The sequence below is a fragment of the Ascidiella aspersa genome, chromosome 3, assembly GCF_963924565.1.
Source record: "Ascidiella aspersa chromosome 3, kaAscAspe10.2, whole genome shotgun sequence".
Lineage (NCBI taxonomy): Eukaryota > Metazoa > Chordata > Ascidiacea > Phlebobranchia > Ascidiidae > Ascidiella > Ascidiella aspersa.
Genome location: NC_139449.1, coordinates 36,738,955 through 37,027,312, shown reverse-complemented (window position 1 = coordinate 37,027,312; position 288,358 = coordinate 36,738,955). Strand labels below are relative to the sequence as shown.

General features: G+C 36.1%; 13 protein-coding genes, 1 long non-coding RNA gene and 6 other non-coding genes across 20 annotated transcripts; 11 read left to right on the top strand and 9 right to left on the bottom strand.

The window, feature by feature from the left end:
• The first annotated feature begins 500 nt into the window (after positions 1-500).
• LOC146162812 (uncharacterized) lies at positions 501-5,082 on the top strand. The gene is made up of 5 exons (XR_014494665.1): positions 501-562; positions 3,040-3,129; positions 4,146-4,202; positions 4,623-4,712; positions 5,026-5,082. It is a non-coding gene; the product is annotated as an uncharacterized LOC146162812 (long non-coding RNA).
• A 12,788-nt stretch (positions 5,083-17,870) lies between these two features.
• On the top strand, positions 17,871-36,820 carry LOC146162810 (3'-5' exoribonuclease HELZ2-like). Its single transcript, XM_083385306.1, has 22 exons — positions 17,871-17,883; positions 18,039-18,217; positions 18,813-18,968; positions 19,915-20,042; positions 20,781-21,026; positions 21,351-21,480; positions 22,273-22,454; positions 23,446-23,640; positions 24,558-24,883; positions 26,120-26,260; positions 27,150-27,263; positions 27,751-27,934; positions 28,301-28,551; positions 29,279-29,404; positions 30,046-30,250; positions 31,035-31,141; positions 31,939-32,078; positions 33,390-33,524; positions 33,829-34,062; positions 34,775-34,937; positions 35,506-35,673; positions 36,696-36,820. Exons 1-22 carry the CDS (start codon positions 17,871-17,873, stop codon positions 36,818-36,820), a joined length of 3,648 nt encoding a protein of 1,215 aa, XP_083241432.1.
• Positions 30,457-30,532, top strand: Trnat-agu (transfer RNA threonine (anticodon AGU)). Its single transcript has one exon. It is a non-coding gene; the product is annotated as a tRNA-Thr (tRNA).
• Positions 36,821-47,365: 10,545 nt separating the features above from the next.
• Positions 47,366-123,707, bottom strand: LOC146162803 (uncharacterized). The gene is made up of 5 exons (XM_083385305.1): positions 123,529-123,707; positions 121,947-122,821; positions 121,630-121,794; positions 118,853-118,894; positions 47,366-48,108 (listed from the first exon to the last, which is right to left on the bottom strand). Exons 2-5 carry the CDS (start codon positions 122,800-122,802, stop codon positions 47,366-47,368), a joined length of 1,806 nt encoding a protein of 601 aa, XP_083241431.1. The 5' UTR covers positions 122,803-122,821; positions 123,529-123,707.
• On the bottom strand, positions 50,012-52,022 carry LOC146162809 (receptor-interacting serine/threonine-protein kinase 1-like). Its single transcript, XM_083383577.1, has 3 exons — positions 51,140-52,022; positions 50,890-51,051; positions 50,012-50,091 (listed from the first exon to the last, which is right to left on the bottom strand). Exons 1-3 carry the CDS (start codon positions 52,020-52,022, stop codon positions 50,012-50,014), a joined length of 1,125 nt encoding a protein of 374 aa, XP_083239703.1.
• On the top strand, positions 65,319-109,608 carry LOC146162804 (3'-5' exoribonuclease HELZ2-like). Its single transcript, XM_083383576.1, has 29 exons — positions 65,319-65,550; positions 67,745-67,787; positions 68,507-68,664; positions 69,167-69,368; positions 70,557-70,722; positions 70,904-71,000; positions 71,881-72,027; positions 73,129-73,590; positions 73,994-74,172; positions 74,763-74,918; positions 75,862-75,989; positions 76,721-76,966; positions 77,291-77,420; positions 78,131-78,309; positions 79,300-79,494; positions 80,197-80,522; positions 81,830-81,970; positions 82,834-82,947; positions 83,421-83,604; positions 84,129-84,379; positions 84,895-85,020; positions 85,657-85,861; positions 87,726-87,853; positions 88,702-88,841; positions 90,604-90,738; positions 90,919-91,152; positions 91,684-91,846; positions 108,020-108,187; positions 109,225-109,608. Exons 1-29 carry the CDS (start codon positions 65,319-65,321, stop codon positions 109,347-109,349), a joined length of 5,160 nt encoding a protein of 1,719 aa, XP_083239702.1. The 3' UTR covers positions 109,350-109,608.
• Trnat-agu (transfer RNA threonine (anticodon AGU)) lies at positions 86,488-86,563 on the top strand. Its single transcript has one exon. It is a non-coding gene; the product is annotated as a tRNA-Thr (tRNA).
• Trnat-agu (transfer RNA threonine (anticodon AGU)) lies at positions 86,770-86,843 on the top strand. The gene has a single exon. It is a non-coding gene; the product is annotated as a tRNA-Thr (tRNA).
• Positions 101,407-101,482, top strand: Trnat-agu (transfer RNA threonine (anticodon AGU)). Its single transcript has one exon. It is a non-coding gene; the product is annotated as a tRNA-Thr (tRNA).
• Trnat-agu (transfer RNA threonine (anticodon AGU)) lies at positions 101,689-101,762 on the top strand. The gene has a single exon. It is a non-coding gene; the product is annotated as a tRNA-Thr (tRNA).
• Positions 123,708-143,164: 19,457 nt separating the features above from the next.
• Positions 143,165-185,853, top strand: LOC146162802 (3'-5' exoribonuclease HELZ2-like). Its single transcript, XM_083385304.1, is given in 36 exon segments — positions 143,165-143,240; positions 151,348-151,505; positions 151,800-151,853; positions 152,794-152,954; positions 154,246-154,489; positions 156,363-156,409; positions 157,158-157,315; positions 157,803-158,004; positions 158,676-158,841; positions 159,023-159,119; positions 159,869-160,015; positions 161,281-161,643; positions 162,106-162,284; positions 162,870-163,025; positions 164,021-164,148; positions 164,895-165,131; positions 165,456-165,585; positions 167,014-167,261; positions 167,709-167,811; positions 169,009-169,076; positions 171,750-171,944; positions 172,864-173,189; positions 174,498-174,638; positions 175,529-175,636; positions 176,123-176,306; positions 176,674-176,924; positions 178,125-178,250; positions 178,890-179,094; positions 179,745-179,872; positions 180,670-180,809; positions 182,119-182,253; positions 182,558-182,791; positions 183,504-183,620; positions 183,623-183,668; positions 184,237-184,404; positions 185,428-185,853. Coding segments are annotated over 36 exon segments (5,751 nt in total). The 3' UTR covers positions 185,553-185,853.
• A 6,739-nt stretch (positions 185,854-192,592) lies between these two features.
• On the top strand, positions 192,593-194,164 carry LOC146162801 (uncharacterized). The gene is made up of 3 exons (XM_083383569.1): positions 192,593-192,725; positions 192,795-192,954; positions 193,446-194,164. The coding sequence occupies exons 1-3, from the start codon at positions 192,593-192,595 to the stop codon at positions 193,822-193,824; spliced, it is 672 nt and encodes a 223-aa protein (XP_083239695.1). The 3' UTR covers positions 193,825-194,164.
• Positions 194,165-203,291: 9,127 nt separating this feature from the next.
• LOC146162800 (uncharacterized) lies at positions 203,292-208,351 on the bottom strand. Its single transcript, XM_083384616.1, has 4 exons — positions 207,545-208,351; positions 207,228-207,392; positions 204,437-204,478; positions 203,292-204,184 (listed from the first exon to the last, which is right to left on the bottom strand). The coding sequence occupies exons 1-4, from the start codon at positions 208,278-208,280 to the stop codon at positions 203,442-203,444; spliced, it is 1,686 nt and encodes a 561-aa protein (XP_083240742.1). The 5' UTR covers positions 208,281-208,351; the 3' UTR covers positions 203,292-203,441.
• A 19,347-nt stretch (positions 208,352-227,698) lies between these two features.
• On the bottom strand, positions 227,699-233,696 carry LOC146162799 (zinc finger CCCH-type with G patch domain-containing protein-like). The gene is given in 9 exon segments (XM_083383675.1): positions 227,699-227,837; positions 228,897-229,177; positions 229,781-229,910; positions 230,253-230,337; positions 230,941-231,071; positions 231,497-231,682; positions 232,190-232,592; positions 233,064-233,232; positions 233,581-233,696. Coding segments are annotated over 9 exon segments (1,575 nt in total). The 5' UTR covers positions 233,632-233,696.
• LOC146162798 (serine/threonine-protein phosphatase CPPED1-like) lies at positions 233,694-240,251 on the bottom strand. The gene is made up of 6 exons (XM_083383676.1): positions 239,997-240,251; positions 238,947-239,039; positions 238,381-238,497; positions 237,992-238,268; positions 236,020-236,245; positions 233,694-235,660 (listed from the first exon to the last, which is right to left on the bottom strand). Exons 1-6 carry the CDS (start codon positions 240,118-240,120, stop codon positions 235,517-235,519), a joined length of 981 nt encoding a protein of 326 aa, XP_083239802.1. The 5' UTR covers positions 240,121-240,251; the 3' UTR covers positions 233,694-235,516.
• Positions 240,252-241,972: 1,721 nt separating this feature from the next.
• Positions 241,973-250,358, top strand: LOC146162797 (2'-5'-oligoadenylate synthase 1-like). Its single transcript, XM_083385660.1, has 8 exons — positions 241,973-242,051; positions 242,550-242,811; positions 243,583-243,770; positions 244,216-244,504; positions 245,267-245,456; positions 248,344-248,428; positions 249,334-249,455; positions 250,126-250,358. Exons 1-8 carry the CDS (start codon positions 241,974-241,976, stop codon positions 250,268-250,270), a joined length of 1,359 nt encoding a protein of 452 aa, XP_083241786.1. The 5' UTR covers position 241,973; the 3' UTR covers positions 250,271-250,358.
• Positions 250,359-250,999: 641 nt separating this feature from the next.
• LOC146162796 (ubiquitin-conjugating enzyme E2 S-like) lies at positions 251,000-257,812 on the bottom strand. Its single transcript, XM_083386041.1, has 4 exons — positions 257,795-257,812; positions 256,370-256,517; positions 254,838-255,028; positions 251,000-253,290 (listed from the first exon to the last, which is right to left on the bottom strand). The coding sequence occupies exons 1-4, from the start codon at positions 257,801-257,803 to the stop codon at positions 253,012-253,014; spliced, it is 627 nt and encodes a 208-aa protein (XP_083242167.1). The 5' UTR covers positions 257,804-257,812; the 3' UTR covers positions 251,000-253,011.
• A 4,388-nt stretch (positions 257,813-262,200) lies between these two features.
• On the bottom strand, positions 262,201-269,211 carry LOC146162795 (3-ketoacyl-CoA thiolase, mitochondrial-like). Its single transcript, XM_083386040.1, has 9 exons — positions 269,109-269,211; positions 268,654-268,820; positions 268,033-268,278; positions 267,384-267,531; positions 266,533-266,708; positions 265,074-265,203; positions 263,508-263,578; positions 263,100-263,254; positions 262,201-262,446 (listed from the first exon to the last, which is right to left on the bottom strand). Exons 1-9 carry the CDS (start codon positions 269,122-269,124, stop codon positions 262,362-262,364), a joined length of 1,194 nt encoding a protein of 397 aa, XP_083242166.1. The 5' UTR covers positions 269,125-269,211; the 3' UTR covers positions 262,201-262,361.
• A 769-nt stretch (positions 269,212-269,980) lies between these two features.
• Positions 269,981-276,919, bottom strand: LOC146162794 (mRNA cap guanine-N(7) methyltransferase-like). The gene is made up of 9 exons (XM_083384593.1): positions 276,707-276,919; positions 275,963-276,071; positions 275,477-275,586; positions 274,879-275,001; positions 274,089-274,270; positions 273,459-273,623; positions 272,523-272,640; positions 271,227-271,374; positions 269,981-270,526 (listed from the first exon to the last, which is right to left on the bottom strand). The coding sequence occupies exons 1-9, from the start codon at positions 276,827-276,829 to the stop codon at positions 270,375-270,377; spliced, it is 1,230 nt and encodes a 409-aa protein (XP_083240719.1). The 5' UTR covers positions 276,830-276,919; the 3' UTR covers positions 269,981-270,374.
• An 11,104-nt stretch (positions 276,920-288,023) lies between these two features.
• LOC146162793 (U5 spliceosomal RNA) lies at positions 288,024-288,141 on the bottom strand. The gene has a single exon (XR_014494754.1). It is a non-coding gene; the product is annotated as a U5 spliceosomal RNA (small nuclear RNA).
• Between the last annotated feature and the right edge of the window lie 217 nt (positions 288,142-288,358).

Sequence of the window (288,358 nt, the reverse complement as noted above, 5' to 3'; positions counted from 1 at the left end):
TAATTCAGTTGTTTTTATTGTAGTTGAATAGAATTGCAACTTTTTATTTTAAGGGTTGTTGAAGGCAAGGATCCGATTACGAAGGTTTTCGACGGAGATTGTCCAACTAATTGTCTTAGGTGGGTTACACAAACCTTTTTAAAACTTTTTTTAAATTGAAGGATAAATCGAATGACTATCTGAATTTACAAAAATAAAAAATGGGTGATTAAATATAATATAGTATAATAACTCGGGTAGACATGAAATATTTTTGTTCGTCTATAATTTATATCCTTATTACCCAACACAATAATGCATCAGGGTCAAGCGTAATAATTATTAAATCAAGGCATAAAACATACAGCAAGTGTTTTTCGTGTAATTCTAGCACAAAACATACAGCAATGTTAGTTTAGCATTTGTTATTTCTATTGTTGTTGTTGTTTTAGTAACAAACAACTTACAGAAGTACTAACAACTGTTTCTTTAGTGCTTGCCCAGCCATCCACGACCCAGTTTGTGGTTCTGACGGCAAAACTTACTCCAACCCTTGCGTTCTTGCCGCAGCAAACTGTGAAGCGTAAGTAACCCGAGAATATGAAAGACACACACACAAATGTGTTTAACAACAACTGTGATCTTACCCCTCGGAAGCTGCTTTATTACCAACGATTACGGCTTTCCCTTTTCGGTACTTTTCGGTGTAACCCGAGAATACGAAGTTAAACAAGCATTAATAACGCTTGGATTTAATAGTTTTTAACATGGCCGTATTGAACGTGGTATTTTTTATTCAAAACTTACAAAAATCAAACATTTATGGGTTTAGAATAATCACACCAACTTAAGGAAAATAAATTTTATTTTTCTAAAGACTGCAATATCATATTTACTAAAAAATGTATAATATTTTGGACCTAAAGATTTCATTTATTTAAAACTATCTAAACCATTCCTCTTTGGATATTTTAAAAAAAAATTATTTAGATTTTTTCGAAAATATACTTTTTAATTTTAAACCACTTTGACGCAAAGTAAAAAATCTTTCAAAGAAAAGTTTTGGATTACAAATTTATTTATAAAACCAAGAGTTCAGAAAGCGTCCTGTCGATAAAAATATGGCTGTTTAATAAGAAGGCACTTGTTTTAACTTCTAAAACAAGCACAAGCTTACAACTGACAGTGTTACAACTGGCTTGGTCCGAATATAAACAATGAAAATTAACACAACTCCAATGAAGTTTTAAACTGTCAAAAATCGCCATTTTGTTTTATTTCTTCGTTCGACCAACCATAAATAATAATTTAGTTTGATTTTTTTTAGCCTATAAAAGGTTCGTAATCACGTCAAACATTATTAGATGGTTATTAAGTTAAAAGCATTTCCGCGAAATTCTGTTTTTGTCCTTCTGGCTAGATTAAAAAAAATCCCTAGAAGTAAAAAGCTTTACAGTATCATCATCAATGAAAATATTAAATTCGTTAAGAAACATTTCTTTCCAATTTGTGTTCAACTTTGACCTGGTAAATTTAAAATCGTGTTGATGAAGGCACTAATATTTATATTCCATTAATATCATTATTATTACACAATGCCATGTATTTAATTTGTTAAATTATTTCGGGTTACTAATGTTCCCTTCAGAAAATGTAATTCTCCTCTCAAAGAAATTGAAAAAGTACTCTTTTTAATATCTAGTCAAATTATATTTTTATGTGACTTTTTGGACGTCATAAAATTTTTCGGCGGCAGAACGATTTCTAATCATTGTTTTTTATCAAGGATTTGTATTTAAGATGTTTAAGCGAAACACCCAATCATAGTAAAATAAATTCGTCTAGGTTTTGTGCATTTTGCTCTTACTTTTACCGAATATACCTATAATTATCCAAAAGGAATTAATAAGTTCTTAAATTAGAACTCTAATTTGCTTTATACCTTTTGCCCTGGTTTTAGACGATGAAATTATGAAACCTACATAACAACCATCGGTCGTAAACATTAAATAAAACAAAAACCGAGTGAAAATCATGTCAGCTTTGTTTACTTATAGTTGTGTTTCATGCAGGTTTTTGAATGGAAACGAACCGATCGTATTTGCACAAGAAGGAGCGTGCCCTTGCATTAAGTAAGTTTGCTCTGATTGGAAGTTTAACATTATCAAAAAAACATATTTTTTTTTAGGTAATTTTAAAATTATTCATGCTGCGAACATTTATTTATTTTTTTTTTAATTTATCTACGTTTTAAAAACCCATACAGAAAATCTCCATCAGGGTAATGAAATTAAAACTGGCCAAAAATGATACATAGCAGTCAAACAATAAAGAAAACAAAACAAACTCGCTAACAGGAAAATGTTTTTTTAATGGTCTATTTTAATAATTATCGCCTTGGTAAAAACGTGAATGAGATGATCTTAAACTTGGGTAACCCTAAAATGAAAAAATTCCTTAATTTTTTAGCGAAATAAATTTATTATTTTAATAGCCGAAATGTGAAAAATTCCTACATTTTCTCTATTATTTTCAGTCTTTTTAAAACAACAGCAAATGATTGATTTATTTTTATATATTTGTAATTCCTATATTTTCTACCAATCAAATGATAACACCGTCGTGAAGTGTTCCTTGTTAACTTTGCGTATCAAATTGTAACTTAATTACGAATGATTAGAAGCACTTTTTGTCACGGCTATAACTACACCTCACTGACATAAAATATTAGAAAGAAAGCAGTTTAATACGACCCAAAAAAATATAAAATAGTATTTACAATTTGTGTGCTAGTATATTCTGAAACTATTGGTAAAACTGTATTTTCTCGAATTCCTACACTCCAAGTAAAAATTAAAATTTAGCGAAAGCATTTAAATGTATCTTTAGATATTTCCACATTGTGTGCCGAAACAAAAACGTTTGATAAAAGTAACTTACACTTCAATGTTGGGTTTTACTTAAAATACTTAAATCACGTTGCACATACTTGTCTTGTTCGTCGTTAATTGGCGTATGTCGCTCAAATATGTCGGGTTTAACCCATCTTTGAACACTCAGGTTTTGTACGTTTGACTACCAACCAGTGTGTGGAAGCGATAAAGTGACTTATGGCAACCAATGCAACCTGGACGTCCAAAGCTGTCTTTCGTGAGTAGAACTTAGAACAGATTCAACTTAACTAAGTTTGAATTGAGGGACGAATAACTGTAAGGTTGGCTCCCACTAGGCGCGTTTTACTTCTAGCGTTAGCGTCTGGCGCAAAACCCTATCGTCCAGTTCACACATAACGCGTTACGTTAACGGCAAATTTCCTCGCTTCTAACCGAAAGCGTCACAGTTAAAATATTTTTAACTTTCCGCAACCGATAGCGATTTTTACGTTAACGCAAAACGCGTCTCGTGCGAACCAGCGTTAAGCATCTACCATGTTGGGCCAGTTGTAAAACTTTGAGGCAATCATATTTACTTGATCAAATTAAGAGAACATTACCAAATATTTAGTCAAATATATAAAAGCTTTATTGAAGTTATTAATTCTAACTCAAAAAAACAAACAATTAGTGTGCAAAGTATTTGCAGTATAAGAATATGACAAAAATTTAATTATGAAAAATTCGAACAAATCTCACTGCAAATGGTCCCAGTATAATCGAGGTCGTGAGTTCGAACCTCACCGTAGCCTAGCTTTACAAACAGGATGAAGCAGGCAACGGTGCTGCGGTTGTTTCTCGACTTGCTCCTCTTTGAGCCTGTGCAGTTCATTTGGTAGACCGACGGTCCCAGTATAATCGAGGTCGTGAGTTCGAACCTCACCACAGACTAGTTCCACGAACAGTATGCAGCTGGAAAAGGTGCTATGGTTGTTTCTTAACTTGCTTCTCTCTGAGCCTGTGTAGGTCAGTCGGTAGAGCACTGATCCCGGTATTTCACTTAATAGTCTTAAATATCTATCCTGATTTTTTCTTCAGAAGATCATATATATTTTTATCCAAGGTTTAGCAACAAAATAGCTTTCTAATATTATTCCAAACATGCACTATATATCGGACACCAATGACACCTTTGCGAAACCTTTCACATTGTTTTATAAGTTTTGCTTATTTTTCATGTTAAAGAAAGGCCAAAAATAATAATATAATAATATTATAATTGTTTTAATTTAGACAAAAGCAGGGTGGCGGAGAAATCACCAAAGAATACGATGGTGAATGCTGCGAAGCGTAAGTAACGTTTTACTTTATGCAATTGCTTAAAAAATATAATAAACTTTACGAGGGTTTATCAAATCTTAAAAAACACACAATAGCAATTTAATGAAAAATAAGTTACTTGGCTTTATGTTACACAAAACTGTACTTGGCTCATTTTTAATCAGCAAATCTATGAAGTCTATTTGTACTGTGACCTAAATTTAGGAAGTCATTTTTTAATTTTTTTTTACTGATACCGTGGTCCACCCGAGACAAAAAAATGTAGGCGTCCACGGTAAAAAAAAGGTTGAGAACCCCAGGTTTAATACAACTTGAAGATTACAAACCAGCAGCTTTTTTAAGCACTCAACAATCAAAAAAATACACAAAAGTAACAAGTTTATAAGATGATAAGTTTACAACGGGTTTGTATCGGGTGTTTGTATTCAGGAAATGCTCCAGGATATACTGGCCAGTGTGCGGAAGCAACCAGCAAACCTACGACAACGAATGTCTGCTGGGACTAGCAAGCTGCGAGTCGTAAGTTAGATGGACCATTAAAGTTGTCCGATAATATCGGATCGGTGCCGATCCGATACCGAGTGATAGTATCGGTCGATCAGATCTCTAACTAATATTTTGGAACTTTAAAATGGTTTTCTTCGGTAATGTTTAACTTCAGTAATATATTTAAATTTTCGGAACCTCATTTGCGATCCAAAACAGCAATTCTACGTTTTTTTTAAATTAGACTGCAAAAGTTCTTGCCATTACATAATATGTATAATATATTGTATTATTCAACAGAGACTGCAGAAAATACAAATCACTTTAATTATTTATCTTCTTTCAGGAATAAGAAAGGTAACGGAGAAATCAACAAACTATATGACGGCAAATGCTGCAATATGTAAGTACCTGTGACGTCATAGCGATTAAGTTGACGTCATAACGACTAAGTTGACGTCATAGTGACCAACTTGACGCCATTGAGACTTACGTAACGTTACATATTTGCTTTCGTCATACTAAAACTATCTTGGTTATTAAATTTAAAGCTATCTATATGTTTTCACTTTGTTTTAAAATGATTGAGCTCGTGTTTTTGAAATTCAACGAAACTAATGTTTTGAAACTTTTAACGCAGTAAAAATATTTCAACTTGTGCATGGATAAAACTTTTGTCAATTATCGCAACTCTATAAAATAAAACAGGCAAAAAATCTCCCGTTGTGCGATAAAAATACCGTACGTGTCACGATTAAATGAGATGCTCTTTTGGTCTGGCTACAGTAAATGTTGTTTTGTAATAGTTTAAGAACCACTGGCGTAAGCATTCCTTTCAAAATAAGGAAACCGATTTACGAATAAAAAACAAGGTTAACAACCTGAAATTCGAATTCGTAGACCCACTTTTAACTGCTGTCTTTAAAAATATAGTCTTAATGGACTATTGTCGTAAAGCATTTTGAATTTTTTTAACATTAAAATAAAGTTTTAGACGCAATAACGAAACAATGTAATAATTCAAAATGTCAATATTTCCATGTGAAGAAATGGATTAAAAGAACTCCGAATCAAATTTGCTGCTCTTGTTAACCGTGGCTTTCAGTTATGAACACATTTTTAAGCCATAAGTTAAAAAAGGACGTTATTGACAAAAAACTCTTTACTCAACCTTTTAATTGTCAGTATTTATGATCGTAGGTGCTTAGTTTGGTTTATAGTAAATCAGTAAATGTATTTTTATTAGATTAAGGCATGTTTTGTTTTAATAGAAAACCCAAAATAACTTTTTTTTACAGCGGCTGTCGGCGAATGTAATTTGTGTGCACCCAAGCTGATAACATAACCTGGTTTATTTTTACTGCATTTTAAGGCATATTTTGTTCTAGAAAATACTCAGAGCAACTTTTTTTTTGTATGTTTTTTTTTTACAGCGGCTGCCCCTTCACCTATTTCCCAGTGTGTGGTTCTGACGGAAAGACTTATCCGAATGATTGCTCTTTGGAAAGCGAAAGTTGTCTCTCGTGAGTAAAACTTATAAAAAATATCCTCTTTCTGTCGCATTTTGTTCAAAGTATTCTGATTGTGTCGGAATTAAATTCAACAAATATGAGCAAAGCTCTTTACATAAAAGTATTAGGGTGCTATGACTTTTACAGTTTGGTAATTTGAACTTTGTCGTGAAATGCTTGATTTACGAAATATTGTTTTTACGCGAAAGTATTCAGCTTAAAAAACATTCTGCTAAAAGCTCTAATGTTTACAGCTTTCACACATTTGTATTTCACATATAAAAACCCTTTTTTTGTTTCCCTGTCCTGCATAACGTTATGAACCAGTGGTTAAATAACTTCTTCTTTTTACGCTATTAAGTGACGATTAAACATATTGTAAGATAAGAAACTTATTAAATATTAGTGTGTCAAGACACCTTATCAAATCGAACACACGATAAAACTTGCAAACCATCAACAACTAAAAATAATAATCACTAAACATTTATTTAAAAAAAGTACTCGCTTGCAAGTTACCTAATTCATTTTGTTTGAACAAACTAAATAATAAAGCATTTTTACTTCACGTCATCCTACAAATTTTTGTTATTTTATTGTCTTATCAACAAAGACTGTAAATAAACACTAATTTTAATTATTCTTATTCAGAGATCGAAATGGTCAAGGAGAAATCACGAAAGATTACGACGGAGAGTGTTGCCCAAAGTAAGCGGTTGTTAAAAATCTTTACATCTAAGGATTAACTAGATGAGAATCTAATGCTTAGATATAAAATTTAATTTCGCTTATTTTGCATAAATTTACCAAAAGAAATATTTTAATTCTGTCGCATTATTACAAGTGATAGCTGTTGTTGTGAATAAACACTAATGAATTCACGATCTGTTCGCGAAAGATATCAACATATTCAGTATATTTCTACCTTTATGTAATTGTAGTATAGACTTTCTTGTCTCAGTCAAAATCTCAGTCAAATATAGAACCTATAGTGACTGATTTTGATTGAGACAAGAAAGTCTATACTACATTGCAACCATTCGAAGTCATTGTCGTCATTAACGTGCATTAGGGCGAGGAGATATCTTCATTTTTACATGTTCAGTTTGGATTTATGTTGTTGTTTAGTATTTTGTTGCTCTGGAAAACTTCCCTGTAGTTTAAATTCCTGACTTAATTGATTTCATAGGAACGATAGCTTTAAACAATGTTTTTTTTAAGTATCTGCACCTTCATCTACTTACCAGTTTGTGGATCCGACGGAAAGACTTACTCGAATAATTGCAGTTTGGAAGTAGAAAGTTGCATTTCGTGAGTAAACTCAAGAGCAATTTATTTGTACAAAGGTGGTCTTGCTGTTTTGTACTTTAATTTTTTTCTTAATTTTTGACCTCCATAAAAGTGTTTCTGCGAATTAATTTTTTACTTTTAAAAAAACAAAAAAAATCTCGTATTTTATTTGACTTTAACTTGTATCAGTAACTGTTTGTGTTTAATAACACGCCAATTTATTTTCCTTCAGGTCGAAAAAAGGAAGCGGGACGATTGATTACGTACAAGCGGGAAGTTGTCCCTGTGAAAAGTAAGTGCAAGTTGTTCAGGTTTTAGCATGAAGCATTAATTCAAATGTAAATATTTGATCTCTCCTATTATGGTTGAACTACTAACGAGGATGGCCCACAATTTAAAAATACAACGCTGCTGTGGTCGGATCTTTACTTGATAAATCCAACATGTCTTAGTTGTTTAAACTTAACAGAGTTGTTCTATTTACGGCAGAGGTAGTGAGTTTAAATCTCACCAAATGCTGGTTTTGCGAACTGGGCGCAGCAGGAAACAGTACTATTAGACCAGGGGTTCTTAAACTGAGGGGTCCATGGACCCCCTTAGTTTTTGGGGGTCAATAAATGCCTAATTGAAATATAAGTCTATATTCAAACACCGAAATCAGCAGATTTATGAAGTCGATTTGTATTGTGACGTCAATTTATGACGTCATTTTTAAAATTTTTTTGCCTACCGTGGTCCATGCGAAGCAAAAATAAAAAATAAAAAAAAATAAAAAAATTTTTAACCCCTGTATTAGGAGACCAAAGGAATTCAGTCAAATAACTTCCTTGAACTTAAGTGTTTTTCTAAACATTTTGTTATAAAATTAAGTTATTTATCTCAATTGTTGCACGTAAAACGATTAGATTGCAATGTTGACTTTTAGTTATTTTCAGTTGAATTATTACTCACAATCGGACGAGTTTACCAATTTTAAAGGTTTAGTGTTTAATCTTGATAACAGGTAAAAAATCTTCCGTTGTGCGATAAAAATATGTGCAATGATTATATGAGGTGCTCTGTTGGTCTGACTACAGTAAATGTTGTTTTGTAACAGTTTGAGAACCACGGGCGTAAACATTCTTTAAAAAAATGGGAATGTAAGGGAATATTAAAGCTGTTTTATAAATCGTTTAACTCTTTACTAACGTAATTCCCGTCATTATAATCGTTAGTGTAAATCAGTGAATGTAGTTTGCGTACACCTGCAAGTTGATAACATAACCTGATGTTTTTTTTGTTTTTTTTCATATTTTAAGAATTGTTTTTTTAAGAAACCCCAAACTAACTTATTTGTTATTTACAATTTTTGTTTTACAGCGGCTGCCCCTTCACATATTTCCCAGTGTGTGGTTCTGACGGAAAGACTTATCCGAATGATTGCGCTTTAGAAAGCGAAAGTTGTCTCTCGTGAGTAAAACTTATAAAAAATATCCTCTTTCTGTTTGATTGAACAAATATGCGAAAAGCTTTTTACATTAAAAGTAATTAGTGCGTCGTAACTTTTCCAATTTGGTAAATCGACCTTTGTAGTGGAATATTTGGTTTGCGTAATATTTTCCTTACGCGAAATTATTCTGCCTAAAAAATGTTGATCAACAACAAAAATAATAATCACTAAACATTTATATTTTAAAAAGGACTCGCTTGCAATTTACCTAATTCGTTTGTTAAACAAACTAAATAAAATAACATTCAACAAAGACCTTACATAAACACTAATGTTTTTAATTATTCCTATTCAGAGATAAAGATGGGAAAGGAGAAATCACGAAAGATTACGACGGAGAGTGTTGCCCAAAGTAAGCGGTTGTTAAAAATCTTGTAAAGATTACCCATATGAGTGTCTAATGCTACGATTTAAAGATTAACTATATGAGTATCTAATGTATAAATAAAGGATTTCCTAAAAGCCATTGTGACAAATTTTTAAATGCTTATATATTAGATTTTTAATGTCTTTTTTTAGTATCTGCACCTTCATCTATCTACCAGTTTGCGGATCCGACGGAAAAACTTACTCGAATAATTGCAGTTTGGAAGTAGAAAGTTGCATTTCGTGAGTAAAACTCAAGATCAATTTATTTGTACAAAGGTGGTCTCACTATTTTGCACATTTAGTTTTAGACTATCTTAACCACCATAGTAGTGTTTCTGCAAATCTATTTTTTAAATTTAAATAAACAAACAATTCTTGTATTACATCTGAACGATAAGACGACCTGACTTCATGTATCTTATCAAATTTACCGTTTTGTTCTATTTGGTTTATTTTATCAAGTGTTTCGCAACCTTTTTCGCGACGGCCCAAATACTAAGCGTAAGTAAAACAACAAAGTGACCTATTGAACTTTTTCACAAACACAAGAAACTAGTATCAATAACTACGAATCCAATTGACATGAGTTATTTCGTACAATATATTAAATACCATATTATACGGACCAAAAAGCGCACCCGGCTATAAGGCGTACTGTCAATAAACTGCTATGATTAGTTTTTTGTTCATACATAAGGCGCACTGGGCTATAGAACGCACCCTGTTTTAAGAAGTAGTTTATCGTGTAAGACGCTGGTTTATTTATATAATAATAGTATCGGTAATGGTTTTGAGTGTAGGCAATAAAGCGCTACCGTACTTGATCCATACATTAGGCGCACCGGCTTATAAGGCGCACGATCAATTTATGAGAAAATATAGATATAAATTCCGTAGAATACGGTATTGGGAAAAATCTTGCTAGAACCAACTTTAAAAGTCAAACGGTACAAAACTACTGCAGTCGGCGACCCAAACAGAAATCAAATGGCGAACCATAGGTTGAGAAAAACTGTTTTCAACCGTGTACGCGTCCCTAGTGTACATATGAATAGCTTTCTAATCGACTAGAACCATTTGATCCTGTCGAACTAAACCATGTGAACTGCAGTAGGCCACCCAACCAAATTAAACAGCCAGTTGATTAAATTTAGGTTAAAAAACACTGTTTAAAGCATCTCCGCACCTCTGGTATACGTCTTGACTAGCTTTGTAATCGACTAAAACCATTTAATCTTGTCAAATTAAACCATGTGAACTGCTGCAGTGGGACCTAGCAAAATCAAACAGCCACCCATTTTGTGTCGCGACCATAAATTGAGAAACACCAATCTATTCTTAACTTGAACGAAAACATTTAAAATTCGAAATAAACTATAAACTGGACAACATATTCTGAATAATACTGTTCGACATCCATTCCACGGTTAATTCTAAACGCTTGACTTAGCCAATTGTATTAGTAACTGTTAGTGTTTGTGTTTAACAACACGCCAATATATTTTCTATCAGGTCCAAAAGAGGAAACGGGGCGATAGATTACGTAGAAGCTGGAAGTTGTCCCTGTGACAAGTAAGTGCAAGTTGTAGTTTTGACAAAAAGTATATAAATGTTTGATCTCTTCTTTTATGGTTGAACTGCCAACGAGGATGGCACACATTTTAAAAGAACAACGGTTCCATGATTGGTTCTTAACTAGATAAATCCAACATATATCAGTTGTTTAAACTGAACAGTTGTTCCATTTACTGCTGAGGTCGTGAGTTCGAACCTCACAACCGGCTAGCTTTACAAACAGAACGCAGCAGGCAACGGTGCAATGGTTGTTTCTCTACTCGCACCCCCTGAACCTGTGTAGCTCAGTTGGTAGAGGGAGTTTTTAAAAAAGTTAGGGAGATCATTTATCCTATCACAAATTTGTAATCGTACATCTTTCGCTTAGTATTACAAGCATTTTATATAGCACATTTTGAAATGTGGAACTCTTCGGTAAAACATGCGTGGTTTATTGGATGGTAAAATGTGAAAAATACCAAGTGTGCAGTTTATGAATTTTCAACATTGATTTAAATGTAAATCTTAGACCTCTTCTTTTATGGTTAAACTGTCAACTTGAAAGGCACACATTTTAAAAGTACAATGCTGCTGTGGTTGGTTGTTTACTCGATAAATCCTGCATATCGTGTTACAATATGCCACCTACTTTTGTATGGGTTTTGATATTCATTCTAAGTTTAACTGAAACCTCCAGTCATTATCTTAAGGTTTATTCAAAACGTTTACAAAATTAAACCTACTTCTGTATGGGCTTTGATATTCATTCTATATCCAAATATACAACTTTCAGCTAAAATATTTGAGATTATTAAAAATAAAAAAATGTTACCAAAATCATCTCAGCAATTTGTGAAACCCTTCTCAGTAAAATAGATTAGGACTCGGCTAAAAAATCGGATAAGAAACCCTGAAATGAGGGTTTATTCGATTGTAGTACAACCGCCGAATATTTTCAGGCCGTGCACCAAGATCTTTGCACAAGTCTGTGGAAGCGATGGAACAACTTACGACAACGAATGTTTGATGGAGATTGGAAGTTGCGAATCGTAAGTGAACACATACGAGTATCTTATACGAGTACACTACAATATGTCACAACACAAATAGAATACATCAATACGAGTAGACCGTAATACAAGTAGACCACAATATATCACAGTACAAGTAGCTATATTTACGAGTAGACTACAAAGCGAGTTGAACACAATACGAGTAGACCACAATACGAGTAGACCACAATACGAGTAGACCACAATACGAGTAGACCACAATACGAGTAGACCACAATACGAGTAGACCACAATACGAGTAGGCCACAATACGAGTAGACTACAATACGAGTAGACCACAATACGAGTAGACCACAATACGAGTAGACCACAATACGAGTAGACCACAGTACGAAGTAATTCGCATTTCAAATACTAAAAATAATCATTTATTTTTTGGTAAAATTAGGTTTTATCATAATTTTTTAACATAAAACAATTTGTTTGCTATATGTTGTGCTTTTTTGGTTGAGTCATTAATTCTAATCAGACCAGTTTTAATAGTTTAGCGTTTAATTGTTTTAACAAGGACAATATTTTGATGTTTACTTGCTCTAATACGACTTGACTGGGACTTGAATTGCGCAACTGATGACTTGGACTGTTTTGTTATTTTATGGTGCGGAAATGCCAATCATTTTTTTGTTATTTTATGAATGACTTACATACAACACTGTTATCGGACATCTGTAACCCCATTTATACAGCTGTCCAACAATATTGACCTCTAGAGATACGTGAAAGCCAAAGTTTTAATGCAGTTCATTTTGAAAAAACACGTACTTTTTGTTTAAGTGTGGCTAACGGGAATGGAGAAGTGACGAAGGTAAACGAGGGAGGTTGTCCAACACCAGCAGCTTAAAGATGGAGAATCTTGCAAAGAAGTTGTCAGCAATTCTACTTTTTTTAATTACTCACGTTTATCTTCCACGAATGTGCAATTACCAGCTCAAATTGAAATATTCACTCATCAGAACCAAAACAACAGTAAAATATCCTGATTAAGGGGTTGCTTCTGGATAAGTAAAATGGCTAAAATTGCTTTCGTAAATGACGATAAACCTCGTCTAAATTATTCGCCCATTTTTAAACAGACCGCTTTATTCTTTGTACAGACATCTCTATGATTTTACAGGGCAACTAGAGCGTACTTTTTAAAAAACAATTATAAATATTTGGGGCTAAAGAATTACGAAAGCAATAAATCCTATTTCTAAAACACATATCGCCCGATTTAATTTTTTTGACGAAAGGTAGATTTCGCCAAATTAGGTTTAGTAAAGCAATTTATCAAAAACTAGGTGCTCCGTTTCTTTGTTTTTGACTGGGTTTATTAAAACGTTAACACAAAACTTGTTGCACGTTATTTAACGATATATTTTCAGTATTTTAACCTAAGCGCGAATAATTACATCTCTCTGATTATTTAATGTTTTCACGCATACGTATTTAACCAATAAATATTCTTTTAAACAGTTCTCATAATTATTTACTTTGCTCAAAGATAAGTCTTAAGTATTCTATAAAACCTATTTAGACCAACCTTTTTTTTACCCCTGGTTGTAAATTTCCTCACTTTAGGGGGTAAATTAGCTATCAATCAAAATATCCACATCAGCTGACGAGACAGAAAAATAGTGCTAGCTGTAGGTATTGGTAGCATAGTTTCCTAGAACTGATTTTTTGAAGCTAGCCCTATTGATTTTTTATCGCCTTGTATCGAGAACGTTATGCTTTGCTAATTGATCATTTTTTTTAGTTTCTTGGCAATATCCTTATCTTTCAGTTACTTCATTAATACGTCATTTACTGTTGGAATAGATCAGGGCATTCGGCAGTCACGGCATAGATTAAGGCAGTGGTCTCCATCGTGTGGGTCGCGACCCCAAGTGAGGGCGCCTAAAATTTTTGTGGGGTCGCCATAACTCACCATATTAGTAATTATTTAGTACGATTTATGTATTTAGTTTTCTTTACAATGAGGTCCCACTGATAAACGTGACTGAGTGCATCTTCTACATAAAAATGCTGTTTTTAGCTTTCAAGAGCTGCTATATCAGTTAACGTACATTTGACAAAATTTGTGTTTTTTGATTTAGCGCAGCAAATGTCGCATTTTTTCTAAAAACCACACCAAGTTACATGTACAAGTGTGTCAAACGTAGACAGTAGACGGAGATGTTTAAAATCGTCCCTCATTTGTAACATCATAACAAATGCTGTTGATTTCTAGTAAAACATACGCGTTTTCTGAGGTTGCATTCTACAGGCCAAATTAAAAAGCATATCCACTTAGAAACACAAACAGGCGAAGAGGATGATCGCTAAAAACATTTTTTACTTTTCATTATGAATACATTCCCCGGCGAAGTAGGTGCCGTTCTGCTGCATTTTAGCACTTGTTTTAACATTACCAAACATTGTCTCCAAATTGGGGTCGCAATGTAAATTCTGATTACATCTTTTTTAAATTGGGGTCGCTCATTTTAAAGGTTGGAGACCACTGGAGAACGTGTCTGCGAGCAGTTTTGAAAGTTCCGATACACTTTTTGAAATTTCAGTGCTGGTTAACATGTGATTGCCTAATTTTGTCACTGGGTACGGCTTAACTGGCCAAGTTAGTTTATTGTTGATCTTTTTAGTCCAATGATTAAGGCTTTAAACAACTCATTGACTGATTATTATTCTCTGTAAAAGTAACAAAAAACGTAATCTTAAAAATGGCATGTCCCAAAAGAAGAGAAAGTACCAGAAAAATTATTTTACATTTACATATTTTATTGAGAATGGTCTTGAAGTTCCTCAGTGTGTCTCGTGCGTGGAAACATTTTTAAAGAGTACCATGAATCCGGCTCCATTAAAAAGGCTCCTAGCAAATTCTCATCCAATTATGATGAGCAAAAACTGGCGTTTTTTAGTCAAAACTGTCCAGTCTGAAATAAAAAAAATAGACCAAGCTGGAATGTTTTGACAGCAACTCGTTGCCAAACGCAAGGGAACCCGTCGCATTGATTATACCTGATGTAATTTGTTACTTTCTTTTTTCTAATAGATGTGAACTATTTTATATAATGGAGGGTAAATCTGATATTCATCTTTGTTAAAGGGGTAAAACATACGAAAAAGGTTAAGAACCCCTGGTTTAGACTTTAGGGCCAAGGTATTACTGTTTGTAAAACCCATGCTGAAGTATTTTGCAGTTTTTGTATGTCCTGCTGCTGTTACATGCAGGACGTAGGTGTTCAGCTGTTTTATCATTACAAAAATTCGAAAAAACTATGGCAGATCTAGTGAGAATTAGATACATTTATATTACATGAGTTTACAAATGTAAATACTGCATGTCACTTGAAAAGAATGGTTGGTCTGTCTGGCAAATCTAGCATGTTGAGTAAATGTTTCGTTTTAAACACGGTGTTGACTTGAGCCACTATAGCAGTTAGGTTTTCGTGGTTTATGTGATTAGACTAGATTTCTGCTGCATATTTGTGCATGATTTTCCTATGGAACAACAAGTGTTTTTGAAATTAATTGTTTTGTAAAGTTTTGACAGCAAATTTCCACATGTATGTTACTGTTACACAAGTGTCATCATTTTCTGCAAAGTGCAAATAAAGTTATGTAACCTCAAATCGTAAAAATCTGGAAAATCAACATTTTTTTTCTTTCCCAACAGATCAAAAGAGGTATGTAAAAATATTATAAACTTTTAAGGTAAATTTGAACTTGTTGAACCAACTCCAATTGTTTAGTAATAAAACTTACATTAAACCAATATATACACTGTACAATTTTATAAAGACATATTTTCTGGATTTAGTGGGCCTTGAACAATTTTAATTAATGTCTGTGTGATTTTTCATTCCTTTGTGCAAAAATATATTATTTGTGTACTGAATAATGTATATGAACTTTTTCTTATAGTTAAAGAAGCTCTTAGAATCCTTAAACCAGTGGTTCCCAACCTTTTTGTTGTCACGGACCCCTTTGGACAGATTATTAAATATGTGGACCCCTACCTAAATTTTATCTGAAACTTAATTAACATACTATTGAGTATTCACTATTGTAATAATTATGGTACTCAACTACTGTACTGTGTCGAAATGTTGTTGTACTGTGTCAAAATGTTGAAGAACGAAGAACAACAGAACGAACGAACAAAAGTTGAATAAACAATTGAAATAATACTAAATTAAAGAAACTAGAAAAAAGTGGGGAAAATACATAAATAAAGACAAGATAGGCTGACTACCAACCCGCTACATCTGCACAGCAGGGAAAGAGGGCCAGAGGTTTTTAGCGGGATTTGCGCCTCGCACTGTTAGGACTTAGTCGCCCTTCACCAAACGATTTTCCTCGGGGATATAAATAAAAAATGTGACCTAAAGTGCCATGCCGAAACTTTGTCAACGTAAGCAAATTTAATGAAAGGATGCTGTTGCCTTTCCTTAACTAAACGACTATAATCTGTGGTTGAGTTTTTGACAATGCAACACGAATGTCATCTTCGTCCTCTGCCTCATATCTATTTAACTACATCCTGGTGTTTTCATTCAAATATTAACTAACTATGCATGCCACTCACATATATGCTTACCGGTACATATCTATTGGCCTAACAGTATTCTCCAGCTGCAAGCACTGGTGTCGTTCCCGCCAATATGAGATAAACCAGGGTCGGCAACCTTTTTCTATTCGCGGACCAATACCAAACTCAGAAACGTCTATGCGGGCCGCACAAAATGCTATCTAAGAATTGTGTTACTAAAATGTTAGAACAACTTTTAACAGGGTCTTAAATTTTTTTTTGCACTTAAAAACGTGTTTAATTACATTTAAGGAGGCAGTAAAGTGTTGCGTAGCGAGCACGATTTTATTTTGGTGCACTAACATTTCTTTCAAGTTTTTATTACATTGCCGAAAATTAATAATAAAAAATGTCAAAAACTATATGCCCAATATTTTTGAATAGGCTACGTTTTTATGTAAGATGTTTAATTACTTTTATGCAGTGGTTCTCAACCGGGTAGCCGCGGCACCCTGGTGTGCCATTTCTAATGCTCAAGGGTGCCGAGAGATATTTGGAAATCTTTAAGAATATGATTTTTGCTCAACTATTTTAACTTTTTTGTGTAAGTTTCGATTGGAATAAATCCAATTAAAACTTCATATGTTATGCAGAGTTGATGTGTGTTGCTCCAGTTCTGTTTATTGTGACATTCAAGTAAATACCTACAGAAAACTCTCGTAGGGGTTCCGCAATCTATTTATTATTTCTGGGGGGTGTCACAAGCCATCAAAGGTTGAGAACCACTGATTTAATGTAAGTGTTTAATTCGTTTAAGATTCGTGCATTCCACCACCCAAGCTTACTCTGATCAAGTCTCGTCGCCAAATGAACTACAAGGAAGCAGAAGATTGCTTGAGAAAAGAAAGAAATCATCGCCATCACAACGATCATGGAGATCATGATGATCACAACGATCACGGAGACCACAAAGATCACGGAGATCACAACGATAACGGAGATCACAATGATCATGGAATCACAAAGGTCACGGAGATCACAATGATCACCGAGATCACAACGATCACGGAGATCACAATGATCATGAAGATGACAACGATCTTGAAGATGATGATGATGAACTTAATGAAATTACCCTGAAAACTCTTCCACAGCAAATGTGTAAGACTAAATAGAAGAACCTAAAAAATACTTTCAGCAATCATTTTTTTAATCCAATTAGTTATGTATATTTCAATTCGATATTTCTGGTAATTAATACTCCAGGACCGAAACCTTTAATTTAACACATAAATTTGATACTTAAACTTGAAATGTATTTAAATATTCTCGTCTTAATACTAAATGATGAAAAACTGTGTACTCCTCTTTTAATTTTTCTTGAACAAAAAGAATATGTTTCGTTCTCGTAAGGCAAAAAGTCAATTCTTTATCTCTTTTACCAGTGAAAAAAATAATATATCCACAGGTTTATACTTTCTATTGTAAGCGACATACTGCCACAATCTATACTCATTCCTATAGTAGAGTGCTTCACGTTTTACAACCTACCCTTCCGTACAGACCAAATATGGCGGTTCCTTTTGGTGGTGCGTCAGCGTCGCATTGGTGTCTCTATATACTCGTCGCAAACTGAGAGCAACAAGTTCCAGCATTTCTACGAAGAGGGATTGGCTCACATGATGATCGAAGAAGCGATGATCACTCTCGACGCATCAACCGCCATTTTCCTTAAGAACTCGGTTTGAAATATATTGTATAATATTTAAGCGTTAACAACGTTTTGTTTAAAAGTATAGATTGTAAAAATAAATTTAAAGTATAGCGCGCATTGATGGTCGATAGAGAACCAACATGATAGCTTGTTTTCAAAACTAGTTTTAGGTTAAACCTCAGCTTTACACATCTGCGTTTTGCTTCAAGCGATACATGTGCGGAATAAACTTACCTGTTTTTATAAACAGTCTTAACATTATAAGCTTTTGGCGGTAGGAACACGTGTTAGCAAAAAACTTTTCGCTGACATTTGACTAAAAAAACTGCATTTTACCCCAAAACAAGTTTCTCAAAAAAACGTTAAAAAAAAACGTTAACTTATTTTACTTCTGTTTGATTCAAACTTAAAGTTAAGCGACCCCTTTTTTCTCCTTTTCTTGAAGAACAACTTTTTCTTGAACTCACATTTTATTACGTAATAACTTTTTTATTAAAACATAAAGTTTCCTAATTGAACATTTTTCTTTCCTATAACTGTTAGATTTGCTAACAATGATAAATATCGCCACTAAAATATGCATAATTTATTTAATCGTATCACTCACTACTTTTCCTCTTCAGAAGAGCAACTTCCTTCTGAGATGCCAGGAGCAACCTCCAGAGGATGTTTGGAGGAACTGGATGCAGCGCTACTCCCGCCAGATCAGTCTCTCTCTACGCATGCAATCCTGCCTCCAACATCTCGGAGCTGAAGTCCAGGATAAAACGACAATCAAGGTTTTTTTGAATTATTTTTAGTTAACTTGTTTTCCCGCACTCACGATTGGATTTTATGCACTTGACATACTGATAGCTACCTTGGAATAAAATAATGTTGGGCCTAAAATGTCCAATTTAATACCAGGTCCTAAATGAATCAGTACTATTAAGCGACACTGCATGATACTATGCTTCTGTTGGTGTTGCTAATTAATGAATAGCCGTAAAGCAGTCGAGAATTATGCTTTTGAAATTCGGGTTACCAATCCGTAAAATGATTTTACTATTTTTAGCCATCCTGCAGTGCTAAAAGGTTAAGATTTACTGATTTACCAGGCTCTCTGGCTTAAACCTGCTTAGTGCGTTGATGTTTTTTAGAGATTCTTGACTAATTATCGGCGGTTTCTTTGTGATATAAATGATAAAAGTGCCAGGTGCTTAGCCAGCGCTTATCGCACTTTGCCTTAGCTGAAAATCGAACCCGGTTCTGAGGTTTAACGACATTAATTGCGTTTTGCAATCTGTGTTATATTTAGGCTACAGATTTGTTTGGAATTGAACTTGCTGAGGTTTGCGAATATTCTTTCTGAAACCCTGAAAGCGTTGTTTTTATCCAGTATTAAGGCTATTTATGTAAATTCGGTTACACAAGGGTATATTTATGTCCAAAATCAATCTAAAATAAGAATCGCCCTATAATGACACCAAGTGGTAAACAAATAGTATTTATCCAACTGCTTGGTGACGACAACAGCCCCTTTGGGGGCAATGTCCTGTTAAGCTTTTTTTATGTTTATCTTTCTGCCACTTAGATTAAGTCCTAGTTGTGATTTTGCTTTTATTAATACACGCATGCTGTTTTATACTATCGAAGCCCCAGATTACCAACCTTCCGATTTGACTAATATCGTTGACATTTCCTTATGACTTAACATCTTGTTTGATCTTGTTCTTTTTCCTTCAGAACTTGCCGATCCTCCCAGAGGTCCTCGGGGCGATCCAGGATGCTTTGAACCGAGAAGATGCGGAGTCACTTCTTCTCCTCCTCTCCTGCGACGATCTGCATCCGACTCTGATCCCTGCATCCAGCGGGTGAGTCGGTTCATATTGATGGAGACCCATTCAGGTTTTTATTCCCCCTTACAGGATAAAGCAAATCCATTTTCATGAGCTTAAAATCTCAAGATACACTAATCATATGTAAAACCAATTTCAGGCGTCTGATTTACCTTTAATTTATGGTACATAAAAATCCGACAATGAATGATCATGAAGTAGAACAGTGGTCACAATTTCCAGCGGTCATGGGTTCGAATCTCCACTTAGGGTCGAACGTCAATTTTAAATATTTTTTTATTTTAGCGAGCTTTCATTGAAGAGAAATATTTAATTAAAACTAATCCTTTATCTATTCTAACCAATTGATAGGCGCCTAATTTTTGCGCAAATTTTAATTACAAGCTGTTCGTATTTTCAGTTACATGAGAATCCAGCAGCGATCTAGTTTGAAGACTTGCCCTATAAACTTCAAACACAGTTCAAGTTTCACTAAATATTTTGAGGCGTTTGATTAATTTCCACGCAAGCTTAGAATCGCAACATTTCTACGTTTTCAGTTGCATGAGAATCCAGCAGCGAGCGAATATAAAGCCTTGCCCTACAAATTAACAATGAGTAACTACAAAGTACAACAGCGGTCGAAATTTCCCGAGGTCATAAGTTCGAATCTCCACTCGGGTCAAACGTCAATTTTTTTAATTTCAGCGAGTTTTTATTGAAGAGAAATTTATAAATATAACTATAACTAACTAAAACCTTCTGCATTTTTAGTTACATGAGAATACAGCAGCGAGCGACTCTCAAACCTTGCTCCCACAACTCGAACCGTCCTCTTGATTTCTCCCACTTCTCTTTGCGCATTCCACTCTACTCCTGGTGCTCCTCTCCCATCCGGAGGTACACTGACGTCATCGCACAAAGAGCCATCGTTGCTCGATGCAGAAGCGCGCGCGAGCAGGCCGATGTCGATGGTGACGTCATAGTGCTGGGCACGAGGGCGCAGAAAAATCTTACTGAGTGAGTGTTTGTGTTGTTTGTTTGGCGCTATTTATTATTTTCAGGGTTTTAAAGAACTTACTTATTTTATTCATATCCACTTCATACGCTAACTTTTAACACCAAAGTATTTACGAGTAATATAACAAAGAAAATGTACTTGACAACAAACAGTAAATTGTTATTTTTTTGGATTGTAAAAAATAACACACGTTTGTCATTTTTTCAACTTTCGTTAAAATAGATTATTAAGAGTAAGAAAAAGGATATGTGTAAGTGGTTTTATATTTTACACTGGATAGTTTACGTTGTAATAATTTGTAAAACTTTATTTCGACATTTTAGGTTATGCAAAGTGATATCACTTCGCCATAATGACGTGAAAGAATATGAGAGGGACTTGATGCAGTTCACCGTCGCCAAAGATTTCCAGCAGCAAGAAAACCGACTCTACATTCAAGCCGTTGTCACTGAGGTTTGCATTTTGTCAATATGAAGCTTAAGCTTACACTATAAGCGCTGCTTTCGCTTTCCAAGCGGTTTAATGTATCAACATCCAGCCCTTTTGGTGACAATACTGAGCTGTCCGATAGTAGCCGATCGGTACCGATACCCGATACCAGTTTTTTGGGTATCGGCACCTGTACGATATTAATTAGCACCGGTTCTTTATTACAATGCCTTTCTGAAAGTAAGCATGTCCTGTTTGGCCTTTACTTTAATTTAGTTGCGCAATAATGACTTTATTACGTTAACTCGTGTGCGATAAAGAACTGAAAGGCATTTGCTTTTTGTTGAGAAAAAAATGTTTTGTGCCTATGGAACTGCTAGGCCGGCTATACTTCCTAACTTTCTCCACTTGGTTTCGCCATACTTTCTTTCTTGCCTTAGTTTTGATATTCCTAATTAGTTCGAAAACTTGTCAATTTTTAAATACAGTTTGTCAACCGTGGCACCTAATTTGTAGTTCATTAGTTGGAAAAACGTTAACCACTTGATAATGAACTGCAAAGCAAACGTCGAGTAGATCGACATCATCTTGATTAAGACGTTTTTGATACGAGCTTGTATCATCTTCAGTTAATGTAACTGAGAAGTAATTCAAGACATTACTTATAAAAGGTGGGACGCAATTGTTATCATTCTGCGTTTCTATAGTCGGAGAATTATTTAACACTTTCAGGTGTTAAACAGGTACAGCAGTGTTGATAGTGTGTCACTGTTTGATTCCGCTTTGTGTCAATAATAAGTTTCTTAATTTTTAAAGATAACAGACAGAGAAATCGGGTTCCAATGCACTGGATACAAACGTCTCAAGAAGAACGTTTCTGTGATGAACTACTCAAGTCTTCAGAATAAAGTTGCAAAGTGGGAAAACGTTTTGGAGCGCGTCGATAATTTGAGGAACGACAAAATCTTGGAGACAAACCATCTGAAGTGGTTCATACGGTGGGTTTGGTGTTTTGTTTTAGAAGAATTCCGTTAAGATATCTTGCTTACGACTGTTATTTCGGCAACGTGTTGAAACCAACTGCATACTGAATCTGTTTTTTCATTTTTACATGCCACCATAATCTTAACATAACACTACAGATAAAATTTCGGAGACTAACCATCTTAAATCATTCAATACGGTGGGTTTTGTGTTTTATTTTCTCCTATATATTTTTTAAGGAGGAAATATCTGCACCACCACTATTTTTTAAATAACCCAGTTATAATCAAAGATATCTTGTTTAAGACGATATTTCGGCAACGTGTTAAACAAACCGCGTGCTCAATTTGGGTTTGTCTTTTTACTAACACAACAACCTTAAACATCACAGTAGACCCCGCAAATATAGGTTTGTTCGACACACATTTTATTCCGATAGCAATGCCCTTTAATTTTGGATAGATCCTGTCCGATCAAAAAAAACGTCACCGCAAGTGAAATTAGAAACTTGTTGTAGTTAAAATGTTCTTGTTAACCAGGTTATATCTAACAAAGCTAAGATGCCTTAGTTGTAATGTTTAATTTTTTATTTTCTGATAAGTTTATCTTAAAGAGGAAAACTACTCTAGTATCGTAGTGCACTACTACAGATGCCACCTGTAGTATCGGACAAATAACGATACCACCCTAGTATCGGACTAGTACCAATGCCACCCTAGTATTGTATCGGAACTAGTACCGATACCACCGAAGTATCGGACAAGTAGCGATACCACCCTAGTATCGGATAAGTCATGAAACTGCCCTAGTTTCGGACAAGTACCGATATTACTGTAGTATCGGACAAGTACCGATGCCACCCTAGTATCGGACAAGTACCATTACCATCCTAGTATCGGACAATTATCGATACTACAACCATTTATCCAGTATCGCCACCGATTTGATAACAGATGTCTCTGGTTGTAAGAGACCACTGAAAGATTACGAATCTTTTTTTTCAAGTTATTACAAGCTGCCTTCGAAATCTCAACATCTCAACACCAATCCACCGCAGCACCCACACTTTAACCGATCGATGCTGAACTCCAAACTTCTGCAAAACTTGGTCAGTGGCGTTGCTTTCCTTCTCGAATCGGGGGATCCCTGCAACATGCTCAGCGAGAAAACCAAAGCAGACGTTTCCCAACAGTTTAAGAGGTGGGAATTTTGTGTTTCACATTTGGTTTTCGGCGAATTCTCGACCAAAGCATCCTAATTTGCTGCGAATATTTGTAGAATTCTGCAAAAAAGTTCTCACACTGCTATGATTTAAGCTTTGCACACAAATTTATAAGAACAGTGGTTTTGGGTTTCTGCTGAATGTTTCTTGCTTTATATTCATTTGAGTGTTTTGATTCTGATCATGCTCTTATTGGAGTGGAGTGCTTATATTTTTTGAATTAAAAAGCAATGTCAAGGCCAAGCAGGCCGAATAGATCGACATCATCTTGAGTAAGCGAGTCGATACGAACTTGTAACATCATCAGTTAATGTGACTGAAGTATATTCAAACCACTTATAAATGGTTGAACGCAATGGTTTTAACATTCAGAGTTACATCCGCTTATAGTGTAGTTAAATATCTTTACATCTTAACAAACAGGTTTTGGTTTTTAAGTGTTATAACTGTTTAGCCTTAAATTATGTTTTTTAACAGCGATGTTTAACAATGATAAAAATAAATATAGAAGCTCTGTGTTGATTTAATTTCAACTTACTCCGTTCAAAAACTACTCAAGTATCAGATAGATTTGTGAATCAAAGATTTTGATGTTTGCCATCCTTAAAATTGTAATATGCTTTTAAACTATACAACATTATCCACGAACAGTATATCATCTTAAAAAAATGAATGTCAAAGACAAAAGTTGGAGTAGATCGACATTATCCTAAATAAAACGCTATAACACGAACTTGTATCATCTTATTTGTATCATTTTCTTATCATCTTTTAAACTTTACATTTGAAATTAACAAACGTGCCTTATATTAGTTTAAACCAGGACCGTCGCTCTTCTAACTGAGCTACGCTTTCCATCTTGTATTTCTCCTCGTTAATTTATTTCGTTGCTTAGGATCGTGAAAACGAAGAAGTCAATCGGGGGATGTCCCGGGCGTTTAGGCGCCGGCCCCTGCGATCGTGGAACCTGCTCCCTCAAGGACTCCCCCTGCAACGACCACTTGGCCTTCACCACCAAGAATGGGATCCGGCACGTGCGTGTGATTTCTATGGAATTGGAAGCGGGGGTTCCCCTGCTCATTCAGCTCGCTCCGAAGATCAAGAGGGGTCTGCTGACACCTAGTGTCCAGTTGTGGTGTCTTCGACCCGACTTTGACCTTTGCTTGACTCATCAGCGCGACCCAGTGGAGACTTTTGCTTCCGATGTTAGTCCGGCCGCCGGTGAGTTGGGGCTCGTGTGTTCGTACGTTTGTTTGTGTGTCTGTACGTTTGTGTGTCTGTATGTATGTTTGTGTGTCCGTATGTATGTTTTTTCTGTTTGTACGTTTGTGTGTCTGTCTGTATGTTTGTATGTCTATATGTTTGTGTGTCTGTCTGTGTGTCTCTTTGTATGTCTATATGTTTGTGTGTCTGTCTGTATGTTTGTGTGTCTGTCTGTCTGTATGTTTTTCTATCTGTATGTTTGTATGTGTGCCGGTATGTTTGTTTGTGTGTATGTATTTTTGTGTGTCTGTATGTATGTTTTTCTGTCTGTATGTTTGTTTGTGTGTCAGGATGTTTGTGTTTATGTCTGTATGTTTGTGTGTCTGTATGTTTGTATGTATGGATGTTTGTGTGTCTGTAGGTATGCGTGTCTGTATGTTTGTGTGTCTGTACTATGTTTGTGTGACTGTATGAATGCGTGTCTGTTTTTTTGTGTGTTTGTCTGTATGTTTGTATTATTTTTTATAGGATATGTAAGCTTTATTACGTTTAGTTGTTAATTAAACCTTGGCAACCTACTGCTGATTTTCGGGATACGGTTTTCGTCAAATGTCCAAATTGTTTGTGCGTTTATATTTATGTTTATATTTGTTTATGCTTCTGTCTGTCTGTATGTTTTTTACGTGTTTGTTTTCTGTATGTTCGTGTCTAAATAGCAGAAATTAATCTTTTTATCCAAAATATAAATTTTCAGAAAAAATCTCCCTTACTTGATAATTTTCACAACTAATGAAGCAAACTTAAATTCAGTTAAATTTAATTAAAAAAATGTCCGATCATAATTTGACCAACTTTGGCCCGATGCTGGTTAATTTCTGTGCGAGGGAGAAATCGTTCACTGACAAAATATACATTCAAAGACCTGTTTTAATAGTTTGTGTATAAATATAACGCATTTGCTTGTCGGTTTGCCGAAATCGTTTAATGTTTTCAAAAAGTAAACGTTATGTTTTATAATTTTATAACAATAAAGTACTTTTAGAACACTATATACGGATCTGTTCATAAGTTTAATGGTGAAAATAACTGCCCAAATAGACGTTAAAAGCGACATGCTTGGCCGTTATTTTCACCATTAAAGTACTTTTATTTGTTTAACTTATTTTAAAATATTTAAAAATAAAATTCCTGCCATTGATTTCTACAAACTGTTAGACGTGAGCTTTATCGAGAATCTAAATTTTTATGTTTCAGTCCGGAACCAGTATGAGTCGGTGGAAAAGTACGCTAGAAGCTGGTTACCTGTGCTTCGACTGGATGGAGTCTTCAATGCTGTACGAGATGGCAGCTCAATCACATTTGCCGGCGTTCCAATCCACTGGGAGGAAAACCAAGGTTGGGAAACATGACAAACTTGTTTACATTAAGCAATACGAAATTTATCATTTAAGATATAAACACATATGTGTTTAACAACTGAGATCTAACCCTTCGAAGTTGCTTTTTGACCAACGATTACGGCTTACGTATAATTAGTACACTGAAAAGCCATTGCAGACTCACCGAATGCTTAATAATTATATGAATCAATATTCGCACAGAAGTTTGTTTAACCAGCGTTTCGTTTCTTTGGATACTACTTGGATTTTGTTTTATTGCTCAAAACGTTCCCGAGAGTTTCATGGTTGAAACAAACAAACACTCGATAAAATAAAGACTTAACTAGGAAGAAAACAGATCAACATTTTTCACGTGAAATATGTGGTAGTGCTTTGTTTTTTTGGAAGGGTTCACGAAAGTGACTTTAGCTTTGTGAAAAAATGCATTTCTAATTTCGTCGAATTATAAAAAAAACGAAGAGCCAAAAATTCATTTAAAAAACACCAAAATTTGTAGGTTGTATGGCCCACAAGTTCATTGTTGCACAGAATTCTCGTGAAAAGTTGTTGTAGAGCACTAAAGCAGTGCGTTCTTTGTAAGTTTTTAGTCCACAAGGATCCCTGGCTTCGTTGTTACACCTACCGATCAAGTATTTCTTTCAATTTTCATTCCAATCACCAACCCACTGTGACAGATACCTATTTACCTAATTGCCCTTTCACTTTTAAAATCATGAATGTTTGGCAAAAAAGTTTGGTAAAACTTTAATTTGATGGTTTGTCTATTTTAATATTGTGTCCGATTTTCCCAATTTTTGGTGTCAACAGCCATAAAAAATGGCGAAATAACTTTTCAAGATTAAACGTTTGAAAATTTTAATTGATAAATTTCTTTCTTGTTTCAGAGATGAAAACAGGTTGGTTCGAGTTGGAAAAGATTTTCTGCAATCGAAGAATTCTTCACATTCATCGAGATGGATTTCTCTGCATCAGGATTAAGAATGTTGAAAACTGCGAAGGTAAAATACACATTTGAAATACATTGTTTTAACACCTTGTGGATTTAAAAAGCTGATCAATATACGTTTAAGATTTACTATGCAAGTAAAGCAATAGTTCATTGTTTATTTATATGACCTTTGTAATGAAATAGTTGATATCGGTTAGGACAGCTGGTCCGACAGAAAAACATTACAAAATTCATACAACCCACTTTAAAGATGGCCGATTCCTAAGTTTTATTTCATTACTGGCACCCAACGATCGGACAAAATGTACCTCTGTTCGGTTACAATGCACTTATTCCTTTGATCAAATAAGCAACTTTGTTTGCTAATCGTCAATAAATTTAGTTTCCTTCTTTTTTTACTGTATACACTTCATTCGAGTTGGGTCTTAGATCGGAGCCGGTAAAATGCCAGTTGAGTACCAATGACGATACCATTTATAAATATCGGTTATCGGCTCCGATCCTAGAGTATCTAACAACCAAGTGTTTGTTTGTAGGAAATCTCTACAGTTTTGTGTGTCATGCTCTGGTCGTTCAAATCGACGCTACGAAATCGAAAACCATCAAAGTCCGCTTTGTCTCCTGTCCAACAGTTCTGCCCGATTCCTCAACTAAAAGTCCCGCTCTTAAGGATGGGAGCCTTGCCACTGTAGAATATGTGGAGTTATTGGTTCCACACAGGTATACAGTGACTTCTTAAGTTTTATTACTCAGACGTTAAAATGAATTAATGTTCAGTTTTATCGATGCACTAAAACTTTTAAAAAATAATTTAATTTCTATTTTCATGCAAAATAAATACGATTAAGCAATAATATATACAGAGGTTTTTAAGGTCTTAACTTCTTTACCGGTTTCTTCAAAACTTGTATTCTAAAAGCTGCGAAACTTTATTCTTTATTTGGTTAAACGATCATAAAGTGTTTATGTTTTTCTAAATTCTTTACTATTCCCAAAGCTTTTAAAATTTGAAATTACTTGTGACAGGATAAATTATTAAATGTTGTGGTTTTAATTTTTGTCACATTTTCATCTTTTCCTTCACAGGAGAATGGCTTCTGCTCTTCAGACTCTCAATTCAAAATCGGCCGAGCATAGTGACGTCATAAGGATGCTTTGTCTCAACCGGGTAATCCCCGAACCGATTTTGCATTCGATCGACGAAGAACGCTTCAATGATTTGTCACGCTCCGTTGGTCAGCAGGTCTGGGGCTTTAAAACGCCCTTGAACCAAGGTCAAATAAGACACGTGCTACTTGCGCTGAGGAATAAACTCACACTGATTCAAGGGCCGCCAGGTAATTTAATTGTTTTTATTCCAAAGGGGAATAATTTGTTTTACTAATGAAATCTTTTTTAACCAACCGTTTCTTCTTTTGCAGTATTTGATGTAGGCCTAATCTTATGTTTTTTCTGAGACTGTAATCGAGTCTTAATGACGCATTTCAACATCCATCGAACACTTTGTGCACACACCATTGCTAAGCAAGATGTGTATTTTTTCGGACCGTTTTAAGGAAGGGCATCAACCCAAACATGTAAAATCTCAAATTAACGTGCTTCGCCATAATAAAAATAATAAATAAGGTCGGGATTACTTGAATATTTGCGCATGAGTTCACTCTCGAAGAGCGGGTATTTATAAGTTAAGTTGTTTTATGACGTCACGATATGACGTAACTAATGACGTCACCCCTTTAATTTGAGAGATTTTGCTGCCCGTCTTTATTTTTAAAGTGACAATGCGGCCCATTTTGCTAAAAGGTTGGACATCCCTGGTTTAAAAAGTATCAGACATCCCTGCTAACATTTGTTAAAAAAGTAATAACATCCACATGTTTTGTGGTCAACTGACTGTTGTATGTCGTTGCCACCTTCCTTCTCATTTAAAAAGCTAATTCAGACTGATAGAATTTGTTGAATCATCAGCCAAAACGTTTTACTATTGCTGTACAATGCACAGGAATATGCTAATCCATTTGAAACGTTATCCCTGTCCTAAATATGCTAACTTTATTTTTCCAGGCACCGGAAAGTCGTTCATGGGCGCCTACCTGGTCTACTACTTCCAACAGTTGAACAAACTGAAAGGAAACGACAAGTACATCTTGTACTGTGGTCCTTCCAACAAGTCGGTTGACGTTGTGGCAGGTTTGTTTGTTGCTAGTTTCACCAATCAATTATATTTCTTCTGTCTGTTGCATTCCTGCGTTAACATTTTGGGCATGCAAATAAGTCTTTCTGGTAAAGTTTGTTTGACGTTTTAATTTCCAAATGGCTTGCTACATCATCGGCTTATGTTCAGTAATTCAAGTTAGTTTGTTAGCAGTTGGGAAACGTTGCATGCTTAAAACTAGGTTAAATACTTAAGCTGTAAAACGTTGAGAAATGTTCTGCAAAAATTTAGGGAATGTTTCGGGTACTTTCTTTATTAATTGTTGGATGGGAGATAATGATACTTCGACTTTTATTCCCATACATATTGGGCGAAAGCTACAACTTTTCGATATGTTACCTATTGTGTCTTAAGGAACATCAAATGAGCAAAATAGTTATATTTATAACGCGTTTATTAAATGGGTACAAGGTTATCTGTGTTATTTTTGCCGTTTCGTTAAATTCACTTGTTTACATTCTATTTTGTAACGAAATTGACGTTTCGGTAGAAAATGTCTAAAATATATAAATTTTGTGCCTTGTTGGCACTGGTACCACATTAGTATCGGGCATCGATGCGATATTACTCGAATATCGAGGTTCCGATCCGATATTATCGTACAATTTCACCCCAGAGTATCTTCTACACACCGGTCTTCGCGTTCTGCGAGTGTACGGTGAACTGATGGAGGAATTGTCTTATGGGAACCCACTCAAACCCACGGTTAGGCCGAAACAACAAGAGCACCCTTCCTCCTCACTTCACGCTATAACACTGCACGAAAGAATAAGAATGAAGTCGAATCGTTTCTCAAAACAGATCAGGGATTTCGACAACAAGTAGGTTCACAATTTAGCTATTATTCTTTAACCTTGCGAGATCCATGCACATGCACATGCGTGTACCAAGTTTGCAATGATGCTATGGTAGTTTCGACTTGCTCCCCTCTGAGGCCGTGAGTTCGAACCTTACCACAGGCAAGTTTTACGAACAGGATGCAGCAGGCAACGGTGCTATGGTTGTTTCTCGACTTGTTCCCCTCTGAGCCTGTGTGTAGCTCAGTTGTTAGAGCGACGGTCCTAGTATGACCGAGGTCGTGAGTTCGAACCTCACCACAGGCAAGTTTTACGAACAGGGTGCAGCAGGCAACGGTGTTATGTTCGTTTCTCGACTGGACTCACCTGAGCCTGTGTAGCTTACTTGGTAATACGACGGTCCCAGTATGACCGAGGTCGTGAGTTCGAACCTCATCGCAGGTTATCTATCTTGGCCTTGCATGACAATCCATAATTGATCAACTGATTCGGTTAACCATCCTGAAGACCCTGGTGTGGATTTGTCATCCTTAGATTTTGACAAAAAAACTTTTTAATCCTGCTTATTTTACAAAGAAAAGTTTTTTATTCCTCCTGTTTGAAAGAGAAAGATTCCTAAATTTATTTAGTTAAAAAAGACCTTGTATTCGAATGGAAATTTTTAATATTATTTGATGGTGGGACTTTTTCTGCTGCTTTTTACCATTATTTTCTACGACTTTTTTAGTTGAAAATTTTAAAATCAGCAAAAATAAAAAGTTAGAAAAGCATTGCTTTAAATGTTCGTTATATTATGAATATATTGAAGGTTCGAAGACAAGAAGGCAGCTGTGAGCTACGAGGAATACTTAGAATATAAGTCGATCGAACTTGCGTGTCATGACGTCATTATTTGCACTTGCACCTCCGCAGCAAGTAAGTGTGGTATGCGGACATAGAAAATATATATAGTTCGCACATAATTTATAAAAACAAAAAGGTACACAAAATTAAAAAAACATTTAACTCTACAGTTTTACAGTTCAGTGCACATTTGGCTTTAGCGTGAATTGTTTATTAACCGTGTTGAATATTAATAGAGTTTGGCAAATCCTCTGCAAGTGATTTTTAACACATCTAGATTTACTTTACCAATCATAAAGTTATTTTAATAGCTGATTACTAAAAAAAGGTGTTTTATCATGACATAATTAGTAATTTTGTTTTAGCTTTCAAACTAAAACGCCAGTTATTTTGTTTGAACGTTTGTGCAAGCTGTCGAGTCTTCTTTTAAAACAGATATTTGCCAATTTATTTTAGATATGCTATAATTTTGGTTCACTCTGCCTTGTTGCAATTTAACTATTCTGATAAAATGACCTTAAAGGAGAAATCTTAATAATGAGGAGTAGAACTACTCATCTTGCTTATATTTGAAATTAACAGGATTGCCAACTGTCGATTCACTTTGCTTAGCGAGTGAAGAATCAGTTCAGGACAATTGTTTTTTCCATTCTTAATTTACGTCTGGAAATATGCATTTAATTCGCATCTGCTGGTGTTCATAGAGTGATCTGAACGTACTCGATTTCTATATCGGAAAATGAACAGAATCACAGCCTTAGTAATAAGGAAACTAGTGTAGGATTAAACAGCTGAAGATCTTTGCTCGAATCTTAATATGTCCATTAAACACCAGTATTGATGTACTTTTTTGCTCAATTGTTTTTCAGTGAAACTGCTGCAACCCAACCCCAAATCGGAGATCCGGCGATTAGGGAAGATGTCTTTCTCGCATTGCATCATCGATGAGGCGGGTATGTGCAGTGAACCGGAAACTTTGACCCCGGCGATTTCCGTGAACCCTGAACAGGTTTGACCTTTGTTAACCTTTTTTCAATTAAAGGTCACTGAGCACATGGTACTTGACATTGTAGTTGTGTCTTTACGGGTGCAATATGGCAAAAAGGTTAAAGATCACTTGTCTAAACTTGCGAAAACAATCATGAGGATATTTAGAGCAGGGGTTCTTAAACTTTTTTTTACCACGGACCCATAAATTTTATTACTTCGTGTGCACCACGGTAGGCAAAAAAACATTTCAAAAATGGTAGGAGCTCGCAATGTTAGTTACTCTTTTTTATTTTGCGACGATGTTAACTTACACTGACGGTGCTTTCTGTTTGATAATGTAAGTAAGTGTTTTATGGCTTGAGGTCAAAGGTCACATGGTGCCTTAAAATTGAAGTTGTCCTTACTTCAGTTGGTGCAAATTTCTTATCGAGGTAGGAGCTTGCCTTGTTAGTTACTTGTAAGTGTGGCAATGATGTGTAAGATGTTATAACTTGCTCTGATGCTGTTATAACATAAGTGTCTTGTATGTTTTTCTATTCTTTTTCATTTGAATAAGATATCCACTCGGCCATAAGTAATTATAAATTATTTTACTGATAAAGACTTGAGTATCGGATCCATTCGTAATCGACCTCGTTAGATGTTTAGCCGTAAGGACCTTAAGGGTTCTAAGAAAATCAAGGCTCCGGCATAAAAAAGGTTTTTTCAATCTTTGTAAACACGGACCCCTTAAAAACATTATGAAGCTTACAGACTCTGAACAATAATTTTGCAAAACGACTCTTACATTTAAGAATACTAGCTAAGCTTAAATACAATAGTGCTGTCGAATGAGAATAGAAAACACTACAAGTTACATTAAAAAGCTGTTGCTTTATATAAAAGTAAATCCCAGTGATTTTGTGAACAGCCCATGGACAACTGGTGAGGAACCAATGGTCTATCTGTGTGTTTTCAAAGACTTTCATCTTCTTATTTTGTTTGAAAAGTTTGCAGAATAAACTCATAGTACCTATAAAGGGAAGATACACACACTTGTATGTTTAACAGCTGTGATCTAGCCCTTTTGAAACTGCTTTTTGACCAACGATTACGGCTTACGTATTAACAGTACACCGAAATCCACCGCAGACTCACCGAATATGTCGATCCTACTTGCGTCATCGATTAACAGATTGGTTAGTCTGCGATGACTTTCAGCGTACTTTAAAAAAAAAACTATCCGGGTTGGTAAATATTATTCTGCAAGTAATTTTGCTTAACAGTCAAGACAACTTTACTTGAGCCCATTCGACCAACATCTTTCATAAACCTCTGTTATATGTTCCAGTTGGTTCTGATCGGCGACCACATGCAACTCCAGCCTGTGATCCAATGCAAGAGATCGCGGGAGCTTGGTCTTGATGTTTCTATGTTCGAGAGATTGAAGCAACACGCTGGAATGCTCACAAACCAATACAGGATGGTAAGCTTGCCAGGAATCAGTTTGTCAAGGTCATAAGCATTTGTGCATTGTGCCTCATGTACATTTCTACAGTTTAACCAAATCCGGTTTGTTTAAGCAATACAGAGTCATAAGCGAAGCCAAGCGAAGTCCAGAATCAACCTTTAAAGGCCCTAAGTCTCTGTGCTTTGTGCCTCATGTACATTTGCACAATTTAACCAAATTCAGTAAGTAGTGTATAAATGCAAAAAACTTGATTCGCACTCAAAACGTTACTCAAACACTGCTGTGATTGACAAGGATAACAGATTAATCTTATTTGCAGAACCCAACTATCTGTGACTTTCCATCGCGAATGTTCTACATCGGAAATCTTACAACAGACCCTTCAGTTTTGCAGCGGGAACGTATAACACCAGGGGTGGTTAACTACCCTCGTTCCGCACGTCCCAATAGCGCCATATTCGCCCACATCGAGTCAGAAGAAGATTCAAGCTCAAATAAACTGGAAAACGCTGATGAAAACTCGAAGTTCAACCGAGAGCAAGCACGTGCCAGTGTAGGTGTTAAAGTAGTGCTTCTCATTTGTTATCGGATATCGGCCTGTTTCGTCACAATAGCTTGGTTGTCAAAAAATATTATAACTCTTTCGGACCTACAATTTTGGTTATTTTATTGAATAACGCATAAATCAATTTATTACACTTTTCTGCATATCAAAAGCACCTGTGATTGTAAAAGACGTGCCTGTTTTGCATAACAATCGTTTGCGTTAATTTTTTTAACTTATTTTGCCACAACCCCGTACTATAGGCCCTAAACTAAATTCTAATGGATTTCTATTTTTTGTTAATCTAAATTAAACTATGTTTGTACAGTTCTGATATGTCATAACTCTTGATGAACGTTTGCCGTTGGGTGATATCAACGTTTTAGTTAGTTGTCCAGAATATGTTCAATTTTTTCTCTAAATTCGACGGAAAAATAAATGCTTTTTAAATGAACACATGCACACACAAATATGCACACAAACGGTCCCGGCTTGACCGGAGGTCGTGAGTTCGAACCTCACTGCAGGCTTGTTGTTTTTCTATCCTGTCCTGCTTGCATCATAGATCAACAGACTCGGTGAGTCTGCGATGGCTTTCGGTGTACTTTTTAAATGATTAACAAATTTCTGTAAAAAACATGATTAATAGTACTCCTGTGTTTGCTAACTAGTGCACACCAGGTGGCGACATTGGGCTAACCGATTAATATTTTTTCAAAAGGTCAAAATCCTGTTTTGGCTGCATGCCAACAAGGGGATTCCCCTTGATCGCATCATGATCCTTTCTCCTTACAAGGCTCAATGCAACGAGGTTAAAAACATTATAAACAAGGAGAAACCGCAGTTGGTTAAAGTTCACGTTGGAACGGTCACCAACAGCCAAGGTATTTGCACAGCTTTAACAAAACTAAAATAATAAGCTGTACAATTTCTACCGATTAACCTTTCTGTTGTAATCTTGATCAGAGCAGTGAAGAAATAGGCAATATAACAAAACCAACCACGGTTTAAGTAGCAAAGATATCAATTAGCATAGCAGCACAATAGCACTGTAATCAATCAGCAATCAGCACAAGAATGCGAATAACGTAATTACACCGCAGGGTGCGAAATGACTACAGTACATGCCTCAAAATGCGTAATACACTTTCAATGAATATATATTGTTGCTGCCAGGTAGTGTGAATCGCTTATAAAATTGTTCTTTCGGCAAATAGTTTTTCTATATTGTTTTATATACTCTGCATAGATAATATAATTTTCTACCAGTTGCAAGTTCATTGCTCTGATAAAAATTTTCTGTATAGTTTGTTAAAACGTCGGTACATTCCGAAAAAACAATTTTATAATCCATTGGTCTTTCGTTTTGACCAGTTCAGCTAGTGTTTATATAGGCCTTACAATTTTAAACGTTAATTTCCCATAGCGACAATTGATTTTTCTAATTTGTAGGAAGCGAAAGGGATTACGTCATACTTTCCACTGTGAGGTCACAACCGGAAGATTCGATCGAGGAGAACCCGAATATCCACTGGAGGCGCCGTTACCTGGGATTCATCGTTGATTCCCACCAAGTTAATGTGGCCATTACAAGGGCAAAATCTGGTCTGATTATTATTGGTAAGCTAAAAGTTTTTCTATAACGGTGTTTCTTAACCTTTTCTCGTGACGCCTCAAATACTAGGCTTAAGTATAATAGTTTTGGCCCTTTTTTTCACCTAATTTTTGTGAGTTTTAAGTGCACACATTGTGAAGAATAGCATAAAAACAATTTCAATTCAATTAATATGAGCCATGTCCTCGTATTGTTCAGTTATCCCAAATTTTGCAAATATATTGCTCAGAACTAACCTCAGTAAATAATCTAAGCATGTAAACTACTGCAGTCGACGACCCAACCAAATCAAACAAGACCCAATTTTTTTTTTTTGGTCGGAATCCATGGGTTTGAAAATTACTGCTCTATAATAATTAATATGCTGCTAGTCACAAAGAGACAAGCAAGCTATTGTGACCAAACGGGCGATACCCGATAACAAATGGTAGTATTGGTACCCGCCTGATACAGCTTCGGTGCTTGTTTTTCGATACGACGTCACAAATCATAAAGGGTTGTCTGAAACAAGTAACCTTTGAAATGAAACCTGGGGTTATCGTTCCATGTCAACCACATATGTGCAACTGAAATCCTAGTTTAAACACAATCAGGGAGTTGGCGGCTTGTTTAAAAGGGTCGTGTCCTGGTGAAAAGAACATGTTTTACCGGCACGGCAGATCTGTAGGTTGTTTTACCGACCGTTCCAGCTTACTTTTACCACTTGTTTAAAGTGTAATATGTCCGGAAGTTATGCCCCTACTTACGTTTCACACAATAGTTAAGAAATTCTAAAATAATTAAAATTTAAAACTTGACCTTTATTTTCTTTAGGTTTAAACGTTCAGCCGCTTTATAAAAAAATCTAAATATTTATACGCCTATCAGTTTGGTATCGGATCGGCACCGATATCACCCAAGTATCGGACGAGTACCGATACTACCTTTAGCATCGAGTTTCGAATAATATCGGACATTCCTAGTCATGTAAACATTTAGTTAAACTCTGAAAATAATGCAGTCCTAAGTATGCGTGTTGTTGTTCCAGGCAACAAGCACCTCTTGAGCAAAGACAAGACCACCTGGTTTCATCTGTTGAACAGTTATGAGGAAAGAGGAAGTGTGTTTGACTTCAAAGATGCAAATTCTCCCTGGTATAACTCCCGTCACTAAAGCTATTTTTTTCAGCTCAAGAAACCTTTAATACTTACTTAAAAATACCAATAACCTAAAAACAACCTTATAAACGTATTTATGTTCTAACTTGTGCATGTGTTTGAAAAAAATATAACGACTTTTCTTTCTTAGAAAACATTCCTTATAAACGCCTTACTTTGCAAAAAATATGTTGGTTTGCAATTTTAAACCTGTTTGTTAAATAAAATGTAACTACTTGTTCACCAAAATAACATTCCTTACAAACTTGTTAACTACCTTCAAGCAAAACTGTTTGTTTTAATTTTTTTTTTGTTCCCTAAACTCTTGCAATACCTGTTTACATACAAAATCACATTGTTAGAAAGTTCAAGCTGTATTTTCTATTCTAATTCTTTTATAATAAAGTTGCTTTTATAAGACATTTTTTGTACAGTTTTGTAACTTCATTGATCTTTCCATTTGGTTTTTGCTGTATGCAGAGATGTAAGATACGTGTTAAATTTTGCGGGACCCTGCAAAATGCCTATTTGTGTGTACTATTTCTTAAAAAAACATGTTTTTAATTTTTTATTAGAATTTCTGAAAATAGCTGTTTGATTTAAAGTTTTATTGTGAAAAGCGTGATGTATTTCCTTGTTGTCAGGAAAGTCGATACCTATTGTTTTACAAGTTGTTTATTTAGAAGTTAGTATTTTGTATATATATGCAATTTATCACTAGTGCATAACATTTTTGCATTACTTGTGTGCGCAAAATGTAGAATAAATCTGTATTTACTGAGAAGAAAGTAAGTGGGTGTCATTTCTGTGCATAAACAGTAATTGCTACCAGGCTAAATATTAATCGAAAACCCCAAGGATCTCCGTGTTTTAATTATAATTGTAGGCTACTTGCGCTTGAAGTAATCAAAAGATACATCTAATTAAACAGACCAGTTGCTCTTCGTCGTAGAACCAAACAATAACACATGGTCTACACTCCCTAATAAACCTACACTCCCTGATACACTAGTGACCAATGATAAATTTTATAGTAGACTACATGAGTTAATTTGGAAAGCTGTTAACGAAGTGATTTGGCCTAATTAGCCTTAAGTAGGCCTACAAGCATAGCAAAACTGAAGGTACAGGATGCAATGGTGCTATGGCTGTTCTTGACTCGCTACCATCTGTGGCTTTGTAGATCAGTTGGTAGAGTGACGGTTAAAAAATGCCTGGTCCTGGTTTTACACAGATATTAAATTTTATTGTTAATTTCAGCAAATAAAGTAAAGAACCAAGTGGGCGTGACATTGCCAAGTCGCAAGTTGGTAAGCGATCAGAATATGTTAAAACTAACGCTCTACAGATAAATTGTAAAACCAAACAGATTATGTAGGAGGGTAAAACAAACGTTAGGAGTTTGGTTTGCTTGATACAATTCAAAATACCTGCCGCTAGGTAGCGACAAAGAAGTGCGCTCAATGACAAATATTATAAAAAGAGTTTTTAAACCAATTTGAACAATGAGCGGTTAATATGGATTTTGTCTTAGGTATCTTGCCTATTTTTTAATCAAATTGGTTCTTTGTAAATGCAAAATCAAAAGGAAAAACACACATGAATCCATCTTAACGCGGTTAGCCAAGTAGTGATTTGTTTCACCGTGTAGATGGATTTCTCTTTCTTTTTATAATGTACCGGTAAATTAAATTATGTTTGTAAAGTTCAGGTAAGTCATAAGCCACAACTCTTGATAAACGTTTGGCTTCCGGTGATATCAACCTTTTGTATATTTCTCCTGAATATGATTAAGTATTTTTTCTCAATTCAACGAAAAAATAAATTGGTTCTTAAATGATTAACAAATTTCTGTAGAAAGATAATTATTAGTACTATGACAAAATTAATTATTGTATTAAATTTAGGGAGGTCGCACTGGGAAAGTATCTTTTTTTTCAAAAAATTAGATAACGGTACCGCACCTTTATATTTTGTTGTTTTTCTAGTTGCCTTTCAAGTGCTTGCAAAAATCAAAGAGCGCTGATTGTTGAAGTAAGATTACTTAACGCCTGCTAGAATAGTTTATATTTCTTAATGGAAGCATATAAATTCATACAAAACATACAACAGAAAAGTACCAAGAGCTAGGCAGCTAGCGAACCAACCTACAAAATCTCGCCCTATCTCATCCTACAATTTAATTGGCAAAATTAACATATTTGTTCAGTACAGTAATCTCCCGGTTAAGTCCGCAAACTGAATTTTATAGGCTTGTGCGGACTTACCCGGTAGGTGCGGACTTAACGTTTTTAGTTATTTTTCGGGTACACACAGTACAGTGGATAGCACAAAGAAACTAGGCCACTTATTGGCACAATAATCTCTTGTTAGTCATAATAATTAGTGCGTGTTCATACGTCTTTAAAAATTATAATTCCCATTGTTCTAGTGGATATTTTAACACGTCATAGCGATTTATGCCACACTTGACATTAATTAACTAATTAACTGTGTTATACGCAACGCTGCGTCAAGACGCATACTAAAAAGGCGAGAAAAGTTTAATTACCAAGCGCCAGATCACAAAAACGTAGCTTAAAACAGGGTGGTCCAAACCTAGGCAAAATTTGTGTCCCAATAATTAAACATTTTTTTCAACCTTGTTGCTCAGTTAATGTGCTTTTACAATTTCACTTATTGTAACGTTACAGGTAATCACTCAAAAATACGAGCAAGGGTGTCGAAAACTATATATAATTTCTATAGATTGCCTCAATCCAATAAAGGTTGGGGAACACTGGAATACGACCCTACATAAATGACAATTTTTTTACAGGTTTTCACTGTGACTAATGGCTAACGCCCTGACTCTTCCTGATGCAACATCGGAAAATTGATCTAGTTAAAAAAACATTCCACGCTTATAAACACCTGAGTTTATTTGCGCACAAGTTCGACGAGAGCAGCAAGTTCATGGAGCTTATATGTATTTGACGTTGTTTGGTGACGTCATCTTTAAACATTTTATGCCCCGACCAAACTAAAATTTATCCGCCCCTAGCATGCAAGTAGCTCTTTATGTGGCCCGCAAAGAATATTATGGCCCGCGATGCTGTTGTCAACCTTGCACCCTGGCTTAAAATAAGCAACATATATATAATAGGCCTACTGTAATTATTGTTTTAGGTTATTTGAAACTTTTGAAGCGAACAGGCGGCAAATTTGTAATAAATTAAAATCAGAGTTACCATAAACAAATCCTATAATGCGTGATGTTAAGGTCCTACGCTAGTAAATGGAGTGACCCAGGTCATCTTACAGTAAGCGAAGTCTTGCAAATTACGATGTATATAAAAAATCTATCCAAGAGTTTGGGAAAATAGAGAAGCTATTTGAAAACGATCTGCGAAAAATATCGGATGTCAAAAGAAAGTAAAAGAAAACACGTGCGAGCATCTGTTGGTCGATTTTCTGAGCTAACATTTATGCTGTATCTTGGAGTTAATAACATGCGCCGAGCAAGTCTTTCGTATCGATCTTTATTGGCGATTTTAAAAGCAAAGCAAATCGCTGAACAGCCCTCGAAACTAGATATTTACTCTACAAAAATTGAAAAAAAAATCTCTTTGATAAACTTTTTTTGATAAAAGATTTTTGGAGAACTTAGGCGGGAGATTACAGTATTTAGAAAAAAAGACGCTGGTCTAGAATCCTACCACAGCGTTCAAACAGTTATTCAATTAACGCACAATACTTGGGTTAGGGCAGTGGTTCTCAACCTTTTTGTTCTCGCGAACCCCTTTAAGTTTTCGATAATTTGCGCGACCTCCCAATTATAGTGTATGATAAATAAACCTGAGTAAATAAAAAACACATTTTAAAATTGGCAAATATCAAAAGGAAAAAAATCTAGTTTAGGATTGTATCAAAATTAGGCTAAAATGTGCTATGCACAACAAGCTAAAGTTACAGTTTGAGCCAGGGTTGCCAGAGATTGACATTTTAGGTCAAATAATATTTAGCATGAACCTAGTGTGAGACTAAAGGTAATCAATGGAGGTACCTGTTCTTGGTGAGCAGCTAGAAATTCCTTACAAATTTACAAAACGGTTAGTCGTTAACAGCAGTGAAATAATAAAGCTGTCTGTAAATTCTATTTCTCTTTGTCAAAACGGCAAGACCAAAATTTTATTACAGGTATTCTGTGGATGTTTTGGAAAAGGCTATTTAAAATGTTATGATACCGCTGAAAAGTAGAAATACTTTGCCTGTAACCTATTGTAAACCTAGCACAAATTTTATTGTTACTTGGCCTTAATTTCAATTTGGAACTAAAGCGCCCTATACTACAGTTGACGCTTTTGTACTGCAGAAAATTATTGCAGAAATACGCATCAAAATTGCGCAAAGCGCGAATAATTTTTCAATTAACGTTGTTAAAGTTTGTATAAACAAAGTTTGTAGGCCTTGTGAGCCCATGGTTTTACTTCATTCCACAATGTTTGGTTTTACTTCATCCCACCGTCGGACACAGCAGATAAATTAGGACAATTTATTGTTTTTGGTTCAAATTTTGGGCCTTCTGGCAATCCTGGTTTGAGCGTCCATTCATTTTTATTAGACATCGTTTGATTGAAGCTAGGCTTGATTCCTTAATTGAAAAGTGTAATGGTGACATGATAAACGCGACAGGTTCACTGCTGCAAAAGCTGCACAAACACAAATGTTAGACCGGCGGTTATTTTGCTCCTTCTAAACTGCTAAACTGTTAGTTCCGATTGCCTAATTCTTATGATTATTTTCTTAATGAAATTGTTCATGGCGACCTCCCGAGACAGCCCTTTGCGACCCCCTTCGCGACCCCAAGGTTGAGAACCACTGGGTTAGGGTGTCGGTTAGCATTTGAGTTGGTCAACTATTATTACATTTATTATTTATTAATAATACTTGGCCTACCCAAACGCTCTTCCGCGCCCTAACCCAAATAATGTCCGTTGTGGTAGGATTCTAGACCAGCACCAAAAAAAGTTACCCTCACACTAAGACTCGTCTAAATTTTATTAATATAAAAAATTAGAAAAAATATTAATATTCGCTAAATATTACAAGATAAAAACATTTGCCGAATGTTTAACCAACAAATTGGGATAGGCCTTAATCTCACCTTTCCAACAGTGCTACACATAATGCCAATGAATGGGGGATAAGGGTTTGACCGCGGCCTAATGAATGGATATCAGTGACTAATTAAATGCAAGGTAGTGGAATTACTACAATTGGTGTTCCAGACAATGTTTCATTAGTATCTGTCCCCAAACAAATTATTTCCTTATTAATTTCAGAAACATATTTTTTCACTTTTATGCCGAGAAACAATATCATTATAAATAAAATTTGCATTAATATATATTTTTTTTAATTAAACGGTAAAGTTATGTTTACAATAACATAAAAAAGAGAGATCAAACATGGTTGTTATAAAATTCAATATTTTTTCAGGACTTGAAAGTGCTCTTTATTATGTTAGGAGATGTAACACAAATCATTCTTCTAATAAAAAATTGAGTAAAATCAAGATTACCAAACAAGTTTCAACACTTTTTAAAAAAAGATATTTTTGTGCGAACTTGGCTTGTTCTGCCCGAGGTAGGTACTTTAATTATGGTGTTCTGGATTTCATTAAAATGTTTAAATTTGATTTGCTGTTGTATTCAGCTGTAATGCACTTTTAATACTTTTTTTTTATTGAATGGCGTATTTTGATTAGGATTGATATATATATGTATATATCAGGGTTTCCCAAACTTTTTTGGACTACGGACCACTATTTGTAAATCTTTTTTTTCGCGGACCGCAATACAAAGCAAAAAATAAATAAAACCAAATTTTATATATTAACTAAACTGACAACATCAATGGGACGGATGGGATTGCTTCCCTCTGCTTAAATCATCAATTCATCATAAATTTGTAAGATTTACGATACTGGACAGCAAAAGCTTTTGAAATCAATAAGTTGTGAATGACTGCGGCAATTTAATTATCTTTGGAAGAGTACACATACGGACCGCACAAAATATTCACTACAATTATGTTAGAACAACTGTAAATCAGGCAGGCTTCGGATGTTTTTGCACTAAAAAACTTGTTTAGTTACTTTTAAGGAGGCAGTAAATTGTTGGCGCTAAACGCAAAAAAAGCGTTTGTTTGGTTTAAGATTCAAGTCCACACGCCGATATTCATATTGAAAAGCGTAATAAAACCACTTAAAGAAAACGTGATTGCTTAATGGGTAATCTAGTTAAGTGTTTGATAACCTACTCAAGTGTGGGCGCACCTGGCAAGCACGATTTTTTTGGGGGTATATCGGCATTTCACTCAAATTTCTTGCAAGTTTTTGTTACATTTCAGAAATAAAAATTAAAAATGTATGTCCAATATTTTTTAATACATTTCTGTTTGTATGCGACGCACTTTGGCACTTGGCAGTCGGTCTTCCACAGCGCAAGAAGCGCTAATCTATAGTTCATTCATGGACACTGGACAGCATCATAACGTAAACAAACCTGATGTATAAGGATCGTTAACGCAAAGCGTGTAAATTTTTCGCACTTACACAGTTAAAATAGTCAAAAGGTATGAGAAATAGAAACAAATGGACTCGTGTCTAGTTTGTCAAAGAGGCTGCGGGTCGGATAAGTTACATTCGGGCTGTAGGTTGTCAACCCCTGCTGTACAACGTAGGCTATATGTGTAACTTTTTAATTTCATGTCATATCGCCACGGACCATATGTGCAGTCGTCCAGTTTGGGAAAACCCTGATATATATAATACATTTGCACAGCCTATATATAGTTATCTTTCTTTCACATTTATTTTATTGGCCGAAACATGCATATGCAATTTAATTATATGGGCCGAAAATTTATTTTCGGGACATATCTTGTTTTTGCCCGAAAATGTTTCAGACCGATATTTGTCCGGAGCTTTATAGAAAAAGTATACATCGTAGAACCTTCAAACTTTCAGACATGGCGTAGAGTGGTATGTAGGTGCTTTGTAGAAGTTTATGAGCCTGCACCCCCAGGGGCCTTTGCTTGGGGGGCAAAAATCTGAAATATTGTGTTTTAGCTCTTTGTAGCTAACGACTGCCATTTAGCAGCAGAAAAACTTTCATACAGAATTCGTTCATATTCGCTTGCTTTGTCCAGCTTGTAAAGTGACGAAGCGACTCACCGCCTGCTGCGCTTTATTGTCCCGCGCGTGAGACTTTCATTGTGCGAAGTGGCAGGTCCAAAACTGGGCTCGTGCGACTTGCATTTTGAAAAGAGGCTTCTCTTTAGTAAAATTACTTAATGGTCTTAAGAAACAACTTATTTTACCGCCGCAAATTTAAATGCGAAATCTGGTGGCGACTCCAATCCAACATATCAACACCAGGCCTACACAACGTAAAATTGTGTGTTGATATGTTGGATTGGAGTAACATACTATACAAGTGCAAATAGCAAATATTCTCCAAATACAATTTTTCCAATATTCTTCAAATCGTATTTCATCGTATTGTCGCGGTAATACACAAAGAGGTAAGGCCGTGAATAAAGTTTCACCCACCGTACAATTAACGGAGGGAAGCATTGTGAGTAGAGATGTTCAAAGCAGAATATCGGCGACTCATTTATAATGCTTGCTTTCAATGCGGCGTTAGTTTTTTTTCGGGCGACCAATTACTTCGCGATAATCTTCGCCTATAATAATTAAGTGTCAATAGGGTGTATTTACCGCCGCAAGTTTAAATGCGAAATCTTAAGGCAGTCTACGCCTCTCTGTTAGCACCTGTCGTGCATCTTGCTCCAACCAGCATACTACCAACATCAGGCCTAAACATCTAGCAAAACTTTCGATTTAATAGTTTGCGTATTGAGAACATAATAGTGTTTTTCATATTGTTTAAAACTACAGATTTAAAGCCTGTTTTAACAGTGATTGCTCGGCCCAAGCCATGGTAAAAAATTACCGAGTAAAAGTTTGCAAAAGTATAGCAAACCATAGGCGTTAAACCATTTTTAGTCTTTAAGAGAATAATAATATTTGTTTTTCAAACACGTAAGCTGGTCAAAATTTAATAAAATGACCATACGCATTATCTACGTAAATTCTATTTATCAAATATATGTTTCGATCATTCCCCAAATTCTACGCCATATTTGAACCCCTTTCGCATCAAAGGCATATTTTAAGTGGGAAGTTTTCGGCCCATATCTGTTTTTGCTTGCAGAAACAAGTTAAGGAAAATAAAAAACAAAATATATAACATAAAGTACACAATACAAAATATTAAAAAAATAAAAAAAATAAAATAAACAAAATAAATAAAATAAAGTAAAAATTGAAAATAAACACTAAGCCCTGAAAATATACCTCCTGACAAAATATACAACAACCGCACCCCCGTCCAGTTCCTACTGTTTTTAGTATTATGCAAAAAATCTTATTTTTTAGCCTTTGACAGTTACATGAGGCTACTTTTATTATCATACTTTTCTACCTGTTATTTTCAGATCAAGAAGTGTTCTATGTTTAACTAGCTCTCATGAAGTTTACTTTGTGTTTGGCTTGTGTTATCTAAATCTTGGTTTGTCTTTCACTTTGCATTTGTACTTAAAGCAGTAAGGAGCCCTAGACTTTGTACCATAGCTTGCTAGTCTTTCAGTTACAGTGCTAATATGTTTATTAATATTATTATTCTGTATACTTGTTTTGTATAACATTGTTGTTTTATATTCTAAGATGCACATGTTACTGTTGTATAAATTAATGTGATTTTAACAGATAATGACTTCTGTTTGTTTGTGATTAAACTAGATTAACATTTGGATTTCAGTGCACATTGTTATATGAGAGGTAATGGCTTTGTTGTTTTGATTTTTTAAAATGTTGTTTTGATTTATCAGAAGCAATAATATTTGACCAATGTAACAACTTAACTTCTTGACAAATACTGAAAATTAAAATTAAGGTAATTGTCCTCATGGTTGTTTTAATTAAAATTTTGGTTTAGTTGCTAGAATATTAAAAAGGGTTTAATATTTCAATTCTCACAGTGTGTTGATGGGTTGTGCAGGTTATTAATCGCAATGTTTTTATTTAGATGGATTGTTAAGAACAATTCTTAAATGTCAGGCTTTGATCAAATTATAAAATGAGCATTTGCATCTATCGACAGGGTTGCGTAGTTGATTAAACAACAAAAAGTTGACTTCAGCAAATCTCATTATAAAAGCAATCTCATTATAGGGGTGTCTTATAACTCATGTGCCAACCTATCAATTTACTGTGTTCAGCCTTATCAGTTTTACATACTGAGCATTCGAGAGTCAGACTCAGGTGGTCTTACGGAGTCCCTAGTCCAACTTCGCAGCCTTGCCACTTGCCAGACTACTTTTCTTGCTAGCTTATGTCTTGAAAGTAAATACAAGATTGTATATAAAACAGTATTATTATTTTATTAAACTCAGTTTGTATACATTTAACCAATTGATTTGTTTTATTAAAGTGATTGTTGGTGAGTGATGTTTTTCAATGAATACAGCCGAGTTCAACATCATACAGATTTGCCGAACGATATCAACCAAGTTACAACACTTTAAAAAAAAAGATATTTCAGTGCGAACCTGGCTTGTTCTGACCGAGGTATATATCTATAATACATTTGTATAGCCTATATATAATTATCTTTGTTTAACATTCCTTTTAGTTGATGATACGTGTACATGCAATTTTCTAAATTCCTACAGTATTTAGTATTATGCAAAAAATCTTACTTTTTAGCTTTTGACAGTTACAAGAGTCTACTTTTGTTATCATACTTTTCTGTCTGTTATTTAGAGTTTTTCATTTTGCTTTACCGTTGTATTTAGCTGTAATGCACTTTTAATACTTATGTTTAAAGTGTTGATAATGAAGTATTTTGTATTCAGATTGAAATATATATCTAAGTATAAGTATATGTGTATATCTTTATGAAGCGTTTATTTTAGTTGTCGATATGTGACAAATTTAATGCACTTCTAACATTTTTGTTTTTAGTGAAAGGAGCATTTGTGATTCGAATTGAAATATTTTTATATATTTGCATAACCTATATATATAGTCATCTTTATTGGCATTATTTTTAGTTGCCGATATATTTACATACAATTTGATTTCCTACAGTTTTTGTATTTTTCAAAATTCTCATTTTTGTGCTTTTGACAATTACAAGAAGCTACTTTTGTTATCATACTTTTCTGTCTTTTATTTTTCAGATCAAGAGACAAAAACAAGAAAAAGTTTAACTTAGAAAATGTAAGTTTTTATCTTTAAACTGCTAAAAACTAAATATTCTGCCTTTTTTATTTTCTAACCTGGAAAACATTTGCTTGCAAAAATTCAAATAAGTTTCCCCAAATATTTATTAATTTGTAAATAAACAATATTTATATTTTAAGATCACACATCGACAAATTTTAATCGACTATATTTACAAAATTGTCGCCAAATGTTTTTTGTTTTCATTCCTCGCTTCGACTCGATTGTTCACTTTCCAAGTTTTTCTTTGTTTATTCTCAAATTGTTTTCAGTTAATTCTATATCTTCCTTCTTTTCTTCTTCACTTGGATAATCCTCGACTTTCTTTTTTGCTTCCAGAGCTCGTTCGTAATATTTCACCGCATCAGTGATCCGCGAGGTTTGCGAACACACAAAACCGAGGTTGTTTAAACAAGAAGCGTAAACTCGATGCTTGGAAGCTTCGACGCCGAAAGTTGTTTCCATTAAAGAAATTCCTTTTTTTAAATTTCGCTCCCGACTTTTCCGATTATCGATTAAACCTTCGCTATATTCGATGAAACTCAAACACCAAACCAAGTTTAAAACCCGAAACTTCTCGTCGACGTTTTTGTATTCAACAACCTGGAGTCGGATGTCGCGCATCAGTGGAAGCACGTGATCGCGCACAATGGACTTCATTGTGACGTCACTTTCAATCATCTTTATGTTTGTGTCCCTCAACCCCCCTGCACAAAGCTGAACACCCTCAACTGCTTTCTCAGGATCCCGGTCATTTGCGAAAATAATTGAAGATATTTGCAAAAATAAAATCGATTCCAAACATTTCTTCTCTTCTGTCAGTTTAATTCCAAGTTGTCGAAAATCATACGCTGTCGTTTGACCTTGGGCGATTTGCTGAAGGTCACCCGCGACGCGATTTGCTCGAACAAAGTTTTCCTCCTTCACAGAGGTCACGTATTGTCGGATGAGCGCAAGTGCAGTTTCCCTTTCTTTAATAAAATTAATGAAGAAAAAATTCTGTGTTTGTTTATTTGGCTTTGAATAAAATGTTTAATACGAATTAGTTTATTTTCTTACATTAGTAAACCTGTATTTAAACTTAGTTTTTACATTAGTAAACTATAGGGGTCTAGATAACATAACAATGAAAAATGATTGAGTTCCAAATAAGAGTAAAATAAATTATTATTAAAAGCACTACAATTGTTTAATAAAATAACGAAAAAACACTTCAATCTTACTATTTGAATCAAAATAATCTTTAATCGAGTTTCTTGTTCCACCTGCAACGTAAAAATACAAAAAAGTTTATAATTTTATTTATCCAATATGACGTCATGCCGTGGGAAAAAAACAACTTCCTGAAATATAAGATTTGGTGATTGTAGGTCTTTTAGTTAAGTGAAGATTATCTCGCCAAAATAAAATTTATTTTTAATTTTAAAAGAATATATTTTTACACTAAATTAATTTAAGTTGCAAAAAATATTTAAAAAATACATTTGTAAAAAATGTAAGTATTCTATGATTGTGTCATCCTGTCGAGTAATTGAGTTTAAGGACCTACTTTCGTTGCTAGGCAAATCAAACCTGAAATGCTAAAGTAAATTAGGTTGGTAAAACTTTATCAAAAAATATAGACGAGACATTTTCTACTTTTGTATTTTTTGATCACGAACATGTGAGTCAAGGTAAAATTCTATATAAAATAAATAATGTGACATGACTTTGCAAGGCGACTGAAAGCTAGGCTAAATTAGCGTGAGATGCCTGGTGGATTAAGTGTTAAACCCCTGGTATACAATTAATCATTATTTTTGTTTTCACGGCGCACTCATTCAGGAAAATATATTTTTTGTAAGGCGATGGTTTTTTCGTTAATCCGCCTGCAATGTTGAAACATATCCTTGTCCTACTATTGTTTTCTGTAATTTAACCAACTAACTAAGGTGTTAATGAAATGCTTAATGCATTTAATGAGCTAGAGCAGGCCACACAATAAGAACTAAAAAACAACACTACCTAAATCAGAAAAATCTATAAAACCATGGTATTAAGACCAACGACATTACACAGCCAAATACGCAGTAATATTCGGTGAATCATAAGGACAAAATCGTCTAAATAAGCCGTAAATGCTTTGGAATAAGGCCTAAATTCATCAAAATTAGTCCTAAATTATTTGGAATAAAGCCTAAATTCATCGGAATAAGGACTAAATTGAACGGAAGAAGGCCTAAATAATCCCCGAACCTGTCGGTAGAAGGTATGGGACGATCGGGGACTATCGGTCTGGCAACGGTCGTTTTGGTGACTACGTTTGGACGCCCTAGTGACTAGTCTGACCGGCGCTGTCAGGGCACCGCTGTTTTGGCACCAAATTTTTGGTCCTGTTTGGATATATTGATGGGTACGGTAATGGGTAGGGTTAGAAAATGGGTTGGTGTTGAAATTATTAGGGGAGTTAGTAATGTACTTAGGGGTGGGGTTTGGGGTTAGTTAAAGTGTTGTTTAGGCCTGGTTCTGAATTTTTAGGTCTTATTTCGAATTGTGTTTTACTTTGACGTTGGTGTTGTTCTTATTTCGGTCTTATGGCTGGAGTCCGTGTGCAGCAAGAAAAAAGGGAATAACCACTGAGCTAGAAGGATAAAGTCTGTAAATTTTTTCGGTTGCTTACTGGTAAAGTCATCTGACTAAGAGTAGTTAACGTTTAAGGTAGGCTTTCCTACGTTAAGCCGAGATAGTCTCGGTTTCAGGGCTTTGTCTTACATAAGGTAATATGAGGACTAAGAACTGAAAAAGCTTTCGAAATTAATGGTTGACTTTAAGGTAATAATGTGATTCAGTTTGCTCACATGTAAAGGTTTAGTTATTAAACTTAAGATAACGAAACTAAAACAGATCTTCAATACCACCTGTAACCTCCAGATACATCAGCCTGTCCAGTTCTTCCTTGTTTATAAATCCGTTTTCTATCAAAATTTAAGTCGTACACCCAACATAGCTCTTCCTTTGTTTCTGAAATATTCATGTGCTCTGGCCTCTTGATATACAAATGTAAGCTGCAAATATTAAATTTCGTGGATTTTTCTTGCTTTTCTTGCTCGTGACTTGCTTTGCTTTAAATGGTGGTTTATTTCTCAGCAGCCAATTACAATGTTAAGTCAGACCCAAAATGTTTTCTTCACTTTACAACTCGATCGCTTGAAAAATTTACACCTACTTAGTAAGTTTATTATAAACCTTTCTCATTTTTAAATTTCTGACTAAATATTTTCACTTATGTATTCTACCTAAAACTTTATTAGCTCACTGTATTCGACTTTTCTAAAAACATATAAAATAAAAACTTACTGGCTTAGTTTGTATTAAGAATAGACTGGTTATTGCTTTTATTTTACTAAATCTTTTCGGATTACAAAATAAAATACACATGACATAAGCAAAACGTTCACACATTGTATTACTTCTAGCTGAAACCATTACATAAGTTCACTGAATAAAGGTATTTTAAATAACAAATCATCATACGGAGTAGTTGCATGCTGTAGTAGGCTACATTTGGATAGCATCTCTCTAACATATTATCGCAAATTTGAATTAGAAAAAACAGTGCTAATTAGAGCAGCTAAGAAAATATGATTTGCCAGAAGAGTTATTTCATGACATGTTTTCACGCCAAGCGATTGAATAATGAAAATAAACAGTAACTAAGTGAAAAACTTATAAAAGTTTATATGGTAGTAAACCACGGTTACTGATTGAAATACCTTGAGTCGATGAGGCGGCATCTCCCAGCTGTCGAGAGGATGTACTCGCAGTGTCAGTGCTTTTCTGGGCTGCTTGGTGTGAAGACGATGAACTCGCCGCCGGGGTTACAGGCAAACTTGTTGACAAGGACAGAGAAGCAAGCTCACCAGTTAGGTGGGTTGCTGTATAAAGTAAAATTGAAGCAAACTTTGTATAAATACTTGCGCGTTCATGAAGTCGAAGTTTGCTGCAAGCAAATACTTAAATTACCTGGCAAAAAGGTTCCTGTGCGAGAGGAGAATTGACTCAGAGGCAGCCTTTCCCCCTCTTCGGATGCTGGTGCGTCGAGATCTAAAGCTTTGGAAGCCTCGATCGCTTGTTGGGCCGCCAGTGTCTGGTTGAACTTGGAGAAATGTTGTTGGAGTTCGTCTCTCACCGCCGCCATCTTGGGACGCTGCAAAGGATCCTGTTGCCAGCAGTTCCTCATGGTCTTTTGAAGCAGGTTGATGATTTCTCTTTCTTCCGAGCTGAGAGAGCTTTTGTATTTCTCGATCTCAGCACAGCCGGGTCGTTGTCCTTTGGTGACTGCATCTTTGATTGCCAAGTTATCGCTGAAGGTGGTGTAAGGCTGCTGTCCACTGATGAGTGCGTACAACAAGACGCCGTAGCTGAAGGTGTCCTGCTGTGGTTTGGGCTCCACGCCCGGGTTGGTCAAAACTTCGGGGGAGGCATAAGACATGGTGAGTTCCTTGCGATCCTGTGAAGCCTTGGGAGCTGAAGTCTGGGGGGCTACGATGGTCGTGGTGCGAGTAAATGAGGCCAGTTTGGCGGCGCCGAAGTCTGCCAGCTTGCATCTCATGTCGCTGTTGAGGAGAATGTTCTCTGGCTTCACATCGCCGTGAATTATGCGTTTGTCCCATGAAAACTCGTGGGCGAATGCGAGTGCCGTGGCTGTTTCCAATGCAATGCGAAGGCCCAGCAGTGGCTTCAGCACACGGTTGGGCATTTGAAAAATACCACCCAGGTCACCACCCTCGTAATATTGGGTAAGAATCCCAATATTGTTGGACCACTTCGTCCATCCGTGGACTCTTGCGATATTTTCGTGGTTAGCTCGCTGAATCATTTCTACTTCATCTTTCACCCTGCACATTATGTTCTTTAAAATCTTTCATTTTTCTAACAAATCTTAATAGGACAATACGAGGCACCTTGCAATAAGAGCATTCGTTTGAACTCGGCCAACAGTGAAACACTTGATGGCCACGTATCCAAGTTTAGAGTGCTGTCCCAAGATCACCAACGCTGATCCCCCTTCACCGAGAACACACGTGTCTGGGTAGCACCAGATTTCATTCGCCTTGTATTCTTTCAACTAGGAACGTAAAATAAATAAATCAAGCTGACTGGATTCAAAGCTTTTGGTATTAAAATTAAAATTAAATTATTAAACTTAAAACGACCAAATAATTGCATTTTGAATAAGTTTTTCTGGTCGAAACTTTATTGATCTTCTAGGATTTGTACTTACATCAAATACACTTGACATGGCTTGAGTTGACTGAAATGTGTAGTTGAAAGTTAACAACTGACAAACTAAGCAAGCTATTACAAAACAAGAATAAAATGGTTGATTTCACATGATTTTATAATACTAAACTTTAAATTCTTTCCAAACTTCGATGTTCTTTCTGTCTAAAGACGTAACGAAAAGGTTTTTATATTTCGCCATAAAAATATGCAAATAGTTCGACGTCATGTTGGTCATACAATGTAAAAACAATGAATGATCACTTCAGGTAACTTATTTTATTAAATAGGTAAACCATTCGTTATCAAAATTTTATATTTGGTGGCACACCAGAAAAACACAAAAATCGCGACACACTATGTACAAAACAGCAATATCATAACCCAGTGTTTTTAAACCTTTAAAATTTCTTTCCGCACTTTTTTGTTTCGGAAAATTTCATCCGCACGAAACCAGCGCAGTAAGACCTTTAGTTTTTACCTTTAGTTTATTTTCAATGAAAGGGTTTGTGTATTAAAACTGTGTAACTAAGTCTTGACCGATTTAAAATAGATAGCTCAGGCTGCAATGAACCACTACGAGACTATATTAGTACCTGTATCACATAAGTGGGCGCACCAGCTTATTTGATTACTGTATTACACATAATAAAAAGTAATATTTAGTGCACCATTTCATCCGCACATTCATCCGCACGACGTTAGTCATCCGCATTACAATTTTTTTCATCCTCACAAGTGCGTACCATCCCACGGGTCGAAAAGCACTGGCATAACCAGTCAAACGCCATTAATACACTGCAAAGCAATACGTTTTTAAGTCTCGCATGCTTGCATACGAATAGGATTTTTTTCGAAATTACAAAAAGTTGCGTGGCACAATTAAGACTCGAGACGCACTTTACAAATCACTGAGTTCGATAAGAGTTACAACATTTCTGTACTAACCAACCATAGCTAAGTAAGTAGTAGATAAAAAATTGCTGCAGTTGTCTCCAATAAAAAATCACGAATTAAAAACCGGGATTCGTAAATTGACTATTACTGGTTCACAGGGATGAGGGTTTAAACCAGTGTTTGTCACTGTCCCGCCTGTGGGCGTTAGAGAGTTAGAGGGGCGTTGTTACTGACTGATTTTTTCAAGGACTCACGATCGAGCAGGTGCGCTAATAAATTCACATAAGCAAACGTCAAATTGCACCTTTTTCTGTAACTCATGTACTGTAAATAAACTTATATATTCCTATAGTAATCAAACATCATGAGCGGTAATTTCGAGTATATAGTTGATTCAAGCACTTTGAAGAAAAACACTAATGTTCCTCCATATACTTACTAATTCGTAAAACAACAAACTGTTTTTGGCCTACATTCAAATTCAGCGATGAAGTTTAATTTGATAGCAAACTGGTAATTTTATTGTTCCACGTGTGTGCGACAGATAAATGCGTGGCAGTAAGTTCTACATAACGAATCCGTGAGGTAGCCAATATGACAAAACGGGAGCACACAATAAGACAATATCTAAAGCAGAAATAATCTATAATACCATTCATTATGACCAACACATAATAAAGCACCACTAGTTTATTCCGCTGTTAACAAAAAATCTGACAAAAACACTAATTCTGACAAAACAGAAATATAACAAAAACAATAATTCTGGCAAAACATAAACCTGACAAAAACATAAATTCTGGCAAAAAATAAACCTGACAGAAAAAGTAAAGCTTGCAATAAGCTTTTTACAGAACAGTAAATATAAAAAAAAAACTCAATTAACAAAAGCAACACTTTAACAAATATTATAAAATGGAGGCAAGTTATTTTCACAGGCACAAACAACTAAAAGGTAAATACATTATTGGATTTCTATAGTCTCGGAAGTTTTTTACCAGCAAAAATCAACTCTGTCTTTAGGAATTTTAAACAACAACAATTGTTACGTTACATTCAATATTAGAAAGCGTTTCTTACGCCATAAAGACCAACAGCGATCAAATTGTATTAAAACGAATGTTCAGGCGCTTTCGCGTTAGAAAGATTTAATGGAATCAAGTAACATCAGCTGACGCGCGACTTGTTTATTCTGAGCTCGCGATTCCTTTGTTCAAAAAACTTCGCCGCTTTAGGTTTGTTCACACAAGACGCGTTTAGCGTTAACGGGAAACGTCCACAGCTAAGGCAAGGGTTCTTAAACTTTTTCAACCCGGGCTCCTACATTTTTTTTTTAACTGGACGACGCTAGAGTTTTACGCCAGACGCTAACGGCGGAAGTTAACGCGTCTCGGGTGAACCAACCTTTATAATCAGCGAAATGTTTTGAGGCTTTTCTTTTCTGCCGATGAAAACTACACAAGGGCCGCACGGTTTTACCGTAAACCATTTTAACTTTGAAACCTGTCGATGTCGTGAATTTTAAGGAAATCCGGTTCAGTTCCGAAATTTTGCTCTTTGCGAAAATACAATATATGAAAAAGCTTGCCTAACAAAGTAAACATTTTGTCAAATCAACATTAATAGTTATGTTAGTTATTTACAGTCGCAACCAGAATTTATTTTATCTTTTTATTTGCAACATAATAGGAAACAGGGCTTCTAAAAAACATGAATTACAATAAATTGTTTTGGCGCTTACTATCAATGTTCATACAATCATAAATCATCCTTTAAAGACATTTTAAATGTAATATATCATTAATTCTGATGATGGAGCGAAATGCTTAAAGTTTGATTCAATTTATTTTCGGCTTTGTCGAACTTTTGCTCGTTTGCTCAGTTAATAGAGTAGTGGTCGCGTTATCCCAAGGGTGTGGGTTCGAACCTCACCCAAATGGTTGCCTAATATAGTTTAGTCGGTTGATCAGCCTTAACAGTAATCTCAAATATAACACGTATATGCTAATAATACTTGGTCACTTCAAAACGTTTAGACCTTCGTTTGCTAAGAAACAGTTTTGCGGTTCACCTCTAAAATATATTTTAATAAGTTTATCATTCGGTCAGGTGGCAGTCAGTCGTTGTGTTCGCCACAGAAGAGAAGGTGCACGAAGCGTTAGCGAGCGACGAGCGAAACAAAGCTTTAAGAGTTAAAAGAGAAATACTGTGAGCAAGATAGAAGAAGGCAACACACGGGAAAAAATGCGACCAGGATTTGTAGTTTTATAAACTGGCTTTATTTTCGTTAGCAGAACTCGCCAGAAAAAACTCTACTCAAACGTTAAACCGCGGTAAAAATAGAGTTAGCACCACCAAGCAACATATTATTAAATAAGAATCGCTCTTCTGGTGTTAAACCCCGTTAGTCTGTTACGCCAAAATGGGGGTAAAATTTTTCGTATTGTCGCCCGAGAACGATTGTTTTTAGCGAGCTCCAACTGAGCGTTGATCGTCTACAAAATAGCTGCTAATAATACGCTAGGTGACCAATTATTTTATTTCTAGTGTTAATATCGGATTAAAATTTGCACTCGCCATTCAGACAAGTTCCTACCAACGAGAACTCGCCAAGACAAAATAACACTAAAAAAATATCAGTACGTCATCAATACGTCATCTGCGAATTACGTTTTTCCAATAACTTACGACGCCTTACTGCTTCGGTGCGTATATTGCCGGCCTCGGTTGTTTACCGAATATTGAATGCGTAGAACTTTTTACCACGTGCGATGAGCTTGTTACGTGTATAGTTGCGCAAGCGTGAATTGTTAGCGGTATACGATCATTGGATGTTGCTGCCTTATCTCTTTATCTTGTTTGTTTCAGTTATATACATGTAAGTTCGAAATGCAAAAAACATATCACATGACACGAAATTCCCATTTACCGTCCAGCGCACATATTGCAACTTTTAGGGCGAAATAAAAATGTTACGTCTTTTTAAAGAATCTTTCAGCTTTGTGGTTTAAAGCTAAATGTTACTATTGATATCACGTCAGTCGTCAGGCGACTAGTGGAATATTTAGCACTCTACTGAAGATATAAGGCTGTACGTGAAACTTTTTGCTTTTTTGGGGGTTAAAATTGTCACAATCACTTTTTTTAAATCATCAGCTATAACTTTTAAATCATCAGCTGAAAGTTATAAACACGAGGTTTTAGCAAACTTCACGCACGTGATACAACATAATTATGAAACAGTGATTAAGAGGCCACAGCATTGAAGTTACACTTTGTTTTAACGACGCAAAACTGGAAGTTGTAAAATTTTGCGTTCATTGAAACAGAATTATTTAAGATCGTCGAAACAACACCCAGTAATTTAAGAACTAGTAAACACCTAATTAACCTGGGCAACGCCGGGAATTTCGCAAAATCAATAAGTATATTAATAACTGGCATAAACTAATACTTATTTCTTGTAACCGATATTAAAGCACTCTAATCTTATTACAGAAAATCATTCTTAGGCGTAACTTTCTTAAACTAAAAAGTTTTGAAAATTGGCGCCATTTTATAGATTTCTTACATAAAAGGTGTTTTTCTGCGGTCGTTTCCAAGGCAACGGCCCGTTTGGCGCCAAACAACGCTTGTCGCTGATTGGTCAGTTCTGCAAGCGTTGTTTGGGGCGTGTGAGTAGGCAATATTTTGTTGCGATTGTGACGTCAAAGTGCTGTGTGTCACGCTACAAAGACAACCCTTCCCATGCTCAGCCAACAATTGGTTCCAAGCTAGCACATTCATCGCCAAACGTCAATAATGAAACGGCGTTTCTTCATAAAGACCAACAGCGTTCCAATTGTTGCAATCCCAAAGTCCCGAGCGCTTCTCGCGTTGGAAATATTTATTTGTTGTCGAGTGACACCAACTGACGCGCGGCGGCGGTTTATTCTGAGCGCGCGATTCCTTTGTTCGAAAAGTAAGATGTTAATTAAGGGGAGGGCGTTTTGATTGACATCCAGGATTGTTGCCGAATGCTGAAGGCGAGTTACACTTGCCACATGGTCGGAGTCTGTCGCTTTAACAAAAATGTTTCCCACTAATGGTTCAACAGAAATGCACCCTTTGGAACTAAGAAAACGATTAGAATAAAATCTAAAAGTATTTTCTCACACAAATAGGCATGGAAAAATCCGGCTTAAAAATTATATTGTTAATAATATTGTACAGAAAAATATTGAAAGTATACGAATTTAGTAATATGCATTAACATTCAAATGCAGCCTATATCAGTGCTTTTCAACCGGGTGTATCGTACACCCAAGGGTGTGCCAAATTTTTTAAGGGTGTATCACTTTGATGGGTGTACAGGGGTGTACCAGATAACGCATGACAATAGGCCGATGACTTGCTAGCTGATAGCAGTTGCATTACTATGCCGTCTCTCACTGACCATTGTGAAGTAATATTCCTTTTATTTTATATTATTGTGCGACTAGTTTGACCTCTAGTAACCTGATATTTTTACGTGGACTTGGTGGTTATTTTACACAAACGGTGTTAACATCTGCAGTTGTTGCTGTGTACGTTTAAGCTTTGCCAGCACAAAATAGTAACTTAAGGATATCTGAATTAAACACACACTAGTTGGAGCAAAATATGGCAACGATGCTGTGAAGCAATTTTAAAAGCCTGCAACTGAATGTTTTGTGGTGCGGGTCAAAAACCAAAGCACACCGCGGGCCACATATTTTGGTTACGCGGGCCGCATTTGGAAAAGTAACTTGGGCTACTTAACCAGTGAACTTATTATACTACATGAGATTTGGCTCAAAAGGCAGAGTTTAAACAGTTTAAAAACTATACTGAATCATAGCCATCACTTGTCAACATTCCTAAATACCCAAATCTCAGTAAAAAAGCGATTTCCATCCTTGTCCACGACATACCTTTGCGAGCAAAGATTTTCTACTCTTGTTTAAATTAAAACTAAAAAAGAAATTTTATCAAGAATGTTTATACGCATATGAGAGAAGCAGTCGAAACAAGGCTACTGCCTCGGTTTGCACAACTCACTGAAAATATTCAACAGCAACGCTCGCATTAAATGACTGATGAAATTTTTTATTTGTATAAAGATATGCTGCTGATTTCCTATACTTGAAGCCTTCCTTATCTTTATTCCGATTAGGATTACTACAGATTCGGTGTATTGCGTGGACTGGGGTGTATAAGTTTTGTGTAAACGTAAAAAGGGTGTACCATTCTGAAAAAGGTTGACAAGCACTGGCCGATATGGTGTTGGTAAGTTAAATTATATTTTTTCCTTCGTTTGCTTTAGCGAATGTAGTGACTACCAGTTATTAATAGCGGCAATACATTTGGGGCTGCGAAGACGGTTAAAAATTACCGGAGTCCGACTTCGACCAAAAAATAAACCCGAGTCCGACTCTGGCCATATGTGCAATTCCGTCGAGTCCCAAGTCCGGCACAGACTCTCCAGCCTATATATTTCGCCAATTTCGTAACTAAATAATATTCAGCAAACCACTGATAGGGGTGTCATATAATTCATACACCCACACTTCATGGTACTGCGCATGCGCACACTTGTTTTTACGTGGTCTTACTCGAGTCCCGAGTCCGACTCCGCAGTCCTGGTTAGAAATGTCGTTATGTATCAATCTAGTATCAATGCGCTTCTATATAAAACCACTACAGTTACAATGTTTAGACGTACTTTGTATTCAGAATTTCAGAGTAATGCGAAAGGTATACAGCACAGCCCGTACAACTGTTGGGGTTTCGAAGCATGGAAATTGACCCCAAACAATATAACTTTTGGCGTACTTATAATTTTCCCGGCCCCTTAAAAATTAAGAAAGAATGTTTACTTATAGCTACGCCTCGGTACACGACAATAGCACTTGTACAACGGAGTCCATACGACAGAATTACGACCCCAGTAAGAAATAAATCACCAACGGTCTGTTGCCCTTTGCAGTCCTGGACCCACCTTTAAATGCGACAGGGTGAAATTGCCTTTATTTGTTTGGTAAAACAAATCTGACCTATGTACTTTTTGCAAGAACGCAAAAAACGTAGACCCCTATTTTGTTTATTTTGTTTGTGTCCCGTAACATGTTATTAGTGGGAAAACATGCTCGCATGGTTATCTGCGAAACTACGGATATCGTATTTTCCTGAGAAGTTGCTCTTCGGAGTACACAATAATAAATCGTGCAAAACGTTTGTTGATTGAGCTCTTTTATGTGTGAGCTATGTGATCTGAATATGCGGAAAGTCGACCGGCCATATTACGTTTGACTAGCGTGGTTTGTCTAGTGTTGTCTGCCATTGCAAACCCTTCACGGCCCCCAGTTTAAGAACCAAGGATTTAAGACAAGTTCGTGCAAGAATTCTTTGTGTTTTTGTTAAATATTTGGTCAAACTAAGCCGGAGACTTTTTTTTACAAAAGGTAAAAAAACATAATTTAAAAGATTAAATTTACTACAAAGTATGTACATGTAGCTTCGGCTAGGACTGAACCCGTTGGGCAAAGTCAACTTCACGAGATAGAAACGGAGCCCGAGACGGCAAGAAACCACCTGCTGAGTCTTAACCCTGCGAAAGCGTAAAGTTTAGCTCACACAAGACGTTAGCGGAAACGTCAGCACCTAAGAATTTGCCGTTAACGCTGGCGACGCGTTGTGTGTGAACTTGGCGGGTGACGCTAGCTTGACGCCGGACGCAAAACTCACCCAGTGTGAACAATCCATAAAGCTCATAAAGGTCGTTTCCGTAATTTTGTCAAACTTTTATTTATTTTAAAGTTTTTACCCAATCTTGGCGTATATTAAGCAGCACTTTTGTTTTCAACTTTTGGCCTGTAACCATATTTTAGGGTAAATTACCTTCTAGCTCGTATTTGCCGTTAACGCTAGTGAATATGTAGACTGGGTGACGCTAGCGTTGACAACATACGCTGAGGCCAGGCGCAAAACACACCTGATGTGAATCAACCTTAGGGGTAAACAACAAGCCGAGAAGCGTTGCGTTGGGCGAATTCTCGTTCCAAGCTGCTTCTATGCGATAGAATGGCGAGACAAGCTCCATTCAGTTGTATCAAGTGACATCGGCTGACACACGTATTTTAAGGCTGGCGCGAGTTGTGCTTTGTTCTTCGAAGGTAATAAGCCACAACTTTCCTGACTAGTGTGGTCTCGTCCAATCGTGTCTGCTTCGTTTCAGTTCAGAGCTCATACACCTATCGCTGTTGTATTTAGAAAAAAAATTAAAAAAAATACTTTGAAATTCTTAATGGAACGACAGTTTTTGTTAAATAAATATTTTTATTTCCTTCGTTAAACAAAATCAAGTTCAAAACAAAATTTTAAAGCCGTCCCGTGATCGCCAGATCTTGCACTTCCGGCTTTTATGATAAAAGGTGGGTGAACCCTGCTTTAACTAAAGAACAAAAACGACATTTCCAAACCCGAGTTGTACATAAAAAAACAACCGCCAATAGGTAATAATTAAATTCAATTACACCTGCAAAAATATTACACCGTTTGTATTCCGTGTGTATTGAAAGATGACTATTTTGTTTGTCTCTTGCGGGTTTTTCCGATATTTATAATTCGGACGCAAATTGTTTGTCCCATTTGTTGTCGGATATTCTATTAATGCAACGCAGTATTTTATAGTTGAGGACATTGTGCCCTACACGCGCGAGGAATCACATCACAGGAAAGCTAATTAGCGACGAATGTTGCTCAACAGAATCATGTGACGTCAGCTGACGCGTTGCTTTCAAACCTGCCGCGACTGGAATTGTTTTGATTGACAGCTTCTGTAAACCCAATCACAAAGCGCCGTTCGCTCTGCTCTGTTCAACAAAAATGGCCGCTTCAATCTACACAATGCGCTCATCCACAACGAAACCTGAATTTTTCCGAAGGTCCATAGTTCGAATCCTCCCACCTGCTAGTTTTCAAAAATCTATATCTTGACTGATTTGGATTAAATTTCCAAAGGCCCCCGTGTACAACTGATGCGACTTCAGAAGCCACACAATGCGTAGCAATTCATTCACAATAGTTTATTGCCTAGATATAAACGCCTAGTTTGGGATAATTAAGGAGCTCTGAGCACCACTAACAAAAACTTGCTTAGCCTCCCCCCAAACCCCCCCCAAAAAATTTTTTTTTTTTTTTTTTTTTTTTTTTAAGTACATTTAGTAAACTATACCTATTAGGCATTATCTTCGAGGAATATACATACATTTTGACTTCAGCACCACTCACATACATTCATCAGCCACAAAATCCATACTGTATTATTTCAATTTTACGTATAGATTTTACTCAGTACAGCGGTCCATAACTATCCACGCCTGAGCTTTTTCTAGTCAATAATTTTTTTCTTGCCTAATATTGATATAGGCGCTCGCCAAAAGTTTTTAAAGCGCGTCTAAAATTTTTATAGTTGGCAAAATGTTCAAGTATTGACTCGTAAACGGCAAATGTGTTTTACTCCAAAAATCACCAATTTAGCGGGATTTTTTGCGTCATATTTAGTAGAAAGGTTTGAGCACGCCTGTAAAAAACAAAGTCGGTGTCTATGTTCATAATAATAAATCAATTTGATCGATCAGAACTGCGTTATTTACAGGTTTATGAAAGTAAATCAATGTTATTGGAGGTAAATGCGTTCTTGCTATAAAGCCTCTAAAATTCATTAAAATACACTAAAATTTTCAAAGCACTAAAATTAGGTAAAACTGTTGTTGCGTGTTAAAAAAGGCTGCAAACCGACAAACTTTACTATTAAGTGTTATTTTAAAACTATTAGATAAATCTGTTTTTACACGGTCGCTTAACTAAACATGTGTAAGGGTTGTGCCATGCTAAATATATATGTTACTCACTAGCACCTACTAGCGAGCAGTTCAACTTATTTTAATATTTTCACCAATCAGCTAAAACCATAGAATGGCTTTTGCATTCTCAAAAAAACAAAACTACCTGCTGAAGGTGCAGTAGCAAACTAAAAAAAAAACAGTACTATATTTTAGTGCGTAGTATAAGCAGTAGGCTCTGCGAAAAGTGGGATCAACTGGTATTAGGCTGAATTTATAACAAAACGTAAACCTGACAAAAACAGTAATTCTGACAAAACGTAAACCTGGCAAAAACAGTAATTATAACAAAACGTAAACCTGACAAAAACAGTAATTCTGACAAAACGTAAACCTGGCAAAAACAGTAATTTTGACAAAACGTAAACCTGGCAAAAACAGTAATTCTGGCAAAGTCTTTTGCAAAACAGTAAATCTAAGAAAACAAACTCAACTATCAAAAGCAGCAATCTAAAATAACATTATAAAATGGCGGCAAGTTACTTTCTCGGGCACAAACAACCAAGTTAGGTAATAATAGCAATTGTTATTTAACAAAAGCATGGACATAATGGATTTTTTGGCATAAAAAATTTTAGCATCAAAAATTGAGATTATTAAATTAGACAGTCGCCTAAAGTAGTCGACAACAGAATTCAAGTGGTCAAACTATAAACATTTTAAAGTATTTTGGCTTTGGTAGAAAACTTTAACACTTGATTACCTTTTCCGTTGCTGCAAAATGGATTTTAGGAATCCAGGTATAAAACAGTACATTTCGAAATTAATAGAAACATCGACATTTAATGAAATAAAAGATGTCTTAACCCAACTAGAACAACCATATGTGTTCAGTACTCCTGGTAGTAACAATATTCAAAAACTTGACATGGCTGGTCAACTTTTTTTGCTGTATAAGTGAAAAATAAAATTAAAATAAAAAACACTACTGTAGTTTTAAAAATCGGTGATCTTTTGCAAGTTATGAAATTAACTACCAGTAAGCATATGATTAACGTGTAGTGTGAAGAGTTTTTAGAAGAAGTGTCGATATTTGCCGTACAAATACACTTATTTAAGTAACTTTGGGTCATAACTGTTAATTTGGAACTAATCGGTTTATTTTTAGTCATATAAGTTTAATACAAAGTAAGTAAATTTTAGTCCCAAGTATTTTTAACAGAAAGACGCTATTTGGTATACTTTAATAATAATTTTACGACTTAAAAGGTACAAAAATGTTTTTCTTTTCGCTAATGTTTTCCGTTTTTTAACATTATTGGCATTTCCAACTACACTTTTTGCCACAAACTATAAACGATAAGATTATCAAACTCTCCGTAATAACGTTTTTCTTAATTTTATGTGATCCTAGCGACATAATCTAATGCTGTAAAACTTTTCAAAATACAATTCTAAGTTAAGTTATCTCGAAATGAAACGAAGTAAAACTTTAAACTTAACTCAAACCAAAGCCAGCAGTCAATCTTTTTTTTTTAGATGTGATCTAATTCGCAATTTAGAAACTGTTGATAATTACTAGGGCCCGCAAAAGTCAATAAAGTTAAAATTTTTTAAGGACCTCGTCTGTCCACGAAACAAAGAATAAAGTTGTTTTCAGCACCTAGGGTACTGTTACTAAGAAGTTTATAGGTTAAAATAAAGTTAAAATTTACAATAAAGTTAAAATTTATTAATAAAGTCAAAATTTGTCAAATTATGGCTTTTGACAAAGTTTTTTAGTGTTTCTTGAGAGTAGTTTATGTAAATATCGTCGTAGAAGCATTGTAAATCAGGAACTGCGACACAATTAAACCATATTAACCCGTAAAAGCAGGCAAAATGTCAAAATGCCCACTTGGATCTGCAGTAACTTTTATCGCAAATTGTCCATTTTTTTTATTGGTTGTTACAAAACACTTCCTCTTCATAAACGTGGTCTTTTCGAAGATCAATAATATTTGATAAAAGCGACATTTCGCAATTTACAGACGTTTCAGCAATAACTCATGCCATCATCAGTGTAAATCAAGTGAAGATAAAAGCGATAAAACATAAAAAGAAAGGAAAAAAGGATAAAAATAGCAGCGAAAAAAGGCGAAAAAAGCAATTTTATTATTGTAGATTGGTTGTTTCTCAAGTTTTCCTGTGGCGAGCAACCTAGTGTTATGTTGCACAAACTGGGCACCACTTGGTTTAAAAAAATATTTTGCTTTAACTAACTTAATTCCAAAAAGTTCGTTTAACAAATACCTGCTTACAGTGTCAGGTGCAAAAAATATGATTTCAGAATATATTGCAGAGCGACTATAGACTCGCCTTAATTATCCTGAACTCCGCATAAGACCTGAGACAGCTTACCTACTACAGGTTGAGAACCACTGCTTTAATTAACTTTTTTGTTTTAAATCAGTTCGAACTTGCTTATTAATGTCACGAGCTTAACAGTAAGACAATATTAACGTAGGTTCCTTCAAAGGCGACGCAGTTTAGTCCGCTAATCTAGTAAAACTAGAAAAAAAACTATATTTTATTACTTTTACAATTTTGAATATTTACTTTCTTATAACTTACAGCGAATGACACAAATAAAGAGTTTGATTTAACGATTGGTTTAAAGAGTTTGATGACACAAATAAAGAGTTTGATTTAATGATTGGTTTACGTTAGCTGCTCAGTAGGTCATCAATTACTGTCATCACTGTAGATTAACTGCGAAATTTTAGTAGACATAGACCTCCAGTGTTCGACAGTAAGCGATACTTCTAATCTGCATTCCGGAAACTGTAGCCAGGCTGGTTTGGGACAAACATTCGCCAACATGGACTTTGTCAAAAACGGACTTATAAGGTCAAAAACGAACCCAAAACGTTACTAATGCTGTCCAGTGAACTGGATAAGGTAAACCTGGATATCAGTTGGCCAAAACACATAGGTTAATCTTTTACCCGCTATCCGGATAGTACAACCCTAGTATTTAAGGATCTAACCCTGCTCCAACACTTTCAATTGTTGGTATCTTATCCATATCGTAAGATCTAAAATGGACCACAAAGGGTAAAAAAGACCCAAAACAACTTTATTCAAATTTCGAAATGCTGCTGGTAAAAAAAATAATTTCCAACAGGCGCGATGACGTAATGCGTGACGTCATCTACCAGAAGTTCACGGTTCGCCAGTTACGCTCCTTCCTTCAAAACAAGCCGAGGCACTACAAGCATTGCGTCATCCACAAGAAAACCTGGTACGCTGCCGAGGCAGTTGTGACGCAACAAAAGGACGACGACTGCGGGGTGATCGCGATTAAATCGCGGAAGAATATGGGGATCAGCTTCGATCGCGATGAGGTTGTTGTGCACGTTAAAAGAGGGGTAAGGGCGTTTTTTGTTTTTTTAGTCGTACTATAGGAATGTATGATAATGTCGAATCAGTGCCGATCCGATACCAAGTGGTAGTATCGGAACTCGTCCGATACTTTGGTGATATCGGGACTCGTCCGATACTTTGGTGATATCGGGACTCGTTCGATACTATGGTGGTATCGGAACTTGTCCGATACTTTGGTGATATCGGAACTCGTCCGATACTTTGGTGATATCGGGACTCGTCCGATACTTTGGTGGTATCGGGACTCGTTCGATACTATGGTGGTATCGGAACTTGTCCGATACTTTGGTGATATCGGAACTCGTCCGATACTTTGGTGATATCGGGACTCGTCCGATACTTTGGTGATATCGGAACTCGTACGATACTTTGGTGATATCGGGACTCGTTCGATACTTTGGTGGTATCGGAACTTGTCCGATACTTTGGTGATATCGGAACTCGTCCGATACTTTGGTGATATCGGGACTCGTCCGATACTTTGGTGATATCGGAACTCGTACGATACTTTGGTGATATCGGGACTCGTCCGATACTTTGGTGATATCGGAACTTGTCCGATACTTTGGTGATATCGGAACTCGTCCGATACTTTGGTGATATCGGGACTCGTCCGATACTTTGGTGATATCGGGACTCGTCCGATACTTTTGTGATATCGGTACTCGTCCGATACTTTGGTGATATCGGGACTCGTCCGATACTTTGGTGATATCGGAACTCGTACGATACTTTGGTGATATCGGGACTCGTCCGATACTTTTGTGATATCGGTACTCGTCCGATACTTTGGTGATATCGGGACTCGTCCGATACTTTGGTGATATCGGGACTCGTCCGATACTTTGGTGATATCGGGACTCGTCCGATACTTTGGTGGTATCGAAACTCGTCCGATACTTTGGTGGTATCGGTACTTGTCCGATACTTTGGTGGTAGCGGAACTCGTACGATACTTTGGTTATATCGGAACTTTTCCGATACTTTGGTGATATCGGAACTCGTACGATACTCGGGTGGTATCGCAACTCGTCCGATACTTCGTGGTATCGGCTGTCGATACGATACTAGAGTGGTATCGGTGCTGATCCGATAAGAAGTGATATAGTATCGATAGCATCGGCATATTTATAGGTCATAATATATTGCACCTCAATGTGTGCTGTAATTTAAATATGACTCCTACTTGTTCGTGTATGTGTGTTCTATTGTAGCTCCCTTATATCTACTTCAATGTAACTAATTTTTCGACATTTTTTGAACTAAATTTAATTTGTAAAACTTAACACTAAGTCAATCAATGCATGGAATCAAGCGTTTTGCAAACATTTTTGGGCTGGATAATTGTATAAGGCCTGACCATCGGGGGCCGGTTTAAAATTTTGTGTTGATTAATAACGTGATTATCTTTGAACGAAATAAAATACGAACAACTTTGCAAGGAAACTGTAGCGGACCTTAATAAATTGACGTTCTGTTTGTATCAAATTTCATCAAAATTTAGTTTTAAATTGCATCCTACAACATTGGAACTGTACTTATGTTCATTAATTGTTGGATTGTTAGAAAGGTTGTCGACTTATAATTTATAAGATGGATAGTGTGCATTCAAGTTTCTTATACTTTCTTAACTGTAATATAAACCGGTTATTTTCCAAAATAACAACAACAAAAGTTCCACGGCACACGTGAAAATCTCTCAAGACACATTGATATGCTGTAGCTGGTGGGTGCAAGGGGGAGTCCCTGGGTGGGTTTATAGATATCAAAGTCCTGCTGATGCCTTTCCTGGCATAACTTTCTACATGCTTCATATTTGAAACCGCATATCAATTCGTCATAAGCGCACAATCCAAATTAAAAAATGTCGCAGAATGAATCAAAGTTTTTTTTTTACGCATATAGGTTTTTGCGGCAAGGACATTGGCCGCACTGAATGTAAATTTGCGGATGGCCGTTCGAGCCACGGCGTATTGTTTTCTACTGACTATTCGCATATAGGGCAAAAATGATTTTCGCTACACTGATAGATAACCACGGCTTAAGCAGAAATCGCGCGGATTAATTGACCGGAAGGGTCGAATCTGGGCCGCGGGCCGTAGTTTGCTGATCCCCTTCGATCTCAATGTGAAGTGGTTATTACACGTTTGCTAATGTTTTTACTTTTATCAACATAAACCTGGTGAAGGGGCTACTGGAAAAGTGATCGGAGTTCTGTCAAGGTAAAGTTGTTATTCTGCAGTCAAAAGTTAACGGTTATTCCGGTATTACTGAAGCTTAGTTTATCTGTATTAACGCAATAAACTTGACAAAGGGTGAAAATACCCACAGAATCAAAGTTAGTACTTGGGTAATCCTGTAACTTGATAAAATAACTATAGTATACTCGGCCGTATTTGAACTGTTACCGGAAACCAATTGTTCAACTAAATGTCAATTTAATGACCTCAAACCTAATTCAGCTTATAATATAATTTTGTTTGACTGTAAACTTAATTTAAGTTTGTTACATGGCTTTAAACTTAATCGAAGTCAGTTATATGGCTTTAAACTTAATCGAAGTCAGTTACATGGCTTTAAACTTAATTTAATTTTATGATTACAAAAACATAATTCAAGTCAAAAAGAAGATTTAAAACTTTGTCCGCCAAGGCACGTAGATGTATTTAAGCTTGATTTAAATTAGGTGTGTGAAAATTAATTCTGGTTAAGTATATGACCTTAATCTTTATTCAAGTCATTTCAACGTTAAGGATATGAATTGAAACATAGTTTTTCAACCAAATTTAAGACTGAAAGCTTACTTCAAGCTAATTACATGAATTAAAACCTAATCAAAGTAAAACTTGTGTTTCACAAGCAAATTAAATCAAATAGATGACTTAAAACCCAAAATAAGTCCATTTAAATGACTTAAACTTAAGTTAAGTTTGTTACTTAGGTACAAGGAACCTCGTAACCGCGAGTTCGTTTGCATTCCTGACCCGTACAGTCCCTCCTTCTTCATGTGCCCAGTCGACAACAAAACAACAAAGTTCGCAATCGTTAAACCCAATTTCAAGAAGAATGAAATCACCACCTACTCTTTTCACGCTGACGGTAAGATATGCAATCTGCTACTAATACTTATTTCAAACTACCCCGGAAACCTTCAGGGTGGCTAACCGAAATCGGTTGATCAATTAAGGATGCTCACACAGTCACACATATATTTGTGTAAAAAATATGATCTAGCCTTTTCTGGAGCTGCTTTATGACGGATAACAGTCAAGACAACTATGTAAAGGCTTGATGTCTGATTTCACAATCTTCAGCCATTATATTTGACTATTCTCGTTCTTTTTTGTTTTGCATTAGGCGTTTTTTTTGACACATTTAAACACCTAGTGTTTCACGAAAAAAAAAGTTCTAAGACCAACGCTCCTAACTCGCTTCGAACCGAAAGCGTCAAAGTTAAAATATTTTAATTTTCCGCAAAGAGAAGAGTTTTTACGCCTTACGTGCCGACGTTTTCCGTTGGCGCGAAACGTGTCTAGTGTGAACCAATTTTGGGCATTTTAGGATTTAGTAAACATCGAAACACCTCCTTTTACAGGGAAAGAAAACATGAAATGCAAGCCTGAAAGAGTGGAGCGTATTGATCTTCACTCGTATCACCGCGGTGGCGGCAAGCTCTTCATTGTGCGTTACCTCAAGTGGAGTGAAACATCGCTCTACCCACTCGGTTATGTATCGAAGGTGATGAAGGCAAGTGAGGCGGAAAAGTACTTCGCAATTACGTACGACGTCCCTCCTAAACACAGGTGACTACTTCCATCAATTTCCTCAAACAAAATTACTTTATTTCTGGGTTAGCTGACAGTTTTTTTTTTACCACAAAATAGTTTCTGTTTGAAGATTTTTCTGTGGTTTTAAAACTTCAGGCGATAATAATACTTCACGTTTTGATTTCGTTTCCCGGTGTTGCAAACAAGTCATTTTTAAAAAGTCTCAGTTAAGTCATTTTTGGAATAACTTAAGGCCAAGTCAAGTTTAAAAAAAAAAGAAATAACAAGTCAGGTGCAAATCCAAGTCATCAGTTACCCATAGTCAAGTCAAATTTACTGATAAAAATATAAAACAATAAGATTTTTTTTTACAGTGTGCGTTTTTTTTTCAATTAAAAAAAGTGCATAGAATGATTTACACACTAAGAATCATTTAAGACTTCGTGGACCCCATAAAACTAGTTCACGTACCCCCAAGAGTTCCACGGATCCTAGTTTAACAATCCTAATCCTAAAGGGTTGGCTTTTTGTTTAGATATTAGTTTGTTGATGACTTGGACTGGGACTTAAAATGTCATTTTATATTAAAAGACTTGACTTTGACTTAATTTACTTTAAAATGACTTATTTTCAGCACCGATGCCAGGTAACACTATAGACCAGCGGTTCCCAAACTTTACTAAACAATTGGCTTGGCGGACCCTTTGCAATTATTTTGTTTTTTCGCGGCCCTATAAAAATTAAAGGGTCAGATGACCCATGTTTCTTGTAGTAGTTCACTAGTGTAGTCACGATTCTTTCTAATGTAACTTTCTAACTAATTTCGCTTAAATCAGGTAGTTCAGCCTAATAGATGCTTTATGATGTCACAAGAGACATCAACAAACACGCTATATTATCGAATAATAAAGCATAACTAACGACTAAAAATGTTTTTAACAAAGTCTAATTCTAATCTTTAAAAACATTCGCTATTAACTAATGTTTAAAAAAATTAAAGACTAACTCTTCTTGTGTACCCTCTATAACTGCTGAACGGACCCCAGTTTGGGAACCGCTGCTATAAACCATTCTGGCATTATTTCAAGGTCCATAAATTTTCCAAAGTAACTTCGTAAATGCTGATCAGTTCCAATATTCACCTGAACTGGTGCGACAAGGAATGTTTATCGTAGATACAACTTTATTTCCATTAAGTAAGTGCTTTGGAATTTTTATTTACAGGAAAGATGTAGAGGAAGAATGTGAAGGATTCGAAGACACAAACTCCGACCTCCGGATTGACCTTACCGACCTCTTCGTCTTCACAATTGATCCCCCGGGATCCAAGGACCTTGACGACGCCCTCAGCATCACGAAGTGCTCTCAAGGTCATCACGACTGCTTCGAGGTTAGTGTTCCACTGATGTGACGTTGTGCTTTTCAAATTATGTTTTGCAAGGAATTAAGTTTTTAATAGACGCTTTAACCTTTTCTAATGTCCTTTAGAAGGTCTTAGTCATAATAAACTGAGTTGTTTAAGAACGCTGTGAAGACGAGGTATTTTCTGAATTAACTTTGATAATTTGAAGGTTGGAATTCACATTGCTGACGTGGCTTCGATGGTTCCAGAAGATTCCAAGGTGGACCGAGCGGCACAGGACAGAGCCACAACCTTCTACGACCCAGGTTACTACTCCGTTGTAAAGTTAATCTTGATTACTTGATATGCAACCAAAATCACCATTAGCAAATAGAAAAATAACACAACTTTGATATTGTCACATTGTTGTTCCACACACAGGTTGTAACTCCATCGTTATCTTTCTCCTTATTGGTGTTTTTTATAATATTTATCATATAACAAATATTTAACATTCAAACGAACTGATTTTTAGTATACACAGTTTCGTTCTTAGTCTTTTAACGTTGATGTGGTTACTATTTTATCAACTGTCAATTTTAAAGCCATCTATTCTCAGTCAACAAATGTTTAAAGGCCACCGTGAAACAAAAACAGTTACAGAAAATATACTTTGGAGCATAATGCTTGGAGGTTGTAGTAAAACGTAAAAAGAATCTCAAAGCCCATACAGTAGTAGGCAGCATTTTGAACGTTTTAAATAACTCTTTATTCATCAACATAGTGAGAAGGTATACCGAAAGCCATTGCAGACTCTTCACCGAATCTGTCGATCAATGATGCAAGCAGGGCAGGCTAGAAAAACAACTAGCTTGCAGTGAGGTTCGAACTCACGACCTCCGGTCAAGCCGGGACCGTCGCTCTACCAACTGAGCTATGCAGGCTCAGAAGGCAACGAGTCGAGAAACAACCAATGCTTGCTCAATCTGTTAGTACAAGCAACTTCAATTAAATGGGATTCACAGTACCATATCATTATCCAATGAAACATGAACACATAGATTTCATAATAATTGTATATCTACATGCTGAGGCAGAAAATATGCTGTTGCTGCCAGGCATAGTATACTAAAAAGAATCTTTTTTGGTATCTTTTTATTTAACGTTTCGGCTTCCTATGCAACTGTGTCCTAATGATTTTTTTAGACATCCTGAAAGATCGTCGCAAGAACTCCCCAATGCTTCCAAAGGCTCTGAGTTTGCGAAAATGCAGTTTGTTGGCCGATGGAAAGACAAGACCTGCCATCTCAACATTCTTCCACACTTCCATGCCTCCTGATATAACTAATCCTGGTAAAATGCAGTAAAATATGTGATATTTTACTAAAATTTTAACTAATTTTGATAAGTTTTTAAGTAAAATTAGCGATAAGGTAATTCACTAAAATTTTCACTAAGCTTGATATGTTTTTTAACTAAAATAAAGTAAGAAATTTTTACACATGTCAATAAATTCTCACAACAAATCTCAATAGTCTTTTCCGAGAAAATAACTTACCTGCGTTGTTATTAACGGAAAATTTTGCCTTAGTTCTTTTTATTTAGTATTCCTCTTTTGTAGGTATTTTAATAACATCATGAAAAGTAACTTATTTGTTCGCATGTTTGTTAAATCATAAGCTGACCTGGGTTACCGTAGTGCTAGTACAAGTAATAATTGTATCGCTATCGTTGGTAAGTACACCTTTTAAAAGGACCAGACACCACTGTATAACTCTTAATGAGCCCGTTATTGTTGATCAGTACGCCTTTATATTTCACATGCAGATTTCTGTAATTACTTTTTAAGTCGGTTGATCGTGTGTAAGGGGTTTAATTACTTTTATAGGGTAATCAGGTGGGACAATATAAAGACAAACTATACTGGTTCTTGACAAGCTTTCACCCCCAAAAAACGTGTTTCATCAGGTCAAAGTAGAAATGGAAACAATTAAAATGCACGACTTAGAAACACAAGCGCGAGTAAAAGGCGATAGGAATGATAAAGTCTAATATATTCACAAGAAAATGCTCACAAAAACGTGTGTGACTGACGCAAAGTACTTTTATGTAAGATTTTAATTACTTCTATGCAGTGGTTCTCAACCGGGTAGCCGTGGCAACCTAGTGTGCCGTTTCTAATGCTCATTTTCTAATGCTTTAAGAATCTGATTTTTGCTCAACTCTTACAACTTTTTGTGTAAAATTCGATTGGAATAAATCCAATTAAAACTTTATATGTTATGCAGAGTTGATGTGTGTTGCCCTTAGTTCTGTTTATTGTGACATTCAAGTAAATACCTACAGAAAACTCTCGTAGGGGTTCCGCAATCTATTTATTATTTCTGGGGGGTGCCACAAGCCATAAAAGGTTGAGAACCACTGATTTAATGTAAGGTGTTTAATTCGTTTAAGATTCGTGCATTCCGCCACCCAAGCTTACTCTGATCAAGTCTCGTCGCCAAATGAACTACAAGGAAGCAGAAGATTGCTTGAGAAAAGCAAGAAATCATCACCATCACAACGATCATGGAGATCATGAAGATCACAACGATCACGGAGACCACAAAGATCACGGAGATGACAACGATCACGAAGATCACAATTATCATGGAGATCACGGAGATCACGGAGATCATGGAGATCACAAAGATCATGGAAATCACAATGATCGCGGAGACCACAACGATCACGGAGATGACAACGATCACGGAGATCACAATGATCATGGAAATCACAAAGGTCACGGATATCACAATGATCACCGAGATCACAACGATCACGGAGATCACAATGATCATGAAGATGACAACGATCTTGAAGATGATGATGATGAACTTGATGAAATTACCCTGAAAACTCTTCCACAGCAAATGTGTAAGACTAAATAGAAGAACCTAAAAAATACTTTCAGCAATTATTTTTTTAATCCAATTGGTTATGTATATTTCAATTCGATATTTCTGGTAATTAATACTTCAGGACCGAAACCTTTGATTTAACACATAAATTTGATATTTAAACTTGAAATGTATTTAAATATTCTCGTCTTAATACTAAATGATGAAAAACTATGTAATCTTTTTTTATTTTTTCTTCATCAAAAATAATATGTTTCGATCTCGTAAGGCAAAAGTGAATTCTAACTATCTCTTTTACCAGTGGAAAAAATAATATATGCACAGGTTCATACTTCCTATTGTAAGCGAAATACTGCCACAATCTATACTCATTCCTATAGTAGAATGCTTCACGTTTTACAACCTACCCTTCCGTACAGACCAAATATGGCGGTTCCTTTTGGTGTTGCGTCAGCGTCGCATTGGTGTCTCTATATACTCGTCGCAAACTGAGAGCAACAAGTTCCAGCATTTCTACGAGGAGGGATTGGCTCACATGATGATAGAAGAAGCGATGATCACTCTCAACGCATCAACCGCCATTTTCCTTAAGAACTCGGTTTGAAATATATTGTATAATCGTTATAAACGTTAACGGCGTTTAGATTAAAAGTATGGTTAGTTAAAAAAAGTTTTAAGTATAGCGCTCATTAATGATCAATAGAGAACCAAGGGAGTCGTTTGTTTTCGAGATTATTTAGGTTAAATCCCGTTTACACATCTGCATTTTGCTTCAAGCTATATTGGACATGTGCGGAAAAAACTTACCTGTTTTTATATTAAACAGTCTTAACATTATAAGCTATTGGAGGTAGGAACACGTGTTGGCAAAAACTTTTTGCTGACATTTGACTAGAAAAACTGCGTTTTACCCCAAAACATCAAATTTCTCAAAAAAACGTTAACTTATTTTACTTCTGTTTGATTCAAACTTAAAGTTAAGCGACTCCTTTTTTCTCCTTTTCTTGAACAACAATTTTCCTTTAAACTCACATTTTATTAGGTAATAACGTTTTTATCAAAACATAAAGTTTCTTAATTGAACATTTTTCTTTCCTATAACTGTTAGATTTGCTAACAATGATAAATATCGCCACTAAAATATGCATAATTTATTTAATCGTATCACTCACTACTTTTCCTCTTCAGAAGAGCAACTTCCTCTTGAGATGCCAGGAGCAACCTCCAGAGGATCTTTGGAGGAACTGGATGCAGCGCTACTCCCGCCAGATCAAGCTCTCCCTCCACATGCAATCCTGCCTCCAACATCTCGGAGCTGAAGTCCAGGATAAAACGACAATCAAGGTTTTTTTGACTTATTTTTAGTTAACGTTTTCCCGCACTCACGATTGGATTTTATGCACATGACATACTGATAGCTACCTTGGAATAAATTAATGTTGGGCCTAAAATGTCCAATTTAATACCAGGTCCTAAATGAATCAGTACTATTAAGCGACACTGCATGATATTATGCTTCTGTTGGTGTTGCTAATTAATGAATAGCCGTAAAGCAGTCGAGAATTATGCTTTTGAAATTCGGGTTACCAATCCGTAAAATGATTTTACTATTTTTAGCCGCCCTGCATGCTAATAAGTTAAGATCTACTGATTTACCAGGCTCTCTGGCTTAAACCTGCTTAGTGCGTTGATGTTTTTTAGACATTCTTGACTAATTATCGGCTGTTTCTTTGTGATATAAATGATAAAAGTGCCAGGTGCTTAGCCAACGCTTATCGCACTTTACCTTAGCTGAGAATCGAACCCGGTTCTGAGGTTTAATGACATTAATTGCGTTTTGCAATCTGTGTTATATTTAGGCTAAAGATTTGTTTGGAATTGAACTTGGTGAGGTTTGCGAATATTCTTTTTGATGCCCTGAAAGCGTTGTTTTTATCCAGTATTAAGGCTATTTATGTAAATTCGGTTACACAAGGGTGTATTTATGTCCAAAATCAATCTAAAATAAGAATCGCCCTATAATGACACCAAGTGGTAAACAAATAGTATTTATCCAACTGCTTGGTGACGACAACAGCCCCTTTGGGGGCAATGTCCTGTTAAGCTTTTTTTATGTTTAGCTTACTGCCACTTAGATGAAGTCCCAGTTGTGATTTTGCTTTTTTTATTACACGCATGCTGTTTTATACTATCGAAGCCCCAGATTACCAACCTTCCGATTTGACTAATATCGTTGACATTTCCTTATGACTTAACATCTTGTTTGATCTTGTTCTTTTTGCTTCAGAACCTGCCTATCCTCCCAGAGGTCCTCGGGGCGAACCAGGATGCTTTGAACCGAGAAGATGCGGAGTCACTTCTTCTGCTCCTCTCCTGCGACGATCTGCATCCTACTCTGATCCCTGCATCCAGCGGGTGAGTCGGTTCACATTGATGAAGACCCACCCCCACCCCCCTTACAGGATAAAGCAAATCCATTTTTATGAGCTTAAAATCTCAAGATAACACTAATCGTATCTAAAACCAAATTTAGGCGCCTGATTTACCTTTAATTTATGGTACATAAAAATCCGACAATGAATGATCATGAAGTAGAACAGTGGTCACAATTTCCAGCGGTCATGGGTTCGAATCTCCACTTAGGGTCGAACGTCAATTTTAAATATTTTTTATTTTAGCGAGCTTTCATTGAAGAGAAATTTATAATTAAAACTAATCCTTTATCTATTCTAACCAATTAATAGGCGCCTAATTTTTGCGCAAATTTTAATTACAAGCTGTTCGTATTTTCAGTTACATGAGAATCCAGCAGCGATCTAGTTTGAAGCCTTGCCCTATAAACTTCAAACACAGTTCAAGTTTCACTAAATATTTTGAGGCGTTTGATTAATTTCCACGCAAGCTTAAAATCGCAACATTTCTACGTTTTCAGTTGCATGAGAATCCAGCAGCGAGCGAATATAAAGCCTTGCCCTACAAATTAACAATGAGTAACTACAAAGTACAACAGCGGTCGAAATTTCCCGCGGTCATAAGTTCGAATCTCCACTCGGGTCAAACGTCAATTTTTTTAATTTCAGCGAGTTTTTATTGAAGAGAAATTTATAAATATAACTATAAGTAACTAAAACCTTCCGCATTTTTAGTTACATGAGAATACAGCAGCGAGCGACTCTCAAACCTTGCTCCCACAACTCGAACCGTCCTCTTGATTTCTCCCACTTCTCTTTGCGCATTCCACTCTACTCCTGGTGCTCCTCTCCCATCCGGAGGTACACTGACGTCATCGCACAAAGAGCCATCGTTGCTCGATGCAGAAGCGCGCGCGAGCAGGCCGATGTCGATGGTGACGTCATAGTGCTGGGCACAAGGGCGGAGAAAAATCTTACTGAGTGAGTGTTTGTGTTGTTTGTTTGGCGCTATTTATTATTTTCAGGGTTTTAAAGAACTTACTTATTTTATTCATATCCACTTCATACGCTAACTTTTAACACCAAAGTATTTACGAGTAATATAACAAAGAAAATGTACTTGACAACAAACAGTAAATTGTTATTTTTTTGGATTGTAAAAAATAATACACGTTTGTCATTTTTTCAACTTTCGTTAAAATAGATTATTAAGAGTAAGAAAAAGGATATGTGTAAGTGGTTTTACATTTTACACTGGATAGTTTACGTTGTAATAATTTGTAAAACTTTATTTCGACATTTTAGGTTATGCAAAGTGATATCACTTCGCCATAATGACGCGAAGGAATATGAGAGAGACTTGATGCAGTTCACCGTCGCCAAAGATTTCCAGCAGCAAGAAAACCGACTCTACATTCAAGCCGTTGTCACTGAGGTTTGCATTTTGTCAATATGAAGCTTAAGCTTACACTATAAGCGCTGCTTTCGCTTTCCAAGCGGTTTAATGTATCAACATCCAGCCCTTTTGGTGACAATACTGAGCTGTCCGATAGTAGCCGATCGGTACCGATACCCGATACTATATTTTTGGTATCGGCACCTGTACGATATTAATTAGCACTGGTTCTTTATTACAATGCCTTTTTGAAAGTAAGCATGTCCTGTTTGGCATTTACTTTAATTTAGTTGCGCAATAATAACTTTATTACGTTAACACGTGTGCAATAAAGAACTAAAAGGCATTTGCTTATTGTTAAGAAACAAATGTTTTGTGCCTGTGGAACTGCTAGGCCGGCTACACTGAATCACCTTGTCCACTTTGTTTCGCCATACTTTCTTTCTTTTCTTATGTTTTTGTTCTCCTGATTAGCACGACAAAACTGTAACCACTTGATATTGAATGTCAGATCGACATCATCTTGATTAGGACGTTTCGATACGAGCTTCTATCATATTCAGTTAATGTAACTGAGAAGTAATTCAAGACATTACTTATAAAAGGTGGGGCGCAATCGTTGATGTCTGAGTTTCTGTAGTCGGGAAATTATTTAGCACCTTCAGGTGTTGAACAGGTACAGCAGTGTTGATAGTGTGTCAACGTTAGATTCCGCTTTGTGTCAATAATAAGTATCTTAATTTTTAAAGATAACAGACAGAGAAATCGGGTTCCAATGCACTGGATACAAACGTCTCAAGAAGAACGTTTCTGTGATGAACTACTCAAGTCTTCATAAAGTTGCAAAGTTGGGAAACGTTTTGAAACGCGTCGATAATTTGAGGAACGACAAAATCTTGGAGACCAACCATCTGAAGTGGTTCATACGGTGGGTTGCGCTTTTTGTTTTGGAATAATTCCTCAAAATATGTATATTGTTTTAAGACCATTATTTCGGCAACGTGTTAAAACAACTGCATACTGAATTTGTTTTTTCATTTTTACATACCACTATAATCTTAACATACCACTACAACGGATAAAATCTTTAAAGTCCAACCAATAATTACTATCTGGTAGGTTTTGTGTTGTATATCACAACAATCCATCCTATATATTTTAAGGTTGGGTGCAGTTTTAATCCTAACAATCGTATTTCAAAAAAAGATAGCTTCGATTTATCTGTGAACAGGATTCTTTCTTTAAAAGAGCCATAGGTTTCCAACTGTTGACCCAATATAATAATACTATAGTTACAAAACTTGCTATAAAAACATTTATGGTTCATCTTGACCACATAAATATAAATTGACCAAATTTACCAATCGGGATGTTCAACACGTAATTTATTTCAATACCCGTTACTTCACGAATAAAGCCCGTCTTTTCTGATAACAAATTTCAGCCTTCGGTTGTAATGTTTAATTTTCTATTTTCTGATAAGTTTATCTTAAAGTAGAAATGTTGCGTTAGTATCGTATCGGACGACTACCGATACCACCCTAGAATCGGACGAGTACCGATACCACCCTAGTATCGGACAACTACCGATACCTCCCTAGTATCGGACAACTACCGATACCTCCCTAGTATCGGACAACTACCGATACCACCCTAGAATCGGACAACTACCGATACTACCCTAGTATCGGACAAGGAACGATACCAACCTATCCGATAGTACCAATACCACCCTAGTATCGGACAAGTACCGATACCACCCTAGTATCGGACAAGTACCGATACCACCCTAGTATCGGACTAAGACCGATACCACCTTAGTATCGGACAAGTTATCGAGTATCGCCACCGATTTGATAACAGATGTCTCTGGTTGTAAGAGACCACTGTTGTTTTACGAATCACTTTTTGTTCCAAGCTATTATAAGCTGCCTTCCAAATCTCAACATCCCAACACCAATCCACCGCAACACCCACACTTTAACCGATCGATGCTGAACTCCAAACGTCTGCAAAACTTGGTCAGTCGCGTTGCTTTCCTTCTCAAATCGGGGGATCCCTGCAACATGCTCAGCGAGAAAACCAAAGCAGACGTTTCCCAAGAGTTTAAGAGGTGGGAATTTTGTGTTTCACATTTGGTTTTCGGCGAATTCTCGACCAAAGCATCCTAATTTAATTCGAATATTTGTAGAATTCTGCAAAAAAGTTCTCACACTGCTATGATTTAAGCTTTGCACACAAATTTATAAGAACAGTGGTTTAGGGTTTCTGTTGAATGTTTCTTGCTTTATATTCAGTTGAGTGTTTTGATACCGATCATGCTCTTATTGGAGTGAAGTGCTTATATTTTTTGGATTAAAGAGCAATGTTTAGCCTTAAATTATGTTTTTTAACAGCGATGTTTAACAATGATAAAAAGAAATGTCGAAACTCTGTGTTGATTTAATTTAAACTTACTCCGTTCAAAAACTACTCAAGTATTAGATAGATTTGTGAATCAAAGATTTTGATGTGTTGCCATCCTTAAAATTGTAATATGCTTTCAAACTATACAACATTATCCACGAACAGTATATCATCTTAAAAAAATGAATGTCAAAGACAAAAGTTGGAGTAGATCGACATCATCCCGAATAAAACGCTTCAAAACGAACTTGCATCATCTTATTTGTATCATGTTCTTATCATCTTTTAAACTCTACATTTGAAATTAACAAACGTGCCTTATATTAATTTAAACCACGACCGTCGCTCTTCTAACTCAGCTACGCTTTCCATCTTGTATTTCTCCTCGTTAATTTATTTCGTTGCTTAGGATCGTGAAAACGAAGAAGTCAATCGGGGGATGTCCCGGGCGTTTAGGCGCCGGCCCCTGCGATCGTGGAACTTGCTCCCTCAAGGACTCCCCCTGCAACGACCACTTGGCCGTCACCACCAAGAATGGGATCCGGCACATGCGTGTGATTTCTATGGAATTTGAAGCGGGGGTTCCCCTGCTCATTCAGCTCGCTCCGAAGATCATGAGGGGTCTGCTGACACCTAGTGTCCAGTTGTGGTGTCTTCGACCCGACTTTGACCTTTGCTTGACTCATCAGCGCGACCCAGTGGAGACTTTTGCTTCCGATGTTAGGCCGGCCGCCGGTGAGTTGGGGCTTGTGTGTTCGTACGTTTGTTTGTGTGTCTGTACGTTTGTGTGTCTGTATGTATGTTTGTGTGTCTGTATGTATGTTTTTTCTGTTTGTACGTTTGTGTGTCTGTCTATATGTTTGTGTGTCTGTCTGTGTGTCTCTTTGTATGTCTATATGTTTGTGTGTCTGTCTGTATGTTTGTGTGTCTGTCTGTATGTATGTTTTTCTGTCTGTATGTGTGCCGGTATGTGTGTTTGTGTGTCTGTCTGTATGTATGTTTTTTCTGTCTGTATGTTTGTTTGTGTGTCAGGATGTTTGTGTTTATGTCTGTATGTTTGTGTGTCTGTATGTTTGTGTGTATGGATGTTTGTGTGTCTGTAGGTATGCGTGTCTGTATGTTTGTGTGTCTGTACTATGTTTGTGTGACTGTATGAATGCGTGTCTGTTTTTTTGTGTGTTTGTCTGTATGTTTGTATTATTTTTTATAGGATATGTAAGCTGTATTACGTTTAGTTGTTAATTAAACCTTGGCAACCTACTGCTGATTTTCGGGATACGGTTTTCGTCAAATGTCCAAATACGATATTTTGTTCAAACAGAAACAATAAATGTGTGTATCTGTTGTTTGTATGTATTTTCAACTTGTTTGTTTTAATGTACGTCGTTTTGTGTGTCTTTATCTTTGTTTGTACGTTTATATTTATGTTTATATTTGTTTGTGCTTCTGTCTGTCTGTATGTTTTTTTACGTGTTTGTTTTCTGTATGTTCGTGTCTAAATAGCAGAAATTAATCTTTTTATCCAAAATACAAATTTTCAGAAAAAATCTCCCTTACTTGATAATTTTCATAACTAATGAAGCAAACTTAAATTCAGTTAAATTTAATTAAAAAAAATGTCCGATCATAATTTGACCAACTTTGGCGCGATGCTGGTTAATTTCTGTGCGAGGGAGAAGTCGTTCACTGACAAAATATACATTCAAAGACCTGTTTTAATAGTTTGTGTATAAATATAATGTATTTGCTTGTTGGTTTGCCGAAATCGTTTAATGTTTTCAAAAAGTAAACGTTATGTTTCATAATTTTATAACAATAAAGTACTTTTAGAACACTACATACGGATCTGTTCATAAGTTTAATGGTGAAAATAACTGCCCAAATAGACATTAAAAGCGACATGCTTGGCCGTTATTTTCACCATTAAAGTACTTTTATTTGTTTAACTTATTTTAAAATATTTAAAAATAAAATTCGTTCCATTGATTTCTACAAACTTTTTGACGTGAGCTTTATCGAGAATCAAAATTTTTATGTTTCAGTCCAGAACCAGTATGAATCGGTGGAAAAGTACGCTAGAAGCTGGTTACCTGTGCTTCGACTGGATGGAGTCTTCAATGCTGTACGAGATGGCAGCTCAATCACATTCGCTGGCGTTCCAATCCACTGGGAGGAAAACCAAGGTTGGAGAATATAACAAACTGTTGGCAAAGCGATAAAATCTATTCGGTAAAAGATAACAAACAAAAAAGAAAACAAACGCACATGTGTGTTAATTACGGCTTACGTATCACTAGTACACCGGGCCCGAAAACCATCACAGACCTACCGCATCTGTTGATCTATGAATCAATATTCGCACAGAAGTTTGTTTAACCAGCGTTTCGTTTCTCTGGATACTACTTGGATTTTGTTTTATTGCTCAAAACGTTCCCGAGAGTTTCATGGTTGAAACAAACACTCGATAAAATAAAGACTTAACTAGGAAGAAAACAGATCAACATTTTTCACGTGAAATATGTGGTAGTGCTTTGTTTTTTTGAAAGGGTTTCACGAAAGTGACTTTAGCTTTGTGAAAAAATGCACTTCTTATGACGTCTAATTATAAAAAAAAGACGAAGAGCCAAAAATTCATTTGAAAAACACCAAAATTTGTAGGTTATATGGCCCACAAGTTCATTGTTGCACAGAATTCTTGTGAAAAGTTGTTGTAGAGCACCAAAGCAGTGCGTTGTTTGTAAGTTTTTAGTCCACACGTATCCCTGGCTTCGTTGTTACACCTACCGATCAAGTATTTCTTTCAATTTTCATTCCAATCACTAGCCCACTGTGACAGATAAATATTTACCTAATTGCCCTTTCACTTTAAAAATCAGGAATCTTTGGCAAAAAAGTTTGGTAAAACTTTAATTTGATGGTTTGTCAATTTTAATATTGTGTCCGATTTTTCCAATTTTTGGTGTCAACAGCCATAAAAAATGGCGAAATAACTTTTCAAGATTAAACGTTTGAAAATTTTAATTGAAAAATTTATTTCTTGTTTCAGAGATGAAAACAGGTTGGTTCGAGTTGGAAAAGATTTTCTGCAATCGAAGAATTCTTCACATTCATCGAGATGGATTTCTCTGCATCAGGATTAAGAACGTTGAAAACTGCGAAGGTAAAATACATTGTTTCTGCACCTTGTGGATTTAAAAGCTGGTCAATATCCGTTTAAGATTTACTATGCAAGTGAAGCAATAGTTCATTGTTTATTTATATGACCTTTGTAATGAAATAGTTGGAATCGGTTAGGACAGCTGGTCCGACAGAAAAACATTACAAAATTCATACAACCCACTTTAAAGATGGCCGATTCCTAAGTTTTATTTCATTACTGGCACCCAACGATCGTACAAAATGTACCTCTGTTCCATTACAATGCACTTATTCCTTTGATCAAATAAGCAACTTTGTTTGCTAATCGTCAATAAATTTAGTTCCCTTCATTTTTTACTGTATACACTTCATTCGAGTTGGGTCTTAGATCGGAGCCGGTAAAATGCCAGTTGAGTACCAATGCCGATACCATTTATAAATATCGGTTATCGGCTCCGATCCTAGAGTATCTAACAACCAAGTGTTTGTTTGTAGGGAATCTCTACACTTTTGTGTGTCACGCTCTGGTCGTTCAAATCGACGCTACGAAATCGAAAACCATCAAAGTCCGCTTTGTCTCCTGTCCAACAGTTCTGCCCGATTCTTCAACTAAAAGTCCCGCTCTTAAGGATGGGAGCCTTGCCACTGTAGAATATGTGGAGTTGATGGCCCCGCACAGGTGGCTTTTTGAGTTGTTTACTCAGGCGTTTGAAAACATTAATCGTTCAGTTTTATTAACGCTGTTAAACTTTAAAAATATAACGTTGTAGCGAACCTACCGATGTACATCCACGTTCATCGAAGCGTGCAGATCGCCTTTTTCCTAGTTTGCCATTGTTCATTTATAAACGCGTGTTTGTGCTGAGCTATCCCTTTTTAACTTAACTTAACCATGTCGCAGCTACGCAATAAAGCACAAAACGCTTTTATTTCAAGTACGATCAAACATATACATTTCTCAGGTCTTAAATTTTTTCAACGGTTTATTAAAGTGTTGATTTTTAAAATTAAACCTACAAAACTTGTTTTCTAAAATCTGCAAAGCTTTATTATTTATTTAGTCAAACAATCATTTGTTTTTGACCTTTTTTGTGGTTACCAAAGCCTTAAAAATTTGAAGTTATTTGTGGCACGATAAAACTATTAGAAAAAACAATGTTACTGTTTTTGTTTATGTCACTTAATCGTATTTTTCCATCACAGGAGAATGGCTTCTGCTCTTCAGACTCTCAATTCAAAATCAGACGAGCATAGTGACGTTATAAGGATGCTTTGTCTTAACCGGGTAATCCCCGAACCGATTTTGCATTCGATCGACGAAGAACGCTTCAATGATTTGTCACGCTCCGTTGGTCAGCAGGTCAGGGGCTTTAAAACGCCCTTGAACCAAGGTCAAATAATACACGTGCAACTTGCGCTGAGGAATAAGCTCACACTGATTCAAGGGCCGCCAGGTAATTTAATTGCTTTTATTCCAAAGGGGCATAATTTGTTTTACTAATGAAATCTTTTTTTAACCAACCGTTTCTTCTTTTAAGTTTAAGGCACTTAACATGTGTATTTATTAATTTTGTGTCTAACATTGTTAAAAAACTTTTTTTAAATAAAAAGCTAGGGAGAGATGTTGAAAATGAATAACTAGTAAAATAGTGTTGAAAGTGGATAAAAAGTAATTTGAAACGTTCAGAATGCGACCTACTTATATGAACTTTGATGTTTATTTTAGTGTTTAAAGCAGTACCGGACATTCCTGCTAACATTCATAAGTAAATTAATAACATCTACACTTGAACGTTTGGTGGTAAAATGACTGTTGTGAGTCGTTGCCACTTTCTTTCTAATTAAAGCTAACTTAAATTATAACAATCATTAAAAAGGCATTTTGCCAATGCTGTACAATGCACAGGAATATGCTCAAGTCATTTGAAACGTTATCCCTGTCCTAAATATGCTAACTTTATTTTTCCAGGCACCGGAAAGTCGTTCATGGGCGCCTACCTGGTCTACTACTTCCAACAGTTGAACAAACTGAAAGGAAACGACAAGTACATCTTGTACTGTGGTCCTTCCAACAAGTCGGTTGACGTTGTGGCAGGTTTGTTTGTTGCTAGTTTCACCAATCAATTATATTTCTTCTGTCTGTTGCATTCCTGCGTTAACATTTTGGGCATGCAAATAAGTCTTTCTGGTAAAGTTTTTTTGACATTTTAATTTCCAAATGGCTTGCTACGTCATCGGCTTATGTTCAGTAATTCAAGTTAGTTGGTGCTTGGGAAATTTTGCATTAACTTAAAACTAGGTCAAATACTTAAGCTTTAAAAAGTTGAGAAATGTTCTGCAAAATTTAGGTAATGTTTCGGGAACTTTCTTTATTTATTGTTGGATGGGAGATAATGATACTTCGACTTTTATTCCCATACATATTGGGCGAAAGCTACAACTTTTCGATATGTTACCTATTGTCTCTTAAGGAACATCAAATGAGCAAAATAGTTATATTTATAACGCGTTTATGAAATGGGTACAAGGTTATCTGTGTTATTTTTGCCGTTTCGTAAATTCACTTGTTTACATTCTATTTTGTAACGAAATAATGTTTCGATAGAAAATGTCTAAAATATATAAATTTTGCGCCTTGTTGGCACTGGTACCACATTAGTATCGGGCATCGATGCGATATTGCTCGAATATCGAGGTTCCGATCCGATATTATCGTACAATTTCACCCCAGAGTATCTTCTACACACCGGTCTTCGCGTGCTGCGAGTGTACGGTGAACTGATGGAGGAATTGTCTTATCGGAACCCACTCAAACCCACGGTTGGGAGGAAACTACAAGAGCGCCCTCCCTCCTCACTTCACGATATAACACTCCACGAAAGAATAAGAATGAAGTCGAATTGTTGCTCTGAACAGATTAGGGCTTTCGATACCATGTAGTTTCACAATTTAGCTATTATTCTTTAACCTTGCGAGATCCATGCACATGCGACATGCGTGTACCAAGTTTGCAATGATGCTATGGTAGTTTCGACTTGCTCCCCTCTGAGGTCGTGAGTTCGAACCTCACCACAGACTATGTTTACGAACAGGGTTCAGCAGACAATGGTGTTATGTTTGTTTCTCGACTTGTTCCCCCCTGAGCCTGTGTAGCTCAGTTGGTAGACCGACGGTCCCAATATGACCGAGGTCGTGAGTTCGAACCTCACCACAGACTATGTTTACGAACAGGGTGCAGCAGGCAACGGTGCAATGGTGGTTTCTCGACTTGTTCCCCTCTGAGCCTGTGTAGCTTAGTTGGTAGACCGACGGTCCCAATATGACCGAGGTCGTGAGTTTCAACCCCACTACAAGCTAGTTTTATGAACAGGATGCAGCAGGCAACGGTGCAATGGTGGTTTCTCGACTTGTTCCCCTCTGAGCCTGTGTGTAGCTCAGTTGGTAGAGCAACGGCCCAAGTATGACCGAGGCCGTGAGTTTGAACCTCACCACAGACTATGTTTACGAACAGGGTGCAGCAGGCAACGGTGCAATGGTGGTTTCTCGACTTGTTCCCCTCTGAGCCTGTGTGTAGCTCAGTTGGTAGAGCGACGGTTCTAGTATGACCGAGGTCGTGAGTTCGAACCTCACCACAGGCAAGTTTTACGAACAGGATGCAGCAGACAATGATGTTATGTTTGTTTCTCGACTTGTTCCCCTCTGAGCCTGTGTGTAGCTCAGTTGGTAGAGCAACGGCCCTAGTATGACCGAGGCCGTGAGTTTGAACCTCACCACAGACTATGTTTACGAACAGGGTGCAGCAGGCAACGGTGCAATGGTGGTTTCTCAACTTGTTCCCCCCTGAGCCTGTGTAGCTTAGTTGGTAGAGCAACGGTCCTAGTATGACCGAGGTCGTGAGTTCGAACCTCACCACAGACTATGTTTACGAACAGGGTGCAGCAGGCAACGGTGCAATGGTGGTTTCTCGACTTGTTCCCCTCTGAGCCTGTGTAGCTTAGTTGGTAGACCGACGGTCCCAATATGACCGAGGTCGTGAGTTTCAACCCCACTACAAGCTAGTTTTATGAACAGGATGCAGCAGGCAACGGTGCAATGGTGGTTTCTCGACTTGTTCCCCTCTGAGCCTGTGTGTAGCTCAGTTGGTAGAGCAACGGCCCTAGTATGACCGAGGCCGTGAGTTTGAACCTCACCACAGACTATGTTTACGAACAGGGTGCAGCAGGCAACGGTGCAATGGTGGTTTCTCGACTTGTTCCCCTCTGAGCCTGTGTGTAGCTCAGTTGGTAGAGCAACGGTCCTAGTATGACCGAGGTCGTGAGTTCGAACCTCATCGCACGTTTTCTATCCTGCCCTTGCTTGCATGAAAAGCCATAATTGCTAATTCTGTTGGCCATTCTGAAGTCCCTGGTGTATTTTCTTATCTGTTTTTTTTTAATTGCAATTTCAAGTCCAAAAAGAATTAATTTCCTTGTTTTAAAGAGAAAATATTTAGTATTTTTATTTAAATGAAAAAGATTTGTCATCCTTAGATTTTAACAAAAATACTTTTTAATCCTGCTTATTTTGCAAAGAAAAAGTTTTTTATTCCTTCTGTTTGAAAGAGAAAGATTCCTAAATTTATTTATTTAAAGAAATACTTGTATTCGAATCAAAAATTTTAATATTATTTGATGGTGGGACATTTTCTGCTGCTTTTCACCATTATTTTCTACGATTTAGTTGGAAATTTTAAAATCAGCAAAAATAAAAAGTTAAAAAAGCACTGCTTTAAATGTTTGTTATATTATGAATATATTGAAGGTTCGAAGACAAGAAGGCAGCTGTGAGCTACGAGGAATACTTAGAATATAAGTCGATCGTCAATCAAGCGAAACTGATCGAACTTGCGTGTAATGACGTCATTATTTGCACTTGCACCTCCGCAGCAAGTAAGTGTGGTATGCGGACATAGAAAATATATATAGTTCGCACATAATTTATAAAAACAAAAAGGTACACAAAATTAAAAAAAAAACATTTACCTCTATAGTTTTACATCAGTTCAGTGCACGGTTGGATATAGCGTTACGTGTTTATCTGATTTCACCCAGATTTACTTGATGGCGATTTTTATTGTTTATTAACCGTGTTGAATATAAATAGAGTTTGGCAAATACTCTGCAAGTAATTTTTAACACATCTAGATTTACTTTACCAATCATAAATCTATTTTAAAAAGCTGATTACTAAAAAGGTGTTTTATCATGACATAATTAGTAATTTTGTTTTAGTTTTTAAACTAAAACGCCAGTTATTTTGTTTGAACGTGTTTGTGCAAGCTGTCGAGTCGACTTTTAAAACAGATATTTGCCAATTTATTTTAGATATGCTATAATTTTGGTCCACTCTGCCTTGTTGCAATTTAACTATTCTGATAAAATGACCTTAAAGTAGAAATCTTAATGAGGAGTCGAACGACTCATCTTGCTTATATTTGAAATTAACAGGATTGCCAACTGTCGATTCACTTTGCTTAGCGAGTGAAGAATCAGTTCGGGACAATTGTTTTTTCCATTCTTAATTTACGTCTTGAAATATGCATTTTATTCGCATCTGCTGGTGTTCATAGGCTGGTATTCACGTGCTCGATTTTTATATCGGAAAATGTACAGAATCACAGCCTTATATAGTAATAAGGAAACTAGTGTAGAATTAAACAGCTGAAGATCTTTGCTCGAATCTTAATATGTCCATTAAACACCAGTATTGATGTACTTTTTTACTCAATTGTTTTCAGTGAAACTGCTGCAGCCCAACCCGAAATCGGAGATCCGGCGATTAGTGAAGTTATCTTTCTCGCATTGCATCATCGATGAGGCGGGCATGTGCAGCGAACCGGAAACTTTGACCCCGGCGATTTCCGTGAACCCTGAACAGGTTTGACCTTTGTTAACCTTTTTGCAATCAAAGGTCACATAGCACATGGCACTTGACATTGTAGTGGTGTCTTTACGGCAGTTCGTGTAAAATCTTGTCGCGATAGGACAGGGATGGCGAACCACTGTCACGAAGTGACCCACCATAGATTTTTAAAGACCCACTTATTGTCTTTCTGGAAATACAAAAATGTTATCAATCATTTTCATGAAAGGATAAATGTAAAAAACAGTTCTTCGTTAGATAGCATTATACTGAACCAAGCTGAAAAGCTTTTGCTTAACTCCTGTAAACCATGAAAAATGCTGCAGCATATGTTAACTATTCAGCTTCTTAATATTTGTGGGAATCCGAAATCATTCAAAAATTACCAACCCCGACAATAACACTTAAAACGACGCAGCAGCTGAGCTTTGCATAAAGTGAGCGGATAATCAAATATATGACCCACTTGAGCATTTTGTAAGGATTAAGGTCGTGTTGTTGACCCGCACGATGAAAAGGTTCGCCATCCCTGCGATAGAAGCTCGCCTTGTAAGTTACTTGTAAGTGTTTGGCGATGATGTTTTCCTTGATGATGCTGCTTTCTGTTCACATAAGAATGTTGCGCATGGATTTTATGGCTTGAGGTCAAGAGTCACTGAGCACATAGTACTTGACATTGTAGTTGTGTCTTTACGGCAGTTAGTGTTACTATCTTGTCGTGGTAGGAGCTCGCAATGTTAGTTACTCTTTTTTATTTGGCGACGATGTTAACTTACACTGACGCTGCTTTCTGTTTTGATAATGTAAGTAAGTGTTTTATGGCTTGAGGTCAAAGGTCACATGGTGCCTTAAAATTGAAGTTGTCCTTACTTCAGTTGGTGCAAAATTCTTATCGAGGTAGGAGCTTGCCTTGTTAGTTACTTGTAAGTGTGGCAATGATGTGTAAGATGTTATAACATAAGTGTCTTGTATGTTTTACTATTCTTTTTCATTTGAATAAGATATGAATCCACTCGGCCATAAGTAATTATAAATTATTTTACTGATAAAGACTTGAGTATCGGATCCATTCGTAATCGACCTCGTTAGATGTTTAGCCGTAAGGACCTTAAGGGTTCTAAGAAAATCAAGGCTCCAGCATAAAAAAAGTTTTTTTCAATCTTTTTACACACGTACCGCTCAAAAACATTATGAAGCTTACAGACTCTGAACAATAATTTTGCAAAACGACTCTTACATTTAAGAATACTAGCTAAGCTTAAATATAATAGTGCTGTCGAATGAAAATAGAAAACACTCCAGGTTACTTTAAAAAGCTGTTGCTTTATATAAAAGTAAATCCCAGTGCTTTCGTAAACAGCCCATTGACAACTGGTGAGGAATCAATGGTCTATCTGTGTGTTTTCAAATACTTTCATCTTCTTATTTTATTCTTATTCAACAGAAAAGTTTGCAGAATAAACTCATAGTACCTATGAAGGGAAGATACACACACTTGTATGTTTAACAGCTGTGATCAAGCCCTTCTGAAAGTGCTTTTTGACGATTATGGCTTACGTATTAACAGTACACTGAAATCCATCGCAGACTCACCGAATCTTGCCTGCATCATCGATTAACAGATTGGTTAGTCTGCGACGACTTTCAGCGTATTTAAAAAAAAAACTATTCGGGTTGGTAAATATTATTCTGCAAGTGATTTTGCTTAACAGTCAAGACAACTTTATTCGAACCCATTCGACCAACACCTTTCATAAACCTCTGTTATATGTTCCAGTTGGTTCTGATCGGCGACCACATGCAACTTCAGCCTGTGATCCAATGTAAGAGATCGCGGGAGCTCGGTCTTGATGTTTCTATGTTTGAGAGATTGAAGCAACACGCTGGAATGCTCACAAACCAATACAGGATGGTAAGTCGGAATCAGTTTGTCAAGGTCATAAGCATTTGTGCTTTGTGCCTCATGTACATTTCTACAGTTTAACCAAATTCAGTAAGTAGTGTATAAATGCAAAAAACTTGATTCGCACTCAAAACGTTACTCAAACACTGCTGTGATTGACAAGGATAACAGATTAACCCTTATTTGCAGAACCCAACTATCTGTGACTTTCCTTCGCGAATGTTCTACAACGGACATCTTACAACAGACCTGTCAGTTCTGCAGCGGGAACGTAGAACACCAGGGGTGGTTAACTACCCTCGTTCCGCACGTCCCAACAGCGCCATATTCGCCCACATCGAGTCAGAAGAAGATGCAAGCTCAAATAAACTGGAAAACGCTGATGAAAACTCGAAGTTCAACCGAGAGCAAGCACGTGCCAGTGTAGGTGTTAAAGTAGTGCTTCTCATTTGTTATCGGATATCGGCCTGTTTCGTCACAATAGCTTGGTTGTCAAAAATTATTATAACTCTTTCGGACCTACAATTTTGGTTATTTTATTGAATAACGCATAAATCGATTTATTGCCCTTTCCTGCATATTAAAAGCACCTGTGATTGTTAAAGACGTGCCTGTTTTGCATCACAATCGTTTGCGTTAATTTTTTTTACTTAATTTGGCCGTGAAAAATTCTAATGGATTTCTCTATTTTCTTTTAATCTAAATTATACTATATTTCTAAAGTTTAGATAAGTCATAACTCTTGATAAACGTATGCCTTCGGGTGATATCAACCTTTTGTATATTTCTGCTGAATATGATTAAGTCTTTTTTATCAATTCAACGAAAAATAAAATTCTTTTTGAATAATTAACAAATTTCTGTAAAAAACATGATTAATAGTACTCCAGTGTTTGCTAACTAGTGCGCACTAGGTGGCTACATCGGGCTAACCGATTAATGTTTTTTCAAAAGGTCAAAATCCTGTTTTGGCTGCATGCCAACAAGGGGATTCCCCTTGAACGCATCATGATACTTTCTCCTTACAAGGCTCAGTGTAACGAGGTGAACAACATTATAAAGAAGGAGAAACCGCAGTTGGCTGAAGTTCACGTTGGAACGGTCACCAACAGCCAAGGTATTTGCGCAGCTTTAACAAAACTAAAATAATAAGCTGTAACTTCTACTCATTAACTCTTCATTGAATGCACTTTTCCTGGGGGACACACAACAAGGCCCACAAGGAAACAATATCTAAAGCATCATAATCTATAATACCATAGTATTAAGATCAACGACATAATAAAGCTATACTCAGTAATATCCATCACAGAATAATATCTAAATCGTCTGGATAAGATCTAAATGGCCAAAATAACGCCTGAAACTGTAGGTAGAGGGTATGGGACGATCAGGAGACGTCAGTCTAGCATATGGCGTTTTGGAGTCGACGTTTAGACGCCCTAGTTTGACCGCCGCCGTTAGGGCGCCGCTGTTTTTGGGTTGTTTGTCCCTGTTTGGGGCAGGACTGCGGAGTCGGTTAAAAACAACCCGAGTCCGACTCCGGCCAAAAAAATACACCCGAGTCCCGAGTCCGACTCCGGCCATATGTAAGATTGTGTCGAGTCCTGAGTCCAGCTGTGACTCTACAGCTTATATTTTACCCCATTTACGCAACTAAATTAAGGTGGATTTTCTGCAATCCACTCATATTGGTGTCATAATTGATCCACCCGCATTACATGGTTGAAAAATATTTTACCATTTGCTATTACACTTTTACAACTTATATTTTGCCGCCTTAACAGTTTTACAAGTTGATACTGCGCATGCACACGTCGGACTCGGGTAGTTTTACGCGGTCTTACCGAACTATAAAACCTGGCAAAAACAGTAATTCTAAAAAAAATATACAACCTACAAAAAACAGTAATTCTGAAAAAAACGTGAACCAGAAAAAAAACAGTAATTCTAAAAAATGTAAAACCTATAAAAACAGTAATTCTGAAAAAATTTAAACCAGAAAAAACAGTAATTTTGACAAAATGTAAAATTTACAACAGTAATTCTGACAAACCAAAATCTAAAAAACCGTAATTCTAACAAAATGTAAACCTGACTAAAATCAGTTATTCCGACATAACGTAAATCTGATAAAAACAGTAATTCTAATAAACGTAAAACTGACAAAACAGTAATTCTGCCAAAACGTAAAACTGACAAAACAGTAATTCTGCCAAAACGTAAAATTTACAACAGTAATTCTGACAAACCTAAATCTAAAAAACCGTTATACTAACAAAATGTAAACCTGACTAAAATTAGTTATTCCGACATAATGTAAATCTGATAAAAACAGTAATTCTAATAAACGTAAAACTGGCAAAACAGTAATTCTGACAAAACGTAAACCTGACGAAAACAGTAATTCTGAAAAACCTAAACTGACAAAACAGTAATTCTGCCTAAACGTAAAACTGACAAAACAGTAATTCTAAAAAACGTAAACCTGACGAAAACAGTAGTTCTAATAAACGTAAACTGACAAAACAGTAGTTCTCACAAAACGTAAACCTGACGAGAACAGTAATTCTAATAAACGTAAACTGACAAAACAGTAGTTCTCACAAAACGTAAACTGACAAAACAGTAATTCTGCCTAAACGTAAAACTGACAAAACAGTAATTCTAAAAAACGTAAACCTGACGAAAACAGTAATTCTAATAAACGTAAACTGACAAAACAGTAGTTCTCACAAAACGTAAACCTGACGAGAACAGTAATTCTAATAAACGTAAACTGACAAAACAGTAGTTCTCACAAAACGTAAACTGACAAAACAGTAATTCTGCCTAAACGTAAAACTGACAAAACAGTAATTCTAATAAACGTAAACTGACAAAACAATAGTTCTCACAAAACGTAAACCTGACGAGAACAGTAATTCTAATAAACGTAAACTGACAAAACAGTAGTTCTCACAAAACGTAAACCTGACGAGAACAGTAATTCTAATAAACGTAAACTGACAAAACAGTAGTTCTCACAAAACGTAAAACTGACAAAACAGTAATTCTAAAAAACGTAAACCTGACGAAAACAGTAGTTCTAATAAACGTAAACTGACAAAACAGTAGTTCTCACAAAACGTGAACCTGACGAGAACAGTAATTCTAATAAACGTAAACTGACAAAACAGTAGTTCTCACAAAACGTAAACTGACAAAACAGTAATTCTGCCAAAACGTAAAACTGACAAAACAGTAATTCTAAAAAACGTAAAACTGACGAAAACAGTAATTCAAAAAAACGTAAACCTGACGAGAACAGTAATTCTAATAAACGTAAACTGACAAAACAGTAGTTCTCACAAAACGTAAACTGACAAAACAGTAATTCTGCCAAAACGTAAAACTGACAAAACAGTAATTCTAAAAAACGTAAACCTGACGAAACAGTAGTTCTAATAAACGTAAACTGACAAAAATTAAACCTGATGAAAACAGTAATTCTAATAAACGTGAACCTGACAAAAACAGTAGTTCTCACAAAACGTAAACTGACAAAACAGTAATTCTGCCAAAACGTAAAACTGACAAAACAGTAATTCTAAAAAACGTAAACCTGACAAAACAGTAGTTCTAATAAACGTAAACTGACAAAACAGTAGTTCTCACAAAACGTAAACCTGACGAGAACAGTAATTCTAATAAACGTAAACTGACAAAACAGTAGTTCTCACAAAACGTAAAACTGACAAAACAGTAATTCTAAAAAACGTAAACCTGACGAAAACAGTAGTTCTAATAAACGTAAACTGACAAAACAGTAGTTCTCACAAAACGTAAACCTGACGAGAACAGTAATTCTAATAAACGTAAACTGACAAAACAGTAGTTCTCACAAAACGTAAACTGACAAAACAGTAATTCTGCCTAAACGTAAAACTGACAAAACAGTAATTCTAAAAAACGTAAAACTGACGAAAACAGTAATTCTAATAAACGTAAACTGACAAAACAGTAGTTCTCACAAAACGTAAACTGACAAAACAGTAATTCTGCCAAAACGTAAAACTGACAAAAACAGTAGTTCTCACAAAACGTAAACCTGACGAAACAGTAGTTCTAATAAACGTAAACTGACAAAAATTAAACCTGACGAAAACAGTAATTCTAATAAACGTGAACCTGACAAAAACAGTAGTTCTCACAAAACGTAAACTGACAAAACAGTAATTCTGCCAAAACGTAAAACTGACAAAACAGTAATTCTAAAAAACGTAAACCTGACAAAAACAGTAGTTCTCACAAAACGTAAACTGATAAAACAGTAATTCTGCCAAAACGTAAAACTGACAAAACAGTAATTCTAATAAACGTGAACCTGACAAAAACAGTAGTTCTCACAAAACGTAAACTGACAAAACAGTAGTTCTCACAAAACGTAAACCTGACGAGAACAGTAATTCTAATAAACGTAAACTGACAAAACAGTAGTTCTCACAAAACGTAAACTGACAAATCAGTAATTCTGCCTAAACGTAAAACTGACAAAACAGTAATTCTAAAAAACGTAAACCTGACGAAAACAGTAGATCTAATAAACGTAAACTGACAAAACAGTAGTTCTCACAAAACGTAAACCTGACGAGAACAGTAATTCTAATAAACGTAAACTGACAAAACAGTAGTTCTCACAAAACGTAAACTGACAAAACAGTAATTCTGCCTAAACGTAAAACTGACAAAACAGTAATTCTAAAAAACGTAAACCTGACGAAAACAGTAGTTCTAATAAACGTAAACTGACAAAACAGTAGTTCTCACAAAACGTAAACCTGACGAGAACAGTAATTCTAATAAACGTAAACTGACAAAACAGTAGTTCTCACAAAACGTAAACTGACAAAACAGTAATTCTGCCTAAACGTAAAACTGACAAAACAGTAATTCTAAAAAACGTAAAACTGACGAAAACAGTAGTTCTAATAAACGTAAACTGACAAAACAGTAGTTCTCACAAAACGTAAACTGACAAAACAGTAATTCTGCCTAAACGTAAAACTGACAAAACAGTAATTCTAAAAAACGTAAACCTGACGAGAACAGTAATTCTAATAAACGTAAACTGACAAAACAGTAGTTCTCACAAAACGTAAACTGACAAAACAGTAATTCTGCCAAAACGTAAAACTGACAAAACAGTAATTCTAATAAACGTAAAACTGACAAAACAGTAATTCTAAAAAACGTAAACCTGACGAAAACAGTAATTCTAATAAACGTAAACTGACAAAACAGTAGTTCTCACAAAACGTAAACTGACAAAACAGTAATTCTGCCTAAACGTAAAACTGACAAAACAGTAATTCTAAAAAACGTAAACCTGACGAAAACAGTAATTCTAATAAACGTAAACTGACAAAACAGTAATTCTTGCAATAAGTTTTTAGCAAACAGTAAATCTGAAAAAACAAACGCAACTAACAAAAGCAGCAATCTAAAAAATCATAATAAAATGGCGGCAAGTTATTTTCTCGGACTAAGTTAGGTAACAATAGCAATTATTATTTAACAAAAGGATGAACAAATAATACATTAATTGATTTCTATAGTCTCTGACATTTTTTTAGCAGCAATTATTAAAGTTAGAGAATTAGACAATCTTCAGCAATACTTCAAAGTATAAACATTTAAAAATAGTTATTATTTGGTGGATTACTTTGACACATGTGTGATTGCGTTTTTCTATTGCTTCTTTATATAGATACCATTTTCCAATAGAATGTGTTAGAAAACTAAGTAGTTCTATACTATATTGCATTTCTAAACGAACACAACAGCATTTAATAAAATAAAGTGTGTCTTAACCAAACTAGCAATACAATCATATTTGATCAGTACTCCTGGTAGTAACAATATTAAAAAACTTGACATGGCTGGTCAACTTTTTTGCTGTGCAAGTGAAAAACAAAATAAAAACACAAAATCTTTAAAAAGCGCTGATACTTTTGCAACGTGCAAGTTATGAATAAAGTACGCATCGCATATGCTTTGCGTGTAGCTTAAGAGTGTTTAGAGAAAATGTCGATATTTGCAGTGCAAATCCACTTCTTTAAGTAACTATAGGTCATGACTGTTAATTTGGAACCTATCTGTTTATTTTTCGACAAGTTTGATATAAAGTTAGTAAAACTTTTTAGCCCCAATTGAGTTTAACAAAAAGACGCTCACTGGTCTACTTTATAAAATTAGCGTTATTACATCTTCTAAATCAGGGGTGGGCAACTTCTTCGGTCGGCGGGCCAAATATGGGAAAATGTACTGCTTGGCGGGCCGGATTAGGCCTAAGTGCTGCCTAAGCTTGCTTGCTTTGTGGCATAATTGCGGCTAAAGTTGTAGGCCTACTTTTGGCCTGCTACTTGAACACGGCAACACTTTCATTGCACATCAAACATACTGCTTTCTTGACGACTTGAAGAATAAACAAGTACAGAACTTGGGAAACCGAAAATCAGTTTGTTTGGATGTTATAAGCAGGGACGTGCATTCAGGGAAGACAGGTGAGGCAGTGCTCACCTGTCAACATCTGGCAAAACAAAATATATATCAAGCAAGAGTTATATCAGTTATACCTCTACCGCAAATTTTACGTGTCTATACATAAAGCGTACTGTATTTTTGCTTCTATTTCTGTTGCGTTATTCATATTAAGCGTCCACGCGGTGAAAATCATTGAAATACATTAATACGCAAAGTGAGGCAGCGCCAAGCCGTGCCTCTCTTCAGATCACAAAAGAGCCATACACTGCATTATGCGTGCCCTTTTCTTTCGCAAATTCTATCGGAAAATACGATGAGCGATTAGCTATGATTTGAGGCATGTCTCAATTGTGACGTCCACGCTATGAAGCTGATATTTGTCCAGCTTAAATGCCGGAATATTGCGTGTACATTGACTCCTTGTAGTGTAAAGCTCTAAAGTTGAAGTCATATATAAAGGCAGACGTGTTGCAAATTTAAAAGTTTTGCATCAGACGACTGGACAAAAAAATAACACGCGACTTTTAAAGAGATTGGTAAAAAGGAGTTGTTGTGTGGCTGTCATAGGCGTAGCCAGGGCTGCCACGGGCCCCCAAAAACTATAAATATTGTACTCCCAATAGTAATTTGTTTTGGAGCTTTTATGAGCAGTAGCCTACCACAATATTCGATCACAGGCATGCCACGCCTTCAATTGTCTTACACTTTTACGTCATAAATATTTTTACATTTCCGGCGATAGAAGGTAATATAGGATTTAAAAAAGTTAAATATTATCCAACAACCAAGGTTTTTGCGCAGCGCTTAAACATCTTAAATAACAATCTGTACAATTTATACTCAAAAGTTTCACACAATAGAGTTAGCTCCACCAGGCAACATATCAATAGATAGAAATCGCTCTTCTGGTGTAAACACAAAATAGTTAAAAAATTCTAAACTAATTAAAATTTAAAACTTGACCTTTATTTTCTTTAGGTTTAAACGTTCAGCCGCTTTATAAAAAAATCTAAATATTTAACGCCTATCAGTTTGGTGTCTGATCGGCACCGATATCACCCAAGTATCGGACGTGTACCGATACTAACAACTGGTATCGAGTATCGACTTCGTTCTGATATTGGCAAAAGTATCACGATCCCATCCGATACTAAATTTTAAAATGTTGAGTTACCTCCAAACCGGTTTTTGTTTCATAAGTTTACCTTTAAAGAAAGATATTGCTCATGTCTGAAAATAAAATTTTTGGATAGAATCGGCACCGATACTACCCTAGTATCGGACGAGTACCGAATAATTTGGCGTCGAGTATCGAATAATATCGGACATTCCTAGTCATGTAAACATTTAGTTAAACTCTGAAAATAATGCAGTCCTAAGTATGCGTGTTGTTGTACCAGGCAACAAGCACCTCTTGAGCAAAGACAAGACCACCTGGTTTCATCTGTTGAACAGTTATGAGGAAAGAGGAAGTGTGTTTGACTTCAAAGATGCAAATTCTCCCTGGTATAACCCCCGTCACTAAAGCTCTTATCTTCAGCTCAAGAAGCTTTTGATAGTTACTTAAAAATACCAATAACCTAAAAACAACTTTATAAACGTGTTTATGTTTTAACTTGTGCATGTGTTTGAAAAAAATATAACGACTTTTCTTTCTTAGAAAACATTCCTTATAAACGCCTTGCTTTACAAAAAAATATGTTGGTTTGCAATTTTAAACCTGTTTGTTAAATAAAATGTAACTACTTGTTCACCAAAATAACATTCCTTACAAACTTGTTAACTACCTTCAAGCAAAACTGTTTGTTTTAATTTTTTTTTTTGTTTTAACTAAACTCTTGCAATACCTGTTTACATACAAAATCACATTGTTAGAAAGTTCAAGCTGTGTTTTCTATTCTAATTCTTTTATAATAAAGTTGCTTTTATAAGACATTTTTTGTACAGTTTTGTAACTTCATTAATCTTTTCATTTGGTTTTTGCTGTATGCAGAGATGTAAGATATGTGTTAAATTTTGCGGGACCCTGCAAAATGCCTATTTTTGTGTACTATTTCTTAAAAAAACATGTTTTTAATTTTTATTAGAATTTCTGAAGATAGCTGTTTGATTTAAAGTTTTATTGTGAAAAGCGTGATGCATTTCCTTGTCAGGAAAGTCGATACCTATTGTTTTACAAGTTGTTTATTTAGAAGTTAGTATTTTGTATATATATGCAATTTATCACTAGTGCATAACATTTTTGCATTACTTGTGTGCGCAAAATGTAGAATAAATCTGTATTTACTGAAAAGAAAGTAAGTGGGTGACATTTCTGTGCATAAACAGTAATTGCTACCACCAGGCTTAATATTAAGTAAATTAATAACATCTACACTTGAACGTTTGGTGGTAAAATGACTGTTGTGAGTCGTTGCCACTTTCTTTCTAATTAAAGCTAACTTAAATTATAACAATCATTAAAAAGGCATTTTGCCAATGCTGTACAATGCACAGGAATATGCTCAAGTCATTTGAAACGTTATCCCTGTCCTAAATATGCTAACTTTATTTTTCCAGGCACCGGAAAGTCGTTCATGGGCGCCTACCTGGTCTACTACTTCCAACAGTTGAACAAACTGAAAGGAAACGACAAGTACATCTTGTACTGTGGTCCTTCCAACAAGTCGGTTGACGTTGTGGCAGGTTTGTTTGTTGCTAGTTTCACCAATCAATTATATTTCTTCTGTCTGTTGCATTCCTGCGTTAACATTTTGGGCATGCAAATAAGTCTTTCTGGTAAAGTTTTTTTGACATTTTAATTTCCAAATGGCTTGCTACGTCATCGGCTTATGTTCAGTAATTCAAGTTAGTTGGTGCTTGGGAAATTTTGCATTAACTTAAAACTAGGTCAAATACTTAAGCTTTAAAAAGTTGAGAAATGTTCTGCAAAATTTAGGTAATGTTTCGGGAACTTTCTTTATTTATTGTTGGATGGGAGATAATGATACTTCGACTTTTATTCCCATACATATTGGGCGAAAGCTACAACTTTTCGATATGTTACCTATTGTCTCTTAAGGAACATCAAATGAGCAAAATAGTTATATTTATAACGCGTTTATGAAATGGGTACAAGGTTATCTGTGTTATTTTTGCCGTTTCGTAAATTCACTTGTTTACATTCTATTTTGTAACGAAATAATGTTTCGATAGAAAATGTCTAAAATATATAAATTTTGCGCCTTGTTGGCACTGGTACCACATTAGTATCGGGCATCGATGCGATATTGCTCGAATATCGAGGTTCCGATCCGATATTATCGTACAATTTCACCCCAGAGTATCTTCTACACACCGGTCTTCGCGTGCTGCGAGTGTACGGTGAACTGATGGAGGAATTGTCTTATCGGAACCCACTCAAACCCACGGTTGGGAGGAAACTACAAGAGCGCCCTCCCTCCTCACTTCACGATATAACACTCCACGAAAGAATAAGAATGAAGTCGAATTGTTGCTCTGAACAGATTAGGGCTTTCGATACCATGTAGTTTCACAATTTAGCTATTATTCTTTAACCTTGCGAGATCCATGCACATGCGACATGCGTGTACCAAGTTTGCAATGATGCTATGGTAGTTTCGACTTGCTCCCCTCTGAGGTCGTGAGTTCGAACCTCACCACAGACTATGTTTACGAACAGGGTTCAGCAGACAATGGTGTTATGTTTGTTTCTCGACTTGTTCCCCCCTGAGCCTGTGTAGCTCAGTTGGTAGACCGACGGTCCCAATATGACCGAGGTCGTGAGTTCGAACCTCACCACAGACTATGTTTACGAACAGGGTGCAGCAGGCAACGGTGCAATGGTGGTTTCTCGACTTGTTCCCCTCTGAGCCTGTGTAGCTTAGTTGGTAGACCGACGGTCCCAATATGACCGAGGTCGTGAGTTTCAACCCCACTACAAGCTAGTTTTATGAACAGGATGCAGCAGGCAACGGTGCAATGGTGGTTTCTCGACTTGTTCCCCTCTGAGCCTGTGTGTAGCTCAGTTGGTAGAGCAACGGCCCTAGTATGACCGAGGCCGTGAGTTTGAACCTCACCACAGACTATGTTTACGAACAGGGTGCAGCAGGCAACGGTGCAATGGTGGTTTCTCGACTTGTTCCCCTCTGAGCCTGTGTGTAGCTCAGTTGGTAGAGCGACGGTTCTAGTATGACCGAGGTCGTGAGTTCGAACCTCACCACAGGCAAGTTTTACGAACAGGATGCAGCAGACAATGATGTTATGTTTGTTTCTCGACTTGTTCCCCTCTGAGCCTGTGTGTAGCTCAGTTGGTAGAGCAACGGCCCTAGTATGACCGAGGCCGTGAGTTTGAACCTCACCACAGACTATGTTTACGAACAGGGTGCAGCAGGCAACGGTGCAATGGTGGTTTCTCAACTTGTTCCCCCCTGAGCCTGTGTAGCTTAGTTGGTAGAGCAACGGTCCTAGTATGACCGAGGTCGTGAGTTCGAACCTCACCACAGACTATGTTTACGAACAGGGTGCAGCAGGCAACGGTGCAATGGTGGTTTCTCGACTTGTTCCCCTCTGAGCCTGTGTAGCTTAGTTGGTAGACCGACGGTCCCAATATGACCGAGGTCGTGAGTTTCAACCCCACTACAAGCTAGTTTTATGAACAGGATGCAGCAGGCAACGGTGCAATGGTGGTTTCTCGACTTGTTCCCCTCTGAGCCTGTGTGTAGCTCAGTTGGTAGAGCAACGGCCCTAGTATGACCGAGGCCGTGAGTTTGAACCTCACCACAGACTATGTTTACGAACAGGGTGCAGCAGGCAACGGTGCAATGGTGGTTTCTCGACTTGTTCCCCTCTGAGCCTGTGTGTAGCTCAGTTGGTAGAGCAACGGTCCTAGTATGACCGAGGTCGTGAGTTCGAACCTCATCGCACGTTTTCTATCCTGCCCTTGCTTGCATGAAAAGCCATAATTGCTAATTCTGTTGGCCATTCTGAAGTCCCTGGTGTATTTTCTTATCTGTTTTTTTTTAATTGCAATTTCAAGTCCAAAAAGAATTAATTTCCTTGTTTTAAAGAGAAAATATTTAGTATTTTTATTTAAATGAAAAAGATTTGTCATCCTTAGATTTTAACAAAAATACTTTTTAATCCTGCTTATTTTGCAAAGAAAAAGTTTTTTATTCCTTCTGTTTGAAAGAGAAAGATTCCTAAATTTATTTATTTAAAGAAATACTTGTATTCGAATCAAAAATTTTAATATTATTTGATGGTGGGACATTTTCTGCTGCTTTTCACCATTATTTTCTACGATTTAGTTGGAAATTTTAAAATCAGCAAAAATAAAAAGTTAAAAAAGCACTGCTTTAAATGTTTGTTATATTATGAATATATTGAAGGTTCGAAGACAAGAAGGCAGCTGTGAGCTACGAGGAATACTTAGAATATAAGTCGATCGTCAATCAAGCGAAACTGATCGAACTTGCGTGTAATGACGTCATTATTTGCACTTGCACCTCTGCAGCAAGTAAGTGTGGTATGCGGACATAGAAAATATATATAGTTCGCACATAATTTATAAAAACAAAAAGGTACACAAAATTAAAAAAAAAACATTTACCTCTATAGTTTTACATCAGTTCAGTGCACGGTTGGATATAGCGTTACGTGTTTATCTGATTTCACCCAGATTTACTTGATGGCGATTTTTATTGTTTATTAACCGTGTTGAATATAAATAGAGTTTGGCAAATACTCTGCAAGTAATTTTTAACACATCTAGATTTACTTTACCAATCATAAATCTATTTTAAAAAGCTGATTACTAAAAAGGTGTTTTATCATGACATAATTAGTAATTTTGTTTTAGTTTTTAAACTAAAACGCCAGTTATTTTGTTTGAACGTGTTTGTGCAAGCTGTCGAGTCGACTTTTAAAACAGATATTTGCCAATTTATTTTAGATATGCTATAATTTTGGTCCACTCTGCCTTGTTGCAATTTAACTATTCTGATAAAATGACCTTAAAGTAGAAATCTTAATGAGGAGTCGAACGACTCATCTTGCTTATATTTGAAATTAACAGGATTGCCAACTGTCGATTCACTTTGCTTAGCGAGTGAAGAATCAGTTCGGGACAATTGTTTTTTCCATTCTTAATTTACGTCTTGAAATATGCATTTTATTCGCATCTGCTGGTGTTCATAGGCTGGTATTCACGTGCTCGATTTTTATATCGGAAAATGTACAGAATCACAGCCTTATATAGTAATAAGGAAACTAGTGTAGAATTAAACAGCTGAAGATCTTTGCTCGAATCTTAATATGTCCATTAAACACCAGTATTGATGTACTTTTTTACTCAATTGTTTTCAGTGAAACTGCTGCAGCCCAACCCGAAATCGGAGATCCGGCGATTAGTGAAGTTATCTTTCTCGCATTGCATCATCGATGAGGCGGGCATGTGCAGCGAACCGGAAACTTTGACCCCGGCGATTTCCGTGAACCCTGAACAGGTTTGACCTTTGTTAACCTTTTTGCAATCAAAGGTCACATAGCACATGGCACTTGACATTGTAGTGGTGTCTTTACGGCAGTTCGTGTAAAATCTTGTCGCGATAGGACAGGGATGGCGAACCACTGTCACGAAGTGACCCACCATAGATTTTTAAAGACCCACTTATTGTCTTTCTGGAAATACAAAAATGTTATCAATCATTTTCATGAAAGGATAAATGTAAAAAACAGTTCTTCGTTAGATAGCATTATACTGAACCAAGCTGAAAAGCTTTTGCTTAACTCCTGTAAACCATGAAAAATGCTGCAGCATATGTTAACTATTCAGCTTCTTAATATTTGTGGGAATCCGAAATCATTCAAAAATTACCAACCCCGACAATAACACTTAAAACGACGCAGCAGCTGAGCTTTGCATAAAGTGAGCGGATAATCAAATATATGACCCACTTGAGCATTTTGTAAGGATTAAGGTCGTGTTGTTGACCCGCACGATGAAAAGGTTCGCCATCCCTGCGATAGAAGCTCGCCTTGTAAGTTACTTGTAAGTGTTTGGCGATGATGTTTTCCTTGATGATGCTGCTTTCTGTTCACATAAGAATGTTGCGCATGGATTTTATGGCTTGAGGTCAAGAGTCACTGAGCACATAGTACTTGACATTGTAGTTGTGTCTTTACGGCAGTTAGTGTTACTATCTTGTCGTGGTAGGAGCTCGCAATGTTAGTTACTCTTTTTTATTTGGCGACGATGTTAACTTACACTGACGCTGCTTTCTGTTTTGATAATGTAAGTAAGTGTTTTATGGCTTGAGGTCAAAGGTCACATGGTGCCTTAAAATTGAAGTTGTCCTTACTTCAGTTGGTGCAAAATTCTTATCGAGGTAGGAGCTTGCCTTGTTAGTTACTTGTAAGTGTGGCAATGATGTGTAAGATGTTATAACATAAGTGTCTTGTATGTTTTACTATTCTTTTTCATTTGAATAAGATATGAATCCACTCGGCCATAAGTAATTATAAATTATTTTACTGATAAAGACTTGAGTATCGGATCCATTCGTAATCGACCTCGTTAGATGTTTAGCCGTAAGGACCTTAAGGGTTCTAAGAAAATCAAGGCTCCAGCATAAAAAAAGTTTTTTTCAATCTTTTTACACACGTACCGCTCAAAAACATTATGAAGCTTACAGACTCTGAACAATAATTTTGCAAAACGACTCTTACATTTAAGAATACTAGCTAAGCTTAAATATAATAGTGCTGTCGAATGAAAATAGAAAACACTCCAGGTTACTTTAAAAAGCTGTTGCTTTATATAAAAGTAAATCCCAGTGCTTTCGTGAACAGCCCATTGACAACTGGTGAGGAATCAATGGTCTATCTGTGTGTTTTCAAAGACTTTCATCTTCTTATTTTATTCTTATTCAACAGAAAAGTTTGCAGAATAAACTCATAGTACCTATAAAGGGAAGATACACACACTTGTATGTTTAACAGCTGTGATCAAGCCCTTCTGAAAGTGCTTTTTGGCGATTATGGCTTACGTATTAACAGTACACTGAAAGCCATCGCAGACTCACCGAATCTTGCCTGCATCATCGATTAACAGATTGGTTAGTCTGCGACGACTTTCAGCGTATTTTAAAAAAAAACTATTCGGGTTGGTAAATATTATTCTGCAAGTGATTTTGCTTAACAGTCAAGACAACTTTATTCGAACCCATTCGACCAACACCTTTTATAAACCTCTGTTATATGTTCCAGTTGGTTCTGATCGGCGACCACATGCAACTTCAGCCTGTGATCCAATGTAAGAGATCGCGGGAGCTCGGTCTTGATGTTTCTATGTTTGAGAGATTGAAGCAACACGCTGGAATGCTCACAAACCAATACAGGATGGTAAGTCGGAATCAGTTTGTCAAGGTCATAAGCATTTGTGCTTTGTGCCTCATGTACATTTCTACAGTTTAACCAAATTCAGTAAGTAGTGTATAAATGCAAAAAACTTGATTCGCACTCAAAACGTTACTCAAACACTGCTGTGATTGACAAGGATAACAGATTAACCCTTATTTGCAGAACCCAACTATCTGTGACTTTCCTTCGCGAATGTTCTACAACGGACATCTTACAACAGACCTGTCAGTTCTGCAGCGGGAACGTAGAACACCAGGGGTGGTTAACTACCCTCGTTCCGCACGTCCCAACAGCGCCATATTCGCCCACATCGAGTCAGAAGAAGATGCAAGCTCAAATAAACTGGAAAACGCTGATGAAAACTCGAAGTTCAACCGAGAGCAAGCACGTGCCAGTGTAGGTGTTAAAGTAGTGCTTCTCATTTGTTATCGGATATCGGCCTGTTTCGTCACAATAGCTTGGTTGTCAAAAATTATTATAACTCTTTCGGACCTACAATTTTGGTTATTTTATTGAATAACGCATAAATCGATTTATTGCCCTTTCCTGCATATTAAAAGCACCTGTGATTGTTAAAGACGTGCCTGTTTTGCATCACAATCGTTTGCGTTAATTTTTTTTACTTAATTTGGCCGTGAAAAATTCTAATGGATTTCTCTATTTTCTTTTAATCTAAATTATACTATATTTCTAAAGTTTAGATAAGTCATAACTCTTGATAAACGTATGCCTTCGGGTGATATCAACCTTTTGTATATTTCTGCTGAATATGATTAAGTCTTTTTTATCAATTCAACGAAAAATAAAATTCTTTTTGAATAATTAACAAATTTCTGTAAAAAACATGATTAATAGTACTCCAGTGTTTGCTAACTAGTGCGCACTAGGTGGCTACATCGGGCTAACCGATTAATGTTTTTTCAAAAGGTCAAAATCCTGTTTTGGCTGCATGCCAACAAGGGGATTCCCCTTGAACGCATCATGATACTTTCTCCTTACAAGGCTCAGTGTAACGAGGTGAACAACATTATAAAGAAGGAGAAACCGCAGTTGGCTGAAGTTCACGTTGGAACGGTCACCAACAGCCAAGGTATTTGCGCAGCTTTAACAAAACTAAAATAATAAGCTGTAACTTCTACTCATTAACTCTTCATTGAATGCACTTTTCCTGGGGGACACACAACAAGGCCCACAAGGAAACAATATCTAAAGCATCATAATCTATAATACCATAGTATTAAGATCAACGACATAATAAAGCTATACTCAGTAATATCCATCACAGAATAATATCTAAATCGTCTGGATAAGATCTAAATGGCCAAAATAACGCCTGAAACTGTAGGTAGAGGGTATGGGACGATCAGGAGACGTCAGTCTAGCATATGGCGTTTTGGAGTCGACGTTTAGACGCCCTAGTTTGACCGCCGCCGTTAGGGCGCCGCTGTTTTTGGGTTGTTTGTCCCTGTTTGGGGCAGGACTGCGGAGTCGGTTAAAAACAACCCGAGTCCGACTCCGGCCAAAAAAATACACCCGAGTCCCGAGTCCGACTCCGGCCATATGTAAGATTGTGTCGAGTCCTGAGTCCAGCTGTGACTCTACAGCTTATATTTTACCCCATTTACGCAACTAAATTAAGGTGGATTTTCTGCAATCCACTCATATTGGTGTCATAATTGATCCACCCGCATTACATGGTTGAAAAATATTTTACCATTTGCTATTACACTTTTACAACTTATATTTTGCCGCCTTAACAGTTTTACAAGTTGATACTGCGCATGCACACGTCGGACTCGGGTAGTTTTACGCGGTCTTACCGAGTCCCGAGTCCGACTCCGCAGCCCTGGTTATTAGTATTGGTAATGGGTGGGTTTAGAAAGTGTCTTATGTTTAAAATGATAAGGGAAGTTAGTGATGTACTTAGGGGTGGGTTTGGGGGTTGTGGAAAAGAGTTTACAGGCCTGGTATTGGACATTTATATCTTATTCTGAGGGGTTTAGGACTTTTCTGATTTAGACTTTATTACGACTATTAGGTATTAGTTCTAATATATCGATTATAAATTTGTTCTTTTAAGGCAAATATTTTTTATTAATAAATCCATTGTATTTTTTCTATATTTTTCTTTATATGCATATCTAAAATATTTTTCACCCAGTTGCAAGTTCATTGCTTTGATAAAGATTTTCTGTATAAGTTATTGAAACGTCGGTACATTCCGAAAAAACAATTTTATAATCCATTGGTCTTTCGTTTTGACCAGTTCAGCTAGTGTTTATATAGGCCTTACAATTTTAAACCTTAATTTCCCATACCGACAATTGATTTTTCTAATTTGTAGGAAGCGAAAGGGATTACGTCATACTTTCCACTGTGAGGTCACAACCGGAAGATTCGATCGAGGAGAACCCGAATATCCACTGGAGGCGCCGTTACCTGGGATTCATCGTTGATTCCCACCAAGTTAATGTGGCCATTACAAGGGCAAAATCTGGCCTGATTATTATTGGTAAGCTAAAGTTTTTCTATAACAGTATTTCTCAACCTTTTCTCGTGACGCCTCAAATACTAGGCTTAAGTATAATAGTTTTGGCCCTTTTTTTCACTTAACTTTTGTGAGTTTAAAGTGCACACATTGTGAAGAATAGCATGAAAAGAATTTCAATTCGAGCCATGTCCTCGCATGGTTCAGTTATCTCAAATTTTGCAAAAATATTGCTCAGAACCAACCTCAGTAAATAATCTAATCATGTGAACTACTGCAGTCGACGACCCAACCAAATCAAACAATGACACATTTTTTTTTGTTTTGATCGCGATCCATGGGTTTAAAAATTACTGCTCTATAATAATTAACATCATGCTAGTCACAAATACACAAGCAAGCTATTGTGACGAAACAGGCGATACCCGATAACAAATGGTAGTATTGGTACCCGCCTGATACAGCTTCGGTGCTTGGCGCGCTAGAACTTACCGAAGCGCATAAAAGATTTTCGACATGACGTCACAAATCATAAAGGGACGTCTGAAACAAGTAACCTTTGAAACCTTGGGTTATCGTTCGGTGCCAACCACATATGTGCAACTGAAATCCTAGTTTAAACACAATCAGGGAGTTGGCGGCTTGTTTAAAAGGGTCATGTCCTGGTGAAAAGAACATGTTTTACCGGCACGGCAGATCTGTAGGTTGTTTTACCGTTCCAGCTTACTTTTACCACTTGTTTTAAGTGTAATATGTCCGGAAGTTATGCCCCTACTTACGTTTCACACAATAGTTAAGAAATTCTAAAATAATTAAAATTTAAAACTTAACCTTTATTTTCTTTAAGTTTAAACGTTCAGCCGCTGTATAAAAATTTCTAAAATATCTAACGCCTATCAGTTTGGTATCGGATCGGCAACTATATCACCCAAGTATCGGACGATTACCGATACTACAACTTGGTATCGAGTATCGAATAATATCGGACATTCCTAGTCATGTAAACATTTAATTAAACTCTGAAAATAATGCAGTCCTAAGTATGCGTGTTGTTGTACCAGGCAAAAAGCACCTCTTGAGCAAAGACAAGACCACCTGGTTTCATCTGTTGAACAGTTATGAGGAAAGAGGAAGTGTGTTTGACTTCAAAGATGCAAATTCTCCCTGGTATAACCCCCGTCACTAAAGCTCTTATCTTCAGCTCAAGAAGCTTTTGATACTTACTTAAAAATACCAATAACCTAAAAACAGCTTTATAAACGTATTTAGGTTTGGCTTGTGCGTTTATTTGAAAATTATAACGACTTTTCTTCCTTAAAAGCATTCCTTATAAAGGTTTTTTTTTCGAACTTAACAAAAAAATATGTTTGTGTGCAATTTTAAACCAGTTTGTTAAATAAAATATAACTACTTGTTCACCAAAATAACATTCCTTACAAACTTGTTAACTACCTTCAAGCAAAACTGTTTGTTTTAATTTTTTTTTTGTTCACTAAACTCTTGCAATACCTGTTTACATACAAAATCACATTGTTAAAAAGTTCAAGCTGTGTTTTCTATTCTAATTCTTTTATAATAAAGTTGCTTTTATAAGACTTTTTGTACAGTTTTGTAACTTCATTGATCTTTCCATTTGGTTTTTGCTGTATGCAGAGATGTAAGATAAGTGCTAAATTTGCGGGACCCTGTAAAATGCCTATCTATGTGTACTATTTCTTAAAAAAACATGTTTTTAATTTTTATTAGATTTTCTGAAGATAGCAGTTTGATTTAAAGTTTTATTGTGAAAAGCGTGATGTATTTCCTTGTTGTCAGGAAAGTCGATACCTATTGTTATACAAGTTGTTTATTTAGAAGTTAGTATTTTGTATATATATGCAATTTATCACTAGTGCATAAAATTTTTGCATTACTTGTGTGCGCAAAGTAGAATAAATCTGTATTTACTGAGAAGAAAGTAAGTGGGTGACATTTCTGTGCATAAACAGTAATTGCTACCAGGCTTAATATTAATCGAAAACCCCAAGGATCTCTGTGTTTTAATTATAATTGTAGGCTACTACTTGCGCTTGAAGTAATCAAAAGATACATCTAATGAAACAGACAAGTTGCTTTTCGTCGTAGAACCAAACAATAACACATGGTCTACACTCCCTAATAAACCTACACTCCCTAATACACTAGTGACCAATGATAAATTTTATAGTAGACTACATGAGTTAATTTGGAAAGCTGTTAACGAAGTGATTTGGCCTAATTAGCCTTAAGTAGGCCTACAAGCATAGCAAAACTGAAGGTACAGGATGCAATGGTGCTATGGCTGTTCTTGACTCGCTACCATCTGTGCCTTTGTAGATCAGTTGGTAGAGCGACGTTAAAAAATGCCTGGTCCTGGTTTTACTCGGATATTAAATTTTATTGTTAATTTCAGCAAATAAAGTTTCGTTAAAAACCAAGTGGGCGTGACATTACCAAGTCACAAGTTGGTAAGCGATCAGAATATGTTAAAACTAACGCTCTACAGATAAATTGTAAAACCAAACAGATTATGTAGGAGGGTAAAACAAACGTTAGGAGTTTGGTTTGCTTGATACAATTCAAAATACCTGCCGCTAGGTAGCGACAAAGAAGTGTGCTGAATGACAAATATTATAAAAAGAGTTTTTAAACCAATTTGAACAATGAGCGGTTAATAGGGATTTAGTCTTTTAGGTATCTTGCCTATTTTTTAATTAAATTGGTTCTATGAAATGCAAAATCAAAGAGCGTTGATTGTTGAAGTACGACAACTTAACTCCTACTAGAATAGTTTATATTTCTTAATGGAAGCATATAAATTCATAAAAAACATACAACACAAAAGTAGTAAGAGCTAGGCAGCTAGCGAACCAACCTACAAAATCTCGCCCTATCTCATCCTACAATTTAATTGGCAAAATTAACATATTTGTTCAGTACAGTAATCTCCCGGTTAAGTCCGCAAACTGAATTTTATAGGCTTGTGCGGACTTACCCGGTAGGTGCGGACTTAACGTTTTCAGTTATTTTTCGGGTACACACAGTACAGTGGATAGCACAAAGAGACTAGGCTACTTATTGGCACAATAAACTCTTGTTAGTCATAATAATTAGTGCGTGTTCATACGTCTTTAAAAATTATAATTTCCATTGTTCTAGTGGACATTTTAACACGGCATAGCGATTTATGCCAAACTTGACATTAATTAACTGTGTTATACGCAACGCTGCGTCAAGACGCATACTAAAAAGACGAGTAAAGTTTAATTACCAAGCGCCAGATCACAAAAACGTAGCTTAAAACAGGGTGGTCCAAACCTAGGCAAAATTTGTGTCCCAATAATTAAACATTTTTTTCAACATTGTTGCTCAGTTAATGTGCTGTTACAATCTTGCTTATTGTAACGTTACAGGTAATCACTCAAAAAATACGAGCAAGGGTGCCGAAAAACTATATATAATTTCTATAGATTGCCTCAATCCAATAAAGGTTGGGGAACACTGGAATACGACCCTACATAAATGACAATTTTTGCAACTTGAAAGTGAATAAACGATAAAATATATCGCGCTTCTGGAAAGTACTGTTTTTACAGGTTTTCACTGTGACTAATGGCTAACGCCCTGACTCTTCCTGGTGCAATTTCAGCAAAATTGATCTAGTTAAAAAAAACATTCCACGCTTATAAACACCTGAGTTTATTTGCGCACAAGTTCGACGAGAGCAGCAAGTTCATGGAGCTTATATATGGCTAACGCCCTGACTCTTCCTGATGCAATTTCAGCAAAATTGATCTAGTTAAAAAAACATTCCACGCTTATAAACACCTGAGTTTATTTGCGCACAAGTTCGACGAGAGCAGCAAGTTTATGGATCTTATATGTATTTGACGATGCTTTGTGACGTCATCTTTAAACGTTTTATGCCCCGACCAAACTAAAATCAATTGTCCGCCCCTAGCATGCAAGTAGCTCTTTATGTCCGCAAAGAATATTATGGCCCGCGATGCTGTTGTCAACCTTGGACCACCCTGGCTTAAAATAAGCAAGATATAATAGGCCTACTGTAATTATTGTTTTAGGTTATTTGAAACTTTTGAAGCGAACAGGCGGCAAATTTGTAATAAATTAAAATCAGAGTTACCATAAAAAAAATCCTATAATGCGTGACGTTAATGTCCTACGCTAGTAAATGGAGTGACCCAGGTCATCCTACAGTAAGCGAAGTCTTGCAAATTACGATGTATATAAAAAATCTATCCAAGAGGTTGGGAAAATAGAGAAGCTATTTGAAAACGATCTGCGAAAAATATCGGATGTCAAAAGAAAGTAAAATAAAACACGTGCGAGCATCTGTTGGTCGATTTTCTGAGCTAACATTTATGCTGTATCTTGGAGTTAATAACATCCACCGAGCAAGTCTTTCGTATCGATCTTTATTGGCGATTTTAAAAGCAAAGCAAATCGCTGAACAGCCCTCGATATTAGATATTTACTCTACAAAAATTGAAAAAAAAAATCTTTTTGATAAACTTTTTTTGATAAAAGATTTTTGGAGAATTTTTTGCGGACTTAACTGGGATGCGGACTTAAACGGGTGCGGACTTAGGCGGGAGATTACAGTATTTAGAAAAAAAGACGCTGGTCTAGAATCCTAACACAGCGTTCAAACAGTTATTCAATTAACGCACAATACTTGGGTTAGGGCAGTGGTACTCAACCTTTTTGTTCTCGCGAACCCCTTTAAGTTTTCGATAACTTGCGCGACCCCCCAATTATAGTGTATGATAAATAAACCTGAGTAAATAAAAAACACATTTTAAAATTGGCAAATATCAAAAGGGAAAAAATCTAGTTTAGGATTGTATCAAAATTAGGCTAAAATGTGCTATGCACAACAAGCTAAAGTTACAGTTTGAGCCAGGGTTGCCAGAGATTGACATTTTAGGTCAAATAATATTTAGCATGAACCTAGTGTGAGACTAAAGGTAATCAATGGAGGTATCTGTTCTTGGTGAGCAGCTATAAATTCCTTACAAATTTACAAAACGGTTAGTCGTTAACAGCAGTGCAATAATAAAGCTGTCTGTATTCTATTTCTCTTCGCCAAAACGGCAAGACCAAAATTTTATTACCGGTATTCTGTGGATGTTTTGAAAAAGGCTATTTAAAATGTTGTGATACCGCTGAAAAGTAGAAATACTTTGCCTGTAACCTATTGTAAACCTAGCACAACTTTTATTGTTACTTGGCCTTAATTTCAATTTGGAACTAAAGCGCCCTATACTACAGTTGACGCTTTTGTACTGCAGAAAATTATTGCAGAAATACGCATCAAAATCACGCGAAGCGCGAACAATTTTTCAATTAACGTTGTTAAAGTTTGTATAAACAAAGTTTGTAGGCCTCGTGAGCCCATGGTTTTACTTCATCCCACAATGTTTGGTTTTACTTCATCCCACCGTCGGACACAGCAGATAAATTAGGACAATTTATTGTTTTTGGTTCAAATTTTGGGCCTTCTGGCAATCCTGGTTTGAGCGTCCATTCATTTTTATTAGACATAGTTTGACTGAAGCTAGGCTTGATTCCTTAATTGAAAAGTGTAATGGTGACGTGATAAACGCGACAGGATCACTGCTGCAAAAGCTGCACAAAGACAAATGTTAGACCGGCGGTTATTTTGCTCCTTCTAAACTGCTAAACTGTTAGTTCCTATTGCCTAATTCTTATGATTATTTCCTTAATGAAATTGTTCATGGCGACCACCCGAGACAGCCCTTTGCGACCCCCTTCGCGACCCCCAGGTTGAGAACCACTGGGTTAGGGTGTCGGTTAGCATTTGAGTTGGTCAACTATTATTACATTTATTATTTATTAATAATACTTGGCCTACCCAAACGCTCTCCCGCGCCCTAACCCAAATACTGTCCGTTGTGGTGGGATTCTAGACCAGCACCAAAAAAAGTTACCCTCACACTAAGACTGGTCTAAATTTTATTAATATAAAAAAATTAGAAAAAATATTAATATTCGCTAAATATTACAAGATAAAAACATTTGCTGACTGTTTAACCAACAAATTGGGATAGGCCTTAATCTCACCTTTCCAACAATGCTACACATGATGCCAATGAATGGGGATAAGGGTTTGACTGCGGCCTAATGAGTGGATATCAGTGACTAATTAAATGCAAGGTAGTGGAATTACTACAATTGGTGTTCCAGACAATGTTTCATTAGTATCTGTCTCCAAACAAATTATTTCCTTATTAATTTCAGAAACATTTTTTTTCACTTTTATGCCGAGAAACAGTATCATTATAAATAAAATTTGCATTAATATATATTTTTTTTTAATTAAACGGTAAAGTTTTTCAATAACATGAAAAAGAGAGATAAAACATGTTGTTGTAAAATTCAATATTTTTTCAGGACTTGATAAAGTGCTCCCTATTATGTTAGGAGATGTAACACAAATCATTCTTCTAATAAAAAATTGAGTAAAATCAAGATTACCAACCAAGTTTCAACACTTTTTAAAAAAAGATATTTTTGTGCGAACTTGGCTTGTTCTGCCCGAGGTAGGTACTTTAATTATGGTGTTCTGGATTTCATTAAAATGTTTAAATTTGATTTGCTGTTGAATTCAGACGCAATGCACTTTTATTACTTTTTTTATTGAATGGAGTATTTTGATTAGGATTGAAATATATATATGTATATCAGAGTTTCCCAAACTTTTTTGGACCACGGACCACTATTTGTAAATCTTTGTTTTGGCGGACCGCAATACAAAGCAAAAAATAAATAAAATCAAATTTTATATGTTAACAAAACTGACAACATCATTGGGACGGATGGGATTGCTTCCCTCTGCTTAAATCATCAATTCATCATAAATTTGTAAGATTTACGATACTGGACAGCAAAAGCTTTTGAAATCAATAAGTTGTGAATAACTGCGGCAATTTAATTATCTTTGGAAGAGTACACATACTGTACAACATAGGTCGACAACCTTTTTCTAGTCGCGGGCTAAATCCAAACTGAAAAAGGTCTCTGCGGACCGCACAAAATATTCACTAACAATTATGTTGGAACAACTGTAAATCAGGGAGGCTTCGGATGTTTTCGCACTTAAAAACGGGTTTAGTTACTTTTAAGGAGGCAGCATCATAACGTAAACAAACCTGATGTATAAGGATCGTTAAGGCAAAGCGCGAACATTTTTCGCACTTACATAGTTAAAATAGTCAAAAAGTATGAGAAATAGAAAAAAATGGACTCATGTCTAGTTTGTCAAAGAGGCTGCGGGTCGGATAAATTACATTCGGGCTGTAGGTTGTCGACCCCTGCTGTACAACGTAGGCTATATGTGTAACTTTTTAATTTTATGTCATATCGCCACGGACCATATGTGCAGTCATCCAGTTTGGGAAAACCCTGATATATTTAATACATTTGCATAGCCTATAATTATATAGTTATCTTTCTTTCACATTTATTTTAGTGGCCGATATGTGTACATGCAATTTAATTCCTACAGTTTTTTGTATTATGCAAAAAATCTTATTTTTTAGCCTTTGACAGTTACAAGAGGCTACTTTTATTATCATACTTTTTTACCTGTTATTTTCAGATCAAGAAGTGTTCTATGTTTAACTAGCTCTCATGGAGTTTACTTTGTGTTTAGCTTATGTTATCTAAATCATGGTTTGTCCTTCACTTTGCATTTGTACTTAAAGCAGTAAGGAGCTCTAGACTAATATGTTTAGTATTATTATTATTCTGTATATATACTTGTTTTTTCTAGCATTGTTGTTTTATATTCTATTTGATTAGGAATAAGATGCACATGTTACTGGTGTATAAATTAATGTGATTTTAACAGATAATGACTTCTGTTTGTTTGTGATTAAACTAGATTAACATCTGGATTTGTCAGTGCACATTGTTATATGTGAGATAATGGCTTTAAAATGTTGTTTAAAGCAATATTTGACCAATGTAACAACTTTTCTCGACAAATACTAAAAATTATGATTAAGGTAATTGTCCTCATGGTTGTTTTAATTAAAATTTTGGTTTTAGTTGCTAGTATATAAAAAGGGTTTAATATTTCAATTCTCAAAGTGTGTGAATCGGTTGTTCACGTTATTAATTGTGCTGTTTTCATTTAGATTAAATGAACAATTCTTAAATGTCAGGCTTTGGGTCAAATTCTAAAATAAGCATTTGCACCTATCCGCATGGTTGCGAAGTTGATTAAACAACAAAAAGTTTGACTTTAGCAGAAAAGGGTAAGTGTGATGCTAAATTTGTTAAATCTATCGAGTAGGAGTACAGCCTGTATTTAAATTTTTTTAACTACATAGGCTGGATATAAAGCAATCTCATTATAGGGGTGTCTTATAACTCATGCGCCAACCTATCAATTTACTGTGTTCAGCCTGATCAGTTTTACATACTGAGCATTCGAGAGTCAGACTCGGGTGGTCTTACAGAGTCTCTAGTCCAACTTCGCAGCCTTGCCAGACTACTTTTCTTGCTAGTATATGTCTTGAAAGTAAATGCAAGATTGTATATAAAACAGTATTATTATTTGATTAAACTCAGTTTGCATACATTTAACCAATTGATTTGTTTTATTAAAGTGAATGTTGGTGAGTGATGTTTTTCAATGAATACAGCGGAGTTCAACATCATACAGATTTGCCGAACGATAACCAACCAAGTTACAACACTTTAAAAAAAAAGATATTTTAGTGCGAACCTGGCTTGTTCTGACCGAGGTATATATATATTACATTTGTATAGCCTATATATAATTATCTTTGTTTAACATTCCTTTTAGTTGATGATACCTGTACATGCAATTTGCTAAATTCCTACAGTATTTAGTATTATGCAAAAAATCTTACTTTTTAGCCTTTGACAGTTACAAGAGTCTACTTTTGTTATCATACTTTTCTGTCTGTTATTTAGAGTTTTTCATTTTGCTTTACTGTTGTATTCAGCTGTAATGCACTTTTAATACTTATGTTTAAAGTGTTGATAATGAAGTATTTTGTATTCAGATTGAAAATATATCTAAGTATATTTATATATCTTTAGTAAGCGTTTATTTTAGTTGTCGATATGTGACAAATTTAATGCACTTCTAACATTTTTGTTTTAAGTGAATGGAGCATTTGTGATTCGATTTGAAATATTTTTATATATTTGCATAACCTATATATATAGTCATCTTTATTAGGCATTATTTTTAGTTGCCGATATATTTACATACAATTTGATTTCCTACAGTTTTTTGTATTTTTCGAAATTCTCATTTTTGTGCCTTTTGACAGTTACAAGAAGCTACTTTTGTTATCATACTTTTCTGTCTTTTATTTTTCAGATCAAGAGACACAAACAAGAAAAAGTTGAACCTAGAAAATGTAAGTTTTTATCTTTAAACTGCTAAAAACTAAATATTCTGCCTTTTTTAATTTTCTAACCTGGAAAATATTTGCTTGCAAAAATCAAATAAGTTTCCCCAAATATTTATTAATTTGTAAATAAACAATATTTATATTTTAAGATCACACATCGACAAATTTTAATCGACTATATTTACAAAATTGTCGCCAAATGTTTTTTGTTTTCATTCCTCGCTTCGACTCGATTGTTTACTTTCCAAATTTTTCTTTGTTTCTTCTCAAATTGTTTTCAGTTCTTTCAATCGATTCCTTCTTTTTTTCTTCACTTGGATAATCCTCGGCTTTCTTTTTTGCTTCCAGAGCTCGTTCGAAATATTTCACCGCATCAGTGATCCGCGAGGTTTGCGAACACACAACACCGAGGTTGTGTAAACAAGCAGCGTAAACTTGATGCTTTGAAGCTTCGACGCCGAAAGTTGTTTCCATTAAAGAAATTGCTTTTTTTAAACTTCGCTCCCGACTTTCTTGATTATCGATTAAACCTTCGCTCATTCCGATGTAATGCAAACACCAAACCAAGTTTAAAACCCGGAACTTCTCGCCGACGTTTTCAATTTCATCAATCTGGAGTCGAATGTCGCGCATCAGTGGAAGCACGTGATCGCGCACAATGGACTTCATTGTGACGTCACTTTCAATCATCTTTATGTTTGTCAACATCAACTCCCCAGCACAACCCAGACCACCCCTAACTGCTTTCTCAGGATCCCGGTCATTTGCGGAAATAATTGAAGATATTTGAAAAACCAAAATGGATTCCAAATATTTCTTCTCTTCTTTCAGTTTAATTCCAAGTTGTCGAAAATCTTCCGTTGTCGTTTGACCTTGGGCGATTTGCTGAAGGTCACCCGCGACGCGATTTGCTCGAAGAAAGTTTTCCTCCTTCACAGTGGTCACGTATTTTCGGATGAGCGGAAGTGCAGTTTTCCTTTCTTGAATAAAATTATTTGAAGGAAAATTCTGTGTTTGTTTATTTGGCTTTGAATGAAATGTTTAATACGAATTAGTTTATTTTCTTACATTAGTAAACCTATATTTATAACTTAGTTTTTACATCAGTAAACTATAGGGGTCTAGATAACATAAGAATGAAAAAATGATTGAGTTCCAAATAAGAGTAAAATAAATTATTATTAAAAGCACTACAATTGTTTAATAAAATAACGAAAAAACACTTCAGTCTTACTATTTGAATCAAAATAATCGTCAATCGAGTTTCTTGTTCCACCTGCAACGTAAAAATACAAAAAAGTTTATAATTTTATTTATCCAATATTACATAATGTCGACGAAAAAACAACTTCCTGAAATATAAGGTTTGTTGCTTGTAGGTACTTTAGTTAAGTGAAGATTATCTCGCCAAATTAAAATTTATTTTTAATTTTAAAATAATATATTTTTACACTAAATTAATTTAAGTTACAAAAAATATTTGAAAAATACATTTGTAAAAAATGTAAGTATTCTATGATTGTGTCATCCTGTCGAGTTATTGAGTTTAAGACCCTAGTTTCGTTGCTAGGCAAATCAAACCTAAAATGCTAAAAGTGAATTAGGTTGGTAAAACTCTATTAAAAAAAGTATATAGAAGAGACATTTTCTACTTTTGTATTTTTTGATCACGAACATGTGAGTCAAAGTAAAATTCTATATAAAATAAATAATGTGACATGACTTTGCAAGGCGACTGAAACCTAGTCTAAATTAGCGTCAGGTGCCTGGTGGATTAAGTGTTAAACCCCTGGTATACAATTAATCCTTATTTTTGATTTCACGGCTCACTCAGTCAGGAAAATATATTTTTATAGTGCCAAAGTTTTTTCGTTAATCCGCCTGCAATGTTTAAATATATCCTTGTCCTACTATTGTTTTTTGTAATTTAACCAACTAACTAAGGTGTTAATGAAATGCTTGATGCATTTAATGAGCTAGAGCAGGTATTCTTAACCAGGGGTGCGAGAACTGTTTCACGGGGGTGAGGGGATGCTGAATCAGGCACAGAAAATGTATTACTGTAATTTAATTCCTTTCTTAGTTAAATGTAAAACTAATTCACATTTTGGTAAAACTAATTTACATTTTTTTTGGGCGTTACTGTGTATCAGTTACTTGTATAAAACTAAAATTACAACGGTTTTAATATTCAAGCAATTCTAGAAGTGGTGCGAGAATTGTTTGGTGATTTAAAAGGTGTGCAGGGGAATACACAATAAGACCTAAAAAACAACACTACCTAAATCAGAAAAATCTATAAAACCATGGTATTAAGACCAACGACATTACACAGCCAAATACGCAGTAATATCCAGTGAAGCATAAGGACAAAATCGTCTAAATAAGCCATCGGAATAAGGCCTAATTTCATCGGAACAAGGCCTAAATTCATCGGAATAAGGACTAAATTGAACGAAAGAAGGCCTAAAAATCCCCGAACCTGTCAGTAGAGGGTAGGCCTATGGGACGATCGGGGACTATCGGTCTGGCTCTTTTGGTGACTACGTTTGGACGCCCTAGTGACTAGTCTGACCGGCGCTGTCAGGGCACCGCTGTTTGGCACCAAATTTTTGGTCCTGTTTGGATATATTGGTGGGTACGGTAATGGGTGGGGTTAGAAAATGGGTTGGTGTTGAAATTATTAGGGGAGTTAGTAATGTACTTAGGGGTGGGGTTTGGGGATAGTTAAAGTGTTGTTTAGGCCTCATTCTGACCTTTTAGGTCTTATTTCGAATTGTGTTTTATTCTGACGTTGGTGTTGTTCTTATTTCGGTCTTATGTCTGGAGTCCGTGTGCAGCAAGATAAAAGGGCGGAACCACTGAGCTAGAAGGATAAAGTTTGACAATTTTTTCGGTTGCTTACTGGTAATGTCATCTGACTGAAATTCACAAACTTGAAATTTGTAGTTAACGTTTAAGGTAGGCTTTCCCTACGTTAAGCCGAGACAGTCTCGGTTTTAGGGCTTTGTCTTATGTAGCCTACCGGTAACGGATATTGTTTTAGTATGAGGACTGAGAAATGAAACTTCCAAAAGTGATAGTTGAATTTAAGGTAATAGTGTAATTCAGTTTGCTCACATATAAATGATTAGTTATTAAACTTAAGAGCGAAACTAAAACAGTTCTTTAATACCACCTGTAACTTCCAGATACATCAGCCTGACCAGTCCTTCCTTATTTATAAATCTGTTTCTATCAAGATTGATGCCTGTACAGTCGTAAACCCAACATAGCCTTCCTTGTTTCTGAAATATTTATGTGCTCTGGCCTCTTGATATACAAATGTAAGCTGCAAATATTCGATTTCGTGGATATTTCTTGTTTTTCTTGCTCGTAACTTGCTTTGTTTTAAATGGTGGTTTATTTCTCAGCAGTAAATTACAATGTTAAGTCAGACCCAAAATGTTTTCTTCACTTTACAACTCGATCGCTTGAAAAATTTACACCTACTTAGTAAGTTTATTATAAACCTTTCTCATTTTTTAATTTCTGAATAAATATTTTCACTTATGTATTCTGCCTAAAACTTTATTAGCTCACTGTATTCGACTTTTCTAAAAAAAATATATAATAAAAACTTACTGACTTACTTTGTATTAATTGATGGCCTGGTTATTGCTTTTATTTTACTAAATATTTTTTACGAAATAAAATACACTCAATCTAAACAAAACGTTCACACATTGTATTTCTTCTAGCTGAAACCATTACATAAGTTCACTGAATAAAGGTATTTCAAATAACAAATCATCATACGGAGTAGTTGCATGCTGTAGTAGGCTACATCTGGATAGTATCTCTCTAATATATTTTTGCCAATTTAAAATAAAAAAACAGTGCAAATTAGAGCAGCTTAGAAAATAGGAGTTATTTCCAATTTCATGATATGCTTTCACGCTAAGCGAATGAATAATGAAATTTAACACTAATTTACTTCAAGAATCAAACCACGATAACTCATTGAAATACCTTGAGTCGATGAGGCGGCATTTCCCAGCTGTCGAGAGGATGTACTCGCAGTGTCAGTGCTTGCTGGGCTGACTGCTTGGTGTGAAGACGATGAACTCACCGCCGGGGTTACAGGCAAACTTGTTGACAAGGACAGAGAAGCAAGGTCACCAGTTAGGTGGGTTGCTGTACAAAGGAAAATTGTAGCAAACTTTGTATAAACACTTGACTTTCAACAAATCGAAGCTTGCCACAAATGTTATACAGAATATTATGCGATATAAAAGTCAATTTTATAAATAAGGGGACATAGACAAAGCAAGCAAATGGTTGAGTACCTGGCAAAAAGGTTCCTATGTGAGAAGAGAATTGACTCAGAGGCAGCTTTTCCCCCTCTTCGGGTGCTGGTGCATCGAGGTTCAAAGCTTTGGAAGCCTCGATCGCTTGTAGAGCCGCCACGGTCGGGTTGAACTTGGAGAAATGTTGTTGAAGTTCGTCTCTCACCACCGCCATCTTGGGACGCTGCAAAGGATCCTGTTGCCAGCACTTCATCATGATCGTTTGGAGCAGGTTGATGATATCTCTTTCTTCCGTGCTGAGAGAGCTTTTGTATCTCTCGATCTCAGCACAGTCGGGTCGTTGTTCTTTGGTGACAGCATCTTTGATCGCCAAGTTATCGCTGAAGGTTGTATAAGGCTGCTGTCCACTGATTATTGCATACAACATGACACCGTAGCTGAAGGTGTCCTGCCGTGAGTTGGGCTCCACGCCTGGGTTGGTCAAAACTTCTGGGGAAGCATAAGACATGGTGAGCTCCTTGCGATCCTGTGAAGCCTTGGGAGCTGAAGTCTGGGGGGCTACGATGGTGGTGGTGCGAGTAAATGGAGCCAGTTTGGCGGCGCCGAAATCTGCCAGCTTGCATCGCATGTCGCTGTTGAGGAGAATGTTCTCTGGCTTCACATCGCCGTGAATTATGCGTTTTTCCGATGAAAACTCGTGGGCGGATGCGAGTGCCGTGGCTGTTTCCAAAGCAATGCGAAGGCACAGCAGTGGTTTCAGCACACGGTTGGGCATTTGGAAAATACCACCCAGGTCACCTCCCTCGTAATATTGGGTAAGAATTCCAATATTGTTGGACCACTTCGTCCAACCGAACACGCGAGCGACATGTTCATGATTGGCTCTCTGAATCATTTCCACTTCATCTTTCACCCTGTACAATAATTTAATCAGCACCAATTAAATTTCATAATCTACAGCAGGGGTTCCCAACCTTTTTTACAACGTGGCCCCTTTTGGAAATTTTGAGAAATCCATGACCTTTTTTTTTTCCAACCTTTTTAAGAAACAAAAAAAATTAAGAAACGTCATTTTAATTAAAAAAATGGTTTATACAGTAACCGGTAGTTAGAATGATGAAATGATATAAATACAGCACACAATAAACATGATAGTACATTAATTAGTTATTACATATTCAGTTAATGTGGTGGTCGAGCTTGTTTTTACTCTGATAATGTCCTAATTGCTGGTTTAGAGGTGGAAAGTGCCAGCCGCATGTCATATTTAATAATTATACACGACACTCCGCCGCTTTGTCTTCAGAAGTAACATTGTTAAAATCCCACATTCATTGCCCAAAATGTTGTCAAACTATCTTTCTCAAAGCTCAATCGTGTTGCCGTCAGTTCTTGCAGCCACAAGAATTCATTAAATTTTAATTTATTTCTTTTGTTATAGTGGAGTAGACTTAGAAATAATATACTAAAAAAAATATCATATTTCTAACTTTACGTGGCCCCTTGAAAAGGCTCATCGTTGAGAACCCCTGATCTACAGGGAAGTTTATTTAATTGCCATGCCAGTTTGCTCTATAGGCCTATAGTGTTTAAAGGCTTTGAACATAAATTCTTCCTGCACCTTGCAATAAGAGCATTTGTTTGAACTCGGCCAACAGTGAAACACTTGATGGCAACGTATCCAAGTTTAGAGTGCTGTCCCAAGATCACCAACGCTGAGCCACCTTTTCCAAGGACACACGTGCCTGGGTGGCACCAGATCTCACTCGCGTTGTATTCTTTCAACTAGGAATGTGAAATTAATGAAACAAACCAAGACTGACAGGATTTCAAATTTTTGAAATTAAAGTTAAAAGAAAATTATTAAACTTAAAACGATCAACTAATAGCATTGTGAATAAGTTTTTCTAGTCGATACTTTAATGATTTTAAAGGATTGGTACTTACATCGAATACACTTGACATGGCTTGAGTTGACTGAAATGTGTAGTTGAAAGTTAACAACTGACAAACTAGGAGAGCTATTAAAAAACAAGAATAAAATGGTTGATTTCACATGATTTTATATTACTAAACTTTAAATTCTGTCCAAACTTCGATGTTCTTTCTGTTTAAGACGTAACGAAAGGAAACATCACAATTTTATATTTCGTCATGAAAATATGCAAATAGTTCGACGTCATATCTGTCTTGCAATGTAAAAACAATGAATGACAACCTCAAGTAACTTGTTTTATTGAACAGGTAAACCAGTGGTTATCAATTTTTTATAGTTTGTGGCACACCAACAAATCGCGACACACTATGTACAAAACAACAATATCATAACCAGTCAAACGCCATTAATACACTGCAAAGCATTACGTTTTTAAGTCTCGCATGCTTGCCTACGAATAGGATTTTTTTCGAAATTACAAAAAGTTGCGTGGCACAATTAAGACTCGAGACGCACTTTACAAATCACTGAGTTCAATAAGAGCTACAACATCTCTGTACTAACCAACCATAGCTAAGTAAGTAGTAGATACAAAAATTGCTGCAGTGGTCTCCAATAAAAAATCACGAATTAAAAACCGGGATTCGTAAATTGACTATTACTGGTTCACACAGGTGAGGGTTTAAACCAGTGTTTGTCACTCTCCCGCCTGTGGGCGTTAGAGAGTTAGAAGGGCGTTGTGACTGATTGATTTTTTCAAGGACTCGCGATCGAGCAGGTTCGCTAATAAATTCACATAAGCAAACGTCAAATTGCACCTTTTCCTGTAACTCATGTACTGTAAATAAACTTATATATTCCAATAGTAATTAAACATCATGAGCGGGAATTTCAAGTACTTGATTTTAGCACTTTGAAGAAAAACACTAATGTTCCTCCATATACTTACTAATTCGTAAAACAACAAACTGCTTTTGTCCTACATTCAAAGCCAGCGATGAAGTTTAATTTGACACAGCAAACTGGTAATTTTATTGTTCCAAGTGTGTGCGACAGATAAATGCGTGGCAGTAAGTTCTACATAACGAATCCGTGAGGTAGTCTATATGACAAAACGGGAGCACACAATAAGACAATATCTAAAGCAGAAGTAATCTATAATACCATTGTATTATGACCAACACATAATAAAGCACCACTAGTTTATTTCCGCACACTAATTCTGACAAAACAGAACTATAACTAAAACAATAATTCTGACAAAACAGAACTATAACAAAAACAATAATTCTGATAAAAGGTAAACCTTACAAAAACAGTAATTCTGGAAAAAAAAAAATCTGACAAATGCAGTTATTCTGGCAAAACATAAACCTGACAAAAACATAAATTCTGACAAAACTTAAACCTGACAAAAATATTAATTACCAAACGTAAACGTTACAAAAACAGTAATTCTGGCAAAAAATAAACCTGGCAGAAAAAGTAAAGCTTGCAATAAGCTTTTTACAGAACAGTAAACATAAAAAAAAACTCAATTAACAAAAGCAACACTTTAACAAATATTATAAAATGGAGGCAAGTTATTTTCACAGGCACAAACAACTAAAAGGTAAATACATTATTGATTTTCTATAGTCTCGGAAGTTTTTTCCACCAAAAATTAAGCTTTAATGTCGCTGCATTAATGCTATAGTTAAAGCTACAAGCGAGCCAATGGTCAACTTGATATTTTTATCATACTCTTACTTTCACACAGCCTTAATGGTGATTCTAAAGTGTCATAGAGTTCTCACACAAAAAGTTGAATCGTTCGTAATTAAATCATTGTTTGGCGCCAAGTAACGCTAGCCGCTGATTGGTCAAGCTTGTGGGCGTTGTTTTGAGGCGTATGCCGCGGCAATATCTTATTGCGATTGTGACGTCAAATAACGGTGTGTTGCGCTACAAAGACAATCAACTCTGTCTTCAGGAATTTTAAACAACAACAATTGTTACGTTACATTCAATATTAGAAAGCGTTTCATACGCCATAAAGACCAACAGCGGTCAAATTGTATTAAAACGAATGTTCAGGCGCTTTCGCGTTAGAAAGATTTGGAATCAAGTGACATCAGGTGACGCGCGACTTGTTTATTATGGGCTCGCGATTCCTTTGTTCAAAAAACTTCGTCGCTTTAGGTTTGTTCACACAAGACTCGTTTAGCGTTAACGGGAAACGTCCACAGCTAAGGCAGGGGTTCGTTCCTAAACTTTTTTTAACCCGGACTCCTAAATTTTTAAACATCACGTTTTTAGTTTCAAAAATGACGTCATAAATTTATGTCACAGTACAAATAGACTTCATAAATATGCTGGTTCCAGTCCCAAATTTGGAAAGTGAAATGGAGTAGATTTCATTTTCAATTAAACATAAATAATAAGTATTATTTCAATTAGTCTTTCAAGGGCCCCCTAAAACTAGTTCACGGACCCCCAAATGGTCAATGGACCTCAGTTTAAGAACACCTGACCTAAGGCGTAAAAAAACGATTTCGGTTGCCAAAAGTAGAAATTTTTCAACGTTAACGCTTTTCGGTTAGGAGCGTGAACCAACCTTTATAATCAGTGAACTGTTTTGAGGCTTTTTTTTCTGCTGATGAAAACTACACAAGGGCCGCACGGTTTTACCGTAGACCATTTCAACTTTGAAACCTGTCGTATATTTTAAGTGGCTTTTACCAAAATCGCAGCACCCTTAAATTGCGCATGTCATTCGCGGCATTATTTGCCGCCCTAAAGCGAAACATTTGCGCACTGTTAAATTTTTTGTAAACGATTGTTCTTAGCGTAAACCCCGAGTGTTGTGTGAGCCCCTGAAGCGAATTGTTCACACAATCGATGTTAATAATTCCCTAGCTGAAAAATCATTTTATTATGGAGGGTAATATCGAATTAAAATTTGCACTCAAGCGTCCGACCAATGAGCACTCGTCAAGACGAAATAACACTAAAAAAATATCAGTACGTCATCTACGAATTACTTCATAACTGTTTTTCCAATAACTTACGATGCCTTACTGCTTCGGTGCGTATATTGCCGGTCTCGGTTGTTTACCGAATATTGAATGCGTAGGACTTTTTACCACGTGCGATGAGCTTGTTACGTGTATAGTTACGCAAGCGTGTATTGTTAGCTATTTATGTTGTCATTGGATATTGCTGCTTTTATCTTGTTTGTTTCAGTTATATACATGTAAGTTCGAAATGCAAAAAACATATCACATGACATGAAATACCTAATTACCGTCCAGCGCACATATTGCAACTTTTAGGGCGAAATAAAAATGTTACGTCAATCTTTTTTTTTTTTTAAAAAATCTTTTAGCTTTGTGGTTTAAAGCTAAGTGTTACTGTTGATATCACGTCAGGCTACTAATGGATTATTTAGCACTCTACCGAAGATATTACGCAATAGGTAACATTTTTCGGTTATATTTGAGTCACAATCACTTTTTTAAATTATTAACACGAGGCTTCAACAAACTTCACATGGTACAAATAATATGTAAAAGTGATTAGGGGTCCACAGCTTGGCAGTTAAACTTTGTTTTAACCACCGAAAAATTAGGTAGAGTTTGCAAAATTTCGCGTTTATTGCAACAGAATTATTTTACATCGTCGAAACAACACCCAGTAATATTAGAACTAGTAAACCTAATTAACCTGGGCAACTCGTGGTATTTCGTATAATCAATAAGTATATTAATAACTGGCATAAACTAATACTTATTTCTTTAAACCGATATTAAAGCACCCTAATCTTATAACAGAAAATCATTTTTAGGAGTACCTTTCTTAAACTAAAAAGTTTTGAAAGTTGGCGCCATTTTATAGATTTCTTACACAAAAGGTGTTCTTCCGTGGTCGTTTCCAAGGCAACGGCCCGCTTGGCGCCAAACAACGCTCGTCGCTGATTGGTCAGTTCTGCAAGCGTTGTTTGGGGCGTGTAAGTCGGCAATATTTTGTCGCGATTGTGACGTCAAAGTACTGTGTTGTACGCTACAAAGACAACCCTTCCCATGCTCAGCCAACGATTGGGTTCCAAGCTAGCACATTCATCGACAAACGTCAATAATGGAACGTTATTTCGTCATAAAGACCAACAGCGATCCAATTGTTGCAATCCCAACGTCCCGAACGCTTCTATTTGGTGTAGAGTGACATCAACTGACGCGCGGCGCGTTTATACTGAGCGCGCAATTTCTTTGTTCGAAAAGTAAGATGCTAATTAAGGGGAGGGCGTTCTCATTGACATCCAGGATTGTTGCCGAATGCTGAAGGCGAGTCACACTTACCACATGGTCGGAGTCTGTCGCTTTAACAAAAATGTTTCCCACTAATGGTTCAACAGAAATGCACCCTTTGGAACTAAGAAAACGATTAGAATAAAATCTAAAAGTATTTTCTCACACAAATAGGCATGGAAAAATCCGGCTTAAAAATTATATTGTTAATATTATTGTACAGAAAAATATTAAAAGTATACGAATTTAGTAATATACATTAACATTCAAATGCAGCCTACATGGTGTTGGTAAGTTAAATTATATTTTTTCCTTCGTTTGCTTTAGCGAATGTAGTGACTAAACTACCAGTTATTAATAGCGGCACATTTTGGAGCTGCGAAGACGTTTAAAAATTACCCGAGTCCGACTCCGGCCAAAAAATAAACCCGAGTCCGACTCTGGCCAAAAAATACACACGAGTCCGACTCCGGCCAAAAAATAAACCCGAGTCCGACTCCGGCCCAAATGTGCGAGTCCCGAGTCCGGCATAGACTCTCCAGCCTATATATTCCGCCAATTTGCGTAACTAAGTGATATTCAGCAAACCACAGATAGGGGTGTCATATAATTCATCCACCCACATGGTTGGAAAATACCCACCATATGCTATTCCGCCCTTACAATTTAAAGTTGGCAGTCATATCAGTTTCAAATTTTGGTACTACGCATGCACACACTTGTTTTTGCGTGGTCTTACTCGAGTCCCTCCGCAGTCCTGGTTAGAAATGTCGTTATTTGTCAAACTAGTATCAATGCGCTTTTATATAAAACCACTACAGTTACAATGTTTAGACGTGCTTTGAATTCAGAGTAATGCTAGAGGTATACAGCACAGCCCGTACAACTGTTGGGGTTTCGAAGTAAGGAAATTGACCCCAAACAATATAACTTTTGGCGTACTTATAGTTTTCCCGGCCCCTTAAAAATTAAGAAAGAATGTTTACTTATAGCTACGCCTCGGTACACGACAATTGCACTTGTACAACGGAGCCCATACGACAGAATTACGACCCCAGTAAGAAATAAATCACCTACGCTCTGTTGCCCTTTGCTGTCCTGGACGCACCTTTAAATGCGAAAGGGTAAAATTGCCTTTATTTGTTTGGTAAAACAAATCTGACCTATGTACTTTTTGCAAAAACACAAAAAACGTAGACCCCTTATTTTGTTTGTCCCGTAACATGTAATTAGTGGGAAAACATGGTCGCATGGTTATCTACGAAACTACGGGAAGTTGCTCTTCGAAGTGCACAATAATAAATCGTGCAATACGTTTGTTGATTGAGCTCTTTTATGTGCGAGGTATGTGATCTGAATATGCGCAAAGTCCACCGGCTATGTTACGTTTGACTAGCGTGGTTTGTCTAGTGTTGTCTGCCATTGCAAACCCTTCACGGCCCCCAGTTTAAGAACCCAAGATTTAAGGCAAGTTCGTGCCGGACTTTGTGTTTTTCATTAAATATTCGATCGACCGAGAGAGCAAGAAACCACCTAAGTCTTGTCCCTGTAAATGCGTAAATGTTGGTTCACAAAAGAACGTTGTGTGTTAACGGAAAACGTCAGCATCTAAAGCAGGGGTGACGAACACGTGGCCCGCGAAAGAATTTTGTGTTGCCCGCGAAGCATTCGGGTAAGACCACGGCAGTTTTGAAGTTTCTTTGACTGAACGCGTATGTCATGCAAGAATAGTAGAAACTGTTGTGTAAATCCATACAATAACAATCAATTCAGGATTCAACTGTTTATTTATTGTTGTGTTCCAAACTTAAGAGCTAACGCACTTAAATGGTCGTCTGGTTTTGGAAGCACATATCTATGCGAACAATTTTTTTTCTAAAATGAACATCACAAAAAGTCGTTACAGGTCAAGTCTAACAGGCGAAAATCTTCGTATGCAGCTGAGAGATGCCACATCGACAAGCAAAAATCTTTCCAAATTTCTCATTGAGCAAAAAATTTCAGTAAATATTTATTTCCTATTTTTATTATTTCATATTTTAATATTGCGTTAATTAATTTCAGCTGTATGGTTCGCATGGGTTTTGATTAGTTTCGTTTGATGAACAATTGTTTGTGATTTTAACAGGTTTTATTGTATGAGTAAAAAGTTATGCGTCCCGCTTACTCAGCGATAACTGACAAAGTGGCCCGCGACAGCAAATAGGTTCGTCACCCTTGATCTAAAGAGTAAAAAGCCTTTTTTTGGCGGAAAGTTGAATTTAATTTCGCCCACCGTGAAACAACTTTAAAGCTCTTAACGGTCCACTGAGCTTCGGTAATTTTGTCAAACTTTGAGTCATTTAACACTTTTTACCCAACCTTGGTGTATTTTAAACAGCACTTTTGTTTTCAACTTTTGGCCTGCAACCATATTTTAGGGTAAATCACCTTCTAGCTCGTATTTGCCGTTAACGCTAGTGAATATGTGGACTGGGTGACGCTAGCGTTGACAACAGACGCTGAGGCCAGGCGCAAAACACACCTGATGTGAATCAACCTTAGGGGTAAACAACAAGCCGAGAAGCCTTGCGTTGGGCGAATTCTCGTTCCAAGCTGCTCCTATGCGATGGAATGGCGAGACAAGCTCCATTCAGTTGTATCAAGTGACATCAGCTGACGCACGTATTTTAAGGCTGGGAGCGAGTTGTGCTTTGTTCGCCAAACTTCGAAGGTAATTAGCCACAACTTTCCTGACTGGTGTGTTTTCGTCGAATCGTGTCTGCCTCGTTTCAGGTCAAAGGTTATCACTAAACACCAATCGCACATTACAATTCAAAAAATAATTGACAAAAATACTTTGAAATTCCTAATTGAACGACACTTTTTTCAAGCTCACTACAGTTTTTGTTGAATAAATATTTATATTTCATTCGTTTAACAAAAAACAAGTTAAAAAATGTTTTACCCCAAATGTTAAAATTGTTTTATTTTGTTTGTCTCTGGCGAGTTTTCACGATATAAGTTTAACGCAGTCTGTGATAGTTAAGGGCATTGTCTATGAAATAAATAATTTAACTTTATTTTGAGCAAGTTTTCCTGTCAACCATGGTAGAGGCATTAATAAAATAAGTGAAAGTCAGGTCGTAAAGCCGTGTTTAACAGCAACTAAAGCGTAGAAAACCCTTTCGGTATCGCAAAGCTGAAATACTTTAACTTTGAAATGTATCGTTTGGCCTTTTTGAAGTACGTAGGTAAATATAAACATTTCCCGGTCCATGTTGGGCTTACACGTATGCTTAAAGGCAAATGTTAAATATGGACTGTTTGTTTTAGTTATGTTTTTGCCTTTAAAAAATTATGTTTAAAACCTAACATTGAAATTACCGCCAAAAAACACAGACTTTTGTACCCCTGCAATAATATACAACGATGATTTCGCCTACTCATCTACTGGCACATTATTGTTTTTATAGTGCAACAATAAACCTACTGGGCAAAAGTATGTGTGTGTGTGTGCGGTAAATATAAAATGCGAGTGTAACTTATTTCTGTCCATGTGTAAGGTGTAGCTACTTGCGTTCAAGAAAGTAAGAAATGCGGCTCTTGGTCACTGGTTAGCTACCCCTGATATGTGCCCTACACTCGTGAGGAATCAAATCACAGCGAAGGTAAATAGCGACGAATGTTGCTCAATAGTATCATGTGACGTCAGCTGACGCGTTGCTTTCAAACCTGCCGCGACTGAAAGTGTTTTGATTGACAGCTTTTGTAAACCCAATTACCAAAGGCTGTTTGCTCTGCTTTGTACAACAAAAATGGCCGCTATAACGTAAACAAAGCGCTCATCTAAAGCAAAACCTCATGCTTCGAAGGGCGAGAGTTCAAATCCTACCGCCTGCTAGTTTAAAAAACAAATTTTCCTTGACTGATTTTGATTAGTTTTCCGAAAGCATCCGCGTACAACCGCTGTTTGCACAGATATTAATTTCCGTGCTACTTCTAGAGCAGGGGTTGGCAACCTTTTTCGAGTCGCGGGCCAAAAACAAACTCAGAAAGGTCTCTGCGGGCCGCACAATATGTTAACTAAGAATTGTGTTATTGAATGTTAGAACAACTTTGAATCAGGCGGGCCTCTAATCTTTTTTGTAGTAAAAACGTGTTTAATTACATTTAAGGAGGTAGTTAGTGTTGGCGCACACGCGAAAAAAGCGTTTGTTTGGTAAAAAAAATCGAGTTCACACGTCGTCATCCATACTACTAATGAAAAGTGTAATAAAAGTACTTTAAAGATAGGAGATAACCTTCATAGTAATGTAGTTTGGTGTTACTAATCTTTTTGTGTTTTGGCGAACCTGGCGAGCACAACGAGCGCGATTTTTTTTGGTACCCGTATTTCTAGAAGCGCTGATCGACTTCAAAAGACAGCCTTCAAACGTAAACGAACCGAACGTGGAAAAATTATTTGCGCAAAGCGCGAACATTTTTGCACTAACGTAGGTAAAATAGTCAAAAAGTGAGCCTATTTGAAATGGACTCGTGTCTAGTCTGTCAAAGAGGCGGCGGGCCGGATGAATTACATAGTTGGGCCGGCCCGCGGGCCGTAGGTTGCCGACCCCTGTTCTAGAGGGACACAATGCGTTACAATGCATTTACAAATAGTTTATTGCCTAAATAAGAACGCCAAGTTTGGGGTGCTTATTTTTTAATGAATGCAGCGTTACTTGCTTCTGGTACCATTACGCACATAAAGCCGAATATTTAATACGAAATATTTAGATCCAGTTGTGGAGCGCAAATAAACCTGATAAAATGCGGAAAATTTTGAGAAAGCACTGTAAAATATGTAAAAAAATACTCACTTGTTTCTACAAAAGCCTGTAAAGCACTAAAATTAGGTAAAACTGTGGTTGCGTATCAAAAAAAAGTGTTTAAATCTACAAACTTTATTTGAAAACGCGAAACAAAATTTTAAGCAAGTTTATGTCAGATTTCTTTGTGTTTTTTTTTTAATAATTAGATAAATCCTGTTATACACGGTCGTTTATAACTTAACATGTGTAAGAGTTGTGCCATGATAAATATACACGTTACTCACTAGCTCCTGCTAGCGAACAGTGAAAGTTATTTTAATATTTGTACAAATCGGCAAAAACATACAACTGGGTTTTGCTTGGGTATTTCTAAAACACCATCTATAACCAAATATAAAAACATTGAACTTAAACATAAAATATATTACGGCCCGCCAATAACTTGCAGAGGTTGGTGTGGCCCGCGACTAGCAAAAGGTTGCCGACCCCTGTTTTAGTGCGTAGTATGGGACGTATAAGCAGTAGGCTCTGCGAAAAGTGGGATCAACTGGTATTAGGCTGAATTTATAACAAAACGTAAACCTGACAAAAACAGCAATTCTGACGAAACGCAAACTGACAAAAACAGTAATTCTGATAAAATGTAAACCTGACAAAAACAGTAATTCTAATAAAATGTAAACCTGACAAAAACAGTAATTCTAATAAAATGTAAACCTGACAAAAACAGTAATTCTAATAAAATCTAAACCTAACAAAAACAGTAATTCTAATAAAATGTAAACCTGACAAAAACAGCAATTCTGATAAATGTAAACCTAACAAAAACAGTAATTCTAATAAAATGTAAACCTGACAAAAACAGCAATTCTAATAAAATGTAAACCTGACAAACACAGTAATTCTGACAAAACGTAAACCTGCAGAAAGAGTAGTTCTGACAAAACGTAAACCAAACAGAAACAGTAGTTCTGACAAAACTTAAACCTGACAGAAACAGTAGTTCTGACAAAACGTAAACCTGACAAACACAGTAATTCTGACAAAACGTAAACCTGTCACAAACAGTAATTCTGACAAAACGTAAACCCAACAAAAACTGAAATTCTGACAAAATATAAACCATGACAGAAACATTAGTTCTGACAAAACGTAAACCTGACAAAACAGTAATTCTGACAAAACGTAAACCTGACAAAAACAGTAATTCTGACAAAACGTAAACCTGATAAAAACAGTAATTCTGACCAAATGTAAACCTTACGGAAACAGTAATTCTGACAAAAGGTAAACCGGAAAAAAACAGTAATTTTGACAAAACGTAAACCTAACAGAAACAGTAGTTCTGACAAAACGTAAACCTATCAGAAACAGTAGTTCTGACAAAACGTAAACCTGACAAAAACAGTAATTCTGACAAACAAAAACCTGACAAAAAGAGTAATTTCTGACAAAACCCTAAAAAAACAGTAAATCTGACAAAATGCAAACCGTACAAAAACAGTAGTTCTGACAAAATGTAAACCTGACAAAAACAGTATTTCTGACAAAACGCAAACCTAACAAAAACAGTATTTCTGAAAAAACGTAAACCTGACAAACACAGTAATTCTGACAAAAAATAAACCCGGCAAAAAAAGTAAAGCTTGCAAAAAGCTTTTTGCAGAACAGTACTGTAAATGTGAAAAAAACTCTGGGGAAAATCGCGGCAAGTTATTTTCACAGGCACAAACACCCAAGTTAGGTAACAATAGCAATTGTTATTTAACAAAAGCATAGACACAAAATACAATAATGGATTTCTATAGTCTCGAAAGTTTTTTCCACCAAAAATTAAGCTTTAATGTCGGTACATCAATGCTATAGTTAAATCTACAAGCGAGACAATGGTCAACTTGATATAGTTATCATACTCTTACTTTTACACAGCCTTAATGTGATTCTAAAGTGTCATAGAGTTCTCACACAAAAAGTTGAATCGTTCGTGTTTAAATCATTGTTTGGCGCCAAACATTACTAACCGCTGATTGGTCCAACTTGTGGGAGTTTTTTGGGGCGTATGCCGCGGCAATATCTCATTGCGATTGTGACGTCAAATAACGGTGTGTTGCGCTACAAAGACAATCAACTCTGTCTTCAGGAATTTTAAACAACAACAATTGTTACGTTATATTCAATAATGGAAAGCGTTTCTTACGTCATAAAGACCAACAGCGATCAAATTGTATTAAAACGAATGTTCAGGCGCTTTCGCGTTAGAAAGATTTATTGGAATCAAGTAACATCAGCTGACGCGCGACTTGTTTATTCTGGGCTCGCGATTCCTTTGTTCAAAAAACTTCGTCGCTTTAGGTTTTCACACCAGACGCGTTTAGCGTTAACGGAAACGTCCACAGCTAAGGCAAGGGTTCTTAAACTTTTTTTAACCCGGACTCCTACATATTTAAACATCACGTTTTTAGTTTCAAAAATGACGTCATAAATTTATGTCACAGTACAAATAGACTTCATAAATATGCTGGTTCCAGTCCCAAAATGGGAAAGTGAAATGGAGTCCATTTTATTTTTAATTAAACTTATATAACAAGTATTATCTTAATTAGTCTTTGACGAACCCCTTAAAACTAGTTCACGGACCCCCAAAGAGTCCGTAGACCTCAGTTTAAGAACCCCTTACCAAAGGCGTAAAAAAACGATTTCGGTTGCCAAAAGTAGAAATCTTTCAACGTTAACGCTCATGGTTAGGAGCGAGGAAATTTGCCGTTAACGCTGGCGACGCGTTATGTGTGAACTGGACGACGCTAGTGTCTCGGGTGAACTTTACAATCGGCGAAATGCTTTGAGGCGTTTCTTTTCTGCCGATGAAAACTACACAAGGGCCGCACGGTTTTACCGTAGACCATTTTAACTTTGAAACCTGTCGTATATTTTAAGTGGCTTTTACCAAAATCGCAGCACGCTTAAATTCCACATGTAATTTTCGGCATTATTTGCCGCCCTATAAAGCGAAACATTTGCGCACTGTTAAATTTTGGCCCTTTGCGAAAATGCAATATATGAAAAAGCTTGTCTCTACAACAAATAAACATTTTGTTAAATTTACAGTCGCAACCATAATTTATTTCTTCCTTTTTACTTAAAACACAATAGGGAACAGGGTTCTCATAAAAAAAGAATTACAATAAGTCGTTTTTGCGCATATCATCACGTTTTAATGTTCATACAATCATAAATAATTTTTGAAAGACATTTTTAAATGTAACATCGACGATTCTGATAGTTGTGGAAAACGCTTCAAGTTATATTATCTTGCTTGATTGCTCAGTTAATAGATTAGTCGCGTTAACGTAAGGGTGTGGGTTCGAACCTTACCCAGCTTGTTGCTTAACATAGTTTAGACGGTTGATCAATCTTCTAAGTAAGCTAAAATACAACACGTATATTCTAATAATACTTGGTCAACCGCAAAAAGCTTAGTCTGGAATTATGTTAAATTTCCATTTACCGACCGTGTATCGCTATAGATAACTTTAGCAATAGATACGCGAAAAATAACCTAAAATGCAAACTGATAAAGACCTCACAGCATAACGGACTGTTTCATTTTGTTTAACCACGCAAAATTCAGGTTGATTAAGCAAATTATCGCGCGTATTACAGGTGTAATTTATTTACATAGCAGGTAAAACTAGAAATTAGTCCCTTATCAGTTAGAAAACATAATTAACCTGGGCAACGCAGCGTATTTTATCTAGTATTTTAGTAAGTTTATCATTCGGTCAGGTCGCAGTCAGTCGTTGTGTTCGCCACAGAAGAAAAGGTGCACGATGCGTTAGCGAGCGACGAGCGAAACAAAGCTTTAAGAGTTAAAAGAGAATTGCTTTGGGCTAGATAAAAGAAGGCAACACACGGGAAAAAATGCGACCAGGATTTGTTGTTTTATAAACCGGCTTCATTCCCGCTCGCAGAACCTGTCAGAAATAGCTCTACTCAAACGTTAAAACCATTTTTCGTTAGCTAAATATATTTCGTATTGTCCCTCGAAAACGATTGTTCTTAGCGTAAACCCCGAGTGTTGTGTGACCCCCTGAAGCGAACTGTTCACACATTCGCTGTTATAATTCGCCAGCTGAATAATGATTTTATTATGGAGGGTAATATCGAATTAAAATTTGCACTCAAGCGTCCGACAAGTTCCTACTAATGAGCACTCGCCAAGACGAAATAACACTAAAAAAAATATCAGTACGTCATCAATACGTCATCTGCGAATTACTTCATAAATGTTTTTCCAATAACTTACGATGCCTTACTGTTTCGGTGCGTATATTGCCGGCCTCGGTTGTTTACCGAATATTGAATGCGTAGGACTTTTTACCACGTGCGATGAGCTTGTTACGTGTATAGTTACGCAAGCGTGTATTGTTAGCGGTATACGATCATTGGATGTTACTGCTTTTATCTCTTATTTGTTTCAGTTATATACATGTAAGTTCAAAATGCAAAAAACATATCACATGACATGAAATACCTATTTCCCGTCCAGCGCACATATTGCAACTTTTAGGGCGAAATAAAAATGTTACGTCTTTTTAAACAATCTTTTAGCTTTGCGGTTTACAGTTAAGTGTTACTGTTGATATCACGTCAGGCGACTAATGGATTAATGGATTATTTAGCACTCTACTGAAGATATAACGCTGAACGTGAAATTTTTTGCTTTTTTGGGGGCTAAAATTGTCACATTCACCTTTTTAAATCATCAGCTGTAAGCTATAAACACGAGTTTTTAGCAAACTTCACGCACGTGATACAACATAATTATGTAAGAGTGATTAGGAGGCCACAGCGTTGAAGTTACACTTTGTTTTAACGACGCAAAACTGGGAGTTGCAAAATTTTGCGTAAATTGAAACAGAATTATTTAAGATCGTCGAAACAACACCCAGTAATATTAGAACTAGTAAATACCTAATTAACCTGGGAAAGGCCGGGTATTTCGTATAAGCAATAAGTATATTAATAACTGGCATAAACTAATACTTATTTCTTTTAACCGATATTACAGCACTCTAATCTTATAACAGAAAATCATTCTTAGGCGTAACTTCTTTTAAACTAAAAAGTTTTGAAAGTTGGCGCCATTTTATAGATTTCTTACACAAAAGGTGTTCTTTCGCGGTCGTTTCCAAGGCAACGGCCCGTTTGGCGCCAAACAACGCTCTTCGCTGATTGGTCATTTCTGCAGGAGTTGTTTGGGGCGTGTGAGTCGGCAATGTTTTGTTGCGGTTGTGACGTCAAAGTGCTGTGTGTTACGCTACAAAGACAACCTTCCCATGCTCAGCCAACGATTGGGTTCCAAGCTAGCACATTCATCGCCAAACGTCAATAATGGAACGGCGTTTCGTCATAAAGACCAACAGCAATCCAATTGTTGCAACCCCAACGTCCCGAGCGCTTCTATTTGGTGTCGAGTGACATCAACTGACGCGCGGCGCGTTTATTCCGAGCGCGCGATTCCTTTGTTTGAAAAGTTAGATGCTAATTAAGGGGAGGGCGTTTTGATTGACATCCAGGATTGTTGCCGAATGTTGAAGGCGGGTCACACTTACCACATGGTCGGAGTCTGTCGCTTTAACAAAAATGGTTGAGAAATCAACGAAAATACTAAAATGTTGAAACCAGGGCCGGGAGCTCTGCCAATTTTTTTATTTTTTTAGATAGAGTGATTTTAATGGTTCAATGCTACGTTTAGTGTTGAATGTGCTTTTATGCTATCCTATGGTTTACATTAAAATTGCACATGGAGTTAACTATAACTCCAAAACATGTTCCTTTGTTTTGCGGTTTGCAAGTTTTGAGCTGCTAATAGTTCCTCTGTTTGCGCCCTTTTCTCTATATTTGAAAATTTTTTCGACAGATTTAGGTTATGTTTAGTAAAATAAATCTCGTCCTGTTGACGGCTATCTACTTGTTGTGTTGCGAACAGGGTTTGGGCACTGGGACATTTGCCAAATTTAACTAACTAAGTACAAACGTAATTTCCAACTTTTTGTCGTGTTTGTAGACACTTTGTAGTTTGCAGTCTCTGCGAATATATCAATGTAAGTTTTCTGTTTATTTGTTATCAAAAAACAATAAAATATTAAAATTACAGTTTTTACTAACTTAGATAAAGGATAAAAGACAACAATATAACGTATAACTACTAGATAGGAGTAGATAGCTGAAAAGGACTAAAACGATGACGTCATTGTTTTTCGTTCCCCAATTAGAGGTGAATAGGGGTGCGGACTCCAAAAGCAAATGTAACCCTTCTCTTAAAACTTTATTTAGACTATACTTTCAAAACTATTATAAAATTTAATGGTTTTTGTTTACAGCGACTAAGTATTTCATATTTACAAAAAAATTCTCCACCACCCCCGCGTCAAGTTACCCTCTACCACAACATTTTTTGTTTCACCCCAGCGCTAGATGCTCGCTCGCCCAATAACACCCTATTGACACTTGATTATTAGGCGAAGATTATCGCGAAGTAATTGGTCGCCCGAAAAAACGCTGACGCCGCATTTAAAGCAAGCGTTATAAATGTGTCGCTGATATTGTGCTTTGAACATCCCTCCTCGCAATGCTCCCTTGCGTTAATTGCACGGTGGGTGAAAGTTTATTCACGGCCTTACCTCTTTGTGTATTACCGCGACAATACAATGAAATACGATTTAGAGAATATTTGAAAAAAACGTATTTGGGAATATTTGCTATTCGCACCTGTTTCCTATGTTACTCCAATCCAACATATCAACACACAATTTTAAGTTGTGTAGGCCTGGTGTTGATATGTTGGAGTGGGGTAACAAACGAAACAGGTGCAAATTCTCCTACATTCGGTATATTTAAATCGAGTTAACAGCAAATCGTAAATTTGTTTCTGTCTTAGCGGAAATTACGGAACTACATTTATAGATTGATAAACGTATGCATAGAGTACATTATTTCTATACCTAATGTAGGCCAACCATTTACATAATATGTCACAATGTGCATTAATAAAATGCATTTTTATTTCCTATTCTTATCACTTCTTGAACTAAAAATATTTCAATGATTTCCTCATTTCATTCTCTGCCGGAGCAAAACAAAATATCACGAGGGTCGAGCGAGAGGAAAATATATCCCTCGACAAGCCCCTACAAAATATCCTATTCTTCTTTGTTACGGTAAAGTTCACGTTCGGCTTTGCTGGGCTGCTGCACAACAACCTCATTCACACATGGTGTCACCTAAATAACGTCTGACTCATTTAACACAACACATAAACCTCGCCCATTCAATTATTGCGCCAACTAAACAGGTCGGGTTATGGTTGACTGCCGCACTATAACCCAGAGCAGATGCGTAGCTACGGAGTCGGTTAGGTACATATATCCCCAATAGGGGCGCCAAAATAAGGCTTACAAATGCCAAAATAAGACTGCTCCTTCATTAACACAATTGTTCTATTAAAATTTGATTTTTCACCTATGAAGTAAGGTATATTATGTTAATGCAATAAAAAATGTGGTTAAACATGAAGGAAGGGCAAAAATTTAATAGTTTGCCCCCCAAATACCTGGCTACGCCTCTGACCCAGGGTTAATATTACCTATTTATTTGCCCTCTCCAATCATCACTAACCCAAACAAAATACCATTTGCCAAAGACATTGCACGCCATCTTCGAATTTTCGTTCTACCATTTGTTTTTCGCCAATGACTAAACCTGCCTTTTTATGTCTTAGCGTTTACATGGTTATTGTATGAAACTCACAACGTTCTAACTTAACGTTTGCAAATAAAGTGTTTGCTGTTTAAATGTAACTAGAAAACATTTCGTACTAATTAAATTTAAGAACAGAAATTGCTTCTGTTTAGTTTAGACAAACTTCGAATATAAATAATAAGAAGAAACAAAACGTATTCTACAGCAAACTACATTCGGTATATTTAAACTGAGTTGATCGTAAATCATAAATATTTATCCTGTAAAAGCTGAAAGTACGAAATACAATTCACCGAAATTGAGTCAACATACAGGCGAGTTAGGGCTGGCAAATATGAAGTTTGTCTTCCACAAAGTAGCTCCTCATTTCATTCTCTGCCAAAGAGAACAAAATATTCGAAAAAATATGTCCCTTGACAAGCCCATACAAAATATCTTATCCCTCTAAAGTTCACGTTCGGCTGTGCTTGGTACACAAGTCACAACAACTTCAATCGTAGCGTCGACTGAACAGGTCGGGTTGCGCTTGACTGCCGCACAATAACTCAGGGATGATATTAACTATCAATTTGCACTCTCCTTTTCACATGAGCGAAAAACACTAAAAACCGGTACTGGAAGTTCTTCAGAATTTTACCATGCCTTGGTCCGTGTAATGCCTGTTAAAACACAATTTAAATCTGTAGTTTCGAGCAATATGCAAAACACTTTTATGTGCCTAATGCGCAACCTATTTAATCGAAAGTTTTGCTAGTTGTTGAGGCCTGGTTTTGATATGTTGGTTAAGGCAACATGCACGACAGGTGTTAACAAAGAGGTCCATGTTACCACCGAAATTCGCATTTAAATTTAAAGCGGTAAAATATGTTGTTTTGTAGCAGCAATAAGTTATTTTCCAAAGAAGCCTCTTTCTGAAAGCCAAGTCGCACGCGCAAATTATTTCACCAGTGACAATAAGAGGCGCACAGATTGGTGTCTGTCGCTTCGTGCTTCGCAAACTCAAAAATCGCTTATTGTTCAGGGTTGTTCCTAAGAAAATATTTACACTCGCCAACCTGGCGAGCGGCTATGAATCAGAACTCGCCCAGCCGAAATACCACTCGCCAAATTTGTTGGCACGCCGTCTGCAAATTTCCGTCCTAGCGCAGTTATTTTTGGTTTATCGTTAACCTGTCTTATGGTTTCTTTACGTAAACATTAGTTTTTCTAAAAGTCCTGTCGTTTATTGCCAATACTTTTTACAGTATTTAGTGCAAAACATAACACTGACAATTTAGTAGCCACGGCCTGTCTGTTTTCCTTTTTGTTTAAATGCTCGGGACGTTTCACCGCAGGTTGCTTCGCGCCAGAAACAAAACGCAAAACTTCGCCTAACACTATAGTTACTGGTTGAACAGCAAATAATCACAAAATAATTGTAAATTTACAACTAAACCATTCTTTCGCACAGTTAACAAACATATGAACCAAAGCAGCTCAGCATGTTGGTTTGTATATTTTATTTTTTCCTTTATTTGCTTCGGCGAAGGTAGTGACTAAACTGCCAGTTGTTAATAGGGACTATAATACATTTAGGGGGAAATGTGTGTTTACAGCAGGGTTGCGGAGTCGGTTAAAAATAACCCGAGTCCGACTCCGGGCAAAAAATAAAATAAACCGGAGTCAATCTCCCGCGTCCCAAGTCTGGTTTCGACTCTACAGCCTGTATTCCGCCGATTTACGCAACTAAATACGGCGGTTTTCAGCAATCCACTTATATGGGTGTCATATAATTCATTTACTCACAATAAATAGTTAAAAAATATTCCACCACATGCTATTCCGCACTTACAATTTAAAATTAACGGCCATAACTTTTAAAACTTGGTACTGCACTTGGGCACGGCGACCTGGGTTGTTTTACGTGGACCTACTCGAGTCCCGAGTCCGCCTTCGCATGGTGAGAAATGCCGTTATGTGTCAATCTAGTATCAAGCGCTTCTATATAAAACCACTACAGTTACAATGTTTAGACGTGCTTTGAATTCAGAGTAATGCGAAAGGTATACACAGCAGCAGGACCGCTCGCACAACTGTTGGGCTTCCGAAGCAAGGAAATTGACTCCTAAATATATAATTTTTTGTGTACTAATAGTTACCCCGCCCCTAAGAACTAAATTTATAAGATTAACAAATAAAGAAATTCGGAAAAACTATATTGTAAAAAAATTACGAAAGAATACTTGCAGTTGCGCCTCGGTACACGACAATTGCACTTGTACAGCTAAGCCCGTACGGCAGAAATTTTGCCCTAGTCTGAAATGACATAAGCGTTGTTGGATTGCTGTCCTGGACTCCCCTTTTATTGCGTACGGGTGAAATTCCCTAGTAAAACAAAATCTCACCAATGCATTTTCTGAAAAAACGCAAAAAACTTATTTGTTTGTGTCCCGTAACATGTAATTAGTGGAAAAACATGCTCGCATAATTATCTTTTAAACTATGGATATCGAGCAGTTGCTCATCGGAGCGCACAATGAGGAAGCGTGCAAAACATTTATGGATTTTACCCTTTTAAGTGCGAGGATCTAAATATGCAGTGTTGTTCCTAAGCAAAAAATTACACTCGCCAGTTTGGCGAGCGGCTATCAATCAGCACTCGCCAGGACGAAATAACACTCGCCAAATTTTTGGCACGCTGTCTGCAAATTTCCGTCCTATAGCGCGGTCATTTCTTGGGTTATCGTTAACCTGCATTTTTCCAAACGTAAACACCAGATTGTAAACTTTAGATTTTGCGCGGGAGAGACAATTTTGCAGCTTTAAATTGCGCGGCTGTAATAAAGTTATCTGTAAAATTTGCACGGCTGAAAATGCAGTACTATACTGAAAACCGTTAGCGCGACGAAAGTTTTGCGCGTTTGAGCGATTTTTCGCGGCTGACTGAATTTTACGTTGACTTTACATGAAATGCGCGGCTGTGACCGCGGCCGACCGGGTACTTTCCAACCTATCGTAAACATTTGTTTTTATAAAAGTTTGGTCGTTTATTTTTATGCATGGATGAACAAATGAATGGATGAACAAACAAATGAATTACCTATAAAGCAGTTTACGCTTAAAACAATGTTTTTCAGCCGAAGTATTCTTTAGTGAAAAAATAACACTGTCAATTCCTTGCGCTCTCTTTTTTCGTATTCTGTTTTTTCTGTGCTTCAAGGACGTTTCATCCAGGTTGCTTCGCGCCACAAACAAAACGCCACATTTCGCCTAACACTATAGTTACTGTTTGAACAGATAAAATAATGACAAAATAATTGTAAATTTACAACTAAACCATTTATTCGCTGAGTTAACAACCATGCATCAGAGGTTCTGTGCGGCGCGATGCCCTATAGTGGGTCGTTTCTATTTTCCAAGGGCGTCCGCAAAGGTTTCGATTCGTATCTATCTTACGGTATAAAATATTTACATACAGTTATCTTACGTAGACTAATTACTAATGCTCAGCTGTAGTTACACAAATAGGCGATATTTCAAATATCGTAGTGTTCAGTGGTCCGTTTTAGTCCCTCAAAATATTTAAAAAAACGTTTCTTTTAAATATTATTATAAGACATTTGCTTTGAACTTATTGTTACCCAAAACTGCACGTCCAATAAACTTTTCCAAAGGCGTCAACGACGTTGAAGTTAAACAATAAACCTCATAACTGTTTACCACTGCAGCAATGACGTCTTTGATTGTTTGCCGGTAAACGATTTTTTTAAACGGGACAAAGAGTTTTTATTACGAGCTTTGAACGTGACTTCGATTAACCTTATTATTTGTGTAGTGTTGAATGTATTTGCACCTTAGTGTTTAAGAAAATAATTTTAGTAGTGGCGCTTGACACAAGTTGTCCTGCACCAACTAATTACATTTTTAGCCGAAGCCACTCGCCAGTCGGGCGAGTGGGTGTCAATCTGCACTCGCCAAGAGCAATTTGTACTCGCATTGGCGAGCGGGCGAGTGCTTTTAAGTCCAACCCTGCTATGCGAAAAATCTACCTGCTATGTTACGTTCGACTAGCGTGGTTTGTCAAGTGATGTCTGCCCTTGCAAAACCTTTGACGACCCCCAGTTTAAGAACGTAAGGCAAAGTTCGTGTTAGACTTCTTTGTGTTTTTGTTAAATATTCCGATCAAACGGAACCCCCCAAGACCTTTAAAAGGCAAAAAATTGAGTTTAAAACATTAAATTTACTACAAAGTATGTACATGTAGCTTCGGCTAGGACTGAACCCGTTGGACAGAGTCAACTTCACGAGATAGAAACGGAGCCCGAGACGGCAAGAAACCACCTGCTGAGTCTTAACCCTGCGAATGCGTAAAGTTTAGCTCACACAGGACGTTAACGGAAAACGTCAGCACCTAAGAATTTGCCGTTAACGCTGGCGACGCGTTGTGTGTGAACTTGGCGGGTGACGCTAGCTTGACGCCGGACGCAAAACTCGCCCAGTGTGAACAATACATAAAGCTCATAAAGGTCGCTTCCGTAATTTTGTCAAACTTTTATTTATTTTAACGTTTTTACCCAATCTTGGCGTATATTAAGCAGCACTTTTGTTTTTAACTTTTGGCCTGTAACCATATTTAAGGGTAAATCACCTTCTAGCTCGTATTTGCAGTTAACGCTAGTGAATATGTTGACTGGGTGACGCTAGAGTTTGACAACAGACGCTGAGGCCAGGCGCAAATCACGCCTGGTGTGAATCAACCTTAGGGGTAAACAACAAGCCGAGAAGCGTTGCGTTGGGCGAATTCTCGTTCCAAGCTGCTTCTATGCGATGGAATGGCGAGACAAGCTCCACTCAGTTGTATCAAGTGATATCAGGTGACGCACGTATTTTAAGGCTGGGCGAGTTGTGCTTTGTTCGCCAAACTTCGAAGGTAATTAGCCACAACTTTCCTGACTGGTGTCATTTCGTCAAATCATGTCTGCCTCGTTTCAGGTCAAAGGTCACAAGCAAACACCAATTGCATATTACAATTTAAAAAATATTTAACAAAAATACTTTGAAATTTCTAATTGAACGACACTTTTTTCAAGCTCACTACAGTTTTTGTTCAATAAATATTTATATTTCATTCGTTTAACAAAAAAACAAGTTAAAAAATGTTTTACCCAAAATTGTAAATCCGTCCCGTGATCATCAGACCTTGAAGTTATCCGGCATTTATGAAAAAGGTTTGGTGGCCCCTGTAATAATGAAAGAATAAAAAAACAATATTTTTATTTTTAGACCCGATCCTTATAATAAAAACAAGCGCCGAATGGTAATAATTGAAATAAAATAAACCTGTCAAAATATTTATACCGTTTGTGTTCCGTGTGCATTCAAAAATCAAAAATGTTTTGTTTTATTTTGTGTGTCTCTTGCGAGTTTTTACAATATAAGTTTAACGCAGTCTGTGATAGTTAAGGGCATTGTCTATGAAATAAATAATTTACCTTTATTTTGGGCAAGTTTTACATAGTACACCTGTCAACCATGGTAGAGGCAATAATAAAATAAGTGAAAGTCAGGTCATAAAGTCGTGTTTAACATCAACTAAAGCGTAGAAAACCCTTTCGGTATCGCAAAGCTGAAATACTTTCACTTTGAAGGTTTCAAACTGTATTTTTTGGCCTTTTTGAACTACGTAGGTAAATATAAACATTTCCCGGTCCATGTTAGGCTAACACGTATGCTTAAAGGCAAATGTTAAATATGGACTGTTTGTTTTAGTTGTGTTTTTGCCTTTAAAAAATTATGTTTGAAACCTAACATTGAAATTCCCGCCAACAACACAGACTTTGTACCCCTGCAATAATATACAACGATGATTTCGCCTACTCATCTACTGGCACATTATTGTTTTTATTGTGCAACAATAAACCTGCTGGGCAAAAGTATGTGTGTGTGTGCGGTAAATATGAAATGCGTGTGTAACTTATTTCTGTCCATGTGTAAGGTGTAGCTACTTGCGTTCAACAAAGTAAGAAATGCGGCTCTTGGTCTCTGGTTAGCTACCCCTGATATGTGCCCTACACTCGTGAGGAATCAAATCACAGCGAAGGTAATTAGCGACGAATGTTGGGTTGCTTATTTTTCAATGAATGCAGCGTTACTTGCAGAATTATGCGTATTAATAAATGTTATTGGGGGTAAAGTCCTTCCGGTACCATTACGCACACAAAGACCAATATTTAATACAATAGATCCAGTTGTGGAGCGCAAATAAAGCTGATAAAATGCGGAAAATTTTGAGAAAGAACTGTAAAATACAGTGTTGGGCTTAAGCACTCGCCCGCTCGCCAATGCGAGTACAAATCGCTCCTGGCGAGTGCTGATTGACACCAACTCGCTCGACTAGCGAGTGGCTTCGGCGAGAAATTTAATTAGTTGGTGTAGGACGACTTGTGTTAAGCACCACTACTATACGAAATATTACTTAGCGCCAGTTATTTCCTTATACACCAAGGCGCAAATACATTCAACACTACACAAATAATAAGGTTAACCGAAGTCACGTTCGAAGCTCGTAATAAAGATTTTTTGTCCCGTTGTATGATCGTAATAAAGACGGCCAACAATCAAAGACTTCATTGCTGCAGTGGTAAATAGTTAAGGTTTAATGCTTAACCTTTACGTTGTTATTTTTTAAATCTTTTACCTGGTCGTTGGCGCCTTTGGAAAAGTTTACTGAACCTGCGATGTACCCAGCGATAAGAATTTTACTTTTCTGTATTTATTGATTGTTTATATAAGAAATTATAAGCAATTGCTGTAGTTTTTGGCAACAATAAGTTCGAATGCAAATGTCTTATTTTATTTGTAAGTAGTGTTTTTTAAGATGTTTTAAGGGACCGAAACAGCCCACTGAACACTACGGTATTTTAAAATATCGCCTACTTAACTACACCCGAGAATTAGCAATTCGTCTACGTAAGTGTGTTGTTGCGATCTCTTAAGTTCATAGCGGCCAACCAAGCCAAAACTTAAAAAATAACTGTCTGTGAATATTTTATATCGCAATTATGTTTAGATACGAATCGAAACCATTGCCGACGCCCTTGGAAAATGGAACGACCCACTTTAGGGCGTCGCGCAACACAGAACCTCTGGTGCATGTGGTTGTTAACTTTGCGAATGAATAATTTAGTTGTAAATTTACAATTATTTAGTCATTATTTGCGGTTCAGCCAGTAACTTAGTGTTGGGCGAAATATGGCGTTTTGTTTGTGGCGCGAAGCAACCTGCGGTGAAACGTCCTTTATGCACAGAAAAACCACAATACAAAAAGATAGCGCAAGCATTTAAAAAAAAAAATGGAAAACAGGCATGTCGTGGCTACTAAATTGTCAGTATTATTTATTTTCATTATAGATTGTAGAAAAATATTTCGGCTAAAACTTTCTTTTAACCGTAAACTGCCTTATGGGTCATTAATTTGTTCATCCATGCATGGAAATAAACGACCAGACTTTTATAAAAACTAATGTTTATTAATAGCCGCTTATTTGTGTGTTTTTTTAAATAATTAGATAAATCTTGTTTTACACGTTCGTTTATAACTAAACATGTGTAAGAGTTGTGCCATGGTAAATATTATTTACTCACTAGCTCCTATTAGCGAACAGTCAAAGTTATTTTAACGTTTTGTACAAATCAGGAAAAACATACAACTGCGTTTTGCTTAGGTATTTCTAAAACACCATCTATAACCAAATATAAAAACACTAAACTTACACATGAGCAAACACAAGCCAGGCAAAAACGATAATTCCAACTATACAACCTGGCAAAAACAGTAATTCTGAAAAAATATGCAACCTACAAAAAACAGTAACTCTGACAAAAAACGTGAACCAGAAAAAAACAGTAATTCGAAAAAAATGTGAAACCTACAAAAACAGTAATTCTGACAAAACATAAACCAGACAAAAACAGTAATTTTGGCAAAATGTAAAATTTACAACAGTAATTCTGACAAACCAAAATCTAAAAAACCGTAATTCTAACAAAATGTAAACCTGACTAAAATCAGTTATTCCGACATAATGTTAATCTGATAAAAACAGTAATTCTAAAAAACGTAAAACTCACAAAACAGTAATTCTGACAAAACGTAAACCTGACAAAAACAGTAATTCTGACAAAATGTATACCTGAGAAAATCAGTAATTCTGACAAAACGTAAACCTGACAAAAACAGTAATTCTAAAAAACGTGAACCTGACAAAAACAGTAATTCTTGCAATAAGTTTTTAGCAAATAGTAAATCTGAAAAAACAAACCCAACTAACAAAAGCAGCAATCTAAAAAACCATAATAAAATGGCGGCAAGTTATTTTCTCGGACTAAGGTAGGTAACAATAGCAATTGTTATTCAACAAAAGCATGAACAAATAATACATTATTTGATTTCTATAGTCTCTGACATTTTTTAGCAGCAATTGTTAAAGTTAAAAACTTAGACAATCTTCAGCAATACTTCAAAGTATCAACATTTAAAAATAGTTATTATTTGGTAGATTACTTTGACACTTGTGTGATTGCATTTTTCTGTTGCTGCTTTATATAGAAGCCATTTTCCAATAGAATGTGTTAGAAAACTAAGTAGTTCTATTCTATATTACATTTCTAAACGGACACAACAGCATTTAATAAAATAAAGTGTGTCTTAACCAAACTAGCAATACAATCATATTTGATCAGTACTCCTGGTAGTAACAATATTAAAAAACTTGACATGGCTGGTCAACTTTTTTGCTGTGCAAGCGAAAAACAAAATAAAAACACAGTATCTTTACCAAGCGCTGATACTTTTGCAACGTGCAAGTTATGAATAAAGTACGCATATGCTTTGCGTGTAGCTTAAGAGTGTTTAGAGAAAATGTCGATATTTGTAGTGCAAATCCACTTCTTTAAGTAACTATAGGCTTTCATTGCACATCAAACATATTGCTTTCTTGACGACTTGAAGAATAAACAAGTACAGAACTGTGGAAACCGAAAATCAGTTTGTTTGGATGTTATAAGCAGGGACGTGCATTCAGGGGAGGCAGGTGAGGCAGTGCTCACCTGTCAACATCTGGCAAAACAAAATATATATCAAGCAAGAGTTATATCAGTTATACCTCTACGGCAAATTTTACGTTTCTATACATAAAGCGTACTTTATTTTTGCTTCTATTTCTGTTGCGTTATTCATATTAAGCGTTCACGCGGTGAAAATCATTGAAATACATTAATACGCGAAGTGAGGCAGCGCCAAGCCGTGCCGCTCTTCAGATCACAAAAGAGCCATACACTGCATTACGCGTGCCCTTTTCTTTCGCAAATTCTCTCGGAAAATACGAGTAGCGATTTAGCTATGATTTGAGGCATGTCTCAATTGTGACGTCCACGCTATGAAGCTTATCTTTGTCCAGCTTAAATGCCGGAATATTGCGTGTACATTGACTTCTTGTAGTGTAAAGCTCTAAAGTTGAAGTCATATATAAAGGCAGACGTGTTGCAAATTTAAAAGTTTTGCATCAGACGACTGGACAAAAAAATAACACGCAACTTTTAAAGAGATTGGTAAAAAGGAGTTGTTGTGTGGCTGTCATAGGGGTAGTCAGGGGTGCCACGGGCCTCAAAAAAACTATAAATTTTGTACTCCCAATAGTAATTTGTTTTGGAGCTTTTATGAGCAGTAGCCTACCACAATATTCGATCACAGGCATGCCACGCCTTCAATTATCTTGCACTTTTACGTCATAAATATTTTTATATTTCCGGCGATAGAAGGTAATATAGGATTTAAAAAATTTAAATATTATCCAACAACCAAAGTTTTTGAGCAGCGCTTAAACAACTTAAATAACAAGCTGTACAATTTATACTCAAACGTTTCACACAATAGAGTTAGCTCCACCAGGCAACATATCAATAGATAGAAATCGCTCTTCTGGTGTAAACACAAAATAGTTAAAAAATTCTAAAATAATTAAAATTTAAAACTTGACCTTGATTTTCTTTAAGTTTAAACGTCAGCCGCTTTATAAAAAAATCTAAAATATTTATACGCCTATCAGTTTGGTATCGGATCGGCACCGATATCAAGTATCGGACGATTACCGATACTACCCTTGATATCGGGCATCGGCTTCAAACTGATATTGACATAAAGTATCGATCCTAACCGATACCAAGTGCATTATTAATATCACGAAACGAGTTCAGTTATCTCAAACCTGCTTTTTGTTTAATAAATTCACCTTTCAAGAAAGATATTGCTCATGTCTGGAAATAAATTTTTTGTATCGTATTGTCACTGTAGGAGCGCAACACAACCTTTCAGCAGCACGTAGTTTGATCGAGTGACCTTACATCAACACAACGAGACACAGCGAGGCACAAGAGACGCATGTCGCGTGTCGCGAATACAATAATGAAACGACACGCTACAAGACAAATTAGTGCATTGTCCAAGACCTAAAAGTCGGACTTTTCGATCCTTTGGATACACTAATTGTCGTCGGCCTTTTTGCTCGAACCCTATCTAGAATTAGACGAAATACACCCATTAACAAAGATTACCAAAAGTTAAGTGCTTTTGGTTTTGAAATCTCAAATTGTACCACGTGCTTCACAATAACGTTGTTGTTACCCAGGCTTGCTGCTTGAACGACTCGCTACTCCCAAGGCACGTATCTCTCAGCATGGTTCTACACAAAGTATCACAACTGTCCGCTCTAAACCCACAAGCGGTCGACTTTGTACCAAGAAACCGCGCAAGAGTCCCAACAACACCACTGGGGCAACGCAAGCGGTAACAATTCCGCTGCTTCGGGTGCCGATGCTACACCAGAAGACATGGTAAAAATATGTTATATTAAAATGAAATCAGTTTACCTTATCTGTAAAAATGAAAATATACAAAAAACTAGCTCAATTATAAGAATCTGTAAAGTTTTTTTTATAACCCAGTTAGTATCGACAAACTTAATATTTTAACAAGTTTTGCTGAATATTATATAATGTTTATAAGTTAACATATGTCATGTGTGCTTGTTGTTACAAGATAGCAAACATACTTGTATATAATATTATGCTTACATTTCAGTATTCTGTTGGGTCTCAGATTGATTATGAAGAATCGGAGGGTTCTGACTCAGAGGTATAATAATAATTATTTAATAAAGTTTTAGCAGTAGTGTTATTTTGGTGTTGTAACTTAAGATAAGGCATCTTTTTTTCACTTAAATAACAATTTAATGACAGCAATGCAGCAGCACCAAGAACAACAAAAACAGCACAACAGAAGACCAACTACAGCAATGATAACAGCAGCACAAACAGCAACAATAACAGCTAAACAGTGAGAAAAGCAACAAAAATAATAACAGCAATAACAACGATACCAATAACAGCAGTAAGAGCAGTAACAATAACAGAGATACGAGCAACAAGATTAATAAATCCAACAACAATGGCAATAATAACAAATAAACAACAATCTAGCTATGATAACAGCAGCAACGGTGTAAAAACAACAAAAATAACAATGAAAAAAATAGCAATAGCAATAATAAGAACAATAAAACTTCAATAGCAATAACATGAAAAACAAAAGCTCTAATTGGTAATATTAACAAAAAAACAACAATAAAACAAAACCAATAACAAAAGCAGCAAAATCAGTACGAACAGCAACAATAACAGTGAGAAAAGCAATAATAACAATCACATAGGTAACGGTAGCAATATTATTAAACAAAAACAATAACTATATAAATAACAACCAAAGTAAAAGTAAAAGCAGCACAACCAACAAAACCATAATTTTATCAACAACAACAGCAAAAGTAACAATGGCATTATTATCAAACAAAAACAACAAAAATAAACAACAACAAAAGTAAAAGCAGTGCCACCATTGTCCACCAACAATGGAAACAATATTAAAAACAGCAGCAATAACAAGAGGAAGGCAACAATAGCATTATTATCAACCCAAACAACAAAAATAAACAACAACAAAAGCAAAATCAGCACCACCAGCAATAGAAACAATATTAAAAATAACAGACACAAACCTTTCCCGTCAATTGTTCCAGGAGGATCGCTTTCTTCTGGTGGATGAAAAGATCCTGGATGACATCCTTGAGAAGCAGCTGGGATTCCGACCCGAGAAGATGACGATCTCGGTGGATGCGGGAGGATTGGAATACCTGGAGGAGATCAAGAACGATCCAAACGAGCCGGAGACAGGACGCAGGTTGCTATGACAACATCATCTGTTGTGCAAGAAACTTTAACAAAACAAATACCAGAAAAAAACAATCCATAGAGAAGAAACAATGTCTTAGTGAAAAAAAATACTTTTAATTCACTTTTTATGTTTAATTTGTACGGATTTTTTGTCCTGCGGTCGTGAGATCGAACCTCACCGAAGTTTGCAAAATCCTTATATCGTTATACGTAAACTCAATTATTAACTCTAAATGCTTGATTGAAGAAAAATATAGAATCTAAGTGTTTTGTTTGAAAGCAAAGCAATTTTATTATTCTAGATTGGTTGTTTCTCAAGTTTTTCCTGTGGCGAACAACCTGTTGTTATGTTGCACAAACTGGGCACCACTTGGTTTAAAAAACTATTTTGCTCAAACTGGCTTAATTCCAAAAAGTTTATTTAACAATTACCTGCTTACAGTGTCAGGTGCAAAAAATATGATTTCAGAATATATTGCAGAGCGACTATAGACTCGCCTTAATTATCCTGAACTCCGCATAAGACCTGAGACAGCTTACGTACTACAGGTTGAGAACCACTGATTTAATTAACTTTTTTGATTCAAATCAGTTCGAACTTGCTTATTAATGTCATGAGCTTAACAGTAAGACATTGACAACGTATGTTCCTTCAAAGGCGACGCAGTCCGCTAATCTAGTAAAACTAGAAAAAAAACTATATTTTATTACTTTTACAATTTTGAATATTTACTTCCTTATAACTTACGGCGAATCAATTGTCGAGTCTTCTAATTGTAAACGCGGCCCTTTGTGTTTCTTTATGAGTCACAATGACACAAATAAAGAGTTTGATTTAATGGTTGGTTTACGTTAGCTGCTCAGTAGGTCATCAACCACTGTCATCACTGTAGATTAACTGTGAAATTTTAGTAGACATAGACCTCCAGTGTTCGACAGTAAGCGATACTTCTAAACTGCATTCCGGAAACTGTAGCCTGGCTGGTTTTGGACAAACATTCGCCAACATGAGCTTTGTCCAAAACGGACTTATAAGGTCAAAAACGAACCCAAAAAGTTACTAATGCTATCCAGTTAACTGGTTAAGGTAAACCTGGATATCAGTTGGCCAAAACACATAGGTTAATCTATTAACCGCTATCCGGATAGTACAACCCTAGTACTTTTCCAACACTTCCAATTGTTGGTATCTTATCCATATCGTAAGATCTAAAATGGACCACGAAGGGTAAAAAAGACCCAAAACAAGTTTATTCAAATTTCGGAATGCTGCTGGTAAAAAAATTAATTTCCAACAGACGCGGTGACGTAATGCGTGACGTCATCTACCAGAAGTTCACGGTTCGCCAGTTACGCTCCTTCCTGCAGAACAAGCCGAGGCACTACAAGCATTGCGTCATCCACAAGAAAACCTGGTACGCTGCCAAGGCAGTTGTGACGCAACAAAAGGACGACGACTGCGGAGTGATCGCGATCAAATCGCGGAAGAATATGGGGATCAGCTTCGACCGCGATGAGGTTGTTTTGCACGTTAAAAGAGGGGTAAGGGCGTTTTTTTGTTTTTTTTAGTCGTACTATAAGAATGTATGATAATGTCGAATCAGTGCCGATCCGATACCAAGTGGTAGTATCGGAACTTGTCCGATACTTTGGTGGTATCGGGACTCGTCCGATACTTTGGTGGTATCGGAACTTGTCCGATACTTTGGTGATATCGGAACTCGTCCGATACTTTGGTGATATCGGAACTCGTCCGATACTTTGGTGGTATCGGTACTCGTCCGATACTTTGGTGATATCGGAACTCGTCCGATACTTTGGTGATATCGGGACTCGTACGATACTTTGGTGGTATCGAAACTCGTCCGATACTTTGGTGATATCGGAACTTGTCCGATACTTTGGTGATATCGGAACTCGTCCGATACTTTGGTGGTATCGGAACTCGTCCGATACTTTGGTGGTATCGGTACTCGTCCGATACCATGTGATAGTATCAGGACTTGTCCGATACTTTGGTGGTAGCGGAACTCGTCCGATACCATGTGATAGTATCGGTACTTGTCCGATACTTTGGTGGTAGCGGAACTCGTACGATACTTTGGTGGTATCGGAACTCGTACGATACTTTGGTGGTATCGAAACTCGTCCGATACTTTGGTGGTATCGGTACTCGTCCGATACTTTGGTGGTATCGAAACTCGTCCGATACTTTGGTGGTATCGGAACTCGTCCGATACTTTGGTGGTATCGGAACTCGTCCGATACTTTGGTGGTAGCGGAACTCGTACGATACTTTGGTTATATCGGAACTTTTCCGATACTTTGGTGATATCGGAACTCGTACGATACTCGGGTGGTATCGGAACTCGTCCGATACTTCGTGGTATCGGCTGTCGATACGATACTAGAGTGGTATCGGTGCTGATCCGATAAGAAGTGATATAGTATCGATAGCAACGGCATATTTATAGGTCATAATATATTGCACCTCAATGTGTGCTGTAATTTAAATATGACTCCTACTTGTTCGTGTATGTGTGTTCTATTGTAGCTCCCTTATATCTACTTCAATGTAACTAATTTTTCGACATTTTTTGAACTAAATTTAATTTTTAAAACTTAACACTAAGTCAATCAATGCATGGAATCAAGCGTTTTGTCAAACATGTTGGGGCTGGATAATTGTCGAAGGCCTGACCATCGCGGGCCGGTTTAAAATTTTGTGTTGAATAATAACTTGATTATCTTTGAACGAAATAAAATACGAACAACTTTGCAAGGAAACTGTAGCGGACCTTAATAAATTGACGTTCTGTTTGTATCAAATTTCATCAAAATTTAGTTTTAAATTGCATCCTACAACATTGGAACTGTACTTATGTTCATCAATTATTGGATTGTTAGAAAGGATGTCAACTTATAATTTATAAGATTGATAGTGTGCATTCAAGTTTCTTACTATGAAAGATCACAAATGCTGGCAATTTTTTGTATTTGACAGCTTTTGAACTAACCAGTACAGGAATATTGGTAAAAACGATTTATTTCTCACTTGAAAATATGTGCATTTGATATTATTTCATGAAGCAACCACAAAAACATAGTATTTTTTTTTTGTAAGTAAAATATGACAATCTTTTTACGCTTTGTCAACTGTAATATTAACCGGTTATTTTCCAAAATTACAACAGCAAAAATTCCACCGCACACGTGAAAATCTTTCGAGGCACATTCTTATGCCGCGGTACACCGATAGATAACCACGGGTTTAGCAGAAACTCCTAATCGGGCGGATTAATTGACCGGATGGGTCGAATCTGGGCCGCAGGCCGTAGTTTGGGTGATCCCTGTTCGATCTCAATGTGAAGTGTTAATTACTAGGTTTGATTAATGTTTTTACTTTTTTCAACAGAAACCTGGTGAAGGAGCTACTGGAAAAGTGATCGGAGTTCTGTCAAGGTAAATTAGTTATTCCGCAGTCCCAGGTTAACAGTTATTCCGGTATTAATGAAGCTTAATTTATTTTTCCTAACGCAATAAACTTGACCAAGGGTGAAAATACCCACAGAATTAAAGTTGATACTTCGATAATCCTGTAACTTGATAAAATATCTATAGTATACTCGGCCGTATTAGAACTGTTACCGGAAACCAATTGTTCAACTAAAAGTCAATTTTATGAATCCAAAACCTAATTCAGCTTAACGTAATAAGAATATCAAAGCCCATACAGAAGTAGGTATCATTTTGGACGTTTCGAATAACTCTTTATTCATTTTCATTTTCAACATAATTCAGCTTATAAATATAATTTTGTTTGACTTTTAGTTGGTACATGGCTTTAAACTTAAATTAGTTTTATGATTACAAAAACATAATTCAAGTCAACAAGAAGATTTAAAACTTTATCCGCCAAGCCACGTAGAAGGCTTTAAGCTTGATTTAAATTAGGTGTATGAAAATTAATTCTGGTTAAGTATATGACCTTAATCTTTATTCCAGTCATTTCAACGTTAAGGATATGAATTGAAACATAGTTTTTCAACCAAATTTAAGACTGAAATCTTACTTCAAGCTGATTACATGACATAAAACCTAATCAAAGTAAAACTTGTGTTTCACAAGCAAATTAAATCAAATAGATGACTTAAAACCCAAAATAAGTGCATTAAAATGACTTAAAATTAAGTTAAGTTTGTTACTTAAGGTACAAGGAGCCTCGTAACCGCGAGTTCGTTTGCATTCCTGACCCGTACAGTCCCTCCTTCATGTGCCCAGTCGACAACAAAACAACAAAGTTCGCAATCGTTAAGTCCAAGAACGCCAAGAAGAACGAAGTCACGATCTACTCTTTTCACGCCGACGGTAAGATATGCAATCTGCTACTAATACTTATTTCAAACTAGCCCGGAAACCTTCAGGGTGGCTAACCGAAATCGGTTGATCAATTAAGGATGCTCACACAGTCACACATATATTTGTGTAAAAAATATGATCTAGCCTTTCTGGAGCTGCTTTATGACGGATAACAGTCAAGACAATTATGTAAAGGCTTGATGTCTGATTTCTCTATCTTCAGCCATTATATTTGACTATTCTCGTTCTTTTTTGTTTTGCATTAGGCGTTTTTTTGACTTAATAAACATTTAAACACCTAGTTTTTCAGGAAAACAAAACATGAAATGTTCTAAGACCAACGCTTCTAACTCGCTTCGAACCGAAAGCGTCAAAGTTAAAACATTTTAATTTTCCGCAAAGAGAAGAGTTTTTACGCCTTACGTGCCAACGTTTTCCGAATTTTGGGCATTTTAGGATTTAGTAAACATCGAAACACCTCCTTTTACAGGGAAAGAAAACATGAAATGCAAGCCTGAAAGAGTGGAGCGTATTGATCTTCACTCGTATCACCGCGGTGGCGGCAAGCTCTTCATTGTGCGTTACCTCAAGTGGAGTGAAACATCGCTCTACCCACTCGGTTATGTATCGAAGGTGATCAAAGCAAGTGAGGCGGAAAAGTACTTCACAATCACGTACGACGTCCCTCCTAAACACAGGTGACTACTTTCATCAATTAAATAAAATAACATTATTCATGGCTTGGCTAAAATATGGTTTGATCTACGAAAAAGAAAAATTAAGGGTCGGTTTGAAGATTTGACTGTGGTTTTGAAAATCCGACGCGCGCCTCATTTTTTGGTCGTTTTTTTCCATTTTTTTAGTTATTTAGGCTAAAATAATCCTTTACGTTTTGCTTTTAAATAAATTACACTTTTAAGGTGTGCTCACCCATTCCTACTCTTATTATATTGTCAAAACAAGAATTGTTTTAACTTTTAAATGGAATCACACTTTTTTATATCATGTGTACTTCAGATCCTCCTTTTTGGCTCATAAAGAATTTTGTCTGTTCCCCATGGGGCCACTGCAAAAATAATTGAACACCCTTGTTCTAAAGCAGGATTTCTAAACCAGGGGTGCTAGACCGTTCCAAGGGGGTGCGTGGATGCTGAATCAGATACAAAAATGTATTACTGTATTTGATTTCTTTGCTGTAAAACTAACTTACATTAAGCACCGTGTAATTACAATGGTTTTGCTATTCAAACAATTCTAAAAACAGTGCGAGAATTGGTTGGTGATTTGAAAGGGGTGCGGCAAAAAAACACTGTTCCAAAAGGTTGGATTATTGCTTAGAAATTAGTTTGTTCATTCTTTTAATCCACAGGAAAGATGTAGAGGAAGAATGTGAAGGGTTCGAGGACACAAACTCGGACCTCAGGATTGACCTTACCGACCTCTTCGTCTTTACAATTGATCCTCCGGGATTCAAGGACCTTGACGACGCCCTCAGCATCACGAAGTGCTCTCAAGGTCATCACGACTGCTTCGAGGTTAGTGTTGCACTGATGTGATGTTGTTCTTTTCAAATTATATTTTCCAAGGAATTAAGTATTTAATAGACGCTTTAACCTTTTCTAATATCCTTTAGAAGGTCTTAGTCATAATAAACTCAGTTCTTTAAGAAAGCTGTGAAGACGTGGTGTTTTCTGAATTAACTTTGATAATTTCAAGGTTGGAATTCACATTGCTGACGTGGCTTCGATGGTTCCAGAAGATTCCAAGGTGGACCGAGCGGCACAGGACAGAGCCACAACCTTCTACGACCCAGGTTACTACTCAATTGTAAAGTAAATCTTGATTACTCGATATGCAACCAAAATCACCATTAGCAAATAGAAAAATAACATAACTTATATTGTCACATTGTTGTTCCACACATAAGTTGTAACTCCATCGGTATTTTTCTCCTTATTCGTGTTTTTTATAATATTTATCATATAACAAATATTTAACATTCAAACGAACTGATTTTCAGTTTACTTAGTTTCGTACTTAGTCTTTTAACGTTGATGTGGCTACTATTGTATCAACTGTCAATTTTAAAGCCATCTATTCTCAGTCAACTAATGTTTAAAGGTCACCGTGAAACAAAAACAGTTACAGAAAATATACTTTGGAGCATAATGTTTGGAGGTTGTAGTAAAACGTAAAAAGAATATCACCAACTGAGCTATGCAGGCTCAGAAGGGAACGAGTCGAGAAACAACCAATGCTTGCTCAATCTGTTACAATGCTTGCTCAATCTGTTAGTACAAGCAACTTCAATTAAAGGGGATTCACAGTACCATATCATTATCCAATGAAACATGAACACATAGATTTCATGTGTAAACACACATATGTGTGAATGTTTCATTAGTGAGAAGGTACTGATAATAATTGTATATATACATGCTGAGGCAGAAAATATACTGTTGCTGCCAGGCATAGTGTACTAAAAAGAATCTTTTTCGATATCTTTTTATTTTCTCCAACGTTTCGGCTTCCTATGCAACTGTGTCTCAATGATTTTTTTAGACATCCTGAAAGATCGTCGCAAGAACTCCCCAATGCTTCCAAAGGCTCTGAGTTCGCGCAAATGCAGTTTGTTGGCCGATGGAAAGACAAGACCTGCCATCTCAACTTTCTTCCACACTTCCATGCCTCCTGACATAACTAATCCTGGTAAAATACAGTAAAATTAGCGATATTTCACTAAAAGTTTTACTAATTTTGATAGGTTTTCAAGTAAAATTAGCAACAAGGTATTTTACTTTTTTTTTTTTTTTTGTTTAAAGTTTGTTTTTAACTAAAATAAAGTAAGAAATGTTTACACATATCAGTAAATTCTCACAACAAATCTCAATAGTCTTTTCTGAGAAAATAACTTACCTGCGTTGTTATTAACGGAAAATGTTACCTTAGTTCTTTTTATTTAGTATTTTAATGATTTATTTAAATGTACCCTTTGTATAATTTTAATGGGGTTAATCAGTACGACTTATGAAGAGGTAGATCACATGCTGATTTGTTTAGCAACTCTTTAAGTCGGTTGATCTTCTGTAAGTTTTTATTAATTACTTTTATAAGGCATCTGGTGGCATTATATTAAGACAAATTGTGTTGAATTCTCGACAAGGTTTCGCTTCAGCAGGGATAAGTAGAAATGAAAGCATATAAAGTGCACGACTTAGAAACACAAGCGCGAGTGAATAGCGATATGAACAATGAAGTCTAATATATTCAATAAAAATCTAAAAGCCATAATATTTGATGAAAGCGACACTTCGCAATTTACAGACGTTTCAGCAATAACTCATGCCATCATCAGTGTAAAAATCAAGTGAAAAAAGCGTTAAAATATAAATACAACCTCGGCACCTTTAGGCCTATATCTTTTTAATACCTAGCGCTACACATTGACCCATACATTGCCTTTTTTCTCTGCTATTTTTGTCCTTTTTTCCTTTCTTTTTACGCTTTTATCTTCACTTGATTTACACTGATGATGGCATGAGTTATTGCTGAATCGTCTGTAAATTGCGAAATGTCGCTTTTACCAAATATTATGGCTTTTATATTTTTATTGAAGTTAGTAAAATACCCGTGTATTGTGTTCCAAGAAGTCTAATATATTCACAGGCACATGCTCACAAAGACCTGTGTGACTGACGGAAAGTACTTTTATGTAAGATGTTTAATTACTTTTATGCAGTGGTTCTCAACCGGGGTGCCGCGGCACCCTAGTGTGCCATTTCTAATGCTCAAGGGTGCCGAGAGATATTTGGAAAGGGTGCCGAGAGATATTTCTTGAATTGTGACATTCAAGTAAATACCTACAGAAAACTCTCGTAGGGGTTCCGCAATCTATTTATTATTTCTGGGGGGTGCCAGAAGCCATCAAAGGTTGAGAACCACTGATTTAATGTAAGGTGTTTAATTCGTTTAAGATTCGTGCATTCCGCCACCCAAGCTTACTCTGATCAAGTCTCGTCGCCAAATGAACTACAAGGAAGCGGAGGATTGCTTGAGGAAAGCAAGAAATCATCGCCATCACAACGATCACGAAGATCATGGAGATCACGGAGAACACGGAGATCATGGAGATCACAAAGATCATGGAAATCACAACGATCGCGGAGACCACAACGATCACGGAGATCACAACGATCACAACGATCACAACAATCACAACGATCACAACGATCACAAAGATCATGGAGATCATCAAGGCCATGGAGATGACAGCGATCTTGAAGATGATGATGATGAACTTGATGAAATTACCCTGAAAACTCTTCCACAGCAAATGTGTAAGACTAAATAGAACAACCTAAAAAATACTTTTAACAATCAGTTTTTATTCCAATTAGTTATGTATATTTCAATTCGATATTTCTGGTAATTAATACTTCAGGACTGAAAACCTTTAATTTAACACATAAATTTGATATTTAAACTTGAAATACGTAATAAGAATATCAAAGCCCATAAAGAAGTAGGTATCATTTTGGACGTTTCGAATAACTCTTTATTCATTTTCAACATAGCAACATTGCTGAAAAACTATGTACTCCTCTTTTAATTTTTCTTCAACAAAAAGAATATGTTTCGTTCTCGTAAGGCAAAAAGTGAATTCTAGCTATCTCTTTTACCAGTGGAAAAAATAATATATCCACAGGTTTATACTTTCTATTGTAAGCGACATACTGCCACAATCTGTACTCATTGCTATAGTAGAATGCTTCACGTTTTACAACCTACTCTCCGTACAGACCAAATATGGCGGTTCCTTTTGGTGTTGCGTCAGCGTCGCATTGGTGTCTCTATATACTCGTCGCAAACTGAGAGCAACAAGTTCCAGCATTTCTACGAGGAGGGATTGGCTCACATGATGATCGAAGAAGCGATGATCACTCTTAACGCATCGACCACCATTTTCCTTAAGAACTCGGTTTGAAATATATTGTATTATATTTATAAACGTTAACATCGTTTTGTTTAAAAGTATAGATTGTAAAAATAAATTTGGTATAGCGCTCATTGATGGTCGATAGAGAACCAACCTGATAGCTTGTTTTCAAAACTACTTTTAGGTTAAACCTCCGCTTTATACATCTGCATTTTGCTTCAAGCGATACATGTGCGGAATAAACTTACCTGTTTTTATAAACAGTCTTAACATTATAAGCTATTGGCGGTAGGAACACGTGTTAGCAAAAAACTTTTTGCTGACATTTGACTAAAAAAACTGCGTTCTACCCCAAAACATCAAGTTTCTCAAAAAAACGTTAACTTATTTTACATCTGTTTGATTCAAACTTAAAGTTAAGCGACTCCTTTTTTCTCCTTTTCTTGAAGAACAACTTTTTCTTGAACTCACATTTTATTACGTAATAACGCTTTTATTAAAACATAAAGTTTCCTAATTGAACATTTTTCTTTCCTATAACTGTTAGATTTGCTAACAATGCTAAATATCGGCACTAAAATATGCATAATTTATTTAATCGTATCACTCACTATTTTTCCTCTTCAGAAGAGCAACTTCCTCTTGAGATGCCAGCAGCAACCTCCAGAGGATGTTTGGAGGAACTGGATGCAGCGCTACTCCCGCCAGATCAGTCTCTCTCTACGCATGCAATCCTGCCTCCAACATCTCGGAGCTGAAGTCCAGGATAAAACAACAATCAAGGTAGAACAAGTGATAAATAGGGCGATTATTTTTTGACTGTTTTTTTGACTTTTTTTTTGAAAAGTTAACTTGTTTTCCCGCCCTCACGATTGGATTTTATGCACTTGACAATACTGATAACTACCTAGGAATAAAATAATGTTGGGCCTAAAATGTCCAATTTAATACCAGGTCCTAAATGAATCAGTACTATTAAGCGACACTTCATGATACTATGCTTCTGTTGGTGTTGCTAATTAATGAATAGCCGTACAGCAGTCGAGAATTATGCTTTTGAAATTCGGGTTACTGATCCGTAAAAGGATTTTACTATTTTTAGCCATCCTGCAGTGCTAAAAAGTTAAGATCTACTGATTTACAAGGCTCTCTGGCTTATCCTGTTTAGTACGTTGATGTTTTTTTTTAGAGATTCTTGACTAATTAGCGGCGGTTTCTTTGTGATACAAATGATAAAAGTGCCAGGTGCTTAGCCAACGCTTATCGCACTTTACCTTTGCTGAGAATCGAACCCGGTTCTGAGGTTTAATGACATTAATTGCGTTTTGCAATCTGTGTTATATTTAGCCTACACTTTTGTTTGGAATTGAATTTGCTGAGGTTTGCGAATGTTCTTTTTGATGCCCTGAAAGCGTTGTTTTTATCCAGTATTAAGGCTATTTATGTAAATTCGGTTACACAAGGGTGTATTTATGTCCAAAATCAATCTAAAATAAGAATCGCCTTATAATGACACCAAGTTGTAAACAAATAGTATTTATTCAACTGCTTGAAGGTGACGACAACAGCACCTTTGGGGGCAATGTCCTGTTAAGCTTTTTTTATGTTTAGCTTACTGCCACTTAGATTAAGTCCTAGTTGTGATTTTGCTTTTATTAATACACGCATGCTGTTTTATACTATCGAAGCCCCAGATTACCAACCTTCCGATTTGACTAATATCGTTGACATTTCCTTATGACTTAACATCTTGTTTGATCTTGTTCTTTTTCCTTCAGAACTTGCCGATCCTCCCAGAGGTCCTCGGGGCGATCCAGGATGCTTTGAACCGAGAAGATGCGGAGTCACTTCTTCTCCTCCTCTCCTGCGACGATCTGCATCCGACTCTGATCCCTGCATCCAGCGGGTGAGTCGGTTCATATTGATGGAGACCAATTCAGGATTTTATTCCCCCTTACAGGATAAAGCAAATCCATTTTCATGAGCTTAAAATCTCAAGATACACTAATCGTATCTAAAACCAATTTTAGGCGTCTGATTTACCTTTAATTTATGGTACATAAAAATCCGACAATGAATGATCATGAAGTAGAACAGTGGTCACAATTTCCAGCGGTCATGGGTTCGAATCTCCACTTAGGGTCGAACGTCAATTTTAAATATTTTTTTATTTTAGCGAGCTTTCATTGAAGAGAAATATTTAATTAAAACTAATCCTTTATCTATTCTAACCAATTGATAGGCGCCTAATTTTTGCGCAAATTTTAATTACAAGCTGTTCGTATTTTCAGTTACATGAGAATTCAGCAGCGATCTAGTTTGAAGACTTGCCCTATAAACTTCAAACACAGTTCAAGTTTCACTAAATATTTTGAGGCGTTTGATTAATTTCCACGCAAGCTTAAAATCGCAACATTTCTACGTTTTCAGTTGCATGAGAATCCAGCAGCGAGCGAATATAAAGCCTTGCCCTACAAATTAACAATGAGTAACTACAAAGTACAACAGCGGTCGAAATTTCCCGAGGTCATAAGTTCGAATCTCCACTCGGGTCAAACGTCAATTTTTTTAATTTCAGCGAGTTTTTATTGAAGAGAAATTTATAAATATAACTATAACTAACTAAAACCTTCTGCATTTTTATTACATGAGAATACAGCAGCGAGCGACTCTCAAACCTTGCTCCCACAACTCGAACCGTCCTCTTGATTTCTCCCACTTCTCTTTGCGCATTCCACCCTACTCCTGGTGCTCCTCTCCCATCCGGAGGTACACTGACGTCATCGCACAAAGAGCCATCGTTGCTCGATGCAGAAGCGCGCGCGAGCAGGCCGATGTCGATGGTGACGTCATAGTGCTGGGCACAAGGGCGCAGAAAAATCTTACTGAGTGAGTGTTTGTGTTGTTTGTTTGGCGCTATTTATTATTTTCAGGGTTTTAAAGAACTTACTTATTTTATTCATATCCACTTCATACGCTAACTTTTAACACCAAAGTATTTACGAGTAATATAACAAAGAAAATGTACTTGACAACAAACAGTAAATTGTTATTGTTTTGGATTGTAAAAAATAACACACGTTTGTCATTTTTTCAACTTTCGTTAAAATAGATTATTAAGAGTAAGAAAAAGGATATGTGTAAGTGGTTTTATATTTTACACTGGATAGTTTACGTTGTAATAATTTGTAAAACTTTATTTCGACATTTTAGGGTATGCAAAGTGATATCACTTCGCCTTAATGACGTGAAAGAATATGAGAGGGACTTGATGCAGTTCACCGTCGCCAAAGATTTCCAGCAGCAAGAAAACCGACTCTACATTCAAGCCGTTGTCACTGAGGTTTGCATTTTGTCAATATGAAGCTTAAGCTTACACTATAAGCGCTGCTTTCGCTTTCCAAGCGGTTTAATGTATCAACATCCAGCCCTTTTGGTGACAATACTGAGCTGTCCGATAGTAGCCGATCGGTACCGATACCCGATACCAGTTTTTTGGGTATCGGCACCTGTACGATATTAATTAGCACCGGTTCTTTATTACAATGCCTTTTTGAAAGTAAGCATGTCCTGTTTGGCCTTTACTTTTCTTTAATTGCGCAATAATGACTTTATTACGTTAACACGTGTGCGATAAAGAACTAAAAGGCATTTGCTTATTGTTAAGAAAAAAATGTTTTGTGCCTGTGGAACTGCTAGGCCGGCTACACTGAATCACCTTGTCCACTTTGTTTCGCCATACTTTCTTTCTTTTCATATGTTTTTGTTCTCCTGATTAGCACGACAAAACGGTAACCACTTGATAATGAATGTCAAAGCCAAAAAGGTTGAGTAGATCGACATCATCTTGATTAGGACGTTTCGATACGAACTTCTATCATATTCAGTTAATGTAACTGAGAAGTAATTCAAGACATTACTTATAAAAGGTGGGGCGCAATCGTTGATATCTGAGTTTCTATAGTCGGGAAATTATTTAGCACCTTCAGGTGTTGAACAGGTACAGCAGTGTTGATAGTGTGTCAACGTTAGATTCCGCTTTGTGTCAATAATAAGTATCTTAATTTTTAAATAACAGACAGAGAAATCGGGTTCCAATGCACTGGATACAAACGTCTCAAGAAGAACGTTTCTGTGATGAACTACTCAAGTCTTCAGAATAAAGTTGCAAAGTTGGGAAACGTTTTGGAACGCGTCGATAATTTGAGGAACGACAAAATCTTGGAGACCAACCATCTGAAGTGGTTCATACGGTGGGTTGCGCATTTTGTTTTGGAATAATTCCTCAAAATATATATATTGTTTTAAGACCATTATTTCGGCAATGTGTTAAAACAACTGCATACTGAATTTGTTTTTTCATTTTTACATACCACTATAATCTTAACATACCACTACAACGGATAACATCTTTAAAGTCCAACCAATAATTACTATGCGGTAGGTTTTGTGTTGTATATCACAACAATCCATCCTATAATATTTTGAGGTTGGGTGCAGTTTTAATCCTAACAATCGTATTTCAAAAAAAGATAGCTTTGATTTATCTGTGAACAGGATTCTTTCTTTAAAAGAGCCATAGGTTTCCCACTGTTGACCCAATATAATAATACTATAGTTACAAAACTTGCTATAAAAACATTGATGGTTCATCTTGACCACATAAATATAAATTGACCAAATTTACCAATCGGGATGTTCAACACGTAATTTATTCTTCTTCTTCTTTCGTGTGTCAAACACGGAGCTCTGTTGACGAGAGCCATTTCAGAGTGTCATTGTCGAGGTCTCTGAGGCCTCGTTCCCCATGGGGTGGACGGTGGGTGGTACATTCCTCCACGATGTGGTCCGCAGTTTGGTGTTGGGCGCCACATATGCAAGCTGGATTGTCGGTCAAGCCCCACTTCAGCATCGACGCTCCGAAACAGCCGACTCCAGTGCGGAGGCGGTTAAGATTAACCCACTGTCGCCGTGGAAGGTCCAGGCCTGTTACTTCATAAGGGCTGTCTATGTAGCGATGTAATCTTGTTTGTGGTGCTGCTGACCACCTCTCCGTCCACCGGTTCTTTACCCAGGTGTCCTTGGACATGCCATCTCTGACGACCTGTAGCATCGTCTTTGCCTGGGCAGCAAAGGAGTGCCTCGATTTTAGGCGTTGATGGCAGGTCTTATTAGTGAGAACTCTGTGCAGTAGATGTTGTTCGTTGCAGAGCGCTTTTCTACAGAGGGCTAGGGTCGCTGCCTCTCGGCGGATGTCAGGCGGTGCTATGCCGGCCAGCACGGGCAGCTGCTCGGTTGGCGTGGCACGTAGGCAGCCAGATATGACACGCAACGCACTATTAAGGGTAGTGTCCACCTTCTTAGCGTGGCTACTTCGGCACCACACAGGGGCACAGTACTCAGCAGCGGATAGCACCAGTGCCTGGACAGATATACGCAGCACCTTAGTTGAGCCTCCCCACGCAGTACCGGCCAGACGGCGTATAAGCGCAATGCGAGCGGTTGCCTTCGCCCTGACGCTGTCGACGTGATGCTTGAACGTCAGCGTTCTGTCAAGCTCGACCCCGAGGTATGTGGGGGTAGCATTATGCTGCAACAACGTGTTGTTGACTCGGATGTTTGTAGTACGCTTGGCTTCCCTGTTATTTAGGTGGAACATTATGGCCATAGTTTTCCCCATGCTTAATTTTAGTCTCCAGTTCTTGAAGTAGGACGACAGGATCCCCATGTCTGCGGTTAGACCTTCTTCGGCTTCGCCCCATGTTGGCTTGCTGAATAGAATTGCAAGATCATCTGCATAGCCATATTTCTTCGACTGGGTGGCGGGTAAGTCGTGAATATATATGTTAAATAACATAGGAGCAAGGACGGAACCTTGTGGTACGCCATTCCTCAGCTTTCGAGTCCTACTGCATTGACCGTTAATTGTGTGAAGCTGAAAGCTACGGTTACTCAGCATGTTTAAGATGAAGTTGACCATATGCATATCTGGGATCATCTTCAGGAGCTTTAGGTGAAGACCACGCAACCAAACGGTGTCATACGCAGCCGTGAGGTCGATGAACACGGCTCCGACTTTTTCACCAGCCTCAAACCCATTCTCTATATCTTGGCACAGTAGGGTAACCTGATCTGTGGTAGATCTGCCACTGCCGAAACCCGCTTGCTCCTTGGGCAATTGTGGATCGATAATAGGATTTAGGCGCGTGTGGAGAAGTCGCTCCAACATCTTGTAAGGAACACACAATAGCGATATAGGGCGATAACTCTTCGGGTCGCCTTTTGGTTTGTTTGGCTTCGGTAAAGCTATTACCTTCGCCCGACGCCAGATCTTGGGTAACCTGCCAGTTCGAAGACAGGTCGAGAAGAAAGAGGTTAGCCATGAGGACATTTTCCTTCCTTGATGTTTTATAAACTCTGGATGAATTCCATCGATGCCTGGTGATCTGCCCACTTTAAGTTGTTTGGTGGCTTCCGCAAGTTCTTGGTCGGTGAAGTCGATTGAAAGGTTGGAGTTACAGGTGGGGGACGCACGAATTTCTTTGGTCTTGGCATTAATTCTTCTGCTGAAGGACCTGTCTACATTAGGGCAACGGTTGTTGCTGAGAAGTTGGGCGGCAATCGCATTGGCCGTGATGGGGCATTTACTTGGTTTTGCCGACCTTCCAGTAAGCCTGTTGACTGTTTGCCAGGCTCTACGACTGGAATGAGTAAAGTTTATTGACTTCACTGTTTCATTCCATCTCTCCCTTCGTTGTTCGTTTAGTCTGCGGATGAGATCATCGGCAGCCCTTTCTCGATCATGGATGGATTCCGCCTCGTTTTGTGTGCGAAGTAATTGCTCGCATTCTTCGTCCCAGCAAGGAACGTAGCTCCTTCGAAAGCCGCGGGGAATGTTATTCTTCGCAGCAGAGGTTATAGCCTTGCAGAAGGTGCTATAGGCGCAGTTGATGTTGACTGAGTTCGGGGACGGCAAGCCAACAGCTATCGCATCGAGTTGTTGACTGAATCTTTTCCAGTTGGCTTTGCGGAAATTCCAACGCCTCACGGGATTCCCTTCAATAGGCTGAACTAACGCTGGGGTTAGAATCAGCGATGGACGATGGTGAGAATGGGGGAATCTATCCAGAACGCGCCTCTCCGGCATTGGCTCACCGGCGCAGCTTTTAAAAAAGGCCAGGTCGGGATTGGTGTCGGTGTTCCAGCGCGCGGAGTGGAATGTCGGTTGCTCTTTCGGATCGAAAAGTAGAGTGGCGTCAATGGATGAAGCCCATTCGATAAGGGTGTCGCCGTCTGCATTGCTGACGCTATAGCCCCAGTCAGTGTGATGGCAGTTGAAGTCGCCGACGTAAAGAGCTGGTGCGGTGACATCTGGAAGTGAGTCGAGATACAGTCTGCTGGGTGGTGGCTTGTAGATGTTGACGATGGTAGTGTCTTGTACCTTGGTTGTCAGCCACTCCACAGTTGTATTGTCGTCAGACTGCGCCATCGCTGACCAAGGTATATCATTCCTGATAAAGGTTGCGATGCCATGGTGCTTGTCCAGTGTGAATCCGGCCAGGTTGAAACCCGGTATCTTCAGGACGCTAGAGTTGGTAGCATGCGTTTCCTGCAGGGAAATTATCGCAACTTTGTTGTTGTTGGCGATATGTGTAATGACGCTGAGTTTGGCGGTTGTAAGGCCCTCAACATTTAGCTGTAGCAGCGCCAAGTCTTGGCTTTCGACGAACGTTGTTTTTGCCGCCTGGCCTAAAAAGGCCACATGCTTCCTTGGACTTGACGCCGGGTCATGATTCATTTGACGTGTTTGACGGTTTAAAGACATTGGTTTCGCTTATGTTAGCTACTCATAGGGGATGCCACGTAAAGGCTGTCTTTATACCCCCCTAATTTATTCCAATACCCGTTACTTCACGAATAAAGCCCGTCTTTTCTGATAACAAACTTCAGCCTTCGGTTGTAATGTTTAATTTTCAATTTTCTGATAAGTTTATCTTAAAGTAGAAATGTTGCGTTAGTATCGTATCGGACGACTACCGATACCACTCTAGTATCGGACAAGGAACGATATCATCCAAGTATCGGACAAGTAACGATACCAACCTATCCGATAGTACCAATACCACCCTAGTATCGGACAAGTAACGATACCACCCTAGTATCGGACAAGTACCGATACCACCCAAGTATCGGACAAGTACCGATACCACCCTAGTATCGGACGAGTGCCGATACCACCCTAGTATCGGACGAGTGCCGATACCACCCTAGTATCGGACAAGTACCGATACCACCCTAGTATCGGACGAGTGCCGATACCACCCTAGTATCGGACAAGGAACGATACCAACCTATCCGATAGTACCAATACCACCCTAGTATCGGACAAGTACCGATACCACCCTAGTATCGGACAAGTACCAATACCACCCTAGTATCGGACAAGTACCGATACCACCCTAGTATCGGACGAGTGCCGATACCACCCTAGTATCGGACAAGTACCGATACCACCCTAGTATCGGACTAAAACCGATACCACCCTAGTATCGGACGAGTGCCGATACCACCCTAGTATCGGACAAGGAACGATACCACCCTAGTATCGGACGAGTGCCGATACCACCCTAGTATCGGACAAGTACCGATACCACCCTAGTATCGGACTAAGACCGATACCACCCTAGTATCGGACGAGTGCCGATACCACCCTAGTATCGGACAAGTAACGATACCACCCTAGTATCGGACAAGTACCGATACCACCCTAGTATCGGACAAGTACCGATACCACCCTAGTATCGGACGAGTGCCGATACCACCCTAGTATCGGACGAGTGCCGATACCACCCTAGTATCGGACAAGTACCGATACCACCCTAGTATCGGACAAGGAACGATACCAACCTATCCGATAGTACCAATACCACCCTAGTATCGGACAAGTACCGATACCACCCTAGTATCGGACGAGTGCCGATACCACCCTAGTATCGGACAAGTACCGATACCACCCTAGTATCGGACTAAGACCGATACCACCCTAGTATCGGACGAGTGCCGATACCACCCTAGTATCGGACAAGGAACGATACCAACCTATCCGATAGTACCAATACCACCCTAGTATCGGACAAGTACCGATACCACCCTAGTATCGGACGAGTGCCGATACCACCCTAGTATCGGACAAGTACCGATACCACCCTAGTATCGGACTAAGACCGATACCACCCTAGTATCGGACGAGTGCCGATACCACCCTAGTATCGGACAAGTACCGATACCACCCTAGTATCGGACAAGTACCAATACCACCCTAGTATCGGACAAGTACCAATACCACCCCAGTATCGGACAAGTACCGATACCACCCTAGTATCGGACTAAGACCGATGCCACCTTAGTATCGGACAAGTTATCGAGTATCGGAACCGATTTGATAATATCGGATGTCTCTGGTTGTAAGAGACCACTGTTGTTTTACGAATCACTTTTTGTTCCAAGCTATTACAAGCTGCCTTCGAAATCTCAACATCCCAACACCAATCCACCGCAGCACCCACACTTTAACCGATCGATGCTGAACTCCAAACTTCTGCAAAACTTGGTCAGTGGCGTTGCTTTCCTTCTCGAATCGGGGGATCCCCGCAACATGCTCAGCGAGAAAACCAAAGCAGACGTTTCCCAACAGTTTAAGAGGTGGGAATTTTGTGTTTCACATTTGGTTTTCGGCGAATTCTCGACCAAAGCATCCTAATTTAATGCGAATATTTGTAGAATTCTGCATAAAAAGTTCTCACACTGCTATAATTTAAGCTTTGCACACAAATTATAAGAAAAGTGGTTTTGGGTTTCTGCTGAATGTTTCTTGCTTTATATTCAGTTGTGAGTTTTGATACTGATCATGCTCTTATTGGTGTGGAGTGCATATATTTTTTGGATTAAAAAGCAATGTCAAGGCCAAGCAGGTCGAATAGATCGACAGCATCTTGAGTAAGCGATTCGATACGAACTTGTAACATCATCAGTTAATGTGACTGAAGTATATTCAAACCACTTATAAATGGTTGAACGCAATGTTTTTAACATTCAGAGTTACAAATCCGCTTATAGTGTAGTTAAATATCTTTACATCTTAACAAACATGTTTTGGTTTTTAAGTGTTATAATTGTTTAGCCTTAAATTATGTTTTTTAACAGCGATGTTTAACAATGATAAATATAAATATAGAAGCTCTGTGTTGATTTAATTTAGACTTACTCCGTTCAAAAACTACTCAAGTATCAGATAGATTTGTTAATCAAAGATTTTGATGTGTTGCCATCCTTAAAATTGTAATATGCTTTCAAACTATACAACATTATCCACGAACAGTATATCATCTTAAAAAATGAATGTCAAAGACAAAAGTTGGAGTAGATCGACATCATCCCGAATAAAACGCTATAAAACGAACTTGTATCATCTTATTTGTATCATTTTCTTATCATCTTTTAAACTCTACATTTGAAATTAACAAACGTGCCTTATATTAGTTTAAACCAGGAACGTCGCTCTTCTAACTCAGCTACGCTTTCCATCTTGTATTTCTCCTCGTTAATTTATTTCGTTGCTTAGGATCGTGAAAACGAAGAAGTCAATCGGGGGATGTCCCGGGCGTTTAGGCGCCGGCCCCTGCGATCGTGGAACCTGCTCCCTCAAGGACTCCCCCTGCAACGACCACTTGGCCTTCACCACCAAGAATGGAATCCGGCACATGCGTGTGATTTCTATGGAATTGGAAGCGGGGGTTCCCCTGCTCATTCAGCTCGCTCCGAAGATCAAGAGGGGTCTGCTGACACCTAGTGTCCAGTTGTGGTGTCTTCGACCCGACTTTGACCTTTGCTTGACTCATCAGCGCGACCCAGTGGAGACTTTTGCTTCCGATGTTAGGCCGGCCGCCGGTGAGTTGGGGCTTGTGTGTTCGTACGTTTGTTTGTGTGTCTGTACGTTTGTGTGTCTGTATGGTTGTTTGTGTGTCTGTATGTATGTTTTTTCTGTTTGTACGTTTATGTGTCTGTCTGTATGTTTGAATGTCTATATGTTTGTGTGTCTGTCTGTGTGTCTCTTTGTATGTCTATATGTTTGTGTGTCTGTCTGTATGTATGTTTTTCTGTCTGTATGTGTGCCGATATGTGTGTTTGTGTGTCTGTATGTTTATGTGTCTGTATGTATGTTTTTTCTGTATGTTTGTTTGTGTGTCAGGATGTTTGTGTTGATGTCTGTATGTTTGTGTGTCTGTATGTTTGTATGTATGGATGTTTGTGTGTCTGTAGGTATGCGTGTCTGTATGTTTGTGTGTCTGTACTATGTTTGTGTGACTGTATGAATGCGTGTCTGTTTTTTTGTGTGTTTGTCTGTATGTTTGTATTATTTTTTATAGGATATGTAAGCTGTATTACGTTTAGTTGTTAATTAAACCTTGGCAACCTACTGCTGATTTTCGGGATACGGTTTTCGTCAAATGTCCAAATACGATATTTTGTTCAAACAGAAACAATAAATGTGTGTATCTGTTGTTTGTATGTATTTTCAACTTGTTTGTTTTAATGTACGTCGTTTTGTGTGTCTTTATCTTTGTTTGTGCGTTTATATTTATGTTTATATTTGTTTGTGCTTCTGTCTGTCTGTATGTTTTTTTACGTGTTTGTTTTCTGTATGTTCGTGTCTAAATAGCAGAAATTAATCTTTTTATCCAAAATATAAATTTTCAGAAAAAATCTCCCTTAGTTGATAATTTTCACAACTAATGAAGCAAACTTAAATTCAGTTAAATTTAATTAAAAATATGTCCGATCATAATTTGACCAACTTTGGCGCGATGCTGGTTAATTTCTGTGCGAGGGAGAAATCGTTCACTGACAAAATATACATTCAAAGACCTGTTTTAATAGTTTGTGTATAAATATAACGCATTTGCTTGTTGGTTTGCCGAAATCGTTTAATGTATTCAAAAAGTAAACGTTATGTTTCATAATTTTATAACAATAAAGTACTTTTAGAACACTACATACGGATCTGTTCATAAGTTTAATGGTGAAAATAACTGCCCAAATAGACGTTAAAAGCGACATGCTTGGCCGTTATTTTCACCATTAAAGTACTTTTATTTGTTTAACTTATTTTAAAATATTTAAAAATAAAATTCGTGCCATTGATTTCTACAAACTTTTTGACCTAAGCTTTATCGAGAATCTGAATTTTTTTTGCAGTCCAGAACCAGTATGAGTCGGTGGAAAAGTACGCTAGAAGCTGGTTACCTGTGCTTCGACTGGATGGAGTCTTCAATGCTGTGCAAGTTGGCAGCTCGATCACATTCGCTGGCGTTCCAATCCACTGGGAGGAAAACCAAGGATGGGAAACATGACAAACTTGTTTACATTAAGCAATACGAAATTTATCATTTAAGATATAAACACATATGTGTTTAACAACTGAGATATAACCCTTCGAAGTTGCTTTTTGACCAACGATTACGGCTTACGTATAATTAGTACACTGAAAAGCCATTGCAGACTCACCGAATGCTTAATAATTATGTGAAATATATTCGCACAGAAGTTTGTTTAACCAGCGTTTCGTTTCTCTGGATACTACTTGGATTTTGTTTTATTGCTCAAAACGTTCCCGAGAGTTTCGTGGTTGAAACAAACACTCGATAAAATAAAGACTTAACTAGGAAGAAAACAGATCAACATTTTTCACGTGAAATATGTGGTAGTGCTTTGTTTTTTTGGAAGGGTTCACGAAAGTGACTTTAGCTTTGTGAAAAAATGCATTTCTAATTACGTCTAATTATAAAAAAAACGAAGAGCCAAAAATTCATTTAAAAAACACCAAAATTTCTAGGTTATATGGCCCACAAGTTCATTGTTGCACAGAATTCTCGTGAAAAGTTGTTGTAGAGCACCAAAGCAGTGCGTTGTTTGTAAGTTTTTAGTCCACAAGGATCCCTGGCTTCGTTGTTACACCTACCGATCAAGTATTTCTTTCAATTTTCATTCCAATCACCAGCCCACTGTGACAGATAAATATTTACCTAATTGCAATTTCACTTTTAAAATCAGGAATGTTTGGCAAAAAAGTTTGTTAAAACTTTAATTTGATGGTTTGTCTATTTTAATATTGTGTCCGATTTTTCCAATTTTTGGTGTTAACAGTCATAAAAAATGGCGAAATAACTTTTCAAGATTAAACGTTTGAAAATTTTAATTGAAAAATGTTTTTCTTGTTTCAGAGATGAAAGCAGGTTGGTTCAAGCTAGAAAAGATTTTCTGCGACCGTCGTCTTCTTCACATTCATCGAGATGGATTTCTCTGCATCAGGATTAAGAATGTTGAAAACTGCGAAGGTAAAATACACATTTGAAATACATTGTTTTAACACCTTGTGGATTTAAAAGCTGATCAACATCTGTTTAAGATTTACTATGCAAGTAAAGCAATAGTTCATTGTTTATTTATATGACCTTTGTAATGAAATAGTTGATATCGGTTAGGACAGCTGGTCCGACAGAAAAACATTACAAAATTCATACAACCCACTTTAAAGATGGCCGATTCTTACGTTTTATTTCATTACTGGCACCCAGCGATCGTACAAAATGTACCTCTGTTCGATTGCAATGCACTTATTCCTTTGATCAAATAAGCAACTTTGTTTGCTAATCGTCAATAAATTTAGTTTCCTTCATTTTTTACTGTATACACTTCATTCGAGTTGGGTCTTAGTTCGGAGCCGGTAAAATGTCAGTTGAGTACCAATGACGATACCATTTATAAATATCGGTCATCGGCTCCGATCCTAGAGTATCTAACAACCAAGTGTTTGTTTGTAGGAAATCTCTACACTTTTGTGTGTCACGCTCTGGTCGTTCAAATCGACGCTACGAAATCGAAAACCATCAAAGTCCGCTTTGTCTCCTGTCCGACAGTTCTGCACGATTCCTCAACTAAAAGTCCCGCATTTAAGGAAGGGAGCCTTGCCACTTTAGAATATGTGGAGTTATTGGTTCCACACAGGTATACACTGACTTCTTAAGTTTTATTACTCAGACGTTAAAATGAATTAATGTTCAGTTTTATCGATACACTAAAACTTTTAAAAAATAATTTAATTTCTATTTTCATGCAAAATAAATACGATTAAGCAATAATATATACAGAGGTTTTTAAGGTCTTAACTTCTTTACCGGTTTCTTCAAAACTTGTTTTCTAAAAGCTTCGAAACTTTATTCTTTATTTGGTTAAACGATCATAAAGTGTTTATGTTTTTCTAAATTCTTTGCTATTCCAAAAGCTTTTAAAATTCGAAATTATTTGTGACAGGATAAGATTATTAAATGTTGTGGTTTTTATTTTTGTCACTTTTTCATCTTTTCCTTCACAGGAGAATGGCTTCTGCTCTTCAGACTCTCAATTCAAAATCAGCCGAGCATAGTGACGTCATAAGGATGCTTTGTCTCAACCGGGTAATCCCCGAACCGATTTTGCATTCGATCGACGAAGAACGCTTCAATGATTTGTCACGCTCTGTTGGTCAGCAGGTCAGAGGCTTCAAAACGCCCTTGAACCAAGGTCAAATAAGACACGTGCAACTTGCGCTTAGGAATAAGCTCACACTGATTCAAGGGCCGCCAGGTAATTTAATTTTATTCCAAAGGGGCATAATTTGTTTTACCAATGAAATATTTCTTTTCGGAAATCTATGATAAATATGTATTGTAAACAACTATGTTTATTTCACGTTTATTTTATGATATGTTACATTTAGTTACTGATAAACTTTATTGAATAACACAAAAATTGTTCCTCATCAGCAAAAAAGTGCTTTTTAACAAGCCGTTTCTTCTTTTAAGTTTAAGGCACTTAACATGTGTATTTATTACTTTTGTGTCTAACGTTGTTAAAAAAACTTTTTTAATATAAAAACCTAGGGAGAGATGTTGAAAATAAATAACTAGTAAAAGTGTTGAAAGTGGATAAAAAGTTATTTGAAACGTTTAGAATGCTACCTACTTATATGAACTTTGATGTTTTTAGTACGTCTAGGGACAGTGTTTAAAACACGGATGTCCAACCTGCGGCCCGCCTGATATTTACGTGCGGCCCACCACTTATTCTCACTTTGAGTAGCCTTTACTAAAAACAATTGTTTCGACCATCATTAAAACGGGTAGAACGCGCAGTATTTGATGTAGACCTAATCTTATGTTTTTTCTGAGACTGTAATCGAGTCTAATGACGCATTTTAACATCCATCGAACACTTGCTGCACACACCATTGCTAAGCAAGATGTGTGTTTTTCTAAATGTGTATTTTTTCGGACCGTTTTAAGGAAGGGCATCAACCCAAACATGTAAAATCTCAAATTAACGTGCTTCGCCATAATAAAAATAATAAATAAGGTCGGGATTACTTGAATGTTTGCGCATGAGTTCACTCTCGAAGAGCGGGTATTTATAAGTTAAGTTGTTTTATGACGTCACGATATGACGTAACTAATGACGTCACCCCTTTAATTTGAGAGATTTTGCGGCCCATCTTTATTTTTAAAGTGACAATGCGGCCCATTCTGCTAAAAGGTTGGACATCCCTGGTTTAAAAAGTATCAGACATCCCTGCTAACATTTGTTAAAAAAGTAATAACATCCACATCCACATGTTTTGTGGTCAACTGACTGTTGTATGTCGTTGCCACCTTCCTTCTCATTTAAGCTAATTCAGACTGATAGAAATTGTTGAATCATCAGCCAAAACGTTTTACTATTGCTGTACAATGCACAGGAATATGCTAATCCATTTGAAACGTCCTAAATATGCTAACTTTATTTTTCCAGGCACCGGAAAGTCGTTCATGGGCGCCTACCTGGTCTACTACTTCCAACAGTTGAACAAACTGAAAGGAAACGACAAGTACATCTTGTACTGTGGTCCTTCCAACAAGTCGGTTGACGTTGTGGCAGGTTTGTTTGTTGCTAGTTTCACCAATCAATTATATTTCTTCTTTCTGTTGCATTCCTGCGTTAACATTTTGGGCATGCAAATAAGTCTTTCTGGTAAAGTTTCTTTGACATTTTAATTTCCAAATGGCTTGCTACGTCATCGGCTTATGTTCAGTAATTCAAGTTAGTTTGTTAGCAGTTGGGAAACGTTGCATGCTTAAAACTAGGGTAAATACTTAAGCTGTAAAACGTTGAGAAATGTTCTGCAAAAATTTAGGTAATGTTTCGGGTACTTTCTTTATTTATTGATGGATGGGAGATAATGATACTTCGACTTTTATTCCCATACATATTGGGCGAAAGCTACAACTTTTCGATATGTTACCTATTGTGTCTTAAGGAACATCAAATGAGCAAAATAGTTATATTTATTGGGTACAAGGTTATCTGTGTTATTTTGCCCCAATTTACTTTGTTTTTTAAATGTTTCGTTAAATTCACTCGTTTTTATTCTATTTTGTGACGAATTAATTAACAAAATATATCAATTTTATGCCGAGTTGGCACTAGTACCATATTAGTATCGAGTATCGATATAATTTTACCCCAGTATTGCGTATCTAGGTTCCGATCCGATATTATCGTACAATTTCACCCCAGAGTATCTTCTACACACCGGTCTTCGCGTTCTGCGAGTGTACGGTGAACTAATGGAGGAATTGTCTTATGGGAACCCACTCAAACCCACGGTTAGGCCGAAACAACAAGAGCACCCTTCCTCCTCACTTCACGATATAACACTCCACGAAAGAATAAGAATGAAGTCGAATCGTTTCTCAAAACAGATCAAGGCTTTCGATACCAAGTAGGTTCACAATTTAACTATTATTCTTTAACCTTGCGAGATCCATGCACATGCACATGCGACATGCGTGTACCAAGTTTGCAATGATGCTATGGTAGTTTCGACTTGCTCCCCTCTGAGGCCGTGAGTTCGAACCTCACCACAGGCAAGTTTTACGAACAGGGTGCAGCAGGCAACGGTGTTATGTTCGTTTCTCGACTGGACTCACCTGAGCCTGTGTAGCTTACTTGGTAATACGACGGTCCCAGTATGACCGAAGTCGTGAGTTCGAACCTCATCGCAGGTTATCTATCTTGGCCTTGCATGACAATCCATAATTGATCAACTGATTCGGTTAACCATCCTGAAGACCCTGGTGTGGATTTGTCATCCTTAGATTTTGACAAAAAAACTTTTTAATCCTGCTTATTTTACAAAGAAAAGTTTTTTATTCCTCCTGTTTGAAAGAGAAAGATTCCTAAATTTATTTATTTAAAAAAGACCTTGTATTCGAATGGAAATTTTTAATATTATTTGATGGTGGGACTTTTTCTGCTGCTTTTTACCATTATTTTCTACGACTTTTTTAGCTGAAAATTTTAAAATCAGCAAAAATAAAAAGTTAGAAAAGCATTGCTTTAAATGTTTGTTATATTATGAATATATTGAAGGTTCGAAGACAAGAAGGCAGCTGTGAGCTACGAAGAATACTTAGAATATAAGTCGATCGTCAATCAAGCGAAACTGATCGAACTTGCGTGTCATGACGTCATTATTTGCACTTGCACCTCCGCAGCAAGTAAGTGTGGTATGCGGACATAGAAAATATATATAGTTCGCATATAATTTATAAAAACAAAAAGGTACACAAAATTAAAAAAACATTTAACTCTATAGTTTTACAGTTCAGTGCACATTTGGCTTTAGCGTGAATTGTTTATTAACCGTGTTGAATATTAATAGAGTTTGGCAAATCCTCTGCAAGTGATTTTTAACACATCTAGATTTACTTTACCAATCATAAAGTTATCTTAATAGCTGATTACTAAAAAAAGGTGTTTTATCATGACATAATTAGTAATTTTGTTTTAGTTTTTAAACTAAAACGCCAGTTATTTTGTTTGAACGTTTGTGCAAGCTGTCGAGTCTTCTTTTAAAACAGATATTTGCCAATTTATTTTAGATATGCTATAATTTTGGTTCACTCTGCCTTGTTGCAATTTAACTATTCTGATAAAATGACCTTAAAGTAGAAATCTTAATAATGAGGAGTAGAACGACTCATCTTGCTTATATTTGAAATTAACAGGATTGCCAACTGTCGATTCACTTTGCTTAGCGAGTGAAGAATCAGTTCAGGACAAATGTTTTTTCCATTCTTAATTTACGTCTGGAAATATGCATTTTATTCGCATCTGCTGGTGTTCATAGGCTGGTATTCACGTACTCGATTTCTATATCGGAAAATGAACAGAATCACAGCCTTAGTTATAAGGAAACTAGTGTAGGATTAAACAGCTGAAGATCTTTGCTCGAATCTTAATATGTCCATTAAACACCAGTATTGATGTACTTTTTTGCTCAATTGTTTTTCAGTGAAACTGCTGCAACCCAACCCCAAATCGGAGATCCGGCGATTAGGGAAGATGTCTTTCTCGCATTGCATCATCGATGAGGCGGGTATGTGCAGTGAACCGAAAACTTTGACCCCGGCGATTTCCGTGAACCCTGAACAGGTTTGACCTTTGTTAACCTTTTTTCAATTAAAGGTCACTGAGCACATGGTACTTGACATTGTAGTTGTGTCTTTACGGGTGCAATATGGCAAAAAGGTTAAAGATCACTTGTCTAAACTTGCGAAAACAATCATGAGGATATTTAGAGCAGGGGTTCTTAAACTTTTTTTTACCACGGACCCATAAATTTTATTACTTCGTGTGCACCACGGTAGGCAAAAAAACATTTCAAAAATGGTAGGAGCTCGCAATGTTAGTTACTCTTTTTTATTTTGCGACGATGTTAACTTACACTGACGCTGCTTTCTGTTTGATAATGTAAGTAAGTGTTTTATGGCTTGAGGTCAAAGGTCACATGGTGGCTTAAAATTGAAGTTGTCCTTACTTCAGTTGGTGCAAATTTCTTATCGAGGTAGGAGCTTGCCTTGTTAGTTACTTGTAAGTGTGGCAATGATGTGTAAGATGTTATAACTTACTCTGATGCTGTTATAACATAAGTGTCTTGTATGTTTTTCTATTCTTTTTCATTTGAATAAGATATCCACTCGGCCATAAGTAATTATAAATTATTTTACTGATAAAGACTTGAGTATCGGATCCATTCGTAATCGACCTCGTTAGATGTTTAGCCGTAAGGACCTTAAGGGTTCTAAGAAAATCAAGGCTCCGGCATAAAAAAGTTTTTTCAATCTTTTTAAACACGGACCCCTTAAAAACATTATGAAGCTTACAGACTCTGAACAATAATTTTGCAAAACGACTCTTACATTTAAGAATACTAGCTAAGCTTAAATACAATAGTGCTGTCGAATGAGAATAGAAAACACTACAAGTTACATTAAAAAGCTGTTGCTTTATATAAAAGTAAATCCCAGTGATTTCGTGAACAGCCCATGGACAACTGGTGAGGAACCAATGGTCTATCTGTGTGTTTTCAAAGACTTTCATCTTCTTATTTTGTTTGAAAAGTTTGCAGAATAAACTCATAGTACCTATAAAGGGAAGATACACACACTTGTATGTTTAACAACTGTGATCTAGCCCCTTTGAAACTGCTTTTTGACCAACGATTACGACTTAAGTATCATTAGTACACCGAAATCCATCGCAGACTCACCGAATATGTCGATCCTACTTGCGTCATCGATTAACAGATTGGTTAGTCTGCGACGACTTTCAGCGTACTTTAAAAAAAAACTATTCGGGTTGGTAAATATTATTCTGCAAGTAATTTTGCTTAACAGTCAAGACAACTTCATTTGAGCCCATTCGACCAACATCTTTCATAAACCTCTGTTATATGTTCCAGTTGGTTCTGATCGGCGACCACATGCAACTCCAGCCTGTGATCCAATGCAAGAGATCGCGGGAGCTTGGTCTTGATGTTTCTATGTTCGAGAGATTGAAGCAACACGCTGGAATGCTCACAAACCAATACAGGATGGTAAGCTTGCCAGGAATCAGTTTGTCAAGGTCATAAGCATTTGTGCATTGTGCCTCATGTACATTTCTACAGTTTAACCAAATCCGGTTTGTTTAAGCAATACAGAGTCATAAGCGAAGCCAAGCGAAGTCCAGAATCAACCTTTAAAGGCCCTAAGTCTCTGTGCTTTGTGCCTCATGTACATTTGCACAGTTTAACCAAATTCAGTAAGTAGTGTATAAATGCAAAAAACTTGATTCGCACTCAAAACGTTACTCAAACACTGCTGTGATTGACAAGGATAACAGATTAATCTTATTTGCAGAACCCAACTATCTGTGACTTTCCATCGCGCATGTTCTACATCGGAAATCTTACAACAGACCCTTCAGTTTTGCAGCGGGAACGTATAACACCAGGGGTGGTTAACTACCCTCGTTCCGCACGTCCCAATAGCGCCATATTCGCCCACATCGAGTCAGAAGAAGATTCAAGCTCAAATAAACTGGAAAACGCTGATGAAAACTCGAAGTTCAACCGAGAGCAAGCACGTGCCAGTGTAGGTGTTAAAGTAGTGCTTCTCATTTGTTATCGGATATCGGCCTGTTTCGTCACAATAGCTTGGTTGTCAAAAAATATTATAACTCTTTCGGACCAACAATTTTGGTTATTTTATTGAATAACGCATAAATCAATTTATTACACTTTTCTGCATATCAAAAGCACCTGTGATTGTAAAAGACGTGCCTGTTTTGCATAACAATCGTTTGCGTTAATTTTTTTAACTTATTTTGCCACAACCCCGTACTATAGGCCCTAAACTAAATTCTAATGGATTTCTATTTTTTGTTAATCTAAATTAAACTATGTTTGTACAGTTCTGATATGTCATAACTCTTAAATGAACGTTTGCCGTTGGGTGATATCAACGTTTTAGTTAGTTGTCCAGAATATGTTCAATTTTTTCTCTAAATTCGACGGAAAAATAAATGCTTTTTAAATGAACACATGCACACACAAATATGCACACAAACGGTCCCGGCTTGACCGGAGGTCGTGAGTTCGAACCTCACTGCAGGCTTGTTGTTTTTCTATCCTGTCCTGCTTGCATCATAGATCAACAGACTCGGTGAGTCTGCGATGGCTTTCGGTGTACTTTTTAAATGATTAATAAATTTCTGTAAAAAGATGATTATTAGTACTCCTGTGTTTGCTAACTAGTGCACACCAGGTGGCGACATTGGGCTAACCGATTAATATTTTTTCAAAAGGTCAAAATCCTGTTTTGGCTGCATGCCAACAAGGGGATTCCCCTTGATCGCATCATGATCCTTTCTCCTTACAAGGCTCAATGCAACGAGGTTAAAAACATTATAAAGAAGGAGAAACAAAAAAAAAAAAAAAAGTTCACGTTGGAACGGTCACCAACAGCCAAGGTATTTGCACAGCTTTAACAAAACTAAAATAATAAGCTGTACAATTTCTACCGATTAACCTTTCTGTTGTAATCTTGATCAGAACAGTGAAGAAATAGGCAATATAACAAAACCAACCACGGTTTAAGTAGCAAAGATATCAATTAGCATAGCAGCACAATAGCACTGTAATCAATCAGCAATCAGCACAAGAATGCGAATAACGTAATTACGCCGCAGGGTGCGAAATGACTACAGTACATGCCTCAAAATGCGTAATACACTTTCAATGAATATATATTGTTGCTGCCAGGTAGTGTGAATCGATTATAAAATTGTTCTTTCGGCAAATAGTTTTTCTATATTGTTTTATATACTCTGCATAGATAATATAATTTTCTACCAGTTGCAAGTTCATTGCTCTGATAAAAATTTTCTGTATAGTTTGTTAAAACGTCGGTACATTCCGAAAAAACAATTTTATAATCCATTGGTCTTTCGTTTTGACCAGTTCAGCTAGTGTTTATATAGGCCTTACAATTTTAAACGTTAATTTCCCATAGCGACAATTGATTTTTCTAATTTGTAGGAAGCGAAAGGGATTACGTCATACTTTCCACTGTGAGGTCACAACCGGAAGATTCGATCGAGGAGAACCCGAATATCCACTGGAGGCGCCGTTACCTGGGATTCATCGTTGATTCCCACCAAGTTAATGTGGCCATTACAAGGGCAAAATCTGGTCTGATTATTATTGGTAAGCTAAAAGTTTTTCTATAACGGTGTTTCTTAACCTTTTCTCGTGACGTCTCAAATACTAGGCTTAAGTATAATAGTTTTGGCCCTTTTTTTCACCTAATTTTTGTGAGTTTTAAGTGCACACATTGTGAAGAATAGCATAAAAACAATTTCAATTCAATTAATATGAGCCATGTCCTCGTATTGTTCAGTTATCCCAAATTTTGCAAATATATTGCTCAGAACTAACCTCAGTAAATAATCTAAGCATGTAAACTACTGCAGTCGACGACCCAACCAAATCAAACAAGACCCAATTTTTTTTTTTTGGTCGGAATCCATGGGTTTGAAAATTACTGCTCTATAATAATTAATATGCTGCTAGTCACAAAGAGACAAGCAAGCTATTGTGACCAAACGGGCGATACCCGATAACAAATGGTAGTATTGGTACCCGCCTGATACAGCTTCGGTGCTTGTTTTTCGATACAACGTCACAAATCATAAAGGGTTGTCTGAAACAAGTAACCTTTGAAATGAAACCTGGGGTTATCGTTCCATGTCAACCACATATGTGCAACTGAAATCCTAGTTTAAACACAATCAGGGAGTTGGCGGCTTGTTTAAAAGGGTCGTGTCCTGGTGAAAAGAACATGTTTTACCGGCACGGCAGATCTGTAGGTTGTTTTACCGACCGTTCCAGCTTACTTTTACCACTTGTTTAAAGTGTAATATGTCCGGAAGTTATGCCCCTACTTACGTTTCACACAATAGTTAAAAAATTCTAAAATAATTAAAATTTAAAACTTGACCTTTATTTTCTTCAGGTTTAAACGTTCAGCCGCTTTATAAAAATTTCTAAAATATCTAACGCTTATCAGTTTGGTATCGGATCGGCACCGATATCACCCAAGTATCGGACGATTACCGATACTACAACTTGGTATCGAGTTTCGAATAATATCGGACATTCCTAGTCATGTAAACATTTAATTAAACTCTGAAAATAATGCAGTCCTAAGTATGCGTGTTGTTGTACCAGGCAACAAGCACCTCTTGAGCAAAGACAAGACCACCTGGTTTCATCTGTTGAACAGTTATGAGGAAAGAGGAAGTGTGTTTGACTTCAAAGATGCAAATTCTCCCTGGTATAACTCCCGTCACTAAAGCTCTTATCTTCAGCTCAAGAAGCTTTTGATACTTACTTAAAAATACCAATAACCTAAAAACAGCTTTATAAACGTATTTAGGTTTGGCTTGTGCGTTTATTTGAAAATTATAACGACTTTTCTTCCTTAAAAGCATTCCTTATAAAGGTTTTTTTTTCGAACTTAACAAAAAAATATGTTTGTGTGCAATTTTAAACCAGTTTGTTAAATAAAATATAACTACTTGTTCACCAAAATAACATTCCTTACAAACTTGTTAACTACCTTCAAGCAAAACTGTTTGTTTTAATTTTTTTTTTGTTCACTAAACTCTTGCAATACCTGTTTACATACAAAATCACATTGTTAAAAAGTTCAAGCTGTGTTTTCTATTCTAATTCTTTTATAATAAAGTTGCTTTTATAAGACTTTTTGTACAGTTTTGTAACTTCATTGATCTTTCCATTTGGTTTTTGCTGTATGCAGAGATGTAAGATAAGTGCTAAATTTGCGGGACCCTGTAAAATGCCTATCTATGTGTACTATTTCTTAAAAAAACATGTTTTTAATTTTTATTAGATTTTCTGAAGATAGCAGTTTGATTTAAAGTTTTATTGTGAAAAGCGTGATGTATTTCCTTGTTGTCAGGAAAGTCGATACCTATTGTTATACAAGTTGTTTATTTAGAAGTTAGTATTTTGTATATATATGCAATTTATCACTAGTGCATAAAATTTTTGCATTACTTGTGTGCGCAAAGTAGAATAAATCTGTATTTACTGAGAAGAAAGTAAGTGGGTGACATTTCTGTGCATAAACAGTAATTGCTACCAGGCTTAATATTAATCGAAAACCCCAAGGATCTCTGTGTTTTAATTATAATTGTAGGCTACTACTTGCGCTTGAAGTAATCAAAAGATACATCTAATGAAACAGACAAGTTGCTTTTCGTCGTAGAACCAAACAATAACACATGGTCTACACTCCCTAATAAACCAACACTCCCTAATACACTAGTGACCAATGATAAATTTTATAGTAGACTACATGAGTTAATTTGGAAAGCTGTTAACGAAGTGATTTGGCCTAATTAGCCTTAAGTAGGCCTACAAGCATAGCAAAACTGAAGGTACAGGATGCAACATGCAATGGTGCCATGGTTGTTTCTTGACTCGCTACCATCTGTGCCTTTGTAGATCAGTTGGTAGAGCGACGTTAAAAAATGCCTGGTCCTGGTTTTACTCGGATATTAAATTTTATTGTTAATTTCAGCAAATAAAGTTTCGTTAAAAACCAAGTGGGCGTGACATTACCAAGTCACAAGTTGGTAAGCGATCAGAATATGTTAAAACTAACGCTCTACAGATAAATTGTAAAACCAAACAGATTATGTAGGAGGGTAAAACAAACGTTAGGAGTTTGGTTTGCTTGATACAATTCAAAATACCTGCCGCTAGGTAGCGACAAAGAAGTGTGCTGAATGACAAATATTATAAAAAGAGTTTTTAAACCAATTTGAACAATGAGCGGTTAATAGGGATTTAGTCTTTTAGGTATCTTGCCTATTTTTTAATTAAATTGGTTCTATGAAATGCAAAATCAAAGAGCGTTGATTGTTGAAGTACGACAACTTAACTCCTACTAGAATAGTTTATATTTCTTAATGGAAGCATATAAATTCATAAAAAACATACAACACAAAAGTAGTAAGAGCTAGGCAGCTAGCGAACCAACCTACAAAATCTCGCCCTATCTCATCCTACAATTTAATTGGCAAAATTAACATATTTGTTCAGTACAGTAATCTCCCGGTTAAGTCCGCAAACTGAATTTTATAGGCTTGTGCGGACTTACCCGGTAGGTGCGGACTTAACGTTTTCAGTTATTTTTCGGGTACACACAGTACAGTGGATAGCACAAAGAGACTAGGCTACTTATTGGCACAATAAACTCTTGTTAGTCATAATAATTAGTGCGTGTTCATACGTCTTTAAAAATTATAATTTCCATTGTTCTAGTGGACATTTTAACACGGCATAGCGATTTATGCCAAACTTGACATTAATTAACTGTGTTATACGCAACGCTGCGTCAAGACGCATACTAAAAAGGCGAGTAAAGTTTAATTACCAAGCGCCAGATCACAAAAACGTAGCTTAAAACAGGGTGGTCCAAACCTAGGCAAAATTTGTGTCCCAATAATTAAACATTTTTTTCAACATTGTTGCTCAGTTAATGTGCTGTTACAATCTTGCTTATTGTAACGTTACAGGTAATCACTCAAAAAATACGAGCAAGGGTGCCGAAAAACTATATATAATTTCTATAGATTGCCTCAATCCAATAAAGGTTGGGGAACACTGGAATACGACCCTACATAAATGACAATTTTTGCAACTTGAAAGTGAATAAACGATAAAATATATCGCGCTTCTGGAAAGTACTGTTTTTACAGGTTTTCACTGTGACTACCCAGCTAACACACAACGTTTTTTCGACGTTCGAATTTTTTTTTTAAACTAAGTAAACGTTGTGGGAATGTGTCCAAACGAACGTTAAGAAAATACGTCGAGGCCGTGTTATCAAAACGTAATGTAAAACGTAGCGCTAACGTCAACATTAACGTTAAGAAAAACCGCAATGCGACCAAATTTCAACGTCATTTGTAACGTACAAACAACGTTGATTACAGACGTCGATCTTAACATGTTTTACATCATTTTGGACGTCACTTCGAACGTTTGTTGAACGTTATTTTTTAACGTTGTGACGAACCACAATGAAACAAATTTACAACGTCATAGGTGACATAAAAATAACGTTTATTACTGACGTAAAATCGAACATTTTTAGACCGGTTTAGACGTCATTTACACGTTTAATTAACGCTGTATATTTAACGTTCCGTAAAACTATAACGCAACCAGCTTAGAACGTCATACGTGACGTAGAATTCACTTTCATTTCTGACGTCACAATTAACTTGTTATAGACAAATTTTAACGTAACTTCAAACGTTTGATTAACGTTCTTTCGTAACGTTGAAACAAACCAAATGCAACTTATTTTAAAACGTCATAAATCACGTCCAAAAAACGTTGTTTACTGACGTCAAAACTAACGTCTTTTCAGCCACTTTTGACTTCGTTTAAACGTTTTTTCAATGGTATTTTTTTTAAAAATTGTGGCGCACCACAATGTAACCTGATTATAACGTCAAAGGTGACGTACGAACAAGGTTAATTACTTACTTCGAGGCTAATAACTTTTTTTAGGCTATTTTGTACGTCAGAGCGAACGTTTTGCTAACATTATTTTTAAACTTTGTGACCACCATTGATGTAACTAATTTACAACGTGATACGTGACGTACAATCAACATTAAATTCTGACATCAAAGCTAATTTCTTGGAGACCAGGACGCCATTTTAAGCTTATGATAACGTCATTTTACCGTTTTGACTAACTACAATGTTATATAATTAAAACGTAAAACGTAACGTAACAACAACGTTACCTTTTGTAACATGGATAATTTTTTTATGACTATTTTATACATCATTTCTAACGTTTTAATAACGTCATTTCTCAAACTTATTACAAACCTTAATGTAACCAATTTAGAACGTCATAGGTGACGTACATGCAACGTTATTTACTCACGTCAAAGTAAACTTGATTTCATTTCATACGTTGTCGTGAGAAACCACAATGGACCCAATTTAGGAAATCATACGTGACGTACAATCAACGGTGATTTCTGACGTCAAAGCTAACTTATTTAAGACCGTTTTGGATGTAATTTTAAACGTTTTAATAACGTTATTTCTTGACGTTGCGACAAACTAAGATCCAACTAACTGACAACGTCACGCGTGAAGTATAAATGACGTTGAATTCTAAGGTCAAAGCTAACTTCTTTGACAGCATTTTTGACGTGATTTTAAGCGTTTTAACAACGTTATTTTTTGGTTTGTAACTAACAACAATGCAATCTAATTAGAACTTCACGTGACATAAAAACTACGGTAAATACTGACATCGAAGCTTACTTGTGTTTAGAATTAGACTATTTTATATCATTTTTAACGTTAATATAGTGTTATTTTTCAACGTTATTACAATCTTCAATATAACCAAAACAAAACATCATACGTGGCGTATATGCAAAAAGCAATGATAACTGTCGCTGAAGATAACTTATTTGAAACCATTTTAAATGCTATTTTCAAAAGTTCCAATAACTTTATTTCTTGACATTACGAAAAACTAAAACGCAACCAAATTTGCAACATCTTAAATGATCGTAGTCATTTCGAAGGTTACGGCAAACCACAATGCAACCGGATTAAAACGTTAAACGTGACGTATACAACAAGGTATATACCTGACATCGAGGTCAACTTGTTTTAGACTATTTTATACATAAATTAAAACATTTCATTAATATTGTTTAGCGTTGATACAAACGTCAAAGGAACCCTATTAAAACATTAAACGTGAGGTAGAAACAACATCAATTAGCCTACTTACGTTAAAGGTAACTGATTTTAGACGAATTTGCGTGTCATACACAGTTTTTTCGACTGAGCTGAAGTACAATCGAATCAAAATGTCATACGTGTCGTATAAAAAACGTTGTTTACCGACGTCAAAACCAACTTTCCAAGTTTTAATTTTCGTTAAATAGAAATGCTCTCTTTTAAGGAATGGTCGGGATTATGTAGCCTATGTAAAAAATATTTGTTTTTTTCTGTAATGTGTTTTGATTAACTTTTTTAGAAAATGTAAAGAAGTATACTTAGTTATGCTTACATAAAATGAAGATGTGACTTAATTTAAGATAGCATTTTAGTAAGGGTAACATTGTCTTTACATGAAACAAATCGCATAAAAAAGTACTTAGCGCAGCGACCGCTATAGACGCAGTTTCCTGGATAGACAAGAATATCGCTCCCTGCTGCTTTTTTTTCGCGGTTTTCGAACGGCGCGTAAACTCGTGATTGGCCAATATGCGGATGACATCACAGTCCAGTTTAAACATTTGCTATCAGGACATTGGAATTCAACATAAGTTTTGGCAGCTCAGCGCTGGAGTGCTCGTTAGATATTTAGGTTGTTTTCCTTAAACCATGAAGATTAGGGTTACATAAAAAGATTAGGCTTTTTTATCAAATATATTTTCAGGTTAAATAGTCTAAGCTGTATTTGTAGTTTTATTTATAACTTTTATTTTAAGTAGGAAAAAAAATAATTTACTGAATAAATGACTTTAAAACCTCCACTAATTTTCATCTAATATAGAAAAACAAGCTCTATTACCTCTGTGGGCAATTGCAGGCGCTGGTCTAGAATCCTACCACAGTGCACAATATTTGGGTTAGGGTGCGGGTTAGCATTTTGGATTAGGGTGGGTCAAGTATTAAATATAATAATACTTGACCCACCCTCACCCAAACGCTAACTCTCACCCCAAACCCAACTATTGTGCGTTGATTTAATCATTGTGGTAGGATTCTAGACCAGCGCCCAATTGCATTCTACGGCGAGTGAACACCCAATTTTTTTAGACAATTTTAATGCAAATCTTGATCTTTGTATCATGCCAGCGTAAATACCTTGGGTGTGCATAAAACCCCAAATGAACACTTGAAAATTCATTACTGAAGATCTCGACTAAAGGCTTGATTAAAAGTTCAAGGTGGGATTTGAAGAAGGGTACACGTTAAAGATATTCCTCATGAACTTGGCTGCTCATCAATATTTACAGGTAAATTAGTGATTAATATTTTCAAGATTTTTGTTAATTATTATATTTATTTGACTCTTACTGTTTTGTTTTATGCTTGCAATTGCCCTAGATGCTAACAACAAATACTTTAAAATGTATCCTGGCTGCGTTTAAATTTCTTTATTTGGGCAGCAATTTTTTTCAAAACCTACCAGTGATAGTTATACAATGTCACCAAAATTTTAATTTTATATATTTCTGACCAGTCTGTATTCTGTGGACCAGAAGGTACACAGCACAAAACGCTATCACACAATAAGTAAAGGCAAAATAAACATAATATGACAGAATTATTGGGAAAAAATTATACCATAGACTAGTACTAAGAATGGTCTATATTTTTTTAATATAAAAAACAAAGTTTAAAAAATGTAAAAAATACTAATATTCATTATTAAATGTTATTATTAGCAAAAAAATGAGATAAAAATTCTTGATACTAAATTTTACTAAACAAATTCAGGTTGCACAAGAAAATACATTAACAGTGATATAAAATTTATGTGCTTGGCTAAATTAGTAAATGGCACATCTAAATTTTGAAACTATGGTTGAATTGTGTTAGGCTGAATCCCCACCGGTTAGACAAAAACGCTTTAAAGCAGTCTGATCGCGTCTAATCAAGTGGAACGCTATTTCTTTTGTTGTCGCGTCCCCACCGACCAGACTTGACGCAAATCTTACGCACAGCAGACAGACATGACTAAACGCGTTTTTAGCGAGATAGCGCGTGCACTACTTTTTTAGCGTGTCTGAAGATGCTTTTTGCTAGAAACCATGAGTTTTTTACGGTTTTTTGTAGGTTTTATGTTAGGAATGTTATTTTAAAAGGTTCAGCAGGTATTTTTTTGTAAATTAATATAAAAATATATTCCTGGAACAGTTGAAAAGCCTTTTCAAGTTTGTTTTAATTGGAGTTTTCCATAACTGTGCCTATACATGTAATTATCTTAGTATAACAAAAATTTAAGTTTACACTTAATACAATTTTAACTTTAAAAGTGCTAATCTATGGTCAAAAAATATTTTGGGCGCTGGTCTAGAATCCTACCACAATGCATATTATTTGGGTTAGGGTGGAAGTATTATTATTAAATAATGAATATATTAATACTTGACCTACCCCTCACCCAAACGCTAACTCACACCCTAACCCAAATATTGTGTGTTGATTTAATAATTGTAGTAGGATTCTAGACCAGTGCCAGATTTTGAACTGCTCATTAATGTTTTAGCAGTAGTGTAATATATACATTTTAATTTATAAAATGGATCCAGAAAAACTTATACAAGAAATATTTCAAAGGCCTTGGATGTATGATATTACACTAAAAACATATCATAACCGTGACATGCAGGAGCAAAGTTGGTCATCCATAGCTGAAGCTATGTCTACAGATGGTAAGTAGGACTGCAGTATTTTATTTATATATTTATCTACATTCTGTTGGCTGTGTTACTTTATTGCAGTTGGATCATGTAAAAAGGTTTGGACAGGCCTTCGCAATTCCTACTCCAGGCACCTGCGTGAGTCCAAAACTGCACCAAGTGGATCTGGCAGTAAGCGCAGGATTGCTTGGTACCTTGCTGAGCAAATGTCATTCCTAGCTCCCTTTATGAAACACAGAAGGTAATATACTGTTTTTGTTGTTGTTTTAAAATTTTTAGCACTAAGTAGTGGGTATACAATAGGGATGTCCCAAATTCCAACACCAATGCCAATATTTTGGACAAAATATGTTTTATACCACCCTGGTATAATTACAAAGCTAACATATAGTACCGCATATTGGTTCTATTCCGATATTATCAGACATCCCCAGTATACACACATATAAACCTTACACGAGGGGACAAATATTGCTTAATGTATATAACAAGATAGTATAATTTTTCAACTTTGTTGCCAGGTCACAAAATAAAAATAATAAATAGTTCTGGTAAAGATAAAAGCTTTATTTAGAACCATAGTTTTTATTAAAGTAGTTGTTATGGAGCTATTTTTCACCTAAACAATATCTGTGTTGCTTACAATGTTTGCTTTAAAAATAACAATAATTTACTAACTTAAATATATAACAACTAGTGGTTAATTTTCTTATATTGTATGTTACACTTCAGTATGTCTGGAAATATTTCCACAACTTCATCAAGTGATGATGTACAGGAAATAGAGGTCACTTTTGGGGACATAGAAGAAAGTTCGTCTGCTGAACATTTTGTTCTTGAACCTGATAATAATGCCCTAGCAACTGATGCTAATGCTAAAACATCTGGTGATCACCCACCTCGCAAAGAAAAACGAAGGCGGGAATCCACCAGTACTTCAAGTAAAGTTGATGAGGCAATGCTAAATTTTTTAAGTCAGAGGCCAAGGGAAGAAGACCCAGATAGACTATTTTTGCTAAGCATACTGCCAGAAATGAAGCAGTTAATAGGTTCCCAAAAAATTAATTTTAAAAAAGATATTCTTACTGTGGTGGAAAAATATGTGGATTAGTTGTTGTATTTAAGAATTGTGTTTTGGGTTTGTCGTACCATACGTCAAGATAATTTTTTGTTTTAGAGAATTCGTTTTTTAAAAATGGTTATTTGCATTTTAAAAAGAAATTATGTTTTTTATTTGGCAACCCTTAATTGTTCTTCCTTTTATTGTTGTGTCATTTTTTCACGCTATTTTTCAATTTCGAAGTTCTGCACCTGCCTTTCGTTTCACTGTTGCCTTTCTTGCCACTGCCTTATATTCTTATCACTGTTGTTCAAGTTTTAATTCGTTTTTCGTTATATGCTTTTTTTACTAAGGTACCTCATGTGTTAACCTACGATTGTTGTATGCAATACCACCCCTGTTTTATTTTCCAATTTAGTGAAGTAACAAATTTGTAACGGTTTTATTGTACCCAGTCATTATTTTATAAAATAAATTTACATGAGATTATTGTATTGCCATGGAAGTTCTCCGTTTGGTGAATGAAAATATTGCTTGAATAAGTCACGAATGCCCAATGCTTGCGATGCAGGTCTAGATCTGTTTACATGGACATAAGAATGCGTTGCAACTTGTTCCATATCACAGAAGGAGGGCTCAATGACGGCGCCTTCTTGTTTTCTAACATAATTGTGAAGTATACATGCTGCTTTAACAACTTTGTCGACTTGTTCTGGTTGCAGACATATAGGTTTTTCGAAAACCCGCCATTTAGCAGCCATTATTCCAAATGCACACTCAACACTTTTTCTTGCTCTAGATAAACGAGCGTTAAACACGCGTTTTTCGTTATCCAAAGCTCTTCTCGGGTAAGGCCGCATAAGATTTTGTAGCAGAGGGTATGCTTCGTCTCCGACCAACACATATGGAAAGTCATTTTCTGTTTCTCCTGGGAGTGGGCGATTTTCCGGAATGTCCAATGAATTTCCAATCATCCTTTGCCCAAACATAGAAGTGCGAAAAACCCCGCCATCACTATTTCTTCCGTAATCCCCTACTTCGATAGAAGAAAAACAACCATCAGCATCTGCAATTGCTTGCAATACAATTGAATTATAACTTTTATAATTGTAAAATTGCGATCCAGCTCGTACAGGACATTTGATGCGGACATGTTTGCCATCGATAGCACCAATGCAATTCGGGAAATTCCAAAGCTCCAAATATCGACGGGCATTCTCCAACCAGATTTCTTCGGTCACTTCTGGCATGTATAATGGCTGCAAAACGTTCCAAATTGCGTTGCATACCTCCGGAATAATACGGGCAATTGTAGAATGTCCAATGTGGAATTGATAATGAAGACTTTTGTAGCTGTCTCCAGTTGCCAAATATCTATAGCAGAGACATATTAAAAAAAAAATCTGCAATCATCATTTAACTACAGCCAAAAAAAGTCTTACCTCAAAGTTAGCATAACTCTTTCAGTTGGTGATATCGCCGCCCGATAGTTCGTATCTTTCTTTTCTATATCTAGTTTTACCAGCTTAACCAGTTCAAAAAACAATTTTGAAGACATCCTTGCGTAGTTTTGAAATTTATCCTCATGTTTCAATAAAGTGCGAAAAAGTGTATGGAAAGAACCCTCTGTATACCTTTTTTCACAAATAGGGTGAACCCAGTACTTGTTTGGTCGAGTAAACTGCTGGTTACGTTTCCAAATCCATATTACTGCCAAAATTTCCATTTCATTTGCCTCCGCCATGACCACAACTGAATTATATCGCCTATAGCTCTGACCAGTTCAAGTTTCGCGCGCTTTGTCGGTGGGGATTAGACACAGTCGCTTTCAGGCACGACGCGACAAGTCATTAGACAGACATGTTTCGTCGCGTCGTGTCTGAAGCCCGGTGGGGATCCAGCCTTAGGATTCCAAACGTCTGGATTATAATATTACCAATAGTGAGAACAATTAATCACAAAACACTTTGCTGACATAATAAAAAAATCAAAAACATGAAATAACTATCAGGTTATTTTAAATTTTCTGTTTAAGGCAACCAGTTGGGCATTTATTGTACCATGTAGAAGCACGTGTATCATTGCAATTAGTTTTTTTGGCTTTTCTTATTTCAATTTAGTTTCATAAGGTAAATGAAGTTAAAAGTTATGTTTGTAGTCATTAATCACATTTCCCAGTTAATGCAGCCTAAACAGATGAAAGTTGGATGGGGTTTTCCTTAGCTTGACAAACAAATGAGCCATTTTTATAAGGTATATATTCCCCTGTTCGACCCTATAGCCCTAGCAGTCACTTCCCTATTCTCTAATTTTTATATTATTTGCCAACAGCTCTCTCGATGTATCGCACACGCATTCAGATTCGGATTAAACTGCTGGATTTTCGTTTTACACCGCTGGATTTGTATTGTTCTTATTTTTTCAATACGTTGTTGTTGTTAACGTTACTTTCCTGTTTTAATGTGCAACGTGCATTGTTTTACACATAGTCTGTGAAATGCAAAACTTTTTAAATTTTGTCTTTTAGACTGTGTTAGTGTAATAGAGCAATTTAAGTAACACTATAAAATTTGTGTGTTTTGCAGGTCCACAGACCAATTTTCTCAGTTTTCTTGTCTTTTTTACAGTTCTTTGTTGTCAACATTTTTATACTTCCGTTTTTGTTTTACTTCAATACTATATTATTTCTATATCTTCCTGGATGGTAATTGTTTAGAAGATTTAGTAAGAATTTGCAAGTGTAAATAATTACAGTCAGATATGTCACAACAAGTATAAGTGTTTTAAAAGTTCAAAACAATCTTTATTATGTTTTTTTTTTGCGCATTATACCGTAGTTGCAAACGTAATTTGTAGGGCATGGAGTCCAAACTATTACGCAAACATAACAATGTGAACGTTTTCAATAACCTAGTTTTACAACGTAGTTTCCAACGTCGCATGAACTTTGTCCGGATCATTTTTACGTAAAAATAACGTCTGTGAACATCGTAATTTGCAACGTCTAATCTATGTTGTCTTGAATAGACACTTCTACGTAAAAACAACGTTCATGATAAACGTATAAATAACGTAGTTGCACAACGTCGCATCTAGGTCGTAAAGTGTCGACGCTTTTACGTGAAAATAACGTTCATGATAAACGTCTAAATAACGTAGTTGCACAACGTCGCATCTACATCGTTTGGTGTCGACGCTTTTACGTGAAAATAACGTTCATGATAAACGTATAAATAACGTCGCTGAACATCGTAATTTGCAACGTCTAATCTACGTCGTCTGGAGTAGGCACTTCTACGTAAAAATAACGTTTATGATAAACGTATAAATAACGTAGTTGCACAACGTCGCATCTAGGTCGTAAAGTGTCGACGCTTTTACGTAGAAATAACGTTGGTTGCAATGTCTTATCGACCAAACTTAAACCAAAATTCTACGTCGCTGCGACGTCAAATTGTTAGCTGGGTAATGGCTAACGCCCTGACTCTTCCTGGTGCAATTTCAGCAAAATTGATCTAGTTAAAAAAAACATTCCACGCTTATAAACACCTGAGTTTATTTGCGCACAAGTTCGACGAGAGCAGCAAGTTCATGGAGCTTATATATGGCTAACGCCCTGACTCTTCCTGATGCAATTTCAGCAAAATTGATCTAGTTAAAAAAACATTCCACGCTTATAAACACCTGAGTTTATTTGCGCACAAGTTCGACGAGAGCAGCAAGTTTATGGATCTTATATGTATTTGACGATGCTTTGTGACGTCATCTTTAAACGTTTTATGCCCCGACCAAACTAAAATCAATTGTCCGCCCCTAGCATGCAAGTAGCTCTTTATGTCCGCAAAGAATATTATGGCCCGCGATGCTGTTGTCAACCTTGGACCACCCTGGCTTAAAATAAGCAACATATAATAGGCCTACTGTAATTATTGTTTTAGGTTATTTGAAACTTTTGAAGCGAACAGGCGGCAAATTTGTAATAAATTAAAATCAGAGTTACCATAAAAAAAATCCTATAATGCGTGACGTTAATGTCCTACGCTAGTAAATGGAGTGACCCAGGTCATCCTACAGTAAGCGAAGTCTTGCAAATTACGATGTATATAAAAAATCTATCCAAGAGGTTGGGAAAATAGAGAAGCTATTTGAAAACGATCTGCGAAAAATATCGGATGTCAAAAGAAAGTAAAATAAAACACGTGCGAGCATCTGTTGGTCGATTTTCTGAGCTAACATTTATGCTGTATCTTGGAGTTAATAACATCCACCGAGCAAGTCTTTCGTATCGATCTTTATTGGCGATTTTAAAAGCAAAGCAAATCGCTGAACAGCCCTCGATATTAGATATTTACTCTACAAAAATTGAAAAAAAAAATCTTTTTGATAAACTTTTTTTGATAAAAGATTTTTGGAGAATTTTTTGCGGACTTAACTGGGATGCGGACTTAAACGGGTGCGGACTTAGGCGGGAGATTACAGTATTTAGAAAAAAAGACGCTGGTCTAGAATCCTAACACAGCGTTCAAACAGTTATTCAATTAACGCACAATACTTGGGTTAGGGCAGTGGTACTCAACCTTTTTGTTCTCGCGAACCCCTTTAAGTTTTCGATAACTTGCGCGACCCCCCAATTATAGTGTATGATAAATAAACCTGAGTAAATAAAAAACACATTTTAAAATTGGCAAATATCAAAAGGGAAAAAATCTAGTTTAGGATTGTATCAAAATTAGGCTAAAATGTGCTATGCACAACAAGCTAAAGTTACAGTTTGAGCCAGGGTTGCCAGAGATTGACATTTTAGGTCAAATAATATTTAGCATGAACCTAGTGTGAGACTAAAGGTAATCAATGGAGGTATCTGTTCTTGGTGAGCAGCTATAAATTCCTATAAATTCCCTACAAAATTACAAAACGGTTAGTCGTTAACAGCAGTGCAATAATAAAGCTGTCTGTATTCTATTTCTCTTCGCCAAAACGGCAAGACCAAAATTTTATTACCGGTATTCTGTGGATGTTTTGAAAAAGGCTATTTAAAATGTTGTGATACCGCTGAAAAGTAGAAATACTTTGCCTGTAACCTATTGTAAACCTAGCACAACTTTTATTGTTACTTGGCCTTAATTTCAATTTGGAACTAAAGCGCCCTATACTACAGTTGACGCTTTTGTACTGCAGAAAATTATTGCAGAAATACGCATCAAAATCACGCGAAGCGCGAACAATTTTTCAATTAACGTTGTTAAAGTTTGTATAAACAAAGTTTGTAGGCCTCGTGAGCCCATGGTTTTACTTCATCCCACAATGTTTGGTTTTACTTCATCCCACCGTCGGACACAGCAGATAAATTAGGACAATTTATTGTTTTTGGTTCAAATTTTGGGCCTTCTGGCAATCCTGGTTTGAGCGTCCATTCATTTTTATTAGACATCGTTTGACTGAAGCTAGGCTTGATTCCTTAATTGAAAAGTGTAATGGTGACGTGATAAACGCGACAGGTTCACTGCTGCAAAAGCTGCACAAAGACAAATGTTAGACCGGCGGTTATTTTGCTCCTTCTAAACTGCTAAACTGTTAGTTCCTATTGCCTAATTCTTATGATTATTTCCTTAATGAAATTGTTCATGGCGACCACCCGAGACAGCCCTTTGCGACCCCCTTCGCGACCCCCAGGTTGAGAACCACTGGGTTAGGGTGTCGGTTAGCATTTGAGTTGGTCAACTATTATTACATTTATTATTTATTAATAATACTTGGCCTACCCAAACGCTCTCCCGCGCCCTAACCCAAATACTGTCCGTTGTGGTGGGATTCTAGACCAGCACCAAAAAAAGTTACCCTCACACTAAGACTGGTCTAAATTTTATTAATATAAAAAAATTAGAAAAAATATTAATATTCGCTAAATATTACAAGATAAAAACATTTGCTGACTGTTTAACCAACAAATTGGGATAGGCCTTAATCTCACCTTTCCAACAATGCTACACATGATGCCAATGAATGGGGATAAGGGTTTGACTGCGGCCTAATGAGTGGATATCAGTGACTAATTAAATGCAAGGTAGTGGAATTACTACAATTGGTGTTCCAGACAATGTTTCATTAGTATCTGTCTCCAAACAAATTATTTCCTTATTAATTTCAGAAACATATTTTTTCACTTTTATGCCAAGAAACAGTATCATTATAAATAAAATTTGCATTAATATATATTTTTTTTTAATTAAACGGTAAAGTTTTTCAATAACATGAAAAAGAGAGATAAAACATGTTGTTATAAAATTCAATATTTTTTCAGGACTTGATAAAGTGCTCCCTATTATGTTAGGAGATGTAACACAAATCATTCTTCTAATAAAAAATTGAGTAAAATCAAGATTACCAACCAAGTTTCAACACTTTTTAAAAAAAGATATTTTTGTGCGAACTTGGCTTGTTCTGCCCGAGGTAGGTACTTTAATTATGGTGTTCTGGATTTCATTAAAATGTTTAAATTTGATTTGCTGTTGAATTCAGACGCAATGCACTTTTATTACTTTTTTTATTGAATGGAGTATTTTGATTAGGATTGAAATATATATATGTATATCAGAGTTTCCCAAACTTTTTTGGACCACGGACCACTATTTGTAAATCTTTGTTTTGGCGGACCGCAATACAAAGCAAAAAATAAATAAAATCAAATTTTATATGTTAACAAAACTGACAACATCATTGGGACGGATGGGATTGCTTCCCTCTGCTTAAATCATCAATTCATCATAAATTTGTAAGATTTACGATACTGGACAGCAAAAGCTTTTGAAATCAATAAGTTGTGAATAACTGCGGCAATTTAATTATCTTTGGAAGAGTACACATACTGTACAACATAGGTCGACAACCTTTTTCTAGTCGCGGGCTAAATCCAAACTGAAAAAGGTCTCTGCGGACCGCACAAAATATTCACTAACAATTATGTTAGAACAACTGTAAATCAGGGAGGCTTCGGATGTTTTCGCACTTAAAAACGGGTTTAGTTACTTTTAAGGAGGCAGCATCATAACGTAAACAAACCTGATGTATAAGGATCGTTAAGGCAAAGCGCGAACATTTTTCGCACTTACATAGTTAAAATAGTCAAAAAGTATGAGAAATAGAAAAAAATGGACTCATGTCTAGTTTGTCAAAGAGGCTGCGGGTCGGATAAATTACATTCGGGCTGTAGGTTGTCGACCCCTGCTGTACAACGTAGGCTATATGTGTAACTTTTTAATTTTATGTCATATCGCCACGGACCATATGTGCAGTCATCCAGTTTGGGAAAACCCTGATATATTTAATACATTTGCATAGCCTATAATTATATAGTTATCTTTCTTTCACATTTATTTTAGTGGCCGATATGTGTACATGCAATTTAATTCCTACAGTTTTTTGTATTATGCAAAAAATCTTATTTTTTAGCCTTTGACAGTTACAAGAGGCTACTTTTATTATCATACTTTTTTACCTGTTATTTTCAGATCAAGAAGTGTTCTATGTTTAACTAGCTCTCATGGAGTTTACTTTGTGTTTGGCTTGTGTTATCTAAATCATGGTTTGTCCTTCACTTTGCATTTGTACTTAAAGCAGTAAGGAGCTCTAGACTCATATGTTTAGTATTATTATTATTCTGTATATATACTTGTTTTTTCTTGCATTGTTGTTTTATATTCTATTTGATTAGGAATAAGATGCACATGTTACTGGTGTATAAATTAATGTGATTTTAACAGATAATGACTTCTGTGTGTTTGTGATTAAACTAGATTAACATCTGGATTTGTCAGTGCACATTGTTATATGTGAGGTAATGGCTTTAAAATGTTGTTTAAAGCAATATTTGACCAATGTAACAACTTTTCTCGACAAATACTAAAAATTATGATTAAGGTAATTGTCCTCATGGTTGTTTTAATTAAAATTTTGGTTTTAGTTGCTAGTATATAAAAAGGGTTTAATATTTCAATTCTCAAAGTGTGTGGATGGGTTGTTCACAATATTAATTGTGCTGTTTTCATTTAGATTAAATGAACAATTCTTAAATGTCAGGCTTTGGGTCAAATTCTAAAATGAGCATTTGCACCTATCCGCATGGTTGCGAAGTTGATTAAACCACAAAAAGTTTGACTTTAGCAGAAAAGGGTAAGTGTGATGCTAAATTTGTTAAATCTATCGAGTAGGAGTACAGCCTGTATTTAATTTTTTTTAACTACATAAGCTGGATATAAAGCAATCTCATTATATGGGTGTCTTATAACTCATGCGCCAACCTATCAATTTACTGTGTTCAGCTTTATCAGTTTCACATACTGAGCATTCGACAGTCAGACTCGGGTGGTCTTACGGAGTCTCTAGTCCAACTTCGAAGCCTTGTCAGGATACTTCTCTAGCTAGCTTATGTCTTGAAAGTAAATACAAGATTGTATATAAAACAATATTATTATTTGATTAAACTCAGTTTGTATACATTTAACCAATTGATTTGTTTTATTAAAGTGATTATTGGTGAGTGCTGTTTTTGTGAAGACAATGAAATACAGCGGAGTTCAACGTCATACAGATTTGCCGAACGATAACCAACCAAGTTACAACACTTTAAAAAAAAGATATTTCTGTGCGAACTTGGCTTGTTCTTCCGAGGTAGGGACTCTAATTATGTTGTTCTTGATTTCATTGAAATTTTTTATTTGATTTGCTGTTGTATATAGCTGTAATGCACTTCTAATACTTTTTTTATTGAATGGAGTATTTTAATTAGGATTGAAATATATATGTAATACATTTGTACAGCCTATATATAATTATCTGTGTTTAACATTCCTTTTAGTTGATGATACATACCTGTACATGCAATTTTCTAAATTCCTACAGTTTTTAGTATTATGCAAAAAATCTTACTTTTTAGCTTTTGACAGTTACAAGAGTCTACTTTTGTCATCATACTTTTCTGTCTGTTATTTAGAGTTTTTCATTTTGCTTTACTGTTGTATTCAGCTGTAATGCACTTTTAATACTTATGTTTAAAGTGTTGATAATGAAGTATTTTGTATTCAGATTGAAATATATCTAAGTATAAGTATATATCTTTATTAAGCGTTTATTTTAGTTGTCGATATGTGACAAATTTAATGCACTTCTAACATTTTTGTTTTAAGTGAATGGAGCATTTGTGATTCGAATTGAAATATTTTTATATATTTGCATAACCTATATATATAGTCGTCTTTATTAGGCATTATTTTTAGTTGCCGATTTTATACAATTTGATTTCCTACAGTTTATGTATTTTTTCAATTCTCATTTTTGTGCTTTTGACAATTACAAGAAGCTACTTTTGTTATCATACTTTTCTGTCTTTCATTTTTTAGATCAAGAGACACAAACAAGAAAAGTTGAACCTAGAAAATGTAAGTTTTTATCTTTAAACTGCTAAAAACTAAATATTCTGCCTTTTTTGATTTTCTAACCTGGAAAATATTTGCTTGCAAAAAATCAAATAAGTTTTCCCAAATATTTATTAATTTGTAAATAAACAATATTTATATTTTAAGATCACACATCGACAAATTTTAATCGACTATATTTACAAAATTGTCGCCAAATGTTTTTTTTGTTTTTATTCCTCGCTTCGACTCGATTGTTCACTTTCCAAGTTTTGCTTTGTTTATTCTCAAATAGTTTTCAGTTTTTTCAATATATTTCTTCTTTTCTTCTTCACTTGGATAATCCTCGGCTTTCTTGTAAGCTTCCAGAGCTCGTTCGTAATATTTCACCGCATCAGTGAACTGCGAGGTTCGCTCACACACAACACCGAGGTTGTGTAAACAATGAGCGTAAACTTGATGCTTGGAAGCTTCGACGCCGAAAGTTGTTTCCATTAAAGAAATTGCTTTTTTCAAACTTCGCTCCTGACTTTCTTTATTATCGATTAAATATTCGCTATATTCGATGTAATGCAAACACCGAACCAAGTTTAAAACCCGAAACTTCTCGTCGACGTTTTTGTTTTCATCGATCTGGAGTCGGATGTCGCGCATCAGTGGAAGCACGTGATCGCGCACAATGGGCTTCATTGTGACGTCACTTCCAATCATCTTTATGTTTGTCCACATCAACCCCCAAGCACAAAGCCGAACACCCTCAACTGCTTTCTCAGGATCCCGGTCATTTGCGAAGATAATTGAAGATATTTGAAAAACTAAAATGGATTCCAAATATTTCTTCTCTTCTTTCAGTTTAATTCCAAGTTGTCGAAAATCATACGCTGTCGTTTGACCTTGGGCGATTTGCTGAAGGTCACCCGCGACGCGATTTGCTCGAAGAAAGTTTTCCTTCTTCACAGAGGTCACGTATTGTCGGATGAGCGCAAGTGCAGTTTCCCTTTCTTGAATAAAATTAATGAAGGAAAATTCTGTGTTTGTTTATTGGGCTTTGAATAAAATGTTTAATACGAATTAGTTTATTTTCTTACATTAACAAACCTGTATTTAAACTTAGTTTTTACATTAGTAAACTATAGGGGTCTAGATAACATAACAATGAAAAAATGATTGAGTTCCAAATAAGAGTAAAATAAATTATTATTAAAAGCACTACAATTGTTTAACAAAATAACGAAAAAACACTTCAATCTTACTATTTGAATCAAAATAATCTTCAATCGAGTTTCTTGTTCCACCTGCAACGTAAAAATACAAAAAAGTTTATAATTTTATTTATCCAATATTACATAATGTCGACGAAAAAACAACTTCCTGAAATATAAGGTTTGTTGCTTGTAGGTACTTTAGTTAAGTGAAGATTGTCTCGCCAAAATAAAATTTATTTCTAATTTTAAAAGAATATATTTTTACACTAAATTAATTTAAGTTTTTTAAAAAATATTTAAAAAATACATTTGTAAAAAATGTAAGTATTCTATGATTGTGTCATCCTGTCGAGTAATTGAGTTTAAGAACTTAGTTTCGTTGCTAGGCAAATCAAACCTAAAATGCTGAAGGTAAATTAGGTTGGTAAAACTCTATTAAAAAATATATATAGACGAGACATTTTCTACTTTTGTATTTTTTGATCACGAACATGTGAGTCAAAGTAAAATTCTATATAAAATAAATAATGTGACATGACTTTGCAAGGCGACTGAAAGCTAGTCTAAATTAGCGTCAGGTGTTTGGTGGATTAAGTGTTAAACCCCTGGTATACAATTAATCATTATTTTTGTTTTCACGGCGCACTCATTCAGGAAAATATATTTTTTGTAAGGCGATGGTTTTTTCGTTAATCCGCCTGCAATGTTTAAATATATCCTTGTCCTACTATTATTTTTTGTAATTCAACCAACTAACTAAGGTGTTAATGAAATGCTTAATGCATTTAATGAGCTAGAGCAGGCTTTCTTAACCAGGGATGCGAGAACTGTTTCACGGGGGTGCGGGGATGTTGAATAAGACACAGAAAATGTATTATTGTAATTTATTTCCTTTCTGGGTTAAATGTAAAACTAATTCACATTTTGGTAAAACTAATTCACATTTTTTTGGGCGTTACTGTGCATCAGTTACTTGTATAAAACTAAAATTACAACGGTTTTGTTATTCCAGCAATTCTAGAAGTGGTGCGAGGATTGTTTGGTGATTTAAAAGGTGTGAAGGAAAATACACAATAAGACCTAAAAAACAACACTACCTAAATCAGAAAAATCTACAAAACCATGGTATTAAGACCAACGACATTACACAGCCAAATACGCACTAATATCCAGTGAAGCATAAGAACAAAATCGTCTAAATAGGCCATCGGAATAAGGCCTAAATTCATCGGAACAAGGCCTAAATTCATCGGAATAAGGACTAAATTGAACGGAAGAAGGCCTAAAAATCCCCGAACCTGTCAGTAGAAGGTGTGGGACGATCGGGGACTATCGGTCTGGCCCTTTTGGTGACTACGTTTGGACGCCCTAGTGACTAGTCTGACCGGCGCTGTCAGGGCACCGCTGTTTGGCACAAATTTGTGGTCCTGTTTGGATATATTGGTGGGTACGGTAAGGGGTGGGGTTAGAAAATGGGTTAGTGTTGAAATTATTAGGGGAGTTAGTAATGTACTTAGGGGTGGGGTTTGGGGTTAGTTAAAGTGTTGTTTAGGCCTCATTCTGACCTTTTAGGTCTTATTTCGAATTGTGTTTTATTCTGACGTTGGTGTTGTTCTTATTTCGGTCTTATGTCTGGAGTCCGTGTGCAGCAAGATAAAAGGGCGGAACCACTGAGCTAGAAAGATAAATTTGACAATTTTTTCGGTTGCTTACTGGTAATGTCATCTGACTGAGATTCACAAACTTGAAATTTGTAGTTAACGCTTAAGGTAGGCTTTTCCTTCGTTAGGCCGAGACAGTCTCGGTTTAAGGGCTTTGTCTTATGTAGCCTACCGGTAACGGATATTGTTTTAGTATGAGGACTGAGAAATGAAACTTTCAAAATTATTTGTTTAATAGTGTAATTCAGTTTGCTCACGTGTAAAGGTTTAGTTATTAAACTTAAGAGCGAAACTAAAACAGATCTTCAATACCACCTGTAACTTCCAGATACATCAGCCTGTCCAGTTCTTCCTTGTTTATAAATCTGTTTTCTATCAAAATTTAAGTCGTACATCCAACATAGCTCTTCCCTTGTTTCTGAAATATTCATGTGCTCTGGCCTCTTGATATACAAATGTAAGCTGCAAATATTCAATTTCGTGGATATTTCTTGTTTTTCTTGCTCGTGACTTGCTTTGCTTTAAATGGTGGTTTATTTCTCAGCAGCCAATTACAATGTTAAGTCAGACCCAAAATGTTTTCTTCACTTTACAACTCGATCGCTTGAAAAATTTACACCTACTTAGTAAGTTTATTAAAAACCTTTCTCATTTTTTAATTTCTGAATAATTATTTTCACTTTAAGTATTACGCCTAAAACTTCATTGGCTCACTGTATTCGACTTTTCTAATAAAAAAATATAATAAAAACTTACTGGCTTAGTTTGTATTAAATAATTGCCTGGTTATTGCTTTTATTTTACTAAATCTTTTCGGATTACAAAATAAAATACACACAACATAAGCAAAACATTCACACATTGTATTACTTCTAGCTGAAACCATTTCATAAGTTCACTGAATAAAGGTATTTTAAATAACAAATAATCATACGGAGTAGTTGTATGCTGTAGTAGACTACATCTGGATAGCATCTCTCTAATATAATACCGCAAATTTGAATTAGAAAAAACAGTGCTAATTAGAACAGCTCAGAAAAGAATATATGATTTGCCAGAAGAGTTATTTCATGACATATTTTCACGCCAACCGATTGAATAATGAAAATAAACAATAACTAACTAAAAAACTTATAAAAGTTTATATGGTAGTAAACCACGATTACTGATTGAAATACCTTGAGTCGATGAGGCGGCATCTCCCAGCTGTCGAAAGGATGTACTCGGAGTGTCAGTGCTTTCTGGGCCGACTGCTTGGTGTGAAGACGATGAACTCGCCGCCGGGGTTACAGGCAAACTTGTTGACAACGACAGAGAAGCAAGGTCACCAGTTAGGTAGGTTGCTGTACAAAGGAAAATTGTAGCAAACTTTGTATAAATACTTGCGCGTTCATGAAGTCGAAGCTTGCTGCAAATATTAAAATAATATGCAATGTACAAACATAAAGCTTCCTAAGCAACTATACATAGAAATAGCAAGCAAATACTTGAATACCTGGCAAAAACATTCCTGTGCGAGAGGAGAATTGACTCAGAGGCAGCCTTTCCCCCTCTTCGGATGCTGGTGCGTCGAGATCTAAAGCTTTGGAAGCCTCGATCGCTTGTTGGGCCGCCAGTGTCGGGTTGAACTTGGAGAAATGTTGTTGGAGTTCGTCTCTCACCGCCGCCATCTTGGGACGCTGCAAAGGATCCTGTTGCCAGCATTTCCTCATGGTCATTTGGAGCAGGTTGATGATATCTCTTTCTTCCGTGCTGAGAGAGCTTTTGTATTTCTCGATCTCAGCACAGTCGGGTCGTTGTCCTTTGGTGACTGCATCTTTGATTGCCAAATTATCGCTGAAGGTGGTGTAAGGCTGCTGTCCACTGATGAGTGCGTACAACAAGACGCCGTAGCTGAAGGTGTCCTGCTGTGGTTTAGGCTCCACGCCCGGGTTGGTCAAAACTTCGGGGGAGGCATAAGACATGGTGAGTTCCTTGCGATCCTGTGAAGCCTTGGGAGCTGAAGTCTGGGGGGCTACGATGGTCGTGGTGCGAGTAAATGAGGCCAGTTTGGCGGCGCCGAAGTCTGCCAGCTTGCATCTCATGTCGCTGTTGAGGAGAACGTTCTCTGGCTTCACATCGCCGTGAATTATGCGTTTTTCCGATGAAAACTCATGGGCGAATGCGAGGGCCGTGGCTGTTTCCAAAGCAATGCGAAGGCCCAGCAGTGGCTTCAGCACACGGTTAGGCATTTGGAAAATACCACCCAGGTCACCTCCCTCGTAATATTGGGTAATAATTCCAATATTGTTGGACCACTTCGTCCATCCGAACACGCGAGCGATATGTTCATGGTTGGCTCTCTGAATCATTCCCACTTCATCTTTCACCCTGTACATTAATTTTATCAACACCATTTAAATATCATAATCTAGTAAAGTTGATTAAATTGCTATTCTAGCTTAAGCCAATAGTTGATATTTAAACTGGGAATATAAATTCTTCCTGCACCTTGCAATAAGAGCATTTGTTTGAACTCGGCCAACAGTGAAACACTTGATGGCCACGTATCCAAGTTTAGAGTGCTGTCCCAAGATCACCAACGCTGAGCCCCCTTCACCGAGAACACACGTGTCTGGGTAGCACCAGATCTCATTCGCCTTGTATAACTGAAGTTGTTCCTTAAAAAATCGGCAATGTTTATAAACCAAAAGCTAATCCAAACGATTTTTTCCTGTTTACCGTCAGAATGGACTGTTTTGGCGCCAAGTGTGCTTAGAGATAAATGTGATGTTTAATTACATTTAAGGAGGCAGTAAATTGTTGACGCAAAGCGAAAAAAACCTGTTTGGTTTAAAATTCGAGTTCACACATCGTAATCCATACTTCCAATGAAAAGTGAAATGAAACTACTTTGAGGTAATAAAACTACTTTGAGGATAACATTTGAAGTTAATCTAGCTCAGTATTTGTTAACCTTTTTAAGTCAAGGCGCACCTGGTGAGCAGAGCGAGCGCGATTTTTTTTTTTTTTTTGGTCCACGTGTATTTCTTTTAAATTTCTTGCAAGTTTTTATCACATTGTTGAAAATCAAAAATATATGTCCAATATTTTAGAATACGTTTTCCGCGACGCACTTGGCAGCCTTCCACAGCGCAACGGTAAAGAAGACCTGGTCGCACAATGATAAAATTTTTTGCACTTACGTAGTTAAAATGGTCAAAATGTACGTGAAATCGACTCGTGTCTGATTTGACAGAGGGGCGGCGGGCCGGATGAATTACATCGGCGAGTCGGATCCGGCCCGCGGGCCGTAGGTTGCCGACCCCTGATCTAAGGTAAGGGTTTTAAATAAATAAACGCATTAACTGCCAACCGTAGTAGCACATTCTGTGTGTTGGTAACCAGTACCTAGGTGCATGAAGTAATGGCAGTTTGTACTTTTTTTTACAACATTTTTTAACTGTTTAACATTTCCAAAAGCTGTCATTTGAAGCAGTTGTGTAAACTGTGATACATGTCCAGGTTGTTGCAAAACCTAATTTTTTGCCACTATAGTGAGTACAATGCAATACTACACAATGAACTCTTTTCAGCTCTTCAGCAGTTCGGTCCTGTTTTTTGAAACATTGTTGTGTGTCAGTTCTACTCTTGACTAACTTGTTATGTAGTCAAATAATGTATTGCAAAGAATATAACGTTACTATTGCCATAACCAATACTCAACAATTATTTCGTGCATAACCTTGCTGAAAATTTGCCTAAATGTGACCTTAAGTAACCCTGTGGCGCAAGGCCAGCACGAACTTTTCGTAGAGGAATGCTAAACATAGAGCTCAATTTTTCTATTCAATGGCCGTAATGTTTGTAATTTTAGCCACTAACGGTTCTTTTATAGGGCTATAGTCTCTTATAACGTAATGCATTTGCTAGCACGGCTGTTGTAGCAAGAATGCCTGTCAACTGTAGGTCCAACATAGCTCCGATTAAACTAATTTGGGACTTTTTGGTCCATCAGTAGCTCGGCTAAAACTTTTTTGGAAACTTTTTGTTTGGGCACAATTTGTTCCGTACGTAGCTCGAATAAAACTAATTTGGGCACTTTTTGGTCGTACGTAGCTAGAATAAAACTAATTTGGGCACTTTTAGGTCGTACGTAGCTCGGATAAAACTAATTTGGGCACTTTTTGGTCGTACGTAGCTCGAATAAAACTAATTTGGGCACTTTTTGGTCGTACGTAGCTCGAATAAAACTAATTTGGGCACTTTTTTGGTCGTACGTAGCTCGAATAAAACTAATTTGCGCACTTTTAGGTCGTACGTAGCTCGAATAAAACTAATTTGGCACTTTTTGGTCGTACGTAGCTCGAATAAAACTAATTTGGACACTTTTAGGTCGTACGTAGCTCGAATAAAACTAATTTGGGCACTTTTTGGTCGTACGTAGCTCGAATAAAACTAATTTGGGCACTTTTAGGTCGTACGTAGCTCGGATAAAGCTAATTTCGGCACTTTTTCGAAACTTGGTGAAGTAAAAATAGGGTTCCCAAGGTATTATATTTATTAATCCGTGAAAATGGTGATAATGTGTGGTTCGTGACTGGATATTAAGTAAAAATACAACTTTTAATTATTTTTTGCTTTAACCTTAAGCACTTCCGTTTAGTGTGAATACTGCTAATGATGCCATACTTTTTCTCATATATGCAAACCTAATTTGTAAAATTAGGCAAAAACGATTTGAGAGAGTCAGTTCATTGATGTTTAGTAACAGTCAAATATGACATTTCCCGCTTGCTTAATTGGTTACCATTGCTTTTGTATGATAATAATATACATATGTAGCCTATACTCTTTCCAGATCGACAAACAATGCTTTTTACGGCTTTTTTTAAATAATTACATCTAATATAATGTATATTTGCTGCCCAATATTTTGTGTTTCTCATGTGCTGTAACCATTATAATACTTAGGCAACATGATTGTGCTATGAGCTGTATTTGTTTAAGGGGTGAATTTATATTTTATTATAAATTAAATCTAGCATCTTTGTAATATGCTTGTTAAAATATCGATGTAGTTTGTTTTATTGATGAAAAGATTCAGTTTATATAGAATTAATTTCAAAGCCCATCAGAATGAAGTGGCATATTTTGTTAACGTTTCTAATAATACGTTTTTTTATTTTTAACAACCAACTTTTGTATGGCTTCACATTCATTCTACGTCTAACTACAACCTCCAGCCATTATATTAAGATTATTCCATCGTTTACGAAATGCTACCTACTTCTGTAGGGGCTTTACGTCTAACTTCAAACTCGTGAAGTACGTAATACAACTGATCTATGGCAAGTCAAAAATGTAATATCTACTGGCAAGTCCAAATGACAGAACTCACATTTTCCAAGTTTCTTGCCATTGTCTTGTTCCAGCCACGAAGTTGTTAAGTTATCCGAGGATATTATCAGTTCAAAAATGGTAATACTGAGGTGGTGGCCACTAAGCAGTCAACAAAGAGTGACAATTTTTATTGGTTATTCAAATGCAGAATCCATAATAAAACATTTTTTATTTACCGCTAGAGGTCGTAAGCGGCCTCGTAATGTTTAATGTATTGACCAGTCAATGCAGCTTTACCGTATTTTTATTTATACCAAGCTAAATTATGTAATCGTAATCATTTGGAAATTTTTGAACTAAATTTAATCAGTAAATGAAACCGTAATCATATATTGCAAAGCACCATGTCAGTGTTTTTTCATCATTTAAAGTCGCAGATGAAATTTAGCAAGGCACGTAGACCAATAGCATGGCTGGCCGCATAATGTCAAATTTCGATTTGCGGGTCGTAGCCATGTGTGACGTCACAATTGCGATTATTTAAAGGCGAAAAAAAACAACAACAATGAACCAGACGGGATGCGTGATACTTGTTTTCGGTAAAATGCGCAACTTTTAAATCCGATATCAAATGATGTCATAAATTTTGTCAAAAAATTACATCATAAATTTTTTAAAATTCATTGGGTTAGTGTCGAAATAAATGCACATAAAGTTTGGGTTCTTCGTATTTTGTACTTTATATTATATGCAACAAACGATATTTCTGGGGATTTTGCAAATGTTCTTCGTTTAACTATACCCGGTTGTATCAGGCCGCACTGCCGCTAAAACATCTAGTGACTACACAAAGATATTTTACCTTTCTAAAGAATATATTACAGCATTTAAAATGTAGGAATAAAGGCAACAAAATGTGCTTTAATCTGCTGCAGTCGTACGTTATGGAATGCAGAGAGGTAGCACTGCATTTTGCAACAGTGCGACGTCAAAATTTAAGGGAAATATAATAAATATTGCTTTGCAGTTCCTTGATGCTGCAGTAAATGGACAAACCTTATTAAAGTTTAACTTTTACAGCGCGCCATTTCACGCCGGCATAATCCAACAGCCTCGCCATTTACTGGAACAACGATTTAAGTTTACGAGGTTCTGGCGTCAGTATTGTCAGAAATGTCAACACATTGTTTGCTTGGGCGAGCAGTTTGGTACACAGCACTTTGATATGAGTGTTTGCGTAACCTGTGGTAACCAGTACGAAACTATTTCACGAAGCAGCCTCCGGTATATCACAAATTTTTTTCTCAGTTTTTAAGTGTCGTTTTAAACCGCTCTGCAAAACAGTTTGCTCTGTGATCAACTTTACTTATGTGAAGAAACGTTTCAAATCCCAAACGCATTTTCCAAACAGCAACAAAATTTGTACAGTTTTACGCAGCCCACTAAATAAGGAATCACCAAACTACAAACCGCGGGTTAATTTGTCGCCCGAGGCATTTTGCTCTCATGAAGAAAAATACATGTTGTCGGAAGCAATTTAACGCTAAATAATAATAAAAAAATATACTGAACAACAATTTCATAAAGTTCACTATAGTTTTCAAACAGTTGTTATTAATTTCCTTCTATTAAAATAATTAGGTTTAAAATTTTGTATCCGGCCCGCAATGCGATTTGTCCTATTCACTCGCAAAACAATCAGCAAAAAGAATTGGGTCGCCAAAGGTTCGCCGTTGTACGCAAAGAGAGGTTGAAAAACACTACAATGAGGTGTTCGCCTTTAATTAGGTTTTATTTAAATTTCAAGCTTAAACACACCAACGGCATTTTGTTTGTTTTTTTAAATTGGGAATATTGCCGAAGCCAACAAAGACATCTTTAATATTATTTAAATTCACGCTGATTAAAGCTAAAGTTTTGTTCGCTAACAAAAACTTCAGTAAAGAAAATTGTTCCAAAGCTTCGCTGTTGTATTTACGCTTAAGGTTTTAGGTAGAAAATGTTAAGCACAAGCAAACTATTGCTAAAACGCCAAAAAAATCTTCATTTACGAAAAAACAAGTTTTAGGGCACCCTGAAAACGTGTCGGTTCTTTACTAGGGTTTACCAGGTGAGGAAATAGGAAAAAAAAACTAGATGTCAGTGTATGCGAACATGTAACAACCCAGACGAAACTATTTCACAGCGCGGTCTTATGTATGTATTTCAGCAAATTCCTGGAATAGGACAATAAAAATTCCGCAGTACGGTTTGAAAAACACTTTGCTCGACAAACAACATTGGTGAAGCACGCTGCAATGCTCACGTTCACAACTTATACAACGGCTAGCACAGTTTCTACACAGAAGTAACATTTGTACATTTCAAACAGCTAATTTAGTAGGTTTGTACAAATACAAAAAAAAACTTTTTCATAACATCTCAACTATATACCACGATGTTTAATGATTCATTCGAAATAAGACAAACTGATGATGCCATTTATATGGCGAAATGCATATTTCTAATAAAGTTTTAGACCTTGCTGACTGATTTTTGTTCGGAGCGGTGCGCTTCTCAAGCTTTTATACGATGTTTAATTGTGTTTATTCATTGTGGAAACAGTTAAAAGAATGTTCACTTCACATATGACCAAATTCATTTCCCATATTACATGACTAGGCCTTACAACACTGACACAAAGTATCGTAAACTATAGTGTTAGCACCACGTTCCAGTCAAAATAAAAAGTTCAAGTCAGAGGACAAATAAATTATTGTAGCGATTTGTATTGGCCATGATACGCTGGTACACCGTGTCCAACTGCAGGCCCGCGAGTCCAGCTTTTTTGGCCCGCGAACTGATAGTCAGCTTTGCTTCAATCTAGCAATATCACTTCAATTTGTTTTTTTTATTTTTTGGTGTTGACATTTCATAACTACCGTAACTGAACAACGGTATGCATTCCATAAAGTTAGTACATATGCCATAGAGTAATAGAATGTATAATTTGCCAGCAATAAGCCTAACAATCGCTATTTTAAAACATTGGCCTGCAAGAAAAAATAAACCTTGTTTTTGGCCCGCGATGAAAATAAGTTGGACCACCCTGAGCTGGTCTATTCGTGGCACGCTTACAATGTCACAGTTTTAGTAAATTTTAGGAGTGGGTTGTTTTCGACCGGCGCTAACTTGTAAAAGACACCAAGCAGGTTTTTGTGGAAATCATTTATATTATAATATTTAGATCTCGGTTCAGCTGGTTAAAAATAAAGTACAATTCAAAATCGAGGTATTACAACCAGGTTTGGACAACTAGATTTATTTTAGCATTTTTAAATTAGATTAGAAATAATATTAGAACGTTCAGTTTTTATAAAATTAGATTAGAACTAAGAAAATATAAACCAAACATTGACCAAAATATAAACAAGAGTTGACACAAGAATTATTTTTAATTAGAGTATTCTTTTAAGGCTGTAAATAGCACCTACAAGTGTTCCGACCAAAGAGTATTAATTAATTCACGTACTTTGTTTCGACTGAGAGACTAAATCTGTAGTGAAAGAAATAGACTTTTTGGTAAAAATCTAAATTAGAATATTACTTGAATTGGAGCGCACAAGTTTTTTTTTTAATTAGACTAGAATCAGCCTCATTAATATAGAAAAATAGAATTATCCAGTTGTCCAAGTCTGATTACAACCGCGCGAGTTTGTTTGCTTGGCATTTAGTTTCGCACAGCCGTGTTTTTACAATTGAAGTTTAAAGGGAGTGAATTCGTGCAAGCACCAACCTTTGCCTCGAATGGAAAACCTAAAGCCATCGTCGCGAATTTTTATTTCTATTTGACGATAGGTTATAAAGGGCTCGGTAACCTACAACACACCGTGGGCAAGATTCGGCTAGCCTTGCAAAATCATCCAGCCTATGCAAGTTAGTAACAGTACTGGCCGCTCGTGCTGCTATATGTTACTAAAAATATCAACTTTGCAATGAGTAACATTGCCTTGTTATCTACGTTGTGGATCAAATATTTGTTTTGAGGGTATGTCATTTTTTTAGAAGTGACGTCAAAAAAGCCACATTATAAAGGTGTTATTGCGCAAAGCGAAAAAACGCCTTAATATTGTTTTAGCTGCTAATTTTTTTTCCGAGGGTGCGATAAAACGCACGACGCCTTTTGGCTACAACCATTTTGCAAAATAGGCTTATAACACTAAAAAGACAAATTTTGACATTTAAGTAATTAAAATAATCTAAAATTGCAGTTTGGGGGAGGGGGCATGGCTACGTACCCCCACTCTTGCATATGGTAATGAGCACCAAATGGGCGGGATTAAAACAAAATATAGCAAGTATAAACCAAATAATGGTTAAAAGGGGAAAATTACTACGGCCCGGGAACTGGAGTTTGGTTTGGCCTATATGAGGAAAAGGTTGACGACCTCTGGGTTAAGTCAAACACAATGTGTGCTTTCATTTCATGGTAAAGCTTATGACTTCAAGCGAAACTTTATTTGGGCCTTGACGTCAATTCGTTTCTATTCAATTGCTGACTTAGGTACGCCATAAAACGCATGAAGTGTTTGCCAAGCTTGTGACAACCTGTTGAAAACTTTTCACAGGGCTGCCTTTGTGTTCGCCGTACATATTTATTGGAACGTTAGTAATGGCAAGAGGGACTTCAGCCATAAGACTGTAATAACAACAACACCAACATCGGACAAAACACAGTTCAAATGCTCAATCCGACTGAACAAGACTTAAATGGTCAGAATCTTAAATGGTCAGAATACGACTTTTTACCAAACCCCAAAACCCGCCCTTAAAACAACACCACGTCCCCAAATAACTCGAACCCAATTTTTAACCCCTATCGTTACCCCCACTTACCCCAAACATGGACAAAGGTGCCCTAACGGCGCCATTTAAACTAGGGCGCCCAAACGTCAACACCAAAACGACCGATGCCACACGATGTCCCCCGATCGTCCCATACCCTCTCCCTGCAGTTTCAGGCGATGTTTTTTTAGATCTTCATCTGTCGTACATCTTACTGCGCATCTGGCTTTATTATGTCGTTGGTCTTAATACCATGGTATTATAGATTATTCGGCTTTAGATATTGTTGCCTTGTAGGCCTTATTGTGCGTTCCCAGCATAAGCAGCCTGGTGTTTGCATGTCATGGGCTGCAGTTTGAATGGATGCAAACTACGCGTTTCAAAAGACCACCATGATGTAATTTTCTTAAAGATTACCATGACGTCATCCACACCCACTAAACCCAATCCATCAACCCCAGGAAGCTTGGGGAAAAGTTTATTGAACGCAGATTTTTATATTGTAACCGACTATGTTGTTGCTTGCACGAATTCACTCCCTTTAAACTTCAATTGTAAAAACACGGCTGTGCGAAACTAAATGCCAAGCAAACGAACTGGCTTGTAATTAGACTTGGACAACTGGATAATTCTGTTTTTCTATATTAATGAGGCTGATTCTAATCTAATTTTAAAAAAAAACTTGTGTGTTCCAATTCAAATAATATTCTAATTTAGATTTTTACCAAAAAGTCTACTTCTTTCACTACAGATTTAGTCTCTCAGTCGAAACAAAGTACGTGAATTAATTAATACTCTTTGGTCGGAACACTTGTAGGTGCTATTTACAGCCTTAAAAGAATACTCTAATTAAAAATAATTCTTGTGTCAACTCTTGTTTATATTTTGGTCAATTTGTGGTTTTTGTTTTCTTAGTTCTAATCTGATTTTATAAAAAATGAACGTTCTAATTTTATTTGTAATCTAATTTAAAACTGCTAAAATAAATCTAGTTGTCCAAACCTGGTTGTAATACCTCGATTTTGAGTTGTACTTTATTTTTAACCAGGTGAACCGCGATCTAAATATTATATAAATGATTTCCACAAAAACCTGCTTGGTGTCCTTTACAAGTTAGCGCCGGTCGAAAACAACCCACTCTTAAAATTCACTAAAACTGTGACATTGTAAGCGTGCCACGAATAGACCAGCTCAGGGTGGTCCAACTTATTTTCATCGCGGGCAAAAACAAGGTTTATTTTATCTTGCAGGCCAATGTTTTAAAATAGCGATTTTTAGGCTTATTGCTAGCAAATTATACACTCTATTACTTTATGGCATATGTACTAACTTTATGGAATGCATACCGTTGTTCAGTTACGGTAGTTATGAAATTTCAACACCAAAAAATTAAAAAAACAAAAATTGAAGTGATATTGCTAGATTGAAGCAAAGCTGACTATCAGTTCGCGGGCCAAAAAAGCTGGACTCGTGGCCTGCAGTTGGACACGCTGTACCAGCGTATCATGGCCAATACAAATCGCTACAATGATTTATTTGTCCTCTGACTTGAACTATTTTATTTTGACTGGAACGTGGTGCTAACACTATAGTTTACGATACTTTGTGTCAGTGTTGTAAGGCCTAGTCATGTAATATGCGAAATGAATTTGGTCATATGTGAAATGAACATTCTTTTAACTGTTTCCACAATGACTAAACACCATTAAACATCGTATATGCAGATGAGATGTTATGGAAATTTATTTAATGTATTTGTATAAACCTACTAAATTAGCTGTTTGAAATGTACAAATGTTACTTCTGTGTAGAAACTGTGCTAGTAGTTGTATAAGTTGTGAACGTGAGCATTGCAGCGTGGTTCACCAACGTTGTTTGTCGAGCAAAGCGTTTTGCAAACCGTACTGCGGAATTTTTATTGTCCTATTCCAGGAATTTGCTGAAATACATACATAAGACCGCGCTGTGAAATAGTTTCGTCTGGGTTGTTACATGTTCGCATACACTGACATCTATAGTTTTTAGCGTGCTGCCAGCCTATTTTCTCACCTGGTAAACCCTCGTATAGAACCGACACTTTTTCAGGGTGTTATATCACAAATTTTTTTCTCAGTTTTTAAGTGTCATTTTAAACCGCTCTGCAAAACAGTTTGCTCTGTGATCAACTTTACTTATGTGAAGAAACGTTTCAAATCCCAAACGCATTTTCCAAACAGCAACAAAATTTGTACAGTTTTACGCAGCCCACTAAATAAGGAATCACCAAACTACAAACCGCGGGTTAATTTGTCGCCCGAGGCATTTTGCTCTCATGAAGAAAATACATGTTGTCGGAAGCAATTTAACGCTAAATAATAATAAAAAAATATACTGAACAACAATTTCATAAAGTTCACTATAGTTTTCAAACAGTTGTTATTAATTTCCTTCTATTAAAATAATTAGGTTTAAAATTTTGTATCCGGCCCGCAATGCGATGTGTCCTATTCACTCGCAAAACAATCAGCAAAAATAATTGGGTCGCCAAAGGTTCGCTGTTGTACGCAAAAAGAGGTTGAAAAACACTACAATGAGGTGTTCGCCTTTAATTAGGTTTTATTTAAACTTCAAGCTTAAGCACACCAACGGCATTTTGTTTGTTTTTTTAAATTGGGAATATTGCCGAAGCCAACAAAGACATCTTTAATATTATTTAAATTCACGCTGATTAAAGCTAAAGTTTTGTTCGCTAACAAAAACTTCAGTAAAGAAAATTGTTCCAAAGCTTCGCTGTTGTATTTACGCTTAAGGTTTTAGGTAGAAAATGTTAAGCACAAGCAAACTATTGCTAAAACGCCAAAAAATCTTCATTTACGAAAAAACAAGTTTTAGGGCACCCTGAAAACGTGTCGGTTCTTTACTAGGGTTTACCAGGTGAGGAAATAGGCAAAAAAAAACTAGATGTCAGTGTATGCGAACATGTAACAACCCAGACGAAACTATTTCACAGCGCGGTCTTATGTATGCATTTCAGCAAATTCCTGGAATAGGACAATAAAAATTCCACAGTACGGTTTGAAAAACACTTTGCTCGACAAACAACATTGGTGAACCACGCTGCAATGCTCACGTTCACAACTTATACAACTACTAGCACAGTTTCTACACAGAAGTAACATTTGTACATTTCAAACAGCTAATTTAGTAGGTTTGTACAAATACTAAAAAAAACTTTTTCATAACATCTCAACTATATACCACGATGTTTAAAGATTCATTCGAAATAAGACAAACTGATGATGCCATTTATATGGCGAAATGCATATTTCTAATAAAGTTTTAGACCTTGCTGACTGATTTTTGTTCGGAGCGGTGCGCTTCTCAAGCTTTTATACGATGTTTAATTGTGTTTTTTATTCATTGTGGAAACAGTTAAAAGAATGTTCATTTCACATATGACCAAATTCATTTCGCATATTACATGACTAGGCCTTACAACACTGACACAAAGTATCGTAAACTATAGTGTTAGTACCACGTTCCAGTCAAAATAAAATAGTTCAAGTCAGAGGACAAATAAATCATTGTAGCGATTTGTATTGGCCATGATACGGTGGTACAGCGTGTCCAACTGCAGGCCCGCGGGCCAAAGTTGGCCCGCGAGTCCAGCTTTTTTGGCCCGCGAACTGATAGTCAGCTTTGCTTCAATCTAGCAATATCACTTCAATTTTTGTTTTTTTAATTTTTTGGTGTTGACATTTCATAACTACCGTAACTGAACAACGGTATGCATTTCATAAAGTTAGTACATATGCCATAGAGTAATAGAATGTATAATTTGCCAGCAATAAGCCAAACAATCGCTATTTTAAAACATTGGCCTGCAAGAAAAACTAAACCTTGTTTTTGGCCCGCGATGAAAATAAGTTGGACCACCCTGAGCTGGTCTATTCGTGGCACGCTTGCAATGTCACAGTTTCATTAAATTTTAGGAGTGGGTTGTTTTCGACCGGCGCTAACTTGTAAAAGACACCAAGCAGGTTTTTGTGGAAATCATTTATATTATAATATTTAGATCGCGGTTCAGCTGGTTAAAAATAAAGTACAACTCAAAATCGAGGTATTACAACCAGGTTTGGACAACTAGATTTATTTTAGCATTTTTAAATTAGATTAGAAATAATATTAGAACGTTCAGTTTTTATAAAATTAGATTAGAACTAAGAAAAATTTAAACCAAACATTGACCAAAATATAAACAAGAGTTGACACAAGAATTATTTTTAATTAAAGTATTCTTTTAAGGCTGTAAATAGCACTACAAGTGTTCCGACCAAAGAGTATTAATTAATTAACGTACTTTGTTTCGACTGAGAGACTAAATCTGTAGTGAAATAAGTAGACTTTTTGGTAAAAATCTCAATTAGAATATTACTTGAATTGGAGCGCACAAGTTTTTTTTTTTAATTAGACTAGAATCAGCCTCATTAATATAGAAAAATAGAATTATCCAGTTGTCCAAGTCTGATTACAACCGCGCGAGTTTGTTTGCTTGGCATTTAGTTTCGCACAGCCGTGTTTTTACAATTGAAGTTTAAAGGGAGTGAATTCGTGCAAGCACCAACCTTTGCCTCGAATGGAAAACCTAAAGCCATCGTCGGGAATTTTTATCTCTGTTTGACGATAGGTCATAAAAGGGTCAGTAACCTACAACCCGCGGGCAAGATTCGGCTAGCCTTGCAAAATCATCCAGCCTATGCAAGTTAGTAACAGTACTGGCCGCTCGTGCTGCTATATGTTACTAAAAATATCAACTTTGCAATGAGTAATATTGCCTTGTTATCTACGTTGTGGATCAAATATTATTGTTTTAAGGGTATGTCATTTTTTTAGAAGTGACGTCAAAAAAGCCACATTATAAAGGTGTTATTGCGCAAAGCGACAAAAACGCCTTAATATTGTTTTAGCTGCTAATTTTTTTTCCGAGGGTTTGATAAAACGCACGACGCCTTTTGGCTACAACCATTTTGCAAAATAGGCTTATAATACTAAAAAGACAAATTTTGACATTTAAGTAATTAAAATAATCTAAAATTGCAGTTTGGGGGAGGGGGCATGGCTACGTACCCCCACTCTTGCATATGGTAATGAGCACCAAATGGGCGGGATTAAAACAAAATATAGCAAGTATCAACCAAATAATGGTTAGAAGGGGAAAATTACTACGGCCCGGGAACTGGAGTTTGGTTTGGCCTATATGAGGAAAAGGTTGACGACCTCTGGGTTAAGTCAAACACAATGTGTGCTTTCATTTCATGGTAAAGCCTATATGACTTCAAGCGAAACTTTATTTGGGCCTTGACGTCACGTTTCTATTCAATTGCTTACTTAGGTACGCCATAAAACGCATGAAGTGTTTGCCAAGCTTGTGACAACCTGTTGAAAACTTTTCACAGGGCTGCCTTTGTGTTCGCCGTACATATTTATTGGAACGTTAGTAATGGCAAGAGGGACTTCAGCCATAAGACTGTAATAACAACAAAACATCGGACAAAACACAGAGTTCAAGTGCTCAATCCGACTGAACAAGACCTAAATGGTCAGAATCAGGTCTATACGACTTTTTACCAAATCCCAAAACCCGCCCTTAGTACAACACCAAATCCCCAAATAACTCGAACCCAATTTTTAACCCCTATCGTTACCCCCACTTACCCCAAACATGGACAAAGGTGCCCTAACGGCGCCATTCAAACTAGGGCGCCCAAACGTCAACACCAAAACGACCGATGCCGCACCGATGTCCCCCGATCGTCCCATACCCTCTCCCTGCAGTTTTAGGCGACGTTTTTTTAGATCTTCATCTGTCGTAGATCTTACTGCGTATGTGGCTTTATTATGTCGTTGGTCTTAATACCATGGTATTATAGATTATTCGGCTTTAGATATTGTTGCCTTGTAGGCCTTATTGTGCGTTCCCAGCATGAGCAGCCTGGTGTTTGCATGTCATGGGCTGCAGTCAGAATGGATGCAAAATACGCGTTTCAAAAGACCACCATGACTTAATTTTCTTAAAGATTACCATGACGTCATCCACACCCACTAAACCCAATCCATCAACCCCAGGAAGCTTGGGGAAAAGTTTATTGAACGCAGATTTTTATATTGAGACCGGCTATGCATATTTGCAAGATTGAAGTTATGTTTGCTTTGTAGTCGTTCTTAAACTTGTTTAGCTTGCGGCTCAGTAAAGAAACCCAATAATATTCGCGGCAAACTTTCTACAAAACAACAATTTTATAACTTGTGAATCTGCCCTAATACATGGCAAGGTACCAACGTGTTAATTATGTTTTTATATTATCAGTTTTTAAATGGATGGTTTGTATTCAAGTCTCGCATGCTTGCCTACTCGGTATAACAAACAGGCTGTTTACAAAGTTTAGAAAGTTAACGGGGCACGTTTAGTTTGAAAACCACCGTCTTATCCGCAGCTGACCAAGTCACGCAAAACAGCTATGATTTAACACTTTGCTTGTAATAGAGGAGGTGCCTATACCATGTAATTTACTTTTTAAGGTGGAAACGCTTCGTTCATTTACAAATCATACTTAAATGCATGTAGTTATCACATATAACCCAAATAAATTTAGTGTTTTTTTACGACAAATGTCGATGAAAGTTGAGTATGAAAAAATAGTTAAAATGATATTTTTCAAACACCCAACTATGAAGCTGACGATCTAAAGCAGTGTTTCCCAAACTTTTTGGGCTCGCGGCACAGTTTTAAAAGAACAACAATAGAGTAATTTTACAATCGCCCTAACGCACGACAAAATAGATAGATGTTAATGTCTCAAAATTATTGATTTGTAATGAATAGTGCGAATTTAAGTCTAAAATGCTTTCGTATATGCCTATTGGTAAAATAAATCTCTCTTTTTTCCGAAATTAGAAGAAGTTTCGCGACACGCTTGAGAATCTCACGAGGCACACTAGTATGCCGTGGCACACAGTTTGAAAATCACTGATCTAGAGAGTTAATAGTTATAATGTGAAAACAATTAAACCAAAAATCGATCTTTGTTTTTACATTTGATCTACTCTATGCATTTTGTTAATGATTTCTAAACAAGAACGTCCAAAATGCTTAAAACTGTCTGCTCAATTAATAGTCAGCCTTTTGAAAGATATTTGTTTGAGAGTTCAAGAAACAACACTGTGTTTGGGTACACTATGCACAGATCTGTAATGTAGCTTAAGAATAAATTTCAAAGCCAAAAAGGTCGAGTAGATCGACAGCATCTTGACAGTCACATTAACTGAAGATGATACAAGTTGGTATCGAAAGGTCTTAATCAAGATGCTGTCGACCTACTCGACCTTTTTGGCTTTGAAATTTATTATTAAAACAATGCGTGATTATTTTTTCGGGCACTTGTATAATGGTAGATATTAACACGTTTTATATGTTTTGTGCTGTCTTTATAAACTTAATATTTGTTTTGTTCATTAAACCAGGCTAAAAATAGTTGACAGACGAAAGCATTACACATACAACTTAGTCAAAAACAAATCAATTTTATTTGTGATTTATCTGTTGGATTTTTCAAGAAATGACAGACTAGGCATAAATACGTGTTGCACAGAAATATCCTTTTAGCCATGTACTTTAAATCTTGGGATTTGCTAAAGCCAATGTTATTTTACTGCGCAGCTCTCGCTTTGCAAACAAAAAAGCTATTTTAGGTTGACCCACGCACCTATACTTTACTCACAATTACAGACTATCCTGTTATTTGTAAAATATTTAAAATAATAGTCAACTACAGCCAAAATGTTACATCAATTAAAAATGATCAAACCCATTATTCATACTATAAAGGCATATTGTTATACAAACCAATATTTAAACGTGAATAATAATAGAAACTATGCCTCCGAAAACTTAACACACTCTAATTTCACTCCAACATTTTTTCTATCTATGTCGTCACAACCACGCTGTTCTACAAAAGGTAGATTTCCAGCGAAGTCTCGATATTTATACGTTTTTTTGTGTTTTTTTAAGTTGGTTGCGCAACCCATTTTTTTTTTAAAATGCTTGCTTAACTAACGAAAAGCGCGCGAATAGGTGTACAAGTAAGGTATTTATGCGTGACGTGCTTGGGTAATAAACCAGATTTATGGAGCAATCTGAAAAGCGCCGCGCAGTGTTTGCAGAGCTTTTAATGCGACGAACGAAACTGTTTCCCGGCGATATTTCCACGTTTCTCGTGTGGCTGCAAACGTGATGGCGGCATACTGTCTGTAACGGTCCCAATAAAAAAAAAAAAAATAATAATAATAATATAAATGAATTGCAAAAATCTCTGCTGGGTTAAAACTCGCTTGGTAGATATGGAAATTGGTCCACGATATATTGAAACTATGATAAGGCCTAAAATGGTTATGTTATTTGTTCAGCAAAAACAAATGCCTATTCAAGATGAAACCAAAGATTTGCCAAAATTCCTTTCTGTTTGATTTTTAAGCCTTTACTTTTGGAAGCAAAATGATTGTCCATGCTCAATCTATATGCAAATGTCGGCGCCATTTGCCAGTCAGACCAGCTGGTTGCATCAAATGACAAACCGTCGTTGTAGCATAAGCGTGATTGATACAAAATGGCGTCCGATTTCGTTACTCCCTAAAGTGAGAAGGTAACAGTTCACGAAGCACGTTTCTCACCTTTGTGCAAATTATTTGATTAAAGTTAACAGATTAATTCGTTCAAAATACCGAACTTATTGAGTGAAAAACCAAATTTGGCAAAAAATGTACATTAGACAAAAATTATAATCGATTTCTTCGAAGACATTCCTACGAGTGGTTTGCTGTGGAAGCCACCCTATTGTCTGGAAAACAGGGCTGTGAAGTCGGAGCTGGACTCGGAACTCGGTGGAGTCGATTTATTTGACCGGAGGAGGAATAGAGTTGTTTCAAACCGACACACAAACAAAAAGAGAAATATATTTTGCCACTAAATTTCACTGAATTCAACTATTTCGTCGTTATGGACTCCCAACTGAAGTAAATGTTTAGTTACAAACAAACTTTTTCATTTTACAAAAATGCAAAATTAATTGAATGAAGCGCAATAAAAAAGCGAGTTATAAATTCTAAAGAGCTTAATTTGAAGAGATCCATGTTAAAGCATTATACACATTAGCGATAGTCATAAGTTCATATCTGACCGCAAGTAAGCTACTAACAGAATGTAGCAGACAACGGTGCTATGGTCGTTCTCGACTTGCGTAGCTAGGTTTTTTTTTGCGAAGAATTTATTTATTGGGCAAACTAATATCGTAAACACATTTGGCAAAACGTTTTCTGAATCGTGGTGTTTGTTTGATGTGTTCCGTTAACGTTAGTCAGTTCTACTTTAAAAATTCAACACCACAAATGAACAAATATATATCATTGGTTTAGTTATCGTAAAAGTCCTTGTATTTATTTTTTTAAATAAAGTTTAAGGCTAGCAATTTGTATTTACCATTGGTGTGTTGTTTCTATAGCAACCTCCACGGCAATTTGAGCTTTAACCACCAGTGCTAAAGATCCAGTCGGGCCTTAACCCAATCAGTTGCGCCGATAAAAAGATAAATCCACAGCCAACATAGAGTTGTTAATCCAATATCCAATGGTAGTAAGGGGAATCACCTCTGATTAACAGTCTTCTGTAGCAAGAAGCCACAACCACCGATTTGCCAATTTTTGGGTTAAAAAGGGGTCAGTAAGATAAAACAATACTTTTTAAAAGTGTGGTTTCTTTCTTATAATAAACCCTTAAGTTAGCGATATTTTTACTCCGTTAAACACAGTACGTATATTTCAATTTATCATCTCTTTAATTTTAGGCAAAGAAAAAAATATATAATTTACCTTTTATTTCACCATTTTAACGTTGATGCGGTATTTTACAAATAGTAATACTTTTTAAAACAATTTTTAGTGCAGATGATTTTTTTACAATGCATAACGAATTTTAACGCCTCATTGTTGGTTGGAAAACTGGACTTAATTAAAAAAAACTTTTTTTTTGTAATCCGCCACAATTCAAACCTTCATGTAATCAACAACCAAAAGTTACTTTAATTTTTAGAACTAAAAATCCTTTCGTACCCAAGTGCAAACCACAAACTTTTGTTTAACATCTTTCGTTTACTGACTCTACTCTATAATAATACAGCATTTATGTTTGGGCAATATTTGCAGGAAAACTTATACATCGCAGAAATACCGCGCCTAATCTACTTTCAACACAGCTCACTGACAGTAGCTGCATTTAAATTTAACAGTCACCCACAACAAAACTAACCCAGCTAACCTAACAAAAATGTAATAATAATAAATAATGGCGCCTAAAAACATCAGGCAAATAATGTTACAAAACAAAGGCAATTGTTCGAATACTGACAAAGCAGTAAACAATACATTTAACTTTACGCTATGGAGGGTCCTAATTAAAATAATATCATTATCAGCAGTATTATTATCCCTTTAATAAAAACATAAAATATAAGGTATTTTCATTCTACATATCATCCATAAAAAATTACCCACATTTGTGTGAATCATTTGCAATGATTTCAAAATAAAAACTTTGCCGCTTAGGATAAATTGGTCGGCATATTACCAAGAAAAGTCTCCATTTTAGGTTAAAACAAAACTTTGAAATTGTTACAAAATTTAAATTGCAATTATGCTACATACCCATAATTTTCTCTTTTGTAAAGTCGTTCACTCATTGCAACAATTTGTGTAAAACATTAAAATGTGAACTTTCCTAATTTTCCAACAACGCATTAAAACGGTTTCAAATTAAACTTCAGCAAAATTATAAGTTTTTAGAAAAACACGAAAATTTGGCAAGGCTTGTCATTTTTACGATTTTTCACAAATGGCCTTGGTATGCGGAATATAACAACCGATTATAGCCACCTCAACCTGGTTTATGCCCAAATTTCGGGCATAAACAGCAGGTTTTCAGTCCACTTGTTGTAAAAAAAATCTGAAAAAAAATCATGTCGACCATGTTCTACGAAAAAACACTTTTTGAGGGGTCCGTGTAAAAAAAGTTCAAGAACCCCTGCTTAACACGATACTTCGACGAAACCAATTCTTAAACAAGAAAACAGACAAAACCGTGTTTAGTTTCCTCATACACAGCAAAGAGTATTTTTCAAAAATAAAACGAAGCTTAAGTCAAGGCATACACTTACTTAAAATTGTAATTATTTAGGCATTTTTAAGTAGCACGTACAACGTACTGCTTGGAGTTACACAGACTTCTTGTAAATGTGGTAAGCACTCAAAATCACCAGGGTTCAACTATTTTTTCGTCCTTTCTGGTTAGCCTCGTGCCAACAACGCAAAACAGGGGGCTACAAGCGCCCAGTATCCATGTCTTCCTCGCATCCATGTCTTTCCTCGACCGGTGGCCTATTCACGTTAAGAGTTCCAGCAAATTCTTTCAGCAAGATCAAAACTTAGTCATTTTTCGGTGTGTGTCGGTTCTTCTTTGGTGAGCTTCTATCGCCTTGTTGGAGGATTTCAACGTCCTCAGTTCGGCCACAGCTTCGTCTAGCTTTACTTGCAACTGTTTTGCGACCTTTGGATTTCTACGACGGGTTAAACAAGGGTGTTAGAATCAACATACAATAATAAATTTATAATAAATAGAGACTAAAACATTTCACACACAAGTGTGCGCCAACGATAATAGCACACATTGCATCGTACTCTGAAGCCTTCAGAGTAATAGGGGACGTGGCGTTTTGCACAATGTGAAGCAATATCAGAAAGAAAATCGTAACCTAAAACTGCTCTTAAAAAAGCAAGTTCCCCTTTTTCATCATATAACTCGTTTATGAAGTTTCCATATTTATCATCACACAGGTTTAGTAAATTATATATAAGGTTACAATATAAAACTCTCGAGATCCGATTTGGTATCAGTGACGTCATTACTATGTTCAAACAAACAAAATATACAAAATGAAAATATTCAAATGGATTTTTTTCAGCTTTACGGCAAATTTTGCTTTAGTGTTAGGAGGTTCAGTGATCTTCAGATGCTAATTTCCATTTTTTCAAAAAAATACCCTTTTAAGATAGAATTCGCCGCGTTAAATCGCAAATCATAGCTTAAATTCCTATATTAATTTGGTATCGGATCGGCACCGATACCAGCCTAGTATCGGACGAGTACCGATACTACCACTTGGTATCGGGTATCGACTCCGATCCGATATTATCGGACGAGTACCGATACTACCACTTGGTATCGGGTATCAGCTCCGATCCGATATTATCGGACGAGTACCGATACTACCACTTGGTATCGTGTATCGACTCCGATCCGATATTATCGGACGAGTACCGATACTACCACTTGGTATCGTGTATCGGCTCCGATTCGATATTATCGGACGAGTACCGATGCTACCACTTGGCATCGGGTATCAGCTCCGATCCGATATTATCGGACGAGTACCGATACTACCACTTGGTATCGGGTATCGACTCCGATCCGATATTATCGGACGAGTACCGATATTACCACTTGGTATCGTGTATCGGCTCCGATCCGATATTATCGGACGAGTACCGATCCTACCACTTGACATCGGGTGTCGGCTCAGATCCGATATAATCTTACATCACAAAAAAACTCTTACTTTTCCCTGTTCCGTGCCACAGATCCTCTCAGTTTCTCCACCCTGGCCCTCAAGTTCTTTATAAGATGGTCGTTTTTCACCATTTCACTTCCCAGTTGCTTTCGCGACGAGCTAGCACCATTCTGCTTGATGCCGAACGAGTCTTTCTGCGCTGTAATGGTCTGAAGACGTGAAGTTGCAGCTTGTTTTTTGCCACCGTCGCCCAGGGTTTTGTTGAGGAATTGGAAGACGGATGAAGGGCGGTGCTTCTTCACCGAAATACGGTCCTCGGCTCGTTTTTCCTTGAAGAAAAACAGCAGTTAGTGAAATCGTTTGATTTCTTACGTTGTTTTTGACTTGAAGTTGACTTGCTCTAATTATGACTTGACTTGTCATGGGACTCGACTTGTTATTCATTCAAAAAAGATTTTCTTATTTTACAAATGGCTTGACTTGGACTTTAAATGACTTAACACCGGTATTATGAATTCGAGATCGACTGAAATCACTTTTTTGGACTGATACCCGATATTTTATGTTTTTGCCAACCGACAACAGACCCAATAAAAAAAAGAGTGATTTGATCAACAGTCAGTAATTTTGTCTTGTTTTGCAATCGAAGCACGAAACAAAAACCGAGTGGTTTGTTATATTATAATGTTCTGGATATAACATGTTTAGTTTTGGCTTTTTTAACATTTATTTCAATTCAGCTGCTATTTTTTTTGGCAATTACACTTCTACGTTAAAATTAATGAAGTTGAAAATATACCTTAAGGCTTAAACACTAGGAAATTATTTGTATTTGGATAGTTCGATTTTTTTAAAGTCGATTTCAAATCGCATCATAAGCATTCGTAAAAAATTGCGGTCATTTTATTTCTCAACTATAAAGTTCAGCTTACTGCCATTGCCCTCTTTCTTTCCTTGAGAGCCATACAGTGGTCCAGGGACTTTCCCTGTGGCAGAACCTCGACCGGAACCGGTTCCACTCGTCCTTGGCCCTCTTTACCGAGCCCCTGGCCGGGTTTGTAGCTGAAATTAACAACACCAGGTTTAAAGTGCAATATTATTTAAAATTTTGTTCGCGAATTTGACCTCTGAATTATTGAAAGGACGTGATTTAAGAAAATGTATAACAGCTAAGACGTAATAAAATATAATATGAAATCCCATACAGAAGAATCAGATGTTGAAAATGAATAAAGAGTTATTCGAAACGTTCAAAATGCTACCTACTTCTGTATGGGCTTTGATATTCTTATTACGTCTTACTACAACCTCCAACCATTATGCTCCAAAACTATAACAGCTATATTGGTAATGGAGTAAAATACTAACATTCAAAGGTGTATTTTTCCAAAGTGCACCACTCACCCAAGTTGCTTCATAATCTTTGAACCGATACCTCTTGTATGTTCTTCCCAAGAACCAACTCTGGAAGTGTCAATTTTCTGGCGAACTGCAACAAAAAATGAGGATTGCAAAGTCCAGTGTTGTTCACACTTAAGTCGATGTTTAGAAGTGACTTGACCTGACTTAAGTCGTTTAGGTAAAATTACTTGACAGGTTCGGTCAAAAAAAATAAGTAAAAATAAGTTTGACTAAAATTAAGTGTTTTATTTACCAGTTTTGGATAAAATTAGTGTATTTATCATATGAGAAAGACGGGTTTAGACATTAGAGGCAAAATAATGTATTAAATATTTAATAGGTTATTCAACAAAGGCTATATCATCAGGGTGATGTCTGGGAACTTAACTGATAGCTGTAAGGATGCTCCAATAAATAAGCAGTGATACAAGGGAAATTAATTACTTTTCCGAATTTCTGTAAGATTTGTAATGGTGACCCTGAACTAGATCACAATTCTCATGGCGTGTTTACAGTAAAACCATACAATGTAGCTGATTGTAGCGCAAAGTAGGCATACTTTCATCGGTAACTGGAAATTTGTTGAGGCCCTCATATAACAATTTAAATTTCAAAGGCTTCGAAGAACACAAATCTTTTTTCTTGTATAATTTTTTTTTTTTTTTAGAAAAACTTTTTTGAGGAAACCTACTTCCTATGAAAGAGAGTCCATCGTCTAATGTTATGACATCAGAATCGTCCGAGTCACTGCTGCTGTCGTCCTCAATGTTTGGAAGAATGTCAGAAATTCCAAGCGTACAGGTGAGCTTGTTGTGTAGAAAGCTGAAAGAAAACAACTTTTTGCCAACTTTCATTTCATTGTATGTTTACTACTGGTCAGTGATACATGATAGTGATTCACAATATTGCAGAAACTTATATTTTTTGTTTTTTAAGGAGTCATTTTATGTAAAAAATAAAAATATATATATTAAAGGGGAATTAGTAATGGATGGGCACAATAAGTGTAATTTAAACATCATAAATGTAGGGCATACATATTTGCTGTCGCTAACATCCAAATAATCAGGTTAGGGATTTTTAAAATTGCCAAGTTTATGGTTTTCATGTACATATTTGTAAAATAGAAATATTTAATCGATATAAAAATATATATAAATACTTTGTTACAAGCTTCGGTCATAATTCAGCCTCAAACACCACTTAAAACACTGACACCCACTACAATCCACCATTCTTGGGCTTACCTCACGGAAAATTGATGATCTTCGAGTATTTCAATCACAGACGCCATTCCCCATAAACCGCTCGGCTGCTTTGCAATGCAACTACACCCGGTGGTAAAGTTGCTGAAATCAGGTTCCTTAAAAGTTCGGAGGCTGTACAAGCTCACAGGATGACCGTGGGAGTATTTACATGTTTCTGTAGTAAACCTATGAGAGAAAAAAAAATTGTTTTGCATTTAATAATTTTGTTTCACACTGCCTTCTCACTATGTTAAAAATGAATAAAAGAACATTTTAACAAAGGGGAATAACATCAAAATGTTTTACCTAAAAAATGCAATGTATTACCAAAATAAAAGTTACTCCTTTTAAAATAAAACATCAAAGAGTTGATACCTACAGCAATTCTACTTGTACCATTTATTCACTTTAACTGAGAAACTGATGGTGCTATCTTAGGAGAAAATTTTTTCTTTACATCCTTTAAAAAATTACAATTACAATTTGCTTGAAATGGAAAAGGGATTTTTATAAACATTTAGTTTTTCATGGAAGTACGATATTGTTAAATTTTGTTGCACTGAATATGTGAAAAATAGAAATCACCTTGACTCTTGCAAGATAAATGCATTGTTAATTTTTAACACTATTAATGTTAAGAATGCATATATACTTAAAAAAATTAGAAAGCATTTTTACATTGAAATGCCTTACCTGCATTTTCCATCGAGCAAATACGGACACAACTTCATTTGCTCCGTAACTGGGTTGAGGAACAAAACATTGACCATCACTTCATCTTCACTGTCTTTGTCGTTTTCAATCACGCTCATAATCATAGCGTTGTGATAGTTAGTTCCCGACCAGTCGTTGGATATCGGCGCCTGGCATTTCTTACCGGAAATGTCGCTGCAGTTTTCGATCGTGTCCAAAAATTCTTCGTTTAAAAGGCAGCCGCTGCCGTTGGAAAACTTGTGTGGGAAGGGTTTTACAGCAGTTTTTTGTTGCACATTGTTGGTTGTTGCTCCAGACAAATGCTCAGGTGTTTCACCTTGGTTTTCAGCCTCTAATTCAGCGTAGAACTGAGCCATTTCATCATCCACAGCATTCTCTTCTTCTGTTTTGCTGATATGCGATTCCTAAATCAGTTACACATTCAGCTTAAACAAATGTGATTGATCAATTCCGGTTAAAATACCCAACTAGGGATGTCAGATAACTGATGCAACGGTGTAGTATGGGTACTCGTCCGATACTAGGGTGGTATCAGTGACGTTCCGATACCAAATTAATATTAAATTAAATGTAGTATCTATTTTTATTTTGGAACATACGGATCTGTTCATAAGTTTAATGGTGAAAATAACGGCCCAAATAGACGTTAAAAGTGACATGCTTTATTTTCAAACGTTTCGGCAATTTATAATGCCATCATCAGTGATCAAGAAAATGCCGAAACATTTTAAAATAAAGCATGTCGCTTTTAACGTCTATTTGGGCCGTTATTTTCACCATTAAACTTATGAACAGATCCGTATGTTCCAAAATAAAAATAGATTATTATTTTAGGTATTAGTAAAATGTTTACTATTTTCTTACTTAAAACTAACCCTAGGATCCTCATCCAACAAATTCATGAGTTTGCTTTTTTCGTACGCAAGAAGACTTTCCTCGGTGAGCGAAATTAACTCTTTCATGTCGTTTTGCAAGGTCAAAAGTTCACCGTCACTTTGGCCAATTGAGATTGCTTGCTCAATCTAAAAAAAGTTAAAAACAAGTAGAAAAAATGACAACAAAGAATATAAATATTTTGCCTTAATTAAGCTAATTTTAAGTCCTTCTAAAAGACCAAAGTTGGCATGTTTTTACAATATGTTGAAATTATATGAATACAATAAAAATACTAAAGGTTTAAAATTCACTAAAATCAAAAGAAATAATTTTTACAAACAGTTTGGCAATATCTCATGATAAGTGTATAAAATTCAATTGGTGTACAATTCTTGAACTTTTACACTGATAATGACATAAGATATTGCTGAAACGCTTGTAAGTGGGTCAATAACGATGATGTGGAATTAACTTTTAATAAAGGCAAAACTAACCTGATTTAGCTGTGCCTTGTAAGTGTCTAGCTTCATTTTCAAATCTTCCATTTTTGCTAGCGGCACAAATACAGAAAGAATTTAATTTATTTGACTACATTCTAAAGAGAAGATCTACAACAGGAAAAACAACTTTGTTAGAACAGAAAAATGATTTGCAAAAAATAAAATGTTGATTTGCAAAAAGTTACCGGTTTTATAGTAAACATATTTAAACAAAAATTAAAATATTTTGTTTGCTAAACTTCTAACAGTTGCATCCAAGAGTTTTCAAAATAGCATTACATAAAATGTGTTTTGAAAGATTGGACAAAAATAAACAACATCCATAAAAAAATAGTCTGTTTTATGGATACTACAAGTTTTTGCTGGATGATATTATAATTGCGATAATAACAAAATATTGAACACAAAGTAAATTGGTACTAAATTTTTAACAACAGACAAGTTTTTGGGGAAGAAAAACGCGTTTGAAGATTTTTGTTGAGTATCAGTTTTGGCTTGAACTAGGGTTGCGTAAGATTAATGAAGTACAAGTAGGTATTTGGCACAAAAAAACATAAAAATTGCACGAAAGGTGGCCTGATAATAGATTCGAATTATAAAGAGAACAATACAGCAAATGTTAATTAACTGTCAATAAAATAAATGAAATAATACCAAAAACATTTTTCTAACCTAAAAAATACAATTTTACTGTTTTTATAACAATACTGCAGCATTTATCTTACATTAATCTAGAAAAGTTTGTCTAAAATGTTCACCAGTTTATAAGGTGGGAAAAGGATATTTACGAATTAGAAGAAAATGTAAGTGCGCAACCAAATTTAAAAAAATCTGCTAAGCATACAGTTGAAGTTATTACAAATGAAAGGCCAGATGTTTTCGCACAATATTAACAGCTCATGAAGTTAAAAATTTTACAGTCAAAGAACAAAAAAATTAAAGAAGAACACTATCCAGTCAACAATTGAGGAGGAATATTTGGCGATTATAAAACACGAAATGACGTTTGAGGAAAGTAACAACTCTTGATCAATGTAGCAATAAAATCAGTAAAACACATAACATATATATATCTTTTAAGATCTGGTTAATGTGTCTGACCTGAATTGCTAGCTTTGCTAGATTATTTTGCTGTTACTGATCAGGAATTAAGGTCAACATTTATCTTGCAAGGGTCAAGGTGATTTCTATTATTCACATATTCAGTGCAACATATGACAGCATGATAAATTATTGGGCGCTCATGAGCAGCAAACTAATTCACATTCTTTTAGAGATAAAACATGAAAAGTTTCTTGCGTTTATTAACTAGGTAAGGTATTGTTTTAAACGTAGTCGGAACATCAAAGCCCATATTGAAGTACGTAGCATTTTGAACAAGTTGAGTATTTCTTTATCTAATATTTGAAACGTTCAAAATGTTACTTAATTCTATATGGGCTTTCATGTTCGAACCATTATACTTCAAAGTAAGGTATTTTTTTCTTAAATGGCATTTATGGTACTTGAGTCGTGTAATATTGTTTTCAACATCGAAAAACAAAACATTTGGCGGGGCGGACATTTTGAAGTTGCAGCAGTAGATTTAGATCTAGGTAGGACAGTGGTTCTTTAATTCCACGATTAAAAAAAATATTTAATTTTGACAGTAGTAGGAGACCTATTTTGCACAAAATAGCAATAATCAGGCTAGTAATTAAAAAATTACTTTTAAATGTAATTTATATTGAAAATATGTTACTTTTTATTGGTTGTTGTTACTTTTTATTGGATAAAGCAATATTTTATTTCCCACTTTATACAGGGAAAAAAGTATCTAAAAAAAAAGAATCACTAACCTGAAGTATGTAATGCAAAACATTACAACGCTCAAAAAGCCAAAATAAAAAACACACTAAAAGAAGTTGATCAATGAAGAAAGTTGCTAAGTTTAGTTAAAATCCACTAGGGTGGGAATGTCAGGAATGCTATAGTAGGTGTGGCTCACTTGTTCTTCAGTTACCTTAACAACATTGATACCAGCTTGTTGTTCACCTAACTGACATCCAATTGCCGAGGAAACCACTATTTCAATCTAAAAACATAAAAAAACAATTGCATTCACAGCAAATGGTGAAGACATTTAAAGAAAATAATCCTAAGTGAAGTATATGCTAATAAATATACCAATATTATTAGTTTATATTGGCCATGGTTTGCTAGTTTTCTACATAGCATGAAAAAGTGATGGTAAATCCATGTTGCCACAGAGAAAATGATAATTTTAAACATAGAAAAAAATTAAATGGTACTAGCCAAATCGTTTTTAAGATTATTGTCTGTCTTGTCAAAAGCTTGGCAAAAATGTTGGAATATTAAAATAATTAAAACAAGCTATACACAAGACAATATCAGCTGAACATTCAAAGTGTCCGTTTTATTTCTATAGCTCACTTTGTCGACTTCGCCGTTTCCATTTACCCTGGTCCAGTTACCTCCACCCTCACGATGATAGTGACCGGAGAACACATTTTTAATCCTTGCATCTGCCAATCGATTGAGCAATGCAAGTCGGTCGGTCTTCTTTATTGAGAAGTAGGTGTCTTTTTCGTCCACGTTGTTTATGAAGATGGGAATGTGCATGAAAAGAACAACATGCTGGCTTCCACTGTTCTTTGCTCTGAATCAGAGTAAAAAGTAAATCTATGGTCGTCTGAAAAGTAAGGCAGTTTTTTCAGGTGCTCGGCCCAATAAAGGTAGGAGAATGGTTTTTGAATTGCGCGATGAGACATTTTTTATTTAATTTTGACATTAGTATGAAACCCATATTTTGGACATAATAGCAATAAAAATTATCAGGCTAATAATTAAAAAAACAGACATTTAAATGTAATTTACATTGAAAAAAATTTGTTGTATTGTTCTGCAATTAATTGTGATTTGTTGTTACTTTTTATCTAAAAAAGCAATATTTCCTACTTTATACAAGAATAAAAAAAGGTACTTAAAAAACAAACCACTAACCTGAAGTATATAAAGCAAAACATTAAAATGCACAAAAAAGCCAAAATAAAATAACACATAGAAATAAGTTATAAGGTAGATCTCGAAGGTGCTTGGCCCAAAAAAATCGGGGTGACTGGGTGCAACTAAGGTCAAAAGTGCACCTCGCTACTATAACGTTTGACCAAACCGGGTGCATATTCATTTTTAGGGGGTGTTACGTGTTTATCAACACAGTAGACACCTAAATTTGTTAATTGTCACAAGCATACAATCTCAAAGTTCCACTATCATTAGGAGTTATTACGAATTGTTAAATAGGTTTTAAGACGGCGATAATTCTAAAGTGTTTTTGTATTTCGAAGTTAATGTAGTTGTAATCTGTTCCTTTCTATCTTTTTCGCGTAATATTTTACAAAGGTTTTATTTCTGTCATTTAGAGCATAGAATGTTAATGTACCCTGTGCGTGCGAGCGAAATTCGCTGCCCGAAGCTATGGTCACTCGGGCGAGATAATTGGGCGCCCAGTCCCGCGTACTGTTAACTTAGCAATTTCCTGCTGGCCTAGTCTGCAGGTCTTTGAACGACTGATGGACTTTTGTGTTTCTAACTTACCAACTTGGCCAGAAATAGAATTGTTAGCGTGATGACTTTGCTAAATTGTGTTGCTTTTTGTGCTATATATTTGAGAACGATTCGGTTCTAATATGCCAGTTTTGATTCGTGGTTATTCCAGTAACATGTTATGATTTGACAATAATATTGCAAGTAGATTTGTGTAATGCCGATATTAATGCTAACTCTTGTTTGTGATAGTTATTAACGCTCATCTTTTACACTTAACCCAATATATACAATATATATAAGAGATACATTTGTTGTGTTTGATTATTCCTAAGGACAGAATAGAACTTATAATTACCCGGATAGGACTCACTCAGCGACTTTAGGTTTTGTTACTTATTAAACGAATATAGGATAATATCATAAGTTTTTCAACATAACTAAAAAGTCGCTACAGGGGGGTGGGTCTATTGTTGAAAAAAAATCACAGGTGCACTTGTCATACTGGAATATTAGCAGTTTTTAATCCCATAATACGGGGGTTGTACTTTTGCGCCATAAGAAACATGGCGAAATTTATGTAGTTAAAAAAGTTTACCCTTTATATTTATTGAAATAAAGTTACACATATTTAAAACGGCAGCTCAGTTGGGCATTAAAGGATAATATATAAATGTAAAATAGTAGAACACCTAAATTTCTTCATATGACTTTATTTAGATATTTTAAAGATTTTTAAAACTTTTTAATAAAAGAAAGAAATACAAAATAAGTAAAATTAAAAAATACCAAAAATAGCCATATAAGGAATATTGAGCATTACATTTAAACACACTATTGTGCGAATTCAACAACATACTTTTCAAGAACAGTTGTAAACCATCTTTCCTGTGCTGCGGCCCGTTCTGGTGTCATCGAACTATCAAACAAGTATTGAGAGTCGAGAACGATGTAGAAAACGCCGCCCACCCAAAAACTGTAATATTCATCCCCGAATTCACGATTGTAAATGTCGCGACTTTCATTGGTGGGCACGTTTCCAACATCGTGATTGCCACCGATCACAAATATTGGAATATTATACTCCGAAAAAGCTTGCTGGATATCAGCGTACTGCGCATTACGATATTCCTGTGCTGCAAAAATGATTTCAACAGATCAAGTTATTTCAATTCAATATGCGGAAAAAAACATTTTGTTTACAATTATTAATAAAATTTCCTTCTTGATTTAAAATGATAGACTTACTTGGAAAAGCATTGAGTATATCACCACCAATTAGCATAAATTTAGGCTTTGGTGTTATCTGATTTAAAGCAGCATTAATCTGGCCAATTCTTCTAATTTCTTCATTCCATTCACTACCTAAAATACATTGCCATGTTTAATTGTTGTCAGTTGACACAAATTTATAGTTACATAGGCTGGTTAAATTTGGTTGTAAACCAGAAAATTAAGTAGGCTGGTTAAAGGATTTTAATATCTTGGTAACTTTCAAACAGCTTCAAATTGGTTGTAATCCTGAAATCATAAATAACAGTGATAATAGCACCGGTCCAGTCTAAATAAAATTTAAAAATTTGCCTGAAGAACAATTTTACAATTGAATCAATGCCTGGCAGCAAAAGCATATTTAATTTTTTTTTCAAATTTCAGTGTGCAAAAAAAATCAGGTGTGCACATGGATTTCTTGAAAAAATGTTGGGTGTTCACTTGCCATAGAATGCTGACTGGACACAGGTGACTGGTTTGAACAAATAAGTCATTCGCCAAGTCAATCAGCATAGTTAACATTTTTAAACTAAAAAAATTACCATTTCCCTTTTCTTTGACTTGATTAATCAGTCCTGGTTGGGGATCAGTTGCAAAAATGAAGAAGTAGTCGCCATTCCAGTGGCCCTCAGTGTCTAAACACATAAAAGAAGTTTAAATAATTTTTGTTTCAGTTAGAAAATCTATAAGGCCTTATGCAAGATTAAAAACTTTGGATATTGCGTGAGAGCGATTTTATGCAGCCTTTAATTATGCAGCTTTAATAAAGCTACTGCTAACACATGCACGGATTTAATGCATTTAATATGTTATTCACTAGGACACCATTAGTTTAAATCAACATTAAGTTCACTAACGGGTGCAAGTGTAAAAGAACGATCCGGTCAAATAGCCTTTAGGCATCTCCTGACGCTATTTACCCGACTAAAAAATAATTTTAAGGCTATTCTCATATTGGAAATATGCAAAACCCGCAAAATTAAATCTGATACGACCACCCAACCCCAGCAGCCAACGCCAACCCTAATCAATAAATAATCAAGTATTGGTGAGCATAAAAAATCTATCCATTCAAATAGCCACTTTCTTAATATAATAAAACTTGCGCAGCACTAAATGAATTACAACTAAAAACCAAAAGTGCAACTGGAATTATGCACTTTTAATTGACATTTCAAGGCTGAATGAACCTTCCAATTGAGGCCTAATACAGCAATACAAAAAAAAATATCGTTAAAATATAAGTCTGCTTAAAATGCTATGTGTGCAACTACGGCACTGGTCTAGCATCCTATCACAACAAACATTATTTGGGTTAGGGTAATAGTGGACCCACCCACACCAAAACACTACCGCAGACATCCTAAAGCAAATAATGTGTGTTGATTTAAGAATTGTTTCAATGCGGTACGATTCTAGAACCACGCCACAAATGCTTCCAATATCTTTTACAAAACATGATTAGATTTATTATTCCGGTTTAATTTCTATGATGTAACCATCTTATGTAAGTCTGGGTTTGATATCCAATATCTTAAAAATCGCATATGTGCAATGTATTTTAAATTTGTCAAACTCTCTTTGCTGTATACCTTCAGTATATCCGGCAACTTGTTGATTTTGCGCTCTGATGAAACTGCTCACAGGGCCGGACATATCAACGCTACAAAAATGCACAGCAACTAACAAAGCAAAAAGTATTGGCGATTTTTGCATTTTTATAAAGTCACACTATAGTCGCTAGTTTGATTGCAAACTTAAAACAATAAGTGTATTAACTGCGTATTTCCAGTGCAGATAATTAGAAAGTTGATGCAATTGGGAAGCTCTGAGAGCTTTCTGTAGTTTTTTTTTAGTTAATTTTAAATAAAATAAAGAATGCAAACCTTTATTTTTATTTTGTTTTATATTGTCAACAACGTCAAACTTACAGGAGGAAAAAATAACACATGAACAAATAGACAATTAAACATAAATTTGCTGAAAATATGTGGAACAGAATATGTAATTGTATGATTTTAAAATTTAATTTGAACAAATAAAACTATTTTCCGCCGATGTTTAGGCTTACAAATTAAAATGATTATAACACCACTCATGCATAACGTTTAATATATATTATGCTTGACTAACAACAAATATTCTAAAACTTTATTAACGAAAAAGGGGCATACGTTTTAATCATGAGTAGCCAGATAATACTAGGTCTGTAGTGGATTTAACTATTGTCCGAAAATAAAATATATACAGCTTTAACTATTATCAACATTGAGATAATGACTTTTAAGTTATTTTTAGGTTAATACAAAAAAACGGAAATATTTTGGTTTTGGAAATATGCATGTCCTTGTTAAGTTTTAGGGAGGCATAGTGATAATAAATCGTTTCTTGATTTTTTCTAATTATTTCCGAAAGTTTGTTTAAAATCATGTCGACATTCTAAAAAATCCGATCAACGAATGACCGCTGACCTCTCTTTATCTTGTTTTCTTGGTGTCAAATTTCGATAGCGTCAGACAAACAATGAAATAATTCTCTTTGATATTTCCTGAAGCAGGAATCTGGACTACGTTAGTGTTGTTGTTCTAGCAAAGGGAAGGGACAAACATTTTAAGTTTCGTCAATGGTTTACAAGCTGTGTCAAAATTGTAGCAAAACGAGATTTAATCACTCAGATTATTATCATTTTTCGTTTTTATCACTGCAATTTACATAATTCAGAGTTTGGATTAAATAGGTTTTACTAACAGTAGTAAAACGGAAAGTTTAAAATGTTCGATAGGCTAAGCGTTAAGCCTGTGTGGGGCACGAGTTTAGTTGGTTGAACTTTTGACTCAAATTTTACGTTGCGTGCGTTAACTCGTAAGCCAACCACAATACTTCTAGTGATTAATAATTGTATTATCTGATTAGCGTACACCAGTTAAAACTATAGTCGACGGACAAGTTAGCATATAGCAGATGCTACTTGCAAATATCAAAGCTGTAGACAGCACAAGTCGATAACTGAGAAGAAGTTAGTTTTACAAGCGGATAGCGGCGGTCTTAAATAGCTACCGACAATCCCGCTGCTGACCGCAGAGATAATGGCAGAACAGGCCATTTAGCATTAAACACTTGGGTGTGAGTTAGCGATGCTACGCACAGAATAATTCTCTCACATAAACAAATACATCATAAAACTTACAGTAAACACATAAGCTCTTAGTCGGTAATTATTCAATATTCATGCACTCTACCTGCTTCTAAAACGTTTTAGGTGCGCATAGTGTAAAAGAGTTTGTGTACCAGCACCAAGACATGTAAAAAGCGTACTGTGATCTTTTTTCTGTGAAGTATGAACGATAGCCTTCTACAATTTTCAAGTTTTACAAAATACAGACTTAAAAAAAAAGTTTTCATTCACTGATAGCAACAACAGAATACCGACAAGCAATACCGACCGATTGGCTCTGTAAGATTTATTTGTTGAAAAGGGTTTAATAAATTAAACTGTTTGTTTCTGGAATGCCAGAATGTATGACTGCACTCGCTGTGGCAAATTCTTTGGCAGTCATTCGGCTGTCAAAATGCACCTGAGGAGACGCCATTTCGGCAAATCGGTTTGTGACAAATGTGGAAAAGAAATCTTCAGAAATCAAATGACAGTAAGATATTTCTGCCGTTACTTGGTTTGTAACAAGGAAACAGAACGGTTATATTACAAACACCAATGGCAGTACTCTTAAACTAACTATTGTTCGTATTCTTTGTATATGGCTGTATTTGTCTAATTCTAAATAAAGGAATCAGGTGGCACTGTATAAAGACAAATTGTATTGAAATCTTGACAAGCTTTCGCACAACCGTGCTTCATCAGGTCAAAGTGTACTCTTTTAAGATTTCAATACAATTTGTTTTTATACAGTGCCACCTGATTCCTCTATTGTTCGTATGTTTCAGGTAGATGTATTTTATATCTTAGCGCAGTATTTTGCAACCTTTTTGGCTTGCGGCACCTTGCCAGTATAGTATTCCGTTGTTTATAACGAAAATGCTATACCTACTGCTAATAGCCTTTTCGCATATTAAAAGCTGAACTTAACTTTTTAGGAACTTTAAAACGTTAAATTGGTAAATTTTCCCAACATTATTCCGTGGTTTAGGCCCACGAGTCGCAGGAGCATCCCTTCACCGAGCACTTGCCAGCAATGTTCAGACCTCCACCGTCCAAAGCACAGCAGATCATGAGGCCGACAACAGTGGCAGAGGAGGCTAGCTTTTGGGAAGTGGCAGGTGCCAGGTTGCCACGCTTTGTGGCAAGTGGCACGTGGGTGTGCTGCCGCGTCTGCCACAAAACATTGGGAAGCGTGCACGGAAGGGAGCAACACGAGCGGGAATCACATCGATTCACGCCACAGATCAAGGGTAAGGCAACTAGCCAGGGCTGAGGAGTTGGAGTTAGACTCAGGACTAGACAGAGTCGGTTTGTTTTGCTGATGTCGGATTCCAGACTCAAGTAAGACTAACCGAGTCCCGAGCCGACGTGCGCATGCGCAATACCAAATTTTGAACTGACAAAGCCGCAAACTGTAAAAGGTGGAATAACATATGGTAGAATATTTTTCCACACCATGTATTGTAGGTAAGTTAGATTACACCCCTATTAGTGGGTTGCTGAATATCCACAAGAATGTGGAATATAGGCTGTTAACAGGAGTTATTTTTAACTTACTCAGCTGCAGCACTGCGACCTACAATTGTCCTTTTTTGCAAGTGTTTTTTGCGACTTTTTAGGCAGTTATTGGTTTACATTATCCCTAACCCTGCTAGATATATTGTTCGACTATAGCGCATTGTACACGTTACAATGGTAGCATTTAACGTTTCGCATACCCAGCTATTAATATCCTTTTTGTGGCCCTATAAGTATTGTGAGTGGCCACAGCCTGCTTAAAATGCAGCATACATTGCTACTGGATGACCTGAAAATCAACCTATTTAAATATGCTATGTCAGAAAAGGATTTTTTTTTTCTTTCTAATAGGTTCTTTAGCCCTATCGGTGTACCCAGTATTAATTGACCCCAGCTGAAATTTCCTGTGTTGGCCTTCTCCGAATGCTACATTGATATTAGGTGACTTGAAAATCAACATAATCAAATATTCTGCTTTAAACGGATTTCCTTATTTCTCGTAGGTTCGTTAGCTCTCAAACTCTCCCCCTGGAACTTTCTCGAGCACTTGTCGCCTAGCAACCTGGAATATTTCGTGCGTCATCAGCTGACGTCACAATACAGCGGAACTTACGAGTGCCACCAAGAGGTGAACGTGCTGGTGGATTTTCTGCTCGAAGATTTAGCGCTACGGGTTTCACATGTGGTTCGGGTCAGTATTATTGATATTAATATTCGCGTATTGAAAAGTCTAAAGCCCTATATTTTTCCATAAGTATTTGAATTTGTTTTATGTGCGGTTTAACTTAGTTTGATAAGGCCTTGTCTAAACTATTTGTTATTTGTTGACCATAGCATTTATACTGTTTTGTTTTCAAATGTTAAAAAAAACTTGCATTCCAGTTTTACTTCTTTGAAAACCTCCAAATTTTCTTTGAAAATGTCTGAAATTAACTAAATTTCAATAAAAAATGTCTAGAAATTTTACATTTTTTGTTGTTGATAAAATATGATAAAAAGACAACGATGATTGATGTTCCGACCCAAAAGGTAAAATACTTAAAAGTAATCAAAGACCTAAAAGTTTGGGAAGCACCGATATAAATAGAGTGTGCTTTGTTACATCCTGCATCAAAATCTCCCCGAATTTATTCCAGGGCGGCTCTTACGGGCGCGACACGTGTCTTGAAGGTCACAGCGACCTTGACCTCGCCATGTTCGTCGAGGGGTTTCCCCCGCTAGGAAACTCGATAAACACTCGCCTACCCAAACTTATCAGCGACCTCAAGCAACAGATCCAGGCCTCGCAGCTTTCGACGCGCGTCCTTATCAGTGACGTCACAATGCACTCGCTACGCTTCCAGTATAAGTGCCACAAGGACGAGCATATTCATCACGTCGATCTCATGCCTTGCCACGACTGGTTAGGAGAAGCCCCAACTCTGGGTTTGTGTTTTTTTAAATTCACATGTTGCTTTATTCATTTTCATTGGTTCCCAATTTAGATCAAAAATAAAAATAGAAAAACGCGCTCTACATGTTAACCGCATTTAAAAAAAAAAATAGGTCAATTTACTAGAATTTAAAGCAGAAATTAATTAGTTCCATTATGTAGGCTATTTTTTTATTTCCAAATAAAATAAATTTGTATTTGGGCCGTTATTTTCACCATTAAAAAGAAATTTAATTTAGCAAAAAGAGAATATAACTTTTACGACACCTGGAAAATTGCACTTGATTTAGTTTTCGTAAACGTCTAAAACACCTAAATAAACTTTGTTTACCATAGATTGAGAACCGTTAATTTAATCGAAAACACATCTTGTGTTTATTGATAAATTTTCCTTGGTTAATTTTTATGATACTCCAATAGAAAAGTTAAAGCAAATTGTTTGCGATAACATCTTTATAGTGTGGCTTTTGTAGCGTACAGTAAGTAATGGTTTTCCAACCTAAAACGTTAACAAAAACAGCACTGTACGCTTCTGTAAAATTACTTCTGTATGACGTCACGATTTGACGTATTTTTGTGACGTCACCATTTGACGTAAATTTGCGACGTCACGTTTTGACGTAATTTTGTGACGTCACGTTTTGACGTAATTTTGCGACGTCACGATTTGACGTAATTTTGTGACGTCACGATTTGACGTAATTGTGCGACGTCACGTTTTGACGTAACTTAACTTAAGGCATTATTTACCGCAGCCGACAAGCACGAAATATACGAGATGATCGGCAACTGTAAGAACAGTCTTGAGATCCAACTCCTCAACGCCAGCCTTCTTCAACTGCAAGTAGATTTTGTGCGCAGCAAACCTTCGAACGTGCGAAAGCTAATTCGGCTCGTAAAGGAATGGAAAAGAACGGCTTTTGGGCAAGCGGAGAAGATAAATAGGTTTGAATATTTCTTAACAGAACTCAATTTTGGTAAATCAGTATAGTAGCCTATGCAACACGAGTGTTGTAAACAAGTCATATAAGTCAAGTCCCAGTCCAAGTCACCAGTTGCAAAAGTCAAGTTTCAGTCAAGTCATTGTATGAGCAAATCAACTTCAAGTCATGTCATTGAAATCAAAGTAAACTGATTACTATTAAAATTGGTAAACTCGTCCGATCATATATACTGAGCATTATACTGAGCTGAACGTGCAAAACTTGAGATAACGTTTAATAAAAACTCGCTATTCAATTGAAAGATATTTGACAATTTGAACAAATTGACTGGACACTGATTTATTAACGGTTTAATCGGAACACTAGTGTTACCTAAAAGGAACACCGGTTAAAAATTAGTGGCCCAGATATCGCCATAAGAAAAACTGACGAGTAATAAATTGTTGTTGTTTTGTTATTTTTAAGCATTATTAAAAGTTCATAACCAAAGCAAACCAAAAAACATAAATATCGACAAAACAAGATATATATCTGTCCTGAAAATAAGGCAAAAAGGGTACAGGGCAAAGCTTACAAATCGTTTTGGTCTAGTTGACGTCTAATTTTATTTTAAATCTCAGGTTAATATTCAAAAAAGAGGGCGCTGGTCTAGAATCCTATCACAAACATACATTATTTCGGTTAGGGTACGGGTTAGCGTTTGTGTTCATAGTGGTAATCCAACCTGCGGCATACCCTTCTAGTAATACAATAGCGCTGTATATGATTGAAAAATTCGCTTAGTTTGCCCGTCGGGGATGTAGCTCAAATGGTAGAGCGCTCGCTTAGCATGTGAGAGGTACCGGGATCGACGCCCGGCATCTCCAAACTTTTAGTTTTTTTTATAATTTTTCCAAACTTAATTTGATACGAAGCGCTCATATTGTGCCAAGTTTTCAAGAAATTTAATAAAATTGTGCTTTTATTGGTCATTTTATAACAAAATTATAAAAAACAGATTAGATTGCTTCATGTTTGTTAAATTATTGGTCAATGTACTACAGTACCAAATAAATGGTTGTAATTGTAACGCAAGTCCATTTTTCAGTTTATTTTAACAATGCGTAAATGCAAAAATTTATCCATACTATTTTTTAACTTTAAAGTACATTTGAGTGTTCAAATGTTTCTCGCCCTAAGGCGCCGTGGAAATTGAAATAAATTGAATTATTTGTGTAAATGGGTCTTCTTTAATAAGGGTTTGTCCTTTTTTCTCAGTAAATGGTCCTCCGAGGACGTTAAAAATGCCCAAATGTCCTCTTTTTCGCATTTTGAGGTTGTTGTTTATGCTTTCAACAAGACGTTTAGGCGAGACGTTGGCTTTGTTTCCAAAAAAATACTGTAGCCATAAAACGTGCTGAATTGTTGGTTTAAAAAGGTTTTCCAACAATGTTTGTTGAACAGTTAGAAATCGCACAATTTTACTTTATAACGCAAATGTTGAACGAATTTTTTTATGCAGCCACAATGCTGCAAAGAAAGAGACAGCCTATTAGTTGGATAAGTTTCGAGTTAAAAATGATCATTCCCTATTGGCAAAACTTAAGGGACCGCAAACTATTCACGGGATGTATCTGAAAAATAAATTTGATTTGTTGTTTTTGTGTCTGTTTTTTTTTGCATTGCTTTTTTGTAACTTTTTCCTACAACTCACAAGGAAATGTAAAACATCATCAGACTCAAACGTAACAATTCTACTTTCGTTTTAATTGCCGGCAAAAAATGTCCTCTTTTTGGGTGCTGAAAATATGGAGCCCTACAATATGTGATTTTTTGTCTTCTAAATTATTTGATCATTATTTAACCAGACAAACGCAATTTTTAGCGCTGGCCTTTTTGGTATAGAGTAGGCTACACTATTTTTCAATTGCATAAGAATCCCATGGGTTTTTCCTTAAAGAGTCATTGTAATAAAATACTTAAAAGGCACATGTTTTAAAATTGAAATTTTTAGTGGAAACGTTTTACGGCCTGGCATGAACTTGCTAAGTTTGGTTTGGCCGACTTCTATTCTAAAACTGAAATACGCGTATATCAGGGTTAACAAAGAAATGTCTAGCGGTGCTTGGATGTTAATTGAGTTTCAAGGTGCTAATTGCTACATGTTATTGTATAGATAGAGAATAACTGTTGTCGAGTCAATATTGATTACCGCCATTTTGTGACAACTGCAATTTTTATGGTTTAAGTTTGTTTTTGGCCGTCGTTAGCGTTAATAATTTTGTTCTACCATAAAGAAGTTTAATTACCACTAGTTGTTTATCTATAAATTTACCTTTCAAGGTAATAAATGGTGTCGCACATAATCGTTAAAATCCTATTTATTTTTTTTCGTGCATTCAGTGTATCTTGCTTAGACTATGTTGCACTTAATTTGGCCGAAATTGATACATTAACATTTTAAAGTCACATCGCAATATTAATGTTATTAGATTTGCAATTTTTATTTAATGCCATGTAGTCTATCGCCAAGTGAATGGATAAGAAATACGAATAAAGTTAAGCGAGAGGGCTTACGTTAAAATACGATCACCGTGGTTCTCCATTTTATTTGTGTGATTTTCCTAGTATCGGGCTATCGTGCCGACTATCACTTGCCATCGTGTATCGGCTCCGACCCGATATTATTATCGAACATCGATACTAATGCCACTCAAAGCATAAATGCCTTTCCTGTTCAAAATTCAAGTTAAAATCCTTGTTGATTTATCCGTCTCTGCGCTTTATGTCTCAGTAGGGCGCAGAAACTTATAAATTAACAAGGATTTCAACTTAAATATTTTTTCGGCTCCGACACGATATTATCGATCATCCCTAGTGCTAAAAGGGTTTTATTTTTTTTGGTTCAGATTTAAAAGGTCGCCAAACTCATACACAATGGAGTTGATAACGATTCATGCCTGGGAGTGTCATGGCAGCCCGGTTAAATTCAAGGTAAGTTTTGAAATTTACAGAACTGCTTAAACATATAGTGGTGCGAGAATATTAGCTTGGTAAAAAGGGTTAGGCTAAATATATTTGCTTGTGGTAATAAAATAACTCTGATTCAGCCATAGGCCTATTAATTTTGTTTTAACGCGGTCTCCTGGTCAATTTATTTTAGTTCGCGTGGGCCTGGGCCCGCATTAAATATTTAGATATGACGTTGTAAATTGACGTCATAAAACAAGCAGGGGTCCCGACCTAGAACTCTGTTTTCAGTCTAATAAACGTGAAAATAAAATAAAGTATATAAATAGGCTACATTTATCCAATGAAACATGAACACACATATGTGGGTTTACAACTGAAATCTAGCCCTTCTGAAGCTGCTTTTGACCAACGATTACGGCTTACATATCATAGTACACTGAAAACCATTGCAGACTCTTCACGGATTCTGTCGATCTATGATGCAAGCAGGGCAGACTAAAAAAACAACTAGCCTGCAGTGAGGTTCGAACTCACGACCTCCGGTCAAGCCGGGACCGTCGCTCTCTTGCATCATTGATCGACAGATTCGGTGAAGAGTCTGCAATGGCTTTCGGTGTAGGCTACATTTAAGGAGAATTATGGCGCTACTATTTTATATCAAACCAATTTGTCACGTTACATTTTTTTTCATGTTATTTTTCACGTTACACACTAAAATTCCTATTAAGTCTTCATGACCCCTCTAAAACTATAACACGTACCCCCAAGGGGCTAATAGATTCCAGTTTTTTTTTATCTTATCGTTAGCCTGATATTTTGTTTATATATTTTGAACTCTATATTCGCGGTAAATCATTGGTAAACAGTGGTTTTATAATTGTTTTGATCACCGCACTTATTTTCGACTTCACGACATTTTGTTTCAGCTACGCACTGGTCTTGCATCTGTGCTGAAAATACTGGTCGACTATGAAAACCTGTGCGCATATTGGGCTGGGAACTATACGGAAAATTGCCATTTCTTGCAGAGAACGCTGAAAGGCCCATTGTGAGTAATATAAAGCAGCTAACTTTAGATATGTATGCAAATTTTACATGCATAAAATTTTCAAATCCAACTTCTAGATGGGCTGTATGTTAACGATCAAATGCAACCACACAGAATACATTTTTAACAAATCTTAAGGTATATTTTGTGGAATAAACAAGTGTTGTTATGAAAGTCACTGTTTTTAATGATTTGACTTAACTGAGGTCTTTCGGTGAAGTGACTTGACTCGGACTTTAGTCATTTAGCTGTTTTCATTAAATGATCTTTGATACAACTTTGATAGTTTAAATTTGTGATTTGTCACAGTTTGTTCGCCATAGGTTACGTTTTTTCTGTTGTTTGCTAATTAAAATATCATCCAGAATCGGAGAAGATAAATTTTAAATATTTCACATTAAATTTTGATGTAAATGACTTAATTTGTTCTCACTATGAAAATTGGACTCCGACTTGACTTGAGTTTTTTTGCTTGAATGTGGGAATTAAAGTCATTTCAAAATGACTTAATTAAAGCACTTGGATCTCTTCCGCTGGCTAAAATCAATTTTAATTGTTGTTTAATTTAGTGGATTTCGGCTGTTCGAGATATTCAGAAACAGTTAGCAGGCATTCGACTACATACTCACTTGTTTGAAAAAAATGTTTTTACCTTTATTTAACCTCACAGGCCCGTTGTGGTGGACCCGGCAAATCCACTCAACAACGTTTGTGAGAGCAGCAACACATGGGATGAACTGGCTTACGTCGCCAGCAGAAGTTTGATGAAACCGCTCTTCAAAGGACTCAACCTCAACACACAGTCCTGGGTCTGAAACCATCTTTACACGATATTAAATGCACTTCTGACTATTCGTTTTTTACCATGCGTTTGTAAATTGAATTGTAGTAAATTAACGCCATTAAGTTGGGACTAAAGAAGCGCTGTAAAGATGTATATTTTGTTCTTTTATTAATTGTTATTGTAAATATACATAAAAAGCATCGCCGAAAAGTTCTGATTTTTAGGACATCGCGGGAACTAATGGGCCACCGCAGCGAAATCGAACTTTAAAATTGTGTTCGGCTAAATCATTTTTTTTAACTTTAAGCTAGAGAAAGATTGCTTTAATGGTAATTTGAACAATTGTAATTTTATTTATTAAGCTTTGCTTTTGACTTCTTAATTAGCCGATAAAGCAAAATTATCGTACGAACTACCGATAAATGTTTATGGTATTACAATATATCCCATTAATCTATAATGGCAACTAAAAAATCACACCAAAAAGTTATAACGGCGATAAAGCAAGATGTATTGCAATAAAAGATCGAATTGTGCAGATAATATGAAACGCACATCAATGCGCGAAGTGTAAAGTCAAGCACAAAAGGTTCGTCAAAGTGCTGAGAAAAAATTATTTTACGAGACGCGTTTCACACTTAATAGTGGCCAGATACTGTTATGTTTGTTGTACAATAAAACCTATGCATTTAAGAAAGCGTAAATTCATTAGGATTTTCATAAAATTACTATCTAACACAGAATTTCAAAATAATGTGACGTCAATTTATGACGTGATTTACTAAAATTTATTACCTTCCGTGGTCCACGCAAAGCAAAACAAAATTGTAGGGGTCCGCGGTGAAAAAAGCTTAAGAACCCCTGGGTTAAACTAGTGTTTGATTATTATTCAAACAATGTTTGAATATTTTATACGCCATTTTAAACAGGAAATTATCTTAAATTGACTGCGGTAAAGGTGACTATTAAATACATACGAAGGCAGATATTTTGAGGCAATATACAGTAGGAGCAGTGCTCAAATTTAAGTAAAGTTTAACGAAAACCTATTTTGTGATAGAGTTTAAAAGGCAAACTGTGACAGAATGCTTACCATACAAAGGCGATTGAAAAATGCAAGTTTTTTTTCAAAAATTGGTTCGACGAGTTGATATTTTAGGTTAAATTTAAATAAACTGGGATTTCAATTAGTTAAATATGAATTTTAAAGCTTGTGTTTTTATCTGCGTTTTGCGAAACTTTTCAAAGCTAATAATGTCACAGGATCGAAGATTGACCACAAGGTTAAAAGATCTAAGTAACCTTATTCTTTAGATTTAAACGTAAAAAGAAGTTGTTTGATTAATTTGCAAGCTGTGCTTCAACTTCGATCGTTAACCGGGGTTTAGGTCCAGCGCACAATCGTCCAGTACCGTGCATCGATTGTTTAATGGCCACGCCTTAAGGATTTGTTGTTTTAAGCCAACGAAACTTGCATTATGTAATTATAAAGTCCTACAATGGATACCAAAGCCCATACAAAAGTAGGTTGCTTTTTACAAACATTTTGAAAATCCAACTAAACAACCATCAGCCATTATATAAAGGTTTATCCTAACTTTTTTTATCTGAAAATATACCGCTTGTACTTTTGTATGGGCTTGTTAATCATACGTCCAACTACAATCTCCCATCATTTACTCTTTAATGAAAAAGAGTTCTCTAAACAAACTTTGCGTTGGCAATAGTTGGTGGATTGTGTGGTTGTGGTTAAGAATAGTAAAAAAGTTACCATTTCCTGTAAGAATATCTCAAACTTTCATAAACCGAATGTGTATCAATATACAATGTTTTTATCAAGTTTGTCTGACCCCTTTCAGCGTATTATCATTATTACACAATGGAGGTATCGCATTTGCTTGCAGTGTCGCTTATAATGGCCTAGAGCAGTGGTTCTCAACCGGTGGTCCGCAAAAAGTTTTTAGGGGGTCCACAAAAACTTGGTAACATGCTTAATCGCAATCTTGGTAAATGATAAAATCACAGTGTAACATGTTGCAAATCGCATCGAGTGTGACAGAGCACTTCCATTGTGATGTAACACAATAGATTGTAAAATAGAAGGCAGAGGAATTACAACAGTTCATATGTACTGGATTTGGATTTATGCTATCATTCTCAAAGATAACGTCTAGCATTGTCAAAAACACTACCACGCATTTTAAGACTTGCTTCGGCGAGGCAGCAGCAGAAATCACTTAAACGTGTCACAAAGTAACTTGGTGTTGTGTGTTACTTTACTCACCACAAGGTGCACTAGACAGACATACTAATTTACTAAAATGAACTAAACGCAGATATTACACCAGAAATATGTTAGGGGTCCGCGGCCATTTGAAAGCATCAAAAAGAGGTCACCGGTACAAAAAGGTTGAGAACCACTGGCCTAGAGACATTTCAACGCGAAATATAGACATTTTCAACGCGAAAAATAAGTGTGACACTAACTTGACCAAATGTTTAGTTTGTTATTATAATTAAGAATGTCAGATACGTGTTTTTTATGGAAAAAATAATATTACTAACTGAAAATCAAAATGCAACGTCGTAGCGCTGCTGCATAAAACCCCAATCGGAAGTTGAAATTTTAAAGATTTAAAAAAGAAAAACTTCTATTATCGGAAATCCCTAGTTAATAAAATCTTGAGCGCCGCGCCGACCAGCCGAAACTTTTCAACAGAAAAGTCGATATTTTGCTCAGCTTAAAAGAAACTCGCTTAAAAGCCCTTTTTCTTACAATCGTTTTAAGGCTCTCTTTTTCTCTTTTTTCTTTTTTTCGAGCAGCTTCTCTTTCTTGAGTGCGGGCCCGCCGCCGTCCAAATGTCGCAGCATACCGCTGGTTGAGGGCCTGGCCTCCTCGGCCTTATGGGCCTGGGTGGGGGGAAAGGCGTGTACCTCGGTCATTAGCTTGGCCCTGGCCTCATAGTCTTCGTAATGCTCCAGCAAAAGTCTCCCAGCCTCTTCGTTAAGTGCTGACTCAGGGTTTGGATGGATGAGTAAGCACTTTATCGTCTAGAAAGGGATAAATTCAGGTTAATTTTTGTTAAATGTTAAAAATTGACTTCTACATAATGTATCATCTGATACCAGTAAGCACTTAATCGCCTGTAAAAGGATATTGAAGTTGTTAAAAATTGTAAGATCGCTTAAAATGAACCTTTTACATAGCGAACAAATGTGATTTTATTGTCTGGAAAAAATTATCGTAGACTAAATTTAGAGATGGACCGATATCATTTTTTAGACCGATACCGATTTTTTATATATACCTGGGATATGGTAATAAATAAATGAATAAAAATTAAAATCCAAATAGCATTTCAGGTTAACTAGCTTTCCTTTATTTATTTAACCCTTATTTTGCATACTAACATTGCATGAACGAATTTTTTATGGCAAAAAACACGAATTTTTGTTTTTCAGTAAAAGCTATACAATATTTTTATACTAAAATATCGGCTCAAATTGACCGATACTGATATATCCGTAGATATCGGTAAACCAATATATCCGTCAATCTCTGGTTAAAATTGCAAGATTGCTTAAATTGATCTTTACATAATAGACACATGTGATTTTATCAGCTAGAACGGGATATTAAAGTTGGTAAGAATCGTAAGATCGTTTAAAATTGACCTTTACATAACGCAAACAACTGATTAAATTTCTTAATGATGACCTAAAAAATATAATTAATAATGTGAGCACTTAGCACTTACATGGAATAAATTTTTCTAGTTTTAAGTGGTTTGAAAACCCATTTAAACATAAATATAACACACTTTGGGCTGTAGATAATTTAATTAAATACATGATTCGATGAAATACATGGAGTTTATTAAGTTAAAGTTAGAGCTCATTCAGATGTTTTAAAGCATATTCCGACAGGTTTTGGTCGCACTTATCACAGCCTGTCTATTATTGTTCCGACTATGGTATTATAGATATAATTCCTCTTCTAATATTGATGATTTACAGGTCTTATTGTGTTGTCCTAAAACAGGCACATTCAAAACGTTTTAGACTAGATTTTGTAAGTATGAAAAAATTGTCTTTGGTTTAAAGCAGTGCTTTTAAACCTTTTTGCTGGAGTGAAACATTCCACTGGCTCGAGGAACCCCAGTGCAATAATTCCACTGGCTCAAGGAACCCCAGTGAAATAAACACACCTCAATTAAGTAAAGAATTTAGAAATTGCGGAACCCCTGGTCTGTACTAGAGGAACCCTTAGGTTCCGCGGAACCCTGGTTGAAAACCACTGGTTAAAGTATTATTAAAATTAGCTTTGATAAGCATCTGAAAAACATTTTCGTTATTAAATAATCCCCAATCGTATTTTAAGATCGCTGAAGAAAATTGCTGCAGACTGGTAGAATTAAACTGGTTGGATTAAGTGGCAGTTATGTTAAATGTGGTCCCTAAGAAAAAATATTTAGAAAAAAAACATTTTTCTTAAAACTAGTTCAAAAGGCTACAATTCGACAAAAGCATTTGCCTTTATTTTTAATATAAAAAAAACATATTAACAACAAATAACTGTAAATGGTTAACTAACTCACCAACAGAACATTTCTAATCCCCATTTTCGAGTTCCAATCTTGCTTGAGAGTGTTCACACAAATTTCGCCGTTCGCGCTTACATTGGGGTGGAAAATTTTGGTGAGGAAATAACCCTTTGGGGGCGAAGAGGGGAATTCTTTTGTGAGACAAATCTTCATCTTAAACACTCCACCAGCAAAAGGAGTGCCCTCTGTTATTATAAAAGTATTTTTATTACAAACAAATTGTCTTTTTTTTTCATTTTCAACTAAGTCAATATAGTCATTGAGTTATTCGTAACGTTCAAAATGCTACCTATTGCTATATGGGCTTTGATATTTTTACTACGTCTTTTTACACCATATATTGACACCATGTGTTACAAATAGATTTACTAAGTTCTCAATAAACAAGAGTGACTTAACAAAAATATTTATATTTTAAACAAGTTCTTTGATTCAGGCTTAAAATAATAGTAGTTTCATGACATCTCTAATTTGATGCAAATCATTTACTGTAAGTCATCTAACCTAATGTTTTAACTCATAGGGTCTTAGTGACCCAGCCTAAACCAATTAACTCGATGCCTCCATGGAAAATATTTTTGAAAAGTATTATGTGATAAAATGTCACGGTTTGAGGACAAATATTCAAGTATAGCCTTGTTAATATAACAATTTGTAAATATGGTCGAAAACTCTACATTAAGCAAATAAGGACATAAATATTAGTGTTTTATTCTTATTTGCTTAATGTATTAATATACATTATATATATATATATTGTTTTACAGAGAAAAATATATATTGTTTTGGCTCTATTATACCAAATATATTGTATCCTATCTGTTAAAATGTGTCAGTTCTTTTAGATGTCAGTTTGCTGTTAATTGTTGATTAAACAATGTAAACAAATATCTCTTTATACTATGTCACAAATGTTTGTTTACATTCAAATATATAAACAATGGTTTAAGGATTAGACTATTTGTATTGTGTATTTGCAGTCCAGAGCAAAATTGAAAAATCATTTTGAAAACGAATAAAAATGAGTGACAAACAATAACTGTTTCATCGTTTACAACAAATTAAAAATCACTTTTAAGATTTTATTTATTATTTTACTTTGTAGTAACTAGTAAGTTATACTTATATTTTCCAAATTATTACTTTGCGTCATTCAAACAACTTAAAAAAGACAAATTAAAATTCGAACATTTAAAGTTTTTATATTCCTATTTTTACAGTTTGTTAGGAACACTAAACATGGATCTGTTCATAATCTTCAGTAGAAAGAGAGTGGCCGAAATAATATCTTAGCCTCAATTACCGCACTGACGATGGCAAAAGCACTTGCCGAAACGTTTGCTAATAAAAGAATGAATCTTTTATCTATTATTTGGGCCACTCTCTTTCTACTGAAGTTTACAGTTTCTGTTTGACACAACAGAAATACACACATAGAAAACCTAAACGTCTAGAAATAGAAAAAAATGATTGACACAATGACGCTATTAACTATGCTGTGTTTTTCTCACAAGTTATAAACTTACGCGGTCCATCCATGGTTGCGTGGATTTCTGAGACATCAGTCTCGTTCATTGTGATTTGAATTCCCTCCACTGGGTCATTTTTGATCGATGCAAACTCTTTGTAAACTTGCCGAACTATGTGGGGTGACAAATTCTCCTGATTGCCGTGCTAAATACAAAAATATTTAAGGTAAACATTGGGGTCAGTCTATCGGTTTCAGATAATATGAATGGATATTTTGCACATATCAATAAATAGGTAAATATATTTCTATAAATTATATAGCTTCTCCTAAAAAAACAAACCAACTTATAAATTTTTAATTTCCTTTCTTTAACCTTTTTGCTTCAACAAATTTGTGCTTTTATTTTCGAGTTTAGTTTACTAGCATCATCATGCAAAGTTAATTGGCATGATAAGAGTTGTATTATTAAAAAGATATATAATTAAAACAAATGTTTTTTGCCTTTTTGTTTATTATTACTATATCAGGGATATAATAAAAATATCAGTATTGGTATCGGTTGTCAAAAACTGAAAAAAAATGTAAATAGGTGAGCATGGCATACAAGTGTAATTTATTCAATAAAATATCCTAATTAGGCATTTTCCTAAAAAGAAAACAAAGCCTTGCGACCATAAGTGCTGAACGTGGATGCACAGAGCGTTTTTAGATGCCCTGGAATTCTCGTAGGGCGTCAAAACCTCCTAAAATTCGAAGTTATCAATAAATGTGAAAAATAAATTAAAAGTAAATGGATTTTTTTATGAAATTAACAGTACGTTTTGCCTATTTCGAAGAAAAAAATTTTAACCTAATGGCTCAATAAGAAAATTATACACAAGGCAATATGGTTTGCTTCAGTGATAACATGCAACAGCACAAAAGCTGTGGTCTAAATGCTCACATTTTTTATGTAATCAGTAATCTATTTTGGACTGATTAAAAATGAACGCTCGGGCATTTTGAAAGTTCAGCGCCTATGCTTGTCACATATTAAATTGCTTGGTAACTTAGATAGCCTAAAAAACAACCGTTTAAGGCAATTTTTAAAAGTACTAAAATCTGCAAAAAGGTAGTTCATTACACAAGTTTTTTCGGCGCTCTTTCACTATTGTACGTAAAAATTAATAAAACATTTTTTTTCTTTAAATGCCGCTTACCACAACGCATATTGTTTGGGTTAGGGTGTGGGTTAGCGTTTGGTTGAGGCTATTATTAATAATAAACATAATATTACTTGACCCACCCTCAACCAAATGCTAACCCGCTCCCTAACCCAAACAATATGCGTTGTGGTAAGCGGTATTATTATTTTTTTTTTTGCATAACTTTTCACGTACAATAGTGAAAGAGCACCGTTTTTTCATACTTATTAGACGGAGAATTTAAAGAAATTTCAAACTAAATAAATTATTGAAAAACATCATGTTCGTACACTTACCATGGACATTGTAGATTGTTTTTTTTTAGTGAAACTTAGTTCTTGATAAACATGCCCTAATACCTGATATATAAAAACACAATTTATATATAGTTAGGAAAATTTGTTCTTCTTTATTTTATTTAATAAAAAAACTAAAACATTTCTTTGAAAATTTAAAGAGAGACTTAAAAATATACAAACTTATTTGATATTGAGATACTTCCAAATTGCAAACTACGGATATTGCGAGGGAGGGATATTTACTCAGCTTAAAATTGCACAGCTTTTATAAATTGCAGCTAAAATTTGTGTAAATGTAAATTAATTACTTATGAAAACCCTAAACTAGGGTTCCTCTTTATCCCGGATTTTTTCACTCCTGGGTAACGGGATTGAAAAATGAAAATTCCCGATCCCGGGATTCCCAATGAAAAAATTATACCTAAAATTACGTCATTATGACGCTTAAAATTATTTTTTATTGGCTCCAAAGATTTTATTAAGCTCATTTATGTTCTGCAGTCTTAGTTCTGCAATCTTACAAGGCCTTCTCCTATTAAAGTCAGCACCCTTATTTGTTTTTATTTGAAAAAGCAATATATAAAAAAATATGCACTGTAATAAAACGAATGTTCGTAAAACTGACACTTTTACCTTATTAATAAAAAACACTCAAATCTTTACATAGTCCAAAACTCGGGCGGCTGTTTTCAACATTAGTCGCTAGTTATACGCGTAATATAAATTTAAAACATTCTTCTCAAAGGTTTAAAATGTGCCCATATGTGGTCTATGCCTTTCTACTTTGCGTCAGCAGCGTAATTTCGTGTCCAGTAATGATTAATTTGCGATGATATCGCCCTACTTACCTTGAATAAAATCTAGGTGACAGACTTTCTCAGATATCGATAGCCATTGCTTACTAGAGCGTAACGGAAAACATTTTGAACCTTCCACACCTGACTGAACATTGGCAACCACAAATTTGAAAAATAATTTGGAAAAAAATGTAAAATCGCATGTAATATATATTATTAACAAATTGACAACTGTTAAACTTATACTTTCTACAAATATGTCGAAGTGTAACAAGATGTTGCCTCCTTAAAACACTTGTACACATGCTTATCCATTTTTTTTAATACCGGTTAAGTTCAGGTTTCGGTTCCGGTAAACGTAAAAGTTCCAATTCAGTTCCGTTTCGACCAGCTTTGCTATATATTGAAAGACTGGGGGCAAAATAAATTTTGAAAAAAATAAAAACGAAAAAAAACACTTTTTTGCTAAACATTTTGCTATTATTATATATAGCGACGTCATGCTGGAGTGAAACGTTTTTTTACCGGTTCAGAGGTTCCAGTAATTACCAAATATTCGGTTCAGTCCCGCTTTGTCTCCTTATTTTTTTAAACAGTTTAATTAGGTTTGGTTACGATTCGAGGGGAATTTGTGGAAAACGGTTCATAGAACTCTAACACTGGTTCGGTTCGACTCCCTACATTTAGGTAGAAAGGGTTATTAGCCTACAGAACGGCGTTTTTCGCCAATTTTGGCTCATATCGCTAAACAATTACTAGAGTGCTTTATATATATATATATATGTGTATATATATGTGTATATATATATATATAGCTGTTCAAGTCTTAAGAAACGGTTCATGGCGCGTGGAAACGATATTCCCCAACTAATGAAAGACGCACTAAACTGTTATTTTTAAATAGGCCGTCAAGTCATTTATATATCATAAATTTTATGTGCTGATGATATCAAACTGGCAACTGGGCAAACATTTTGCAACCTTTTCCACGTCGGGGATGTAGCTCAAATGGTAGAGCGCTCGCTTATCATGTGAGAGGTACCGGGATCGACGCCCGGCATCTCCAAACTTTTGTTTTTAGCTAAAACCTACCTCAGAACAAGTTTAAAAAATACTAAGGAAAAACTCGTAGCCCACTGCTATTTTATGAACACTCTCAAATACAACTATCGTCCAAGCTCTATAATTTATTTGTTCAAATTTTTAGTTCGATTTCAGCCAAAAACAAAGGTTTGGAGATGCCGGGCGTCGATCCCGGTACCTCTCACATGCTAAGCGAGCGCTCTACCATTTGAGCTACATCCGCGACAGGGAAAATAAGCGAATCTCCAAACCTTTTTTTAACTGAAATCGAACATGAAGTAATTTTAAAATATGAAAAACAAAAATCATTTTATTAATTGTGTAGCATAGATTGCAGTATAACTGGTCTAAGCTCTTGTCAAGTAGGTGGCATCCTAAACTTTACAACATTTGTACAAAACTAAATATTTCTGAACTCTTTTAGTGAATCATGTCCTCAAAAAAAGAAACAGCCAATCTAAATTAGACCGGCGATATTTCATTTTAGTTGTTCTATAAAAAGGCAAGTTAAGTAGGTTAACTGACCTAATTTGTTTAAAATGGTTTGTCGACGAGACAGTGTCTGGATCACCTGACACGAGATAAAGTTGATATTGTGCTCAATTTCGAGTTGGGACAAATATTTTGCAGCGTTTTGCTCGTCGGGGATGTAGCTCAAATGGTAGAGCGCTCGCTTAGCATGTGAGAGGTACCGGGATCGACGCCCGGCATCTCCAAACCTTCGTTTGTCCAACTTACAACAAGTATAAAAAGATGAAAAACAAAATAAACAAGTCAAAAAAGATGAAAAACAAAAATCATTCTATTACTTGCTTGGCATATTTGCAGTAGGCCTAAATCTGGTCTCTTGTCAAGTACAGCGTAAACTTTACAACATTTTTACAAAATAAATATTTCTGCCTCTTTATTTCTGAGTTCTTTCAGTCATTGAAATCAAAATGAAGGAAATGGCCAACTAAATCAGACAGGCAATATTTTATTTTAGTTGTTCAATAAAACGGCAAGTTAAGTAACTAACTTAATTTGGTTTAAATAATTTGAATGTGTGATAGTGTCTGGCCACCTGACATTAAAATAGTTTGACAGGGGCTATTTGTTCCGCAATTTCGGTTTCGAAATAGCAAGCAACATTTTGCAACTCTTTGCCCGTCGGGGATGTAGCTCAAATGGTAGAGCGCTCGCTTAGCATGTGAGAGGTACCGGGATCGACGCCCGGCATCTCCAAACCTTCGTTTTTTCAAACTTTTAGAAATGATAAAAAATTCATCGACTCGATTCTGGAAACACTGCGCAGTAATTTTTCAAAACGGAAATCACCACTAAGTTAGAAGCTATTTTCTCAAAAAAATCGCTCGAAATTTTATGTATCTTTAGAGGTAAAAATATTCTACTTAATTGTTTAAAAGCTTAGAAAACAAGTTTCGTTTATCAGCGAAACAGAAGCCGAACATTGTCCGAACCGATAAATAATTTAATTAAAACTTTACGATTCGCTTCACTCCCTGTGGCGTGTATTTATCACCACCAGGGATGGATCAACAATCATGGGGGCAAGTCCCAAAAAACCTACAATGCATTTTTTTCCGCGCTTTGCTTAAATTTCTATCCGTTTGTTATGTATTTGTCGGTTTAAGGCAGCGGTTGAAGCAAGCCGGAACGTTGTTCGGGTAAATTTCTCATAACATCAAACAAATCTCCTAAGGCTCCGAACATTACTTTTTTATACCTCTTGTCATGACGTAACTTTGCGACCTTATCACTAAAAAAATTGCAAGCGTTCCGGCCAGAAAATTTTCTGCGATTACCCCAGGTTTAAAGTAAACCTGTTGAGCCGAAATACGCTACGCATTTTACGGTATGTTGCGCCTGAATATTTGTTAAATTAGACCAGGGATGCAGTATTTGATGAAGGCCTAATCTGATATTTTTTCTGAGACTCTAATCGAGTCTAATGCCGCATTTCAACAGTCATCGAACACTAATGGTGCTCCAATCTTTGTTAAGGAAGATGTTTTTTTTCTAAATGTGTGTTTTTCCGGACCGTTTTAAGGAAATATATCAACCCAAAGTTGTCGTATCATGGCATGTAAACTCAATTTTTCGCACCTCAGACGATAATTGTATATTTGTATACGAGTGCAGTGTCGAAGAGCGGGTGTTTATAAGTTAAGTTGTTTTATGAAATCATGATATGACGTAACTTATGACGTCACCCCTTTAATTTAATAGGGTTGTGGCCCATTGAAGTTTTTAAAGTGGCAATGCGGCCCATTATGCTAAAAGGTTGGTCATCCCTGAATTATACTATAAATGTCATTATTTCGAGCAAAATGCACAGAAAATACTTAAGCCACTGCAGACTAGATGGACAGATTCGGTGAGTCTGCAATGACTTTTGGTGAACTAATGATACGTAATCGTTGGTCAAAAAGCAGCTTTAGAAGGGCTGGGTCAAAGTTGGTAACACACACATGTGTGTTTCTCTTTCGTTGAATATTTCGAGCTAAATGCAATTATGCTGCGTTAAATTTATTTGCATACAACAGGCTCTTAAGTATTCGTAGGTAGTCACGCGGAACCAACAAATGATTGTTTATATGTATATATATATTACAACAGGAATTAAAATAAATTAAACAATTGAAAGGTCGTTCAGAAACTTAAACGTTGCAATTTGGCGAAATTTAAGATGCATTCTCCAGAATAACAGCAATTCCCTGACCACCGCCGATACAAGCCGCTCCAACTGCATACTTAAGGTTCTTCATTCTGCAAACACAAATGCAAGGTTGGTTACAGTGATTAGGAAAGTACCATAGTTTGTACAAAAAGTATCGCGAGCCGGGCCAAAACCAATTGAAATTAGTTGTCAAACAATTCCTTGCGGTACACAAACTGTCAAATGAAACTTAGTTATTATAAGTTATCAGTTATTTGATACAAAAATGTTACGCACACCCTTGTTTAAATCCCTATTTCTACTTTTGGTTCTTGGAAATACGTGGAGAATAATAATAAATGTTTGGCTTAAAGCAGAGATTGTAGCAGTTCACATTGTCAGATGAGAGTTTCTGTTAAGATTTATCCAATAGTTGATTTTTCTATTTCTTTAGGTTTGAACTTATTTCTGCCAATGTCTTATGTCTTGGTGGCGTTTAGAAACTTCTAAAATAGGATTGGTATTGAGTTAAAATTTGCACTCGCCAGTTGGTTGAAAGAGCTTCTCACTTATTTAACGCTGTCCGCCGCTTTTGTTAGATTCTCTGCATGTTTTGATGTTAATTCTTACCAGAGTACAGTATTCAGTTATTACGAGTTGTTCCTCAAAAGAAGTTTGTTACTCTTGTATATGGTGTGGCGACAAAAGGTTTTCTTTAAGATTGCCACCTGATTTCGGTAAATCAATAAAATAAAAAAAGTACCTGAGTTGGTGGGTCAAATGGGCGGTTATTCGGTTGCCGGAAGCCCCGAGGGGATGTCCCAGGGCGATTGCACCCCCGCAGAGGTTGGTCTTGGCAGGGTCAAGGCCAAGTTCCTTCTCAACAGCGAGGTACTGAGGACCGAAGGCCTCGTTAACCTGAAATAGAAACAGAACAAATATTGGTATTAGGGATATGTGATCTAGTAATTTTGCCGGTCATTCCGCCATATTTTTGCATTTGTTGTGACATTAAGTTTGTAACGTCATCTTTAAATATTGTTTTTCAACATCCATCGAACACTTAGTCACAAATCAATATTAAGCAAAGTGTGTGTTTTTCTAAACGCGTGTTTTACCGGGAACATTAATGGATAGCAAACACTTGTGTTTTTCCACACAACCGTCTCACCTCACACAAATCCATGTCGGATAGCTTGAGGTCTGCAGCATCGAGTGCATTCCTTACAGCAGCAACTGGACCTAAAACGTATAAGGTTCCAGCGGGTTGTATAACGATGGGTGCAGTACATTAGATAATGTGGCTTATTAAATAATTGTTTTGTATGGTCAGATTCACTTAGAAAGTCAACTTAATAATTGTTTGTTTGTTTGTTTGTTTGTTGATTAATACAAAATAATAACAAAAACGTTTTTGGTGATTTAAAGAAGTGAACCCAAATATGAACATGTGCTTTATAGAATGTATAATACGTCTATAACTTTATGAAGCAGTTTCATTTATTAAGTCAACCAAATAATCAAATATTAACGTTGATTTACAACAACTTTTTTATTTAACGAAATTACAAAAAAAATATAAATTCTGTGCTACATGTACAGTACGCCCAAGGCAATGGAACAAATATTTTGTAATGCTGATCTTAAAAACGTTTTTTATAGATAGCGAAAGGGTAAAAAATATTTCTGTACAGACTATTTGGCGTCCTGTTCGCCCTCATAAGGGTTAACGACCCTAAACGTTCGCCGTACAATGCACGATAATAAGGAAGAGTAAAAATAAAAACAAACACAATAAAAACTTAAAACCTATTAACTGAAAATTTTATTGTCGGTAACTGGGTTTTGGGAAAGACGGAATTCGACGGAGATGATTTAGTCTGCCGATGTCGGACTCTGGACTCGAGTAAGACTTCGTTAGATTACCACTAAAGTCCCGAGTCCGACGTGCGCAGTACGGGATTCGGCCGCGAACTGTAAATTCTAAAAGTTGAAAAGCAAATAGCGGAATGTTTTCCAACAACGTATTGTGGCTGGATGAATTATACGACACCCCCATGGGTAAATCGCTAAATAATTTACCTTCGGTTAGTTACGTAAATGGGTGAAATACTGGCTTTAGGGTTAGGTCCGTAGTCGAGACTCGACGGATTTGGCAATTTGGACAGAGAAAGACTCGGGATTTCGCGTTTGATTTATTTGGACTAAGTCGGGCTCTGGTTGTTTTTAACTGTTTTAGCAGATCTTACCGGCGGAGTTTCGTTAGGATGACATTACGATTGTCAGCTTGGGTTTATATGCTAACCGAGTTGATTTGATCAGTAAAACGTAAAGTTATAAATATAAACGGCATACAAGGGGTTCATAAACTCTTTGCAGCACAAAATAAAGATCACAAAATTATAACCTAAATATCGCCCCAACATATGACAAGGAAATACTTTAATATCAAAAGTTTCTTAATATTTAGTGCGCATTCAGTCTCACAAGCTTATTTCCAATACAAATCATTTTTTTTTTATAAATTTACAAAAACTTTAGGGACCACCATAGTGTACCGCGGCACACAGATTGGGAAACACAGGCAAAAATCATGGCTGAAACTCCTGTAATAATTCGGTATCGGATCGGCACCGATACCACCCTATGCAACTCCCCAATACTACCACTTGATATCGGGTATCGGCTCCGATCCGATATTATCGGACAACTTTTTGGCATACACTACTTTTCTTACCGATTCCCATGATGCTGGGGTCGCACCCCACAGAGTTGTATGAGACGAGTCGTGCAAGTGGCGTCAACTTATGCTTGGTGCAAGCTTCCTCTGTGGCAAGGATAACTGCAGCTGCTCCGTCACAGACACCCTGGGAATTAAAGAAAAAAAAATGTAAAATTTATCTAAACACCGGATTTTGCCGAACGACGAGAATTTTGCAGTTTCTTGGGCACAAAAATAAGTTCAAAGTTTAATTAATTGATTTTAACTGCAGCAGTCCTATCACAATCACCTGTTAATTAAGGAAAAAATGTTAAATTCATCTAACAAACGGGTTTTGCCGAGCGACGAGAATTTTGTAATGTTTTGGGCAAGAATATAAGTTAAGTTTAATCAATCGGTTTTAACTGAAGCGGCCGCTTTACAAACACCCCGTAATTTAATGAATGCTTTTGTTCAATTGGAAAAATAAATCTTAACTTTATGCTTTCTTGGATTCTAAGTGAATAAGAGACCGATGATGCCGTGATTGGCGAAATATATTTCTCTTTTATAAACTAGAACCTATAGTGACTGATTTTGATTGAGACAAGAAAGTCTATACTGTTTTGCTTTATGCTTCTTCTTGTAAAAAGGTGCAATATTTTTGCATAAGCCGAGCAGAATACAATTTCACTGTTTAATCCAATCGATTTGTTACTTTTGACAACGTTTTGAACAATTTTTGGCCGAGGACAGACTGATGTTATATTTTTTGGCTAAGTACAAGCCTTTACGTTAACACACGGATCACCAAACTACGGCCATACCAGTTTTAAAATTTAGTAAGGCGCATGCGCACGTCGGATTCGGGACTCTGGTAGTTTTTGTGTCTAGTGATCAGTTGACTTGACTTAAGAAAGATATTTTAAATAAATGAGACGGACTGCACTTGAAGTTGACTTCCTTTAATTCCGACTCGACTTAGTAACTTATTACTCGAAAATCGGAATGAAACTTGACTTGTTATTTTTATGGAAAAGCCTAGACTTGAAGTTTAGTTGTTTTTAACGTGACTGGGACTTTTTCGAGACTAAAGTAATCCAAAATCACTTGCTCCAACACAGATTAATGTAAAACAGTCTACGATAAGATTCAATCAAACGACTTCAGAAAAAATTGGACATTTGTTTGTTTTTGAGGAAAGTCTATAAAGCATTTTCATAATAAAACAGCTGCAAAATTTCAGCACAAATTTACAGATTCCGATTTATCTACCTTATCGGTAAACCGATATAATAGTCGATCTCTAAAATAAGTGCAAGAAAGCAGTCTTGGGTAAGATTCAAACTCGCCACAGCGAAAAGATTCTAAACATTTATTTATGACTTACACTGGCATTTCCAGCTGACACTGCTAAAAGACCAAATTCAAGTCAAGTCATTTAAAAATAGTGACTAAAGCCATTGCAACACTGCAACATTTACACATAACTTACACTGGCATTGCCAGCTGACACAGCTCCACCCTTCTTAAACACCGGGGGTAATTTAGAGAGTTGTTCCATCGTAACTCCAGGTCGGGGATGCTCGTCTTTGTTCAAAGCGATGACTCCCTTGCGAGATTTTACGGTGATGGTAATCATCTCTGGGTCAAACTTACCACTTTGCTGTGCTTTAAATTGTAAAAAGGGCTTATAATGCAGACAAAAGCAGTTTCAAGTGTTAAGTTATCTAATTTGTTAAGTGTTCAAAGTTTTCCTATCTCTCAAAAAATTGTGAAATGCTTAAAGGTATTATTGGTTTAATTTATTTAAATATATATAGAAAGGAAAACTTATTGGGGTACAAAATACGCCTTTTTGTATTAAAAGCAAAAATAAAATTTCAATCAACAAAACAACAATTTTATCCATGCAAATGGCACTTCTATAACTAGAAACAATGGTTAAATTGAACAGGATGACACCAGATTAAAAGTATCGCAACATACTTTAAAACAATTCATAAAATATACCATGAACTTAAGAGTCTGCTTAGTAAAGTACTGACATTCATAAAACAACAGACTGCATAATAAGGGATACAAACCATATAAAGGGATACAAACCATATAACCACTAATCAGGTGGCACTATATAAAGACAAACTGTATTAATTTTTGAAGGTTTTGTACAACTGTGCTTTAGTGGTCAAAGCAGAAAAACTAAAAAAAAGCTTGTCAAAAATTCAATACAATTTTTCTTTATATAGTGCCACCTGATTACCCTGTTTAGAGTTAGACAAATAAAATCGAACAGTTAAACACTGTTGCTTTATAGACAGACTCGCAAATTAAAATATTGTTTACCTTCCCCCCATCTTGATTGAGTTAGCATCGCATACTTGTCGGTTTCTTCTCTTGAGATGTTGTACTTTTCGGCGAGGTTTTCTGCAGTCATTCCCATTGGTGTCTTAATGTGTTGGTCAGTCAGACCTGCCCACAAGCCATCGACCAACTGAAAGCAGGAGTATTAGGTGAAAAACATAATACATGTGTGTTTTATTGTATATAGAGCGGCGATTGTCAATTTTTTTTAGGACTCATAGCCATAAGATCAAAATAAGAACAACTTCAACAGGAACAAACTAGGTAGATTTCTAATTCAAACATACTTCCAGTTGAGTATTATGTTTTGTTATGTTCTATTATGTACCTAAACCAACTTAAAATTTAAAAACGATTGACAAACTGCAATTTAATTTTTTTAGCTTAGTATTCTTTCTTCGTCAAATTACAATCTCGAGTGTATTAGAAAGGTTTACGAAATGCCACCTACGTCTTTATGGACTATCATTTTCATTCCAGGTCTAACTACAACTTCCAAACAATATCCTAAGATATTTTTTAACTATTAACCAAATGCTATAATACCTACTTCTGTATTGGCTTTGCAATTTATTCTATCTAACTACAACCTCCGCCATTAAACTAACAATTTTTTCAGACCAAAACCAACCTTTAAGTCCATTCCAAGCCGAACCCCGAATCGAGCCCCGAACATCATATGGGGGCCCATGCTCATGTTTTCCGAACCCCCACAAAGAGCCACTGATCCAATGCCAAGCTCAAGTTCTTGGGCCCCGGAAACAATTGACTGGAACCCGGAGCCGCATAATCTGTTAACTGTTAGCGCCGGAACATTCATTGGAATGCCGACACGGAGGGCTGAATGCCTTGCAATGTATGCAGCATCGATGGAACTCTGAAACGTTTTTGAATCAACATTATAACATAAAAATCTTTTTGTGTGAATATATGAAAGTTTTATTAGAAAACCAGGGTTATTAAACTGATACACTATTAATGCACATATAATCAACAATTACATTAGGAACAGAAATAGATATTTTTTTACATGTTTCACAACCCCGGCAATAAAATTATTATATTGAATGTTCCAAAATGAAAATAAAAAACTCAAAAACTTACAGCTCAACAAAGGAAATTGAACACATGTGATTACACAGATAATTTTTTGAGAAGCTTATCAATAAGTTAATTAGCAACGAACAAATCATGAATATATCTCCGCACCCTTTAACATTAAAAATAGCACCCATGTTGAAGACTGGTTTACCTGCATAACATTTCCCACAAAGACAGAGTCAATGTTTTCCGGTGAAATGTTGGCGGCTTCAATCGCGGACTTGTTTGCAATCTCCTGAAGGTCAGTTGCGGTGTGGTCTTTCAGCATTCCCCCGTAGGCTCCGAACGGGGTTCGCTTGGCAGCCACGATAAATACTCCTGGAAATAAGCGTGTTTAGGGTAATAAAAGCATTCTTGGAGAGTATTACACAGGAAAGAAATGCTAGGAAAAGTATTACGAGTATTACGTAGAAAGATATCCCCGTGCAGGCCTTAAAAGTATTTTTGCCTTATAACGCATGTAGATCAACCATTCTATCACCTTATGCTTCGATTTTGTTTCGGTTACTTAAAATTGTAGTATCACACAATTCCGACTGATAAGATATTTTAAAAGCACACAAATTACAAAACTGATATTTATTTATCCTACCAAGTACACCTTACCTTTTCTAAGTGCCATTTTGTTGCTAAACTAAGGTAGAAACAGAAAATGTTTTAATTTCGAAACTTCCGAGTTGGGTTGACCTCAAATCACAGATGCTAACCTACGATTTAAAACACCGGCAAAACTAAAATCACTAAGACTGAAATTCCATTGAAGCTTTTTCTAATATTTAAATTCTCAAACGTGGTGAAAAATGATTAACTTGGGGTTTAACCCGAATAGCGAAAGTACAAAGTTCACGCAAAACTTTATTTTACAATAAAGGAGGTTCTGTTTTGTTATTTCTCAAAAAGACTTAAGTTTTTAAAAATAAACTTTGATAAAAACATATAGAATAACTTTATACTAATCAAAAGCGAAGCAAACTATATTTTCTTTTTTAATGTATTGATTCTATTATTGCGTTCACGTAATAATCAATTAAAGACTGCTTTCAGTTTTCTTTCTAGGTAAAGGTTCAGTTTTTAACTTTTTGCCGGGTAAAATCCTTCATAATCGTTGTAGTGCAGCTTAAGGTGTCCGATACAAATCACTGTCCCAGAACAAACTGCAAAAATATATTTTTCCAGGCACAGGATTAGCAAACTGTATAAAATCGATAATCCCCAAGTCTTTCAAGATTGACCTTATTGTAGGGTTTGGTAAAATAACATTAGCATCAGGATTTAAGCTTTCAAGCATTTTTATAAAGGCTATTCTAAAAAGACCCATAACACATAGCCTAATTATATTTCAAAATCTAGTGAAACCCATTGTTATTATTGAACGTTCAAAGGCATACAACAATCTTTTCAATCTTACGTTTCGCGAATGAAATCGATGTTTTCCAGAAATAAACGTTAGTTAGCAGCCATCACTGAGCTGTATTTTATATGTTGGGTTTTAATAATCTCACAAGTTGCGTTCAGCGAATTTAAATATGGCAGTAGAGGAAAAAATGTAATTAGTTGTCATGTGAAAAGCAACAATATGTTTAAACCACAAAAATACAATCAGCCAAATAACGAAAGACAAAATTTGTTGCAATAATACATTGGGAAATCCCGCAAAAAGCAAAAAAATCTTGGCACAACATTTCTTAACCCTTATGTGAAGAGTTTTAAACATAAAACAGCCAGAAATTTTATTTAAACCTGTGAAATCTCTGTTAATTTCAGCAGGAATAGAGCAGCACATGTCACCCACGCTTGTTACATTTCCACCAAGACTCTGACATCATTCATTTTCTTCATTTTTCTTTACGTTTTCGAAAGCACAACAAGCGCTCACAAAATAACAAGAGGAATTTTCTCAGGACCTTTCGCCGAATCTTCCGAGTTGTTTTCGCCCTCCCTGGTTTGCGAGACGTGGTCTTCCGAATCGCTGTCACCCTCCCTACTATTGGTGTCCTTTACGAAAGCATAGACGACATATATACCTGGAAAGAACAAGAGTTGGTTGGCAAAATAAGCTGCATGGGTGATAAAAAACCTTCAATACGTCCTTTTCACCAGTATAGAAACTTGAGCAGTTTAAACTAACAAGCGATCGAAATAAAAACATACATACTAGAAATGTCAATACGGTCAAAGGCAATACATATTGAAGTTGTATTATGGCTGGAGGTTTAGCAAGAAATATACAAAATAGTTCACAAAAAAACATTTTTAACACCTATGGTATATAAAGTCACATACTGTATCCATGCTATACACTGTTTTTCGTTTTATACTTATTGCATTTAAAATAAACCTACTTCTCTATGGGGTTTAATATTTTACTATGTCTTACTAAACCTCAAACCATCATGCCCCGAAATCCAAACCGATGTTTGTATATTTTAAAAGAATTTGTAAAAAGTTGGTTTTATGGTGAAAAACAATATACTCAAATAAGTGTATAAAACGAAAATACGTTAAAACACTGTAGAGCGTGGAAATAGCAAGTGACTTTATACCATACGTGTTAGAAATATTTTTGTTTTTTTCTAAACTATTTTGTATATTTCTTGCTAAACCTCCAGCCATAATTTAACTTAAATACGCATTGCCTTCAAACGTATAAACATGTAGAGCGTGCGAACATCAATCGATTCGTAAGTTTGGATTTTATCATTCAATTTATTGATTCCAACCCACTTGCTGCCTCCCATTCAGTCTTGGAGAGGGTCGCCACCCTTGGATTACTTCCGGGATACTTGCTCGATATTCTCTCACACTCCGCCCTCGCGTGGTCATAGTCCGACTCCACTGAGCTGTTCTGCTCGCCACCCCTGGCCGGGTATTCCTGGAACAATAAGAATAACGGAGGATGTTTGTCGGCAAAATGGAAAGACAGTCACTAGCAATAGGCGGTGTGGAGGTCGCGGTGTTCTCCTATCAATTTCTACCTGATTTTTCAACGCTTTGACCTTTCTTAGCGCTATAAATTGGGTACTTTTATGGTTATAACCAGGGCTGGGGAGCCGGAGCCGGAGCTGGAGCCCGGAGCTAAGCATTTTCTTTGGAGCCAGAGCCGGAGCCGGAGCCATTGTTATTATTTTTGTGGAGCTGGAGCCATTTTTCAATTTGTGGTGCTAAAGCTAAGAAATTATATTTTGTTGCATCTCCAACGTTAGTTAGCCAAAAGCAATTTTTAAAACTTGCCATTGAATAAGTGACTGGTGGCACCGGAGCTGGAGCCGGAGTCATTGGGTGTGTTTGATGGCTCCGGAGCTGGAGCCGGAGCCAAACGATATGAGTTTTACGACTCCGGAGCTGGAGCCGGAGCCATTTAATAATTGCCTGATGGCTCCGGAGCTGGAGCCGGAGCTAATGCTATTTTACGGTGGCTCCCCAGCCTTGATTATAACGCGATTACCTAAAAATATTAGACTGTAGAATAAAAAACGCTCAGTTCGATCGCAAGCCATGACTAAATTGGTACAATTTACTTCGCTTATCGGCACCGATACCACCCTAGTATCGGACGATACCGACAATACTACTTAGTATCGGGTATCGGCTCCGATCCGATATTATCGGACACCGTCGATATCGTCCGATATTACCACTTGGTATCGGTGCCGACCTGATATTAAGTCAGAATCAAACGTTTTTGACAAGGTAATAAATACCTTAATAATAAGTTTCAAAGCCAAAAAGTGGCCAAACTAACTAAAAGATGATACAAGTTCGTATCGAAACGTCTTAATCAAGATGCTGTCGATCCACTCGACCTTTTTGGCTTTGAAATTTGTTATTAAGCTAGATTACAGATCCGTGCATAGTGTACCCAAATAAATACCTACTGATATAATGGTCTGAAACTGGGATTTTTAAACTGAAGTCCATAGAACCGTTGGGGAGAGAGCCATTGTTAGGGGTCAGTGATGTAATATTTTAGGGTCGATGCTTACCATTTTATTCAAATAATTTTTCTTTGTTATTGCTTACCTCTAAGGCGCTCATTCTTTTAAGAAGTCGAAAGTTCTCGCTGTTTCTTGAGTTGTCTTGAAAGAACTCGGCAAATGTTTTCCACTCAACAAGTCGCATTCCGTGTTTTCTACAAAGGCTGAAACAAAACAATCGCATAGAGCAGTGGTCGGCAAACTGTGGGCCGCAGAGACATTTTTAATAGGTAGTCTTATCATGTAGTTGTGGGCCGTGTGACTGATAATCGCAAATTTATTGCAATAAATTTTAAAAATCAGTGTGTGTGTGACGTAACTTTGTGACGTCATTCTAAAAATTTGCTTGCTCCCAACCCTAACAAAAAATCCTGGTTTCTCCTGTTTTTGCAGTGGTTTTACGTAGTGGGCCTTTAATAGCTCTGGAAAGAATACTTTGGGCCGCGGGAAAAAAGTTTGTCGACCACTGTTCTAAAGTTCAGTACTGATTAAAATGGACCTCCGTTTAAATAAATAAAACATATATACTTTTAGACTGAATTAAATTTAAATTTAGTGGTATGGGGTTACAGTAGTTTATTTGGGGAGAGAGGTAAAGTTCTATTTTTCGTAAACTTCAACAAATTTTAAATTGCAGCTTTTAAAACTGCCATTCTATTCCGATTCTAACACATGAACAACGCGACACAAATCGTAAAGAACTCATTAGAGTGGCCACCAATGAGACGCAATGGGCTTAAATGCATAAGAAAATAAAGTTAAAAAAAGTGTCCAAAATATTATTTTAGTTTACTTTACCCTATTGTAAGATTAGGTTGGTAAAAGTATTTGAAATACTGCGAAAAAGCACCATTGCATAAGCTCCACTTTAAAAGGTTAACCAATGGACTAAACACACACTTTTAATTTACATTTACCTCTTCGTAAGATTTGTGCAAAATATTTAAAATATTTTAAAGAAAGCTGCACTGAATACGCTCACTTTACTAAATTAGCTTTTTTAAGGAGGAATTCAGGGCAGTCTACAACATCGTGAAGTTTGAATGTGTATCGGCATCCGTAATCTGGAAAGGATTCGTCATTGGCAAATTCCACGCTGTAGATATCATTTCCAAACTTCAAGCCTTCGGATGAATTCAGGTTGCGTCTATAAACAAAATAACAATTTTTTTTTCACCATATTTTATTAACATGTTATTGGAAATTTTACATCGTTTTCAATATATAAAAGAAACAAAGCCAAGACTTATAGAAGTTAGTAAAACAACTAGGCAGACACATTTAGGGTTAAATAAATATATAAAACTTTGTAAAAAGAATTAACATAAAAAAAAAGTGTTAACTTCTTTAAAATATCGAACATAAACAACTACAATGTTTATATTATTTTATTCTTTTTTTGAAGAACAAAGACTTATATATAAACAAATATAAAACTTACCTAAGTCTGTAAAGCAATTAAATTATTATAAATGATGATAATAAAAATAACTAAAAACGTATACCATGAATAATTAATTATTCAAGTGTGGGCTTCTTTAGGTTAACAATAATATCTACAATTTTTTTAAGAACAAACACTTTATCATAACAACATACCACAAAGACTTACAAAAGTGCTTCAGAATTCACAGTGGTGCCAACAAAATAGCCGCCTTCGTTCAAGTTAGCGCAAGCGTTTTCCACCATTCTTTCTGCTTGCTCTTGACTTTCGAAAGTGTAGTGGATCACAAATTGACAACTTGTCATATTTAACTTCATGTCCGGGTTCAAAAACTTGGGCTGCAAAAGTTCCTAAATGAAAAAATACCAACTAAATTAGGTCTGATACAGGTGTTTTTTGTGACAAAAGTTTATGACGCTAAAAACCCAAACAAGTTGATTCTATAAATAGATTTTCATGGTTGTCACATATTTACAAAAAAAGACATTTAAAGGCTTATCAAAGACCTAAAACGGCACTTCTCGGCGTTTTTAACATCATTTGAAAACATTACAGTATAACTGGCATGGTTAAACACATTAATAAATAGTTACAATAATGGTTGATTACTATGGCGCTTTCTAAATACATATACATAAATTAGACATAAATACAATTCAAAGACATTGTGGCAACCCTGGGTTGTTCAAAAAGACACCATATGAGCAGATAAACGTCATTCTGGTGTGAACAAAGTTATTAACCAATGCTTTGGCAGAAGATGTCAGCTGACGCCATCAGGTTTAAAAATTAACACAAATCAGCTAATTAAAATACAATGTGGATTCTTTATTTGAGAAGAAATAACATTCTATAAAGTTGTGGCAATTTTACCAAGAAAACGTTATCTATCAAATTTTACTGTGCAACATATAAAAAATATGAGAAAATATGCAAGAAATAAAACATTGTTAAACACCTTTCCAGAATCTGCAACAATAAACTCTGCATCGAAAACTCTCCTATTTCTCGATCGCTTTCTTAAAGTCTGATAGCGCTCCTTGCATTGGTCTATTGATGTAGATGCAATGTCTGTGCACACCTTTAGTAAAATAACAAACAGTTGTAAAAAGACGGTCAGGTAATTGACTTGACCCATTACAACACTGCTTTTCAGTTTATGAAAGAAAAATTTAAAGCACAATAGATTTAAAGTTATATTTCTAGCATCACTAAGTGTAGCATGAAGTTAAGATTTTATGAGTAAGCAACCTTTTATTGTACTTTGCAACACACAAGGTTGTAAATAAGTTAATAAGGGCCACATATGTTTTCAAGGACCACAGGTAAGAACGTTGAGTTTGGTAATTAAATTACGTTAACAATTCTTACAACACTATATATGGATCTGTTCATAAGTTTAATGCTGAAACTAACGGCCCAAATAGACGTAAAAAGCGACATGCTTTATTGTAGCCTTCATGTCACTGATGATGGCATGAGCATTTGCTGAAACATTTGAACGATAAAGCTTTTTATGTCTATTTGGGCCGCTATTTTCACCATTAAATTCTTACAAGTTTGTGAATGCTGCCTTGGTTCCATTTCAACAAATCGCCTCCTTTTCCACATCCAAGATCTAACACAACGGGGCGCCTGTTGTCGCGCAACTTATCCAAATACTTTTCTACAAAACAACAATAAGAATAACTTATAAGGATCCAAATAATCATCTATCAAGATTCGCTAAAAACCATGCCGCACAAAAGTTTATAATTTTAAATTTTCTCAGATTTAATATTACTCCTAATTAATTCTCTTAGGTAAAATATAAGTTATGCAACAAAAAACATATGATTTAGAGTTTCTATAGCGAAAAAATAATAATATAATTTCTACCTGCATTACTAATAATATAATTTCTACCTGCATTACATACAATAACTTACATATTGTAAATAAATATAATTATAAATTTTAATTCAAAGCAATAACCAAAATCAATAACCTATTTCTTCCACACAATTAATAATATTTAAAGGGGTGATTATAGAAAACCTTACTTATTAGAATAGATTTTGTCCAGTTGTTGAAATTTCTCATGAAATAAATTTTGCTTTTGCGGCGATCAGCTGCACTCGTGTTCTCCCTTCGATTGTAATGTTCTGCAACCTGTAAATTACCACAATTATCAACGCTGTTAAGCATTACAAATGGCATAAGTTGTGTGCTAGTGGACAAATTGTCAGCCGCGGTCATAGCCGCGCATTTCATGTAAAATCAACGCAAAATGCGCTCAGCCGCAAACAGACAAAATTTTCGTTGCGCTAACGATTTTCAGTATAGTACTCCATTTTCAGCCGTGCAAATTTTGCAAATAACGTTATTACAGCCGCGCAAATTTGGGCGGAAATGTTATTACAACCGCGCAATTTAAAGCTTCAAAATCGTCTCCCCGCGCAAAATCAAAAGTTTCCAATCTGGTTGGAGCCTTCTACAGTTGTAAACAAACAATCTACTAACTAGTCTAGGCAGTCTGCATTTTGAGTGTCAACATTTCAGGTGTGCAGTAGAAAATTTTTTGATGAAAAACAGGTTTTAATAACGGCGAAAAAATGCTATTTGTTAAGCCTAAAAAGAAACGGCGTTTGGATGGATCAAGTAATATTATTTAATTTGTTTTCTCATGGTTTATTTTTACTTGCAATTTTTATTTTGACAACTCATTTTGTTAGTATAAAAAAGTGGTAGAATTTTAGACCAGCGCCAAAGTTTGGTCATATTATTTGTGTTTCACTTTCACTTACCACAGTCGCATGTTGATTGGAATCGTTATTTTTTTCATATGGTCGTTTATTTGGCGAGCTATTTCGGTTGCTAGACTGGTCGCTTTGATCATAATAACGACGTTTTCGATTTGGGTCTGCCATGTTTAATTGAATACGCCTTTCCTTTTATGTAAAACGACGAAAATAACTTGTAGTTTAACTATTTGGCAATTGAATTATTATCTAAGCGTTGTGCTGAGATTCAGACTTTAAGGTGATTTCCCTTTTTAGGTGGTATAACGCGTTGGTTTTTAAATAATGACGGTTTGGAAAAAATCGCGCCACTTTGAGTTTAGTTCTGTTTCAAGCGAATCGCAAAAAGCCAATAATTTGTTACAGGGTGTCCCAAAAAATGTATAAACATTTCACTTGGTTTTGTTTTATAATGTGTGCGTTTGTACTTCGCGCGAATTTGAAGCCACGTTTATATGTAACTTTGTGACGCCACATTTTGACTAAACTTTGTAGCGTCATCTGTGAAACATTATTGACGCCCCTACCAAACAAAAATCCGAGATCCGAGCCTGCTCATACCCTCTATAAAGTGCAATTTATATTAAAGTGGTGCGCCAAGGAACGTTGCCAGGTGCGACACGAGCAAGAAGAAAAAATAAAGTATAAAACCTCGATGTTTTGTCGTTGTTTGTTTTCTTGTTCGGTTTAGCGAATATCCCACAGTTCTTTTAGAAATAAGGAACTATAAGACCTATAAATACAAACTCGCTGCAAGCATTTTAAGAGAAACACCGATCTAACTAAAATTTGGAGTTCGCTTCGTTCTTTAGGCCGTCAGGTTTGTGGGGATCTCTCCGTGAGGTAAAAAGATTAAGAAACACTATTTACAGAAGACTATTATTGCATTTTTGCAATATGCGAATTTCCTTTATCTGCATGAAGCATATTTTTTCGCACTTCGCTAGATTAGACCAGATTTCGGCTGCAAATTGCTCATAATTTTTTTTTCTACAAAACAGCAATTCCATAAATCAAAAATGGCCCTTATAGATGGCAAGAAAATAATTAGATGTCCTAAAATTACGAGTTTTTTAATTAATAGTGTGCTTACAAGTCTCGCAGGTTTAGCCTACTTGAATGCGTACTTGTAATACGGATCTTTTATTTTCCAAAAGAAAAATCCGTGACACGGTTAAGAACTTCAAACCACACAGTTTTTTAATAACGCTACCCATTTAAAAGGTTACATGTAGTCCTGGCTTGAAGCATAAAGCGATAACACCAACAGACAAAGTTTGGAGCATAACGTTTGGATGTTGTAGGCGATCCAAGAGCAAGTAAACCACATTTGCGTGGTGCTTTTATACTAGTGATGTTTAATCCTAGCCTGTTAGCTCATCTTGAAAGGATTTTGTATTGGAAATAATCTTTGTATATATCCGTATTCGTCCAATTTTAAATAGAGAAATCAGGTGGCACTGTATAAAAACAAATTGTATTTGATTCTCGACAAGCTTTCGCACAACCGTGCTTCATCAGGTCAAAGTGTAAATGAAAACAATTAAAATGCACGTAAAAGCACAAGTGCAAGTAAAAGGCCTTTGTGCGAAAGCTTGTCGAGAATCCAATAAAATTTGTTTTTATACTTTTATACAGTGCCACCTGATTCTTGTATTGGAAGTGGTTATTTGACTGTCTCGCTCTTTAACGCTTGCACCAATACGCGATTATTTATTGACTTGGATTAGGGTTGGGGTTAGCGTTTTGGTTAGGGCGCACCTGGTAGTTTTAAGTTTTATTTTCCTAGTTTTGCATGATTTCCATGCATTAATCCAAAATCAATTTAAATTACTTTGTTAGCCGGGTAAATAGCATAAGGAGATACTTATAGCCTATTTCACCGGATCGCTCTTATACGCTTGCACCCGTTAGTAATTATTTATATGTCGATTTGAACTATTTTGGTGAACAGTCTCTCAAATTTTATTTTGTGTGGTGGTTATTTGTGTTTTTTGTCTGATGTATATTTTGCTCGTATTTTAACTGAACCAATACTGTAGGAGTTTAAGCATCAGCTGGTATCGGGTATCGGTCGATCGATAAAATACAAGTGTTGTAATGACTTAAGTTATTGAATTGACTTAAGTTCACTTAAGTCACTGTTTTCAAATGACTTGACTTAATTAAGTCTTTTGATCAAAATGACTTGACTTAAGTCTTTTGGACAAATGACTTGACTTGGACTTAAGTCATTATGTCAAATAACTTGGGATTAAATTAAGTGTTTTTCATTAAAATATATTTTAGGTTTTGCACATTAAACACTATAAGTGCTGTATATTGCGTTTGTGTTAGTTTTTTAGTTAAATTGTTGCTTATGATCGGACAATTTTACCAATTTCAAAAGTTTAACAATTTACTTTTATGTCAATGACATGACTTGAAATTGACTTGCTCTCATAATGGCTTGACTGGGACTTGACTTGGGCAACCGATGACTTGGAATGGGACTTGACTTGTTATTTTCGCAAAAGACTTGACTTGGACTTAAGTTATTTCAAAATGACTTGTTTACAACACTGTAAAATACTATCCTTCATAACAATAGAAGCGCTGGTGTGTCATATTAATAAAGTCTGTAAAGCAGGTAAAAAAGTGAACAATGCGAACGTCAGGCATTTTATCCTTTAAAGCTGTATTTTAATATCAAGATGTCTTTGTTTGGGTGACAAGTCATGAAATATTAATGAATCAAACTAACGTATCAATTGAGTGTAATAATAGGATAGTTTTTAATAAAGTGAACATCGAAAAATAAAAACCAACCCAGATATAATGTTTTGGTCGCCATTCTATACTCTTTTTAATGTTAAGAGCGAATGTTACGAGTGTTACGAGACATTTGTTAGATATTTGGGAATGTGTGTTTAAGGTTTAGGTATGTTACTTTAACTAAAGCAAAAAGTTGTATGCGTTAATTTTCGGCGATATATCTTCTACATTCCGTGTTCGAATGAGGATTTTTAAATAAATTTTGTCTTCTAATTTGGTTTTAGGTAAAATTTTGTTTTGGAACCACTGGATTAGGGAAACATTACGCTAAACCACTTCAACGAAAACTTAGGTAGACGTAGGGGTGCCGCAAACATTTTATTTATTGTGTGACATGCCGTAAGCCAGGGATGTCCAACATTTTAATATAGTGGGCCGCGTTGACACTTGAAATAATTTAATGGGCCGCAGAACCTATTAAGTTTCAAGATTAAGTATTGGCCTTTAGAGTTATATATATATTTTTTTACCCATATTATACATTTTTATTAGGCTAATATTGAACGTTTAAAATACTACTTGGGAGTAAAAATGACTAGCGGGCCGCACAAAAAATTTCAGGCGGGCCACAGGTTGGACATCCCTGCCGTAAGCCATAAAAGTTTAAATAAAACTGCGTTATAAACTTGAATTTAAAGTAAGACGAAGTAAAAATATTAAAGCCCATACAGGGGTATCGATATTTACTTCTTTTGGGGCTTTTATATTCTTACTACGCCTTACTACAATCTCCAACCATTATACTACAAAACTTGTAAGTATAGTCTTGTTATTTTGGATGTAAATACCTTTGTAAATACAAGACAAGGCAGACTTTTCCTCTCGAGTATAAGTAGTAACTTGACGGGGACTTAAGTTTTTTCAAAAAGAATTGATTACAACGCTGGTGTCACATGTTATAAACAAAACGGACTTTGAAAACTCGACGGAGGCGTCATTACTTTACGATTCCTGTGTCCAACGTGTTTCTTACCAGTTGTTACGTCATTGTACTGCCTGCATCGTCATTGAGTTGCAGCAGTCGCGGCTTGCGTAGTGTACCACTTGCCTAGAACAGTCAGTTTAAGTTTTTATTAGCGTACTTCTTGACTTATATTGTGTTATGTTTTTAGATACTGATGATGCCTTTAATAGCGAAGTAGCCTATATTTATCATATTGTATCATCCAAACAAACTGATTTTCGGTTTGCTAATGTCTGTACTAGGTTTAATCTTTATCATTGATGTTCAACCAGAATCGTTCGTTTTTGCCAGATTTAGGCAGATTCTGTTATTCGAAATACTTTGATTATAACGTCAAAAAATAATTCATAACGGTACGTCTAAAGCAAGTAATGTTAGGAAACCTAAGGTAATCTTATGATGCAGAGCAGAAATATGCAACTGGAATTTTCGTTTGAACTACAGTATTAGAAAGCGACATGTCCTGGTTAACACACATTTATGTGTGCATGTTTCATTAAATAAATGATATGGTACTGTGAATCCCCTTCAATTGAATTGCTTGTACTACGGTAACAGATTGAGCAAGCATTGGCGTATGGTTGTTTCTCGACTCGCTCCTGTCTGAGATTGTGTAGCTCAGTTGTTAGAGCGACGGTCCCGGCTTGACCGGAGGTCGTGAGTTCGAACCTCACTGCAGGCTACTTGTTTTTCTAGCCTGCCCTGCTTGCATCATTGATCGACATATCGGTTAGTCTGCGATGGCTTCCGTGTACTATGATATGTAAGCCGTAATCGTTGGTCAAAAAGCAGATTCAGAAGGGCTAGATCACAGTTGTACATAAACACATATGTTTGTGTATCTTTCATTGAATATTTCGAGCTAAATGCGATTATGCTGCGTTAAATTTATTTGCATACAACGAGCTCTTAAGTATTCGTAGGTAGTTGGAACCAAAAAATGTTTCATTGAATGTCCTGGTGAAAGAAGAACAATGAAGATAAAAGTGAAGACAAAAACGATAAAACATAAAACGAAAAAAGATCGAAAGAGAAACATTTTCCATTTTATATTTTATCGCTTTTCTTTTTCCTTGAATACACTGATGATGACATGAGGGAATGCTGAAACGTTTTTGAACAAGAAAATGTCAATTTTATTTAATATTATGCTTTTTATAATTTTATTAAAATAACCAAGAAAACCGGCGTATTGTTTTCCAAAGTCTAATTAAGCTTTTATATGTTTAGGATTATTTATGTAAGTATTCTATAATGTCGTTTCGGTTCGTGGCGTTGTTGACGTTCTTAGCTTTTGCTTCGGCGGGAAACTTTCAGTACGACAACATTCAATACAGTTACGAGGAAGGGGATTCAAATGACGTCACGTGGTACGAAGCATATGACTTCTGCGAAAGTCAAGGTAATTTCGAAAAACATGTTTTACGTAAAACACTGAAGTTCTGGAATTTTTAAGGCTAAAGATGCTCGATAATATAGGATCGGAGCTGATAGCCTATACCCGATGTTAATGTGTAGTTTTGGCACTCGTCAACTATTAGGTAACGGTACTCGTCCGATAATATCGGAGTCGATACCCGATACCAAGTGGTAGTATCGGTACTCGTCCGATAATATCGGAGTCGATACCCGATACCAAGTGGTAGTATCGGTACTCGTCCGATAATATCGGAGTCGATACCCGATACCAAGTGGTAGTATCGGTACTCGTCCGATAATATCGGACCGGGCCGATACCCGATACCAAGTGGTAGTATCGGTACTCGTCCGATAATATCGGACCGGGCCGATACCCGATACCAAGTGGTAGTATCGGTACTCGTCCGATAATATCGGAGTCGATACCCGATACCAAGTGGTAGTATCGGTACTCGTCCGATAATATCGGAGTCGATACCCGATACCAAGTGGTAGTATCGGTACTCGTCCGATAATATCGGAGTCGATACCCGATACCAAGTGGTAGTATCGGTACTCGTCCGATAATATCGGAGTCGATACCCGATACCAAGTGGTAGTATCGGTACTCGTCCGATAATATCGGAGTCGATACCCGATACCAAGTGGTAGTATCGGTACTCGTCCGATAATATCGGACCGGGCCGATACCTGATACCAAGTGGTAGTATCGGTGTCGATCCGATACCAAATTAATATAGAGATTTCATCCAAGATTTGCAATATAAGCCTCGATGCGATTCAACTTAAAAGGTAAATTTATCGAAACTTATATTAACAGCTGGAGCTAACTAAAGTTATTAACGCTAAAACAAATTTCGGCCTAAAAACTTTCAAAAAAGGCCTTTGATTGTTTTAATCTCACCTATTTTTCTTGGTGAAGCAACAATGACGTCATTTGGTATCGGATCGGAACGCGATACTTCTTGTACAAAATATCGGGTATCGGTATCGGGATAAAGTATCGAGTATTAGACATTTCTATACCAGGCTAATTTTTTAGTATTAAAAAAACAAGCATTGCTGATTTGCAAACTTGCTGTTCATCAAAGCGTTGTCGATAAAACGTTTTATATATCGGCTATCGGTTATCGGTTATCGGTTATCGGTTATCGGTTATCGGTTATCGGTTATCGGTTATCGGTTATCGGTTATCGGTTATCGGTTATCGGTTATCGGTTATCGGTTATCGGTTATCGTTAAAATTACAGTTGAAAAATTAATTTAGGTCGACCTCTAACAATCACTAAAATCCTAATTTTCTTTTAAGTCAAATTCATCGTTAATTTAATAAAAACAAAGCAACATATATTCTATACCATCGAAACAAACTTATTTTCGGTTTAATAAGTTCTGTGCTTGGTTTTAATCTCTATCATTGATGTGCAACCAGAATCGTTTGTTTTTCACTATTCAGATTCAGGCAGATTCTGTTATTCGAAGGAAAATTCTGTTGGTCTATCTCTGATATTCACCAAAAATACTAAATTTCGCTCAAGACCAATTCATTGTTACATTAAAACAAAGAAAAAAATAATAAAGTTCAAGAAAGAACCAAAAAAATAGCAAGTCCCAAAAAAATAGCAAGCTCTACCAAAAAAATAGCAAGAAATAATCTGCCGAAACTAAAAATCAAAATTTCGTTGAAGGGTAATTTATAATTGAATTAATAGAAAACAATTTTTTTAACGAAGAATCTGTCCTCCTCCCCTCCCAGATAAAATAATAAATAACAAAAAAACGAAAAAGAGTCTACCAAACTAAAAATTGCCAATTTTCTTTCCAAGGCAAATTCATGGTTGAATTTCCCGACGACTTGGACTGGGATAACTTCCAGCAGAATCTTCCGACGTCTGACGAGTATTGGATAGGGCTGATAGCGATGGGTGATGGTGTGTGGTGGCAATCCGGCAGAGTATATGGCGGCGGTAAGGGTTGGTTGTGTTTTCATTGTGAAAGGTGGTTGTGTTAATATTCACATTTATTAAAAAATGAACTATTTATCTCAATTTTTGCACGTAAAACAAATAGATTGCTACATATTTGTTTAGTTATTTTTTAGTTGAGTTATTGCTTATAATCGGACGAGTTTTGAGTATTTGTTGTGTTTTCATTGAACATTTTCTTAAAACATTAAGCCATTTTTAATTGTACAATTGTTCTTTCGGCAAAATTTTATTAAAGTGCCATCGTTTCGATTGCCGATTCGGGCAATCTTTTTCAGGGCAATATAATTGCAACTATAGGCGAAAAAATATGCATACCAGACAAACAACAAAAGAAAGAAACCCAATAATGAACCATGTTCTAAACCACGAGGCGGGAAAAATCGAAACGTTAGCACTTAAATAAAATTTTGCCGGAAGAACAATTGTGCAATTGAAACAATGCATGGCAGCAACAGTATTTTCATTGAGCTATTTATCTCAATTTTTGCGCGTAATACAAATAGATTGCTAAATATTTGTTAGTTATTTTTTAGCAGGGTTATTGCTCATAGTCGGGCGGGTTTATATATTTTATTATTTAAAAAAAATATTTTTACTTTAATGAATTGACTTGAAATGTACTTTCTCTAATAATGACTTGTAACTTGTTATTAAGACTTGACTTGTATTTTTTTGAAAGAGTCGAGTTGGACTATATTTTTGATATGACTTGATTAAAATACTGTATTTGAAAACGTCAAAAAGATATCATAGGCATAATATTTGATAACAAAAACGTCGATTTTATCAAATATTGTAGCTGTGACAATTAATGTAATTGAAAATAAGAAGAAAACCTGTGTATTGTGTTCCAAAATTTAAAAGCGTCGTTTTTAATGTTCGCAGACACGAGCAGTCAAATATGGCACAGCACCCAGCCGTTTCAAAAAACTGAAACCACACCACAGTGCTGCAGAATAAAGAACCACGGGTCGAAATTAAACTTGGAATTACAAGAATGCACTGAAGACAAATCGGTTCCATTTTGCCAAGATCATCGCATTATTTCAAGTAATAGATCTGTAATGTAGCTTAATAAAGAATATTAAAGCCAAAAATTACACGAAAATCGACATCATCTTGTTAAAGACGTTTTGATACAAACTTGTATCATCTTCAGTTAAAGTGTGCGTCACAGTTTAATGATGATGATACAAGTAGATATCAAAACGTCTTGATCAAGATGATGTCGATCTATTTGATCTATTTGGCTATGGCATTCATTAAAAATATCAAAGAATAAAATGACTGTATATCAACAACTTTTTTAAAACCTTCATTAAATCTGTAATTGATACATTTTTAAAACCTGGTGTTAAAACTGTTTATGAAAACAGGTATAAAACATAAAATTATTTCTTTAAATTATTACAGAAATATATACTTCACTTTATAAATAGGCATCATTAGCTTCTGATTCAAATAGAATTAAATGAAAAAGAAGAATGATGGTTTGTTTGATTCGCAGTCCCGCCTTTCCTCGTCGGTTCGATTCACGCGTTTATGAACACAGCGCTGGACACTTTCAACCAAGCTGAAACCTTCTGCGACAGCTTCGGGTACGAAGTGGCCACACTGAAGAGCAACTTGGAAAACACAGAAGTCTACAATCAACTTAACACCTTCTCAGGTTGGTAAATAGCGGTGTTACAATAACTTGTGCACTTAAGTCACTGTTCTCAAATGACTAGACCTGATTTAAGTCCACTGGGAAAACATTTTGATTGACTTGACTTAAGTTTTTCGAACAAATCACAATTTGCTTGCTACATGTTGCGTTTTTTGTTATATTTAGTTGTTTTCTTGTAATCGACCTAGTTTGACGTTCAATTTTAGTAGTTTAACGTTCAATTTTTATGACAAGGCCTTGACTCGTGATTGACTTGTTATAATTATAAATAGACTTGGACTTGTCGAGTCATATCTCAAAAAATACTTGACTTGGACTTAAGTTATTTTAAGAATGACTTGACTGGGACTTCATTTTGAAAAGACTTATTTACAACACTGGTAAATAGTAATCTTACAACCAGCGCTGGAGACCAACAGTAAATTAACATTGGCTGTAACTCCAGCTCCGCAGCCACCAAACACATATGCAAGGTTTCAGCCTGGTAGCTGTAATTTCTTTAAAAGTTGCAACAGCACATGCTAAAATACGTTGCATTTGCCACACTAAGTTGTTTAGTAGTTTTAGTTGAGCAACTTAATATTCTTTCGAGCTAGAGCAGATAAAAATTGTTAGCTTCAGCTCTACAAATTAAAACAATGGTTCCGGCCTCGGCTCCACAAACAATAAAAATGACTCCAGTTCCACCAAAATGCTTAGCTCCGGATATCCGGGGTTCCCATCCAACATACAACACCGCACTCTATGTTAGTGATGTCCCGCACTTGAGATTTTGTTTTGATACCGATAGTCAATATTTTGGACAAATATATCGCTATCCGAAACGAAAACAAATGACAACATTACTAAGCTTAAACAAGCAAATTAGATCAAATTAAAACTTTAATAGTTTGATAGGAAAACAACTGGTCTGCGGTTAGGTTTGAACTCACGACCTTTGGACATACGGTCCTGGTATCTGAGTAGCCCAGTTGGTAGAGCGACGGCCCTGGTATGGCCGGAGGTCGTGAGTTCGAACCTCACCACAGGCTATTGTTTATCTAGCCTTTTTTGCTTGCATCATTGATTGCTGGGATTTACAAACGCGTGCCGGATGCAATTTTTTTGTCGAATTTTACTAATTTTTATATTGCTAAACAATGGAAAAATGAATGACTATGAAATAAAGCTGTAGCCTTAATTAATTGTCGAACAATTTAAAAGTTAACTAAAATTTAGTTCGGAATTGCATTCGACAATGTGTCAACTGAATTTTATCTTCATTAAGCAAATTAGGCCGCGGGCTTGATTAATTGACAAGGTGGCAGTGTTGTAAACAAGTCATTTTGAAATGACTTAAGTCCAAGTCAAGTCTTTTTGAATAAATAACAAGTCAATTCCCAGTCCAAGTAATCAGTTGCCCAAGTCAAGTCCCAGTCAAGTCATAATTAAAGCAAGTCAACTTCAAGTCCAACCATTGTCAAAAAAATAAAAATTTAAATTATGCGAATCGGCAAACTGCTCCGATTATTATGAGCAACTTAAGTAAAAACCAACATAAAAGCAGCATATTACAAGCAAATTGTTTTATATGCAACGATCGGGACAAATAACGTAATTTTATAAATAATTGCTTAATTAAAACAATTTATTTTAACCCAAGTCATTTGTCCGAATGACTTAAGTCAAGTCAAGTCATTTGCCCAAAAGACTTAAGTCAAGTCAAGTCATTTAAAAACAGTGACTTAAGTGCACTTAAGTCAAGTCATTGACTTAAGTCATTACAACACTGCAAGGCGGGCCGTGATTGGGTGATCCCTATTATTGACTAGAACAGAAATGGCAAACCTTTTCATCGTGCGGTTACAAACACGATCATAATCCTTACAAAATGCACAACTGGTCATAAATTCAATTACATACTAATTTTATGCGAAACTTTGCTGCTGCGTCGTTATAAGTGTTATTGTCTGGGTTGGTAATTCAAGGTTTTTGGACGATTTCTTAATTCGGATTCCCACGAATATTAAGAACCTAAAGAGTTAACAAATGCTGCAGCATTTGTTATGGGTTTACAGGAGTTCAGCAGAAAGCGTTTCAGCATGGTTTAACGAAGGTTTTCAGAAGTTGGTGAACCCTGGTGACCCCTGGTATAACTAATCCGCCAATTAAATCTATTTCGCAGATGGAGAAACAGAGAAGTTCTACATCGGGTTGGAGGTAAAAGGTGGATCATTATCACAGATGGAATGGAGCGACGGAACAAGTCTCGCGGACTCAGGTTTCAACGCCTTTATTTCGATGCCATCGGATGGAGGTGACCCCTGCGTGACCTTGGATCGGACACTAGCGGCGCACGAGAGCTGGGAGAAGACCGGATGTTCAGCCACTTACGGCGCTGTTTGCTCAATGGGAATGGGTGAGGCAAAAAATTGGTGTAAAAAAATATTAGGTCCAAAAATTTTTTCAACCAAATTATTTTGCGATAAAACTGCAGAACGTGTCTGTAGATGCAAGAAATAATTAAAGACTCATTGCAATTTCCCACTTCACGGAAACCTTTGGCAAAAGGCAAAGGATTTACACGTTGTGAAATGAAATTCAGTTTATTTGCCACCTTTCTGGGAACAATGCTTCAATGTACGAGCACCACATAAATTATGCTAGTTTATAATTTGTGAAAACCATAGGGTTTGTGGCTTGAACAAGCGACTGATGGACGTTCGTCTAATGCGGCTAATTATATAGAGTTCAGGCACTTTAACGTTTTGACAAGATTCAAAACTCAAGTTGCCAAAGTAGTTGTGTTTTAACTCCCCTTATAG

Bases quoted from the DNA above. Each gene is read 5' to 3' on its own strand.
- LOC146162810 (XM_083385306.1), top strand. The intron at 26,261-27,149 runs GTTGGGAAACAT...TTCTTGTTTCAG, and splicing joins CCACTGGGAGGAAAACCAAG to AGATGAAAACAGGTTGGTTC. The intron at 34,938-35,505 runs GTATTTGCACAG...TCTAATTTGTAG, and splicing joins AACGGTCACCAACAGCCAAG to GAAGCGAAAGGGATTACGTC.
- LOC146162809 (XM_083383577.1), bottom strand. From the start codon at position 52,022: ATGTGCAGGGTGAAAGATGAAGTAGAAATGATTCAGCGAGCTAACCAC. The intron at 51,052-51,139 runs GTAATTTAAGTA...TACTTTATACAG, and splicing joins CACAGGAACCTTTTTGCCAG to CAACCCACCTAACTGGTGAG. The intron at 50,092-50,889 runs GTATTTCAATCA...AAATTTTGATAG, and splicing joins TGCCGCCTCATCGACTCAAG to AAAACGGATTTATAAACAAG.
- LOC146162804 (XM_083383576.1), top strand. From the start codon at position 65,319: ATGCGTGACGTCATCTACCAGAAGTTCACGGTTCGCCAGTTACGCTCC. The intron at 79,495-80,196 runs GTGGGAATTTTG...TTCGTTGCTTAG, and splicing joins GTTTCCCAAGAGTTTAAGAG to GATCGTGAAAACGAAGAAGT. The intron at 91,847-108,019 runs GTATTTGCGCAG...TCTAATTTGTAG, and splicing joins AACGGTCACCAACAGCCAAG to GAAGCGAAAGGGATTACGTC.
- LOC146162803 (XM_083385305.1), bottom strand. From the start codon at position 122,802: ATGATTCAGAGAGCCAATCATGAACATGTCGCTCGCGTGTTCGGTTGG. The intron at 118,895-121,629 runs GTATTTCAATGA...TTTACGTTGCAG, and splicing joins TGCCGCCTCATCGACTCAAG to GTGGAACAAGAAACTCGATT. The intron at 48,109-118,852 runs GTAAGACTGAAG...ATTTTATTAAAG, and splicing joins CGATTATTTTGATTCAAATA to AAAGGGAAACTGCACTTGCG.
- LOC146162801 (XM_083383569.1), top strand. From the start codon at position 192,593: ATGGATCCAGAAAAACTTATACAAGAAATATTTCAAAGGCCTTGGATG. The intron at 192,726-192,794 runs GTAAGTAGGACT...ACTTTATTGCAG, and splicing joins TGAAGCTATGTCTACAGATG to TTGGATCATGTAAAAAGGTT. The intron at 192,955-193,445 runs GTAATATACTGT...GTTACACTTCAG, and splicing joins CCCTTTATGAAACACAGAAG to TATGTCTGGAAATATTTCCA.
- LOC146162800 (XM_083384616.1), bottom strand. From the start codon at position 208,280: ATGCCTAACCGTGTGCTGAAGCCACTGCTGGGCCTTCGCATTGCTTTG. The intron at 204,479-207,227 runs GTATTTCAATCA...TTTACGTTGCAG, and splicing joins TGCCGCCTCATCGACTCAAG to GTGGAACAAGAAACTCGATT. The intron at 204,185-204,436 runs GTAAGATTGAAG...ATTTTATTCAAG, and splicing joins AGATTATTTTGATTCAAATA to AAAGGGAAACTGCACTTGCG.
- LOC146162798 (XM_083383676.1), bottom strand. From the start codon at position 240,120: ATGCAAAAATCGCCAATACTTTTTGCTTTGTTAGTTGCTGTGCATTTT. The intron at 238,269-238,380 runs GTAAGTCTATCA...TCATTTTTGCAG, and splicing joins TATACTCAATGCTTTTCCAA to CACAGGAATATCGTAATGCG. The intron at 235,661-236,019 runs GTGAGCTATAGA...TTATGTTTTTAG, and splicing joins GAAACGGCGAAGTCGACAAA to ATTGAAATAGTGGTTTCCTC.
- LOC146162797 (XM_083385660.1), top strand. From the start codon at position 241,974: ATGCACCTGAGGAGACGCCATTTCGGCAAATCGGTTTGTGACAAATGT. The intron at 244,505-245,266 runs GTTTGTGTTTTT...TATTTACCGCAG, and splicing joins AGGAGAAGCCCCAACTCTGG to CCGACAAGCACGAAATATAC. The intron at 248,429-249,333 runs GTAAGTTTTGAA...ATTTTGTTTCAG, and splicing joins GCAGCCCGGTTAAATTCAAG to CTACGCACTGGTCTTGCATC.
- LOC146162796 (XM_083386041.1), bottom strand. The intron at 255,029-256,369 runs GTAAGTTTATAA...TTATAATAACAG, and splicing joins CGCAACCATGGATGGACCGC to AGGGCACTCCTTTTGCTGGT. The intron at 253,291-254,837 runs GTGAGTTAGTTA...ATCCCTTTCTAG, and splicing joins GGATTAGAAATGTTCTGTTG to ACGATAAAGTGCTTACTCAT.
- LOC146162795 (XM_083386040.1), bottom strand. The intron at 266,709-267,383 runs GTAAACAATATT...TACAATTTAAAG, and splicing joins TCAATCAAGATGGGGGGAAG to CACAGCAAAGTGGTAAGTTT. The intron at 265,204-266,532 runs GTAAGTTATGTG...TTTAATTCCCAG, and splicing joins TGTCAGCTGGCAATGCCAGT to GGTGTCTGTGACGGAGCAGC.
- LOC146162794 (XM_083384593.1), bottom strand. From the start codon at position 276,829: ATGGCAGACCCAAATCGAAAACGTCGTTATTATGATCAAAGCGACCAG. The intron at 275,002-275,476 runs GTAAGAATTTAA...ATTTTACTAAAG, and splicing joins AAGGCAGCATTCACAAACTT to GTGTGCACAGACATTGCATC. The intron at 271,375-272,522 runs GTAAGCAATAAC...TTATTGTTCCAG, and splicing joins AAAGAATGAGCGCCTTAGAG to GAATACCCGGCCAGGGGTGG.